Source organism: Melanaphis sacchari, unplaced genomic scaffold (assembly GCF_002803265.2).
Source record: "Melanaphis sacchari strain LSU unplaced genomic scaffold, SCAv2.0 Contig23_pilon_pilon, whole genome shotgun sequence".
NCBI classification, from domain to species: Eukaryota; Metazoa; Arthropoda; class Insecta; order Hemiptera; family Aphididae; genus Melanaphis; species Melanaphis sacchari.
In genome coordinates this window covers 1,510,857-1,799,214 of record NW_020271114.1, presented here as the reverse complement: position 1 = coordinate 1,799,214, position 288,358 = coordinate 1,510,857, and the positions used below count along the sequence as shown (strand labels likewise).

Genomic DNA, 288,358 nt, shown 5'->3' with positions numbered 1-288,358 from the left:
ATCATGAAGTCGAACGTAAAAAATATATGAATTAATATAGTTAACTTTCAATAATATTACTTTGATTATAAAAAAGCTTTTGGAACCCCGGTGGTCATGGCACCCGGTGCACATGCAACACTCGCACCCCTTCTAGGCACGACTTGGGACACAAAAACAATAATAATAAACACACGTTGTTGTAAAGTCAAATACTAATAAGCCACTTAGAATTTAAAATACGATTTTTCATTAAAAAATAAATAATTTTATGGTGCTTATTCGCAGAATACACGTGTTAAGAACATCAAAAGTTAAATAAATTGATTACCCTACAAGTCTATAATGACTAGATTTATGTTCCATAAACGGAATTGAAAATATGTAAATACTGTATTAAACAGCGTTACTTGTCTCCACGAGCACATGGTGTCATGGTATGTTTATATTGTAAATTATATGCACTATTCTTAAACGTAACTACGTAAATTACAAGTTATAGTATTATAAATGTTTAAATTATAATATATACTAACTTTTTATTAAACATTTGTTTTCAGTCGTTGGATTTGCACCTGCTATAAAAGATAGTATGTCTATATTTTGTTCAACTTAAGTTAAAATTTATTTATGTATAATCGACTCTCGATAATTCAAACCTTCGGTAATTTGAAGTAAATGCTCGGTCTCTTGAAAATCACGTGGTAATTAAAATAAAAACAATGAATTTAAGTACACTTAGTAATTCGAAATTAAATTTTGGGAAAACTGGTCGCTAACACGTGACAATTCGAAGTATTATCCGTTTAACGCTCGTCAATTCGAATTATATTCACTAAATGTATTTTATCAATATTCTTTTAATCTTTTTGTTAATAATTTATTATACAATAATCGTGTAGAGATTTAGTTTATTATTTTCAATAACTATAGAATTATTATCGTAAGAACTTTATCGTTATATTTCTTAATCGTTTCTAATTGTAATTTAATTTGTCGATAGCCTACCTCTTGTGACTTTAAAAGAGGCTAGTTCTTCCTTGGAAAAATTACGGAACTTTTCGCTCCAGTCAGAAGTCACTGTTGAGGTTTTTGATGCTTTATTTACTATAAAAATACTATTGAAAAAATGAAACTAAATTCGATGAAGCCGAAAACTACTGCAGATTTCTTCGAAAATTAATAATCTTTTATAATAATAATTTAATTTACATTGTATATATATTATATAATTTAATATACAATTTAAAAGCAATAAATAACTTTAATATATATTATTTGATTTGCTAAAATAATTAATAATTATGTATAATAATAAAAAAAACAACATTTTTTTCTTACTTTCAGTAATTCGAATTTTTTTTTATTCTTTCGTTATTTCGAACTACTCAACAATTCCATCTCTCGGTAATTCGAAATTTTTCAAGCCCCGTTAACTTCTAATTATCGAGAGTCGACTGTAGTATATGTATTTAACTATTATAATTATATATTATTTCATAAAATCTATAGGTTCTTAAAATAAAATATTTCAATGATAATAGTTTATAAACTAAAATAAATAAAATATAAATAATATTCTAGATGTTTCAGTTCCTGATTTATTAAAATTTATGTCAGATGATGCTGATTTAGTTAAAATTGCGGCATTTAATAGAATAAACAAGATGTTTGATGTAAGTTTCAATTTTTTTTTTTTAACTATATACAATTTATTACTAGTAATTACCAAAACATAGAACTGAAAAACTTTTATGAAGTAAATGAAAAAACTTTTTAAAGGAGTAAAAATAGCCTGTTCGTCAATTTTAAGTCAGAAAATTATTAAAATATTTATTTAAGTGTTAAAAGTAATAATTTTTAGTATTTTTCAAAATAAGCAAGTAAGCAAAAAAACTGTAGATACTTAATTTTTCATCTAATTTTTATAATAGTATTTAGTATACTTAAATTGAATAAATTTTTAAATATTTTTTATGTTTTTATATTATTTGTAGGTATTCTTGATTTATATACATATAATACACAGTTTTTATTTACGAGTAAGAAAACCTTAAAAATTTTATACAAGATTCTTAATAAGTTGTTCTTAATAGAATCAAAAAAATTGAAAACTATAGTTTTTATAAATATTTAAAAGTTTAAATGTTAATGACAATTTATTATATTCAAGCGTATAATATAACGATTTTAAACTTAAATGATTTTTATATACAATAAAAAATTTTAAGTACCTATTAAGATTAATTTTAAACTATTTATTTTAGAATTTTTTTTTTTTATATGTTAATAAAAAATTATTTTAAAATCAAAACATTTGAAAATTAAACAGGATTTCTCATGAAATATACCTGTAGTGATTTTAAAAATATCTAAAATAAATATGTGCAATTTTCTTTTACATATGTATACTTCAAGCCTTTAAGGTAAAATGTTTTTAAAGATTTTAATTATATTAATGCAAATTTGTAAGTCAACAAATATTATTTATCGGAAATTAAAACTTTTTGCCATTACATTTACTATAATTTTTAATTAAAAATGATATTTAACAATACTTAAATTAATTTTAAGCTATTAATTATATAACACAAACCTGTTAATACCGTTATATATGTCAATTATGACTTTTATAAGTTAAGTAATAATAACGAGTAATATTATATGAAATAATATTATAAATAATTGCTGTATAATAAATTCCATATCTGCTAATACCAAGTTTTTTATCCTATGATTTATCGCTGAATTAAATTTAATACATATATTACAATGACCAACTCAATAACGAGGAATACTCGATACGTCTTATTAAATAACATAATGACTCCAGGGTTTATTTCAGACTCTCTATTTCTTGTGGGGGGGATGCCATTAAAGTAAATAATAAAGGAAAGGAAAATGTTGTTTTAAGGTACAGCTTTAGAACGATTACCTAAATAAATTGTTATAATTTCTGTAAGGTATTTTCAATTTTGATAATTACAAAGAAAAACTCACACTTTACAACCAATTGTATAGTTTTTTCCAATTCTTTTGATAGGAATAAATTTTTATTAGTTTATAAATATTTTGATATATGGTTAATTTGTAGGTGAAGGTAAATTGGTGAGCTATCGACATCTTCTTGTTCTCACATCGACAAATGTCATACATTTGGAGAAATTATAAATTTTTCTTCTTTTTTTAGGGGGAGGGGGTTTTTGGTCAGCCTTCCCTAAAATAAACACTATATGGCACTGACTTTTTAAATATAGCTATATTATATATCAACTGGGTTACAACTACTAATTATTAGATAATATTCAACAATGGATAATTTGTCATTATCTAAGCAAATTAATTTCCAAACCTAATAGGATCTTATACTTAACCACTGATTTCTCTAAGTAAGTAAGTACAGTTGTATTAATGTAATGTTAAATTTTTTATAATATATCGTCAATAAAAATATTAAATATATATAAGCTAATTAGTAATATCAACACATTTTAATATATTACATTAGTTGAATATTTCCACAGCCTATTTTTATAATACTTAATATTTTAAAATAAAAACATACTTACGTATTACATGGATCAAAAAAAAAACATGTTGAAAATATCATAGTAACTACAACTTTTGTTTATCTGTTTAGAAATCTAAATCCTTTGAAGATAAAAAAGAGTTGATTCTTGCTAAAATTCAAGGCACCATTGAACTGATAAAATATTATGGTTTAAAGTACAATTGTCCGAAGGTAAAATTTACACTTGCTCAAGGTAAGCTTATAAATGTTAACTTTTAAAATTAAAATTAAAATTTCTGTAAAATTTTTTATTGCTTATTTCATCTAAATTATAATTTATCTTAAGAGCATGAATACTCGGAGATTTATCTCTACTATAGTGCCCATGCGAATAGTTAAGAAATTTTGTTTGTGCAATAGTAAAAATTTATTAAAATACAATGTTCAATTAATTCTAAAATATTTAAACAAATATCTAAAATGTTTTAACTAATTTTAGGACTTTATTATGTACACATTTGTCATCAATATCATAAAAAAGACCCGGGTGATTGTTTTAAGAAGAAAGCTATGTTGTTCGAAGCCTTCATCTTCACCCATAAAACTGAGGACACTCGTTTAATGAGATATTGGATAAAAAAAACAATGAATAATGCAAAAACACATCTAAAAAATAAAGATGATGATACAATAGAATTTATCGAGACGAGAATAGCATGTGAAGTAAGTAATAACCTAATTATATCAAATAATTAATAATATTTTTTGGACTATATAGTATATACAATTATACCTAGATGGTAATATGTATTTCTATCAATTTTAATGTTAGATTAAAATCATACTTAAATTATTATTAACTTTAACTTATTTAATAATAACTTAATTCCCACTCCTTTAACAGTTAAATGTTAAATAATTTGGTGAGATTATTGATTGGCGTCTTATTTAAGTCCAATATTTTAAAAATAAAAGTAAATCAGTAAACTTCACACTATAACTGCTCTGCTAGGTAATCTTACGTTAGGTTAGGTTTGTACTTTAAAGAGGTAAAAATTAAATATTCCCAGAGCTTTTTTTTTTAAAACCAGGACAAACAAATAAAAAACTAAGAAGAAGCGGGAATTTTCACGCTAAATCAGTTTTACAATATTGATTTCTTTATTTCGTAATAATTCAAAAATAAATAACTTTAAACTCGAAAATTTCACCAAAGATTTATATTATAATTATAATTAAAAAAAATATGTAATGAGTCAAATTTAACATACCCATAATAGTGACACACTCGACACCTAATGTACAGTAAAGGTTTGAATATTAAAATATAAATATATTTTGTGGATAGTAAATTGAATATGTAATCAGCGTCTTTTAAAGACGCCACTCAACTGTTATTTTTTCTACTTGCTAAAATAGTCATAACCAAATTGTGTTCATAAATATTATTTATTACAATAATATTGATTTTATTGTAATTTATAAGTTATATCTATCATTCAAATATAAATCAATTAATAAACGAATTAAAATAATTTTAAATTAATACTTAAGTGTTAATAAATAGCATAAATACGTCCAAAAAAAAATAATAAAACAAAAAAAAAAAAAAAATACCAAACATTGGTTATTTAAATAAAGAAATTAAAAAATTAAGAAAAAAAAAAAACTCCACTTAAATAAGTTTATACTCGTAATAACTATTAAATTATACATTAAAATTTTATCATTATAATTTAATATGTTTAATAATATATACATTTTTAATTTATTAACTATAGTAAATTATAAAAATATTATTAATTATATAAAAAATTTAATTTTTATAATAGTATGAACATAATAATTTAAAAAGCCTTTATCTGAAGTTTTTAATATTTTCACTATTTTTTGTATGACAATTTTTACTTACTTAATACTTTATCTTGATAATCGTAACTTTGAATTTGTTTATACATATCCGATTTGAATATTTTTTAGGACACTAATAAATATCGAGATGAATGAGTAGGTACTAGAAAAATATTAATTGAAATGCGAATTGAACTATTCACAAGCATTGATTATTTATATTTGACGATGATGCTAAAGCTTCATTATTGAAGAAAATTATGCATATTTATCAATATACTTGTAAACTAAGTACGAAACAAAAGTATCTAATATTTGTAGAAACATTATTGCAGCTAATGTGATATGTAAAAACATAAACTTCATTTGAACCTATGAAAACTAATCCAAAAATAAAACGCAACTATTTTCCAACTTCGCTAATTTAATTTTTATCTATTTAAAATAACTCGAGAGATTTTTCTCATTCTTTTTAGATGAACATAATGTTAACTCGGAGAGTCAACTAATCTTAAAAATTAGGAGAGTTTGTATACATGGTTTTAAATAAAAATTGTTAATATGTATATATATAATTAATAACTATTAATATTATTATGTTTCTTGATAATATAATAATACTTTAAATAGATAAGAACAAAATACTCTGCATATAATCAACTTAATAATTTAAAAAGCAGATTGGTACCTCTTTTTAAGCTGATAACATTTTTTTTATGTTAATAAAGTTATTTCTAGCTTACGTATCTCGTGTTAATTTAACTTAGTTTACATTGAGTTAATTATTTTCATTGAGTTAACCTTTATTTATTTTTAAAAATAATAAAAATATTATAAATTATAATACTAGATTATATTGTGATATAGTTAAGACCTTAAGTTGGAAAAAATTCAAGGGAGGGGCTAATGTTTCCAAATAGTTTTAAACGTTCCATGTATCATTTTATGTAGAATACTATAATTTCTAATGTATATGGTATGTGTAATATCTAAATAGTGATTGTGTAACATACTCATCTCACTTTTAATCCTGAATAATATTCAAATTCGTAATTTGTTTCATAAAAAATTTAAATCAAAAAAAAATACTTTTTTTAAAATAACTAAAATTTTATACAAATTTAATATTTTAAAATAAAATATTTTTTAGAAGTAATGATTATCTTTTAAAAACACTTAAGAAATCAGCCAGAATATATATATATATATCATAAAAATATAGTGTTTTTAATGCTTTAAATAATTGTACAAGAAAAAAATCAAATTTTACTCATGGTGGGGTGAGCATGCTTAAAAAATCACATATTTACACTTTACCTATAGATATATTTATCAAGATATTAAGCTTAATTTTTTATAGTATTATTATGTTATTGGCTAATCGAATACCTATTAATCACAGTATAACCATTCACAATAACTAATAAAATCAATTATTTTTACGCATAATATATAAGATAGTCTATAATTTGTATTAAATACATTTAATAAAAGTAAAGTAACAATTGATAAAAAAAATAAATAAATAAAAATCAAGATTAATCCCAACGGAATTTTGAATATATTGACTAATGTTTGGTTATCATTGGAGTATTCTGGCGTACCTTACGAATAATTTATTAAAGGAGACGCGTTTTTAACCGCTTTTTATAGAAATAAATATTTTATTTAATGATATATTACGTATCATATTACATAATATGCATTTTTATTTTTATTAACATAATATTTTTTTTTCAGTTAAAACTATTGCACGAAAGTAAAAACATATTTTTAAAAGCAGCATTGAAATTATATACGGGTAGTAATAAAATAAAAGATTGTGCTACAAAATTAAAAAAATTTGAAAGTAAAATAAAACAAGTTGGTTCATTTCCTGGAGAATATCATTATTTACTGGCCAGAGCATATTCCCACCAAAAAAAATATAAAGAAGCTTTTGAACACCTTAAGGAAGCACGTACATCTAAAGTTTTAGACTCAAAGGTAATATAAATTTAATAATTTGAATTATAAAATAGATTTTGTACTTTTATAAATCATAACGTTCTTGTTCTACAGTAAAAAAGTATTTCGACCTTCAACTTCGAAGGTGGGGTTTCTGATAGAAAACATTGGATCTAGTTGTTGCTTTAAAGTATTCAAAATTGAAAATTTCCAGTACTTTTCAAAATATTTGGAAAAAGCAGGATGTTTTTGTCAGTTAAATCGATTTAGTTTTTTGTTGTAATTCAAAAATTAATATTTGCTGAGACTTGAGTTTTCACCAAATATGCTCAATTCCATTTTTCTTTTAGTAATTAAGTTATACTCAAACTCCATAATTTCAAATTCTTGAATATTTTCGTCTAATTAAGGTGTGTCTTGTGGTGTATAGACTTCTTTTACTCAAATAAGAATTTCTTTTTTTACAGTAAATTATTTAGTGGATACATTTTTTGGAAATTTGAATTAAGTACATTTAAAATGATATGTTGCTATTTAAGAATAAAAAACTTAAAACGATTTCATTAAAAACGGTATAAAAGCAGTTATAATGTTAAAGCTTTATAATAGATTTTAAATGTTCCAAAAATAATGTCTATTTTGTCGAGAATAAAATTATTCTGTGGCTTACATTTCATTTTTTATATTTTTTATTTATTGATTTATTATATTCATGATAATATAATAAACTAATTTAAATTAATGTTTTTTTTTCAACAGACTAGATATGCCAATAAAAAAGCGCATGATTATTATGAAAAATTATTCATACGTCTTTATACTAATTAGACAAATATAAAAAAATAAGGATTCATTTTTGATATTTATTTTAATTTGGCTTATATAAAAAAACAAAAGATTTAAAACACAATTATTTATTACATTTTATGTCAATTAAGTAAATATCCTTAATTTAAAAAAAAGTATGAATTAGTTAATAGATGTACTACGAAAAGTTCATATATTTATGTATAATATATATATATATATATATAATATTTATGTATACAATATAATATGCATATTAATATGCTACATTTTTTTCTGATGTTCAATATATGTTAATCATTTTATTTTAAATAATTACTGAAGAGATAAGGATAATATATAGACATTTTTAATTATTTATTCTTAGATTTTAAGCGAAATAATGAATGTATTGGTTTTGCAACGATGTGTATTTTTTATTTTTTTTGGTCTGTTATCGCCTTCTTGATGAGTATAAACATCCTTTAATATTCAGCTGTTTTTGGTAGTAAATTTAATATATTTCGTACTTTGATGGTTCAAAAATAAAAATTACCAGTTTTTAATTATCAAATAATTGGTTAAACCAAAAAAATTCGAAAAAATAGAATACTAAGTATTAACACAACAGTAATTCTCAACAAAATCGGTTTTGTTATATTTTTGTAATCAAAAAACTAATAATTGTACAAAATATATGTATACTTAAAATTCACACCAAATATATATTTTGCATAAGTATTTTTTGATACGGCATTATTTTCAAAATAAATAGTTAGATAAGTATTATAAATTATAAAATATTCTTAGAAATTATATGCTGACACGCCGTCTATTATTTAGGATCTTTTTTCGCATTCAATGATTATTACCACTGAATTCAAATAAAACTTATATCCATTAAAACAACGTACGTAATGATCATAGGTTTATTTGAAACTCGGTACCTGTATTGTACGTAACACCTATACCTATACCTTTTTACAGTCTTATTTTTACTATTTATTTTTCCTTTACCATAAAAATGTTTTGTGTATTTAAGTTGTTAAGATGCAATATAGCGAGTATAAAGCGTTGTAAATGTAAGTGACTCGTATCATGACATCATGTTTGTAAATAATTATAACAACATGGAATACTTATCTTTTCACTATTGTAAGTACTTTTGTATGCTATTTGTCACTACTATTATTTTTACCTGACTTAATAATTTATTATTATAAATAATGTTCATGACGTTCATATGAGTGAACTTTTCATTAAGTCAATCATTGCCGAAGAGTAAAATTACAAGCTGTATAGGATTGTGTATTTTTTTTATAACTCATAAATAGATATTAAAAATAAAGTAATACATTTTAAAACAAATCAAATATTTTGAGTTTAAAATATTGTATAGGTATATTATATTTTTTTAAAAGTTACGATACGTAATCTTAAACAAATCCTTTAATAATCCACCCCTGATCGCATTGGTTATATTATGTCTTAACAGGGCATTCAGATACGTGATTTACCAATAGAAAAAAACAAAAGACCGCAAGGGTGTATCAAAAATGGTTGTTTACTAATTATGAGGTAGTATTGACGTTTTGTCAACTTGCCATTTACAGGTCAGTTGATTTTTATATCGATATACACCATTCCATATAAACTGTTATTACTTATTAACGATCAAGAAATTTATAATAATAAAAAAATAATTTATAATAATTATTACATATATTATAATTAAATTTATTTAACTACTTATTATACTATATTGTATGACTCATTTCGACTACAAATTCGGTCAAAAATGTTTAATAGCTGATTTCCATTAATTTCATATTGACATATCGTACGAGTATACCTACCATATAAATATAGAATCTTTTAAAGATTATTCTCTGCAAATATTTTTGTTTATCGTGGTGGCATCGCAGAATATAATATATAATAATAGCATGAATAAGGCAGGAAATCCTTAGTGTCGACAACAACATGTACATACTTACAGATTTATGCTTTAAGGACTAATCACAAACTACTACTGGTATTACACTGTATGTGCGGGTGTGGTCGGCTTCCTATACCTATATACCTTTACCTTTCCCGGTCAGTGCGTCTTAATAGAAATAATATTTTGTACCTCAATTCATGTCAGATAAAGGTCAAATTTTACTGCCGCGCCTGGCTATTTATTGAAGTATATATAATAGTATACATACAATATAAATATAAGTGTATTTTTGTATATTATATAGACGAAACACATTATAACTATCACAATGAACGGAGTTATATACTACAATTGAATTCATATTCTATTGACTTGTATAAGTATATTTTTATTTTTGGAATTTGCAGAACACCACCATCATTGTTCAATATTTTCCCTCGCTAAATAAACTATAATCAAAAAATCGTCATTGGATCTATAACAATTTCACCACAAAAAACACATAAAATTTAAAATATTCTATCTTAGAATCAATATTTTTTAATTGATAATATTATAATAATTTCAGCTTGTATTTTGATTTCGAAATTTTTAAATCGATCGATGAAATGTATATTTATTTAGATAAATAAACATTGAGATGCAAAAATAAATTTTAAGCTTTCCGTACATAAATATATTTATTTTACTCGTGAACTCGTCAAAACACAGAATATTTTATTTTTAAATTGATACTATTATTGCTACCATATTATCAATATATTAGTATATCAGAGATTGATAATAATAAATTAACTGAATCGCTAACTGAAAAAAAAGGATTACTCCATTTATTATAATTTTTTAGGAGAAAGAAATGAAATGTCGATATCCCTTTTCTGATGCTAACTATAATTTAAAAATGTTCGGATAGTCAAATAATTTGTCTCATTTTTACAGTAAACGATGTATTTATGTGTGTTTGAAAAATGGACTTGTCCCTTTTCTGGAGTTAGCAGTCCAAGTACTGTAGGTTAAATTTGTATTCAATTTAAATACACTTTAATGTCGAATCATTGTGAATTAAAGATCAATGCTCACAGTAGAACATTTTAAAATAAAAACAAGTCACGAGGATCAAGCATGTTTAACAGTTTATTTTTATAATAACTTTTAACCGTCAGTAATTGTAATAATTATTGAATTTGTCAAATGCTGAGTGGCGGAACAACAAAAAACATTTAATAAATAAACCTTTCCCCTAACAACTATATTTTATTTAACTATAGGTATATAGAGATATACACGTTACACGTACAGTTTTTCTTGTCGATAAGAGGATATACATTTTTTTTTCACGTAACTATACATTGTTTGTAAAAAAAAGGGTCTAGTTATATTGTTTCGAGGTATTAACGTTTGACAAATCCTTTTTGAGTCATGCATTGAGGAAAGACCAAGAAACCGGTAAAGACATTCCCCTCCTCTTTTAAATAAAAAAACAAAAAAAACTAAAAATAATTTTAAGTCAGCTATTTTGTTAATTGTTAGTCAGTACTATCAACTAATACAGTAGAAGCCGCTTATTAGAAATACTTGGGACCAAGGTGAAATGTGTCAATTAGCCGATTGTTTTTAATAAGCAATTGTAAAAAGAAATGAATAATATGCGAAAAATATATGTATGAATGTATATTGTATAATTTAAAAAAGTATGTACAAATGTATATATTTTACTATATTACGAGTATATTTAAAATATTCATGTTTTTTTTTTTTTTGCGTCGAGTAGTTTTCCATGTCCCATGACCATATATTGCCCCTTTGGCTTTATCATTTTTGAGTGCGTATGTGTGTTCAGGTAGAGCTCTAAAATAAAGCCCAGTCTTGTCCGCATTAAAAATATTAGAGGGTGAGTATTGGGCTAGCAAATCGGTCCAATAAGTTTCAAACCACGATTGACTGCACTAAAATCGGCTTAAATCTTGGAGTTTTTTTAACATTTTTAGATTTTTAGAAAAACGTAAAACTAATCACCTTTACGTACGCTGAACTACAAATGGTATGTACAGAAAAAGCATTCTTACGATAAAATACAGTAAAAATAAACGTAACGATAGCATAAAGTAAGATTAAAGTACATTGGTTATTGCCGGATAACCGGTGTATATGTCAACTGACTTTCGCCTAATTGTTTCATATAACCGATGTGATGTTAGAATAATCATATTTATTTTCAATGTTCTAATATACGGCATTACGGCTGATCCGTCCCAAGACATTTTGATTCAATAACGCGATTGTATCAATATCCGTGTTCCTAATAAGCGGCTTCTACTGTAGTATACAAATAATTAAGTTTGTAGATCAAAACAGTACCTAGGTATATTTAAATATGTTTTCTCTGATAATACATAGTTATCATTCATACAATCATATATTTATTTCAATTTAAATATATATCTATATTCTATATATTATATAGCAACATACATTTTAAGCAGAAATAAATTAACATAAGTAAAACACTTACTAACTGTTGGTTTTGATAACTGTATAAATACGCTTGAATTTCACTATAAAGTACGATACACGAGACAGATGGTGTTTGTATTTATTTATTTTTTATTCGTTAGTGTATAATATATTGTAATAATACAAATTTTATTTTGGAAGACGGCAAATGATATTTACACAGATAACACTGGGCATGTCATAATTGACGTTAAACTGTGCACCGGGTACACCGAAAATTTGTCACCCATGTTATTATTATATTATATTTGGTTTGAACATTATTATTATTATTATCATTATTATATACCCCATATAAAGTATATACAATGTAGTATATAGAGTCGCCGAAATAAAAGCGAATAATACAAATTCCTCGGGTATTATTTCTTTCGGACACGAGGTGAGGTACTGAGGTCGAATATATAGGAAGAGGGTTTATGCGTGATTCACTCGGCCGAGTTTTTATATGGAAATGTAGGATATACCCAACCGCGGTCGAGGAATCACAAAGACTGACAAAATACTTCTTAAATAGACTCCGCGACACCGATGTGTGTATTATTCTGTGGTGTATTTACTTTTGTCATTGTCCATATAATATTTTTTTTCTTTCTCTCTCTTTTCACGATCTTTGAAACCCGGGTGACATTTTGGCCCAGATGACTATCGGTTCAGCTGCGCGTATTCAGATTTTTGCACGATTATACTTGACGGTATATAAAATATAAAATATAATATATTTGTATAGGTACAGACTAAATAATATATTAAATATAGTGTATCCCCCTATAGTAGAATTTCGTTCCAGTATCTATCATCGCTCAGCTGAAAAAATTATATTTTTAAATATTTTTAAATGTATTATAATTATATTTTATACGCATTTTATGTGAATTAATTGTATAGGACTATCAATCTATATATCATATACATTGCAGATATTATATAAGTAGTGCTCGATTATTTAGAATAGTAGGTACCTATTCATTTTACGTAATTTCGAAATTATACTTAGACTATAAAAACTTCAACATTTAAAATAGCAACTAAAACGTAGTTTTACTTTAAATTTTTTTTTTTTTTGGATGTTTCAATGATTCAATAATTGTCATTTATGTAATAAACAATAGCGTGTTTTGTTACATATAACTCAAGTTTTAAAACCAAAATAATTATATTTTAAGCCCTATAGTATAATATATAGTATAAAATTATGTGATATTATATGGTTATGCCTAATTTTATTATTGTAAAATAAGCTTAAAAATAATATTTAAATATATTTTATATGATAATTCGTATTCTCATATGGGATTATTTCTTTATTCATACAGTAGGTAAGTATACGAATATTATAACTTTCAATAATAATTTCATAAATTTTACAACAGAGTAAAGACGAATATTATACTTAAACTTAAAATATTACAATATACTTATAGGTACTACTATTTTCTAATACAATTTTGACATACGAGGTCTGTTCAAAAAGTACCAGGATTTTATTTTTAATAATAATTACAAAAATGAAGTTACATATTATTTAAAGATATCGCCTTCAAAATACTCTCCTCCAGACGATATGCAGTGGTTCCAGCGATCTTGCCATTTTGCGAGAGAGAATCCGCAAAAAACACCCAGAAAAATGACGAAGTGGAACCTGGTTTCTTCATCACGACAATGCGCCAGCACATTCAGCGTTGTCAATTCGTGAATTTTTGGCTGAAAAAAAAATACCTGTGGTCCCGCACATTCCCTATTCTCCTGATCTAGCCACTTACGATTTTTTTCTTTTCCCGAGAATAAAATCTGCGCTTAAAGAACAACGATTTCAAGATGTAGAGGAAATTAAAACGAATACGGCAACAGAACTCAAAGCTATAACTTTAGAACAGTTCCAAAGGACTTTCGAAAAATGGCAAGATCGCCGGAACCACTGCATATCGTCTGGAGGAGAGTATTTTGAAGGCGTTATCTTTAAATAATATGTAACTTCATTTTTGTAATTATTAAAAATAAAATCATGGTACTTTTTGAACAGACCTCGTAAGTTTATATTATTAATCTATGTTAACAAACTCATGTAGGTAATAAAAATATAAAATTATATAATATATAATAGTACACAATGTGTATATATTTAGAAAATCTGTTTCTTAATTTTAATATTATATTTATCGACAAACTTTATTAGCATTATTCCTATTGCCAAGGGAACTTGACCATACTGAAATAATGTCGATCGCATTTTTAATTTTTTTTAACAATGCGATTTTATTATAATTATTAAAAAAAAAAAGTTGCATTATCATAATCTATTTTATAATTATTATATATTAATACGTGTCCTAAAGAATAAATAATAATTGTGCGTGGCCATTAATGATTTATGTTACATTTTAATAATTTACAAGCAAGGATCGCATAATACCAAATGTCTCCATCAAAGGGTTAAGTTAGTTTATGATATGATTATAAAGGCATCATAAAAGTATATCAACACAGTTTATCTTTTTTCAGTAATATAATCTTATAAAATACCCTTGAAATATAAAGAAAAATTAAGCAATATTTGAATAATTAGAACGCTACTTTAATTTTTGATAATAAGCGTTTTATATAATATAAGTCGATAAACCTAATTAAGCAATACTAAAAATGTTGGCAAATAATAAAAAATAAATACTTCAACTATTTTTTGTAATAAGTAACAGATTTAGATATAAATACATAATATTCTTATTAAAATATAATATTTAAAGTATGATAAGAATTATTTACAATTTAAATTATTTTTATTAAAATTATGCCAATTTCATTTTACTATTTTGGTATAATTACATAATTTTTCATATGTTTTTATGATTGTAAGCATTTTTCAAATAAACAAGAAATGATTTTAAAATTACCTCCAGAAACTTATAATTACCATTTAAAAAGCTCAAAACATTATGCGAGATGATTTAATTTTCATCTCAGTAAATTTTAGTTTTATGGCATACACAATTTCAACTTCAGAAAATATTTAATATTTATAATTGCAGTCAATAGTATGCAAATTATAACTCGTAAATAAATAAATATAGATATTATAAAAAAAAAATCATATTATTACAGGAAAAACCTTTGGCTTTATTGATTTTTAGCCAATCAATACTATAATGGTGGGAGGAAATTTTTCTAAGTACCTATTTAGAATTATTACCATCAATTATCCTGTAGTACTGCAAATATACATCAGTAAATATAGAAAAAATTAACAGTCAAACAGTAAACAGTATCTACACGTAACAACTTAGGCTATTATTATAAATCATTAAATATTAAATACTAAAGTGAAGACCTATATTTTTTTTTTTTTTATTTTTTTTTCGTTTAAATCGACAACCAGGAAGGCACCGCTTTCGCATTACTTCCTCCTGGCCGCCATCGTTTATTTGAAATCAAATAAATACAAATTTGTGTGGAGTAAGACGAGGCCAGTCTCCCCGACTTCACTCCTTACATGAATTAACAATAATTGCCTTATCTAGTAAAATATGAACATACAGTAAGACGAGGCCAATCTCCCCGAATTACTGCTTACATGAGATTTACAACTTTCCTTATCCAATAACATGATCAACATAACAATAACGATATATACATATAACAGTAGAAAGTTTATCCAATTTAGTAATGCAGAAAAAACAGCAAAACAACAACAACAACAATGAAAATACAAATACAATAAAATTCAATATTATGCGAAAAGTACGAAACACTAATGCTGGCGTAGAGTTCGCGGACCGGCTACGCCCGCCGCCCTGGCGCACGGTTCTATCTTGCCCCTGTGGCCGCTTGGAGACCTATATTACCTAGTACCTTCTAACCTATTTATAATGCAAAATATTTTGATTTTGATTTCTTAGTATTTAAAGAATTTAAAGGCTATTTCAATGTCATATCTAAGCTGAACGATTTTTTATTTTAACAGAAAATATACATTAAACGTTTCTGGAAGCCAACCACGTAAAAATTATTCGACTTTTTTCCACGCTGATTTCCATCTCATCCCGTGTCCTCCATTATTGTTTTCACTCGGCAGTAAAATACGCATAGCATTGCTTTCTGTTCACCAATCACCAAAAACCTGCAATGCGCGTTTTAACTGCAGATAGGTATACAGACGTCGCGAGCACCGCGTGTAACCGAAGACGAGCAGACAATGTTATTATGATGTCTGATCGACAATATTTTACGCGCGTTCAGTTCGTTTTGGGATAACCTCACGCACTCTGCACGCATTGTATCGGGCGCGGTGCCCGGCTGCCATCGTCTTGGTCGTCGCGTACCCATTGCAGTGGCGATAGATCGACGGTGACGATAATATGTTATTATTATTATTATTATTATAACAAGCCGGAGACGGTTGATTTCAAAGAATTCCGAGAAGTCACCAAAAGGGATTTAAACGCGGGACCCGCCGTAGTACGTACCCGTGTATACCTACGACAGAACTGCGCTGCACGGTAGCCGACACAGAGAACAAAATAATACGTACAGAGAAGAAGAGTATAGTATAATAATAGTATACGTTCATACGTGTGTATAAAACGTATTGGTACCTATAAAACGCACGGCCCATGTTTACTGCAGGTAGGTACCTATATAATATTTTAAGACGAGAGAAAAAAAAAATCCACGTCAAACCGTATTAGCGAACGGTCGACCGGACCGTGTTTCTATTGTACGCGTATACAAGCGTGTGTATTATATATATATATATATATATAGGCGAACGGTCAAAACCCAAGTACGGTGGCGGCGGCCAGTGAAGACAAATTTTAATGCGGAAACCGGACTTCGTATATTACTCAGGTATAACGTATAATATATACATATATGTACTATAAACAGTATAAAAGCGTGTATGGCACCACACGTAGGAATCTGTGAATACGTTTGCCGTGTATGGGCTTCAGAGATCTATAAGTGCACGTCGATAAAGCCCCGTGCAATATATTGTACGTGTATTATTATATATTGTAGTCGGTATCGGTCTAGCGAACTCTTCGCGATTCTCATGGGAAAAACGCAACATTATAATACTTTTTATATATATATACCTATATATAAGTATACGCGTACGTAGGTAGATTGTCACACCGGTGTGTTTGTATTGTAACTTTTAGCATCAAGTGGCTTCCGGGCACTTATGTCCGCGACTGGGCCGGTTGTCGCCGGGAACAACCTGGATACACTCAAGTGTCGGGCGAATTTTCGTATTATTTTTTTTTTCGACACGGCACCCCCCGCCGCCATTCGCGAACGCTTTAACGGCTAAAAAACGGCTCTTCAGACTACCCCCATGTGTACACGCCGTCGTCATCGTCACCGCCACTGTTTATTATAATATCGAGTGCGTACAGCCCCGATCGGTAAATAATAATTAAATCGTTTCGGCGACAATATAATAATGTGTATTTATCCGAAATCGTTTCATTGTTACAGCTTTAGAACAGTACATACGTATAATACGTTTTATAATGCGTATGTATAGGCACGAATCATCGAGATCAAAAAACAAAAATTACTCTATACGTACCTCGTACTATATATAGTCACAAGCTATTACGTATAATATGCACATACACATTATTCTTTGAATTGTTAGCCTTTTTCTAGTAGGTACCTATATTATATTGTTTTCATTGTGTACACATACTCTTCTAGGGTTCGAATAAGTTATTGATTATGAATTATACGTACTTGTGTTTAAATAAATTAAATAATAATTAATTGTAATAAGTCCACAATATTCAAAACCGTATTACATTTTTACGTGTAAGCAGTTTGTGAGCAAAATCTACCTCAATGTATTAAAGACGATAAACATACACGTGAAACTTATTTGGTATCTGGATTTTAATGGACCTATAAAGGTACCTATGGCTGTTATATTATCCGATTATTTCCAATGAAATAAAAGGGATTCTGTTTTTTCGAATTAATGATGGTTATTATTATTTTACGCGTAATATATTATTATCATAGGCTTATCGGTAACAGTTAAATTTATAACGACGTGCCATAATCCATTTTCCCAGCAAAAGCTGTCCATATCCGCTCAAAAGTTTCGTGTATCAATCTAATAAATCTAATTCAGTGTTCTCAAACTTATATGCGCGTGACTCTATACAGTCGACTCTCGGTAACTCGAAATCCTAGACAAAAATTTTCTTTCAAACGCTATGTAGTACTCAATTAGTTTTTAATATTTCGAAATTTTTAGTAACTCGAATTTTGTTTCCACCTTTTGAACTTGGCGTTACTGATAGTCGACACTGTACAACAACAATAATATAGTATACATGTGTGATAATATGTAATATGGACGCGCAACCGGTTCATCTCGAGGCAAGGCGATTTTTGCGCGACTCTTATCGTAGATAATAGTATCTAAGTATGATATTTATTTCTACTCCAATCGCACCCCATAATATACATAAGATGTGTTATGCACACGTCGTATAGAGCGAGGTCCCGCAAAATCGGCCACTCGGACGAAAATCTGCCGTCAATTACCGACCAAACATTTCGTCTCTCGTCCATATATAATACATGGCATTATATAATGTATACTATAATCCACGCAAAGGGCGTGCTAGTGACATATGCTCTTCCCCACGCCGTCGTCCAAGCCGCCGTCATCGGTATACGTTTGTGTATATATATATATATATACAGAGAGAGATTATCGAATTCACACACACACACGCGCGCGCGTACACACCCAGCTGTCTTCTTTATAAACTATAATATATATTATATGCTATCGTTGGTCGTCGGGAGGGGATGCAGGGCTTTATCGTCGTATATGTGTGTGTGTGTGTGTGTGTGTATAGTGCATTATAAACATCATCGCCTCTTTCTCTCAGAGTCTATTTATTTTTTTCATCCCCCCCCCCCTCCCCCATTTCACACACACGCACACCCCGAACTATATACATATGCGTGCGGTACACTCCACAATGGGCGCACATCACTGCACGGTGCGGCGTGCCCTAGGGGTAACTTTATCCTCTCGCGTCGCGCGCACATAACACAATATAATGTATATAATAGAGAGTCGAAACGCCATTTTTGTCTGCCGGCCAGCTATATGTATAGAAAATAATATACGCTGTGCTAATATGACTGCGGCGGAGCGAGTGCAACGAAAACAGACTGATCGCGTAAATCGGGTGTGCGCGCGATGCGTGTCCCGTCGAAAACCCCGACTCGCACTCACATATGGGGCTGCGTTTTATACTATTAATATTATTATTGCGTACTAAACCGTTCGACTCCGGCCCGGGGGATTTGGTCAGAGGGACACCCCTTTTTGCCCCCACCCCTCGCGTAATCGTGCGTTCCCTGTTGATGACGTATATTATAATATAATAAATATACATGCGGGCAAATTACACTGCGTTTTCATGCGGTGAGAATGCGTACGAAAAAAAGTCAGCCACAGCATTATATTACAATAATGGCTTTGTGTTCGGTGGTCGATAACGGTCGAAACTGATAACGCTGATTGCATGATCGTCCGGACCGCCATCACGCAGACAGACATAAACAATTGTTGTCATATCGAATAACCTATCAAGAACAATAATAACGTAACGTCTGATGTCTAAGTACTCTAAATCGTTTTTACTTTACCGTCGGAAAACTTCGACCAGCCGCCTAGGGAATAGATGATTTTTTTCTATCTAATTATCTGCACAGTTCATTGTGTTTGTCGAATTATTCACAATTATTGTGTTTCGTCGGGAAAAATGTCGCTATACGTGTTATAAACGTTGTGATATGTGTTTATTCCGTTTTTCTAATGTTTAGGAAAACTTTTTCTCAAAACGTACCTAAACAACGCTTTTTGCCGAGTTCGTTTTATAATTTTAGTATAAATACCATAGTTTCCTGACTATTTTATCGTATATCTACTTAACTCACCAGTTACCTTATCAGTGGCTGCTCGTAAATAGAGACAATGGGGCGATCGCCCCTTCCTCTTTTAAAATTGTCATTTATTACTAATTTATAAGTTTAATATCAAATTTCAAATTTATATTGCAGTATAATATTGTCAAAAATAAAAATTGTGTCTCTTATATTTACACTAATAAATATTATGAAAACATTATCAGATAATAGTCGTTTAAAAATAAATCATTCAACGCTGTAGCTTCTGAATATCGATAACTAATATGCAATAACAATTTGGCGGGACCTGCGAGCAGCGCATGCGATGCTTGGGCGATGTTAAAAGTCGTTCGTCAAACTTTGATCGGAATACAAAAACTAAGAAGGGGGAACACAATAATAAATAATAATACTGCCGCTGGGGTGAATGATTTTAATCGCCCAATGTGCACGGATTCCGAATTTGCGTGTGTTTATTATTTACTTTGTGCGGTCATAACTTGTAATCAATTATTATTTCAATTTGGTATTTGTTTCCAAAAATATACATTGAAATTATTTAGTTTATATTTTTATTTTTCTATAAAAATGTGTTGACAATTTAAAATATTTTTAATAATTTATGTGTATTAAATGGATTTAATTAAATAACTATTTTTAATATTAATTGCGTTCGATGCTTTTCATAAACGAGTAATTTTATATCACCCTCCCACTTTCAAGCACACGAGCCGCAACTGCACCTTATAAAATAAACAGTGGACATAAGTCTTCAGAACATCATGACCGAATTTTTGGGCACGCTCCAGAACTAAGATAATATACTTATAGGTAATAGGCGTAATTTAATATATTATGAACTCACTTAAACCGTCGTCATTTCTGTTGATCGTCGTGACGTTGACCTGCTGTACTACTTGGCGCTTGGTTCACTGCTCCACGGGAATTTCGTTGGAAGAATTGAAAGAGATCGAAGTGTGTGCAATCCATGATACTGATTGCTCAACTGTATGGTCTAATTACAGATCGTCAGAGATGGACTGGCGAACGTTGGCCACGATACTATTAGAGTTTAATAGCTAGATGCTACTTTGGCAGTAGACTAAGACTAGGGTCTACATTGTGTGTCGACAGGGTGTTCGGGTCAAAAACCTGAGATGCAAACGATGACGTCCACTCGTAAGTGAAAGAAATTGTAAGATATGCGATGTGAGCTTTGCGCGGGATACCAGGATATGAATTCCGAGGGAAGGCTAAACCCCTCAGAAATTTAAATACCCCTCCCCCAAAATTTAAGCCTTACAATAAATGTTATTGTTTCTGTTATTTGTGTTTGATTATTCTATAGCCTATTCTTAAAACGTCAACTAAACGTCCGCTTATAGGTCCACAGTACAGCCTCCATAGTTTTTTGACGTTACCGATATTACATTCTTATTATGTAAAATTTGTCAATAAAAATATTATATTACTGTAATCGCGTGATTTTTTTCTTCTTTGTGTTACTTATTGCATTTTATATTTGATATATAAGTGCTTTAATTAAAAGTTATTAATAAGTATGTAAAAATCTTTTTATCATTGATAAAACCCGTGTATATTGTATTTTTTTCTTTTTTTATATAAACATCGATTCAACTTGTTTTCCTGTGTGACCTCGGGACGTTCCTGTTTTAAACAATACTTGACATCCCGTGGTGCCATCACAATTGTTAATCACCCGCATTCTGTTTTTTGAGTGTAGAGGCACTCAAAAAACAATAACAAAAAAATCTCGTATTTAACTAGATCGCCGCCGTTCCCACACATCCGGAATTTTTTTTCCAACAAAACAAACCGTTCTCGCGATATGTATAAATTTTATTCAAGAAAAATAATTCAATCACAGTTTACAATACTATGTATAAAATAAAACGTAAAAATAATATTAGTAATAGTAGTACTTGTAAAATGTGCTCAAAACAGTAGTTATATATTATTTCATTTTAACTAAGTATATAATAATATAATATAAACATAATAGGTAATTTGTTTAATTTTTTTAAACCCTGGAGCGTCGCGTGTATAATAATAATGAATTTAAGAAAATATATAATAGTTAATGTATAATATTTATGTACAATATCACTATGTATATGGATCGTATATTTGATAGTATAATAAATTATTACAGCCTTAATAATAATAATATTACGTACCCATATATATATTAGCGTTTATGTCAAAGTCGCGTAAAATGTAGGTAAATAGTTCATCACATGGCATTTAACATTATATATATATACGCCACTTCCTTCATTGCAAGCAATGGCAAATCTTAGCTTTGCTGATGATAGTCTGCAAGTGCGGTGCCGTCTGCAAATAGTTAGTGTATGTGCCGCACACGAACGGTTCGATGGGAGTTTGGCCGATGGTGCGGCGGAAGAATAGCTCGACCACTGTGGTTTTTGGCACAGACCGGATGCTGGGCAATATCTCAATCAATTCTTCGTACCGCGCGTCTGGCCGGGCCAAATGCACGTGATGTACATGCCGTCTTAGCGCCTCTTTGCTCTTTACAGACAACCCGTCCAAAATGGTCTCGGTGTCTTCGGAACTGCTGCAGCCGCGACCCTTGACCGATTCTGCGCAGCAAACGATATTTTCGATTAAACATTAATAAATACGGTGCGTAACGTGTAATCATTAGCGGCGTTCCAGTAAATTTTGCATTTGTTTTTTTTTTATTACTTATTTTAGTCATAAATAAACACTTTTAAAAGAAACCACCTGTAATTTTCTACTTTATCTATTATTTCTAATAGACATAAAAATACAAAGGGTTCAAACTTTTATATGCAGACATGCAGTAATTTGTTTAGTTGAGTATTTGGAAAAGGAAATCGATAATTGGTGAACACCACTCAAATTTAAATATTATGCGAGGTTTCTATTTTATTGTTGACGATATTAATTTTTGCCGGTCATTGTAAATTGTAATTATACTACGTAGGTATATATCATAATCCTACCTGATTTGAGCAGTACAATTTCGTTCAACAAGTACTGTTCGATCGGATCGACTTGTCGGTGTTTGACCGCAGCCAACGTATCCTTGAACACCGCGATTTGTTCATCAATGTCCATCGATGTTCCAAAATTAGACCGGTGTTCTTCGTGCAGCAAAGAGATATCGGTGTCAGAAAAATATTGAGCGGCTGTCAATATGAACAGTTCGTGCCAACTCTCTCTGAGCAATTCAAACTTGATAATCATTTAAAGAAAAACACATGTAAATATCGCACGGAATATATATTTCGTTTTAAATATCGAAAACTATGTATACCTGGTCGACAAAAGGTAGAGTCATTAGAGCTGGAAAACTCTTGATCGTGGAAACTGTGACTAAAATTGAAGCAGCCGTCTCGTAAACTGCTTGTGTGAGTCTCATAGTGTTTAAAAATCTCGGCATCATTGACATCTAGAAAATCAAAAACAAACAAAGGTATTTTATGATTAAACTTATAATGTTTATGTCGATAATAATTTAAATTTCAAAACTCTAAAAGTAATTTACCTGTGGTCGGAATGCCGACAAATATAAATGCGAATCAGGAATGTATCTACCGGGTGGAGTTGAACAAGTGGCCGAACATTCTGGAGACCTCTTGGGCGTTAAATCTAACGGCGGTGAGTTACTTGCCGATCGATCTTTTGAGTAACAGAGTCCTTGAAGTTGTCGACGAACTGTTGAAGTTCTAGGACCGCGTTCGTGTTGAACAGCTTTAACGATAATAAAATAAAAATTAATAATTAATTCAGCACAACATAAAATCAATTATTAAATTTTCTCTTACCGTCTTTATTCATGCCCGAAAGCATACATTTTCGGAGTCTGCATGCTCGACATTGATTCCGATGCGTTTTATCAACCGGACATGCGCCTTCCGATTTTGATTTGCAAATATATTGTCTATTGCGCCGAATAGATCTCTAAAAAACAAAATGATAATCACATTATTAGGGTGGTATATTATTTACTATAGCCTATAATATATTTTACTTATGTAAAATATTTTACTATGGTTTAAACATATTGAATTAACTTCGTTATTAAAATTCTTATTATAAATACATGTGATATTATAGATCTATTGGCAACAAGGTATAAGATATATTGTATTTTTGACTCTTGATTTTTAAAAACAAGATACTGTACTTACTTTAAAGAATCCGGCACATCCGTCGCATGCGTATATGCCGTAATGTTTGCCGGACGAAAAGTCCTTGCACACTTTACACGGTATATCATAAAGGATCCGACCTGAAAACAAATATAAAACGTCAAATTTTTCCGTGGGAATAAATACGCATCATGGGAACTATCAATTATCGATGACAAATGAGGATATGATGATGATTACGACGACGACCTGCAAATTAATTATATGAACAATAATAATTTCTCTTGTCGTACGCGACAGATGGACCGTAAAACAACACATACCCATGTGATCCACCTGACGACTTCCGAAATGTTATTTTCACCCCTGTGGACTGAACAGTGGTAAGGGGGAGGTTAGTGGGAGGTCTGCTGTGCGGTCGTTTTGATCCGATGGTTCCGGTGCAGCTATTTACATGTGCTTGCCCAGTACGGGAAAGACGTAGGAAATACAACAGGTCCGGAAGTTAGCGTGCTGTATTACGCCTTCTATACACATATACGTACGTGACTAACGCCACCACTTCCTACCGCCCCATTCCCATATATCACGTGAAATTATCGCTAAAGCAAGTGCATTATTGAAACACACCCTCTATATATATAATAATAATAATAATAAATATAATATGTAGGTACCTACGTAACAAACAATAGGGCAAACAAGCGTAATTAGTGCACCGCCGCCCCCCGGTGTCATCTGTCACTGTACTAGTGTGCTCTATTTATCGTGTTTATAGGAACGAATTTTTATACGGTCACGATAAATGTATAAAATTATTGTATATCGTTACGAATATGCATCATCATCATGATAATAATAGCAGGTATAATACGTGTGAGAACTGTGTATTCGCGTTTGACGCGGGGGAGTGATGGCGATGACGTGCTTTATGGACACATGGTCTAACCAAGATAATTATAATATTATTATATACACACGTTAAGTGTTGTTATATAGCTATATCGTATCCGTCGTTGCTGCTCCCGGGGTTTTTTTTCCCAGATCATTTGTTTATGGGATAAATTACTACGTCAGTCTAATTTTTATTTCAACCCCTAGTTCAATGAAATCAATCAGTATCGTATTTTGACCATGCACGTATGTATTAAACTGTAATATGATTGATTAAAAAAACATAATTATAAAGTAGGTATTAAAATATAAGTCCATATAAAGCATATAAAACGTACTTGCCGATTTTATTAAAAATATATTATAACCATATTATTTGTTTTTAATAATAAAATTGTATAAATAAATTAGTAATGAAAAAACTGATTACAAATAATTAGATAAGGTACCTATTAATAAAATTTGCCGTTTAAAAGATATTTGAAATATAATATATAAATGCTTTTATTTTAAGTTTTGTAAGAAAAGTAAAATAATAACTTATTTTTTATCATCTATTTTTATAAATAATAATTTTTTATTAAAAAAATATAAAAATTTATTTGTTTACTTTTTTTACGTACACTTATTATTTGTACAATATTTTAAAGATACTTTGCTTAGAAAAAAATAAAACTTTGTATTATTGGTATCGTTTTAATTAAGTATCTATTATATCAGTTTATTTTAATTTTGGTTTGTTGGAATAGGTAATATTAATTTGTACAATATATTTTTTAATGCATTTATACATAAAATATTAGATTGATAATAATATCTAATGATAATTTTTCAAATTATTATACAAATACGTTTTAAGCACATTGCAAAACCTCGTAATGTATAACTTTTGATTCTACAATATGCACAATTGCACAACCAGCATTTAAGTTTCTTTACTAAAATCCATAATATATTCATATGATCATCATGAATATTAACATTTCAAATTATAAATAAGTATTCAAAAAAAATTATTCAATTAACTTCAACTGTTCTTGTCGAAACAAACTTTTGATTTAATTCGTGTAGCGTACTACTGACACAAATACAATTCGAAGCATTGGACAGAGCTTGTATACCTAAAATTACTTTTACAGAATCTATAAATATTTATTGTGGAGCATTCATTCAACATACGATTAGTGAAATGTTCAAATTTCAAATGTTTTTATCTTATTTATTTTAGATATTATTATTTAATTACCTTTATAATAAATTAGTACTTATAATTAACATCTAATAATCTATATCGAAATCGAAATATATTTGTATTAAATTAATATTCAATATATTTAAAAATAATAAATATTATAGAATAATAATAATATTAATGTAAGTCATTTGTACATAGAAGTATTCTAATTAATTATTAGTTTTAAAAATATGATTTAAACATTTTTATAAAAAATCTCATTAAATCCTAGCTTTTTATACACCAGTTTTTGAAATGAAAGCCAAAGATAAAAATTAAAAGAAAAGTTTCATTCAACAAATCAAACACAAATTTCTTAATAAAATATACATTGATTATATTTAATTACTTATAATATAGAGTAAAAGAATAGTTAGTCAAATTCTACGTTTTAATTTATTCGTGAACAGCAACAATGTTTGATATATTATAGTTTAAACAATATATATGGATAGAGTTTACCTTAAAAAACTTACACTATAGTATAAATATTCACTGTGTATCAAAACGGAATGAAAACTAATTGTTTGATTTTTTACTTAGTGTTGGGTATAAAAAAATGATAAAATACAGGTCAAACACTGAATAATGATGAAAAATATGCGCGGGTTTTCGGGTGTATGAATAAAATAGTCCAAATGCACTAAAAATTGTTCACGGATAAATTAAACCGTATAGCCAATCTTTAAAGTATTATAATAAATACACGTGTATATGTATATCGTTTGATAATTATATTAGTATTAGGTATATTAAAAGTTAAAAACAAAAGCAGTTTGGTCTCAGATTAATAATTTTCTAATTCTTTAAGTACAGTGCGTTATCTAATATTGGTTTTTCAATGATACAATAATACAAAATGTCGTCTAAAGCTAGAAAGGTATTATCTATATTTTAAAGATATTATTGAACAGATGCAGCACACTAAAAATACATTTAGATTCATAAGAAATAATCAAATTCAAACATTAAATGAATAAAGAAATTAAAAATAGAGTATCTATTTGATACTATATGCACAACTAGACTTAAATTTTAAGGGATACTAAAATAATGTATACCTATTAAACTCGCAGAGTCTCTATTCCCCATTCATCCTAAATTATAAATCTAAACATACCTACATTTTAAAGCCATTAATAAAAAAAATTTGTAATATTTAACATTATAATTTATTTACTAATATGTTGCTCTTAAAAAGTAGAAAGTAAATAATTACTAATAATATTTAACTTCACATAATACAGCACAGTTTATATAAAAATATATAAATGCATAATAAAAGGTAGCTATTTAACAAATAATATTGATGGTTTTGTTTATTTTATAAATTTGCAATATTGAAATTTGTCACTAAATCACGGTATACTGTTTTATTCAAATAATACTATTATTATAACGTTTGAAATGTAAGACATGCTGATTACATAGATAGTAATTTAAAGATGGCTTTTAAGACAACTAAATTCTCAATATCTATTATTGAAAGACAATTTTCATTTTAAACTATTAGATTAGATATAAAATAAAATATTTAAAAACAAAAATATTCTAAAATAAAAATGTGAACAGTGTAACTTACACTGTGTAAGTTAAGGGTTATTATAATTTTAAACGTTTAAATAAATGTCTGGGATTTGAAGTTTTGGGGATGCAAAACTATGATATTATAACTATAGATACATGCACTTCGCTGTTACAATTTTTATTATATACTTATACTATGCTTAATTTTTAATAGATAGTTTTTTGGTAATATTGTGAAAGAGTATTGAATATTTTGTAGTTTATGATACTATATGGTTTATGACTTAACAGTTTAAACTGTTGTTAAAGATCATGCTAGATAATTTTAATATATTATTATATATTACTTAGTTATTCTGTAAATTTCTAATAATATTTTAAATATTTAATAAGAACCGATTATAAATATTGTTTTATATGATAAAGTATAAATGATTATTATAAATTCAGCTACAATGTTGATTATATATTCGTTTCATGGATTCCAACAGTATATCTTTGTTGGAATTTTTAATAAGTAATAACAAATAATAACCAAAATACTCCATTGATGTATAATTAAACATATCTATCTACGAGTATCTATCAAATACGTTATTTTAATTTTAAAAGGCGTGTATCTAAGTACATTTTTAAACGATAAACTGATAAATTCGATTATCATCATTCGTCAGTTTATAAATGAACAAGGCAATTAATTATACTATACAGAAAGAAGTTATTAATATTTGTATAACCAATTTGTTTATATACTTTTTTTTATTTTTTATTTTTACAGTCGTGTGTATTTATTAAATTTATTTATACCAATATTGAAATAATATTTTTTTTTTTAAAACATATATAATACATTTAAATAAATATTGAAAAATACGGTAACATCTTAGTAAAAGACTTGAACGGTAGCATACGACATCGACCGATTTCGTTCGAAATAATATTGTCATAAACATTATAGTATTGTTGGACTTACTGTTTGTAGGTTTGGTAATGGCGTTGGACGAATGTTCTGCGAAGTTTTGCATCGTGATCCCTGTGTGTATTTGCACTGTTTGCAGAATGTGAATATAAAATATTATAGTTTAAGTGAAATAGGTTGAAAAAAAACAAAAACCAAAAATTATAGATGACAAAAAAAAAAAAAATTAACCGAGTCAACAAAAATCCGACGAACAGCCGACGACGGACGCACTATATATGGTCGTGACGATCGAGATCAAAATGTCAACTCTTCGATCCCGTCGTCGTCAGACACGTCCCTGTGACGGCAGCGACATAGACACCCCACGGGTTTGGGCGTGTCGTACGCGATCCGCATCCGCTGCCATTGGTCGGAATGTCGCCACAACCGGTGGCGCGGACCGCTATATATTGTAGGGATCCACCGTCGGGGGTGGTTTCCAAAATGCTGTCCGTACAGCGTTATATTCTATTATTTTTTTTTTTTACAGAGACGACGTATAACATAATATACCTATATATACGTATATATGAGTGTATATTTGTATATATATTGTGCGCGTGATAAAAGTCATAATGCCGACGGAAAAAAAGAAAGAAAATATACGAACGCATTGCACACGCACACAAACACCGCGGTCCGCAGTGATGGACGTGTTCGTCGAACCGAAAGGGATCTCCGATGAAATAATGTACTCCGGGGCCGGGCGGCGGCAGATGATAAAAACACAATAAATGTAATAGCGGCGATGTATACATTAGATAAACCCGGCCCGAGGATAACCAGAAGGCAATTAGTCCCGTATATATTATATATACGCCCTTTTTGTATATTATGTTTTCCGTTACAATATTATACTTATATATACTCGTATATATATATGAAGATAGGGGATGGCGACGACGCGAACGTTTGTATAGCTGATACCGATTTCGCTGTTTAAATACCATATACCTAAATACGCGTCAAATAATATATGTATAGTCTATATTATGTTTATAATATATCTACTATGTACAATATCGTCCTTTAACGGGCACACAGTGATTTTTAAGCTTAAAAATAAACACGTGACAAGAGTTAAACGTGCCCCGAGGGTATAGGCATGAACGGAAACAATATTAATATTATAATAGGTACGTCATATAACTCAGTATAAGATCGTGGTACACTCCATTCTACGAAGTGCACATGCGCGTGAAATATATTATGCTCGTATGCTAGTATATGAAATATATATTTAAATTTATAGATGTATCGATATGTATAGGTGCATTGTGTTTGAATATTATTACCAAAACGCATCAGCCGATTTTGTAGGTGTTATGATTTTTTTTTTTTTTTTTGGGGGGGGGGAGATTTTCAATTTTTTTTAAAATAATTGTTCAAAAAATGGATTTTTTGATAAATAATAATAAACATTTAACGAAGAGATTTCATACATAAAAAAAACATTGATTCTATTTTAGTATTAGAACTTCTTTTTTGTTTAACACGCACGTTATTGTTATGTGACTACTCGTGTTTATACAAACAATGTATGTTCTTACATTAGGTATAGGTACTATACATATAATAACTGTTACAACAAAATAAATTTATTATCAAGTCAGAAATTGATCAAGGCTAACTTTTAAGAGCGCGGAAATGTTGACGTTTAATAATAATTTGTACAATGTAAAAGAATTTTTAAAATTTTACAATAACTAAGTGAAAATGGCATATACGGTAATTTAATTTCTTAATCAGGCGACTAACAACGTATATAGGTTAATATGTCGATAATAAACTACTAATAGTGACATTAAAGTCAATGCCATTGAGACGAAACAATTACAGCAGTTTTCTGGTCACGATTTGCGATTGTTCCGTATTGATGAAACCAGTAATAGGAGATGACAATGCAACTAAACTGAGACGTGACTTGTTTAATTTACTTCATTACTTACTTGACTTTTAAACAAATGTTTCATCGATTAAATTCAAATTTCATATCAAATAAGATATATTTGTCATTTGACAAATAAATGTTATTTAAAGTTTCAACCAATATTATTGAATTTAATTATTACATATAGGTAATATAACTAAAAACTATAGTAAATATGACAATATTATATATATTATGATGATAATAATTTTAGCGATCGTTATTTTTTATTATTACACAATTTACAAATATTAATGAAAATACGAATTATCACTAATATTTTACTTTAAATCAATACAAGATTTATTGACGTTATAAAATTAATGAAAACTTATTTACCAATTATTTTCTATTAATATTCTATTAAGCCGTCAAACTCCATTGTATTTCATTCATATTTTAAAACATTGCAACATTCAATGGAAACATAATAGTTATAACCTACAGCATTACCTGCAAATTCCAATGGTATAGTTAAGTCTTAAATATTATTATACAGTCGGGATCTGTCTTCGATTTCTCACAGCTCTCTATACGGATTAGTAACGATGTTATTCGAGTTTTTCATTCATTTTATCCATCACCCAATTTTCCATATGATTGACTCTACTAAATTAATATTATATATAATATTTTTCAAAAGGATCTTTTAAAAAAATCGATGCAATGGGTGTGTTTTTATTTTATTTTTTATGTAGAGATATTGCTGATCCAATCCATTGTACAAACAGTACTCGAATAACAGCGGAAGCCCCTATTTATGTACAGACCAATCTTAGGTGAGTTAATCCTTCGACGTTTTGTAATCATAATGAAGCGTAGTCGTTATCATAATCCATTAAAAAAAAAATCAGAAAATTTATTTGAAATGTATTCAAGGCGATTATAATATAGTAATTATATAATTATTACTGCTTCCGTTCACTTCAATTTTTACTCTAAAAATGTTCGTTGTTAGTTACTACTTATAATTATATAAAATTAATTAATAACTTCGAAATTTTACGAATTTTAATTGCTATTTATTTATCTACATTTTATGCTAAATGTAAATTGAATAACTAAGTACTTTGTAGTAAATATATGAAATTTGCTTTAACTAATAAACTTTATTATTAACATCGGAATACGAGTAATATGTGCCTATTTGACATTTGTATATTTTACAATTTTCAATAAAGGTACTTTTTTCCTTATTGTGAAGTAAAATATTTTTCACAATCCTATATAAACTATGCATAACTATGATTTATGAATGAATTCATAAAATATTTATCAGTTAAATTTAAATTTATTCTTTGTTATTATTTTCAGACTAAAAAAAAAATATAAATGTCTTTTAACCATTTAATAATTTTACGGGATGAGAATATGAGAACTATACAATATAGGTAGTCAAGTCGTTGCAACGGTTAGCAACCGATTTCCACGGTGTCACGTACGAGCCAGGAACGCCTCTTGTATATTGAGTGACAAAGATTGAATAAAAAAAAAACCATTCTTAAAATATAATATAATAATAAAACCGGATCTCAGCGTCTTCTTGGCGAGTATTCCCATCGGGAAGACGTTAAAAAATCCTTTGATGAGATATCACTTTATATCCATAAGTCCTTTATTTTACTAAAGGGATGAATGAAGTCCGAGCGCCTCCTTCTTCCTGTAGTGTTGTTTCGTGTACATGTACTTCGCGGGGCGTGACCAAATATCGTGTTACTGAAACATAACTATATTATCTTCTACAAGTTACACAATTCCAACGCAATTCCAACGGTTTTTCAACGTTATTTTACCATTGAAACTGATTTTATACATAATAAATGGAACTATATTATATGAAGGTATAGATTTATCGCTTATATATTTATTACAATCGATTATATTAAAATATTTTTTATTATATTAGTATAGTATTATAGCTTTGTGAACTATAAATTTTGTATGTATTTATAATCATGTATATACTATTCGTTGGTATCTATACAATGTTGAATATTATATCAATGTATATGTGATGACCTAAAATCTAAAAATTGTCTTGATTCAATACAGAAATAACTGATTCAAAAGTAAGAATTCAATTTCACACATTTATTAACAACTTATATCAGGTATATCTTCTTTTCTTTACTTCTACACATTTTGGACTATAGGGAACGAATAAAATTATAGTTGCAGACAATACAGTAACCGTTACCAAACACTTTTATCATCATATTATATTAAAATTGGAAAATAAAATAATATTCAAGCGCAGTTTTATTTTGAACTGTTAGAGTTTTATGTATTTAATACTATTTATAAAATTTATAAATATAAAAACCATTGATCAATTAAAAACATAAAACAAATTGAGTTGTATTGAATGAATATTGAATTGGTTATTGGTTATTGCTATAAACAACAAATGATTATAAATCACATTTCTAATTAATATAGAAGTATTTTTCACTTAAGCATTTGAGCAACTATTTAAATGTCTCATAATTATTGTTATATATTTATACATAATCTATGTTTCGTATATTTTTGTATGGTGTTAACGTTAATATTAAATGCTTCATCTGTAAATATTTGTCATTACGCTTAGGTTGTTTTTAAAACTTTTTATATTATATTCAATAATAGGGTTTTCAAAAAAAAAAAAAAAAACTTCTCATATTTTAATACATTTAATCGAAATCCATTCCTTGGTAATCTAAAAAAATGTATGAATTTGTTCATGTACAGGCAGATCACTATTTCATCGATCTCGAAGTTGCTTATATACATACTGCCATACTGGACAATAATTATTATACCTAAGTATCCACAATTCACATACAAACTAGAGTTGTTTCTAAGCAAAAGACATACTAAATTTACTGAGTATATGGTACTATCTATATTCTATAGTATTGTTTCTACACATCGTAAAAGCGATGTCATCTTAAATTAATGATATCGTATTTCGTATTATTATAAACACGCTGGTTCACGTATATTTATAATATTACGTTTATTATCATCTATTCGTCAAAAAACTTTTAAGACATTTAATTGTTTACGTCCTTACTGAATTTGTACCTGTCGGAAACATCGACATAATACACAAGAAAACTTGTTTGATTCTTCGTTTTAGCTTTTGTGTGTCTGCGTATAATAACGTGCAGCGTATATGTATGACCTGACCTGGTACCTGTCACAGAAAGTGGACGAATTTGAGGAGGGTGTTATTGTTTTTTTTCATCTTTCGTAGACAAATGTTGGGAGGGGGATTAAAAAGACTTCCTGCCCGGGCGCTATTGTTATTGGACCCATGGGAAAAATTCGAATGCAAAAGGAGATGCGCGTCTTGACGGGGCGCCCGTAGGCGTAGCACACGTGATGACGATGTGAATATGACTCCGTTCACTTTTTGCCATTTGCCGGGTCGGATTACAAAATGTCGAGAAATAAAAAAAATAAAAAAATGAATACGGAAAATGCTAATACCTAACATTAATTGTCATTTTTTCAAGCGCGGAGCGGGTGCGAATTTAATATTTTATCATAGGCTATATAAACTGTTTACTGAAAATCTTTGGGTCGTATGACAATTTATCTAGATACCAGCTACTAAAATATTTCTGATGAGTTATCTGATTGCTAGTCAATTCTAGTAGTCATGATAATTATAATTGTCTATAAGTGATAAAATTACTATTTAACTGTAACGACCGACCCACGGTAATTATTAAATATATTCAAGGGTAACAATTATTCAGATAAGGCTTGTAATACTCGTAGATGGTGTAAAGAAACAACTTGGTGTCGTAAAACCTATAAAATTAATTTATTATAGTATATTATATGAGTGTTGGTCATCAATATACTGTAACAATATGTGTAACGATGACGTGAACGATCTATTAGGACATATTATTGTATGTATAACTAAAACAATTGACGTTTTGCTGACCGATATAGTTACAAATATAACATAAAAACCTCATTTACTGAACATTTATATCTAAATACAAACATCATCATCAAACTATGTAATGATTAAATAAGCAGGTAGTTAGCGACAAATTTGTAAAAGAAAAGCATAAGACTGTTTTATTATAATAAATTTTATAACAATTTATAATAAATTTTTTTCAGATGATTTTGAAACAATATATTTTCTGTTACAATTCATACTATATGTAAGGTAGGTGTGAAATACATAAAAAAAAAAACGGTGCAACGTATGACTAAACTAATTTATTAATTACTGATTAGGCGTTTTTTTTTTTTTTTTAATTTTATTAAACATACGCACAATAATAGTGTAAAACTTATTACGTTATAATAGTAAAACACAAATTTTTGTTTTGAATGAAAATTTGAAACTTTGGTAAACGTATTCTCATATTCGCTAGATGTTACATTCGAGTCAGTTTTATTTTTATTTATATAATTAAAGCACTATAATTTAAAAACAATGAGCGTACAAACATAAATTAAAAACGGACAATCGACAATAAAATTTAAAAAAGTAAAATTAATCTTTGAGTAAAAATTATACATTTTGTACGCTAACGAGTATGACTAGTCAATAATTAGCGAGGAAAATATCACAAATCCTATTTTATTTTACAAACAATATAATAATAATTTGATAGTTGTTTTAGAGCAATTTTATTTTAATATAGGTAAATGCTAATAATTACCTAATTGTAATTGCATTTTGAAAAAACATGAATTTCTTTGAAATATTTGAAAGTACAATAGACACATATATTTCAATGGATTTTTTGAGTGTCCAGGATAAAAAATCAATATAATTAAATTTTCAACAACGTAGCAATAAACCTATAAATATTTATCAAATAGTACAGTAAAACCACGAAATAAATAATAATTGCTTTTAAAAATTAATTAAAATATCATTTTTCATCTTTTCTACACAGTAGTAATACGAGGTCATGGAAACTTTCCTCAGAGATGACAATATGACGTGTTCCGGGATTTTACAACCATCGTTATGCGTTAGAAATGGTTGACGGTTGTGGATAAAGTAATCCTGAAAGTTCCACGCGAATCATAGCTATTTTTCAAAGCAGACGGTAGAAAAACGATCAACGATTTTCGATGAACGATTTCTGTAAAGATCTACATGTCGTGTTCAGAGTTTTGGTCACGCAATGCTACCTGAAATTCGTCGTAAAAATATTATGCTTGGTAGAAGATTTGTATTAACTATGTCGTGACATTCTACAGATTCATAAAGTTATAACACTATGCGGTCCATGCAGTTGCACACCTAATGCAATTTGTTATTTTTGTATTTTATCAATTAGTTATATTATCATAATAATTAATAGATGAAAACGGTGGTAACAATTAAATTATTCATTTGCTTTCAGTTATAGATAATAATATTCATATCATTTTACACGATAATTATTGTTTTTCAATAAGCACACCACTCACACAAGCTATAATACCTAAAAATATGAACAAATAGTATTACACAAGGAATTTCTATCTTAATGGTACATTAAATGATGTTGAATTACTAAAATAATTAAATTTAAGAATTTATAACCTTAAATATTTTATTATTAATTTGTTAATTTTAAATTTCATGCATATATAAGTGAGTTAGCTATACATACAAATGTAGGTATAATGGATTCATACCTATTATTGATAAGTTATTTTAGAACATATACAAAACATTATGTATGGAAGTATGAATGTTATAAAAATAACCTTCAATTTCATTTGAAAAATCATATTTTTCACTACTCATCGGAGTTGAATGACCGGAGTGGGTTAAGAAAAAAACAAAACATGTTTTCAAGCATTCTATCCTTTTACAAGTTATATTTATACGGATTCAATTTAATTAATTGCAAAAAAAATATATCAGTAATCCAACAGGTATGTTCTTTTTCGACCTTGAGAATCTGTTGCACTTGATATTAAGATCTGATTGAACCTGTAAACGTCTGCACCGAATCCTCCGTCTAATCTATCAAAAATGAGTGATGACGTAGAATAAATTATAAAAACATTTAAATAATCAATTGGTTATGAAACATAAAAAGCCATAATAATGTTCTGCAAATAGAAGTTTAATTATAATTATTTGTCATTTTAGAGATTATAATCAAACATTCTTTAAAACTCAATTATAATATATCTAGCTGTAACTATATTAAATGTTATTAATATGTTTAAACAAAGATACCTACGACTTGTTTTTGAATATTTAATTTATTGTTTTATAAACAAGTTACACATTTTTATGAATATATTATTATGGTGTTATAATTATTATTATGTATGTAATATTAGTTCAATAAAAAATCTAATCTTTGTACAGTATATATAAAATAAAATAATATTATTAAAAAAACTTATCCAATCAGCTGTTTCTCAATATGAGATTATTAAATAATGCATTGATTAGCCTTTCTTAAATTTTTGTCAGAATAACTATACATAGTATTGACATTTTTTTCTTGTATGATTAGAAATAATAATTGTTGAACAAATTTAAAAAAAAATATCAAATATTTGTAATTATTAGATTTATCTATGCTACTCCTATATATAATTAGATCACCATTAAAATAAAATTATTTTTAATTAAACGTAATTTATTGATTTAGTACTATAACATTATTCTCAAACAAAAATATAATATTCAATCAGTTCTTTTGCATTGCATACATGCCTACGTTAATAATTTTAATATGATATGATATTTCAGTAAATATCTAGCTATAACAATTTGTACTACATGGCCAATAGTGTGAAAAGGTCAAATGGAAAGTACAATAATATAATATAGTATCAACATTCAACATACCATAACACTTAGCTATTGATTGCATTTTTTACAAATAGGTCAATATATTATAGATTTATAGATTAAAAATAATATATAATAAACTTCTACTATAAACACGCTTTGGTATTTAAAAAATACATAACTAAAGTTACTATAAGTTTTTAATTTTTAAACGTTCATAAATTAACAGCACTTACTTATAATAATATTATATTCATAATATTAAAATTGAAAATTTTCAAACTATTGTGTGGCTAATTAACGATATATTAACCAATGTTCGTCTAGGTGTTTTCTGATCCTATAATGATTTAAATGAATCTTATTGTTTGTTTGGTACTAAAAACTTCAACCTTAGTACTTTACTACAAATCTAATAAACAATAATATTTTCAATGCATAAACATTAAATAATAATATATCGTCTACGGCAATCACTATACACTATGGTTACAAAAAAGCTATTATAAATTATAAATATTACATGAAAATTACATAACAATTGTAAGTGTACTCTACTGTAGTTCCACTCCAACAATGGTGAATCTGACATGAACGTTTCAGCAACTGTTGCACGTTTGATTACATAGATAATTTAAATCGATCATTCCCTGAATACAGCAAACTGCACACGTTAATACCCAAACGATATTATAGTTTATTACTAATGTTACCGCATTAAAATTAAGAAATTAAAAAAAACGTTTATTTGCCAAATAATAATTATTCATTCGGTTTCCTCGATCGCATTTGGTAACCGTACGTCACACGCGTCATTCTTCCAATAGGTATTGCCCAACGGCAATGACATCCATTGAGGTCGTTGTGACCATCATCGTGTTGCGTTATCCAACACACACATACACGGGTACGTACCGTGGAAATCGACTTTAATTTTCACGGCGTATTATAAAGACGAGAAAAACGTTATTGTAAAAAATGAATACTATATATATATATACAGAGAAACGCATACCAATATGTATATAATATACAGATACGAGTTCTATCTAAATACACATAAATATCGTGTAAACCTAATCTGTTGTATATATAATAACGTTGCGACGAGTTTAAATTAATAAAAATTGAAATATCAGCTGTTATACACGTCACTCAGGCTTCTAATAATATTGGGTTTCGATTAAAAAATCGACATGCTAAATGGGTGTAAAGTAGATAGTTAAATATACGTGCGGTATATGGATCGTGTATAGTGTTGCAATTCAGGTCAACCGGACGCATAATTCATTTTTTAATACATAATATAAAATATTTATGTAGATGACCAACGCAAAAAAAGATATATTATGCATAATCTTTCACTTCCAGTTTGTTTTTTAATGTATCAAACATAGTGCTAGATGTACGTATATATTCGGTCATAAATCAGATTGGTGTAAAAATACAACGATATAGTAATAGTAATACGCATTTTACAGTATGATGGCGACACTATATTCAGTCATTAAATATATACTTACCTGAAATTCATACATTAAGTATTAAGACTTAGTATGTCAATAATTTATAAGGCAATGATCTTCGATCCGTCAAGTAAAATCAAAATAACAAACATACGAGTACATGCATATGTTGAGCCTTTTGAGGATAGATTTGACTGAATCATTGTGAAATACAGCGATACCTTTGGAGCATATATATTATATATATATATAGTAATAGACAATATATACATATCAACATATACAATATGTTAAAGATTTTGATGTTAAAATGTACCATTTAAATTTTATTTTAACAATAACTCAAGTTTATTGATGGCGTTACACTGTGTATTCGCGATATCCGTATAATCATTCGTCATTATTAGTATATTCAATTCAATTTTGTTTGCCATTTTACGCGGATCGAAGATTTCACAATCTATGTCATTTTAAATACAAACTTAAAAGATTTGTAAACCCGAACACTGATAAAGAAAAAAACGTTTATATTCAATTTTTCGAATGTAAAAGATCATTTAAAATGTGTGAATATTATAAAAAATGTCTGTATAAAAGTATGTAACAAATAACGATAATTATTATTTATTGAAATGGAAATCGAGCGCTATCAAGGTAAAATTATGTTTATAATTTATCGATAATACGTAGTTGGCCTAAGCCAAGAACAAAACTGTAAGCTTGCACAGTAATTCTAATTGATACTACTATAAAATATCTTCAACGGCGCAACTTTCATGGAGGAGTGTGTTTATGCTCTTTAAAGCTAGGTACGTATTGTCTTTTGCAGAATTTTTGAAAGATTTATACTAAAAACGTACTTATATTTTTATTTAATTTTACTGTTTTGGATATCAATCAATGCGGATTCTAATATCAGAGCTACATATATAGTCAACTTTTGATTTTCCGTCATTTTCACACAAGTCTGGGGGAGTGATGAGAGCAACATTTTCGCCCGATTTTCATTTTTTAACGAAAACATTGGATAAAGAAGAAGAAAACAATACATTTTCAGATTTTTCGTAATATAATGATAAGCAAAGCTTCTTATTGACATACACAGGTAATATGTTGTATGCACGTATATTTCGATCGAAACATAATGTTTATTGTTAGATAAATCTACATTTTTCCAAATTTCCATTCAGTCACAGTAAATTATAATATTATATGCATATAACGAGTGAGAGTATATCTTTTATACATACATCTTCATCACATTGTTGGCGGAAAATGGCACTAATAACGATTCGGACAATACGCGCGCTTAAATATTTATAATATAATTATTTTTATTATTATCATTATTATCATGTTCGAGTACGATGTTTGTTGTTGGTCTCCACTTTATCTGTATTGAAGCCGGCTGCGGTTGGCGACGACGATGATGGCGGCGGCGACGACAAGTATAATAGAACCTGACTAGAAATTTCGTTTAAAAAAAAAAAAAAAAAAATGATAGTTTCGAACGACAGCGAACCGACCTACACTACAATATTTTAATTCGTGATTATTTTACAGCAAAAATAAGTGTTCTATGAAGTGCAATCAACTGCAGTACCAGCCGAACATCATTCGGCTAGCCCGCGGCAGTTCACCGTCATCCGTCTGCGGTGCGATCTACCGCCTGAGCGCCAAGAACTTGGCCAGTGCTTCGTAGATGACTCGCGGGTTGATGCTGCTGTCGGCCGTGTACCGAACGCCTCTAGTGGTGCCGTCATGGTGGCTGACCACTCCGTACTCGCCCACGATGAACCCGTCCGGCGTCTCTTCCTCGACCCTGTACTTCCTGTAGTGTTTTCCGTCCACCACATAGCCACTCTTCCGGGTTTCCACCGCCTGAGTCGTGGTCGTGGTAGAGGTGGTGAAGCTGGTAATGGAGATGTCGGTATTGTCACTAGCCGTGGTGCTACTGACGTCGTAACTCCCGGGCACCGAAGTCGTCGGTGTCAGTTGCTGTTGCACGCCGTGCACGCGTCCGTCGCTCAGCACACTCACCGCTTCATCCACCTCGTAGTTCTGTTCCGGTTCCGCGTACACTCGTTCAGGTTCCACGAACATCCGCCCTGGTTCCCCGTAATCCGGTTCCTGTGATTCCTGCTGTAGCAGGCTCTGATCCGACGAGGGCGGCTGACCGTTGACGGCCACGGACGGATCATCGTACTCCGCATAAATCGAAGCAGCCGTTGCCGCCGGTCGCGTTGGTGACACTGAGGGTCTCTGCCACTGTTGCCGCCGGTGATGCCAAGGGCGGCTCGCGCAATGCGATACCTGTGGTACGACACGAATCAAACAATCGATTAAATTCCTGCGATGTATACTTAAAAATATCCAACAACTATATTAAAGTAGATTTTCACTATACACTCGTTTTACCATTAAAACCCTTTGTTCATTGTTGGTTGGTATGTATGGTAATGTTTTGGTATACAAGTGTGCTTACTGATTATTCGTTCTTATCACAAGACGAACTACGTTACTGTGCCATTGGTTTTAGTTCAACAATATCGCGAATAAGGTCGTAGACAATTGATAACGATGGAAATGATATAGGTAATCGATTATCATTTATCACATAGTTAGTAACCATTTAAACCCGAACCCATGTATTACCGATGTCAGCCAATAAAAAAATTGCACTCAGAGCAACTGTGAACATAATATTTACTGAACAAGTGAACGTGTGTAGTGGAAACCTAGTCCTACTCTTAACCCTTATATCGTGTGACGCGCAAAGACGATTGCCTTTACACTAGTGTTGTTAATAATTTAGTGAGCTGTGTTAAAATACCACTGTTTTTTTTTTTTTAATTAGCTGAACGTTTTGGTTACCTTTTTAATATACTGTGCTACCAGGTTTTACCGTACAGTTGATAAGTATTCATCTTGTCAACATGCGGTTATAGTGATTGAATGGTGGTTACCAATTATTTTTTATTACTACCCATAAATAGCATTTAAAATCACGGACCTTACATATTATATTTTAGTTAATGTTTAACGTTGTTCAATGTTATACTAGCTTACCTTTAGGCTTTAACCACGTTCTAAATTTGTTAACCAAAATAATGTGTTTAAATAATACAGTGTTACATCTATAAATTGTTCTATTTCGATTACTTGTATTATATATTAACTTACAGTCCGTGGTCAATTTCATAGCGCACCATAAACTCTTCAACATTGTATACGTACTTGAATTAAATAATAATTAAATATAATTTACGAGTTTTCGTGTTGTTTCCTGTGTTATGTATATAAATTGCTATCGTTGGTTTATGGATTTACGAAAATTTAGCTGAGTAATAACCATCAGGTAAGTACATATATCGTCTTCTTAATAATTATAAAACACTCTGATAACGCATACTCTCGTGTTTACATAAACAATTAGGTTGAATCTCATTAATGTGTTATAATGATATTGTAATTAAAATAAATTAGAGTATCGAAGTAAATTATATTTGCATGTAGATATACCTTGAAAAATATCAACAGCACCGATCTACGCTGAAATGAAAGTATATTCTGTAATTGCACCTATATTAACCGTATTCTAAGTAAACGTAATAAATAATTATACAGTGCACGGTGTGTAATTTAGTGGACACTACACAGCTCATTCAAGCTATGTCAATTAATTATTATTATTTTAGTCAAATAATACGTTTAATTAACGAAGAAATAAGAACCTAAGAATAACTTACTTTATTTTTAATAACTTTTCAAGATACAAAACCGGTAAACTAAACCAGGTCATTTGTTTAATTTAAATTTTTTTAACAATAATAGGGTAATTTGTCCACTAATAATAAAAGCATTAAAATGTATTTGAATGCGCTCGAGTCGTTAATATCACAATTATTGAGATTTTTAAAAGTATGATGGGGTACTTAGATCACCACGTCTTAATTATTTTTATACATACTGTATACACATAGATATAGTTACAAACAATAAGTTAACCAGAAACATATTAGAAGTATATTATAGGTCACTCGATTATTTTATACTATGATTTTACTTATATGATCTAGTTTAATGTCGGTAAAATGGTTGAGTCCGTTTTAGATTGACAATATTAATAGCGTTTCCTTTTTGATTCGTCCCGTTGTAAATAAACATAATATTAGGTATCTATACTATAATCGCTTCAATACAGTTCAACGTTAATTTGATGGGTACACAAAGCCGGCGTTGTCACCGATCGATTTCATAAAAGGGGTATCTATACTATTTTATTATAATCGTAAATCTCGGTGGACTAATTTCAACACTTTCTTTGGCCTAAATCCGACAAGTTGCAAAAATACGCTCAGAATTCAATTCGTCATCGTCCGGCTGTGTAGATGAGTCGAAATGCATTTTTGACTTTCTTAGCAGATTCATTTATAATTTCTATGCACGTATATTATCTAAATTACACCTGCCAATGGATGCAAAGTAAAAGAAAATTCTTCGTCCAATAATACAACGCTACGTCGCGTATTATAATTCCATTAAAATTATTTTACTCGAAATAAAAAATTTCGTGATGATATATAATATAATATTATTATATTATTATTATTACGTAAATCTGTGTATATTATTATCGGATTTGTTAATCGTCGTCTCGTCAATGCGTTTTCGACTAGGTCGTGGGTCATATACACAGATATATATGCATATATATCATAGGCGTTCTGCCAAGTACGCTTATGTGTATATGTACATTTCGCGGCCTTATTATTTCGAAAATAAACAACCGGTTGCCGAATACTGATCGCGCTTGATGCCCCGTAGCTATATATAATAATAATATATAGGCGATAATAACATTATATAGGTGATTCGTCCGTGGCTGCAGTGTCGAACACTGTTAAAGAAAACAATTTGGACTTATTAGTTATAATAGCCAGGGCAGATAGTAGTGATTATAGCAAGTATATAATATCGTATTATATGTATAATAGATATAGTATTATTCTTACACATACATACGCGCGCGCGCGCTATAATAGCTGGCAACAGTATATATTAGTTACATATATGTATACAGAGAAAGATACATACATTTAATATACGCAGACTCGAATGTGCACGTGCTGTACCTGTCTGCTACATGAAAAAACATATATCGTTCCGAAAGCCATAATTAAAAACGTTTGTAATTTATGATTCAAAATGCGCTTATGATATTATATTGTCGCAATGTCTAGGACTCCATCTATATTCTTACACTATGTTACATTACACGTGTTGACGGCCTTGAACACTGTTAGCCGAATGCCCTTTTTCGCGTGCACACGCACATACATATTATAAACCAACGCACTTATCGGAATGCTTAAAATATTTCGTGGTTAAACACGGCACAACTACCCCAATAGGATTTACTAAACGACGTTCTTCATGAACACCTCTTAGACCGTACTTTATTCGTGACTACAGCGCAATCTTAGTTAGAAGTGTCTTGAACTGTTAATTAATTCGTCACATTAATAAGATATCGAAATGTTTTTGATATTCATGATAACATTCAGGTAAAATTTTTAAAATTCTATAACAACCGCCAAACCTTTACCTATATCGGTAACTATCAGAATTGGTTAATAGCTAATAACAATTTCAATACCTATACTATTATATTCCACTTGTACCTATCTATTTATTTGAAATCAATAATTACAACGAATGGACAGATCAATATTTTTTTCTTCATATATCCAAAAATAATTTTAAAAGATAAACGGATAAATTGCTTATAAGTTTGTTTCAAAGAAAAATATAATTATGTTTTTTCATGGATAAATATAGATGTATAAGTATAACTTACAATATTTACTGCAGAGGAATTAACGCATCAATAAGTTGCATGGTGTGATGTCTAAAGATTAAAGAAAAATACATTGTTTGTATTTATAATTATATATATGCCAACCCCTATGGTATATTACATTTCGCAAATCTTGGCAAGCTCTTCTAGCCTATGTTAATTTTCTATAATACAATAATAATATGAATGCGCATATCACATATATTATTTGTACATCAACTATTAAATATTAATGTAAGTATATGCTGATGATCAATAGAAAGCTGTAATTCCATAGTAAATATATATTATTATATTATCATCATAAATTTGTTACCCAAGATGAACATACGCTTATTAATTTTTAAAAATCAAAAAATATGTTCAACTAATTATTAAACGGACCGTAAATATACTCGTATATCATAATATAATAACTAACATACGTACTCCTATTTATAATTTATAATATAATGAAGTTTATAATTTTACATGTAATAAAATACACAACATACTGAATTAACGTCTTACGATGTGTTCAAAAACATTATATTCAATCGTTTCGACATAAAAGCGTGTTTGTATACTATAGTACAATTTAATGCAAATATATTTTTATAACAATCATCAATCACATTTTATAATTACAATTTTTAGTCTCAAGAATTTATATCGAGTTCGTATTTTAGAACATGATGTAACGATTTATTTAAAATATAAAACGCTTTTCATTGTTTCAGGATTTTAAAAGTACTCGTAACAAACTCTATTATTCAAAAAATAATATTTTTTTTTTAGTATATTTTTTATTTAGTTTCATTTTCTTAAAAAAATATTGTTTTTAGAACAATTAATTATACATATTATATTATATGAATATAAATATTTAATTTTAATATTTTTTTTATTTATAAACATTTAAATTTTTGAATTAAATCTGAGATGGGAAAGATATATTATAAAAATGTATAGTATTCAATTATTGTGCTCGTCAAAATAATAAACTCCTCATGAAGTTGAATATTATTACAATAAATTTTAATATTTAGTAAATAAAATATAATCCGTAAATTTGTTTTACAAGTATGTGGGTGCCAAATTTTATATTTAGATTATAATAAACATGCATGGAAAAATAATTTATTACCTATTGGTGGTAATCTTCGACTTCAAAGGACTAAGTTTTAGTTAGACAAAACTCAAAAGTAATACCTAAAATACGCAAAAATGAAAAACTATTTTTTAATAATTTTTTTAATCTTAGTTTTTTTGATATATGAATTATTTTTTATTTATAACTGTTTAATGTATAATTTTTTAACTTATGCCTATGCATACAATTACATAAAATCGGTGAAACCAAATGCTCAAATCGTCTATTTTTTTCGAAAGACCAAAAGCCCAAATTAATTTTGCGCTTTTGTACTTAGTATTTAATAGAGGGATAAAAGTGCAAAAATAAATATTGTACCCGTTACACTGTATTCACTGTAAGTTTCAAAATTCAAAAATACATCAACAGTGATCAAGTTCAGTTGAAGTTTGGTATTTCGTAATAAATTACGGAGAAGATTAATAAACATTTGAAATAACTTTATAATATATAATATACAGAACAAACTTATTTCTAACTTATAAAAAATACACTTTATTTTTATAAAATTAATTTGCATTTATGGTTTGTTAAAAAGGTATATTTTTTAAGCTTAAAGAATACCTACCTATTTATTTTTGCACTTTTGGGTTGCGTTTGGGTCATATTTTGTGCTTATGGGCTACAGCTCGTAAAATGCATGGCATCCATTACTGAGCATAGTTCATGTTATTAATACCATTTTATCAATCATCAAATGTAAAACCCTTTGGTGAGCGGGGTACCGTCGGTTGTACCACCATCGTCAATATAATATAATATACGAAACGATTCATCTATTGATTATATACAGTTATAAAAAAGAACTTGGTTAACTTAATGTTTATCATTTATAATGCGAATACGACATTGTGAAAAAAAAAAACATAAAATGTATTACGGAAAAGGGTGGGCAGCGAAAAGTTGTTATTTCGCACATAATTTACGAGGTATAAAGAACGCGAAACGACGCGAATATAACATGTTAAAATTGTAATACTACAATATAATTATTGATCATTTGATTATTGACTATGGTATTGTTTGGGTCGTTAAACCATATTATGGTCACACGCGACAAACAGTGCACTACACAATAATATGTAACTCACCTACGTATAACCGGATTCCGGAGGAGCTTAATATCGTGTGATACCTACATACAAAATATTATAATACACAAAGTATTGTGTTTATTAGCTGTGGCCGTGCAGTCGAATTATGTGTGAGAGATACGTGCGAGGCTACCTAATATGGCTGCGGCAACAGATTTTCTGGTGGTAAAACATATAATATATAGTTAGGTAAGTACAAGACAACTAAGATATTGATAAGCAACCGTTTGACCGAATTTAGAACTTTGGCAAAAGCGGCGTAAAAACGTTTTGCGGGAAAATATATTGTTATACACATGTTTTCGCGCGTATATACTGTCTCACGGGAGCAACCCTACCTACACCGAGAATACCATTACATCATCGTTGTTGACGCGTGTATGTTTCCGGAAGCATTTTTTCGTCTACTAAAACGTAAATGCTTCCGATTATTTTACAACACTAAAAAAGAAGTACAGCTAATAAGTATATGTATAGTATGAAAAAATTATTTTTATTGTTCGTCAATACTTGGTAATGTTGGAAATCACAAAAGTTATTGAAGTCATGTTCGATATTACTAGGTTTGGTTAAGAGTTAAGTTCTCATTGAGTTATTTCTTGTTAAGTGTCACCGACAACAAATTTAAAAATAAATCTTTGTGGACAATACAAAGTCTGTCGGACCGGCGATGGTAAGTATTATTATTTATTATAATAAATTACGATTTACAAACGATAGGCTTGAGTGGTTATTCTATATGTATACTGACCAAGAGGGTTAGGAGGACGGTGACAGTGGCGAAGAGCGCAGTGCCGCGCATATCTCGTCTCTTCACGGTGTCGTCGCGACGTGCCGGCTGCAGCTGTGGTCCTGGCGTCTGCGCATGGTCGGACGTCGCGGGTTACACTGGCCGCGACGAAGTCGACGCGCTCGACGACGACGGTGACGGCGACGGTGGTGGTGGCCGTGCGCGCGCGCGCTCGCGATAAGTGCACGCCGCGCCGAACCGTCGCTGAAGGATGGCCGCGGGGCGAGAAAACGGGGAAAAAAGAAAAAAAGTAACGAAAACAAAAACGGGACGTTGTCGCGATGACGTCGTACCGGCCGGTGTCGGCGATGGGTGGTGGCGGTGATTGCGTCGGGCGGCGACTGGAGGCGATGGTAGTAGACCGAGACCTTGATATGAGCGTGATACGGTAGTGGGCAGCGCGGGGGTGAGACTTTGCCGCCTAGCGTAATATTATTATTATTGGTGAAAAAAAAATAAAATAGGTATTCATAGAACAACGCGTTTCATAAACTATTTGATTTATCGTTGTGTCTATGAATTTTATTTATTATGTTTGTGCTGCAGAGACGGAATTCCGCGGTCTGGCGCCTCGGCGACCTGAGCGACGCGTATAATAAGTACGCTAACATAGCTGTCGCGCGCGCACGATAGTATGACGCCAATGTGTCATTTTTGATGTTATAAGCCGCCGCCGGCGCCGCGGGCCGTCTTCCGCCGTGTGACCACGAAATACAAAAATAGTATTATCCGCGCCCGTATACCGATGCGTCGTACAGTTCTGCTACCGATGCGCCATATACGATAGTATAAACATACCGGGTACGACTACCGCGGGCGCGGGTCACTCGCGACGCCTCCCGCGGTGACTGGATTTTCCAACGGCGGCGGCGGCGGCGGCGGCGGCGGCGGCGATCTCGGTGACATCTGCACCAACACGTCCGATCGCGTTATTCCTACTCCGCCTCCTCCACTACCGCCGCCGCCACTGCCTCCACGATATCACTCGGAGTATGTGTTACGTGTGCGTGTGCATATTTTATTAACCGTTGCTCCGGCGGCGGCGGTGGCGGTGGCCGTCGGCAAATTCCGATCTTATTACAATAATATAATATTATATTATATCTGGCCGCGGCCGTTTGGAGACATCGCTGCTGCTGCAGCCGAGATACGCGCCGACCGCATTATTAATAGAAGTATATTATATACCTACATAAATATTTTTTTCTATCGTATCTTGACCTCTTTGGAGGAATGTTTTTTTTCGTTTCGAAAATATTTACTCGACGACGACGTCCTTCGCGCGGTACACTTTTCACACACATATTCGTATGTATGTATTTTATTGTGACGTGTAGTGTTATTAGTGCGCATAGGTAAACATTCAAATCTACAATATCGTAATAACGCATAGCATAAAATCTAAAACGTTTTATAATTTATAGGCGCCTCCTCTATTTCCACGATTTCCGAAAACGTACGCGGATTTGATAAAAAGTCATACTCAAATAAGCTGCTAGTATTTGGTAACAATTACTTTAAGATTATAGATTAACGTAAAATATTGAATTGACTCATCTTAGCGAAAAGCCCGCGGGTCACGGTATATTATAATCTATATATACTACCTACCTACCTTGTGCTCTCAGTTGTAGCTATTGCAAGCACGTCGTTTTGTTCGCTTAGCCGTGTTTGGTGTTTGCGCTACGTTGTAATAATACCTATACCAATGCGTTTTATCGAGCTATTTTTTTTTCCGTTGCAATCAACATAATGATCCGTGTCCGGATCGTATAATTATCGTCGTCGAGTGCGGATCTGACAGATCCGGGGAATGGCTGCTTATAACAGCAATACAATTACATACTAAAAGGAATAGGAAAAAAAAACATTTAAAATTGTTTTTAAACTGGATAATAATTCAGCGTATATATAATATTCGTATAAGTATAATATAATATGTATGTACACAAATAGTATGGCAGAATTTACTTTCCTACTTACTACACACGTAAAAACGTATAAAATTAAGATCACGTAGATATCACTTATATCTTACAAGTTATAGTACGAACTTATGTAGACTATAATATAATATTACATATTCATATACAATAACAGACTTATCAGCCGTTATCACAAGACGAGAGCAAAATAATTTTATAATTGATGTTAAAATTGTCTGTTGTGTGATGTATAGATAAATATATCGTAATATTTAAATTACATTAATATAAAAACTATTGAGTATTTTACAATTATACACCGCAAACCGTTTAAATTAGTATGATACACCAGCTACTCTAGAGTCGATACAATTTAAAAACCACGTACTTAAGAATTAAATGTCTATTTTTTTTTTATCAAAAAAACGATCTTAATATGTAAGTAAACATTTTATATTGTTGTAATTCACTGATGTTAATATTTAGGTTATGAATTATGTAGTACCCTAAAACTACCCGAAGGTCATTTAACTCGTCCAAGAAAAATTTTTTATTTTTAGTTCATAATAATTAAATTTCTATATTCTTACTATAATTGATATGTATATATTATGATAAAGTTGAATATTACTCTTTATAATGATTTTTTTCCATCATTTGCGTGAACATAATTTGTTAAAAAATACCATGACTATTTTGAGACAAAAAAAAATCGTATAGGGTTTCTTTCTTTGAGTTATATTTATCTGCGCATATCCCGAGGCTCTATTTTTTATAATCTTTGCACGCCAACGTGTATAATTTTTATATACAACATATTATGAATATTTTTTGTGACCAATCGATTTATAACGTTTTTTTGTAACATATCCAAATGATCTTAATTAATCATAATATATCCAATAAAATCTATTCGGTTAAATTATGGGTATTTATGAATCATATAAATAATTTTTTTATAAAAAAAAAAAAAAAAATAGAAAATAATACGAGTATAATTAAGCCGTTATTGTTTATTATGAATTATGATATAATAAACTCTACAATTTCGTTAAAAAATTATGTAAATTTTAGATTTTAATGCAAACTGCAGGTACGATTATAAATTCGGTGTGGGAGTATAATACATTATTAAGAGTTGTGAATGTTGTGATGATTATTATTTAAACAGCGCAAGCTATAGTGAATAACAATAAAATGCTACTATATGTTGAAAATAAGCACAACCTAATCAAAACCATATAACATTATATTATAAGTTATAACTAGAGCACGGATTTTTATGCACAAAAAGGTATCGAAGTATGCCATATAATATGCAGTAAAAATCATAAAAATATGCAATAAATATGCAAGAAAATTTTTTTTATTTATATACAATTTACAAATTAAACAACTTAAGATAATTAATTACTTAAATAAACTAAGTATATACAAAATTTTTATTTTAATATGTAATATATTTCGAATTTTGTAAAAATATATAGAAATGTACTAATAAAATTTCACCATTAGATTCAAATTCATATGACTTGTGAAGATAACTGAAAAAAATCTAAAAAAATGAAAAATAAAATAATACTTGGTTGCATATAAATCTGCGTTATGGTTATAATTTAATGTCAACAAAATTATTTTTAATATTTCTACTTGACAAAATGTTATTTTACATAATTTTTTTTTTTTATTTTTGCTTTAATATGCAATATATTTCGAATTTTGTAGAAATATGCAAAAATATGCAATAATCATTAAATATGCAGAAATATGCAAAAAAAAAAATCACCATTAAATTCAAATTGTTATGATTCGTGAAGATAACTGACAAGAATCCAAAAAAGTAAAAGTGAAAAAAATATACAATTACATAGAAATCCGCATTCTAGTTATAACTTGTAATATAATATTATATGGTCTTGATTAGGTTGTACTTATTTTCAACGTATAGTAGCATATTTTATTGTTATTCATTATAGCTTACATACTAGATAATTCTATTATCTAACAACACTCATTGTTTCAAAATCTATTATATTTTTGAAAATATATTTTTTAAGCTTCTAGTCAAAATAAAGTAACATATTCTTAAAAAATTATTTTTTCTATCATTATAACTAATAACATTTTTTTATTTTTTTAAACTTTTTTGAGTGATAATATACATTTTAAATTTCATATTCAAAGGTAGACTATTTTTGAGAGTATTTAAATTCATGAAAATCTAAATTCGCACAAGTAGTTAATGAGTTAAAACTGTTATAAGTATTTAAAGTTTAAGTAATCGGAGTAGTAGACTAATCTTTTTTGAGGTATCCCCACATAACTTCACTCCGTTTACCTAAACTTTAAATACATATAACTCATAAACTACTTGTCCGAATTTCGATTTTAATGTATTGAAATATTCCAAAAAAATATTTTGCTTCAGAATATGAAATTAAAAATGTATGTTATCATTCAAAAAAGTAAAAATTTAAATAAGTATAAAAAATATTTAAAAAATTGTTTCATTTTAACTGTAAATTATGTAAATAAATTATTTTCAAAAACATTAATACGTTTTAAAATAATGAGTATTGTTCGATGAAATAATCATCCTGTTATAACAAGAGCGCTTATGGAGTTCATTTGATATACATTTCGTATGATGCGTATACCCTTTAGGAGTTTGCCCCTCATCGCACGTTTCCATAACCACTCCGATTTACAACAGTATAAATGTTTATAAATAAAAACACACATTATAACCATTATACATTAACAATATTATATACGAGTACTACAGTAAATAAATTTATCCAAATATTCAAATTTACATTCTCGGCGAATAAGTATAATCCTATAATATATTAATATCAATCAAATATTTTCGTGGAGTTTTTGGATTTTTATCTATGGTTCAGATAATGTAAATGAATTATAGAAACAGGGAATAATATCTAGACTGATAACTGATCAGTGATTACTGTCGAAAATAGTTCCCCACACGCCCATTCGATTTTCGCCCACATATAATATCATAATATCATATGATGGCATGCGTAAATCTATTTCACAAACATCGTATATAACGTGTTTAATTGTTTATGTATACATTATAGGTACTTATATATAATATTATGCGTTTTCCGTGTTCACTTCGCGCAGACGCGATAGTATATACCGAATATTTGTAACATGCGTGAACTCGCATTTAGGAATGCGACAATGTGGGTCTCCGTCGTCCCGCACCTACATCGGTATTATATATTTCGGCTGGAATGTCCCGGAGTCTGTGAATTTTTTTTGTTTGTTTTTATGTAACCATGAATTTATGATTTTCATGTTTCTTCATTGTATATATACGCGTCGGCGACATCCAAGCCGTACAACTGTTAATCCTCGGTTTGCGGATCACACGTCCGATATATATATATATATACATTATGTACGTATAATAATATGTATATTATGTATACACAATTGTACACTCTTTTTCGAATAAATTTTTGTTGTACACGTATAACGCGTAAACACCAAAACGCGTTATAATGTAGTGGTATACTCAAATAGGTACGCGTCTTTTTAATAAATCCGCAGACATATAAAAAAAAAAAAATACCGTAGACAATGAAATATTGCAATAATATCACATATTGTACTTAATAATATTAAAGTATCCCCGCGGTATTGGTGAATTATAAAACCCCTTACGAGAAACCATTAATTTTATACTTAAAATTTGGTAAATCGTTTGACCTTCTTTTTTTTTGTTCGTTACTCTCATGAATTTATTTTTAGACGATTACAACACACGCAAAAATGTATTAGTAAGTAAATATTTTGTTACTAGGTTTTCGTTTTAAAAGTGTATAATTTTTATAATTTGTTAAAAGTGTTAGAGTCAAATTAAATCATATTTTAAGAAATTTTTACTAGGGGGTACTATCACTAGAAAACATTAGGACTAGCTCAAATACTTACTTTAGGCTTGGGTTTTCATCAGGGGAGACAGTTGATAATCTTTTTATATTGCTCTTTATATTTTATAATTTATAGTAAAATTTACATCCCACCCTTGTCAGTTATATCTTTTTATATCGTATTCTCTACTTGTGGCATGGAGTACAAGGCACATTCCAGGGACGTATTTAAAAATGTCTTATGGGGAGGGCACAAACAAAAAGTTCAAAATTCAAATTAGCGTAATGGGGCGTTAGAGATATGAAATATCTCATATTTTTCATCTCAATAAATATTATCATTATTCATATTATTCATAACCAAATAATCAGAGAACGTAAAGAGGTTAATACTATCAATAATAAAAAAAAAAGGTATAAAATACGGAGAATGGGGGGGGGTCAAGTGCCCTATGGGCCCCACCCTTAAATACGCCCCTGGCACATTTATTAAACACTAGGTGGCACTTGTGCTACTTACTTAATATGTTTGCTCTGAGTCAGATCACTAAAATTCTTCTTCGATCCGATAACTATTATAACTTATAAGTTTCTTTTTAAATAATCTACCTACAGTTATATAAATTTAATATGTTTTAATATAATTATAAATTAATATCTCTATATACATATTATAAATCATTTTGATCAAATTATGATTACATTCCACACACACACGTGTTCTCGGTTAATTTTTTCGATTTTTTAAATGAATAATTTATTTAAATGTTCATACCATTTGTATAGTATCTATTTTTTTTATAAATATAGTTTAGTAACTTACAAGTACTTTAAACTTATAAATATTATATAATTATTGTCAAATACAAAAGTTAAGTTAAAAAAATATGATGCTATACATATATTAAATTTTAACTTATGAACTACAGTTCTTTAGATTCGTAAAATAATATTTGCAAACCATATCATAGCCATATAGGTTGCATAAAATACTAAATAGTTATTGTTTATTAATAGTAAGTGCAATAAAAAATGGCAATAAGAAATATTTTCCCAAAAAGAATTTGGTATATAATATAATATATTATTGTGAAATAAAATAATCATAAGTCTAAAACGGAATTTCTCTTGATCATTTGCCATTTCAATTTAGTTACCTATAATATCAAATTATAAATAGGTAAATACCACTTATTATAGTAAAGTGTATGTTTTCCCTGTGGTTATTTGGTTATATGACCACTATATTCTGTTATGAGACATGAATCATTATTTAAAACGGAATTTAAAAAAAACAATTTGTTCAAATTATAATTAATTGTATAAAAACAGGCTCAGAGCCACGGGGAATAAAATCCATGTTGTAATATACGAGCAATACCTATTACAGAGATACCTATTACACGTTATTATAGATTCCTACTTTTTGTTTCCTTATAAATTAATAAAATAATATTAATTGATATGTATCATATACGCGTCTTTTACACAACATATACCATATATTAAAATTATAATTATACATGACGTGAACATTTTTTATATTGTTCTTTTTAAAATGTTTAATCTGCTCTTTAAAATGTTAGGTCTGAAACTTAGACAAAACCTGATTTCAAATTTTAGATTATACTAAAAAAAAAAATGATTTATTACATCGATAAAATCATATATATAAACATCGATAATTTAATTGTCATTAGTTTATACGTCTATGTTCTGTGTATACTCGTATCATATTATTATTTATTATGTAGCATAATCAACAACTCAAAACAAACATACGAAAATGATAAATTCCTTTAACTACACGACAATACGAACGTTTCAATTATATTATCTCGAATCCGCCCTGATGCGCAGTAAATTTATGTACCTACCAGCTATTCAGATTTCGGATTGAAAAAAAATTCAAATAATAAGTAATCACACTCAATAACATAATATATTTATGCACGCCATAAATTCGTAGTCATATTTCTTATAACAATATGGTAACTATTGGCAGAAATTACATATTATTATACGGGTACTCACCAGTAGGTACTATTCATGCACGAACCTAAAATAAAACAATTATTCAATTAATCGTAAATCGTAACTATCGTACGAAGAGATTTTATTTTAAAACTGTTTTTACATATACTTAAAAACATACGATATGATAAAGTTTGTAACATTTGAACAATAATACACAAACAAGCGATGCATCGATAAAATTATTTTTCCGTTATTGTAAATCATCAGACAAACATTCCCAATTGAATACAATTCCTAATCCCATTAACCCTTCTTTTATACTTTTCTCTGCTATTATATTTTAAATATATAATTTTTACAACTATTTGAATTCACCGTATATGTATACTTAGTATACAAAAGAAGCAATAATAATAATATATGCCAACAATCAATTTAATATAATACAAAGTACCTACTGGCTACTGCCTACCTATTATTCCGGTACTTTTTCTATCTGTACCTACCTACATGCTTGGCTGCAGCGGAAATTCTAATTTAATGGTGTCTTTCACGGGAACACGATTTGAGATGTGAGATGGACGATTCCAGATTATTTTAGTCGAAAATGCACCCTTTTCTTGTGCGCGATCGAAAATCAGAATACAATAACAATAAATATAATGTTATCTACCTACGCGATGTGTGGCGACGCTATTAAGGTATATGTGTGTAGCCACAAGCCAGGTACGGTTGAAAACTAAAATATAAAAATTGATGTCTAGTGATAAATGAGGTGATAATAATGTTCTATTATATTATAATAATAGCCGGTGTGAGTGGCGAGAGTGCTCTTCCGGGAAGCGCGCCTGCATTGAATACCACCCTGCAGTACTGGTCACTAAATGCGCACCATCACACATACACATTACCATAAAAGAAAATCTTTCTTTTAATCCTTTCCCTGCATTATTATTATATGCCAGTAACCAGTAATCATACAAGGCCATACAATTGAATATCAATATGTAGGTATCTTCATAAATAATATTAATAAAATAAATGTATTATAAACATTATTTTTAATTAACATATAATCATAAATTATAATATCAATAGTTAGGTATATCTAAATAGTGGATTATTAGGCTCATAACAACTTAAATTATGATGCTTATATGCTCTACAAAACCTATAAAATACTTTCATAAAATTCCTTTTTAAGTGTACATCACAGTTCGAGAGGATTATAAATAACCAAACTTACCAATTTAATTATCTGTAAACTATCAATATAAACAATAAATCTCAATATTTATAAAATGTGCTATTAAACGATCTCAATTATTTATTTATTTTTAATACAAATTGTTTTTATTATGAAAAAAATCGCTGATTGTGAAATTAATATATAGACAATATATAAATAGAGTAGGTAATATATTTTAGAGTATAAAAAATAAGCTAGGTCTCTAATCCTTAAAATATGCTTGAATATGTAAAATAAATTTGTTTTACGGATTCTATAATCAACAAATTGTCGAAATTGTTCACACTCATTAAGCAGGTATTCAGAAAAAAGTTTTAGAAATAAAAATCTAGTAAAAAACCCGGCTGACTGTCTTGATAAAAATGTAAATAAATGTACATACTTAAACATTTATTTAAAAATTCAAATGGAGATGACGCATGTGTATATTGAATATTAATCGCTTTTTTAATAATTATCGGCTTAAGTTCTATCTATTAGCTTGTAAACAACCAAAACCAAAACAGACGTTGATTTAACCAGGCGTGGATTTAAGAATAAAAAGGACTTCGTGATTGTATGAATACAATTGAACGATTAAGTAGACAAAATATGTGTTTTTCTAACACCTTTGCGACATATAAACGAACGTGCAGTGGACTACTCAGTTGACGTTTTGGTACAGTGTGCTACAGTTCAACGCGAACTTACGAGTCCCGATTGTCGTTTTACTGTACGGCTACGGAGGATCTGCTGCACTCACGGTGGCGCGCGTGATGCTACGGCGTCGATATACGACCGGGCAAACAGATATCTGTGTACCTATAGAGAAAAATAAAAAAAACAAATACCTCTAGAGGCGACAAACGTCGATGATAACAATCGCGTCCGCGTCTGCAGGACGTTTCATATACATGTATACGGCACCCGGTACTTATATAATTGCAATTTTTTTCTTCTTCTCCACCAACGACGACCGGCGCGTTTAAGACTCCGTCTACGTACACTGCAGGTGCCTATATTATTATACTTGTATAATATACGCGTAGAATATGCGTGTGTGTGTGTATATATATATATATACATACACAATACGATGTCCGGGGTAACGGACCCGAGTACACGCGGGAATTTCAAACATTTCTTCTCCTTTCTGCGGTCACAGCACGCGCGCGTATACGGTAAGTTATTGCGATCATTTTTCTCTCCTTCTCCTCGCCGCGTGTCTTTACCGTTCATATCGTCTATCTTGATCTTCTCCTCGCGATCTCGTATTATATACACCCTCCCTTCACCCAGCTGCTGCCGCCACCACCCCCGCGGACTATCCCACGACCGCGCGAAGACGGTATCACGTTTTTATTTATACCGTATACATGACGTGTGTGTATGTATGTATGTGTGTATAATATGTATAGTTTTCGATGCAGCAACACTATACACTTGCGCAAATCACCCGTTAATAACGATCGCTAAAAATAAACGCCGGTTAGCAGTGAGAAGGCGCGCGGAACGTGCAGCAGCCGAAGGAAAAAAATCGCGTGATAAATCCAAATTCTTTTGAACGAGAAATAGAATATTTTCCTGCAGCAGCAATAAGTACGCTGCACTAAGAGGGGGGGGGGGGGTTAATCGCGACAATTATAATCCAGGATGTTCCGCTCCTACATAAATCTATAAATTGTTATACATACATTATTACCTATACGTACCCCAGCCCCAACAGTGTTTAAAAATGTTTTTTCGAACTGAAAAAATTTCGCGAGTGATCGTATAATTCATATAAATAACGTAAAGGCACTAAATATTTGAATAACAAAAAATTGTGCATACATTTTTATTTTTAGGATTGCTGAAGAAACGTTTCAACACTAGCCGCTAACACTAATTTTAGAATTCCTTTCAATTTTCCTTCGTATAAATGTATACAAACTTCAAGTCTTACGTCTATAGTTGTGTGTAAAAATTTAAAAAATTTCTAATAATTGGGTAGCCTCTCCTCCTCAAACTGGGCAAATACACGTCGTATATGTGCACTGTGATACTATATGCCATATGGAAACGTCCACACGCCGATCAATTGATTTTTCCCCTATATACCGACAGGCGACAGTCCATTATACTATACTGCACAGAGTGTCGGATTCAGCGGGGAAGGAGGGCGATCCCTCCACCATAAGCTAGTTGATAACCATTTTTTTTGTATTTGCTTATTTGATTTTATAGTAAAACTTACAAGTTTGGTATTAGAAATTAGAAGCGTAGGGGAGGGGTTAGGTTATCTAATGATCTTTTTTTTTTTTGTTTTTTCCATTTTATAGTAAAACTTACACGTATATAAATTATTTTTAAACCCGCCCCCCCCCCCCCCCCCCCGTTATCTTGGGCTGAATCCGCCTATGACTGCACATACAGTAATATGCCAACATACCTACGACCAAAAAAATAAACAATATTTATTTATTTGCACATTTTAGAGTTTAGATATTATATGCAAATATTATATGACCGCTCGAAAACGTTGAAAATATACCTATATCATATAATTATTGTCGTACGTATTTTTGCGCACTCAGCAACGAAAAAAATCGCAACTCACCGCCATCGGTGTATTATACATACTATAGCGTCAACCGTTGTAATATAATGCGTGCGTCAATATAGGCTGCAGGCTCGAAAAATCATTTTTACGACGATATTCAAGTAATAGATCATGCGATGATGGTCGGCGGACATCGCAGTACTACTACTCGACTACCCAATTTACCTATGCGTCATTATTTACAATATATAATAATATGCCAGTGTACCGTATAATATTAATCTCGCGACGTGGTGAACGTGACCGACGCACATCTCAGTATAATATAGGTATACCGATCAAGTGCGCTTATATTTAAGGCGTATTATTACAATATTATTCACGATAATAATTTGTTATGTATGTAAATATATGCGCACATGTACCTAACCTATACGATGTACCGGTACGGTATGTGTATGTTGTGCGTATACGTGTGGAAACCGTTTAACCGCGTCGAATCACACCTGTACAAAAAACGTCGACTTCCGTGACACGTCTATTGTCTCATTTATGTATAATAATAATATATTGGCATATAATATTATATTATGTAGGTATAATAGTAAATAGACAATTTACATTCAAATTTTCGTCCGTTTCTTTCTTGTTTGCTAATTCATAGATTATATTTGTTTTGTAGAATCATGTTTCGTGTTATTGTGATCGATTTAATACATTATTATGCACTGCAAAACGTATTACCGAATACTACGGTACACCAACGTAAGTATTATGGGATGTATGAAAATAGACTTTATCATTTTAATTTTAATTTTTTTGATGAATGTACTTAGACAAAAACAATTATATTAATAACAAAATAACACATAATTATACAAAATTACACATAACTAACTAAGTAATAAAAACAAAATCAATGTAATAATTATGTATAAATAGGTGTTGACTGCAAAAGCATATGCACGGGGTATTCGAGGTAGGCAATTACAACATATTTTATTTGGGGCGTACAAGATTATAAATTATATTTATAACTATAACAAATAGATATGATAGATATTTCTATATATAAGGAGTTAGTAAATGAAATAAAAGTAACACATATAGTAATTTTTACTAGTAAATTAAACGTTAATGTTAAATTTGGAAATTACTTGTTAATTATCCTTAGTATATATTATATTTATGCCAATTTCTTGGAATGAGAATTTAAGTTAAAAACTAAATTAGTTCAAATATAATATCTATGTATGTATTAAATTGTTTAAAAAATATTGATGAATATTGAGAAGAATATAAGAATGGGCGGACAAGCGTAATTATTATTTATTATGAGTATGATAAAAATTCAGAATCCGTAACGATATTAGTTATGCTCTGGTAAATTTTTTTAAATTAAATTATTTTTCGTTAGTGGTCATGGGTGGATTCTGCAGTGGACATTATTATTGTGCCTGCAAAGATCGTTAAAATCTTAATAAGCTTCTATATGGTCGCGCCTTAAACATAATAGCCAATAGGTAGGGTTGCCAGATTTTAAAATCACCAAACTGGAACATCATATTGAATAACCTTTTGTTTTTTTAATCTTAAGTTTGGTTAATTTTTGTTCATCGTTTCAGTAGTGAGCTTATAGTTTTGATATTAGAGTGAATTAATCTATTATAAAACTTTTAGATAAGAACATTATCTGTGTTCTCTCTTTGGTTTTTACGATATTTTAATTTTTAAGTGAGTGATGAGTATGAAAAATATAAATTATTGAAAATAATCATAATTCACTTAAAAATTAAAATATCATAAAAAACCAACGAGAGAACACAGATAATTTTCTTACCTAATAGTTAGATAATAGGTCAATTCACTCGAATATCAAAATTAAAAATACACTATTGAAACTGGTGAACGAAAATTTACTATATCGTACGTGTGTAAGACGGAGACAACAGATGCGGTTGCGAATTAATGACCGGCCGGGACACCGGGACATGCTGTTAAAACCGGGACTGTCCCGGGTCAAACCAGGACGAATAGCTAGCCTACCAATAAGGTACCTACATAAACTAAAATAAATACCTGTATTTTGTACATAAGCATCACAAACACTATAATATACTTACTACAATATTTATATTACGTATTTACCTGATAAATGATAATATTATTATAATATTTGTATTTCTCCAAACGTATTATATATTTATACCAATACATTTGTCTAATTTTAGTAATTGTATACCTACACAGATTTATTTTTAACTCGGCTATGAATATTAATTATACATTATTTGTAATTTATATTTATGAGTATAATAATTTATGCTAAATAGATTCTTTATTACGAAATATAAAAAATTTATAATATTTAAAAGTCTGAGTAAAACGATTTTTTATGTCTGAAAATTTTATGATATATAAAAATTCTCTGATCTTCAACACCGGGTCATTGAGAGGGCCGTAGCCATTTTCCTCCAAAAACCAGATACCGTTTTTCTCCACGGTCCATTTTCCTCCAATAAATAATAAATAAAATAGGTATAGTAAAAAAAAAAAATAAAATTGATTTTAATATTTTGTTTTTTTGTCAGGTATTATGTTATATACAAATAAAAGAATAAAATAATTCATATAAATAATTTATATATAGCAAAATAAAAATTAATTGACTATAATATTATATTTTTTATAATTATTATTGAACATTTCAGCAACAAATGAATACTTGTTTAAGGAAAAGAAAATTAGACATAATATGAACAATCAATAGACAGTCGACACCAGAATGTAATTATATCGACCGATAAACGTAAAATGTGATCCTAGCCTTACTCTATCTTTATAATACGGAACATAATACAACAACACTGGCTAAAATATTGGAGGAAAATAGACATAATTTTAGTCGAAAATAATGTGGAGGAAAATGGAAACCAACCTTTTTTTTGTGGAGGAAAACGGTATGTTGTTTTTGGAGGAAAATGGAACCTCCCATTGAGAGGAGGTTCCTACGGTAGGAACTAGGATATCACATTTAATATAAATTTTGGAGAATGAAGGTAGCTTGGTAGGGCCAAATCGCCAAATATAAAAAATTCCCCGTATTTTTCAAAATTATCGGGAAAAAATCAATTTTTAAAAAAAATAAATATATTTACGAAAAACCAGTTTTTGACGAAATCATTTTTTTGTTAAAAACAACGAAGAGACTTGAAATTCTCATAAAATATTTATTTTAGCTCTGTCTAAGCTATTTAAAGACATTAAAAATAAAACTAAATATTTAAAAATAAAATAACAATTAAATTTTAGACGATTTTAATATTTTTTTTTAATCCAAAAAATATAAATTAAAAAAAATCTGGAGCATTCACGGTTAATTGACTTATGTATGATAATATTTTTGTTTATAAACAAAAGAGCTTGACGTTGATAAAACAAGTTTTTCTTACAAAAATTATTATAAAATATCAAAAATACATAATCACGGTTTTTTTTTTATAAGTGTCTGAATTTCAAATATTGATAAAATTCTTCCAAATCGTAAAAATACACAAACTATTTTGTAGTTAAAATAAATAACATTTTTAATTTCCATCAATCTTTATTAAGTTTTAAAATTGAAAACGAAGTTTCTCATAAGAATATACATTTTCTTAGCGAGAATCTAAAAAAAAAATCAGCACAAACCTATACAGTATACACATTTCATAAGTGTTTGAATTAAAATGTTAACAAAATTCGTCAAATTTGTAAATAATTTTAGGTGTGTAATATTTAAAAGCCGTCAGCCGACATTCCGTCACCGCTCAGAATCATTTTTCATCGTATACAATAAAATATAGTTTATCATTGAATTCAAATTTAACATCATTACAATAACTATATTATCGGTTTTTTATTTTGTTGTAAATTGTATCATAGTGTAGTGTTCGTTTTATTTACGAAATTCATAGGTATCTGGGAAAACAAAATTGTATTTTCCTAGTTTCTCCGTTCTAAAAGTTACAATTTAACACACACGAGTAATTTTATTTGATGATCAATTGAATTGATGTATTGTAGCTTATTGTAATAATAAAAATATATAAATATCAATAAATTACAAGTAAATAAATACAATTAATCTAATTTACAATTTTGTAATATTCATCTTTTATTATTTTTAATTTTATATAATTGAATAATTTATTATTGATTATATTATGTAGGTACCAAATATTAAAATATGAAGTAAACTTTAAAAAACATCACCTATATGATACTATATTATTACCTATTTATTATATACATAATTCTATATAAATTAGATTGCATTTAATTATTGTATAATTTTTCAATACTATGAATTTATTCAAAATCGTCTGGCATTTGATATCTGTCTTTATCAATTTTTTCATAACCTATTTTTAAAATTTCACTTAAATTTTGATAATTATTTAACTCTGAATTTTAATTTAGTTACAGTAGTTATTCAAACTTAATAAACATACATAAACGAATAAACATAAAATATACATGATTATTTTTGAAAAAAAAAATTCATTTCAAACTATTTTTTTTTAAATAAATATGTTAACAATATTGGACTTTTTACTGGAGAAGGGCCGAGAAACCACTTTCGCATTTCTTTCTCCTAGAAACAATATAGAATTCTAGTTCGCGATATTGACGGTGGATGTTTTATTTTAAAAGTTAACAGTGCCTTGCTGCAGAGTGAAGTTAATGATTTTGCATTAAATGTGTACTAAAAACTATAAGGAAGGGAGAGGTCTTGCCCCTCAACCCCTCCTCCCCTTGTCTGGCGCCCTTGAGTATATAATAATAACACTTTCGCGGCCGGTTAAACAGTATATAATATAATATATTAATAAAACGCGTAGAAATATTCTCACTGCTCGTAATAACATATTATTTATTAAACATATACTATACTAATACTAATACTTATACCTATATACATGAATATTATTATTTTATCGGTACCAGCCTAAATATAATATATGCTAAAAAAAAATGCATTTTAATTATAAATGCTTAGATACGAAACGAAATAATTATTAATTAAATATCTTTGTTTTTATGTTGGGTGTTGTATGTCATTCGCAGTCTCGCAGAGTTTCAATTTGCTAATCTCTAATTCTTTTAGTTACCTATCCATATATTACATAAAGGTTAGGATATTAGCGAGAAAATTTCTCTCTTTCTCACTGTCGTGCAGTCGTTTTTCTGCACACTTTATGTTTCGATCGGGTCGACGTTAAAATATTATTTTTTAAATTCAAACCGGTTTAGTTATTTATATTTTATTTATCGTATAAATTACGTTGTTGTTTCTTTTTTTCAATAAAAAACACACTAGCAACAAATTTAACAACAATAATTGTTTAATCGCACACCACGCGGTTGGCGCCCGACTGGACGATGGCTCGCCCACCTGATCTACATGTAATTATGACGTCATTTACATCAGCCTTGCCTGAGGTCGTGACATAACCCAGGAACACCTGTGAGGTGCACGCATTCCTCAAATGGCTCAAACTATTGGCAAACATAAATATAATTACATTACATCAAATAAAATACTTATCCACCTATTGAGCTCCTTTATATTAGCTACGTGACGGTGACATGTAGAATGTAGTTATGACGAATGAAGTACAACGAAACTTCCATATACCTATTACGAAGTCTCACGGGCAACGAAAAATTATTATTATAGAAAAATGTATTGGATAGAATTACATAATATTACATTTGGTATTGATTCTAATTAATTGATTATGTTTTTCAAAAATGTAAATTACACGCTGAACATAGCTATTGTAACCTACTTATTAGTTATAAAACTTCTAACCCAATAACCTATGAACTGTAGAAAAGTTTAACATGCACACTTAATAAATAAAATAGGTAGGTATTTAGTTTAATAATTATCAATATTAAATATTTTAAAAACATGCATAATAATAATTATGGCTGTTGGATGCACTATCTTATTGAAACTACGTATTATGAATAACTTCAACTGGTAATATTGATGCCTGTATATTGGAAGCACGAATTGATTTTTACTATCCGAGGGGAGGGCATTAGATATGTGTCTAAATTATATAATTTATTTATATGCATAGGCTTATAGCGAGTTTAAACAAGATTTAAAGATCCAATGATCTGCAGAGATATAGTACTTACCTACTTAAAAACTTTAAATAATTTTTAATCCCGAGTCCGGCGATTTCCGACATCTCGAAAAAATCAGCAACTAACGCGTATAATGACGGACTGGACTTGAATTTTAAATGACGTAATTTTTCATATTTACTATTTACCACCACTATACCTCCAAATATCAAATCTCACAAATTCGTAAGACTCTTTTCCATCGCTCCACCCCCACGTGGTTTCCAAATTTACTCGTATTATCTATATAAAAATGATATTATACTTTCTACGTAGGTAAGTACTAGATATGTATCTAAGGTATTTATTTTTTACCACCCCTTTTGAAAAGTTGCAGCTGTGTTAAAATTGAGCCCTTCAACCCGCCACTGGATGCGTATATTAATAATATTATGTCAATATGGATTTAATATGCCTGATTTAAAACGAAATGAGCAAAAAAGTTTATAATTTATTCAAAATATAAAACACTTTATCAAAAAAATAAATTGTTGTGAGTTGTGGGTAAGTCATAAATACTAAGTATTATAATTATTAACACATCATATCAATAGGAGATATGTTTTCATCGTATCATTCGCATCGATTATTAGTGTATTACGCAGCGCTCATAAGCCTATCACTATATAAATAACCGACTATTATAAATTATAATAAAGGTAAGTAGGTAATCTATAATATAATATCCTATGGGTAACATAATATACCTAATAATTAAAACGCATTTACATTACAAATTACAATAATATAATGATTAATGACAGTCTAATAGTTAATTTCTGTTTACTTGATAAATTTTTTCGAGTACTTTCCTAATACCTACCTATCTAATAAAATCAATAAATTGTAATGGGTATGACGCATATAACCTCTATCAGCTCTATCCTTGTAAGTGAATAACATAAATTTCACATACAATGTATAATACAAGCAACATTAAACATTAAATTAATTATTAAAATATTACATTAATTAAAAGTGTAATTCAATATTATATTATAAATTTTAAAATTCATGAAACTACACTTGTTATAACTAATAAGTAGGTAAATACCTAATAAATTATTAGTTTAAAATGATTATTCAAAAGTTCCAAAATCTATTTAAATTTGGACACTATACAATTTATTTTAATATGTATTAAGTTTGTATATTGTAGCCCACAAATAATAATAATTTACATTGTTTGATTTTTACATACCATAATAATCATACAAATAAATTATAAAAATAAGAAAGTAACTAAAGAATAAAACTTACATCGCACTGAAATGTACATGAAAATATTATAATATGCTTATAGGTTTATGAGTCGTTAGGAACATAATATTTAGAAAAATATACAATAAATGGTAAAAACTTGGTCAAAAAATCAACTTTTAAAACTGAAAATGTTTAATATATATATCAGTTAGACATTTAGTAATCAGATCATACAATAATAATTTCAAGTAACATTAGTTTACATATAAAATTAACATTGAAAATTGAACCAAAAATATTAAATGGATTTAACAACAAATTTTCATTGGGTAATATCACATTTATATTACATTATGTTAATGTTAACTCAAAAAGTCAATAATTTAACTTAATAAAAAAAAAAAAAACAGGAACTTGCCAGCAATGAAAAAATTTCAAGTCAATACAGAAGAACACTAGATATTGTCAAGAGTACAGAAATTAATGTTGCTATCTCAAATCTAAACATACTATCTCAGACTTACAGAAGCATTGGACGGGGATAATATGATAAATGAGCAAAAAATATAGAACATGTAATATGTAAATAATACAATATTATAGGGTAACTTTAAATGTGCGATATGATTTGTACAAATGCAGTAGTTGAACTTTTAGAAATACTCACAAAACACATTGCATGGAAGTAATAAATCAACTAATATCTTTCAATCATATTATGAAATTCAAAAATACATTAAATCATATTAAGTGTACCTATACTATTATAATACAATTTATATAAAGAAAAATATTGAAACAATAAAAGAAATTTTAACAAATTTGAACGAAAGGTAAAATACAGTAGAATTATGTCATTATTCAGTAACCTGGCATTTGTAATTATTTGATGTAATTTAGTTTGTTGAAAGTATTTTTACGATTTTCTTGCAGTATTAATGGTCACCATATGTATCGAATTGTCAAGATTCTACTGCATATAATTTTAGAAGATTTTATACTTTAGTAAAAACTTTTAAACTTATTTCTGTAAGCTGGTCCATGGAAATAAAAGACTATGACTATATTTTAGATACACAAAAAATAAATTAAATTTTAAAATAAAAAAATAAAAACAAATTTTTAAGAATGGCTTATCAAATTTTAACATATTATAAAGTCAAATTATGACTTAAAATTAAATACAGAAAAGCAGTGACTACTTAAATATTTCAATATTAAGTTTGAAAAATATTGAAAAAATGTATAGATTATAACTTATTTATAAGCTGTAATACTATTTGTTACACAGTAAAAATGACTAAAATTTAAATCGCAAAAGGCATAGACATTCTATATAATATAAAATATAAATAATTATTATACATGGTTTATTTTATATACACAAATATCAATAATAATACAAATCACAAGACTTCCTAAGCTACATCAATTCGTGGGGAAAGGGAGGAGGATCAAGCAAAATATTATTACATGTAATAGATATAAAAGTAAATAAAAAAATATGCTATAATAAAAAATTATCATTATGACTTACAGTAAATTTCAGTGCTACCGTTTCGTTGTCTTCACTATCACCATGGGTGTCATTGAACCCTCATATCCAATCAATTATAAAACAAGTAAAATAATATATTTTAAATATATATATATATATATGAAAAAAAAATTAATTTAATTTAAAATATGGTTTTAATAACAACAATAGTCATGGCAGGTTGAGAAGGATAGAGTAAGTTAAATACTATTTATACTGTCTATTAGATTATAAAGAATAATATTACAATGTACAGATGATATGCTCATTATTGTTTTTCTCTCTAATACTGTCACAATATTATTTTATAAATTGTCATGGTAATTGGCCTTAAATTGAAAAAATTATCACAACAGTTTACACAAATGTACATATCATTGTGAAAAAAAAATAAAAAGGAAACTATTTAACGGATAACAAGGCTTGTTTGCCATGTTTAATGAGGTAATCACTCAAGCTAACACTATCTGGCCATTGTTTTACTGCAATGAATAATCCAGCAACAACTGCAGTGGTAGTAATAATTCTTAAACGCGTCCTTAAAAATGGCATCAAAATGCCAGCAAATGTGGCAACTAGGAGTAACACTACTTGAAGTACAGTGAGTAACACATTTATTAATTTTACTACTAATGCACGAGCATTAGAATTGTCTAATCCTTCTAATGTGACATATTGTTGATGTTGTGCTTGTTGATGTTCCATTTTAGACATTTTTGTTTGACATGCTTCAAGCATTTCATGAATATCACGAAGTCTTTCTTCACTCTGGTATTGCACTTTTTCTTCCATATCAGTGATAGTTTGTTTAAGATTTTCCACTTCGTTTTGATGTAACTCAGTAAGATCATTTATTTGCTCTTCAAGCCGCTCAGTACGAAAGCGTTCTTCCTGAAGGGAATGGTTTAAGGATGCAATATCTTTGGATACTAACTGTTTGATGTGATCCATTTTTGAACGTAAATGATCTAATTCAGCCCAAACTGGTTCCAAAGAAGTGGTTGCAGATGCAGGAGGTGGAGGCGCCCCAGGACCTGTTCTTGGTGGAATTGATTCACTTGTCACAGAACTAGAAAACAGTAAATGATGGTAATAAAATATTATATTTATAAGCTCATAACCAATAATTTGGTAAACAATCAATACAAATCCGACATTTTTAAAAAAGAGCCAATATTTAAAAATTTATTTATTTTACTCATGATCTAAATCAGTGAACATTAAAAATAAAGATTATTACCTGCACTCTGAAGCACCGTCTTCACTACGTGATGTAGCAGCACCGGCAGTTGATGCATGAAGTCCAACACCGCCAGGCAAAGTAGCACTACCATGATGGTTACGACCACTCTGTTTATCACTATTATCTTCAGTTAGATCAGCTTCACTTGATCCTTCGTTGAATAATTTAAAACTTAATATTCTCGCAATCAAGAATTGTATAAAATAAAAATATAATATTTACTTGATATTGAATTGATATTGTCAGCACTACCAAACTTATTACGAATTAGATGAGCAAATTCTCGTGGTTTTGACATAACTGATCTAAATCATGAATATAAAAAAATATTAAAACCAAAGATATTTTATAATAATTTAAAATTAATTAGCTGCTTAAAGACCAAAATAAGTAATTATCATTATTATATCAAAAATATTTTATTATTTTGTACAACTCTTTTACCTAAAACTGTACAATATACCAATATTGATATTTGTAAAAAATGTCATAATAAAAACTATAAATAATTAAAAAATATTTTATGCATACAATAGCTTTGTAATTTCTTATAAAGTTTGAATTTTATAATAGGTAATTATATTTTAATTGAATGAAATCATTTAAGCTCCAGTAAAAAAATTAAGATTTGTAGGATACTATTTTACAACTGACATATAATATATTTTAAAAATATATCTACATTGTTTTGAATAATTATGTTTAATTTTATGTTATATTTTGACAATGACAATTGTTTTCATTTATATTCAATTTAAACTTAAAACTAATAAAATATGTACAAGTCATAACACTAAAATAAAAATTTAAATATTTATTAAAGTTTATCATACAGAATATACATATCATTATCATTAATTTAAAATGTATCATATGTACAAAATATTATTTATTTAAAATAAAACAATATTTTAATAATTGTCTAAATTAAAAAAATACTTCTTGTAAAAAATAATTTAAATGTTTACATCTCAATTCTTTAACATAACTAAAATTTTAATGCAATAGAATAATTTTAATTCTATAGCATCATCAATAAAGATAATTTTTTTTCAATAAATAAATTATAGATAAAATATGTTGATTATCTTGGTATTTCAATGTCCTTTTTATGTTTAATTAATCTACAGACCTTAATAAAAAAAATAATACTTTAATTAATTTTTAATCCATACATATGTCACGATAAGTAACCATAGTAAATTATGGCGATCAATATATACATCAATAATAAAATGTATATTTTAAATTAATTATAGATTATTAACAATTATGTGTATTCTGATAATTGATTGGCAATATTTTTTTAAAATAATATAAAGAATTTATTTATTGCTAAGATCCTAAATTACTTTGTCTTTTATGAATTTCTATTGAAGAATAATACTATGAATAAATGGTAATGTTAGATTATGGATTAAAATAACACATACAAATTTCAAAATAATGAAATTTAAAATATAATATTTTAATATTATATATACTAGTAATTTATCTAAGAATTTTTAAGCCAATTATTTTTTCAATAAAAACACTAACAATTAAACCATATAATATGTGTGTTTAAAATAAATATTTTATTATTATTACAGTTTTGTATTCTAGCTTAAATCATGATCATATATTGGAATAGTAAGGTCTCCACATGCTAAAAAAAAAGTGGATTCCCACTTACCTATTTGATATAAAAATTATAAAATTATTAAAACTTAAATAAAAAAAAAAAAAACATTAAAAAACTTAAATTATTTAAATAAAAACATATATATTTACCCAGATAAACCAGAAATTCCATCTCTTATATTACCACCAACATGTCTAGAAAAATAAATATATTATTATAAATTATATACAGTGCCTATTTAAAATATTTACCTTAGACCATGTCCAACATCTCTTAACATTTCTTTTGGTTGTTTTAAATGATGTGATGTTGTGAGCCCATGTGTTTCTAAGTCTTTTAATCGTTTATTATAACCTTCAAGCTTTTTTTGTAATTGTGATATACCAACAGCAGATTTTTGATTTTTTTTTTCAAATATTGATTTAATTCGAGCCAGTTGTTGTTTATCTGCATTTGATGCTAATTTTAAATATTCATTAACATTATCTGCAAGCAAATATATTTAAAATATTATTAGTCATTATTATAACACAAATATACTATTATTTTCTAAATACTTAAGGTAAAACAATATATTTTTTTTTTTTATTATAACTTTTGAACTTTAAAGAACTGTTCAAATATAAATTTATCAACAGTAATTAATCATCTTTATAGTTTTATACCATCTCTTGCAGTTTGTTCACTTCGAATCAAATCTTTAGTACGCACGATTTTCGATCGGACATGATCCATGGCTGCTCTAGTCTTTGTACCATCAGAATCATCAGCAAGTTCAGCACCATTGTATCCACCATATGAATAAAATAAATCCTATAAATATAAAAATGTTATTCTTTTAATTCTATAATAAAAAGCTAATAGTAGTATTAGTCTATTTTACATACACCATCATCTTCATTGTTGCCAGATGGGTTGGGTTCTTCACTGGATGCATAACTTGATAAATTATCAGGTCTAATAAGTCCAGTATCTGCAGATCCTCCCCTTTCATGACGGACCACTCGAATACTTCCCGATGACCCAACAGGTGATTTACATCGACTCATAGCAATTTCATCAGCCGAAAAACTAATTAAAGAGTTGTGGTTACACTTATAAATATATACTAACATTTTTTCTGGGATTATAAAAGTATATAATATATGATGGTAAAATATATTGATATATTGAAAATTATAGGAACTTTATAGTTAAGATACTTTATAAAAAATGAAAATAACAATTTATTAGAAAACTATAAGCCTGCAAAGTTTTTATGATCAGCCACAATTAATAGCATAATATAATATAATAGTATATTAATAGTATAGTATAGTATTAAATAAATATATACTTAATAGTATATAAAGTTTAGCAAAATTAGTTTTGAATTTTCAGAAAACAAAACAGAAAAATATTTAATATATTTTTATAATTCAAAAATAGACTTAAATAACTGTTTTTAATTTATCTTTATAATGTAATTATTAATATATCATGTACAATATAAAAAGTTAATACTAATTTATTATTGTTCAATAAAATAAATAACTAGATCTTGTTTATGGTTAGGTTCATAGTTCATGTAAATTTGACATAGAATAATTTTAAAACAATAAATAAATAACTTTAAATTAATTAATTTCAATATTATATATCATTCACTCTGTAGACTTTTAACAGTTACAATTAAATTAACATATTAATTTTAACCAAGGTAATTTAATGAATATTAAGGCTCCATTTAAAATTGTAATTATCATATTTTACTCTAATTTATAAGTAATATTTATTTGTGCAAAACTATTGATCATGAAAAAATCACTTAACAGATTCAGTTCAATGATTGAAATAACACTAGACATTTATAACTGACTAACAGTAGGTAAATAATGTGAATAGTAATCTAAAAAAAACTATTGCAGAAGATAACATGGGATCAAAGTTACTGGATAATAATTAACACATCAATGGAATTTTTATTGAATAACAAACAGATAAGAAATTGTTTCATTAATAAAAAAGGCGGCTGAAGTGTTTTATGTAATATTAAGTATTAGATAAATTAGTTATCTATAATTTAAATTTAACTATTTTAAGACTATCTAGTCTTTCATTATTATTATAAGTATCTAAAATTATTATTTTATCACTTGTTTAATTTTTTTTAGTAAGAGTAGTATACGACTTAGAATTTTTTAGCAAAATACAATTTTGTTTGTTTATGTTTAGAAAAATATGTAGAACCAATTGATAATGACAACAAGCAATTAAGTTACAAAATTGTGTATTTTGAGATAAATTTAATTAGTTTATATTTCTTAAAATTGTATACATACGTAGCAGCATTCCACGGTTTATTAGCCATTTTAGGCATTGGATTTTGTGAAGGAGAAAAACTCCGACTAGACTTTGATATCCTAATGTCAGGCGTCAATGCATCCATAAAAATTGTATTTCACTAAACTCATCTCTAAAATTGATAACAAAAACTAATTATTTAAGAAGGTACCTTAATATGATTCAATAACTTACATGCAATTTAATTTTTCCACGTACAAACTGGATCCTGTAACAAAAGCAGGAAATAACCTTGAGCTTTATTGCTTCATGAATTCAATAAAAACAAAGAATCCCTACAAAACTAAATCAATGTCAAGTGCCAACAGGTGCAAAAGATCATGCAAAATCAGGTATGATACCCAGAGCTACAGTAAATTTGTCAGATCATGCGGATTTCTTTTAAGATCAATAGTGTTGGACCGAAACTAATCAATTGTTTCAACAACCGGTTGACCTTAAAAAGAAAACCGCGACGTCTAGTGCCGCTATCATCGGGTTGAAATAAATTTCCAATCGGTTTGCAATGCCCGACAGAACACAAACGGAACGATTTTCTACTCACTCGGACGTCATGATTGCATGACTGTATTTTATAATTGCTAGATTAACGCCAGAATTTCGACGTAGATCCTCGCCACGATAAGTTAGGGGTAGACGGTGAAACATTCATGACTCGGAAACAATAAAATAACCCCGATTGGAGAGGATCTTGTATGCTTTTATTGTTTATTCGTTGTTCGTGTGTTTGCAGCGAAGAAAAATCGTCGGACTGCGCACTGCAATACCCAATAACTATCGGGGAACGACAACACACAAAAGGCTAAATTTTGCGTCAGATAAGTAATCACGAACAGATGATCGTCTCGCGGACAGTGGGCGGCGACGAGACGTCGGATGGCTTAGCGCTATCTGTCTGTACATGTGACGTACTGTTGTATCATAACATGATGTACCGTGTTTTCGTTGTAGAAAAGTTTGAATAATAATGATTAATAATAAATAAAATTAGTCATCAATATTAAATTTAGTTAAGCGCGAAACTGTGACGTGTGAACGCATAAAACCGTGAACTATCTATATTACATAGAGTATATCACAACGATCTGACACATTCAAATGTATTTTTAAATTTGAATGTAAAATTATCATATCTTTATGATACACCATACACCGTATTGATTACTGAAGTCAAGCCATCGCACTGGTCAGGGTCGAATTTAGAGATGAGCAATAATAATGAATTGTTCATACCGAAGATTTAAAAAAAACCGTAAATATTTACTGGCTTGTAAAATATATTATCAAATAATACAGTATACACACATCAGATAGGTAAAATTAAATTTCATGTTTGTTTTAGCCAAAAGTATTTAAACAAAGAATCAATGCCCAAAAATTAACCTTTTTTGCTTAATCCTAAGCATTATTACCATTATATAATACATGATACCTACCTATTATATTTTCGGAAAAACTTCTACAAAATTAATTTTCGTACTTTTTTACTCCATTATTTTTAGAATGTATTGATTTCATGATCTACCAATCATAGTCAATAGATACATATAAGTAGGGCTGGAATTTATGCGTACTTAATAAAAATCCAAAAACATGTACTTTTATATATATATATATATATATATATATTTAAAATGGCCAAAATAATATATGTAATATAAAATAAAAATATGTGAAAAGAAAAATTTTAAAATATGTCAACGTGTTTAATTAAAATACAATTCTAAATAATTTTGAATACCTAATATAATTCATCGTTTTTAATTTCTAATTAATTTAATTTAAAAAATATAATATGTGGTTAAAAATAATACATATGAAATAAAAAAAGTTCAAAAATATGGTGTTAAATTAAAGTACAATTAATTTGTCTTATAAGAAGGCATCGCACCCGCACATTGTGTTCTCTTCGTCATACCTACGATATGGTAAATTTTCGCTATATAACTAGTTTCAATAGTGTGCTTTTAGTTTTGATATTAGAGTGAATTGATCTATTATCAAACTTTTATATAAGAACATTATCTGTGTTCTCTCGTTGATTTTTTAAAATATTTTAATTTTGAAGTGAATTATGAGCATTTTCAAACATTTATATTTTTTATACTCATAACTCACTTAAAAATTAAATTATCGTAAAAAACTATCGAGAGAACACAGATAATGTTCTTACCTAAAAGTTTTATAATAGATCAATTCACTCTAATATCAAACTAAAAGCTCACTATTAAAACTGGTAAATGAAAATTTACCATGTTGTACGTGTATAAGACAGAGACAACACTTGCGGATGCGACGTTCTCTTAACACTGACTTATACCTACTAAAATAGCGTTCCACATCACAGATATTTTCACAACCACGCAAATACAAGTACTAACATGGTTGTAAATTCGTAAATATAGATTTTTTTCAAATAATTGCTGAATGATGAACATAAAATATAATCAAAGAATTGACAAAGATCATTAAGGTACAGTTATCGAACAGAAACAGATAAACCAAAATCAAATTATTAATATTTAACTGATACTTTCATATACTTAAACCTATGCATCATACATTTAAAATTTTTACGAGTACTATTAACGAAACATAAATATATAATACTACTAAAACCACCAAAATTATCAAAATTTACCAAATATGTAAAAAAAGAAGTTGAAATTTAATAAATTATGTAAAAATAAATAAAATAAAATATGTCTTATTTCATTGTAAATCAAATGAAATGAATTTATCATTTGCAATAATTAATTTATCATGTTTTAGTAAAAATATGTATTTACATACAATTCCCAGATTTACATATAAGTTTTAAAAAATGAAAATATTTTGAAATTCGATTTTTTTCAATGTTTTTTTGATAAAATGATATTTGTTTAAACCTAACTCAAAAACCAATAATTTCTACAATTTTTTTTTTTTTTGCTATCGTTTTTATCATGTTATAGATTTCTATAAAAAAAATCAGCAAATTGAGACCTAGAGAGGCTGCTAAACTAGATTTATATCAAATTAGAAAAATATCGTCTGTATTGTATACTGTTATTTTTATTAATATATGCATATGCCACATTGCACGTAATAATGATGTGTTTAAATATCTAATGTAATTAATGTTAACGCTAATAAATAATGATTGAGTAGTCAAAGTGTATTCTTTTAAATAAAATAAATAAATAATGTGTCTGTTTAGTTGTTATGTTGAGATGCTCAAATCTGTCACTAAAGGGCTATACAATTTTAAACATGAATGTATGTGTAATGCTGTAATTTAACTTATATAACGTACTTACGCGGTCATTTAATAAAAACATAGAACAATAATTGTTAAAAAACCAACCCGTAATAAGTATAGATCAGCGGCCCCCACTATGCGGCTCTTCAACAAATTTTGTGCGGCCCGCACTAAAATTAAATTGTACATTCTAAAATCCAAAATTTTATAATCAGTGACTAAAATTATTAAATACTAATTTTGTAATTTTAATTATTATTACTATTGTTTATGTGTATGAATAAATTATGTAGTGCATTGCTGTCGCTTTTTATATTATTATTTTTGTTTATTTTATCTTTCTATTTTCAACTCGTATTGAATTATCAGTTGGAGAGATAAGTAAGTACCTACACGATTATGAGTTTATTATTTTCCACTACGTAGTCTTGTATAAACAGTTTATTCGTTATCGCTTATTGTCAGAATCATAAAAATAACAGAGATGAGAGAGGTATCGTCCATCTACATAAAAACAACATTGAATCAAATAAATAAATTTAAAAACTAAATAAAATTATATCAATATAAATTTAATAATTCAATAAATATATTCAATTTAGTATACTATACTAATAATATAAATGATTTGTATAAAATATTAACTACGAATTGATTTTAAAATTAAAATTATATAAGTTCAAGAAAAACATTTGTGTCATTCATGAATTTTTTTTCTATACAATACCTTTTTCTAACAAAATACCCTTTCTCATTTTATTATTCTACACTAAATTTAGTGAACAGTTGAAAATTTGTCTATTTTTTATTATTATCATTCAAATTGTATGCGGAAAGTCATTTTCAAAAATTAGATTTAGCCTTTTCTAAAATCCTAGTGAGGACCGCTGGTGTAGGTACATAATAATATAATATTATACTTGTACTTCGTGGATAGCGTGACTATTTGGTCTTGTGTATATTGAGTCATAATATAACTGACTATGCACGAATCATTAAAGATTTATAGCAGGCGAGTATAAAACTGGATAATAACGGCAGTAGGTACATTTATATACTCAGATAATGAAAATTCGGTCAATGGAAATTGAAGAATGACATTTCGTTATTCGTCGAATCTACGTATTATGGGCGCGTAAATAAAAAGAAAACAATTTTGCTAATGCGTATTGTAATGCATATATAGCTTATAGCGATATTACGGTATTATTGTAATGTCGTGAAGTCATGAAGTCATCGTGGTATACAGTGCGGTGAACCGAGAAATGAACTACCGCCAACGTCCGAAGGGAAAAAGGATGCGGTTTCTCGGGTCGCTGGCGCTAGACGAGGTACACTCTATAATTTTATATTCGAATAACCATTGCACTTAAGGGTCGTATATTTGATGCAACCACGACTGCTGCACGCATGCACTGCTTTAATTAATATAATATACGTCTATACGAATATACTATATACGCTATACCTCTGCAGCAGTGTCACAGAAAGCAATATTTTATATTAATTTGAAGAAACTAAATAGATCGGTTAAAGCTGCAATATTGCAGCTATCGTATGAGGATATATTATGACTAGTCTTGGTAAAGCTTATTTAACTTTATAATTTTTATTGTTTAATATAACTTGTTTGTGGAGTATTTGCCATTTTTTATTTTATAAGTGTTATGAGTCATAACTTATGACTATTTTAGTATCCACTATCCATACATAATTGTTATGGTTTTAAATCGTTAGAGACCAGAGTTTAGATTTTAGGAATTCGAAAAATGTTATTGTTTTTTATTATCATAAAATATTTAAAATAACGGACCAATGGATGTGTCTGCAACATCACGTGTTTTTAGCGGTTTTATTGAGTAACTTTATAATTAATAAAAAAATTAGTTTAGATGTGGTTAACAGCCAAAATGTCGATCACCACATGAATTTAAATCATTCAAGACTCCTTTTTGCCTTTTCTAGAACTTTTTTCAGAAAACAAGAACAAAATTTTATGGTAAGTTCCTCCATTAAATATTTATTTATATTTTGTTTGTTTAACTCACGAATGTATATTATACGATTTGATTAATTACTTTTTACCGTGATGTAGTATAATTTGCAAGATTGAATGAAATTAGGGTGAGTTGATATCGACAACTCTAACAAACTCAAAGATCAAGAAGAAGTCCTCATAGGTTTTTCCCCTAAAATAGTTTAAGCACGAATTTCTAATTAAACTACTATACATTTTTACTTATCTAAATTCACAATACATAGATATAGCTAAAAAATGTATGGGATACTGTAGTGTATACTGTATTGCAATATCTCAGTACCACATCTGAGTCCCTGTTTATGAAGTAGAAAACGAAACTAGAGAAGTAAAGGTACAGCGCATTGCTATTATAGTACTAAACTTTCCATTTTAACCCTTCGACATTGTTTGTGAAAATCTTAATTGATTATGAATTCATAAAGGTAAGGGTAAATAAAAAACAGTTAGTGATTATTGTGAATCATTACTTGACCATTTATCATATTTATTTTCTTCTTAATAAATTATTTACTGCATCATATAATATATATATCTATCATCATATATATAGGTATTTAATTACCAAAAGCAAATAGTAATATTTGGTACTGATAATTTGTTACTAAAATTATTATATATTTATATACATGCAAATTGCAAACATTGTAAACATTGAAATATATAGGTATAATTAATTGGTTAAAAAAAATCTATGTCCAAATTATATTTTAATTTTAAAAAGTATTATAAATGTATGTATTGTATTAATATAGTTGATACACAGACACAGGTATAATACGTAGATTTTTCTATTATAAAATTATAAATGATTACTTATATCGAACGCCAAATTATTCGAATTTTTCGTTAATTAAATTAATAATTATTTTACGAGAACGATAAAATTGTTTAAATCTCATTATCTATTGGTCAGAATTTTTTATTTATTCTTCTTTACTTTTGAGATTATATCGATATTCTAATTTACACATTTATTATAACTTTATACTTAAGAACTTTTTGATATAAACTGTTAGTATCGCTTATATTTTTACATATAGTAAATATTTTAATATTAAGTTAAGTACTAGGTAGTTTTTACATTATTATATGAAATTACCTATATTAGTTATTTATAAATCATAACGCATTAATTAATTTATAGATAATATTGTCCACTTAAATGATTATTATATAAAAGTTATAAACATTTAAAATATTTGTAATAATAAAAATTTAAATTACCTTATTAACCTCACTTCTTAGTCTTCATCATATGATATTTACATAATAAATGAAGTAAGTATACCGTATCACCGGATGCCTATAGAATTACCTATTTGTCGTGTATTTGTTACATTGAAACCTTGAAAAGAAAAATAAAACTAAAGTTTGAAAAACGATACTATTAATCAAATACAGGTCGCATAGTTTGTGTGTACTCTTTTTATCAAAAATTAATAGATAGTTTAATCATATTAGGCATAAGGCAGGCAATTTAGTACTATGTTGATTTAATTGTTCTTATAGACCAGGGGTCGGAAACCTGCGGCTCCTTAACATGCAATCTGTGGCTTTTTGGAAAACGTGTCAGCATCAGTATCGAGACCCGTAAAATATAAATCAAAATTAAATTATAATTTTTTTTTAGATTACTATACAATTTATTACACTAATTTTATTTTTATTTGTATCCTATACAGTCATAATATTTCTGAGTTCTAATTATCCTAGGGTTTGCACGATCATATTACTTATAGAACAAATTATATTTTAAGAAGAAATAATAAGATATTCGTAGATATTAACCCTATAATATTATCTAAATAATGTTTATAGTGATTAATGAGTATGACAACTATAAACGCGAATTGGTAAATTTTGGATAGGTATAATAACAGTTTGGAAAACTTTTTTTTTTCTTGAGAATTAGAAATATAGGTATAAATGGATAATCATTATTTTTTTTGCCAACAAATTAAAATTATATTTAATTTGAATTTTAAAATTGTTTAATTAACTGCAAACTGGATTAGGCAAATAAAATATGATAAAGTCGATTTGGTGTATCTAGACTCTAGACATTCCCTTGAATTATATTTGTGTAAATTTCATTCAATAACTAAATTAGGATAATTGTATATACCGCTGGAAACTTGTAAACACTCTTATTGAAAAGATCTTAGTTACACTGTTTTTTGTTGACTAGGTAAATTATGCAGAACTTTAATTTTATTTTTAACTAATGAATAGGGTTCGGATTATTTTAAAGCAAATGCTACTTTTTTTATATAAATGAGATAGAAATCTAATTTTTATAAATAAATTCGTTTTGTATCATTTTAATGTCAAATAAACCAATTTTTTTTTTTTTGCTTTTTATGTATAAATACTTTTTTGCTTTTTTCAATTATTTCAGCTGTGGAATTTTTATATGTTTATTATTCTATAGTCATAAAAAAAACTAATTTAATTTATTAATTATGTTCATTTCTTATTAAAAATGTGAAAACCTGGAATATGGACTAAAATGGTTGTCTTCGATTATTATTGTTTTCGTTATTGGCTTGATTATTAGATGTATTAAACGTATAGATTATTGATCTAAAACATTCTATCAGACAATAGAGTCAGTTTCACTACTGAAAATCTTATAAAATACGTGGTAGTTAATTCTTTTTACAATTTTATAAATTTATTATTAATTCGTATTTGGTTATGCTGTTTTTTTTTTTTTGCTTTTTTTTTAAAAATAAGTATGCTTAATTTTGCTTTTTTAGAATAATTTTGTGTTTTTTTTGTTATTTATTATGTTTTAAAATTCGAGTCCTACTAATGAATAATATATTTATTTCTTAAATTAAATCTTATTTTATTATTTATTAATTATTTGAACACCTTAAACTTGAAAAATAATTCGAGTTAAAAGTTAAATTATTATTATTATTTTTACACTTTTATTTACTATTTGTACAATTTGTCTTACAAAAACATTGTTTATATCTTTGGGTTTTAACTATCAAAAGATGCTTAGTTATATTGGCTATTTTCCTGAGTATTTTTCTTAATAAACATCCTTTATGTCTATTTGTGATTAAGGGTAGATACTAAAATTAAATCAGGTGTAATACTACTTGAGAGTATATCTTTTTATATGTATTACAGATAATTGTGAAAATGTGATATTTGTGAATTATGATTTATGGCTAAATAATTTATCTGGTCATGTGTGTCAGTTATAAACATTTTGTTCTTAGGTATAAGGTACATATTGTTTCTAAATTCTACGAATGCATCCTTATAATATGAAGTTTCTGTAGTTTCTATTCAATTTTTACTTTATTTATTCTGTCGAGATTAAATCATGTCAGTACACAATAACCGGCTAAAGTACGGAATAATAATTATAAAAACTATGTTTTCACTTTATCTAATCAGCATGAAACATTAACCAATTTCGAACTTTAGCAGTAACATTTATAATATTATATTACTATAGTCCAATACTGTGAATGAAAACAAAATATTTTGGCTTTAAAAATTAGTATGTTTTTTATTATTTTTTAGTGCAACATTAGTACATATTACGTCATAATTTTTATTTATATTTATGTATGATTTTAATATATGTATCTAATTTACACCTGACCTGTTACTCAAATCAATAGACTAAAATAAATTAAAATACAATTATTACCAATATAATAACTAATCTCATGAACATAATAATTATAATATGCTAATAATGTACTATATTTACTATATTTGAAAACAATGAGTTATTTAAAGTTTTTAATTAGAATAATATAGATGAGCAATGAGGTAATGAGTAATGCCATTGATTATACTTTTAAATGTTTATTGCGTTAAACAAATAATTCTTTTAAAGTAATAAATATATTTTTTGTTTTGAGTAACTTTTTATCAGTTAATATTATCTATTCTTATTAGTTATTACGTATTAGTAATAAATTATAAAATAATAAATAATGTAATAAATTACTAATGATGTGATAATTTATTAGTATAAGACGCTAAGTAAAAAATAACCACATCTAAACAGTTAACTAATACATCTTAGACAGTAAATTATTATAAAAACCAAGGTATACAAAATTAATGTAAAGAAAATGAAAATGTGTACAAAAATCAGTTTTTGGCAAAATTGGTTTTGTTATTTTGTTGTAATTAAAAATTGAATTATCATAATAGCATAATAATAGGCATTTAAACTATCTATAGACAATAGAATGCCTATAATTGAAGTTGTTTACCTACCAAATGTATTTTTTATTTATAACAACATTTTAATAGACATAGGCATCTAATAACATTTAAAAAATACTTTGGTCTTTTATTTGTGTTAAATATATTATGTTACTTATGAAATTTTCAAAGTTTTTTTCGGTTTATTTATGTTAAAATTTTTTTTTATTAGTTAAAAACCTTAAAGTTTTAATACAAGAATCCTCATCGGTTTTTCTTACAACATTCATAACTAAGTATTATTTATACGGTTAAAAAAAAAAATACAAATTAATTACTCATAACATGAGTTATTAAATTGGTATCTATGTACTTCGCTTTGCAAACTTATTTGACCATCCACTACCTATAGCGGATTGAATATAGGACTTAGTAATTAGTATATTTTCGAACGTAGTTCAAACTATTTATACTCTATATATATTTTCTTGATATTTTGATTTTTGATATACTCGTGCATATATAAACAATTGATTAAATAACATTTGATTTTTTAAATAAAATCCCGTCATAAAAATGCATGACGGATCGGCTAGTTTATACCAATTATTTTCAATTGTATTTCTATAGCCAATATACAAAAAAATTCGGATTTCGTTAGCTTAAACGAAATGAATGTTTGAATTTAATCGGCCATTTATCAATTGCGCCGAAAGTCTAAAGTAAAAGAAAACAAATTATATGGGATATAAAAAAGGGTATTAGTACATCGTACATCAATTGCGCTGATCAATATTTGGATGTAATACATTATTGTTGCTAATTAATTATTACACCAATCGATTTCTAAAAATATATATTAATGTGTATAATATTGTCTATTACTATTGATTTTTTAACTTGTAGATAAGCAGTGTTAATCATTTGGTACGTTAATAATTTATAGATATGTTTGATGAGTTAAATTTTAATAACTACAAATTTAATTTATTTTTACGTATTGTATTCCCTAGTTTTATCTAAAATGTAGCAATCTAATCTACGGCGTTGTGTTCATAGGTACGTTTTAAAACCATTATTTTATTATTTGAAGATAAAACAAAATTTAAACAAATATTTTTCATTTATAATATAAATCTGTTCAGTATAATTCCACGCGTTTTACACGAAGTTGTACTTTTGGCTAGTGCTCTTAAATATTATGGAAATAGTTTTTGGTGAACGTGGTAAAGACTTAGTTATTTACTGAAATTATAAATTTTGTCCAGGCATAGTTGAAGAACATCGATATATTTAATCTATTAGGATTTAAAACGATGCAAAAACATACCACAAGGCTCAAGGAATATGTATGCAAAATTTGGTGCCAATTGGTCCATTAGTTCTTATCTATAAGTCCCATACAAACGAACAATAATTTTTATTTATGTATCTAGATAAGAAAGAAATGTGCTAGTAGTATAATCATTATTATTTTTAATTAATATTTTATTTATTTAATAAAATAATAATAATGCACATTATACACTATATGAGTATAATAACTCATTACTCATTAATAATTATATGAATCTATTAAAAGTAGTGACCTATATAATTCAATCTCAGACGTCAGTGGATTGCAATCTATATATATTTGAAATGGTTAAATCTATTGTCCAACGGAGTAATAGTGTCGATTATCTGTATATTACTATCATATAATGTTAAAAATCAATTCTTTTCATCAATCTATTAGTTTATATAGTCAGATATGGTATATAGCATTATGTATAAATTATTAATTATAATAATATGTAGTACGGATATTTTAGTATATTATCTAAAATCTACATGAAATTGATTTTATTCAACTTTAACATTTATGAGTTGATTGTTATGAGTACATTCCATTGGGATAATAGAAAAATTAATTTTAGTTATGCTATAGTATTTATTAATTCCAATTGCCGTCACTTTTGAACCATGCCATCACGCTTATCTCATGACTTCTCGTAATAAAGTATTCTGATATTTCAGGCTGCGGGTCTCTCCTACAACACATTTCGGCCCCTCGATAATATGGTTTATAATAAGTAATGACTATATGAGTCATTGATGGACCCTCTGAATAGTAGGTATATTATAAAGTTAAATGTAAGTACAGTAAAAAAATTAAAGTTAACAAAAGCAGACACGTATTTATTAGTATATTATAAATATAATAAAATTGATGGCTTCCAACATACTCGTGGAGATAAAAAATGTTGGTAAGTACCAGATACAAAAATAATTACAGTTATAAATTGTACATTATATGTACATATTATATATATTAATAACAGTGCCGGATTAAAAATATATGACGTCCTAGACCCTTTAAAATATGCTGCCCCTATCCCAAGAAAAAAAATGTATTTATTTCTCAAATTCATGAGTTTACTTTAATATTTCTTAAATATTATACAAAATTAATTTAGGGAGTTATATAAATCCATAAAATGTTTATATGATTTTTTTTCCATTTCTTACAATATTTACACAATTCTTATAAAACAATAGAAAATTTTTCAATTTTTTACGCCTAAAGCTTCACAGGCCTAGGCGTAAATCCGGCCCTGATTAATACCCATGTGCCATGATGTGGCCACTGGCCATACTGACATAGTAGACAGTAGTAGAATTTCTAATAATATAATGTGTTTTAATTTACGCAGTATCCATACCTATGTATTATGTATATAAGCATTATAAATTATTCTATTATTGATAATATAATAAATGCATAAATATAAAATCAGATCACCCATTTCAATAGGTAGGTATAAAATGTATTTAAGACAATTACAACTTTTAGGCTTTAGCTTGATGACACCAACTAACATCTGTCTAGAATTTAGAAAATCTTTTCCTAATTTCTGGAGAACAGACGAATAATAACAATAAATAATAACCATCAAAATACACTTCAATATATGATACGAATTATAAAAAGTAGTATGTTTTGGTAGGTATAATATAATGTATGAACTATGGGTCAGCAATCAGCATTTCAGTAACCCGCGGGCCGCGGTCCTCATTGTAATTTGTAATATAATGTCATAGACACCGCGTGCAAAATTTATAATAATTATCCTATGATAATTCATAATAGTGAATCTAGAACCTTTGTAGAAAAAAAAATATGTCTTAAATTTCACTTGAGTACTTACTTAACAAATTATTCTTTACCCATATTGTTTTTTATTTATTTATTGAATAAATAACTTCCTTTTTTAATCATGAGTAACTATAATGCGTGTGTATTTTGCTTAGAATCAGTTAAATTAAATCCCGGATTAACTCTTCGTGTGTAAGTTAATTAATATTTATTTATAGTGGCATAAACATATTTAAATATTTCTAAAAAAATAAATATTTTCAAAAATATTTAGATTTCCTAAAGATCCAGTAATTAGGTTCAAACGGTTGGAAGCTTGTACCTAAATATAATGAATCTGACATTTTTCCTAACCGAAAGCTGTGTTCATTTCATTTTGATCATCATTGTTTTACTGGAAAACATAAAAAATGTATTAAACGTGGAGCAATTATTCCTACACTACATATGAAAAAGTATGCAAAATAGTTATGTATTTCAATTATGCAGTTATAATACTTGCATCAAAATTTTGTTTTCTTCAAAATACTCATAGTAATTATTTTAAACAAAATTATTATATTTAGGAACTATAATGTACCAGGAAATCCTTCTACATCTGAATTATGTTTGAATTTAACTTCAACTCCAATGGAATTATCAGACACTGATAAATTAATGCAAAATTATTTTATTTTTAAAATAAATATTAAATACTAACAATTTCTTCTACTGTATTACCCTAATAGATTAAGTGTCCATAGTTAAATTGCTCACATGAAAATATCTATTTTTGTTTTTCATAATTTAAGAAAGTCTTAAACGTAAACATAGCCCGATTCCAATGCCTGAACTATCAACACCAGTGTAAATTTCAAATGAAAGTCATGATTTAAAAGTCTGATACACCTAAGTACAAAAATAAAAGAAAGTCTTTTATTGGGGATATTAAATCTCCAGATCTGGCTACTCCTAAAAGAGTTAAAAAACAGTTTTTAAATGCCAAATGCCATGTTATGTTTCAAAGAAGACATATTAAAGTGTTAAATGAAACAATAAGGCGTTTTCGAAAAAAAATTTCTTCTTTAGAGATTCTATTCAAACATTTTAAGTCCAATAATCTGATAACTGAAGAAACCCATGACGAAATATTGGTATATATTTTATACTAAAAGTACTTTCTATAATAATTGCTGTTTAACTATTTTTACTATGTGTTATAATATATTAATATATTATAGTTGATTGTGGTATTTAACATTTATTATAGTTGATTGTGGTATTTTTGAACATTTTTTGTTGTGATAAATGTTCAATTTGTGTGGTTTAATTAATTGTATTTGTATAATGTATAATGAAAATTAAAAGACAATTTATAAACAAAACGTTTTACGTTGTTACTTCAACTTTGATATCAAAATTCTAAACATTGGTTGTTTAACTGAATAACAATTAACAACTGATAGCTGGTAAATATGCGACAAGTAACTTCGCGCATGCGTAGATTGAGCACCTCATCAAGAGATTCGTCGCTAATATCGGTAACAAAAAAATATATACACGTCAGTGGATAGATCAGTCCAATCGAAAAGCGATAAGATAGAGATAACAGTATCTCACCAAACGGTGAACATGCTTTTCAAACAAAATTTATAATATTTTTGGTATTCTTGGTTTGATCATTTAGATAGAGTAGCCTATCAATTAACCAGTAATAACAATGGTTAAGTAGTAAATAGTAATCGTTCTATTTTTGTACGTTTTCCCGTGTATTATTGCTTATAGTTAATACTGTTAATAGTTTGTAATGTTTGTATTTGTATGGGTACAACGGTTCAGTGTTCAGTTATAACTTATAATTTGCACTTTAGCTTGCTTTCGATGATTCCAGATTTCTGATTTGTATGGATATTATTACTCACTGACCACTGTTGTAAAATAGTATGGCATATTAACTAATAACTTTTAAACTCTTGAAGATTAATAATGTAATTACTTATTTTGTGATCATCGTTATACGTTAAAATTTGAAAATTCAAATTTTGATTTCAATTTCATGTGTTTTATTTTTAGTTTGGCCACGGCTATTGTATACATTTAACACCATGAATCGTACTAATAAGATTCCTTTTTGTTCTCGATGTCATACAAATTACCATATTGGAGGTAATTATAATATAAAAATTATTTATTATAATTTAAAGTTTGATAAGTATGTGCATAGAATTATGATATTAGTTACTTGTTATTTATTAGTTATTACCCAGTAGTTATGTTATAATTTTATGTGCATTCTTATTATATCTATAGACTTAAGAAGTAGTTTTCAACATAGGTTGTTTAATGTGTACATGTATTTTATTATTTATTTTCAACCATTTAGAACTATTATCAAGTATTTTTTGTAAGTAAAATGTTGATTTTTTTCCGAATTTAAACTATAAAAATAAATATTTCTGTTGGTTGGTAAAATTTGAAATGTTTTAAGTTGATTTGACAAAATATTTATATTAAGTCTTTTTATCCAATCATCTCATTTCGTTATCATTTATTCAACATTACTTAGGCCAATTCTTTTATTTACAATTTAATGACTGCATAATTACAGTTGTTATAACTATAAAAATGCTTATTTTTAGTTTTTTCCAGTCAGGTGATGATTAGAGATACTTAATTAACATCTATTATTAGAGTATTGTTTAAGTATACTTAGAAAATTTCATAACAATAGTATGGTTTTGACGTCTGAGGTCAGGTGTAGTTGCTAAAAATCATTTTTATAATTTTATGATTTACTATAGCTTTTATGCATGTTATAAATATATAGGTACCATTATATTATCATGAAGAGGTTCTTAAAGCAAAATAATTACTTCACATTAAGTATTTGGGTCCATATCTTTTCCAGACTTGTTTTAATGTTGATGATTTAAAAGTTATTTCTGTTGAATTAATTTTGGATTTTATTATAATGTTGTATGATATATTTAATTAATTTATTGGTTAGAAAAATATATTATAGTTGAAGTTGTACAAAAATTATAAAATATAATAGTTATATTGTTATTTATTATAGATGTAAATGGATCAAAGGTTCCGATGTTGTTAGCTTGTGGACATGACATGTGTAGAAGTTGTATTAAGTTCATGTTCAGGAAGAAGAAACAAGTTATTTGTGAAATTTGTAAAACTGATAGCACGTATGAAACATTTTTAATTTAATTCAATGCCTTATTATTTCATAATAGGTTATAATTTAGATACATTTTTTTAATTTTTATAATTTATCTTTTGTAAATTTTTGATTATCTGTGGAATTGGATAGTGCAGCAATCGCAAATAATCTGAAGTAGGCCAAAAATTAACACAAAATATTTTTAGCATGTTTTGTTAACATTAAATTATAATATTATCATAATTTATATATTTTCATGTGTAGTATTGTTATTGTGCATGTATATAATTGTATTTCTTAATATGACATGGTTCTGTGGAGGATCATTGATAATTGTGAACTTACGGTGTTGTAATTTACAGGATTAAATGTGATGATGAATTGACGAACATACCAATACACTATTTTTTAGTTGGTAAAGTATGGCATTTATCACATAACAGAAAGCTTAAAATACATCAAGATATTTCTAATCTAAGAATGACAGATTTACCCTCAGAGTCTTTAAACAAAATTGAAGGTTAATTATTATTAATTTGAATTTTTCATTTATATATTACATTTATTTTACAATGATCATTATAGAAAATTGTCAAACTTGTCAAAAATATGCAGATTTCTTTTGTCAACAATGCAATGAGGTATATTGTAAAGATTGTTGTCAAGAGGTAATTATTTATAACTTTAACTGGAATATATTACTATAATGTTAATCAATTTTACAGATTCATTTTGAAAATCAAATAATGTTACAACATGATTTAAAAAAATTAGATACCACACACCTCAAATTTCTCCAAGCATCGAAATGTGATCTTCATTTGAAATTAATTGATTTTATTTGTATTACATGTGATAGACAAATGTGTTCAATTTGTGCTATTGATAATCACCGACATCATGATGTTCAAGATTTAAAAAAATATGTAAGGATCATGAATATTTATTTATTTCAAATTTTATTTTACAATTCTTGTACAATAATTTATAAATACTAATTTTAAAAACATGACAAATTCATTGTATAAAAAATAAAAACAGAAATGTGCAAAGTGAAACATAAAAAATTAAATGGAACAACATTTTTTGATTTATGTCAAAAATTCCCCAAAATATTTATAAAATAAGTGTTTCTTGTTTATCATGTGTAAAATTAAGTTATCTTCGTTTACTTATAGATTTGCAAAGTATAATTGCATATAACTAGATATAACATACTACAACAAGGTAAAAATATGAAATTTGTTTACTATTTGTCTAGTATTCAGTATGTTATATTATTAATAAATAATTAAAAAGTTTAGGATTATTTGATAAATATTAAATAATAAGTTAATTCTACATAGCTATATGGTAAAATGATTCTACTGTTAAAAATTGGAATGGTTTTGGGTATCATGTTAGATCTATTTGTTACCTAAGAGAGGTCAAATTTAAAAACTATTTACTTCTTTCAATAATAAAACTTGTCATAAAATTAAGAAAAACACAACATTTTACACTAATGCAATTTTTAACAAAATTGGTTTTATTATTTTGATTTAACTCAAAAATGAATAACTTTAAATGCTTTGAATTTTCACTATATATTTATATTATTGTTGTTTTTTTTATATATATATATATAGGATTAATTATCAACATATTTAGACTATTATTGAGTTATTTATAATAGAAGAAATTTTCAATTTTTTTAGGTTTTTTTTTTTATAAATATCGATTTAAAATTATTTGGAATAAATGTTTGAAAATTTAATACATAGTTAAATAAATGTAAAATTAATTTCAAATAAATAATATTTTTATTTAACATTTAAAACATTTATGTTTATAAACTATTTATATTATAAATACACTTAACTATATATGTATTATGATAAAACTATTTAATTTAAATTTTAATAAACTTGATGTTAAACTAAAATGTAAGAGAATTATGAATATTTCTAAAAAGATTTTTTTTTTTTTAGAATATGAGCCAAATACAAAGCTTAAATGAATATTTATTGAAAGGAGACATTTTACTTAAAAAGTTGAAACATTATAGAGATGTAAGTAATGGCCTTTTACTATAATTATTAAATATTAGATTTATAAGATAACTATAGAGTATGATTATTGTAATAATATAAATCAACAATATCATAAACTCTTTTAGTGAAGAGCAGTGTTTATTGCAAATCTATCTTGGAAAGGGGGTGTCGTAAATTTTCAAGAAGTTACAATAAGATAAGAGCAAATAATGAAAGGAGTAAAAATAAATCTAAATTGTATACAAAATTCTAGTTTTTGTTTGCATAAGAAGTGACCTAATGAGTAAGGTCAATAGTACCTACATTTTAAACATTAGATCTAGGTATATGCAATATATATATACTAATAATAAAGCACGGTAATCGATTACGTTGTCAAACAATAGGTATAATACGGTAGGTCAGATTATTATTGGTTCATATAATTGACTAATTGACTTAAGAAAAGGTAGTTAAACAAGTTTTTACATATCATATTCAATCCTCTATCATAATATATACTTTATTTTATTATTAGTTGATGTAGTAAGTCTAAAACTTTCTGCGGGGGGGGGGGGGGGGGAAAGCATTTTCATATGCTTATTTTATAGTATATAATTTATTATTTTAATCTGCAGGTCAATCATTAATTTACCTAAAAATTATGTATTAGACACCCATATAACTTTTAACAGGTTGTTTCTATTTTTAAAGTTTATTTTTTCAAATCTCAATTTGTCAAGATCCCATTTTTCTGACTTCTAAATTTGTTGATAAATATATCGATTTTATTAAATTTTGACATTATTCCCAATTCACTAATAAGTAATAAGTAACAATAATATTAATAAAAACCGATTCAACAGTAATATTGACATTGATAACATTAAGTTCAATGCTTATAACATTTCTTCATAAATTGAGAATAGAATGCCAACACTGATGATTTTAGTTCATTTTTACTATTAGTGCTATAGTTAGTAGTTGGATAATTATTTAAAAGTATTTATTATAATGGTAGGTTGAGAATTAAATCTAAAAAAATATCACAATTTGTTAGTGGTAAATAACTTTACTCATCAAATTGATAAAATAAGAAAAAATTGAATGTTATAAAAGTAATAAAAATTTAATTTTATCATATACCTATAGTTAATTAATTTAGTTAGGTTATGTAAATTTTAGGTATACAAACATATTTATTTATTTATTTATTTTTTATTAGTGTCGATAAATTTTTTGAATAATATAATGTATTTAATATTGTTTATTACAGAAAAAAATGTGTCCTATTAACTTATTAAATATATAAGAAATTTAAATCATTATTTAAAATAATATAGAATAAGATGCATGTACAAAAATATATAATATGTATAGCATAATAATATGATATAATAGATTAAAGTTGGTGAATAGACAAATCTTTAAATTAAAAATGAAAAAAATTTATCTCCATTTATAGACTTTGCTAAAGGTATTAAAATATTATATAGAGAATAATGTATAATGAGTTGAAATGTTCAGTATTAAAGTAGAGTTTTAAATTTAGTGTAAAGAGAGTTAGTTCAAAACTAACTTAGAACCAAGCTTGAAAAATTTAGTCATTTAATTAATTTTGGGAAATCTATAATATTATTTAATAATTTGTACAACAAATTAAGTTTAGAATAGATTATTTTACTTAAAATGCTTATTATTCGTAACTTAATAAGTAATGATAAATTTTAAAAGTTTCATGTTAGACTAGCACAATTATTTAATATAGGATCCAAAATTTAGTGTGGTGGGTCTAGAAGTAATTAACTGTTATGGTTTTCTAAAAATAGTTTAAGTATAGCAATACCTAATATTCAGAATGAAGTCACCTAGAATATACTTAAAAATTAATTAATGTATCTGTAAAACACTTTTTACTTGATTAAATAATGATATATTAACTAAGTGCCATAATGTTTTTAGCATTTTGACTACCAAGCTTATTTATTTTTTTAAATATCTGTATTACTATTCAGTTTTAAATTACAAATTACAATTATGCATTATGAGCCCAATTAATAAAACAAACAAGTATTTAAAATAAAATATCTTATATAATTAGTAATCATTAAGGTAATTAATCATATATGATACATAAAGTTTATTTTTATTTTCAAAAATTTTATCAGATAATTATTGGATTTTACTTTTCATTAACCTTTTGGCTTATACTAATAGATGAAGCATCTAGGTGTCTTGTGGTTTGATGTTACTGGTATGCAATAATGTTGATTTGTGTGAAAGGTATATTGATAATACAATTATTAATAAATCTATTATTTACACTCTGTGCACTACCTAATTTTTTCATTGCATCTTTGCAAGAGTATGGAACAAAATATTGAATATAGTCATCATTAGCCACCAGGAAACTACTTTGTTCCATGTATTAGTTTAAGGCTTATACTTACTTCAATAATACACATTCATGATAAAAAAAATTATGTAAAGTATATATTTTTAATAATAATATACAGTAAGTCCTCGTTTAATGTCGCCTCATTTAGCATTGTTTCTCTATTGCTCCGTAGAAGTTTAAGTCTTTATGTTTCATTTAACACTGCAACGGTTTCAGTATAATGTCGTTTGTAATACATGTATTCATCAAGTTATTGTTATATTTATATAAATTCCATATAAAAGTATGTAATTTAAAAAGTGTTTCACTTAACGTTTTTTCGGTTAATGTTGCGTTTTCCAGAAACCTAACCTTGATGTTAAACGAGGACTTACTGTATATTCAATAAAAAATTATGTCAAATTTAATGTTCCAAACAGAGAACGTTTATTTAAAAAAATTAAATTCATGATTATTAAAACTACAAAATACAACTATAATTTTAAACTTTGGTTTATTAAATAAAGATGTCTTAAAAGTAAGCAATAAAAAATAAACCTCATATTTTAACAATAAATAATAGGATTGTTTACATAATAAATAATTAATGATCATATTTACATCTTAATTATAATTATAATCTATTATTGCACATGTTTTTAAGTAAAATTTTATTTTATATTTTATAAATTATAGATTTTTATATCAATTATACTAACAAATTCTATATGGTAAAATTTGTTTTGGCACAAATAAAGCTTTTAATATTAATATGTATTCAGTATATTAAAGGCAAATAAAATTAATTATTTAATTATTTTTTAATAGATAATTAGAAATGTGATTTAATTTTTAATTAAAAAAAAAAAAAAAAAAAACTGAATTGAAATATCTTGATTACATAATTAACCAATTATGAAACAAAAATTATCTGCATTTACGTAATATGTTTAAATTGATTTTTATTTTTTATAAAAAAAAAAAAAAATCATATAACTTAATTATTTTTAATTATTAACACTATTTTAATTTGAGCTCTTTAAAACTTAATATCATACTGTTTATTAATAAATAAAATATCCCTTAAAATATAGTGGTGGCATTACATTAAAAATGGCACTTTGTTAGGCCCACTAGTTCTAAAAACCAAGTCAGTTTTATATTTTGTTTAAAGAAATTATTATTCTATTTACACCTTCCTATTATTAATTCTATTTCTATTATTTGTTATACATTTTTCTAACAAATTATGTTTATAGACCATAGTAGTTCCTTCTGAAATTTATACATCTACATCAAGTAATTGTTGATATGGTGTTCTAACCACTTCTGGTTCAACAGTAGTGAAATTTATTGCTGGTGATATTGGAGATTTTTGTTGACCTTTCTTTTTTTCAGTTTCCTTAAATTTGTCTTCTAAATATCTATCTACCAATGGTCCTTCATAATCTTCTGGAAAACTTGGTTTAGATGGTATTATATATTTGTACAAACGTTCATTGAGTACATAGAGTTGAGCAGTAGTATCACATTTTACATTAAACCACCAATCACATGTCAGTGAAACTTGATTGAATATAGTTCCATTTGGGCATAAAAATGATGCTTGACCACCGTTTAAGTCACAGTAATGCCATACCTAAAAAAAAAAAAATGAAACTATGATTTGTAATTTTTAAAAATATAATAAATATTATGTGGTTACACAATTTTTGAATTAATACTGAGATATATTACTAAACAATTAGTAGGTATACTTTTTTTACGCTCAAAATAAATATTTTATCTAATCCTTTATTATTTAAATCAAGTATCTACGAGTTAAAAGTTTAAAAAAAAGTCCTTTTGAATATTTTTCATAAAAACAATACGAATCTAAGAATTGAAAATTGCAAAAATGTATTTAAGATTTTGTTTACATCACCGAAAATTCTTATTGGTATTCGAGCTTTCATCATATTATGTATAGAAATAATAATATATTATATTTCATCAATCGCCCATCCATCCACCCATATTTTTTTTAAAGCTCTGTAGTCAAACCGGAAGGATTTTCATTATTAAATTTTTTGTTTGTTATCAAGTTTGAAATGTTCAAAAATATACAAGCGTTGTTGTACCTATGTTGTGCATAATATACATTTATTTGATAAAGATAACCTATAACCTTATGCGTAAAAGTATATCCAATGTAGTAATATTTATGTGATCCCATGTAAAACAAAAAATGTATGATGTAAATAACGTTAAATACTTGGCACAGCGTTTCAGGATCTCCGAAGAACCCTTTGTATCTTTGCGTTTTACAATCGAAGCTAGTCTTGGGTATAACTGAGAGCGTCGGATAATCCACGCCCGGTCTTCCTGGATTTCCTACGTCACCAGTATCATATTCGTCGATTGAATCTGGATGTGACTCTGGCTTAGGTTTTTTCGGTTGCAGTGGTCGCGCCTGTTGTTCGTCAGCCTCGTTTTGCAATAATTGTAAAACAGCTGACAGAGTCTGTATATTGGAACCGATGTTCTCGGCCGTGATTTTATTTGAAAGACGATTTCCTAAATCATAACCGTTTAACAATTCGTTGAGTGCACCGTATTTGTCTGTTGTCGTGGTTGTAGTAACGGGTGTTGTTGGTCTTTTCGGCTTGGGCCTTCTTTGTTTTTTTGCTTTTGTCGTAAACTGCAGAGGTTCTTGTTCTAAAAACGAATTTGAAACTGGTGGTATTGTCGGTAAAAATTCAGGATAATTGCCATGTTTCATAACAATTGGTTTAGGGCTCGTTTGACTATAATCATAATAATAATTATATGAGGTTTCTGTCTGGTGGATGATGTATGGCATTTCAGTCGTTGTTGCTATAACAATAGGCCTTTTAGTTTTTGGAGAGCTAGGAAATCTCAGATATCCTGCTGACGTAATATGTTGTTGATGGACCTGTTGATTTGATACTTGATTATACTGGTGCTGGGTGCCGAGCTGTTGTTGTGTTTGTTGCGGTTTTCTTTCATTTTGAAAATAAAAGTTATTTTTTTGCAAAGGTCTGGGTGTGTTTAAATTTGAATTAGAGTTTTGATATTGATATGGCACGTCGTTTTGGTCGTTATTACCGACCGCGTAGTACGTCACGTAAGGTATTAGGCGTCGGAAACGTTCGGCAGTTGACAATGATGTTTCATTTGCATTTTGGCTCTTATTCAACAAATTTTGATTTATTGAGTCTGTAATATAATAAAATTAATTTAAAAGTTAAATTTATTATGTAAGATAGATGTTTAAGAAAAAGTTATTTTAATATCGTAACTCGAAGTTGACAATAATTTACTTTTAAACTATAGCTATTACTTAAATGTTAGTTTCAGGTATTAATGTTTAATTTTGGCAATGTGATTTAGCAATTTAAATGGGTAGTTGTATTGGTCATTCTTGAATAATATTATTTTTTTATTTTTTTTTTTAATTTAAAATACCATACACAAACAAATAATAAATCTATCGTGGCCAAATCTTTCTAAATAAGGCACCAGCACTCAGCATCTACATTTAATACTATTATTATAGGTGACCATTTCACAATTGGTTCACGAAAGGAATTTCGAGTCACTCGCTATACGCTATTGTCCACGGAACGCAAATCGTGATTTGAAAATCTCTTATATTTATCTATCCATTGCCACATATGGAAAACATAAATACCTATTTAAGGCGTGTATAATATAATATATATTTTATTTAAATATAAGTATTTGTAAGTCCGACAGCTGACACATGTAATATTTAAGTGTATTATTATGCTCTTAAAATTAACCTTGTGAGACGTTTTAACAGTATGTAAAAAGAAAATCACATTGTTTGTGTACTTTATGGTATTATAGTTACGAATAGATGTAATTTAACGAACCGTATAGATCTTATGGAGTTATTTTAATTAAACAATCACTATCACTAGAAATTATATTATTATTATATTGTTACATAATTTATCTGGCATTGATTTATTTATTATTTCGATTCAAATTATATCTATTATAAATTATGAGCAAATATTTGTTTTACGATTTCAATAGTTATGTCTGTAAAGTTAAGTCAAATATTTTTTATTATATCACAAAATACGGTTTCCAGAGAAAGTAGAGTTGATTTGTCTTTATGTGTCTTGAATTTGTAATTAATCACGACTACTGTGTATAATGTATACTAGAGTATATGGTAAATAAAGTAGATGATTTCTGGTCATTTTTTTTTTTTGTGTACAATTCAATTTTTATCATGAAATGATATTCATACATCATTTCATAAGTAATGAAAAAAAATACACGTCGAACTGGAAATATAACTAGTAATATATAATAATATATAGGTGTCTTCCTATATTGGACCTTGCATAACTGTAAATTACATTCGTGAATAGATATAACACACTTTATATGTAATAATATTATTTTTCGGTGTAATTTTCTTATTTTCGCACCGTGTTATTCTTCTTGTGTAACTCTCCAAACAAAAGCATATTGAGCAATTTATAATTCATCTTATTATTAGGAGGTTCACGTACAAGTTGTTTGTATATACTTATTATTGATAGAATTGAAAATTATTATGAGAATGTTTAATTTTATTATAAATACTATGGCATGTAGACATGTAATATATCATGTAATAAATTCTAGTCGTGTTTTATTGTAAATCCATTCTAAAATACATAATAGAAATAAGTTTTTTATTTTAATTAATGATAAGTATAATATGATGATTTTTTTCATAAATTTTTATTTTTAATTTGTTTTACATTATTCTAAATAACTAATAACTTAATTGTGCGTTAATAATAAAATTTCTTTTTTTTTTAGTCATACCTACGCTTTTATTTACCCAATATTATTTATTATAATCAGTCTATAATCAAATTTGATAAGTATCACGTTCAAAAACAATTGGGAAGAAAACGTTTATGTATTATGTTCTCTATTAGAATGTAACGTACGTTTTATGGAAAACAGAAAATTTACTTTTAGGGCCTCCGTACATTTAGTTGTTTCTGATTCAAATGGTTTTTTTATATAATAGTTGTTATCCATTTATAGTTAGTTGTATGTCTAACGGCTTTAAAAACCTATTAAATAATAAAAATGAATAATTATTGTTTGTAATCTTTTAAGACTCCCAACAAATTAAAATATATTTTGCTAATAAAATAGTTTTTGTTAAATACTTGCTTTATAAGTTAAAGTGAAATTAATCTTCACTGAATTATCAGTATGTGTGTAGGTGATTTGTTAGATTTTGAAATATTTTCTTAATAATGGTTCTTTACGATTTTAGAGTGTAACATTTTTTCATTTTAATGTATTGTACACACATATAATTTTCGGTAATATAGCAAGTTTTTTTTTCAAAAAAGTGCAATTTTGTTTATTGTCATTTAAAAACAAAATACATCTATCGTATAGAATAGATGGAGTCAGATCTGTTAATTTTTTTTTTTTTAAGAATGGCGGAGTTATAGTTTGGTAATATATTATTATATTAAAAGAAACACACTTCACTTATTTTCCAGTATAGATTTACAACATATTGGATAAATAATAAGTTAAACGATATATAATTTGTGCTTTACACGTAATAACGGTTCTAGTAGAATTTTCTGCTGTATGGTTACTGTACAAAATGGACATAATGTTTTAACAATCCTGATTTTCTATATGGTACACTTAAGTATACATTAAATAAATCAATAAAATTATTATCTGCAGGTACTGCAAAATCAAAATAAGCTTCTATTTGGGTTTTAGTTATTATTGCCTAAAATATTGTTGGCTAACTTAAAAAATATTTTATTTAAAACTAAATTTTAAAATATAGTATTAACATAGTCAACAATTGATTAGGTAATGGGCGTTGTTCTATTTTAACAAATTTATGTTACTATACTTTCTAAATATAAGTATTTAAAATGAGTCTGCGCCTGTAAAATTTTCAGGGTAAAATTTTCAATTGTCAGTGTAATTTTAAGATCAATATATCTAAAAATTTTATAGATGATAAATTATAAATTTATGAAGACACTAATTTTATGTTAAATTATACATAATATAATAAAAACACTTTCCGATGCGATTAATTTCACGTGCAACGTAAATATTAAATATGTATAAAGAATAATAATTGTTATATCTCAAAATAAGTGCGTGAGAAATATATCACTTTTTATTACATATTACCCTAATACCCATTTACTTTCTAGTTTTAATTGTTGCATCGGTATTACGATTCCGATTCCAGCGAGAGATGTAAGTGTACCCCTGAACTCGTATTAAACTTTGTTTCTATTGTATTTTATCTGTCACTACTTTTACTTATACTTTTACGCTCTACAAATCATTTAACTATTAACCGGTTTTTAAATATATTATACAGTTAAATTTTTATTTTAAATTATTTATAATAAATAATTGGTATCGGTGTGAGTTTTAAATCCTTTGATACTATGTCACTATCATGACTCCCATCATATATATATATATATATATATAACCCAACTACTATACAAATTTTATTTTGCAACAAATCATTCCTCAATCACATTTGTTTTTAAAAATGTGTATCTGTTTTAGTTTTCTTAGGTGTGTCCTAGATTTTCATTTTATACACCTATAACAATGTTGTTTTGTGTGTACATACATTCTATTGTTTTTTTACACAGAATCCATTATTTTCACTATCATGCTTTGTACTAAAACTCTACTACTGTAACAATTATTACGATTATATTATTTAAAAAAAATATAATTTTGACATTAATTATTATAGTATTATAATAAGTTATAATTTCAAGTATAAAAACAATTTTAAACGTTTATTTTATTCAAATTATAACTATTATTATTTAACATGTGATTGTGATAATGGACTCTAAAATCGTTTAATTAAAATTCGTTGATACAGATGTGCTTAAATAGTTTATAATTATATATATATTTATATAAAGGTACATGTTACATGATATATTATACTTAAATTATGATTTACGTTTTATAATTCGTTAAAAATTATAATATAATGATAAATATTAAAATTCCACGTACCTGTGTCAATACTGTGCACTGCGTTATAACTCAATAACAGTATACTGTAAAACGCGATACTACTAAGCGTGTCCATCGTGCACACAACACTGTTGTACATGTCGCTATATTCAATCGGAATAACCACTGTCCAAGAGCTGCGCAGAGGTCTCCTCCTCGAAGCTTCGTTACAGTATAGGCTACGGCTATAGTGGATGGGAAATGGCAAATTCGAAAATAAAAAACAGCCAATAGAAATGTATACACACAGTTATGTAATTACCCGTATTATTAAGTATTAACTTTAGAATACAATATAATATTGTAGGTTTAGAATTTGCTAAATTAGCTTAATGTCCGATAAATCACCCATAATAAAAAATATTTTATATATATATATATATGAGCAACATAATATTATTTTATCCATTTTATAAGTTTAATATTTGTTTATGTATTTTTATTTTTACGCATATACCTACATATTATATTATTATGGTTATTACGCAAAAATATTTCGTTAAAGTATTTTTCATTTTATATTGAAGCACAGACACTGCACCTTGACATCATGACCACTGGAGTACTATTATTACGGAATTATTTAATTTCTTTAAAATATGCGTTGATGGTGTTGTACTGTTACATCTCATGTATAATTTACATTTGAGATTATACAAATTGATCGTATACATATATTTTTTATTGTGGATATTCTTATTTTCGGTCAACTAACTAGAAATATGTATTCAATAATTTGATCGAATTATTTGTTAATATGCGTTTTACGCTATTACTGAAGTTGTTTGTTAACTTTATTATTTTATTTTGGATACAGTTATTTAAAATGTTTTGTCATTTATATCCTTCGTTTCTTAAAATATTATATTAGAGCATCCATATTATAAATTATAATAACAATTTGATATTTTTCATTAGTTATATAAATTTAAAATCATATTTTCAAAATTATGTACTGAATCAGAATATATAAATACTAAAATTAAATGCTTTAAAGTTAGAACATGGAAAATAATTTATTAATAATTATTAAAAAAAAAAAAATGTTTATTTATTATTACTTTGTTACAATAATTGAATGACTCAAATATACCTTTACAACAATATACGGTAACTGATTTATTTTTTAAAATACGATTTTGTTTTTTAATTATAAATTTAAACGCTTTTTATTTATGTTGTAATAACAAGTACTTATATGTTTTCATAGAAATATGAAGATTTTAGAAGTATGATAAATTCAACATTTTAATGAATTATGGATCTATGCAATTATATTTGTAAAATATAGTGTGGTAGATGTAATATTATTTTGTAAAAGTAATTTCTAATATGATTTTTTACTTCATATTAATTTAGTAAATGTGCGTTTCAGTAATGTTCTTTACATCCTTTAGTATGTATATAGTTAAAGAATTTATTAACTATTAACTGATAATATAAGTATAGTAGAGTCTCACTTATCTGATCATCGCTACTCCGGACATCCGGACAATTCATATTTCGTATTTAGTACTTATGTTGAGTTTTTCAAGTGAGTTCAAAGGTATATGTAATTTTTTTAACTTTCTACACAATTGTATTGGTATAATACATATTAAGAACGTGTAATATAAAATAGATCAATACATTTTGAATTTTTATGAATAAGATGTTATTATTATTATTTTTTAATATTTATTAATGCATAAGTTGAAAAAAATGTCATTCCGTTTAATCCATATTTTCAATTATTTGAATAAAGTCTTTTTAAATGGATCTACCTACTGTAATTATAAATAATAACCATAACAAGTATACATACCTAACGAATATAACGCTTTGGCTTGGTGCAAAAAGAGCCAATGTTACATTTAGAAAAATTAGAGATTATTTGGTTAATGTCATTAATATTTTATTATGCTACTTATATTAAATAGTCAATATATTTGATGTTGTATGATCTACTTATTACATACATTGGTTACTCTGATATTAATGGATAGAAGTATATCGGCTAGTAGGTATACGAGCCTATTTTGATATTGGCCAGGTATTATTTACAACCGTATTGACCATTTCGAAATCAATTAATAAAGTATATAATTATATAAGTTAATAATATTTGTGCAATTAAATATTATATTATTAGATTTTAATAAAAAAAGTTAAGTTGTTTAATTATTAAAAAGACAAATTTTATGTTTTAATTTTCGGTCAATGTCAGGTATTAGTAATGTTTAAATTATCCATCAAGAAGGTATATATAAAAATAAAACTAATACATTTTCAGATTTTATAAAATACAAATATTTTATGAAATTGAAAATAAAAAACAATGTAGTTATTGAGATTTTAAGAGTTTGACATAAAATCAATGTTTATAATAAGTATATACATATTTTTAATTAGTCTATTTTAAAATTAAATTTTCCAACAATGTTTTTTTTTTTTTTGACATAGGTCTTTTTTACACTAAGTTAAATAAATAAATACAATGTTATATGAATTAGAAATATTGTAGACTGTTCTAAAATAATTGGTGAATATTAATATATTATTTTTATTTTTATTATTACATTACTGAACTTATAACTATTTTTTATTAGAACAACTATAAAAATACGCACCACATTTGTTACAATTCTAATTTATTTTATTTTTAAAATATATAATTAATATGTTTTCATATATTTTTTTCATTTTAATAGTTAAATTATGACTCAAAATATAACATTTAGTAATCATTCATTTTACAAATACCTAATATATTTAAGAAGTTATGCTATTAAGTATTTTTTGAACTCGTAAATTACTATTTTAATGTACTTCGTTAAATAAATGATTAATAATATCATTTACACATATTTGATGAAAAATATATAATTTTGTCATTAGTTCCGGGTTTAAAAATTAATAGTTGTGTATCTAGTGAATTTCACTAAGATACCTAAGCGTTCATTTCCCTACAAAACAATAATTTTTACGATATTAAAACGAAAGTAGTTGTTGACAGTGAATAGCACAGTAGCTATATAACAAATATACGCACATTTCAAATATAATAATGTATTCAAATTACTACATATTATATAAATTTTAAATTTACGTAAACACATTTGTATTATGGATAAAATAAAGTATTAATTATTTTATAAAAGCAGCAAGAACTTCTTTCTTTTTATATACTTTTGTTTTAAACTAAATGACCAATGAATTTGCATAACAATCTTTTTAGATACATAATTGGTTTACATTTTTAGAGTAAAAAATATGAATAATTATTATTTATTATATTTATATTTGATTATTCAATAATTAAAATGTATAATATAGCGACAGCAAATAAATATTCAATTTTAATTGTCAGTCCGTAGAAATTAGAAACATTCTTTCACGTTCTATTATTTTCTTCTCTTTTAGTCTTTCAAAATTTAATTTTTCTCAACTTTCATTTTCATTATTCCTTTACTGTTTTCTCACTCATTAGCGCAAATCACAGGGGTCCTTAGGGTGTTTTGCTCCCTGCTATTTAATGCTAGCATTTTAAATCCGATGATCAACTTAAATAATAATTATTAATTACCTATAAATCTAAGATACTATGGGTCATTGGGTCAAGATAGAGTAGATAGACTGTAGACTATATTATATGACTTATCAATATTATTCACTTTGAAATAGGTATATGGTTTTCAATAATGAAACTTTCAAATAAATATTCTGAATACAAGTGTATACATTGTAATTAAATATCTATTCAATTTATTACTTATTAATAAATAAAAATAATTTAATTTGCACATAAATGTTATAATAGGCTTTAATCTATGATTAATATTATTTTATTAATGGAGACATAAATTGCAACAGAGATGATAGTATAGTAAAATGAGGAGCGCGAGAAGCCGGTGCATCCGAATTGCATGCTATGTTCACACAAGTTAATCTTTATTAATTATTAATCATACACATATGCACAACTTAAACTTGATTTTTCTATTTAAAAAAAAAAAAAAAAAACGCATGAATAAAAACTGATTAGTTTCAATTATAGAAGTGACTGATACGTATGTCTGTAAAACAGACCACAATACACTGCAATATAGGTACAGTTTAGTTGAATGTTTACTCGGTTATAAAAATATTTCAATCTAAAAATTAATCAGTTGTAACAATCCTATCATAAAGCGTTTCTATTCTTGATTTTTTTTTTTTTTTTAATCAGAAAAATAAAAAATAAATTTTAAGTTATGCATATAAGTGCATGATAAATAAAGATAAACTTGTGAGTATACGCCATGCAATCCGAACACACCTCTCTAAGAGGTGGTATGCAATTCGAATATTTTTTTTTGGAATGCAATTTGGACACAGCCCTAGAAGCCAAGCCCCCTTATGAGACTGTTTCCTTTAAAATTTGTTTGTTGCTTAACTCACCTTATATTCTTGGGTAATATACGCTTATACTCTTTTTCTATAAATTTCTTTTTTTTAAAAAATCCAACTTCCTCTTGAATCTCATATGTTCTGCTTTAATTGTGTTTTGTTTATATTAATAACTGCTTAACTGTATAATTTATTGTTAATATCCACAGTGGAAATAATAAACCTATTTTATAACAACCTGTTTGTCAATGAATTGTAACGAGAATGTTTTAATATAATACTTAATGTTTAGTTGAACTTTAAAAAACCCTTATATAAGACTACTTTTTTCTTATATACACTAACGGCTCATAAATATTTTTATACTCGTCTTGGATTATTTTAACTGTCAATTATAAAAGTCTAAGAGTTGAATCATAATACCAAGTATAAAAATATAAAATACATCAAGTTGTCAATGTCAGTATATATAGCTGTTGTTGCAGTATTTAAAGTCGTGCCTCCTATACGTTTATAGGGAAAGTATTCGTTAAAGTGAAACGTCTCTTTATGTATTGATTATTAAAAATAATCAATTTTTTTTTTTCATCAGGAAAAAAAAAATTTCATTAAAACCCGAACGCATAATATTCATGTATAAGTTTATATACGACCATGTTAATCATTTCAATCACAATAAAATATCTTTTGAATATAATACCATATTGAAGGGATTATTCAACCGTATATGTAGCCATATAAGAGTATAATATGATCATCCATTTGTCCTCCGTCGGAGCAAAGGTTAACTCACAGAGAAAACAATAGATATTATACGTCATGCACGGATCACCACGCGATGTGCCTTAATGCCTTGTAAAAATACAAGAGTATAATATTATTATTATGATTATTACTATAGTGTATCGTGTGATCGAGTTATATAAAAATAAGAACAAGGACGACTAGATTTTATATTGCATTGTGACAATATGCATTCGAGGTAAAACCGTAGTCCCTAACAATTTAACAATTGTGCGTACTCGTATCGAACAAACGAAATACAAAACATTTGAGCGAAAATCAGTTCGATCAAATCATATATGAATCGTATTTAATAAATATATTGTCATAATACGAGTAGTCCGTAATTCAAGCGTATATCTATATCTATCTATTATTATTATATTATATGATGAACGGTTACAAAGTTCAACGTACCTTTCTATTTTTCGACTATTTTCCAACTGCGATATCGTATTATTGAATCGAGACCGTGTATAATGATTAATGATCGACAACTGATCATCAAACGACAATATAATAATAATAGTATATGACATTTTCGTCACGCATCGATTACTTATACATGAGACGAGACCATTCGATGAGATTCGGCACGTGCAGACGACGAATATACCATGAGTCGTGACTGCAAGATATCGTACAAAAATGTTTTTCTTAAAATATTGATCTCGTCCCCTGCGCTGATCTGTGCAGTGTGTAGAAAGTCGGAGTTTACGTATTATATATTTTATTATTTCACCTTCGTGTGCCGTGTTTTTTTTTCTTTTAATGTTGCTACGTCGCGTCGTGAGCTTAAGGCTCTGAATCCCATTTGTGTTACAAATAAATCAGCACTCCCGTAGTCCTATGCGTACGCGCGTGTTGTATATTATCAATATCATTCGATTATTACATCGATAGCTTTACAAATCCATCTGTTTCGTTTCGTAATATCAATGGACTTTTTGTTTTTTTAAATAAATAATTTCATTAACTGCATTTTTCTCAATGTTATGCGTTGTATCGCACGTTTCTTTGAACATCCCGATCGGATCGCGCTAAAAATTAAAAAACGACTTAACCATAAACTGAACGTCATCGTCTACGTGCGCACGTGCCGTGATCGTTTCGGGAACGAATATTAATTGTGATGAATCAAAATAGCGGATAAGTAAACGTTTTATGTTTAATATTATGTCATAACATGTATGTACACGCATACGTATTGAGTAAGTTACAGCGATGTTAAATGTACATATGTTACGCGATTTTATGAATAATAATATGTTTGTAAGAGATGAGTGTAATACTAGAGAAATGTAAACACCTACCTACCTGAATAAATCCGACACAAAACTGGTATTTAGACGACTTTTTTTTTTATGTTACAGCAAAATATTATAAAGCTTAATAAGTTCTGGCTGTATTGAGTGTTTTATTGCATAATATTTCTCTCGATGGTCGCCGATCCGACTCTACTCGTGACTGGAAAAAAATAAGAAGCCGTGTAAAAATTGCACTTGGGGTGTCATCTTGCTAAATCTAGGAAATAGAATCGTTTAACATTATCGTGTGTAAAATAAAACCGCGATGCGTGGGCGTATTATGTATATAAGTATAAAAAACATGTTCGCAGAAAACTAATTTTATTTTCGTGTATTCCAGAAATATCATGAACTGTGATAATTAAACGAAATTATTATGTGTATGTAGCCGAGAGTTAACTTTCACGTAAAAATGGCGAGTTAGAACGATCTGTGATGTGTGTGTGTGAACCGAATTCCAAGACTCAGTTAATGACCCGTCTACTTTCATTTTTCACAATTAATTTAATATACACACATATTATGTTGATGTTATTATTTTACATAACCGCGTCTAATCCATCGTGTCCAAGCTAAATCTAATCACGTGTTTTTTAAATAAAAAATACACATACGACATACCTGTAGGCTATATAGTGTTTGATATATATTATTATAAACGAATGAAAGATGATGCGACTGCTATTCATATAATCTACACGAGTATTAAACTGTTTTCGCGGGTTATCGTTTTTCAGCTAAATAAAAATACTTCCTCATATTGTATCATACAGGAAGAAAAATTGACAATGAATTAGAGCGAAAGTAATGTGTACGTGTAATAATTATATTTATTTATTTTACATTATTCTTAAAACTGGTCTTGACATTGATTTCTGTTCACTTACTAGAATCGTGCCCTTGAGGTGCATAAACAGTGAAAGTAATCGGCTATAGTTAAATTATAATTGTTGTTAATTTATTTGATTTTTTCACCGTTTTTTCGTTTATTTTTATACTCACCCGTGATAAACCTAATAGTAATTCTGGTTACAGTCATTGGACAATCGCAGTGTTCGAGTTGTTAAGTGTGCATATGATCTTGGGTATTATATTATTATGTAGTCGGTTTTTAACCAATTTTTATTACCTGACATTTCGTATGTATGAGAAAATGTGTAAGTTATCGATGTAGGTACACGTAGAAAGTAGAAAATGAATAAAACAACTGTTCGACTGGGAATAGTTTACATTACCTAATTAAATATATAATAATTAAAAATAACATTAAAAAAATATCTATATTTAAAAATTGTATTTAAAGATCATACGTGTATCAGAAGAAGATATTTATACCAGATTTTATGCTAAACTAAGTCATATACGAAAATCGTAAAGCACTCGACCGTCACATATTACGTAACTACTAAAAATAAGACCACAAAGTAATCATATATGGTCTTTAAAAAAAATTGTATGTTACCATGTTATTATTTTTTATTAAAATATTAACAACACCCGAATAATGATCAAAATAAAAGTTTTAAAAATAATTTTATGCGTATTGTAGAACATTTCGTAGTTTGTTTAAAGCGTTTAATTATTTATCTTTAATTGTGCTACTTAATATAACTTCAATATCAAATCCTAGAATAAAATATATATATATTAACTAAGTATAGATTTACCTTATGATATAGCCTTTTAATTCATACTTCTGCTCAGAAAATGGAATGTTGTAGGTCATAGCTTCTATAAGTCGACTGAACTTTTTAAATCATTAACGTTTTATTCATTTTCAATATGCAAATAATCGGTGGGGGCCCAATATAATCTTAATTATTGGTGCAATTGGCCAATAAAATTAATTCAAAATAGAAATCAGGAAGTATTCTGATTGGTCGAACTTGTGTGTTTTTAAGAGACCCCAAACCCACCTTTTGTCTTAGTTGTTATTATAGTATTATTATTAAGGTAGGTAATATAAATTATGTACGAATTAATTTTATTCTTACCCTTCCTTACCGTCATCGCACGTGTTTTTATCTGTATAGTATACGAGTATATTATTAAAAAATATATTGTTAGTAGAACACCTATTGACTACTTTATGGGAAATATTTATTTTTTCATCTGAAACATTTTTATTAGTCAACTCCCACTATAAAACAATACTCAGTCTATCAATGACTAAAATATTATATATTCTTAAATACTTATAATGTTTAAACATTAAAAATTTAAAGTATAAATACATCACAAACGTTTATATTGATAACAATATAGTAATATAGTAATAAAGTATATATTTTTTATTACAATTTATCCAATAATACCTAAAGCTAATTATTTAATTACAAACTTTTACAAGGTGTCCAGAATAAATTAAACTATGTTGGGAGAGTTAACTTTTCATACACATATCTAATCAAGATATAAATTATTAAACAAAATTTGAATTTTGCTTGATGTTTTATGTGAATCTAATAATATCATCATTCATTGGTATTTCCTTAATAATAAAATCATATGCAATAATGTTAATCCACGCGTGCGTCGTTCTTGGCCTATTTTTGAGTGTAATTACTTTTTAAATCTACAGGCATTCAAGCATAAATAAAATCAAATTAATTAATTAAAATACAAAGTTAGGTATAAAATAAACAAATTACATATTAAAAGTAAAACATTAAAATGTCAGAATTTTACATTCAGATGTTTTCAAGACTTAACAGTACGGTTTTAAAATATATTTAGTTAGCTTTGTTATCATATATTTATCATTATATATGTTATATTATAATGTTATGTGACCTTATTTAAAATTGACTAAAAAAATTATAAAAACAAATTTTTCCTAATATCCTCATAAAATAATTTATATATAAAAATGTATTGTGTAATATCGAAAGGGCATGCTCCTTCCATCCTTCAGATACGCTATAGAATTTATACAAATAAGGCAGGAAAACCATTTCTTATTATTTTTAAACTGGTTACAGATATTTATATATTTTCTTTCTTCCCGACGTCTTATCATATAAACACGAATAGAACAAATTATTTGAACTAATTTTGATTAATCCTTGTATATTTAAATTATGGACTTTAAATCGAAAATAATTATACGTTTGAACTTATAGTCGTTTAAAGTCGTTAAATAATATTGTGCGTCGTAACGTGTACCTACTAATAAATAATAACTACACCTACTACCGAACGTACACTTATGAAATTATGTTCATGTTCTGCGTATCACTTGTGAATTACGGCTCTGAATACGGTCTTTAAATTACAATGTTATATTGAACATTCATATATAAGGTATTATAAAGTTTTTTATATAATTTCACAGTTAAGTTTACTTAGAAATACGATCGAATAAATAGCATATTGCATCTGAATAAGAAATTAAATACTTTTAAACGTATAAGGTCAATCATTCGTTGAGAGATAGGTATGCAATTACTGTATAAGATGGAAAAGATATAAACTTTTCGTTGCCCTTTGAGGCATGACACACTTATTCTAAATGTATAATTTTAATTATTGTAATTTTATATTAATACAGTTATTTTATTCATATTTTTTACTCGTGTTGTGTAATTTAGATATTAGGTATAATTATATAATATAAATTACTACTAGAATTTTAAAATACGGTACAATTTTTTGAGAAAAAAACAAAATGCAAAGCTAATAAATTTCATTATATTAATGTTATATTTTTTTTTTATTATTAAACTATATTGGTTGGATTTTGGTTTTATTGTTGCAAGATAAAAATCAAACATATTTAATGTTTTAACTATGATTGATAGCTGTTAATGGCATTTGAACAAGATTCAATGAAACTTTTTCATGATATTTCTTTGTAGTAATAATTTTATTAAAAATAACTACTTTAACTGTACCTTGGCATTTAAAATGTATACGCACATTATACAGTACATTAAGTATTATTGAAAATTAGTATTTTATTATATACATGGTATATACTGATTTTACGAATTTTAAAAATCTTATTGTGATTTGTATTGTCGGTAAAATAATATCGAGACCTAACTAATGCTTTTACGTATTACGTATATATAAATGCGAAGGTAAAATTATTGTTGTTTGCATTTTTTTTTTTTTTTATAATTATTATGGTCATTATTGTTGTTGGCTAGTGGGATCTGACCGTGACTCACATAATAATAAGTATGTGCTGGCTGTACTGAACATGTATAAAATGTGCATAGAATTTGTCAATTTATTAAGTAGATTTAGAATAAATATATTCATTATACCGTTCAAGAAGTTATTGTATCTTAAGTTTATTTACCCGTTTAGTTTAAATATCTTGTTCACTTGTTTTATTGATATATGTATTATTAAATTAATCCTCCACCATTTTAGTTCATCACTGATTAGTCCATATTTCATCTTGAATTTCGATTTACTTGTTATACTCAAGAGATACTAAACAATGTAGTAAATATTTGCAGGAATCTCTTGAGTTAGTCGTTGACTATTCTTAAATTCTTCTTTTTCTTAAAAAAAAAAACATAGTTTTTGAATTATTATGTTTTTATGCTGTACGAACTTCTAGTGATATAACTATTAATTGAACGTATACATGCAGTCAAAGTAGGTGCGTTTGCCCGGAGCGTCAACATTTTGAGCGTAGGCTAATCTGTAGGACTTTTAAATCGACTATAACCCACTAACTTTATATATTATACAATATATTATTATAATAGAAAAAATAGGTTTTTATATTTATTGGAGAGAGTGGAATTATTGTTAATCTTATTTTTATAAAATAAAAACATTGTTGTGACTGAATGCCAATTCTGTATTCTGTATTACAAAGGTTTGCGTCAAACTAGCTAGTGGTTATATCAAGTTACAGTGCCAATAAACATTTTTTTTAATCATCTTAGGTAAAAATTTTAAATCCTGTGGTAGCCTTGGATAGTTATGTATAGCATTTCTGAGTATATAGTACAGTATTCGCAGTGACGTCTTAGAGTTCTGAAATTGCTAAAAGAATGTATTTAAAATATTATCTTAGCACATCAATTCTGATGTACTTACCTATAAATATTTTATTTTATTTTTCATTGATCACTATACAATCCAAAAATCTGCAGGATAAACTGTTTGTGAATATAATATCAGTGAAAACTATATTGATCGTTTAAATTGATAATTGTGTTGGGCTATAATGCTTTTTCTAAGGCTGTTAAATATGCAAGAAATAATGAATTTAAAAATCGTCCTCCCCATACAAAACTGTTTAATCTGATTGGTGATCCGTTACCTTTGCCTACAATTACTTTTACGCGCATACTTAGTAGCCTTGCACAGTAATCGTTATGAGTGTTTTCGTTATATACCTATTTATATGATAACTCGATACCGCCAGTAAACACGACTAAACGAAGACACTTCGGCGATTAACATAATATAATGAGTGCACCACGATGGTATATCAATTTCTCGAGTGTCGTTTTAATAAGATCAAAAAAAAAAAAATTCAAACAAGAATTAATAATGTTATTTTATATCAGTGACCTCAGCAAAAAAGATTACCAACTATAGGTTTGTGGTCTATTGCAGGTGGTTGGTGAGAACGCAATCGTGTGAAACGTAAAACGCTTCTCCCGTAGTATATTATGTGTGTATTAACTATTAATTAATATAACTAGATGCTAGTACTACACTAGTTAGTAGTTAGTATACAGCTGCAATATAAGTATTAATACGTAAAATTTGTACGCAATTATGCAATTTTGTAAATATTCATTTTTTTTATCTGTAAAAATGAATTATTTAGTAATATGCATATATCTCACAAGTAATTTGAACCAAATTATTGATTAAATATTACAAGTACTATAACGGTTTTTGGACTTAAGTTTTTAGATGTTTAACCGTACCGTACTTTTTAATTATTCATGTATATACAGTCATAAAATAATTTTACTATTCAATTTACAGTATCAATGTAAATGTATTGCTTATTTAGTTACTGTATAATTTGTAAATTATAATTTTGTTAAATGTTTATAAATTTTACATCAATGTAATTGTATAATTATTATTTTAAAACAATACAAATAGTTATAAAACGAGTAATATATATTAAAATTTAGTAATATTATCCATTGTAGTACACACAATTTATGTGTTGAAAATGAGTAATTGGTTACATTTATTTAAATAAAATAAATAAAAATACAAAATCACTAAAAATAACAAATTTATCGTTATAATTTACTTGCTTTTGAAAATTTTTAAACTTTAAAAACTCCGTTCTCTTCTACAAGATACAATTTATTAGTTCTATTGCTAAAATACATTACCATATGCCTTGATTCTTAACCGTCATTACACAAATATTGAGGTTGACTTAATCGATAAATGTGTAAATATCAAATAAAATACCATTTTACATTTTTTGTTTAGTTTATAGTTAATACTTATACTAATAAAAAATTATTTAAGTACATTTTTTCTTTTAGAAATGTTTATTGCCGATCAAAATACATTTAACTTATTGAATTTCGGATATAATAATATGTATATTAATGGAATTCATCATTAAAGAATTTTAGTATTTAAATTCAAAATACCTGATACTCTATATGTTTTGCTTAACTTAATTATATTAAAAATAAACTTAAATAACTTTTTAAAATTTTTCAAAAACTAATAAATAAATATATTTGTTATTCTTCAATAAAAATGAAAAATTATCGTTCTACAATCGTCTTTACTACTATTCTTAATGTTTTTTTTAGTAATCTAAAAATGTGTTAAGTGTGTTTAACAATCAAAATTCTTAAATACTTAGCTATTATCTATCTATATTTATATTATTTCTAAATTGTATGCGTTAATAGAAAATATACAATTACAAATTACGTTATTGTTAATTGAGCATACATTATAATACAATTCATGATGCGTTGAATTAAAATATGCCATTTTAAATAAATAAATTATACGCATTTTATGTAACTAACTAGAGAATTAGTAAGTTGTTTGTTTATAATATATACCCGGGGCGGCCAAACTTTCAATCTCAGACGATTTCAAAGTCGATCATGTTAGAGTTTATTTTTAGGCCACGCGTTCAAAAGTTAAGCATAGTGGTAGTTAACAACTTTATCGATAAATTTTATCTTTTATTCTGATTTTGTATGAGTCACATGTTTATTGTTCACGCAGTAATTTATATTTCAGTTCTGTAATTTCACTATGTTGATTCGGTTTCTGTTGTATTTATAAAAACGTTTTTAAATTGTTCAAAATGTATAAATATGAGTGCACACAAGAAATATAAAACGCATGAAAACGATAAAAACTGAATACCGAGCTATACTCTCTGATGCTCATTTGGAGCCTTCGATTAGCCAACAACTATTCGCCAGATTACGAACAATTGGTCAACGAAATGCAATGTCATACTTTAAAAATGCCCAGATTAACAAAATAATATATTAATTAGACTTTGTAGTAATAAGTTTATAGGTACAAATTTATACAAGTATGTTTCTTAATAGTTATAGATATTCAATAATTAAGGAAAACTTTCTTATGTAAGTAGATCCTCACACAAAAGCAGATACAAGGGAGGCAATCCCCTCCCATTCACAAAAAAGTTATCAAATATTTCATTTGTAATTAATTGTGACTAAAATGTTGTTCATACCAGTTATCGAAAGAGGGCCATGAGCATTTAATTATTTTCACTTCGACTTATAATAAAACAATTCCTATACCTTTAGCTACTCCTATTAATTTATTTTATTCGTTTATATATTTTGCGTCCCCTCATCTTTTTAGGACCTCTGTATCCACTCTTGTCCTCAAAGGTTAAGTATATTTTAAGTAGATTGCGGCCAAAAAAAGTTAGGTCGCCCTTGATATATATTATAAGTACTTGGTATATTGAATAATATACTATCTTCAATATATAGTAATTTATTATAATAATAATTAAATTACATTATTAATTGCCTTAAAATCGGATGTAATCTAGTAGTAAGGTTTTAAGGGCTGTAGTCGTTAAATTAGATTTTCCTATATGAATCAACGTAAACGTCTAAAACATATTAAACCTAGCTGTTCGGTTATAATTCATTTATTATTTAGAAATATTTCAGCTATTATTTTTTTTTTTTTTTTTTTATATGTATTTTTAGTTTTAAATATAAAATCTAATTATTTCTTATATTTTATTGTTTTACCTATAATGAAATACATATAATATATAATATTATATTTGTTATATTATTATAACATGCCTATGTTTAAACATAAAAATATTTATTTTTAATATTAAAATACAGTATTCGGTGGATTCCTCGTTTAAATTACTAATTTAATGCTTAAATAATCTTAAATAATAATAAATATAATATGGTATACGTATCAAATGGCGTAAATAACAAGTTATATAAAGAAAAAATATGTCACCTACATAGAAAGGCGATTTGCCTATTAGATAATAGAAGTTTTAAAATATATATATAATGTATATGTATATATGACAGGTTATAAATTATAATCGATCTTTATTCGTATAACAATCGCGCACATAATGTGTATAACGTCCATACATACTTAATATGTTAAGTGAGTATATGAGGATAAAGATTTATATTGTAGTAACGATTCAAATGCAATCATCTCGGAAATCATTATTGGTTTTGAAATATGATGATAATACTATATTTACACATGTAATTTCTGTAGTGAACAAAACGAATATATTTCCAAACAGTGACCTTTAAACAATAGTATAAATGTAAGTCCGCGTTTAGTACACAACGAATGACGCAAACGCGGTTTGCGCGAGCGTCCGATTTACATACAGCACTATGTGTGGTGTGTCTGTATACACTGTTTTGAGATGTAACGATTATTCTCTTTGACGTGCGTATAATAATATTCTTTTATGTATAGGTACCGTACAAATTGTAATTTTTTCCGATCATATTGTTTAGTTGAACAGATTATCGCGAACATAGGAGTATTTATGTTGTGTGTATAGTGTCGAAATTGAATAATATAATAACTAATAATTTTATAACTGCTCCTGACCAATTTAATGTATAATTTAGTTGTACAGAATTGTCGATGGCCAAACATATTTTAACTCGGTCGCGGTGTAATATTTCATGAACCTACTGGAATATAATATCATGTCGGAATATTATTGGCGATCTAAGTGCCGTGGAGACCCCCCGTTCGGGATGTCAACCTAAGTACGCTTGGTGGGCGGTTATCGTCACGATATATAAGGTCACTTGCCGCGGTGTGTAATGCATTATTATATAGGTAGCATATTACAATTATACGCGTTAAATGTGCAAATTAAATTTTATTCGGTTTTAGTCGTGTGACGTTCGCAGGTAATAAAAAATATATTGCCGCGAACATACGAATAGGATTCTAGAAAATATGTAGGTACAAAGGTTTTACCGACTAGTCGGTGTTATATTAATATTAAATATTATGTATGTTAGCGGTACCGGTGGCGGTGGACGTTTTGTTGACAGGTTGCAGTTTGAGCCGCTGGCGTCATAGTCACTTTCTAAAGTTGACTTGGTTTTCAATACTTATATAGATTTCAAACGTTTACGCGGGAGCTAAAACCAAATTAAATGTTTATGCGCTTATTTATAAAATCGCTTAATATTTCGACCATGAATTGTTGTTGCCGGATCAGTGATCTAATAACGACAGTATACATAAAAAAAATATGTATATATAGACACCAAAGAAAGGGAATGAGAGAGAGAGAGAGAGAGAGAGAGAGAGAGAGAGAAAAGACGCCTCTGTATGGCGGCGAAGAGGGATTGCACCTGGAGGATTTAACGGTTTTGTGTACGGAAATTGCATTTGAATATGCCTTTAGAAGCTTCTAGATCTACACCAATTGTGTACTTGTCAATCGAACGGTCGCAGACGTCTTATTATATCGTATCGTAAATCCTGCAGTAGTTATGTATATATAGGCGTTAAACACAATTATGATGTATGTATATAAATCGCGTGTTGTGGTCGATCAGAGGAATATCTGGTCGAGCAGCTCCTTGGTGAGCACCCTGTGCGGCCTGTCCGGTCGCGGCGTGGTCCTGTACAGCCTCTCGTTGATGTGGTACAGCTCCTTGCTGAGGTCGCACCGCACGTTGAACCACCAGTCGCACACGAACACGGCCTGGCTGAACTGTGTGCCGTTCGGGCACAGGAACGACGCTTGCCGGCCGTCGATGTCGCAATAGTGCCACGCCTGGCATCTGGTGTCCACGTCTGCGAAGAAGCCCGGGTACGGTTGGTCGTCGCAGTAAAAGTCCGTGTACGGCACCACGGCCAGCACCGGATAATCCGTGCCCGGTTTACCTGCAACAGGGTCGAGGTGTTAGCAAATTTGAATTTTCGGGTTTTGAACTGTAACCGATTTCCGACCGTTTACTGCGTTAAACTCGCGATATTATATTATGGTCGAAACAAAAGTTGGTCACCTCCAAGTCGATTGCTGTACAGAGGTGATAGTTCAACGTAGTTACCTAATATCAACCGACATATTATTACTGTAGTAGCAATATATATATATATTGTATAACAACTCTACGTAGTACGGTGGCCAGAAAGTCGCTGCAGATATGTTATTTTTCGTGGGTTTTGGTGTGACTAAGTGCCGGTGTGTGTTTTTAAACAAGTATTGTACAAAGTATACCAAGCGTGATACGTTTTTGTGTAATAGCTAAATTTATTTTCGTAATTATTCATGGTTTGCTTAGAATTCCAATACCAAATTTTGATTATTATTTCTCGAAAATCGGAAAAATTCGCTTATCGTATCACAGAATTGGTTACGTATGTAATTTAAGTACAATGTACCCTATTATAAGTCCTGGATCTAAGCCGACTAGGCACCACATACACTCCGCATTATAGTTGTCTTGCCCAATGCAATAATAATAATTAAATATGACATTATTAGTAACGTCGTCCAGACGTCCAGTTGCACCAAACTCATAAAAACATTACGATGTTAAAATATAAGTGTTTATTATTGACTTTGGAAAAGGAGTGATGTAATGACGAAAATTCTTTGTTAGTAATATATTATAATAAATAATAATTATGTAATAGCAGTTATAACTTAAGTTATTATAACGATTAGAAATATATTATAAAAAACATTAGTCTTAGCATTCATTATTTAGTTCCAAAATACACGTTAATTGTCATTTGTTGTTTGTTTCATTATTAAAGTAATAATTATTAACTTAAAAGTGACATTGAAGCAGGTGGTGGGTATATGGTCTTCTATAAATATTTTACGTTAAAAAATGAGAAAACTCTCCTATCAGTTATGTACATTCAACATTCGTTACCCCACAAAAACGTATAAATACATAAATGTTGTCTTCATATTCATACGGAATAGACAAGTGGTCAATAGGTGTACTACTAGAAAGAACGGTTGACTGTAATTTTAGGTGTTTTAAAAAAAACTGCTTCCACATTCCATACGTCTTGTCCTAGGTCCACAGTATTTATTTATTCGATTTAGATTTTAAAATATGATAATTGATAACATGAAAATGCTTTAAAATATATGTGCCTACCTATGTGTATAATTACAACCGGGGCTATTTCATTTCAAAAGCACGTACGTGTTAAATGACCGTAAGGTGTTTGCAAGTCTTTCGAACGCCAAATCGAAAGCAATATATTATAATATTTATTATAATAATCAATACCGTTCCAAATTCAACTGCACGACGGTGTTGGCGGTCGCGTTTCGTATTTTGTCTGACATTTAATATTATATAGACTATTTATTTTTTTTTATCTATCATAACTTCATTTTTTTTTTTTTTTATTAATCAGGATAAGAAATCACCGCCGGGCTTCTCGACTTGTACCGCGTATATCACGTCAAACATTATATTATAATATACAATTTAATTTTAATAGGTTATAATATGTGCACATTTATTATAGTGGATTATATAATTGTATTATTGTTCTAATAACATGGCTGCAGTAGTGAAAGACCGATACGACTACTATTATTAGTAGGTATTTGTTAAAATGTATTTCCTAGTTACAAAACGAGCTCAACTATTGACTCGTATATAGTTAAATATATGCAAATCGATCTGTTTACAATAATAAAGATAATTGACTGTAATCAAAGATCAGAGGTTGTTGATTTGACGTGTCAATTATCGGAAGTCTGAGGGATGAGGACGCCAAAAAAGCCGATACTGTGGTTATGGTGTTTTGATGCTTAAAATTTATTACAGTCGCGTCGCCACTTACAATCTACGTTCACTCGTTGATCGCATTCTAAGGTTATTAACGATAATAATGATCCATATTAAAACGTCCGAGATGAATAATTATTAGACTCGAATTTTCGCGCGTATCATATTTTATATATGTATATACATCTCACTATATTAAATATTATATCATCGCGAAATATATATACGTTTGCAACGCCGACGCCGACGCAGACCTTGAAATATTTATACCGAATATCATCAATTGTGTCCTTCTGCCACTGCAGTGTTTATATTCTGTACATTGGCTATATTACAATTCGTTAATGTACACGAAATATCAAATTGGTTTATCATTCTTATAAGCCCGCTTGTTATGTGTCCTTTCTTAAATAAAAATTAAATAAAAATCGGTCATCGTTCTATCGAGTGCAGTAATATGGCATTACGATACCGCCTCATGTCTATTGTTCTTATTATTCGTGTTATACCGTGTAAAATATTTGTCATCGCATCGCATATTACAATATATATTATCGTGTGCACCTTCGCGTTCGTTTGTTAAAAAAATATATATATTAACCGATGTCCTCAAGCTCAATGCAAGCGACGAGTACAAATCTTTTTTTAATGGCCATGTCGTTAATATTTTGTCAACAGAAATTTTTTTTCTTAATCTCTTAAACCGAGTTTATATTTACGTTTCGTTTAAATGTGTATCGAATGCGTATCGTCAGAAGAACTCTTAGAAAGTGTTTATTCATTTTAATATTCAGCGCGTGTTAAATATTATTACGTATGAAGCTTAATCTATATGGGCATCGCATTCATTCGCATTCGATTAGTTGCATAACTTGTCAAAAACCTAGTTGTATTATAATGTGCATTTGTTATTATTGCCGTCATATTTGGTAGAATTTGAGGACTTCATAGTTTTATTTTATTTTAAATTAACTGCATATCAATACAATACAAACATTGCTCATTTTTAAGTAAAATTGTTTTTTATAATGAGGAATTATCTTCTTACTTTTGTAACGTGTTTTAAAATACCTAAACTATTATATTATAATATAACATTGATCAAGTAAAAAAACAAAATTAAAATGAAGCCATGTATTTTTTTTCAAAATGTTTTTTAAAATCAATCCTATATAGTTGTCAGATTCTATAATAAAATAAGATAATTATCAATTTTCGATAATTGCACAAATGCGTGTAGCTACCAGGTATACCATGAAATCTTATGATACAAAAACTTCGATTGAATGTGTTACCGTCTTTTTTTTTTAATATGCAGGTGAATCAAAGGCCTAGAATTTCAATCAACCATAATTTTTAAGCCACTGATTAAGGATTTTAAATTGGCTTTCTCTCGAATATAATAATACATCCCACTGAATAATGTGTTAACAAAACTCCATTAGGTAATATTTGCGTGCGTGCTAGTTGCCATATCAATTATTATTTGGCAGCGAGGCGACGATGACATATTATAGTTTATCGTTATTTCGTATGTGTTAGTCATACTGAGTACCAGTTCATCTCTCGCAGAGATAAATCACTGTTACTATATTATAATAATTATTTAAATACTACTAATAATAAGCATTCCATATCGCAACTTATCCTGTTTTTTGGGTATAATCGTAATTCAGTTAGTTAAACCAATCGTGTAATTAGTATGACAACTATACCTGGTATCGACCTTCCTAGTTCCAAGTATTCTCTCACTGACGGACTCAGAAATCCCGGTGGTACTTTGGTCGTTTCCTCGTCATCGTCCTCAAGCCTATCTCTTTGGTTTAAACCGTCTGTATCATCGTCTCCTCCAGCGTCTCGTGTCTCCAACGCTCTGGCGCTCTTCGATTTTTTGCCATCTTCCGAACCACCTGTAAATAATAAAAAAACAATATGTTATTGCATTTTTATCATATCATAATAATGTACAACGTTTTATATTGTGTATTATGCCACTTATTCGTATTTACATTGTCAATTCAAATCGACACTGCGACTCGGGTCAAACGTTGAATAATAGACCCATTTGAAAGTGGCTCCGTAACGTTTTTATTTTCTACGTTTCATAATAATTCTTAGGCACGCGTTGGCGTGCGCCCGAACATAAAGACGTGACCTCATAGGTCATATTTATTGTTATAACCCGAATGATACCTACTTTACAGGCGTGTATAATATATGGATCGTGTGTCCGCGTTTTAATGAAACTATATAATATAATAACAATATATTTTGTTATCCCTAAAATGTATGCCCGCGTGTGGGATTGTGCATTTGTGCACATAAACAATCCAAAGAAGCTGTGTTCGTGTATGAGAGGTCAATAATGATTCAAGTTTATTGACGTGATTAACATGTGTGCAGCTGGCGAGATTAATAACTTTTGAGGAAACGATCGATATTATTAATCGATCGCATGTATTAAAATTATTTCTTGAAACTTAAATCTATTGTATATTATAGTCGCAGTATTTTTAGTTTTGACCTTAACATTATTAGGGGACTCAAATTTTATAAACTCCTGTTTTTCGTCCGCGCGCCCCGCAGGCGTTTTTATTTTGTTATTCTTTCTTATTTTATCACTATCGTTAATAATAACGAAGTCGTGCTTGCCCCGAAGCTGTGTACCGACTGTTCTAGATACGTGACTCGGGGGCGTGGCAAAAACCTTTCGAAAAAAGCTACCTCCACCTACACCTACGAGACCTTGTACTCAAAATTGGCGAATTATGTTTGAATTGACAAAAAGGCCTATTTATTTTTGTCCTTTTTTATTTCTGCATTCGGTATAGGGTGCTAGATCTCCAAAGAACAGGTTTCGTTATCTCCCACCCCACTTTGGCTGGCGATGTTCCAAATAATAACTATAATATACTGATTATACTGGAAACCTGTTTCTTTGTGCGCCGTTCATTCAGAAACAAATACATCTAATGGTGGACTTTAAAGTTATACTAAGCATATATTACAGTTCTTATATTATTATGTGACACTCTGCTTTAAATTCTCCCTTTCTAAATACACAACGAATATCTATCTCTTTAAACTTACACAAATTGATTTAATTGAAAATTGGTAAAATGCCAAATAATCAAATAATTTTTACAGTTATAAATATTGTTTTTTGACTAAAAAGGTTCCATACTATTTGTTAGTAACAATTTATTTTTATGGTTACTATACCCTAAACATTAGCAGATTAATGTTTGATATTAATTAAACATTAAAATTAATATATTAATTAAACATTAAAATAAACATATTAATTAAACATTAAAATAAACATATTAATTAAACATTAAAATGTTTAAAAAAAAAATTATTAGTAGTTCTTAAGTTAAAATATTAATTGCGCGTTCTATCTATCAAATTTTAATTCACAAGAACATTAATAAAATAATATAAGATTGTCTTAAATTAATTTAAAATCAAGTTTATGAGAATAATATGAAATACTAATTATATTACTACGACGCATTTTATTGAAGTGTTTGTTTTTAATATGATTTTCGGGTTAAATTGAAACCCCGGATTTTCACTTAATAATTTGTTTAATTAACATAAGTATATGATAAAATTATGTTTTAAAAATGATGTATCACTTACCAATGTTTGGTATGAAGATGACGGAGAGCATTGAGCATAATAAAACTATATTAAACAAATACATGGTTTAATTATTAAATTTAATAAATTAAGTATTATAAAATTGTTCTAAATGAATATATAGCGATTAAGTTTCATTAAAAAGAGAATCGTACGCATGTCTATCGAGAACATACAAGGAAGCCGGTTGACGGCTCACTCGTGCTAGGCCCATGACCGGTCATGAGACTGCTTTAACGTGGCCTCGGCAATTCGAAAGAGCAATAAGAAAAGATCCGGAAGGGGAAGTAGAGTGGAAGGGTATTGATACCCTATAAACATAATATAATACATTATATTGTATCAATATCATTTAAATAACATATACATATAAGTGGTAATGGTTTGTAAAAAATATTTTTTGTTACCTATGCATATATTTAAAAAAAAAATATGTATGATTGTATAATGCGCTTACTCTTTCAATGTATATCGTAGATGAGGTTAGCTGCTACGAATTGAAACTATTAACTATAATTACAGGTTAATTTATTAATGGGAATTGTATATCCGAGTAAAAAAAAAAAAAAAAACATAACAAAACAATATACATAAAAATTGGTATATACGTGTTCCGATGTTCAAAAAAACGTTAATTTTACTACTAAGATATATTTGATCAATTGCTGTTATTGTAAGAGATATCCTTATTGTTAATTATAATTTCATTAAATTAAAAAAAAAAAAATTAAATAATAAAATACAAATGTAGTCTTAAAATGCGTCTACATCGGCTCTCGATAAAACTTATGGTTTACTTGACCATCAACTAAACATAATAGTCATCTCACTCGTTGTTAATTTTATCGTAAGCGTTTACAAATCAATTTTAATGTTCTACAGTGATCATTTGTTTTATCTACAATATTATTTTTAACTCATTCAATCGCCCGTGTTTATTTTTATATAATTATTACAATATTGTGAAGTTATAAAAATGTTTTACTAATGCGTATTAATTGTAATTATTGTTATTTTTGTTTTAGAAATTCAATGATAAAGTAAAAAAATACCGATGTCATAATTTGAAGAAAAATAAGAGCTTTGATCACATAAAACGACTTTTGTCAACGTACGTTTCGTCTGTAATTGGTGCTTTCCAATGTTTTGAACAACAGTTATTTAATGTGATGGATCAAGCCGAAGAGTCTTCCGCCAATTCTATGATCCAAATAGTCGACCAATTAAACAGTTTCATAGAAGTAAGAATAATATTTTATTATATAGTATCTTACAGTAGTTTCAATAAATGTTTAGCGCAATTCTGTGGCAATTCAAAAAAATATTTAGATAAAAATTATTTAATGACTATTAAAAACATAAAAATGCATTGTGGTCCTTGAATGAAATGATAGTAATAATAATCATATAATATTCTTCTAATATTTTAATATTACTTTTTACTTTTTCATTATACTATTTTAAGTAATTCAAAACCCTGTCTTTTGAATTTTGAGGAAAATGACGAATGTATAAGTTTACAATGATGTATTGTTTTGTCTGTCGTTAGTATTTTAAGCAGTAAAATCTTCAACTTTGAAAGTGATTTCTGGTAATAAGTTGGATTTAATTGATATTTTGATAAAAATTCCTTGTACTTTTAAATGTAATTGTAAAATAAAACTACTAGGAATAACCTGAAAATTTTACATAAAACCAATTTTCAACTAAGTTTATTATGTTTTTTTTTTTATTACTCAATAATGAATAATTGTAAAGACTTAAGTTTTTCATAAAATATTTATATTAACAATTTCTATACATCATATGTGTTAAAAAATATTTTGACTTGTTTTGTGCTATTTATAAATGACATTTATATTTATCGATTTTTGTTTTATATAAATGTTAAAAAAATATAATAGTGCTCACTCAAAAATCTTGAAATTTATAATAAGATTCTTTTGTACTTATAGCAATTAAAAAATATTGAAAATACAAAAACATCATATTTTTTTTTATTATTAATAACTAAGTCTTGAAAATTAAATATATGATTCTAAGTTTTACTTATAGTAACTTAAAAATTTTAAAATGCATTTATACATACATTGTATGTATAAATATATGGTTATATATGTTTAACCTACCAGGCTAATGTAGTATAATAATATTATTGATTACTAATATCAGTAAACATATACGTATTTAATAAAATATATTTAGAAATATAGCTTACTGATCAAGTCTCTTCTAAGAATCGTTTTTTGTATGCTATGATTTATATAATTGAGTTCAAATTTAACACTTCCATTCAATTTATTTGAGACTCTATAACTACTAAAGTACAACTAAGTGGATTTCTCGGTTTTTTTAAATTTTAATATGCGTCCAAGTTTTGAATTCCACGCGCTTATTATGTTATAACTACCTATACTTATTTGTAGATTTTTTTTATTATTTGTGGTTGTTCAACTGGAATAATGTTTCTAGAAACTGCAAACCAAATTGAATATTGTGGATGTGCTGTTGAAGAACAATCAGTATTCGTCTAATGCGATTATGGATTACATTTCCGACATTAAATGCATGCTGGATACGACTTATTACTTAGCTAAGAAGAGTATAACCAAACCATCAATCAAGTTTAATTTTAATATTTTCAACACCATCCAACAGTCTGTGAACTTCAATATCGATTTATCCGACCGTTACGTACTGGGATGTTCGCCTCACTTTTTGCCCGAATACACCCTAACCGCGATGATTGGATTAAACTCAGATGACAACTGTAAGATATTTGATGTTATTACTTTGTAAATAATTATATGTTAAGACTTAGTCTAATTTTAGAAACACTCTTTCATTACAAATGTTTTAAAAACAGCTGTACCTTTAAAAAAAAAAGTCATTTGTACCTACCTACCTTAAATTTTGATTTTTCAAAAGCGTACGACTGCGCGTAAAATGAAACTGAATGTCAAATTCTTTGCTATAGTTATTTTGAATGTTATGTACGTCAGTTATTTAGATTTAATTTTTGATTACCTGCTTAGATTAGATCAATCATGACGTAATTAATCGTGTTTGTACACTGTTCTATGCTGCACTTTTATTTTACATACTCATCAGCTCACTATCCAATACTTGTGCTTATTACACTCTACTAACAAATCTCACCCTTTTTCTGAAATAATAATGTAATTTTATTTTCCATCTTAAAAAATAAATTTAAAATGTAAACAATTAGGTTTGATCACTGACTAACATTAGGTTTAACCATTAAGTACTATTTTCGTATATTCGTGTATCTAGGTATATGGGAATTTACAAAATAAAAATATAACTATTAATATTTTAGACATTCTTAGTCATAAGAAGATTATTTTGTTATCTATATCGATGGTATTGGTAATAAAAAGTAATTATCGTGGGGTCGTCACACCCTGTGTGAATATTTACTGTATATAGATATTTGATAACGTTATAGGGAAATAAAATTTATGCGTAGCACACGAAATCGTGGAGAGGTATACCGCCGACATAAACCGCACGCAATCATATGACAACGTGACAACGATAAAACTACAAAATACTTTTAATTGAGATTTTCAAATGTATTTAAATTGTTGTTAAAATTTTCAATATTTATTCCTTTGAAGCGTCAAACTTCCTCTTAAAACTGTAAATATTAATTATTTTAATATGATATGGGGTAATCAATAAATGATGTAACTAGGTAGTAAGTAGATTTATATTTTACTGATTCGTTCCGTTTGTGATGTGTTTAAGCGTTGGCCGAAAGACCGCCGTCATCCGTTTCTAGTATGTTGTCCTGCTACAGCAATTATTCGGCTTTTTCCGGAAACACCACCTCCGCTTCCGGTGACGCCGCCGCTTCTTCTAATGACGCCACCACCAATTCTGATAATGCCTTTGCTGCCAGTGATTCCATCTCAACTTCCATCGTTGACAGTCCACCGCAATCGCAGGTCATCAAGGAGATCGTGAGATCCAAAATTGAACCCGTGATCGTGTCACACATTAACAGCCCGTCTGACTTCTACTTACAACTTGTTGCTAACAAGGCGGTGTTATATATGGTTGACGACAATGTAAACAAACACGTCAAGTCAGAAGACGGCGCTGTACCGGTAGATCACGTGGAAATGGGTAAGTTAGCTTGCGAACGTCTTATCATCGAATAAGAGAAAGCGTATCAACAATTCTTATTGTCAAATAGTTTTTTTAAGGCGAGATACAAATTTATACATGCCGCGGATGTTTAGAAGTAGTATTTTGGTTGTTGTTTGCAGAATATAGAGGACCCTACCTTTAACAGGCTACAAACAAGCAGAAAACAATGACAGTGTCCTAAAAAAAATTATTTTAAATAAATAATTCCAACCCACTCGTCTCAAACCAGTATTCTTTTTCACTTCTAAATGACCCTCCTCGTCGTCTAAAAAGACGTTGGTGTCATGATTTCCTAATCTAGGCACTTTACCTAAAATATAATTAAAAAAAGGGTCCTATCACTGGATGGATTTCCTTATCACGTTTTATTGATGTTCTTGTTTATGTTTTGAAAATTTGCTTATTGTACTATTTTGCACAGATTGTAAATGTTATATATTTTCTAAATAAAAAATAAAAAAATAAAATATTTTTATTATAAATTATTCACATAATTGTTTGTGGACATAAAGAAAAATTATTATTATTTAACCAACCATTTACATCGTTTATATAACGCAAACCGTCATTCAAAGTTATTCAGAACCAGGCTCTACTGTAATATTATAAAAAGCATTCATTTTAACATATTAATAATTTTTTGGAATAACACAACATTTTTTTTTTTTTTTTGGAAATCTCGTGACATTATTTAAATTTATAACATTTAGACTACGCCCATTGCCTATTATTTTTTTATTTCAATCAGAATTTTCATTAAGTTACCTCTAGTAACTGATTAATTTAATTACTATTACATTAATTAATCTATATATTAAAAATATATAGAATTTTGTGTTTTTGCGTACAGTGGAGGAAATATTAAGTTATTTACACAAAGCCTTATCATTAGTATTAGCTCAAATAAACTTAGTGATTTTTTAAGATATGCACGACTTTTATAACTCATTGTTCTTTTTGCCTTCAAAATTTTTTCCTAATATTCAAATAAATTACTGCAGTAATTGCTGTCCAATTTGTAAAATATTTTTTACACTGTTTAGTTAATTTCTCTGAGACATTTATTAAAATTTAATTAGAAAAATTCCATAAAAACAAATATAATTGTATTATTTTACCGTGTCATTAAACAACTGTGAATTAATTAAATCTATTAGACAAAGTTCAAAATAAACCATTGTCTTTAATTATTTGTATTACTTTGACTACCCCAAATAGTTGGTTCATAATTTCATGTTCATAAAAATGTTATGACAAATTATGTTGGAAACAGATTTTTATAGTTTTATTGTTTTAAAAGTATAGAACTTAAAATAAAGAATTTTTTAACTATTTTTGATTTTGTTGAGAAAATATTTGAATGTTAAATGATTAAGTGAGTTAAACAACTAATTTTTTATTTTAAATAATCCTTTAAGTTTACTATTTTAACTTAAACACCTACAGACCAAATAAATATAAAACTGTATTAAAGTTATTTTCCTAATATTCAAAAATTCTCACTGCAATCAAAAAAATATTCATCACCATAGGGACTTTTAATTAATGATATATGACATAGACAACTATGTTTTATTAACTATGCATTGTATGTGATTTACAGACAACACTGTGTATGCTGTACAAACATCAACTAATGAATGGCACCGAGGTGTTGTTCTCCATTCCTACAATGAAGATGGTAAAGATTTATTTAGAGTTCACTTTATTGACTATGGTTTCATGGAGATATTAACAGCTGACAGGTAGCCACTTTTTATTACAACTTATTGGTTGGTTTAATTGTCATAGTTGTATTAATCTATTGAAAGAACTAAAATTATTCACAAGGAAACTTAAACAAAAAAATGCAAAAATACTTTTCTTTTATAATATATAACAATATAATTTATATTATTTGAACATGAATATGACTAACTGGACAAATTACTGGATCAAAACTAAAGATGAAATAATTTCTCACCCTTTTTTTTACAACAATTTTATTGTTTTTTATTTCATCTATACAGCACTTTCATGTATGTGACCCATTCTTAAATCATTGAAATTAAAAATACAAAGTAATAACATACAGTAATATTATGATAAAAAAAATCTGCCAGTATCTTTTTTTATTTTTATATAAATTAATTAAAATAATACAAGTTGCTTTTATTTTTTATTGTGCAGAATTAGAAGTGTGCCGTCAAGTGTTGTCTCAATACCATCATTAGCCTACAATTGTGCTTTCTACGATTTGAAGCCAAAATCAACAACTGGATGGTCAAACGAAGCATACATATTATTCAGTGATTTAATGTTAGTAAAGACAGGTTCATTTTTTGTGTACCCTTTGAATTTAAATGGCCAACGTATCGAAGTTGATGTAGTGTGGAAAGAAGAGAATTATCCACTGTCCATACGTGATGCTATGTTTTTTTTGGGATTTGGATCTTATGAGTATTATGTAAACAAAACATTAGTAAGTATTTAAAATTTTTAAAATTGTTCAATTGATTTTATTTGTTTTAAAATTATATTATATTTTTTAGCATGAACAACTTGTAAAAATGATAACATTACCTGATAGTTTAAAACTAGAAGAAAAAGAAAGATATCCTGTAGTTCTATGTCACGTCATTTCACCGACAGAGTTTTATTTGCGAACAGTAATTATACATACATACATACATATATTAAACAAAGGTTTTATGTATTTAAATTTATTTTTATTAAATTATAGACTGATGATACTGCCCAATTAGAAGAAGTCATGGATGCACTGAAAACAATATACACACCTACTGCAAAAAATACACATAAGAGCTATTTATTATATACGCCACAAATTGGTGCTTAAATATTTAAATATTATCTTGATTAATATTAAACTTAGGATATTATTACTATAAATGTAATATTTGTTTTCTTCTTAGGTATGGCTGTTGCAGCTAGATATTCTCTTGACGGTGTTTGGTATCGCGCAAAAATAACAAGTTTGCCTGAATCGCGCTTGGTTACTGTTTTTTATATAGATTTTGGCAATTCAGAAACATTGCCATGGAATGAGTTAAGAGTACTCGATAAAGAACTCATTAAAACACCACCACTTGTACGTTTAATTTTACAATGGAACAATTAAAAATTGTTTTTAAAAGTATTTTAAAAATTTTTCTTACTAAATTTGAATTTTAACTTGATAAATAATAACTGATAACCAATATTATTATTATTGTTTTTTAATTGTAGATTCTACTAACTCAACTTATTATACTTCAGTAATTATTTATATATATATTTATAAATTTAAATTACCTACTTAATTTTTATTGTTCTCCATGGCCAAAACAAACCTTATTCTTAAGTAGTTTCAATAAATTTCTATGTTTTCCAATACCTAATTCACATTTGCAATATGACACAGAAGTTTATAAGCTCAAGAGTATATTAATATACAGTCAGATCTAGATAATTTGAAACCTTTGGTAATTCAAAGTAAATGCTCGGTCCCTTGAAAATAACATGGTAATTTGAATAAAAACAATACATTTAAGTACATTTAGTAATTCAAAATTAAATTTTGGGAAAATTGGCCGCTAACACATGACAATTTAAAGTATTATCAATCCTTGAAAATTTAAATTATATTCACTAAATGTATTTTATCTGTCTTCTTTTAATCTTTTTGTTAATAATTTACTATACAATCGTGTAGAGATTTACCTTATTATTTTCGATAACTATAGAATTATTATCATAAGAACTTTATCGTTTTATTTCTTAATCATCTCTAATCGTAACTTAACTTGTCTATAGCCTTCCTCTTGTGAATTTAAAAGAAGCCGGTTCATCCTTAGAAAAATTAAAGGAACTTTTTACTCCAGTCAGAAGTTACTGTTGAGGCTTTTGATGCTTTATCTACCATAAAAAATTATTGAAAAAATAAAATTACATTCGATTACAGTTTTCTTCAAAAAAAAATAATTTTTTATAATAATAATTTAATTTACATTGTATGTAAATTATATATTATACAGTTTAAATTACAATTTAAAAACAAAAAATATCTCTAATATGTACCACCTAATTTGCTGAAATAATTAATAATTATGTATAATAATAAAAAAAAAAAAAATTTCTTGGTAATTCAAATTTTTTTTTTTGCTCTCTTGTTATTTTTAATTACTCAACAATTTGAACTCTTAGTAATTCAAAGTTTTTCAACAGTCTTGCCAACTTCAAATTATCGAGAGTCGACTGTAATATAGAATAACATAAATTAGTTATTTTGAACCTTAAGCTCCAGCTAATTACCAACTCTAATAAATAAAAATAATATTTTTTTTTATAGTTTTTTACCTTTAGAATTTATCTTATTTTAATGTTTAAATTGTTTGAGAGTTTTTTTTTTTATTATTTGCTTTCAAACATATGTGTTTAAAATTTTATTTTGATACTTTATTATTTATAGGCAATAAAAGCTTCATTGGCAGATGTTTATCCTGCTGTAGATGGTATAGAAAGCACCAAATGGAGTGACAATGCTTATGCTGCATTTTTAAAATTTTCAAAGATTGATTATGCTGAGGATAACTTGATAGCTTTCATACATGAAGTTGATGGCGACACCCACAAAATTGTTTTATATAATCATACATCAAGAACTGAGTTTTGCTTGAACAGTCAACTTGTATCTCAAGGTTACGCTACTACAGTGGATCCTGGATTATGTGTATTTAAGAAAAAAAATATAAGAAAACAAATGAAGCTACCAGTGTTACATGTAAACTGTAGAAATGTAAGTAGAACTTTACTTTAAAAATTATTAATAAATTATTGTCATAGTTCTAATTATACTTTTTATCATTAAAAAATTGGACTACTTCCTGATCTCAAGTTCCATATCAAAATTAATCTGCTTGGGTCTTGACATCAAGTCAACCTTTGTATACTATTGTACAGATCACAAAAACGTGTGGCAACTACAGCCCGTGTGGCTATTTTATTTTGTGTTGATGGCAGGTAAACTTTTTCACGCCAGATTTGAAATTTGCTGTAAAAAATTCATAATATTCTACTGAGCCTACGGGGCAATACACCTAAAAATGTTTAGGCCCACTGTTTTTTGGAAAAATTGACGCTATGATCTGCACATTTTCATGATCTATACTATAGTTTATATTATGCATGCAGCATATGGTTTCGAAGTAGGTTCTTAATTAGTCATTAAAATATTTATCTGTGTGGAAAAGATTTTACTGCTATACGAATTGTCCAAGCTTATTTTATGTGCATAAAATTGTCCTGTTTCCTTGTGCAAAATTAAATCTATTTGATTACAGAAAGAAGTAATATTACCAAATGATGACCCTTTATCATTCATTAAGCAGCGGTCAGTTACTGAAAATGAAAATCATGATTGGAAAAATAAAGATAATAAAAAGAAATTTCCTGGTGTCCCAATGACAATCATTAAAGTTGTCAGTCCTGATGAAATAATATTAAAAAAAATGAATTACAATACTGAGAAGTAAGTGCATTACAGTATGTTGAAAAATACTATACATTTAATTTTAAATTAATTTGTATCATTATTACAGCTGATATTTAAATATACAATGGTTTAAAAATTTTGTCCTCTGTTTAATTTTATATTTAATATGTTTAAAGCCAACGGTATTTTGCCTTTTCTGCCATGCCAATATTATTAAAAACTCTAAACATTTTATAAATATCAGTTGTCATCAGTTAAACATAGCTGATAGTTATGATTTTATGAAGAAGTGTATTTTTCACCTGCATAGAATAACATGATAAGAGAATAACATACCCGTTTGTGTTGTATTCATCTTTCAAACGTACAAACATAGTAAATAAAAATGAATTTAATGTTTTTACTATTGTTGGCTAAATATTAGAGTGAATTCTGATCAAACTTGTAAATGTTATTTGTGTTCCCTCATTCATTTTTACCATATTTTCATTTTTAAACAAGTTTTGAGCATGTACAATGTACATATAATAGAAATGTATAATAATAATGTTCATAACATCATTAAAAGTTGAAATATTACATACAAACCATCGAGAATTCACAAATAAAATTTTTACTTTTAAGCTTAATATTAAATCAATTCATTCAAATATTGAATTCAACAACACAAATTTTTGTTTTACTGAACTTTAATTTTTTATTTTGTTTTACATTTTAGACAAAAATAATATATTCAAATATCTCCTCTTAAAAAAAAAATTTTCAAAAATTATTTAACCTAATCTAATCAAACCATAGGCGTAAATTGGTAAGAGTGCTTGGTTCTCCTCTCTACACTACTGTAATGGGCCTCCATATCATGAACCTGTTCTATGTTTATAATTTTAGCCCTTCTCCTCTTTTAACAAGCTAATTTTATATCTATGAACCAAACATATTATCATACACATAATCATTGGTAGTGGTATAACAAAGTTATATATGCATTCATATTGAATTTGTGCTAAATTAAATTGCTTTTTAAATACATTGTTTATCTGATTTCAGACTAACTGGAAATATGAACAAAGTCTATGCTAATAAAAAAAAGAAGACACAAAAATTAGTTTGGAAAATAAATGATTTATGTGCAATATTTATTAATAAATATGGAAATTGGTATAGAGGAAAAATTTTAAATATAGATTTAATAAAACAATTAGTTACAGTAAGTTTAAAATTATTATTAAATGTTGTTTAAAAGATAATAATCTTATGAAAAACTACCAAATAAAAAAACAAATGTAAATAACATTATTTACAAATAATTCATGTAAATTCTAAATGTCATAAATTACATTTACTTATTGTTCAATCTGTGTAATAGATTATAAAATTCAAATTTTATGATGAATATATTATGTTAATTTATGAAAAAAAAACTTAAACTACTACTTATTAGTGGCTTAGCATAAACATTTATATCTTGTTTAAGAAAAGTATACACAAATTGAACGTTGACAAGTTGTTTTATACTATGTGAAGACTTTCAATCAACCTATCCCTAATGACTTCTATTTATTTATAAAAAAAATTGTTAAGGAATATTTTGTTAGCCGTTTAGTAATTTATTCTCAACAATAACTATTTATTATTTATTACTAATTTTAAAACTAAAATGTTTTGAAACAATTAAAATTGCATAGAAATTATATATTAAATTATGTAATTATTTTATTTATTTATTCTTTTCCCAGGTTTATTTATATGACTTAAATGAAACAATTGACAAAATATCTATTAAATCTTTACATATACTTGAAGAAAATTGTGCTAAAGAGAAGTGTGGAATTCTGCACTGTGGTTTGTACAATTTAGTTCCTTTGGGTGCTTCAAATGGAATATGGCCTAAATTTACTTGTGATCGTTTGATTGAAAAATTAAAAAAATATCCTCTAGTATATTTTTCAAGAATGAATGTAAATCCTCAAATTAATGTTAACTATTAATTATATATTAATGTTATTATTATGTTTTATTTATAGGCAAAAGAACAGGATATTGCCTTAGGAGATATATGGGTCAGAGAAATAAAAATGCCACGAGCTTTGGAACCATTACATGAACGTTGGATTAGCATGAGCAGATTTATGATAGAACAAGGTTTTGCTTTAAATAATAAACAGTAAGTTAATCACACATTAATAATTTAACATTAAACAATAATTATTATTAAAAATTTAAAAAAAAAATGTTATGATTCAAATAATGTAGTAGCTGTATAAAACTAACAATTTTTAAAATATATGATTCACAAATTCAAATTCAAAGATGTTTTCAATTTCTTATTTAAAATTGAGTCTTTCCCGTGTAGTGTAATAATTTCAGTACCCTTACATTTTTTTAAATCTTATTTTAATCAAATATACTAGAAAGTGAAGTATTTTAGTAGTAGGAAATGTTAGCAGCATAAGTTACAAGCAAGGGTTGCAATTTGTCTAAACAGAAATTACTTTCTCATATAAACCATACATACTACTTTTTCTCATGCTCCTATCTTTTATAATACATGAGATTTTATTATTTTTAATTCAGATTCTAGATTCACCAAATTGATTCATATAAAACAGCATGAAAGTAACCTACCTACCTGCTAATATTTGATATAATAGATTAAATTTATAATATATATACATTCATGTAAATGAATCTTACTTGAACTTCTACACTTTTCTGTGATTACTACTTTCCCTATTACTAGTAAAAAAGAAACATTTTTGGCCTCCAGATAGAAATAAATCGTTATTGAATACTTTAACTGACATTAAAATTTAAACTTTATAAAAAATTATTATCTTGCAGTTAATTTTAAAAATAGTATTACAATGACCTAGACATTATTTGCTATTTAAAAATAATTATTTCCAATTTTTTTTTAAGAATACTATATTATTTTAATAATATTTTCTTTTCTTTACTTTTCAGAGATAAAAAGGTAAGTAAACTTAAAGCAAAAATATGTGTTGAGAAAATCAAATACTGATTTTAACATCTTAAAGAAAAAATATTCATTTAATATATTATAATTAAACAATGTATCAATTCAGGTAATGAAGTTTGTGTTAACAATAATAAAAAAAATACAATTCATATTAAATAAACATTAAAGTTAAACATTTTTTTTTAACAATAATACTATTAAGTTTGTTATCTGTTACTCATTAAAAGTGTTCATATTTGTATCAAAAAAGAACCACCTTATATTTTATATTATACCATGTAAATTTATGATATAAAAAAAAAAATTTATAATTTAATTTATAAAATTGCGTATTTTATTCAATTTAAATTCCTTATCTGTATTAAAAAACAAAAATTAAAAGGTATTTTTAATTAAGGTGTTTAATAAAACCATTAAAATAATGTACACAATATATTCATTGTTGACACTATCTTTTAAACTTTCAACATTTTATGTTATGTTTCCATTATATTTTTGAGTAAATTTATTAATAATAACATTATTGTTGGTCATTTTTAATTTGTTGTTAATTAAACAGCTATTAATAATAGAAGATATGATATTTCAATTTAAATTATTTGATTGGTCACATTTAATTTAAAATATTGAAAAAAAACTAACCTGAAATTCAAGATAACGTTATTTTTTAATTTTAATTCATAAGAAATAAATTTACTCTAATATTACAAACAACAACACTCAATTAAAAATCAATATTCCTAACAATCATTTTATTACAATATTACAATTTTAGTATACAACTTTACAAATGTTTTTATTTTACTTTTCTATACCTACTTCTATTCAATTCACACCTGTATTAGTATTTTTTTTTTTTAAAGTATTTATTTACCTCTTATTTACCCTATACTTTTGTGGAGAGCTTGCCATCAAAATGTTTTCCAACAGGATGGTGGATATTCAGACTCTCAATCAGAATCCGAATTCAATTACTCTATTGAAACTATAGAAAATGATAAATTTGTTAACTGTTGGCTACCTCCTGCCTGTTTGGACAAATCTGAATTTAATGCTGTTGTAACCAATGTTGATATGGAATGCCACATCTATTTACAAAATATGGATAATGGTATGAACAAAATATAGTTAAAATAAATATTAATTTTAATTTTGTTAATATTATTGCTCCAGAAACCCCTCAATTATTACAGCTTGTTTCAAATGAATTGAATGAAATGTTTTCTAATAGCCAACCAGAACCATTCAATATGCAATGGAGTGAAGGACAATCGGTTATAGTTCAATACCATCTAGACAATATGTGGTACCGAGGAACGATTTTAAAAGTTTGTATTATTTTTTTTATTAGTTTATTTTTTTTTTTTTTTTTTTTAATTATATTTTTATTATTAATTTTGATTTGGTTTTGAAGAAAAATTTTGAAATCTGAAAGTAATATTTTAGAACTGTATATACCATTAAATTCGTTCATATTCATCTTTTGTTGATCAACCTTAAAAAGCTACTGTTTTAAAATTATAAAATGGTAAATTATTAAATGAAATAATTATAATTCCATGTACCGTTTTTAAGTTTATATTTGTTTTAATTTATAAAATATGAAAATAACTTAATAATTTATTTTTACAAATTTTGGAAGCTGTATACGTCATATTATGTATATAATTTCGGTAAATCTGTTTCTAATTTTTAGTCTTGACTGTTTTTAGATTCAGTGAAGAAGGGAATATAATTGTACAGAAAAATATTGGGTGGAGAATCTTGAGTACAAAAATTAAACGTTTATACTTTAATTTTAATTTTGCATTGGTAATTTAATTGTCTATGCCTATAAATTAACTTAACACAACCATGTTAAACAAAAATATTTGTTATAAACACTATGATATGGAAATTTAAACTCTTAACTCCTCTTATTTACATGTCTGGTTACGGATATATAATATTATTTAAATAATTACTAATTTGTAAATATTGTAAGAAGTTAAACTAGTTTAAGTGAATAACTAACTATATTTCCAATCAAATTAGAGTGTATAAGATATTGACTTTGAAATAAAGTTAATACCTGCATTATTTTCAGACAATGATATACTAAGTTGTGATGATAAATTCAACTAACTTAAGAAAATTATTGAAGTTTAAACGTAATCTTTTATACTGAAATAATTGATATTAATCAATAATCTTGCTTTTAAATATTTTACATATCACAATTCAACCGTGTTGCAAAAAACTCAAACGGTATTTGATACAATATTTCTATTACGTACGCTCACATTATCGTAGTACATAACATTAAGTTATCTACTTAAATAGTTGATCAATTTTTCTGTGCACTGTGTAGTATCATTTTAAATTTTTAACCCAATTCACCTATGACGGTCCAAAGTCCAACACGATGGTCAGTGGTGGTGATAATTAGTAAATGTAGCTACAAATAATCGCAGTGTGTGTTATCGTATTTATGTACCTATAAATATTAGTAATATTACGTTCTCCACTTGTTTACGTAGTAAATACTATATAGTCAGGAAAATGAAAAGTAACCACTGATGCGAACGTTCGCGGTGGTAATTTTCTTTAATGATTTCTCGAAATAATGAAAAAACTCGCGTATTTTGAATTATGAATGTAACTTATCTAACTTACTATGTAATACGAATAAATAACTTTGATTAAAATATAATTATCAGAAATCACAGAAAATACGAATTCACCAAAAAGTATTCCATGACAACTGTGTAAAAAAGTTTGATTTAAAAATATTTATTTGCCTTGTATTTGTATTCTGTATACATTAATGTTATATTAATAAAAATACGAATAACTAACAAAACTCTTCTGTTCATACTGAATTATTAGCTATCATTAATTGTAAATACTTTCAATATTAATTTATTTCAATACTTCACATCTACCAGATGTCCCGTGACAACTCTTTTTTTTTAAATAAAATTATCAACATTGTCTACCAGTAGTTGATATTAAGTTATGGTTGTAAATGTTTATAATAAATAAAAAATTTGATTTCTACAATATCGCTTATATTAACTATTAATGCCTTGTCATCAACATTATTATCTGAATAAACGGTAACGTAATTTATATTATATGATACGTGACAACTGTCTGCAAAGGCACCGAGTACAGTGACTAATATTATTATAATTATGTATGTTATCTACAATTAATATATACAAATTAACGACGGCGTTGTCAATTATTGTTAAAATTGATGTTTCAGAAAGATGAAAATGGAGAGTTCTCCGTACTGTTTAATGATTATGGCAATGTCGAAACATGTACGCACGAAAAACTTAGGTCCACCTTGTACATGACCGACGTCCCTCAACTGTGCGTCAAGGGATACTTCAGCACTATTTTACCGGTAAATGAACGATTTTTCATTTTTTGAAACCACTATGCAAGATAATCATTATATTAAATTATTTGATTGATTTAGATTACGAAAAGCGGAAAATGGCCATTACCGTCACTCGATTTTATACACTACTTGCTTGTCGGAAAAACGTGTAAAATAACTATTGACAAAAGTCTGACAACCGACGATATCTATGCAGTGAGTTGTGTTTTTACTACCTATACGTTTTGATTTGTTTTATATTAATTCAGGTAGTTAAGTAGATAAATTCAATAAAAATCTAGTAAAAATAATTTTCCCTTTTTTGGATTAAAAAGCGATGAAATAGAAAGTAGTAACTAGTAACTGTTATGGTACCCAAAATTATGTTCACATTGAATTTTGGTATGAATTTTACTAAATTTCAGGTGAATTTTACGTTATACTATGCTTAGGTTTACAAACAGTATGGTGTTTTGCACTTAAATAGTAACACAAAATATTTCAACCAAAATAATTTAGATTGAAATGGAAAATTTTGATTAAAATAAAGAATACTATACTAGGTTAGGTTAATTTTTCTGGCTTTATTCGAATATAGTACCTAAACCAAATTTAAATTATAACAATGAAGACAGAAAATTCACCTTGTTCAAGAAATTTCGTCAGGTCAAGTCAAACATCATTGTATTTTCGATTTTTTTTGGTTTAGTCCATTAAGAGTTTATGCCTACAGGCCAGGCGACAAACAATAAATCAAGTATTCTATAATTTAGTAATAGAAAAATTATAAGAAAAAGTACACAGTAAAAGGCCAGAAGTGTGGAAATCAAAGTTTTGGTTTTTACACTAGCGTATTTAGCATTTTCCATACGTGAATTTTCGGTGTTTAAAAATATACCACTGGTACCTCGCCTACTATATTCACTTGACTTAGCTCCCTGTGATTTTTTTTTTTATCAACTAAAAAATACCCTCAAAGGTCAGAGATTCAAAGATATTAACAAAACTATTCATAATGCAATAGAAAAGCAAAGAGTATAATTATGGAGGAATTTCACAGGTGTTTTAAAAAGTAGCAAGATCGTTGGAAGCATTGTATTAAAGCTAAAAGAAACTAAAAGTGATCCATTTAAATTTTAAATAGTTAGTACGCTTGAAATATAATTTTTAATTACATTTTCTGGGTATTTATGTAGTAGAATTTCTAGAACTCGATAAAACGTTACCAACGTGTAACGACTAACAAGGCAAAAATCTCGAAACTATAAAAAAAAATGTGAAACGCATTGCCCTTTAAAACAAATACATACCCATTCACCAATACGTATAGTTGTCGTAATAATAGTGTGCACTTTAAATGTTTAGATCAAGTTTATGAAAGAAATTCAAGACCATATTGACGTGTGTCAATATCTGGTGACAAACAAATTTGCATTCTTCGAGTATGTATCGTCGTCGATCATTGATTTGGTCCCGGACGATGAAAATAATTTTCACGCGACTGATGATAGTAACTACGATGATTATGGACAAACCAACGATGACAGTGAACAAACCAACGGCGACGGTGGACAGACCAACGGCGACGGTGGACAGACCAACGGCGACGGTGGACAGACCAACGACGACGATGGACAAACTTACGTTGAGTACGAATCAATCTTTGACAATGCAACAATGATGACGACGTATTCGGTAGACGATGAGCAAGGGAACAATGTTAGTACGCTGAACACATCAGCGGTGATGTTAGACGACGGCGAGGAATCCGATTACTTGAAGTTCTGTCTGGAAGTCAACGAAGTAATCGAGGGCACCATGTGCCGCATTAACGGACCAACTAGCTTCACGTTGATGATAACAAAGATCGGCGGTGCCGACTTTAGCGTCGCCAAGAACCAAATGTACAACATGATATATGATAAATGCGGCACTCTGCCACCACTCGACCACGTCGTACCAGGTATATGAAACTTAACGTATATAAGTCGGTAGGGCGTGATGTGCATTTCTGGATAGAATGATTTATGACCCTGGCCTCCACAAGGGGGGATAGTTTTACCGGGCGACTACTAGTCGCGTCCCGTGATAACATTTTCTTCTTAATCGTGGTTCGAGTTTTTTTTTTTTTGGTACTTACCAATTACGACCTGATTATATTATATTAACAATTAACTACACATTTTTTTTTTAATATCAAATAATACATCTCGAACTTCATTTTTCATCCCATCTTTATACAGACTACAGGAAATTCGGATTAGACTTTTCTTCGCAGATATCTTTGTGACGCAACTAGGTAGTATGCAGCCGTTTCACTTGGAGTACTGAAGTCCGATGAATATTACATTGTTAATTAAAAATGATAGTATAAAAATACATCTTAACCATTTAAGCACATAATAACCATAATTCATTAATATAATATTTATTTTTGATCAGTTTTCTATGCTGAGGGTCGTAAAAGACATTTTTTTTTTTATTTATTAGTTATAACTAATATTTAATCGGTTGAGGTTTGATAAAAATTGTATTAGATATCGATATAAATAACAGGTATTTATTATTAAAATTTTATTTTTATAGAACTAAATTATCCGTTGCTGCCGGATTACAGTAAAAAAATAAAATAGGAACGATTAATATATAGTTATAAATGTTAAATGTTATAATAAAATTACATTAATGTTTAAGAAAAACATAAAATGGAAATTAATTTAAGTTCTTTAGTTTTAATAACATTTATAAACATTGGCGCTCATTGATTCAATTTTAGGGGTAGGCAAAAAGTCTCAAAATATTAACTAAATATAAATGTTTAATCTGTGATTAACCTTGCATATATCTACCATAATCGTCAATACGACTATATAATATATATATGTGTTTGTTTGTGTGTGTGTGTATTTTTTTTTTATTTCAAATCCTTATTTAGTGATAAAGAAAAAAATAATTTGTATGCTCTTTAGGTACTTAATTAGATATTATCTAAAATGGTAATACTTATTATAAAATCATATTTTTTTTTTTTTTTTTTTTTAGGGGAGGACAAGTGCCTAGTCTTGCCCTCCCCCAGTGGGTCCCCATGTTTGTTAATACACGCTAATTACCTATGCATAACATATTCATAATATGGAAAAAACTACAAATATTTCCCGTAACATAATGAAATTGATAGTTACATGAAAATTTTAATATATTTGTGTATTATTATTATTATTATTATTATTATTATTTATTACAGAATTTCTTTATAAACTACATTTATTGTATCATTTTTGTTTTTCGGTATTATTTGTATTTTTAATTTTTCAAAAGATCTCACACGTTTTGGTTACGGTGTTATTAAAACGTATTTATTATGGGTTTTACCGACCACAATAGTGCAGCAGTACTACAAACTGCAGTGGGTGTAGGAGTAATGGGGGTTATCCTGGTGGCAGCCGGTGTCGTCAACGAATGTCGCTATGTAACAATACGGCAAACTTAATACTTCTAATAACTATTCAGATTATTAATTTTTTGGACTTTTCTCTTTTAATAGCTCATATGCACACCAAGTACTTATGTTAGAATAAGAAATCATGAAAATCAGTCTTGTAGAACTTCAGATATAACTGTCATAAGAAATCGCCTCACGTTTTAATAATATTTAAAGAATATAGATAACATGATAGATTTTCTTTATTTTACTTGGATTTTTATTTTTTTTATTTTTTTTTTTTTACAATAAACAATATAAATCGACCTATATTTTCAATTAAAAATAAATCTTCAAAACATTAAAATAAGTAATGAGTAATAATTTTGAAAACCCACCGGCTGCTTAACCGCCTGACCTAACCTTGCGACTGTGTCTATAGATTCTGCCACCAGTTATATTGACCGAACTATGATCCTGGATTTAGTATTTCTATTTTCTTTAAACGAATGATTTCATAAACTCGCTGGTTACAGAGTTTCACTAAAAATTACATTGGTTTTTAATCCTTCTATGACGATTAAACTTGTATTGAGAATTTATTTTTTGGTTACAGTACCCTTTGTACAACCGTAATTTGGATTGTCTATCGTTTCCATAATTCCATCGTATCGTTGTGTACCTCGGACGCGTTTTAATATCCCTCGATGTCTTAAATGTAAAAATTGAAGTAAAATAATAAAACAGCAAAATATATACAACACTAAATAGTTACCACCTACGCACGTCTCGTCAATAACTTCCATTGGTGGCTGCGTTAATGGTTGTATCATTTGTATCGATAACAATGATTATCGTGCGACTTTTTTTTTTCCAGGCCGTGCTGTCGTCGTTTTTCACAACGGGCTGTGGAAACGCGGTATCATTGAAAATGGTGGAAACTCGGTGTTGTTAGTCGACTTTGGCATATCCATCAAGTTGATAAAAAAAAAGTAAGCCCCGCGTTTGCAGTTAAATATTGTATTATTATACAACAAGTCTGTTTGATGAACAATATGCTATTTGTGTGATAACATTGGTTTACTTCCGTTTCCGACAGTCTAAGACCGTGTCCCGCAGAGCTTTTCCAATTCCCGATGTTCACGATCGACTGTCAGCTGGTAAATGTCAGACTGGGCGACGACGCCTACGCCAAAGACGTCGTTGATAAATTGTCGAAAACGTTGAGGGGCATCAATTTAAAGATCGTCGGAATCGTACGTCGTCGTTATTAATGATATTGTTTTTAAATTCCTAACCGTTGCCCGTGTGTATAATCCATCGTAAATTGTAATTAATAATGAAAGTCGAAAACATTTGGTTTACAGAGCGAATCGGACAACGACGTCGTTGGCGTGGAGTTGTATAACAGCAAAGAAGAAATTGCATACCAGCCGCTGATCGACGCCAAATTACTAATTCCCGCGTGATGAGTTTTTAATTTGAAACTCGTCCGCGATAACGTCGATTTAACCGCACGTTTGCTCATAGTATGCTAAGTTACTTAAAAGACAATTTTGTTGATTTATTGAAATTATGTAACCCACGGTGAAACGTATTGATTTTGTATTTTAATATAATACACTCGCGGTCGGTCTTATGATTGTCGCTCGTGGACTACCTATACTAAGACAATCGCCTGTAATTTTATATATTTCGATTTGCGAAAAAAAAAACGAGCTTATTATTATCTATGAATATATATACTTTTATTAGATTTACTGTTATTCGTGATTCGTTTGAAGTACCTACATCAAACGAATACTAATAGACTAACTGTTTTTGTTACATTTAATGAAAATTTTTTATATATATATAATTTTTTTTAATTAATTAATTTCTTTTTCTGTTCTATAATTTTAATTTCTCATGATGTTTGTTAATCGAATATTCGATTTTTTTCAAAGGTCTTGGATACATTTTTCTGTAAGTTAATAAAACCATTTAATACTTTTTTAATAAAAAAGTTTTTTATAAATACTTATTTTTTTCTTTATTTACAAAGTTTAAAGTGTACAAAGAATAAAATCATATACATAAAATAGTAGTCTACGCAGGTTAGCCCACCGTCCCGAAGCCGGGCGCACATCCGGCTGCTCCTGCTGCACTTATAATATAAATATAACACAAATCCCCTAAAATTATCTCATTTTTGTTCTGTTTTTCCTGTCGGGTTTCTCCCTCACGCCGCGTATACGTTCACTTTTTGCCTGCCATCAGCGGCGGCGGTCGCTGTCTCTTTTCTCTTTTTTTGGTATTCTTCTTTTTGCAGCTTTACCCACGTGTCGCCCAGAGCTTTGGCGAAATGATCGTCAACCGCTGAAAATCATACATTTTTTTTATTATTAATGTTTTACAAAAATGTTGGACGTTAATATTATTATTTTATTGTACATCGTTGTAATAGAGTTGTCTTGTAGCCAGAACGCAATTTAGACGTTTCCTCGTCGGTATTTTCGTCCGATGATCAAATACCGTAGATAATATCAGACCGTGCTGTGGTTTTAAATACGTGTCCCCGAAAGTTATATCTGCAGAAGCTTTGATCCAGTGGGATGGGAGTTTACCGATGTAATGAAAATAAATGATAATATTGTGCGTAGTTACCTATATTAAAGTATCACCTACGTAATAGTGTAATAATATAGTATCGTTCATCATTGTGTTGTCCCATGTACATGCGATATTGTACTTATTTAATAAACTAATTAGAACAATAATGAACATTTTATAACGTCTACTCGTATATACTCTGTAAGAATCAGCGGTGTCACTTGAATTAATATGTGTGTAGATTTATGAAAGTCCTGACACATTTTTAGAATATTGGGTTATTATAAGGTATTTTTAAATTTAAGTAATTATACAAATTTTTTTTTCGACGACAAAAAATATTTAACCGATTGCCAACCTAACCTAGTTTATGTATAATATAATTCAATAACAATGACGGATTTAGATTAGACAAAAAAACATATTCGTCATATACTCGTAGGTAAGCTCAATCGGTATAACTGATCGGGACACCGTGCACAATAGACATACATGACGTATAATAACAATTTTTAAGTATACCTGATAATCCTGCGTTGTTATCTTCACCGTCGGTCGATGGTGCGGCGGCGGCTGTTTCCGGAGCCTGTTGCTGTTGTCGTTGCGCGGCGGCCGGCGCGAACACGTTCATGTAGTCTTTGCCCAAGGACCGCCTGAAATGTTCGTCGATAACTGGATCGCTAATGCCGCCTGTCGCCGCCGCCGACGGTGCTCTGTGCCCGGTGGCCGGCGACGCCATGATCACTGAAGCCCGTTCTTTGGGCATCGCCCTGGAACCGGCCGTCGTCGTCATATCCAACGGTTCTTGAGAGTTTCTGAAACTATATAATATATTATTAATCCTAGATGCAACACTGCAGGTCATATGACAAATGTCGTGTGGCGCACCCGGGGGGAAAAGGCATAGAAATGCCTTCCTTGATGAAATTGATTTATGAAAAATGTCCCTCCTAAGAAAAACTCTTGTGAACCTTATTGACCATAATAATTTTTATCTCTTTTACTATAACTTATAGAGCCCAAACCCGCGAGAAGGGGGGGGGTCACCGCCGCAAAGTAGCTGAAGAAATAAAATCGATCTGGAAGCTACCCGATGGATTTAAGTTCGAAAAAAAATAAGAGTTATGTCGTCAAATACACGTGTTGTCGAATAATTGTTTGTAAGTCAAAAAGTGGAAAGTTGAAATCTATATGTTTGAACGTCGCCACCACCTCAACGCTGACCAAATAACTAATGCTCTTGTAACACGATGTCGGGAATTTTATTTTATCTTTTCATTCTTGGACTATACACTATATACATTTTATCATTTGTTTATTACATAACATACATTTTATAATTTTTATGATATAATAATATATTGTTTCATGTTCGTATAATCGAACCACATTGCAGCATATGTGCTTTCACAGATAATATTTAACTAGTTTAAATATTTAATAAATGTTTGCTGCTTTATAGGGGTAATAAATGTTAGAAATTTGTAGAGTTATTCATAGAATTTGTATAGTAAAATATGTATTCTGCATATTTGAACATATTTTTGAGATTACTGAATACTTAACCTATATTTGATCGTTTGTTGAGGTATTCAATGTTTTTTGTTGACGATAAATAATTTTATATGATAAAATAACCTTTTGTTTAAAATATTCTAAATTTGTTTGTAATTACTGATTAAATACTTGACATTTTATTTTGAGGAATTTAAAATATTTTCGAAATTAACCATTTTTCATCAATTTTAATGGAATATAAAGAGAATATTTTAAAGGTTTTTATCCGTAGTGTACTAGTACGACAGTGCTAATTAATAATATCATTTTTTAAACTTTTAAAAATCTATTGTGATAACTCTTATTCTTAGCAATATGTAACAATACATAAAACAGGTAAACCAATTAAAAAAAAAAAAATAATAATAAACAAAACTGTCATCATTTTTACCTTCCCATTCCATCATAAACCGAGAATATTCGAATTTTTAGGTCTACACCCCGTGGTCACGATTCAGTCATCCCGGTGATTATAAGTATTATTGGTAGATGTAAACTTACGGCGTCGGAGTTGGTGATACGGGTGACGTGCAGACGGCCCTGTGTCTTCTCTCTCTCTTCCATTTTCCGACAGTGCCGACGGTTCCTTCCATCGCCGAACATCTCAGTGACAGCGCCCTCGAATGATCTGTACAAACAGAAAAATCTTATTTAGAAAAGTCCAATACGCAACTGGATAAAATCCAGTCGTGCGTCACATGCGCTCTGTTTTACTGTAGCCGTATATCATTCGTATCGTTCAGAATTTATATGCGTTTTTAATCCAACTGGTTCTAAATAATGGTTAATAATTATACAAAATATACCACTATTCACGTTAGACGCGTGGCGGCGTATCTAAATCCTACATGTTATACACAATAAATATCTCGAACGCATTAAGCATTATTATTATTTCTACAGGATTCTTGTTGAATTCCTAGCGTTCTTGAGATTTCCTGCACCATTCGCCGCGCCCCGCATAACTTCATACATTCATACGTACATATTGCAACCCAATACGATACTGTCATTTATAGTATAAAAAAATGAACATTAGAGGAATTTCCTACGACAGATGTCACAGCGCGTCAATACAACTTTTCAACATGGTACATATAATATATTTGTTATTTATTATTATTATTATTATGTATATTGTTACACTCCACGTGCGCATATACCTACGTTGGTATTTCCCACACTCCCGCATTCATACCCGTGTATCTACAGTATTAGAGTGTGCTGTCTGTAGAGAATTTGACAATTTGATTAAATATCATGCATTATTTATATCTTTTTTTTTTTTGAATATTACATTTTATTTGCGACAAATCGTAAAATCCTCAATAATATTCTTATATAGTTTAGCTGTACGCCTTAAACTTGTTCTCCACTCTACATTAATAATACAAACTATATAATATGTGAATACTGTCCATGTACAATATAATATTATTTACCGATGAGTTTTGTGTGTGTGTGTGTATAGGTACATCACTATTATATTATGATATAGGTACACACGTAGTCTTACTACATTATTATGGTTGTCGTTATATTATATCCGTTTTCCCGTCCGGGTCGATGCAGGAGAACGGAAGGACGACGACCATATACACGCACTCTTGGCATACGAACAAAGTACACGTTTCCTGTTCGTGATTAACATTAAATATATATTACAATAATATTAGATTTTATTATTGTTATTATACTACAAGTCCATAACGCCATCGCCTTTCGGACGTGGCGTGTTGAACGCTACATGAGATGATGACTCGCGTTAATCGAAGAACTTGTATTATTTTATTTCGAAGTAATAATATAGTCCGCGGCACTCGCGTATTATGATGAATGATGATTTATATATACAACCCGTTATAACCGATTATCGAAAATAAAAACAAATTTATCAATTTTTTTTTTTACGTCAGTTTATAATTTGCTATAAACAATAGATTTCTTTGAAATCGAATGACCCATTCGTCGGCTGTGCAGCATAATTATTAATTCAAACAACTATCGCAATAAAAATTATAATTGATAACATTTATTTAAAACACGAGGATTATGCACACATAGTACTACATTATACATATATACATAAGGAGATTATCCATTGCATCAATTCATTGGAATTGATTATTAAAATACACACATATACCAATTAACAATATTAAACATAAACTTAAAAAAAACTAAACCGCATAGCACTTTCAAGTTGCTACATTACAGTATGAATTAGCAAAAGAAATATGAATCGTATAAACAAATTATCTTATAGCTCCCCATATTTCAAGCACAGCTTTTGATTTCTAAATTAGACCTAATTCATTTTATTCACTTTTTACCGTTTCAAATAGTTAATAACTGTAATTGTTTATCGTTATTTTGTCTAATTGTATTTTTAACGTTTTTTTTTTTTTTTTAGGCCTAAATAAAAAGTAAAACAATAATAGTAACGTGTGAATGGACATTTTTTCGACCGGTATAAGAACGGTTAATTTATTCTTCAATCAAATACAGATATTTGTATTTCTATAAATATATTAAAGTGCAATAATAATGTACCATATAATGTCGATGAATGAATAATATTAAATTAAATATTCAAACGTTATTGTAACAATATAATTTATAATCTGATTATCACGCAACATTAGGCAGTCGTCTATAATACATACAGAAATGGTCTGTACACAGTGTACTAGTTAAGTACATACGACACACCCATAGGGTGGGGAGTGAATTAGTTTTTGTATACAATAGAATCATCCCTTTTGATATTTTACCATATTAAAGAAACATTGTCTAATACCAGTGAATAACAACATACAGAATATTTTAATCGGAATCAGGTTCATATTTTAATTTATTTCAGGTGCATGTCACACACGGTTTAGTAATTGTAGATACGTATAACATTGAATATGAGTTTGTACCACAATAACCGTACATCCAAACGCCTAATTGGATTAGTAAAGACTTAAACGCTAAAGTGTGTAATTACAATGAATTTAATTTGCATAAATTGAGTTGAAAGTAAACTTTGTGCGCGATTATTGAAAATATTTTCACGTGCATGTACAACACACTCGTGTTTACAATTTACAAATTTATTATTTTTCAAAAGTTAAAATAATACACGAGAAACAAATACTATTCCATTATTATAACATGTACGTAACTATACATATTGTCGATAATTTGATATTCACATTTTCAATTTTCACGTCTTGTAAATTTAAATAAACGAATAAACCGAGGACAAAAGTGTACTTGGCGTATACTTTTTATAGTGGACCAAATTGTTACAACATTACATTAATTAATTATTCTGTATGTGGCACAGTGGCATACACGATATTCGTTAATGAGTAAATTTCAAAAGTCAAAAATTAATTTCCCATCAATAAAAAATTACTATTGTAACCAGGCTAGTTGTTACACTTCAACCACTCATTGTCCATGGTACAATAATATGACACTATACAGAAAATAAATTGCGATTTCAACATCAAAAACACAAACAAACGAACGAAAAAGATCATATATTATGGCGGTCGAGTAAATTAAAAAGCCAGTGTGTGTAGAAAGAACCCTATTAACGAAACTATTACTTAAGGCGATCGATTAATTTCAAAAATATAATAATAGGTACAAAAACACGCACTATAATGTGATATCGTGTGACATAATTGTGTTGCACAACGAAATAGGTATATCACCCGTTACAACAATAAAGCGCGCATGCACCACGCGACATCGAATATATTGTATGCATACAGCAATTAAGTAAGAACTTCGACACAGTTCAATACTACGTCAAGACCTTTGAAATTTTTTAGCTCCCTCGGTATTTCGAGTTTTGGGGTTTTACTCGCTTCTTTCGTGTACACGATAAACTACGCGTAAACAATAATAATACAATAATACATATAATATATCATAAAGGAAGTAAAAGCAACGCGAAATCGCGTGATCCTTTTCTCACCGTCAAAGTAGTCAACAGCCCTCTCCACCCACGGCTGCCAAAGGTGTCTGGTCCGATCCGCCTTGTTGTTCCGGCCGTCCCGGTGACGATTGTGTTGTTCGTATCTCGAGAACATGACGCACAGGCTCATAACCCGATCTAACGCGTATACTGTACGTTATGATATCGCCTGGAACGGACGATCGATGAATCGTAACCGACGAGACCAAAACGGCGAGCCGAACGCGATAATAATGTGAGAAACGGTTATTGGCAATAATGTGCGAGCGACAAAATAATAATAATATTAATATTATTTATAATGGCAGTCCGCTGGCGATGACGGTGCGTGTCAGAACCGTACGCGTCGCGAACGATGAATGGCGGCCGCGGACCGTCGGCGGTGGCGTCGTCGTCGTCGTCGTCGCGCCGCCGCCGCCGCCGCTTTTAAAGATTGTCCGCGCCGCCACCGCCGCCGCAGTGGTTCATTCATGGTGCGGCTGCGAGAAACCGGTTGCGCGCCGCCACGGCCAGGAAGCGTTCGCGGGGCGTCCGGTCGGGCGCGGAGGGCCCGCGCTAGTACACCGCGAACGCGTCCTCCGCCGTATTCATTAATGGGCACCCCGACCCGTGCTCCACAGGTGCGCGCACACACGCACGATAAATAATGTAAAAAAGGGTTCACCGGAAACTACAACGCCTCCGGCTTAAACGTACCCATTTATTATGTACATACATCATTCTCGTACATGTTATACGCGTTTATATAAGACACACACGCTCGCGACCGTATAGAAATGTTATGTTATTATAATATTCTACCGTGTTATTATATATTATTATAAATCGTCTTCCTCCCCTCTCGGGCGGGAACGACAAACAACAACGACGACGACAATAATAACGCTCGAGATTACAATACAAGAATAGACACGCACGCTGTGGCTTGTTATTATTATTGTTGTTGTTGATGTTTTTGTTTGTTGCAGGTAATATTATATCACAAAATGATACAATTAAATCGTGTGTTGATGACCAGTGCACACCACTATAGAGAACTCCAGACAGCACGAAACGCAATGGACCTACTACCATCGTCGAGTCCGACGATACCCGCGCCAAAGAGCCCCGGGCGACTGTCGTGTACACGCGATGTACCATGTTATTATAAAACACGATTATTAGTCGTACGGGTATGCGCGGCAGAGACGGTAGCAAAAGACGATTAAGATAAGGTGGTTCGCGTCGTCATCGTAAATCAGTGTGGGAACCGAATTCGGAAACGCGCACTTGCTAGCTCTGTGGTGTGTGTGAATGTGTGTAGCTGCTTCTGCTTTAGTTCTGTACCTACAACGCCCAGAGATTTTTACGATCGAGACGTCCGATATATAATATGATATTTTAGAAAATAAAACACGCGTATAGTATACGGAACCTACGTATTCAGCGCAAAGGACAGACAATCGGAAAACGTAGTTTTTGAACGCTTCCGACGAAAAATGTGTAATAACTAATAATAATATTATGTAAATGGAATATTCTAACAGAACTTAACGAATATAATATTTTACAATACATAGATGAATTCTTCCGCGGTTGTCTATAACAACAATTGTAACACCCTTAACGACGTCTAATATTAATATAATTTTGCTAAAAATAGTGAAAGTTCTAATGTACATTGTACATACACTATAATATACACTTACACTCCAGAATCTATCATAATATTATATAGAAATATTTTAATACTTTTAATACATGATCAGTGATCACCGGCACAGACGTCAGACAAAAATACGATAGGTCACATATCTATACACATTAATATCAAGCAAATTGATAAAAAAAACATTTAAAGGTAACGTAATATTATGTTTAGGTAAATACTTAATAGTAGGGCGGCTTGAAACTTAATATACTTTAAAAATATACACTTATTTTTTTCACAATTTTCAAAAACACAAATCATTTATTAAAAAGTTTTTTTATATTTTATAATTTATATTAAGTATTTATTAATAAATCCGGGAGATTGTATGCCAACTATGGATTTGAAAAACTCGATACAAAAACATCTAAAGAAACCCCTAAAAATGAATATACATTAAAAAGTTTTTTTTTTTAATATTGTCAAATTTTCAAATTGTATTATAAACAATCATTAATCAATAATTATGCTCTAAAAAATAATAAGATTGAAAACTATGCTCTATAATTACAAAATTACAATATATGCAAAAATATGCACTAATAAACTTTTAATATTTTTTTCGTAGTGTCGTGAAATTAATTTCAAACTAATTTAGGATTAAATCTAATAATAATAAAAAAAAAAAAACATACAAATGCAATAACTTTCGAGCCCTACTTATCATTTTTCGAACGTTTTATTTTATATGTAAATCCTATAAGAAAAATATTGTATTAGTGTACACTGTACAGTATAATACTAATTATACATTTATAAAAACAATGACGTATCTATCTATATTATTTTAAAATCTATAGTTAGAAATATTTTTTCGTTAACGCAAAGATATCGATTAGCCTAATATAAAATTAACGATTGTTTAATTGACTAACGTTTTTAATAAATCATGTAAATGTAAAAACCATTCATGAATTTCAAGTTTCAAGAAAACAACAACAAAGTCGTTAGTTGAAGTTCATAACTATTGGTTACCACTCATCATTTACCTATTATCTATTTAAAGGTAAGTAATTACTCTTTTACTTGTGGACAATTTTGGCCAATGAATATTAAATACTATGCGTCAATTATGTAATAATTGATGTAAAATTGCAAGTGCCAACAAGATAAAATACTACGTTCACGTAGTACCTACCGTACACTGCAATACTATGTGTATATCAATTTAAAATTGTCGGGGTCAAACTCCAAAATTGATACATATTCTAATAATTGATGCCCGGCTCATTTATGAACTACAAATTAATGTGCGAATTTATCTACAATAAATAACTCAAGTTACGTGTACGTATATAGTGTATGCGTGTGTATGATATTGTTGTATCTTGTATGCGTATAATAGAAATTTAATAAACCCTCATTAATATTATTATAAGATTAATTTGATACTCTTTATAACAATTTACTAATTTCAACATTATCAAAATATGTGGGATTAGATCAATTGATATGTTGAAGAAATAATGTGATTAATTAAAAATTAAAAAATGAATTTATATTAAAACTTGAATCAATGGAAGAATTCCAGCGGGGATATATTCATGTTAGTAAATGATTGATTAGAAATTTGAGTCATGTTTGTTTTAGCTTGGTATCATTAAAGCTAAATATTTTAAATCAATTAATATTTGTATTCGTAATCGGCTAAGAACTTAAAATCTGAACATACAATCCATACATTATATACATACCTACTATTATATATTATTAAATATAATTATATATGTCATTTAAAAAAACAAAAATAATGGGCTTAATTATTTCTTGTAATGAAAATAAGTATAATTTAAATTTTAAGCTGTGGTATCGTTATTCTTTAATAGATAAATACGAAGAAAACGCTAATAGACATGACTAATGAATGAATCATTTTAAAGGAATATAAAGGCAACATAATACAAAGCAATTCTGCTGAACTTAAAATTAGAGATGTCAAACATAATATAATGCTTATCTTTTGCTCGCAAAAAAATGTGTGCTATTTTTACATAATATTAATTTATTCTATTATTACAAATTTAAATTATGTACATTATGAATGTATACAATTTTTCAACGGCGTTAATTTATAATTCGAAAATCTTTAATAAAATATTTTAAAAAAATATGTTAAAAATTGATAAGGTATCATCTAAAGTAAGTATAAGCTATGATAAGTTTAACTAAAACCTGTACGTATAAATAGTTAAAAAAATAAATATTATTACTGATTAGGAGACATATTAAAATTAAATATTAAAACCATATTACACGTGAAACAAACGTGTATATTTTTAGCAAATCTGAATTTAACACAATGCAGCACAGTAACTATTTGAAGGATCGTCAAAAGAAAATTCAAAATATTGAAAATGAGTGATTAATTTAAGAGTAAAAACATTTTATAGTTTTTATAGTTATTTTAAATTTTTAAAACAAGAGCACACTATAAAGACGTACATTTATATACATAATAGTTAAATTGCATAAACGTTATTAATATTGACTATTAGTAATTAGTATTTAGTAATGATAATATTACAAGAAATATTATATTCCTTGATGGCCTCGCATATGACTAAGCAAAACACTGTCTGCATTGTAATACAGTGTATAAACATTTTGTTTATAATATCTCATTAATGATTTGGAACTTGTCCAAAATAATTTTGTCGTCGCGCGCGGATAATATGTACGATGTACCTACCTATTATACATGAGGTGGTGGCGTGCACTTTTAAACTTGAAAACAGACAGGGCGACTGTGTTAGTGGGTAGGCGTTTACACTCATAATTGTCTTAGTTGTTTGGCATAGACTTTAAACACATACATTTTCCACAATGGAAAGACCAAAATATTTGGCATTCTATTTTATATTATATATATTATATCTATACACAAGGCTTTGACCTTAAAATATTTCGAATACTTTTTCAGTGGCCCTTTGTAAAAATAAAAAAATAAACATATATATTTTAGAAAGCTATACATTTTTACCAACTACAAACCCACAGTATATACACAAGTAAAAATCACGTTAAAAATAAGCCGGTTGAAGTCATATATATCAAGAATCTAGAAATCAGTAATTTTCGTTCGATTGAGTATTTTTTTTTTACATTTTTTTTTCTAACTTACAGATTACAGTCATCGTTAATCAGCGAAAAATCTGTACTCGGTGGGCGCACTTAAATTGCTACTCCCCGAGGAAATTAGCAAGAAAACAGTTATAACTACCAGGAGTGCAAACAAACAAAAAAAAAAAAAACGTAACAGCTACATCGGAATATTCTAACGCTTTCACCCGAGAAAAGCCGGTCGATCGGAAACTATAGGATGAAATACTATTATCCGTCTCGTAATCATTAAAGTAGATAAAACAACGACTTAAAAAAAAAAACCAAGAAAACATCCGCCAACATCCAAGTGTAACTAGCAATTGACATATTTTTTTAGAATAATAAACGTGCTTATTACGATATAATTTATTTCTATAAATGCTGTTGTTTTATATACCGTAAGTTTTATATTACCTAGTCAGTTATTGAAAAATAAATGTATCAGCAAATTCGAAAGAGGGATTAACATTATAATTTATAACCTTGCTAAGTTTTGCAAAATATATACCTATATATGTAACTTGCTGATCCGACCATGCGTTGCTGTGGCTGTTATAATCCGTTGAATTAATGTTATACTAAACTATTTACTAAATTCTTAATTGATAACATGAAAATGTAATTTTATAAATGAGGTAGATAATGTTAATTCTTAACTATTTTTATTATTTTAAATTATAAAAATTTATAATTCTGCCTATCATTCGTTATCAGTTGTTGCCACAAAATCAAAATTATTAAATCCATGTCTTAGAGTTATAATTATAATTATAATACAATATCAGACACACTATCCAAAAATCAAACCGATTATTATTTTCTTCTCTCTCTTTCTCTCTCTCACTCATACTTTACTTAAATCGAGATATGAACTATCCTATATTTTAAGTTAGACCAAATTACATACATTAGCAAAATCAAAATTGAAATCGGTTGTGTGTTTTGGGTAATTTTTATATGTTTTATAAATTAAATTAAACAAATCATATAATTTAATACCATTAATTAATTTTACATTTAATAATGATAAAATGTTTATATTGTAAGATTCCCACGTCGTGTGCTTAACCAGTAATGTATACAGACATACACTATAAAAACATAAATATTCATGGTATCTAGGTACATTTATTTTTAATAAATAATTTATAATATGACCTGGAGATTAAGAATAAGTTATACATATTAATTCACTTTTATGTAAATGTTGTACATGCGTAACTGCGTAAACGAATTGTTTATACAATCATTAATTAGCCATTATATATATATATATAGTTTGTACCATAAAACTTCTGTAGATATTATTACGTAAAATAATTGAATCTTATATTATTTTTATCTATTATTCATTTAGTCAAAATCGAAGTTAATTGTAAATATTGCTATATTAGTGCATTTATCATAGAAATATAATTGTATTTGCCTATTATTAAAATCAAAAAAAGAGAACAACTAATGAAAAAAATTGTCACATTTAATTAATGTTAGATATTTTTATTAAATCGTTAACAATTTTAGTTTTTAAAACTAAGTATGACCAATTGATGTTTTAAGGACGCGACAAGCACCAACCATTTGTATTTCCAGAGAAATCAGGCCAATTAAATACATTTAAATCACAAGGTATATTATTCTATTACCGTATTTATCTTTGTCTGAATTTAAAATAAAAAAATAAACTAATTGAAAATCATTGACACTCTTACTACAATATGCCTACAGAGTATTAAACCGTATCTAAATAAAAATTATAGCAAAAAAGTCAATTACTTCAAATGTACAGAGACAATCGCTAAAAATATATAACTACTCATGATGTCAGTCAAACAAACGTTCTCACACTTCTCACCCTGCATGTTCTGTTACTGTTTACATCATCTATTTTTTGTAACAACATGATTAATTAAATTCTTTATACATAAATTTAGATATTGGATATTCCGAGATACGATATTTGTCTGATTATTTCAGATCCAAGATATTACCATCAACAAACGTAATTTTAAAACTTCTAGCGAACCGTGTACACCATAATATTAATATTTTTTAATTACTACGAAAAACAATTTCTTCATTATACAGTTATAGTTTTATAAAGTATATAATATCATAAATCTATACATTAAAACAAAGTTATTGGTGTAACATATCTAACATTACCAATAATTGAAATTTACAATTATCAATACATCATTTTATGTAATATTAGGTGTATACCACGTGGCACGATCTACATATTGAATTATGTAAAACTACAAGCACAAAATAAGGAAAACGTAGAATGAAAATGATATCTTAATAAGTAGAAAAAGTAGTGTTAAAACATTTTTCTAATGCCCACTAGTATTATTTACATTTTAACAAATTTTTAGAATCTAAAGTTAAATACCTAATTTTACTTATAAAAAAAGTGGATAATTCATAAATATGGGATTAATATGTTTGTATCCTACATGGATAAATCCATAATAATTATTGTTTGTTTAATGTACTTATGTACCATTAATATTATCAATATCTGAGATAATTTATTTTAAAAAATTAAATAGAATTTTAATTTTTTTTTTCGATTAATAATTAAATACTTTTAAGAACAGTGATTAAGTAGTTCAATGTAATGTGTATATTTGCACAACACATATAATAATATTGAATACAGAATAACGAAATTAACACACGTCCTTCGACGACTGCAATAAGTGCTAATTATTGCTCCGACAGTATGAACCCGTCCCCTCTGACTATATAGTTCAGTAGGTATCCTCTCTACGAACAGTTTAATGTTGAATAGCACAACGCAATCTATATGTCACAGAAGTAAACATAAAAGATTTATGTTTATCAAAAAATATATTGAATAGAACTTGTAGTACGTACACTTTTAATGGAAAAAAAGATTTTGGAATAGAATTGTATTCACTATAGCCTATAGGTATATCATATACATGATTGCTTAATTAAAATTAAAATTTGTATCAAAAAAAAAAAAATAAATAATATTTAACTTGAATGTACCTAAATATTTAAGAAAAATTAAATCAATTAAGGACAAACTGAAACTTTTATGCACCATTATGTATGCAGCTTGCGTTTTTAACATTATATTTTTAAATTAATAATTCTATTTGATAATATTAAATAGATAGACATAGATTATAATTAGCCAATTAGTTTTATAAAATATAATGTATAATTATTTTAAAACTTGATTGCTCAAAAATGGTGTTTTATTATGTTTTGAAAAATTCTTATTAACATAATTCCTATAGTTATGTACAAAAAACGTTAATTATTATTTATTTAGTATTAATCACACATTTTGGTTAAATGGTAACGGCAACACTATACACAATTTAGTCACTTATCACTGAAGTGTTATTAAGTGTATATTAAACGACTATATCTATACAGTTATTTGTTTGTTAGTTATTCGAAGATTATTTAATTAAGGTTTAATGTATATTTTAATAGAAATAATAGAATAGACAATAATCAATAACAGTTATAATTGTAATCTATACTTAACCATATATTATGAAAAACAAGTCAAAATATAATATCACAAATACAACAAAAATAAGAAGAAATAAATCGTCAAACAACATGTACTCGTATTAAATTATTTAACTAATAATTTAAACTCTAATAAACAGAATACAACTAACAGTTCAAAAATTATCAAAACTATAATTAATTTGTTTAAAGTTTATGTTACTTCTTTATCACAATAGTGGTTTTACTATACTATAATATATGTTACTTAACATTCAATTTAAATTAAGACTCATAATATATAAATTTTCTCTCCAATAATATTGGTATATTATAAAATAGTTTTTGAGATCACACTTAAAATTACTATGCATGTTTATTGTTTGAACTTTTGGCAAATTGAATGAGATAAAACTGTGATTTTGCCATTTTGGTAAATTTGGATAAAAGATTAAGAAGAAAATGTTGGTACCTAATTATTTATTTAAATTATATCTGCATACTATACATGAGGTAATATGGTCAATGATGCGTACCTAGTGTATGTTTATGCCAAGTCTGTTGATATTAATACATAATAATATTTATATGTATATAATATATATGCATGTATTATGAATATTTTTATTTTATTTTTTAAATTTATACATAATGAAATTTTTGTTTGGGAGTAAAAAAGCTTGATATTGCAAGACATGTTTATTATGAGTAGTTTATATCTGATTCGTTTTTTTAGATAAGTTTTTTAAACTCAGTCAAAATGCAAATATTGTTTTTATTTTTTCATTTCAAAATATTAAAAATACAAAGATTTGGAGGTAAAATTTATCAAAATCGTAGACATTTGCTAATTATTTAATAGTTAAAAATGTAGGTAAGCAATTTTCAATTTTAATAGATGTACCTTGAAAATGTAGTATATCTCATAGCCAGTGCGAAAAATAACGATATAAATTATTTTATTGTAATTTAAAAACATTAATAATGAGGGGAGAGAACTTGATACTTTTACGTATTTTACTAAACACAATGACATTTTCGATATTACAGATTCATTAATTAATAACAATTATATATGATATAAATATGCATACTTAATAATTTATTATATAAAATAAATCCTATGTTTTTAGCAATAATTAATTCAACCTACTGTATATAATATATCGACGAATTATGTTATTTTAAAAACATATCGCTTTTATTTTTGATTGTGTTGCAATGATAATTAAATTTCAAAGTTCAAAGATTTATATAAATGATAAATATAGTAAAACAATTTTTTTTCATAAAACGAAGAAATTATTAAAAAAACACACCTAGAACATTATATTTACATAAAGCATTGAAAAATAAATCAACTTATAATTTTCATGTTTTTTAGCTTAAAACAAAACACATAATATAACATAATAGTATGCTATGTTGAACAAATTGATTTAGTTATCGTCAATAGTCTCATTTAGATAGCTACACGTATAAAAAATATATTCATTCCCATATGCATGTGTTATTGATTAGTATTTGACCGATAACCTGCTATGTTTTTTTATTGACAATTGTATTAGGATGACACCAACAATTGAATTTGAATAGATGTAAATAATTTATACGTGCTATACGTACTTGTTTATCGAGAATATAATTTAAAAAAGTTTTACCAATCAAATGTTTCATTTCTTTTTTTTTAATTTTTTAAGATTTTTTTTAATTTTAATCTCCAAAAAGTACCGACTAGATCCAATTTTTTACAAGAAACCCCATCCAAATTGATGATTAGATCACTTTTTCCACAAGTAAAAGCGACTTCATAAACAAAACTAAAAATCACTGAACAATAAAAACTTTATTTACTCGCTGTTTTTTATCTTTCTACTGAGATGCTACCCATATTATTTACTTTTAGTAGTTAGTACCTCCTACTTATATATTTTAGTATTATAATAATATGTAACATATGTATTTAAAAATATACATACAAGCCATAAACAAAATATAAATACTGTTACAGACTCTCCGCCGCCGTCGTGATAGTCTGAATCGGCTTTGGTAAAACGAGTCAGGCGCTAGTGGATCGTACACCCTAGTCGCAAAAACCAATCGCGCGGTTGAAGGCGGACAGAATTGTATGACCTCGTGGGGGAATTCGATCGGACGGGGCGCACGGCATAGGCAACTCAACCGACGGCCCGCCGGAGAAATCGACCCGACCGATAACGATCGGGGGATACCGGCGCGAGCGCTCATCGTCGGACGTCGTGAATAAAAATAATAAAAACCTCCGCTCAATACATCAGCGACCCCGTAAGCCGCACACAACCCCGTCAACACGCGCGCACGTTTCTCGGGCCATGGAAACTGGGGAAACTCACAGCACGCGTGCCATGATGAAGTATGATCTCTTCTCGCCGAAAAGACTTCATGTTTTTAATCGAAATAATTACACGACGTCTGTCACTCGGACCGGGGTACACGTTGTCGTACATAATATAATATCAACGTGATTAACTTTATAACAACAAGGATACGGTATCGACAGAGATCTGCGACAAACGCGGTTCCGAGTATACCTCGGTACGTATATATCTAGGTAAGTGGGTAGTTAGGCGGTGGTACTCACTGGTGGCGTAAGACGACTCCACCACAGCCGCAGCAGCGGCCGCTGCCGTCTCCTCCCTGTGTAACATCGTGGCCGCTCTGGACAGCACTTCTAACGGCGATTCGCTTTCCATTTTCCGCGCGTCCTTGTCTTCGCCGTCTGCTGCAGAGAGACGACCGGAATGTGAACACCTCGACGGCGCTTGCGATGTAATAATATGTTATTGAATCGATCGTTATACACCGCAACGGATAGGATTATGCGACGATCGCGCGACAACCGCGGAAAAAAAAACTATCGGCGACAAATGATGACAGTAGCAGCAGCAGTAGAAGAAGTAACGATAACGATAACAATAATAATATTATTATTATTATTATTATTATGCCGACGACAGTGCAGTTTTGGTGTAATCGATTTGAATACACACGACGATCCCGACCGGAGGACTTACCTGTTCTCAAACGGATTCGGTTGTGGTGTCCCGCGGGGCTGGGGAACGTCACTGCGGCATATACGTGCGCACGCGCCCGCGCTCGCGCTCTACGCCGAGTGTATAATATCCGCTCATGTCAGTGTGCGTGTGTAGTGTACGTGTTTGCGGGCATGTGTGTGCGTGTGAGTGAGAGAGTGTGCGTGCTGCGGTTTCGACAGCGCGGATCGGAATGTCAGGAATGATCGGAATTGAGTTTTTTAAAAACGCGTTTTCGCCCGGCGTGGTGCGACGGCGGTAGTGTCGGGCCGGGGACCCGCGACCGGCCCGCCGCCTGGTGGCAAACACGCGCGACATCACCGCAGCCGCCGACCGTGGCGAGGTCACAGCCGTTCTCCCGCGCGCGCCTCGCCGCCCGCTAAGAATCGGTCCACTGCTCGAGCGTACCATAATAATACGTACGATACTATTACTACCACTACTACTACTACTACTACTACTACTATAATAATATAATATTATTACGGACGTCGGTACCTATCGTCGTCGCCGCGAAAAACGTAAACAAAAAGTTCGCACCGCACGTATCGTTATGGTTAGATACTTGTAATGATGATATATTATGTCGCTCGTATCGATGACTTGACGCGACGGATATTTCCAATAGCCAAATAGGTGATTTGCGTGTATCGCATTGAAAACCGTAACGAGCAACAGAGCGACGGAAGTGAGATCGTGTCGAATGAAACATAGCAGGTGGATATGATATCAGCTAGCTTTCGCGGGTCGATCGATTTATTTTCAGTCAAATGCCACTCGTAGTCAAAACTCGTAGTTTCGGAGAAATAGCCGAGTGCAATGTACGATTAGATCCCTCGAGCTGTAACGACGTTTAAAAACTATAAAATCATTCGAATATTCTTCGAGTATCAATGTATCTGCGTGGGTATCCTTGTGTAGTGCTTTCTGTATAGGCGCGCATGTTACAAATTTATAATAACAAGTGCACACCGTCGAGTGTCCGCGACTTTGACGCTCAAGTATTATAATACCACAGTATAATATAGTTATGTATGTGATCGCAGACGTCTCATATTTTTTTGACAGAATTATTTCCGCGCTTTAAATACAAGTACTAACACAGACGGTAATATCGTCGAAGTTATTCGTATTAGCGCGCCTTCCGATTAAAGATACAGTACCATAAATTAAATATATTATTTATATATTATGTATATTTGATGTATGATAGTACAGGCCACCTTCTGTACACCGTTTATGTAATGATGACATTATTTATGTGATTTCGTGGCTTTAAATAGGTAATAAACTATAATAATATCCACGATATCGAATGACCGGCTGATCGTGCGACGTACGATCGTTGTAAAACGGAATGGGTCAATGAAATTTGCGTGAAGATGACGATGACGACGACGTCGAGTCGCGCGTTCTAGAAATTCTTTACAAATGTATGTATATATATATATTGTATGTAGGTATGTGATATGTATAGTGCAAACGTATGCGTATATGCCACCCGGATTTTAGAGAGAACGCCGCCAGTACGCACGACAATTTGTTGGCGCGCTCTTATTTGCGGGCGGGAAATGTTTAGCATTTCACAATGATGGATTTTTATAAGACCGTATCCTCCTGTATACTATATAGATGCGAACATATTGTAGTGTAAAATAGTATAAGCAGACGTACTGTTACGCTAGCGAATAGAATTTGTTTTAAATATTAATATAAAAACAATAAAAATGTGTACATAATATATACACAAGTCACAAATATTATATTAATAATAGATTCCGAGTATAATACGTTCATCGTGACGTCTAAAATTCAACAACTTTTCTCGTTCGCTGTGTGCAATTTTAGAAGAAACAAGATGCTTTATATGAGTGCACGTTATTCATACGCATAATTTAATAAATAACAAAGCAATTTAAAAGAAGCCAACTAAATTTAACTCTACACACTAACATAACGCATGGGTATAATAATATTATATTATATTAATTTATATACTATTATTCCGACAAAAATAATAAATGACCCACTATAATATTATATTAGTTTTGACTCATTTTTAAAAATGTATATATATTGTACAATATTGTAACTATATAATATGTTTATGACATTTCAAATCATAGATTACCTTGTATTTATAATGTTATTAAAACATTATTATTTATACACACTGTGGTGACCTTTATAATAATAATAAGCAATCGTATACTATGTACGAGTATATTGTGCATGCACAGTATACAGTAAAGCTAGTAATAGTGTGCTGTGTGAAATATACACAAATCACAATCTTTTTTTCTATGTCGTAGGTATTGAAAATTCAAAATATTGGAGACCAAAAAATCTAGTGTTATAAATTTTTCAATGAAGTAATACCTATAATATAAATATGTATATCGTATAATTATTATATATGTATTACACATATATAATATTTTGTACCATACTACTTTATAGTTATATTGCGTGTACTGTATATATCAATAGGGCAATAGCTCATTATAATAAATATTAAGGAATTTGACCTTGAGAGGTGAAAGATGGAAATTTTATTTTACCACTTCACCTAACTTTTGTATGAAATCTTTTTTTCTAGTAAACTAGTTTTTACTAAAATTTTCCGAATACAACTTCATATGATTATAATATAATACATATTTATAATGAACATGAAAATGTTATTTTTTTATTATTATTATTATTTTTAGGCCAATTATATATATTTTTCTATGCGTATAATAAGTGTTAATGATCGTTATCTTTTATAGCTTTGTGCAGACTTATTTTAAAATTAAAATTTCCTTAAATCCTCTTTTTGTATATCCGGTTGTGTTAATTATTTCTAGTTGCCTGTGTATGCTATGGAATCACAAATATGTTTATACTCATTCATTGTTGTTATTATTATTATCAAATATAACTAGGTCAAAGCTCGAGGCTCGCTTGTTGCCAGCAACAAATGTAATAGTAACAAATTATGTACTAAAGTACTACAGTATAGTATGTATGTACACACTAAACCCATGTAGGTAGATACTTGTATTTAACACATAAATAATTCGAACTTATTTTTATAAAAATATAGGTAATAAAATTCTATTTATTATGTTTTTTTAGATAATACAATTATTTGGATTTGGTAAATTTTTAAATTTTTAATAGTTAAAATATTCTAATATAATATTTCATCAATTTTTATTATTTTTGAAATTTGTTGTATTTTTATGTTTTTATAATAAAATAATATAACTAATTAAAGTGTTATAATTCTTGAAGTCTCGGAGGCTTATCAATCAACCCTCCTATGGAAAACCATTGTTCTGCTTTTCTTCACCTACTTCTAAAACTTCTAATGTATAGCAAATGCTAATATTACATTTGGTGGAAAATTCAAACTATTAAAAGATAATGATTTTTAAATTACAAAAAAAAAACAAACTAGATTTAGTCAAAGGCAAATTTGACATATATCAATTTAAGCTTTATTTTTCCTAATTTCTGTTTTCCCCAATTATTTTTAAAAATATTTAATTATAATAAATAAATAATAATATACATATACAAAACTTTAAAAAAAAATATCCTTAAACGTTTTCATGATAAAATCTGTAATCTCCTTAGCTATCCCCCCCCTATAAAGAGTAAATACTGTTGGCGGTATGTCAGTATGTACGTGTATCATGGGCAGCGTTGGTTTTCTCGGCAGATTTATTCCATAGTAGTTTGTCAATGCTAATTACAACACACCACGGCAATTTATAAATTTTATTATTTCGAGAAGACATAGACTTTTGAAATTTTCAACTTTTTTAGTATTTTTTTTGATTTGATTATGTATGATATATCATGATTATAATGTTAGTGAGTAAAATTATCTAACTATTTTATACAAAGTTCTTTATAAGTTGTTTAAACGCAAAAAAAAAAATTGAAAAAACTGGATCATATTTTTATTTTACAATCGCTCTAAGTTCGAATTTTATAAAATTCGACAAAATTATAAAATGTGTTCGTTATTTTGTAATATAAATAGTATTTATCGATTTTAATATTTACCTATAAGGTATAAGCATTAAAAACTTAATACAAGATTTTTCAAAATTTGTTCTCATAAGAAGTTTAAAATATTTAAAATACTAGTGGTGTCACTAATATCCGGATTCAAATACTATTCGAATAATCCGGATATTTTAAACTTATTGCTTACTCATTAAAAAGACGTGATCTGTATTCTATGTTATGAAATTTAATATTATTAACTACTACCTACTGGCTATATACTGCATCAATCGTCAACAATTTTTAAAACCTTTCTTTATAATCATAAGATATGTGAAAATTTGAATTATTTGAATTATTCGGATTATTCGGATTATTCGGATTATTCAGTTAATTTTCGGATTAGGATTTTTGACATCACTAAAAAATACATAGACATGATTTTGTTTTAGTGGCAATTTATTTAAATGTTTAATAACGATTTATCCTCAAACGATTTTTGTTTTGTTTTTTTAAGTTATTATTCAAACCGTTTTACACTTTTACATGGTATAGGCATATACCTAACTATACTGACGCAGCATTGACTTATAAATTATTAAATAAAAAATATTATAATTTGATATAAATATCAATTCTAGAGGTCTCCGATTAGAATCTTTTTTGTATAAAATGATCTATCAATGAATTCAAATATTACATTTACTTTACGATATACTTAATACCTAATGGCTATAAGTAGGTACACTCGAAATCTATCAAACAGCTAATAAACCATTTCCAGGTTTTTAATCCTGTTAATTTATACATATTTTTGTACTTAAATAAATAGTAAATTTAAACATTGTTTTCAATCTGAAAATAATAGTAATGTTAGTATTATTGAAACTATTTTAACGAATTAATTTATAATAATTGTTTCACAAATTTTACTTGGAATTAATAGACAGAATAACAAATTATTATATATTGTAACAACATTATTGTACTGTATTATTAAATAAACTTACAAAGTATATCTCAAGGATTCTAAGTTATAGAGAGAAGCAATAGACAATAACCCTATAGCACATAAGCATCAACGCTTATATTTATAAAATCAGTATTGACTTCAATATAGAGATAAAGGTTTTTAATTATAAAAAATAATTTGCGCACAATAAATTATAAACATTAAACACTTAAAGCAAAACGTTAACAGTTGAACAACAATATTAAACAAACCTGTATATATTCATTCAGTCGTACATATAATGTAATTTTCAACAGACATTTAATTGAACCATTACATAAATGAACAGTTGGCGCAAAATACCTTTATAATTTAGACCAATTCTTTATAAACATACGTATGAATAATACAATGTCAATGAACTTAAACAAAAAGGTAAAACACGTTAAAAATAGTTCATATAGAATAATTTAACTACAAAAAATTATATTTAACAATCAAGGCTGTTAAATAGAAAACACCTGTTATGAGTAGAGAATGTTTTCAACATTCCATTACGATTTCTTTTTCTCAAATCGCATCCAAGGTTTTAATTTTTTCCATAGAAAATTTTTAATTCATAGTTCATATAAACAATATTATTTTAATGCGGCTAAATGCGTGAAATTCAGTGGCATAGTATATGGATAGGCTATAAACTCGAGATCTCGAGATGTAACGAGTGACGACACTATTATACGCGTCTTTCAGAGAATATTGCTATCAAAGGGGCGACGAACGATTGGCATGACTCAGTATCGTATTCCGAGGGGAACGACCCTTTTGTATCGAACATTACTTACACGCGGTGGCAATGTGGCTGACTTTATGAAGAGGGTTAAAAATATAGCTCGAATCGACGTACAAAGTTGGTACTGATATATATATCATACATCATAATATGCTTCACAAATAGCTCCGTTTTGCCAACACTGCCATTTTTGAATCTTAATATCAAACCTTCAACCTTGACAATATTATGTATTTATATCGTCTTTACTTATATTATGAATTATATTGTATAACTTTGTACAAGAAAAAATATATTTATTTATCTTTTTAAACGCGAGAAAGTTTATTTTAGTGTACGCGTGCTAGAGAAACGTTTCTCCAACACACGATCGTGAATTTTAGTGTAGGTATATTGTATTATTTTTCTATAATATTGTTCTAGAAGTAATGTAAATTATATTGTTATTTATGGAATTACATATTTGGTTGCCAAGTTTTGCAATACCTATGTACCTTTGTAAATTTATATGTAACCGACTTAAGTCACAAAATGTGAGCAATACATTTTATATGAATTAAATTTTAAATTACTAATATATTGTCAAGTATAGATACATGGTTGTCTTCAAAAATGTAATTATTCAGTTTTGTTGAATATGTTCAAGTATTCATGAAATGACACAAAATTCCAATAACATTGGAAAATTATAAACGATGGATTTAAGAATAAGAAAGAAGAGGCATTTTCAAGGGTGGGACAATAAAAAAAACTTAAAACTTTTAAAAAATGTCTTAGTTTTTATAGTTAATTTTTTTCAACCCAGCTATTTTTAATTAGATTAATCTTAATTTAATTTTACACGAATTATTAATATGCATCTATGTACATATTAAATATTAATTACTAATAAGTAATAACATGTTAGACGGTTAAAGTTTAATAAATGTATATATTATATTTTGGAACTTTTAAATAACTAACGCACAACATATTACATAGTACATATTTTTACGTTTTGAATAAGACAATTTTTTCTGTTGTATTTAATATTGAAATAAAATGATTTGTTATCAAAGTAACAAGATTATTTGGCGTTTCGTGTAGGCTTATTTGGTAGGTATTTTAATTTTAAATCAACTTATGAGCGGTTTATGCTGTTGTATTTTGTTTGAAAATTAACAATACTTCAGAGTGATACAGATGTATTCTATAAGCACGAAAATTCGTGTTTTAAACTTCTAATATTTATTGGATAGAGAGGGAGAGGAAACAGAAAAATAGCATAAAGTTCACTCTAGATCATTAAAAATGAAAGTTCAGTCATAAATATTCATCATATATTATATAATCATGTTTGTACATCGTAGTTATAAAAATGCTATTGGTACTTACTCGGTTTAATAGTATGTGTACTGTGCAGTAGCTGTGTGCATTGTACGATTGCCATAGAAAAATAATTCTTCGGAATAATTTCGTGTTTCATTGTATACCAATACGGTTTTCGGATTTGTCATAAACGCGCAGTTATTACTGTCTACTGATTATTTTGCTTCAATTTCGGTACGTTGGTAGTTATAATGATGTAGATACCCAGGTACTTCGTATCCAAGGTTTAACGATACCTAACCTCGTGGCTCGTACCTATTATCATTGATTTTTCGTGTGTTTTTTTTTAAGTTTTAAACATTTGAACGGATAGCTTGAATAAAAAATGGCTTTTAATATCATCATATAGATGAACGAAAATAATTATAGACCAGTTTAATGTCTTGTAATTGTAAAATGGCGAACAAATCATGTAATAGGTATACAATATTATTACAATGAAAATGTTCTGATTTTATAGGAGCATTTTTACAATTTTTATTATTATTATATTATACCGGGCTCTTTAATGTTTGGAAATTTGAATCTTGCAACTCTATAGTAAAGTTAGTTACGGGCTACAGCTAAAGTGTAACCATATTTCATATTTCCACACGTGTTATTGATAGCATACAATGTATATCATATAGGTGTATTATTTTAGTCATAGCTACGTACAGTTGTCTGTCACTTAGTATACACTGCCACATTGGTGTTGCCTATCTTGCGTCGAAAAGCAATATTTAAATATGATAATATTGTCGTTTATTCAAAATATATTTGATATTAGGTTCGGTATGTTGAATCGATGTATCGATTAAATTGGACATTTTTACAGTTTTTCTATAAAAGCCATTGCTATTGACCTAGTATACTTTTCCTATATAATATACTATATTAATATTATTATCTACTATAAGTATCATTGACGTTTTCATGGAAATATTCAACTTAAATAAAAACAATTTCAAATTAATTAATTAAATGTTTCAAAAAAACTGTTTATTTTTTGATTATTGACAGTGATGTTAATTTAGTTTAAGTTGGTTAAAAATTAATAATACATTTAAGAGATAAAATAACTGTTGGCAGGCACGGATGCACAGGCAGGCTTAATTAAGTTGGTGAATTGGTGATAAATGATAACCTTTTTTATTTAAGTCTATTAATGCACAACAAATTTTCTAAATATTAGGTAATATTTAAATAGGTTATTATCAACATAAAAATATTTGTTGATTATATTATAAATTAAAACTAATTCAAAACAAATTGTTATTTTATATTACAGTAACAAAAAAATACAGAATTAAAATAAAAAATCAACAAGAAATATTTACTCTCTGTTGAGTAGAACTTTAGGACCATTATCTATTAATTTTGAATTCCTTACAATAACACCACAGTAATTTTCTTATACGCTTTTAACTAAATGATAAATTCATCAGTACTCAATAGTCATGTAGTATGACTACCATGTTACCTACCAAAAAACTGTATGTATGCATTTTATTTAATTTTGTTGCAAGAAAGTACTCATATTTAAGTCTTTATTTCTCAAGATAAATAATATAAAACAGTTGTGCAAAATTAAAGCTAAATTATTAAATAACAATCAAAAGGAAGGTAGCAGTCTATAAATAACATAAATTAGACTTAATAAGTTTTCTACGATGATGTAAAAATAACATACGATATATAACAATATCAAAGTATTTGACTACTATGATCATCATTTATCAGAAATTTATTAAATATGTTTTAGTTTGATAATTTTTAATTAATAAAATATGGTAAAGATTTTTAGTACGAATACCAATTCATCAATAGTCTTCTCTAGAGATAATTCAATATCTCTATAAATATTCAGAAACTTAAGTCATATTTATCGGTATTTTCCTATTATTGATCTAAAATATGATTTCATATCAAAAAATGAACACTTTTTGTGATACAATTAATCACTGTTATAACAAATAATATTAAGCAACTCTTTATAGTAGTTTTAGGTTTATTCAAAAAGAATTTCCAAAATTATTTCTACAGGATTGTTACTCTATACCTCACATTGAATTTCTTTAATTATTAAGCCAATAATAATAAAATTATTACAATACAATTGTCAATTTGGCCAATTCAACAATTTTTCAAAATTTATTTCATTGTATAATAATTTGACAAATACATAAGAATTTTATGAAACAAATGAATTTTTTCAGCAGTGTCTGAGAACCAGAAACTCCCCCTGAATCTGTGCTTAACTGTGGAAACTATTTCTATAAATACACATATAAAAATAAAAATAAATGCTTTACTAATTAATACGACAAAATAATATCCTTTGTATCAGATAAAATTTCTTTAGTTACTGCAAACATAAACTTGAGCCTAATTATTAAATTGGAAAAAAATAATCTTTTAACGTTAAGATACAGTTGTAGCTACTTGTTACTTTAATTTAAGCTTCAATACACTAATATATTACATAATATATTGTCAATACTCTTACACTTTGTAGAATTATCATCAATTAATATTATTAATATATTAATAATATTATTTAATCAATGGTATTAATCTAAAAATAATAAATATTTTGTATTATTCAATCAATTTAAATAAATATATTTATTATAGATTCATTTGTACAACTAATTTTCTTTCATAATTTGAAATTTTATTTCAAAAAATGTTATTAAACATACACAAAACTGCAATTAGGTTGTTTATTTTTAAATTAAGTGTTTTTATGTAAATATTGAGGATTATTAATAAATAAGTTAAAAATAATAAAATATAAATCGATATTCTTAAGGTTTATAATATCATGAAAACATTTCTAAGTGGCTGTATAAAGTATTAACGTTATAAGTATGAAAAAATAAAAATAAAAATTGCGTAATATAGTAATCTAAAATCAATAACAAAGAAATGCCCAATAAATAACACAATTACATACTCTATGAACATTTATTTAATCGTATCAAAATATGATACACATTACACAGTAAAATTAAAACTTTAGGAAAAGCAGGTAAAATATTTAATTATCATATAAAAAACAGTCAGTTTAACTTTTTTTCTTTTTTTTCAATTATACAAATTAACAGAAAAAAAAAACATTTTGTTTTTATTAGTATTATGTTTCATGAATTTATTATATAGAAGTGAATAAAAAAAAAACCCCTATTGGTCAAACAAAACTTAAATATTACTTTCCTCATACATAATTACCCTAATAAATATTCAATCTTTAAGCATTATTTTATTTTTTTTTAAATTTTTTTTTAATCAATTTCATTAACCATATGATTACTAATAACCAGACACGCGTGATTTATAATAATATATACACATATATAATATGTCATTAAAACTTGACGAGACAAAATTCAGTATCTATTTAAAATTCTAAAAACATCTACAAATTTTTACATTTACGAAATTTGAGGTAATAAATCGCAATTTGTTTTCTTATCATCTGATATTTAAACTCCCTAGAAAAAAAAATCACTTAAAACAAATTAGGTAATTATAAATATAAACATTATACTATACAGTTTCTTTACAAATATATTATTTTAAAGTTATGGACGATTGGTTTTGAATTTGTCTATTATTGACTGTTCATAATTTTTATTTGTTGTATCAATTAGAAAAAAATTATTTGGTACAGATTAAATTATGATTCTACTTTATAAGAAGATTCTATGTTTATAATTAATCAATATTAATATTGCACCCTAAGTATAACTGACCATATTTGTTGATAAATCTATTTTTATAAATGTATATGTATTTATATATATATCATACATTATATAAATATATAATATATATATTTAAAAAAAAATTCAAACAATGGTGGGGATTATTAATTATATCACAAATTATTTATGTCCTCAGGAGCTGTTTTCAAACAACAACTTGTTCAGGAGGTAATGTTGGATCTGCAGAGGGATCTGATGGAGCAACACTCTGTGTTTCTGACTTTGCGGACCACTGTGTTCCTGCTTTAGTTTTATCATAAGGCACGTTGCGACCAGCCCTACGTCTTTCACGTTTCTCTTCCATAATCAAACGTAACCGTTCCATTTTTCCGCGGGTAGCTGCATTTTCTTTGGTCTCACTCTCTATAGAACAAATTGGATTTAATAAATTATATATTCATGTTTTATGCTATGAATGAGACATTGAATTAACTTCTTACCAGTGTTTTCAGAATTAGTAGATGTTTGAGCGGACATACTGTTTGCGGCAGAAAATGGTGTAGCTGCTTGGGCAGCTGCAGCAGCAGGAGAAAGTGTAGTGGCTGTGCAAACAGCAGGTGTGCCTGATCTAGCAGCAGCTCTGTATTGTGGTGTAGCACACAGTAAATCATTAAGTATGTGTATGATGGTACTAATGTCACGTTTTGGACGGCCGAAACGATCTTGCAAGGCTGGATTTAAGGTGCCTATAATAATAAATAAACAGTGAATATGTAATATAAAATGTACCAAAAAAATACAATTTTTTTTTTTTTTAATATTGTAGGTAGTTCAAAAATTGTTGGTGCAACCCATGAAGTTAATAGCAGACATATAAGTAGTTTTATGTTTTCAGCCAAGAAGCCTTAGGCTAACTTAACTGTAGGAAACCATGGAAGATATGCATAAAGCCTTAGAAAGTATTTAAAAATGAACATAAAATTTACCAGAAAACGTTCCAGAGTAAACGCCTTTGCCGTGATGTTGCATGCTTTCGATTATTGCACCTGGCCTTCGCTTAAACCCAATGTGCATCTGAAAATAATAAAAAAAATGCATTAAATAAAAAAATCAATTTTTTTAAATAGTTTAAAAAAAATTTATTATTCACCAGACATTTTTTAAACAATTTTCAACAAACTAAATAGAAATTCAATATGAATATAGAATCGGCAATTCAGAAATATGCACATTATAAATTATAATTTAATGTAAATGTAAATAAAGAAAAGAATTGTGACTTTTAACTATTTTGAGTTTTATTTGGTTTTTGACTTTTGAGTGTAGGTACGTACAGTTTTAACATAGACAAATATTAATCAAAATTAATTAACAAATTAATAGGGAATCAAATCATATAACATGAATATGAAGTTTCGAATGGAGTTTGTACGTCAGTTGTCGTTCAACAAAAAATAACAATAAATAAATAAACATTATTAACATAAACGATCATTAATGTTTTATAGTGTACAGTTAAAGACACCTCCACATAAATAATATCGGTAAATAGAGGCTACAAACCCTAAGAAAATTTTGGAACAAGTGACCACAGAATAGATCCAGAATATCCAAAAAACATTGTTTTCTATCGCCCAAAAACGTCGAAACACTATCACTAACACGCGAGACAATATGACAGCTGTGGTAAAACAATCAAATTGAAGAAAAGAATTCCAACACAAATGTAATATTACTATTAGTAGCACGACGGACTTAAATTTTTTCAGAGGCTAGTATAATATTTTACTCATTCATCCGCAAAACCAGCAAAACCCGAAAAAGGCATTTACTGTCATATTTTTAACTACTCGTCAAAGTAAACATTAAAATATTTTTAAATACTAAATTGGTCACTTCGTACCTACTCGCCTATCAACCCACAAACCCTTTAAAAAACGCAGAGGTAGCCGAAATCGATTGCCCCTTTTGCCCCCTCTTTGTATAAGTTATGATATTATTATAATAATATACGCACGCCGCGCGATACCAGTTGTGATGTTATATTAACATTTTATATTCTAATCGAAGAGATGGCAGTGGGCGATTAGTGGTGTGTAGGTGTGTGTATGCAGCGGGGAGGATTAGGTAAAAAGCAACGACCTGCCTCAAAATTGGCAGCCGTCCAACGACGCATGGTGGCTACGTAGGTCCATCAATGCACAACGCGCGGGGTGGCGGTGTCGCTCAGAGGACATCGTAGTCGGCTGCTGCGGCAGCGTCCGGGTCCCTTAAAGGACGTGGAAGAGGAGGGGGGTTACTGTCGGTCCACGCCTCACAGGAAAACAGGGGGACAACCGCGAGGGAGTGAGAGAGCGTGATCAATATACAGTCGAGGGGGGCTGCGCCGAAAGCGGTGAGCTTCGCCGGGCAGGACGACCGAATCGATTGGTGCGGTGGCGACGACGCCCGGCGCGCAGCCGAAAAAAAAAAAAGAAAAAAGAAACCTCTCCTTCGCCGGTTACCACACGGGACGCGGTGCAACCACCCTTGGCAACGAGTTTTTCGTCTCCGGGTAAACAACGTACCACATCCCACCGACTATGCATGAGAGCGATGGAATACATATAATATTATTATTACTATTAACACACAGATGTGTGTGCCTACAACGATTAATACACCGTGGATGTGTGGGTGTCGACCAGCGGGCCTCCACTGATTCAACGGCGGGCTCCCACATTTCGTATAAATGATGTGTGTGTGTGTGTGTGTGTGTGTGTGTGTGTGTGTGTGTTGTGACGAGTATTATATTACGAGGGACACGTAGGCGTACATAATAATGATAATAATAATAAAAATATGAGCAGCAAGTACTCACTGAGGTAGGTAGGTAGGTAAATAGGTAGGTAGGTAGGTAGGTAGGTAGGTAGGTAGAGAAGAGATTCAGTCAAGAACAGTTTGTACCTATTTGTCGTTGTGTACATTTTTATATATAATATTAATTAATAATATTCGAACACAACGACGGGATTCAATACCAACGCGGTGTAGTGGCGACTGGCGACGAAGAAGTCAGAAAAAATAAATCGTATTTATTTTTTATCGTGACTGCCAACGGGACACTGATGAATATAAACCGACGCTGCTCAGAGGAGGGGACCCTGAACACACACTCCAGTGCACACCATCACAACACATGAAATTAAAATGTCACCGTATCAACAGTAATAAAATAAAATATGATATGCGTGCAGACCAGAAATCTAAAGATGAATATATAAATATTAAAAATATATGTACGTTACATTATAATATTATTATTATAAATCGGTTTCTCTTGAAGAGTGAATAATTATTATATTATGGTTTATGGAGAAAAAGTAAGAGAAGTAAGCTATAGCTTGGAAAATACATGCGAGACGTGACGGTCTGTAAAAAATTATTTCTCGTCGCACACGGAATACGGATTCACTATATCTATTGAGAGATGTTCAACGTGTTGTTGGTTATATACTAAGACCAGATGGTTTCCTGGAGAGATTAACCTTATTTAATTATTATTTTCAAAACTTGTTTTAACTACAAATTCAGCAATATATGTATTTTAAAAATAAATTTTAGCAAATACTAAAATACACTTGCTAATATAGCAGTAATATTAAATTGTAAAAAAAAACAAGGATTTATAAGCTGATTACGAGATGTATAATAATTATCAAAGTGAAAGTGATACCAACTGCAAATGAATGACTACAATGAGTATATGTATACACAATAAACTGTCAAATTTATTGCTGATAATCATATTTTTATTAATTTTTAAAAAAAATTCCATAATCCATTTAAGTTTAAAATTTACAAATATCAACTTGAATTATGATAAATATCAAAAAATTTCTGAATGTTGAATACATTTTGTTTATAGAGCCATATAGGAAAAATGTATTATTAAAAATATAACAATATTAATAATACATTAGATGAAGCGAGAGTAGGTAGTCATTAAATTAACAGTTAGTTCGAGAGTTAGTTTGAGATGAAGCCCTTCTAAGGCATTCCATTTTTTAAGTGATTTATTATTTTCAGTTATCGTGTAATTATTAAAGCACAGATAATTTCTGATGAGTTGTATTATTTACATAGACTCTTGGATATAATATGGCATATACAAATATATTTCATTTAACTGGTGTATTTTATTATATATGTGGCCGTGATATAAATTAATTATAAAAAGATTGTTAATTAACAAATTTAATAAAAGTTCCTTTTCTTTAAAACATGTATTCTATAAATTCAAATAGTAAATGAGAGTTGTCTTCACATTATATTGAACAAATAATATTGGATAATGAATATCGATACATGGGTAATCGACATTATGTTATTTACACAACTCAATTGATAAAATAAGAATTTAATCAATATGTATTTGTGGTTATAAAAAAATAATACATAGTAAAAAGATAAGAAAAATATTTAAAGGAAATCAATGCCGAATTAAAAATATTTCAAAACCAACTACCAAAGAACTAAATTCATTACATGCTTTAGACATTTAAGGAAAATATACACATCAAAAAGATATGAAAGATAGTTTCTAATAAGTTAAAGATAATTATCAGAAAAATAAAATATCATCAAATTAACGATATAGTTATAGGTATTCACACAATTAGTTTTTTAGAAGGAACAGTAAAAGCACAAATTAATTTTAATTAATAAAATAAATGTAGTATATATTTGAAATACTCGGGATAAGATAAAGTAGAATAGATTGTTAAAAATCTTTGGAACTTATTTTACACCAATTTTTAAAAATCAGCAAGTAGTATAGATAAAATCATTACAATGTTATGTTAAAATAAATTCATAACAAAAAAAAGCTGTAATAATAATAATAGCGTTAGTTAATATTTGAACAATAAAAATACAATAAAATATTTGTTGACTTATTAAATTAAAAAATAATATGATAGTAACAAGGTATAACACTGAACGATCATCATTAATTCCTACACTTTAAGTTATTGCTTAAAAATATTGGGTAATTTAAAATAAAATATTAGGTGTCAATTGTTTATTCATGCCATGCTGTAGACCGACTCATTTACAAATTAATTAAATTTTATACAAAAATAAATCACAAAAAAATGAAGTAGTTACGAAGTTTTTTGTTTTTAATTACCAACGATCCAATTTTAATACATTTTATAGTTTTGAATTATAGTATCTAGTATTCTATAGTGCATAATTAATTTCACGAGACAAAGAACACGTCATATTGCGTATTTTTTTAATCATACTTAATGAATTACATGAAAACAAATATATTCATTAATACAACATACAAACATACACATATAAACACACTATTAATTGATTACATTTTAGTATTTTTAATAGAGCAATTTTAGTGTGAATGTAATTCTAAAATCATTTAAACTTGGAACTATGGCGAATAAAAAATAAAGAAATAATAATAGGTATGAGTTCAAAATCTAACGTAGTTCATTATACCTACTTTAATATAAAATATAAATAAGTATTTTTCAAATACAAAACGTATTATATTTGTATTTTGAACCTTCATAGTTATAATTAATAAAATAATGAAGTAACTACTCGTATACATCGGGAAACATTAAATCTGAATTATTTTTATTTTGTTAATGTTTATTAATTTTATACTAACGGGTAACTATGAATTGTGATGGTTATCATTAACTAACATCATGGTTTATAATTTTGTATTAAATATTAGTAGATATTCTAATAGTTATAACTTCTCGTTATACAATTTAATATATGTTAAAAACTAAATAAAAAATACTTTTCGATGATAATCAAAGTATAATAAAAAAGATTTAACGTAAACAAATACAGTATTATTTGTGTATATTATAGAATTAAATACAAAACAGCTATTCATGACATATTATTTACTTGTCTCACATAAGAATATATGATTCACAAAGAGCAAAGAACACTTAATAGTTAGATGTAGAGTATGTGTAGGAGTTGGTCGCACGCGGGGGATGACAAAAGAAATATAAAAAATATTGGGTGGGCGACGCCCACAGAACCATTGTCCATTAACAACCCCTTTACTACACGTACCGCGATGAATAAAACATTTAATGCTTAGATCTATTTTTGTTTGTTACTTTAAACTCTATCCTACAATAATGAATACTAAATATAATATGTTTTGTTTTTATAGAAGTATATTACGAATTATCTAAAATTAAAAAAAGTATTTGACTATTTTAAAATATAATAAAATCAGTTATACCTAGCTAAGTAGAATAAATAAAACATAATACATTTTAAATATACATTTTTTTGTATTTACGATTAATTTAATAATAATTATTTTTTAATTGCAAGTGTTTTTAGAATATATTTATACACTTATATCGATATTTATTGACCCAGCATTAAAATAGTGAAATGTTTGAAAATTTTTTTCTTAAATGGTAAAGGCACGAATTGGATATACCTAAATAATAATAAATAGAAAAGACAGAATGTCGACGTTTTCGTTATGTGTTCATGAATAGGAGATTCAGTAAATAGTAGAGGGAGTAAGGGGAAAGTAGTACTCGGCCCAGTATATCTATTGATTGCCACCGGCGGTTCGGTCCGCTCTATTTGCCGTAGAGTTTATTTTTTACGAGTCTCCGAGGCGGAATCGACACAGTTACTAGACACCGTTGTCCGGCGAACTGGAACACCGAGTACCGTAAAACACGGATCTCGTTTACGGTTACATTTAACGAATCGTCTGCTGGAGGCACACGGGGTTTAATCGTTGTAGTGGGGAAAGCAGATTTTGAGCAGAAAAATATATTCCATATTTATAAGTCGTTTTACATATGTTGTAACGAATGAACACACAATCCAAAAAACAACAATTTAATACACTAGCCATTAATATATAAAAACAATACATGTAAAGCATGATATATTTAAAGTAGAATTAAAAATATATAAAATACACGAATTTCCGTTAATTCAATGGCCAATATAAAATCCTTTAGTCAGAAATTATAAAAATTCAACCAACTTCTTTAATATTTTTGCAGTTTTATTTAAATTTTTTCATAGATTTTACTACATAAATAATTTAAATAAAGTCACAATGATACAAGAACATTTTACGAATATAAAAGACAAGTAAAACATATCGTACACCGCGTGTCGGTAGAACATAAAAATGTTTTAGAAACTATATTCAAAATTATAAATATAGGATAATTTCAAATTATCCAGCAGATCCATCAATACATTATTCATATATAAAATAAATAATACATACACACACACCTAAGCGTCTCATTGTTTTCGGCATTTCTAGAGGGCTAGCACATTTGGAAACAGAAGGAGAGAAAGAGAAAGAGTGAGAGAGAGTCGATCAATGGAAAACAAGGTACGCGTGTGTGTGAGTGTGTATAGCAACGCCAAGTACACAACACAAAAGGTCGCACGGGCCCGGGGCCTTTGTGATAAGCGACCTCCCGCGTGATCAATATGACGTCGATTTCACTGTGGCGGCCTAACCACGCCCTACAGGGATACCCGGATTCTGCTGGGCTGCCGCCGCGGCATTTTTGTACACGCATCGATGTACAGTACTCATACAAAATATAAAATAAATGAATAAATACACACAGACACACACAAATAAACCCATCGAAAAACGTGATGGGCAGGGAAAACAACAATACGTGTTCATAAAAAAAAAAAACTGAAGACACACATCACACACTGCTGCAGCACGTATGTATAAAATACCATTTCATTTAATTTCTTTATCTCGCTTACATTCTTTCTCTCTCTATCTTTTTTGTCTCTAATGTTTATTAATTCGGTCGTGCAAGAAACTCGGTCGTATTTCACCTGGAATTGAGGTCATCGGATGTGTACATTATAATATTATACGCCGCGTACGCACAACCAACGCCACTCACAAAGACGACGACTACGACTATGAACGGTTGCGGCGGCGGTGTAGGTTAGTGTGTGAACGAGTGACAGCGCGCGTATAAAAACGGCAACGTCGACAAGTCGGCGACACGACTCACCTCTTCCACTCGGCTCGTACAGTGTGTGCGGATGCTGCGGGCCCGCGGCCACACATTGATCATAATAACCCTCGGGACGCGAGAGACGAAATTAGTATACCCCCGGGCACCACGCGTTGCCGGATTGCGACGTTGCCGCCCACGCAACAATCGATACTACGCGACTACGACACGAGACACACGTCTGGACACGAGAAAAAATTTAATCAATCATCCAGAGAATATCGACTATATGGCTAAAACACATATAAGCACTCACTCAGCGCTAATTTTAGACGCGTAACACACGACGTACAAATTTTCTATCACGACGAACCGACGAAAAAAATCCCATTCGTGTAGTTTGGATATTTTAGTTTTTTCGTGATGCCGTTTTCATTAAAAACGTTAAAATAAGAAATTTTCCACTCACCTCTTTTGAACCGCTTTTCGTGGTAAGAACTTCCGAAGACAGTTGTTTCAGGGTCTGAGTAAGGTTCCGCGAAGCTTCGGCTAGTGCTCGGGTGTCGAGTTGCGGTTTGTCTCCTGTGGCTGTAGCCGTGGCCGTGTTGGTGGACGCAGTCGTAGACGTGCTCGCGTCGCACGAACAAGGCGCCGCCACCGGGGCGGGTGCAACCGGGGCGGGTGTAGGTACAGCGGCAGCAGCGGCTGCGGCTGCGGCGGCTGCAGCTGTGGCGGCTGCTGCTGCTGCTGCGGCGGCCGCGGCCGCGGCGACAATTGGTGACGAGGCTGGAGGCGACACGTCCTCGGTCGTATCCATTGAGTTGTCGTCGCTGTCGTCGGATACGTTACGGACGCGGGTGATCGGGTAAGCGTCCACGCCGGGGATCAGTCTAGGGGTGCCGATGATGTTGCCGGCAGAACACGCGGTGGCCGCCGTCGCGGTGGCCTGGGGTGGTTCGGAAGCCACGGTCGACGCGTTTAGTGTGGCCGCTGCTCCGGTGCTGGCCACAGTCGAAGCGGCGGTCTGCAATCGTTTCGACGAACCAGAAGAAGACACGGTCGATAATTGCAGTTGAATGAGCATCATGTGATCGCCCAGTCTCATCGTGAGGTTTAATGGTGCTTTGCCCGATAGGAAATCGTTGACCTAAGAACAGTAAAATGAACGCAGCCATTTAATAAAGGCAATAACATGTTTACGGCGGCAACATTATTTCATTTAAATTTAAATGCATATTAAAACAGCATTTTGCTTCACGACGTTATGAATATATATATATGGTTTATACAAAATAGGTACTAATGAAATATAAAATAAAAACAGTAAAACTATTAAGTTGAACATATGAAAAAAAAATAGGTATATGCTTTTGAGTATAATATTCAGACTATAAACTTTCAACATAAAATTTAAAACAAATTAGGAAGTATTATGAAATGCAAATACATAATGTATCATGGTTATATATCAAATATATTTACTTTGTTATACAATAAACAACTCACGCAGGTGTAACGAGTGACATATTTTTATAAAATAAGCGAAGTATGACAATTTTATGATAATATTAATATTAATATTTATTTAATTTTCTACACATTGCGTAATAATGTTATAGGCGCAAATTTTTTCTTTTGACGACCAAATTTAAAATTAGTAGATTGGGTACTTATATCATTAAAAAAAACTTCATGGTGTTTCTGAAAATCATATATTGCTCATACTCTAAAACTTTGAATATAGATATCAATTTTTCGATATTTTTGGAAATTTGGTTAGAAATATACTTACAAATTTACAAACAAAACCTAAATATGAATGTAAATATTCCAAAACATGAAACAACTTTGGAGTTTTCTTTTTAAATTTATAAATATAATTTATTAATACATAAAAAATTAATGAATTTCAAAATTTGAAACATTACTTATTCTCTATTGTTAATCATCAATAATTAATTTTTTAAAACTTGTAACACAAACATATATGTATAAGCATAAAAAGTACATAAGATACCTGGAAAATAGTTTATTAGTTATCAGTTAATATTCTATTTATCACAGTCATCATGCATTTAATATATTTCTATTATGTTTAACGGCATTGAAGTAATCACTTACAATAAAATAAATGATTTAACAGTCAGTGCTTCTTTTAAAATATTTTTAAACATTTCAAATGTAACGGTGTATAACACCGTTGTTATACAGTTAACAGCAAAATATTATGAATCTTTAATCATGTTTAGTCAAAAGAAATCTATTAAATGGAGAAATTACCTGAGAGTCGTTCAAACTTTCCAACGCCTGCATCACACTTTGTTCTGGTCTCTGAACCTACAAATAAAAATTAGGCTACAATAAATACAATACAGTATTATACTCTATAAATATAGACATTTTTCAATATTCAATAAGAATACATGATAAGTGTACACATAAATTGTATGTATAGGTTCTGTTACATGCCGCGATAAATATTAATAAAATGTTATCGCCAGGGTGTGGTCCTGGATTCACAAGGTCCCTCTGATAAGGTCAACGCCCGGTTTGGAAGACGGCCCGCCCAATTTTGTAAATATACTGTTTATATTTTATCTTATGATAAAGGATTTCGAGTTGAGTCTTAATGCAATTTATGATTTTTTTTTTACCTAAAAAATTTTTTATTGAACATAAACCCAATAGCATTTATTTGAGACACACTGAGTTACATGGTAAAAATATATTATATCAGTGTTTTTTTTTCCCATACTCGTAAACCACACGATTCGCTTTGCCGACTGTATAACTAGAACAGAATAACGCAACAACGCTGATCCACTTTTACACAAAACATATAGCTACAACAAGTTTTTAGCACAGACTTATTTTTTTTTAATAATTGTAACTGTAAAAACACATATGTTCAATACATATAATATTAAACAGTTTAACAACAAAGTTTTAAATAAATAATATTCTAAGTTAATATTTTCATACTTATTTAAAATTATAATCTTAAAAGTTATTATTACATTATTATCGTAAACATCTTCGTTATTTATTAAGTAATAACTAATAAGTAACTCATTTACAGTTTATAAAATAAGAACACAAAATACAAAAATATATTAAACATAAATATGATAAAATATTAGAAGTACATTTTAAAATTTTATACATTGAAAATAATGGACAACTTAAAGAAATTATTAATTGTTATTTAAATTTAAAATATTGAAACGGCAATGAAGTGTTAAAAGGTCTATGAGAAGTTCTTTTATTATTGTTCATTTCAATAGTCACAAAAGACAACTAAAAAAATTATGAATTTTTATTTATATCAACCTCTAATAATAAATTATTATGTAATAAACACATCTAAAAAAAATAAAATTATATTTAATTTTAATTCCAAAAGAATAAAAAATGTACCTAATAAACATATCACAGACCTCATTCACAATAGTGTATAGTTATTAAGACGTATTCATCGATTTATATTACAATATTTAACCTAATATTTTGTATTTACTTTAAATAATAATGCTGCATGAACCAGAATGTTTTTCATTTTTAATTAAGCTAAAACAGGAATAAACAATGACTTACGCTAGACAAACATCACATAAAAAATATTACTAGAAAATATTTATTAAAATAGGTAACTCTTAAACTAAGGAACGCGTGTTTTGATATTTATAAAATATTTTGTTTCTGAAATAGTAATCCACCGTATTGCATATAATTATGTTTAGTTTAGTTTACTATTTTTTTAATCTGTTTTAATGAAATAATAAATTTCCTATAATTCATATATTTTAATGATTATAAATTATAATGTTCACACTTTATAATATCAAAAACATTGTAAACAATTTATTTCAAAATTAATTTACTATATATAATTTAACTTGTAAGTATTATATTTGGTCTGTACTTTTGTCCTTGTAGGAATTATTCAAAAAATAAATACTTTTTCAATTCTAGATAACTGATTAATCCCTACAAGGACAAAAGTACAAACAAAATGTAATACTTACAAGTTAAATTAGGTATAAATAATACATAAATTATAATATAAACTATTTACAATATTTTTAATAATATGAAGTATGAACATTATAATTTATAATTATGAAAAATTAGATGAATAAAAAGCTATTTATTATTTTATTAAAAAAAGATATTTCTTGCAAAATATTTTTATTATTCATATGTATTATTTTATAGATAATTTTTTGTTTTTTAAATATTATTAAATTTATACAATAATATCAAATTGTTTATATTAAGTACATTACATACATAACAGTCAGTAGGTACTATGGAATAAAAAACGTATAGATTTACATTTTGTAGTAGGTAGACCCGTACCGTCATACCCGCATGTATTGTTTGTGTTTTATAAACATACAACATTACAAATTTACATACAGTAAAGCTAATTATTGTTAGCTTGAATATTATTAGAGTGAATATAAATATTATCAAGCATTTAAGAATATTATCTATGTTTCTTAAGTCTATTATTATTAATATTTTATTTTTTTAATACATTTTGAATAATTTTAAACTGGAATATTTTACATTTTCGTAAATCATAACTTATAATAAAATAATATATTTTATTAAAAATAGACGTATAAACACAAACTAAGTTCTCGCCTTTAAGGTTGATAATAAATTAATTCATTCCAATATTAAAACATACAACGATTAATTGAACATACATTTGTTATGAAGTATATTAAAAGAAAATATCACGAACAGGTGTGACGTCCTTTTAATTAGTATTAAATAAATTTATTACACTTAATATATAACTTAATTAGTAATACGAAGAAATTAAATAATGGAAATAAATTTTAACAAGTAAATATTTTTGTTCCATACAGTTAATAACAATTTAAGTATCAAGTGTTTAATAAATTTTAATATAAATTTATAGCTAAAAAATGTAGTCTATACCTACGTTAAATTATATAAAAATCTTTTGGAATTTAAAAACACACAGGTATTACAAATACTAACATAGATCGTAGAAGTTTATTGCTAGCTCTAGTGTTTATTTTAATAACGTACTATGTTGTGTAGATAAAAATTCTAAAGGTGGAGCCTATAGACTTTAAAGTAAACTTTATCATAAGTTAAATATACATTCAATGTACACATATCAAATAAAATTTAACTGACGGCGAATAAAATAATAGATATTAAATCGTTATAATGAGTACTTGAATACACACTTGTCTTGTATTATATATAAATGTATAACAAATAGATTGTATTCATAATTTAACTTTTTTTAACATTGACTTGAACATAAACACCGAAGATTATTGGTAAATGATATTTAATATAACTTATAAATTAATAGAAACCATTACTAAAACCGTGTATTTTTATTTAAGAGAAATGTATTATATTTATAATAAAGTTGGTTTAATAAGCAAATTGTATTTATAATTATTGAGAAATAGAATTTTTACCATCATATTTTTGAAAATTAAATAAAAAAAATTTGTATACCTACATATAAAAAATATACATGGATAAGACAACTTAATCAAAAGGATTGTACCCAATCTCCATTGACTTCAAATATTATTTTTATTGTTTTAAATAAATTTCCTACGACTTGAACACATCACATATATTATTGTACGCTTTTAAAAATTCAGATATAGGTACTAGAAACATGTCATAGTAGTAGCTAATACGAAATTTCATTTTTAATTTGGGGCAAACAACAAGAATTCATTAAATGTTTTAAAAGAACGGAATAAACCGACGATATAACCCACCTCCTGCCACGATGACGATCGGGTCATAACGGGTGTTGACCGTTGGCGTTCGGTGGCGTTTTGGTCCGAGCGAGGAGAGAGAAATAAAGAATATTATTATTCGAATCACTACGGTCTACGACAACAAGCCGCCGACACAAGGTGTATACCGTTGCCCGGATCCCGTTACCCGGACAACGGGACAGTCGGCAATGTGTAGTCATAACGGGACACAGTTACAGCCCCGTTACAGGGTATCCCGAAAAAAATTAGTAGTACAAAATAAAAATAAAAATGACAATGATGAAAAAAACTTAATAGTTCATGGTTATTTACAGCACCCCCCTCCAAGGCTATCAAAAATCGTGTTTAACATACATAATATACCAACTATGCATTGACCATTTCAGAAATTTGTTCGATACTTTGAACTCTGTACTTTCGAACAATCACGAACGATACGTCAACATAGTTTAATAATATAAATCGTAAATAAATGCAATATTACGATCAAGGAACAAAAAAACTATAACTATGTTGCGTTTATACATTTTTCAAGTAAACTTTAACACAAATAATTACTTTCAAATTTTAGTTATTAAATACGAATTATTCGAAGCGACTGCGTAGTGCGGTTGTCGAGTTTATAATTTAATATTTATCGAAGTGATTATCTTTTATGAAAATTTCGCAATTAAATGGCATACTATAGTAGTAAAATATACTTTTATAATAATGACTTGGAAAAATAAAAACCTCCATAGAAAAATAATAAAATAAACTATCCAAAATATACATTTAACATTACTGTATAAATATAGAATCGGAACTTTGAGAAAACAATTTATATTCAAACATAAATACTATGAATATTGCATTCAGTTATTGTACAGTAAAAACATAAAAACATTATAAATTTATTACTTACATTCTACAATAGTAAATATGACTATTATCGATTTAAAATTATTATTCTTGAACCCACACGATTTAATATAATTTAGATAGTATAGCAAGTTAAGTATAAGTAATTACTAATTAATATTATTGTTTTTACTTATGAACGACGAATTAAATTCAATTACAGTAATATTCAGTTACACATGCAAATTAAAATAATATACCTACCGAATTTCAGTGAGTAAATACTTTAAAAATATCAAGTTTACAAAAAAGTATTACTGATAATTACTATATAAATAATTAACATAATGATATTTATATTATTGTTTTGTTATTATTATTAACAGTATAATATTATAATTTACATTCTATGTATGTTGTTTGTGGTTTATACAAGACATAAAAAAACATTCACCAGCAAAATAATTGCGTATTACACTACGTAACATTAAACTAAAAATTACAAAGAACACAATTTAGATTGTCTCTGAAATATTACTATCTCGTACAGTTCATGCAAGCTGTTGGTTTAAATTAGTATGATAAGGATTTTTATGAATTAAGATTAATTTTATGACTTTTATTTTAACTTAAATGTTTACTATTATAATGTACGTATAGGTGTTTATATTGTATACTGCAATATTTAATTACACTTTGATATTAAAAAAAAAAAACCGAACAAATAACAAAAGCAGTATAAAATTAATTATTCTGTCGAGATATTGTAACAAGGGAATGTAAACAAACTTACAAACATAAACAGTGAAAATACCGAGATAGTTCCATAAAGTTTTAAGATTCAATCCATAAATGTTCTAAATAACTTATACATTAAAAGGTAATGTAAAATGTATATTATTTCAAAAATATATGAAGGTACATTTGAATTGATTTCACAAACTTAATACCACAAATTACAATATATAAGGTAGATGTACTTAATGTAATTAAGTTGATGAAAAAGTAAGATTTCGAAATTTCCGTACGTAATTTGTGTCAATATAACACTTAAGAATATGACTTTTGAATATTTAGCATTTTAACGTTAATAGTAGTTTATGCATGTATATAAATTATAAATTTAAAGTAACAATAATACCGTGGCGACCGTAGTGTATATAATACAAACGTATCACGGTGCCCATAACAACGAAATACCTAAGTCAAAACTTAAATAATACAATCATAATGTTATTGTATGAATGTTCAACGTGAAACATTTTTTTCAGAGCCATAAATAAATTGGTTATAACTTATAACATATAAATAATCCAATATTATATTTTTAGAAATAATTACATTGAACATTTCTTTTTACAATATGATCGGTGTATAATTTATATTGATAGATCGTCGATATTATTGCACTATTTGTAGGCAGGTCTAACCTCTAGTGTTGTTGGGCGTATTTAAATTTAGGGAAACCAAACTAATGTGGAAGGAGCAATGGAGAACAAGGCCTACTTGATTTCCCTCTCCTTAAACATTCTAAAATCTCAAGCTGTGATGAGATGTCCTTGCACGTACACATTGGTCGTTCTATGTGTATATAATAATACAAAATAATATGTAATATATCGTGATTATCAAGATGTGTGGCAATAAGGATACACAATACATGAGTATTATTTTATGTTTTAAACTGGTTTATCTTCGAGGGGTAAAGGGTGGGAGGACCGGGATAAAAGAGACGAAAAAGAAGATTTACTCACCAGAAGACCGGTTTCCACGCTGGGCAATAGGGTGAGGCGGCTTCCTTGCATCAACTGGTTGTCGTCCAACGAGCCATCTCTAAGTTGCCTACAATACAGAAAAAAAACCATAAATCAATAAACGCCTGGTCAATAACTGTATAGTACGATTAGAAATATCTAGGTTTAAATATTATTATCAACCATTGCTATCGAACATTCGATTAATATTATAATATTTATGTCCCGTGAAAACTCGAAAAAAAATCACTAATCATTTTCATACCAAGAAAATAATAACAACAGTAATAAATATCGATAGTGAGAAACAATGAGATTTTCAAGGTTTAAACACAATAATAATTATTATTATTATTACAGACGCGTTACATAAATGCGTCGAATTACGTATAGGTATTAAATTATTATTAATTATAGTTTGCATCCACCATGCGTTGTCGTAACATGTGGATAAACAACGAAGCTGTAATATGAGGTGTTATTTTTTTACTATTATTTTATTTGTTTCACGTGTGCGCACGACGTTCGATAACAAACGTAAGGAAAAAACACTAGAGGATGAATTGCGGAGGGGAAAACAATAGAAACGGACGAATGCAAGCGTTTTGCGAACCCCTAGTTTTTCATGACGAGAGAAAGCTGATTTTGACAAGTTGCTTTCTGGAGAATTCTTTCAAAAATATAACGCAAACATATCATACATAATGTCCGAGACGCAGGGTATGGAGTTTATACGTTTAACGAGCAGCGATGACGTGTTTCTTAGGGACGTATAATGGAGAGAAAAGGGCGACCAAGCAGCTGTTCTACACTTGTCCAACTACAAGGGACCCGTCTCGCAGCGTCGGGTTATTCACCCCCGAATCCGTAATGGCGGTGGCCTCGGATAGGGGAGCGGCGACGTTGTCAGCTGTTGGGATTTCGATCCCACGCTCAAGCTAAGAAAGACTGCTGCCGCCACCAATAATTGCGTAACAACAGTTCAAAAAAAGAATATTACACCCATAACCTTTTATCGTCTGTGGGTTACCTGTGGGGGTTCTAAAGATGGAAAGAATAAACGACGTAATCGTTTCGGAACGCATCCGTAACAAAGAACGACCAATCAAATCGGGACAGATATTATTTTACATACCTACCTAAAATTAACAATATTTTATTATATTTGTAATCTTGTTTTCAAAAAAACTATTTAGGAAAGAGTAACATAGGCGGCTGCTAATTTAATGGTGTAGTTCGGGGGCGTCGTTTGATAACGAATGTTTTGATTGCGAATCGCCCTAAATTACACACACACATATACAATCGTAATAAATGCGACATCCGGGAAACGAGCGTACCCGCGCTATCACCGGTCGATAGCATCGGCAGAGGACGCGCAAGCACCGGAACGAGCTCTCCCGGTTGGACACCTATGGCGAAAGCGACCAGAAACGGAATTATTGAAATTTGTCGACAATAGACGACAAGGCGTGCAAATCCTGTTGGCATGGATTTGCTGTGTCGCTTTTTTTGAAAGTTTCATTCTAAAGTCGGACGAAGGAAACAACGAAAAAAAGTAGTGTTTACAAAAAGTGATCACAAAGTCGTTTAGCTATGGAGCGGTGGAAAACAACGTAAATGTTGTCCTAAAGCGTTTCCAAACTGTTTAAGAACGACGCAATGGATGACTACAGCGGTGACAGAAAAACGACGAAACGGCAACGTCGACACTATTATATTATTATTATACCCGACCGACGTCTCTCTCAACCCCCCCTCTTATTCACCGAAACGGATTCGGGGAACCAACAACAATTTTTATCTCGAACGAGCAGCTGTTCCGAGGGTACGCGTCAAAACGGGTCGGCACGCACAATAAAACAGGGTCGTGACCCCTCCCCCCCAAAATGACAATGAGTCTCTCATGCTGGCTTCGTTATCGGACGGAAGTGCCGGTTTGCTCTACCTGGAGCTGGATACTTCGCATTTAGGAGCGCCGAGAAGGCGCTCGATCTCACCTATAAATGCGACGTTGACCGTTGGGAAGTGTGATGACGGACAACTAAACCATGGAAACGGGGGCAGCCGCGTCGAAAACGGAGAAAAATATAAAAAAACAATTTTGTCTCACCTCTCGCGGTACAACAGACATATCCGCTCTTTGGGCACTCTAAGACGTTTGGAGATCACTTTCTTTAGACTTTCCACCGAGTCGGTTTTGAGCACGGACAGATCGAACTGGCCGCCGGTGGTCGGGGAGACGGTGATCGTGATCTCGGACTCCTCCGCGGCCGCATGTTCGGACATGACGGCGCGGACAGCAGCGGCGAAGATCTTTCCTTCGGGGTCCGGATCGTTCGGATCGTAGTCACGGGCGCCGACCACAGCGTCGGCCGAGTCATCGCTGCTGCTAGCGGCCGCCTGATGATGGTCGTCGGTTTGCGTAGTCACTCCCGTCCTGTTCTGCTGTTCTCGCTCGGCCTGTATCGCCAGATATTCCCGGTGCCGCTGTTCCTGGGCGGCGGACGCTAAGAAAGCGGCCGTTTTCGCCGCTCGTTTAGCTGCCGCAAGGGCGGCCGTTCTTCTCGCCGTCTTGGCCGCTGCCGCCGCAGCTGCGGCCGTCGCGTCGTTGTTGTTGTCCACCGCGGCGCTGCTGCAACCGCACCCGGATTTTGACTCACTGGCGTCGTTGTTGCTACTGCTACTGCTACCTTCCATTGTGTCTCGTCAGGTTTTGATATCACAATAATATCAAATACAAATACTTAATTATATAGTATATACTATATGGATAGGGTCGAGAGGTTTGGATGTCTTATTGAGAATATATTTACTATAAATATATTACAATAAACGATTTTTATTTTACGGACGAGAAATACGAGAAGGTGGTAGATCACGATGCCGAGCACGCGAAATCCGGTGACGTCGAAAATCACAGACGCGAATCGGACGCCATGGCGGAGGAGTGACACAGCATGGACGGCGGCGGCGAACACAAAGAACGCGGACAACACTCAACGAGAGGAGCGGAGTAAAATAATAATAAAATAAAAAAAAAAAACAACAAAACAAAATAATAATAAAATTATACGTCCGCAAATGTACGCTAAACGACGGCGGCAACGAGACTAGACGACTACACGACCGTACAACGCCGTCGAATCGCGTAAAGGGAAATAGTGGAAAAGAAAGGAAGACGCGATGGCCGCAAAATGGTGGCATGTCTGTCGCACAAACGAGCGTCGAATTTCTCGCCAAGAATGTCAACTATTACTCGATTCTGGCTACACTGTACATCCCTTATTCACCAATAGATTACTCTATAGTCAGTGCTGGCAGTTGTCCATAAAATGATAAGAGTCTGAAAATGATAATTTGAATATATATATAACATATAACAACCTACTAGTTTTCTGTAGCTGTGATAAGGGTTGTGATAAAAAACAAAAAAAAAACAATCACAAAGTAAATTATTCTATGAAGGTAATAAACTTCGCAACGTAGATAAAGTATTGACAACTGACAAGTACTAAAAGCTAGCCATTTAAACAATCATATTATAATATTTGGTCTTTGCCCATCGTATAATCATATCACAAAAGGTGATAAAATTGTTTCTGTATCGTTTTCCGTGAACTTCACCACCACCTATGGCCTAACACACCCAAGGTATATAAACCTTGTAACACACCCACACATTTTTTGATGTTATTATTATTATATTATTACTTATCACTCTTATCACGGTTATGATGGAAATTCAAGGTTTAAAATTCTTCGGTTTTCGCCGTGGGTATTCGGCACTGCGGAAATAAATACCAAACAAACGTATATATAGTTTCTAGCTTTTCTACTTACATAACACAACACTCTGAAACAACAGTAGAACGTCACTAATCAGCAAATTTATTACTATTTACCTCTGGTTGATAGTGTTGTTATTTCTTTATCTGTGGTAGTCACTAGTCAGTACTCAGTACTTCAGTTTCAGTAATCAGTAGTCACTTCTCAGAAGTCAGCCGAGTAGCATGTACCTACTGCTCAATTACTAGGCTACGCAGTAATCACTGGTGTCTGGCACTAATTTCCAATTCTGTCGTATTCACGTATGTCAATTTACTAGAAAATTTCCCAACACGGCCATAGCTTCATCTAATATTGTTACTAATATGTTAATTAGCTAAGACCAATACAATGGACAAGTATGACAGAGCCTCTCAGCATATCAAAGGTAAACAAAGAGATAGATTTCCGATTATGAAAGACTACGTACTACTATTACCACTACTACTACGTTGTATAGAATTTCTAATGATTAAAACATTTAAATTATGCATATACTATGTAAATATTAATCATTTAAATGACAGGTGTATTTTTAAAAATGCCCTTATTTATTGTACTTGGCTCACATATGGTTGTTAAACTATGTACAACTAATATAATATTGATATATTTTATTAAAAAAAAAAAGAAATGTTTGTGTAGAAGTTTTAAATAATAGTTTATAATTTTCTCACATTACACCTATATTTTTTTTTAAATAAAATAGAATATAATAAAATTTTGTTGATACTAATATTATTTAACTTATTACAAAAGATAGCTTATTTTAAAATACTTTTATGATCTGTAAATTTTAATCTCTATTTTATATAATAAATTATAGGAATTATTATCATTGATAATATTTTTTAATTAATATAGGCAAATACCATTATAATATATGTTATGGCATGCCCACATAAGTATGGTTAATAGATCATACCTATTTCAATTGAGATTAAATGTGTACTTAATATTCTTTTGATAAAAAGTGCATAAAGCAAAATTTAAGCACATGAGTATTTTCATTTATTCTAATTCAAGAACTATTTCTGACTTTAACATTTTCAAGTGTCATATTGATTATCTTATTTTATTTTAGTTAATTGTATGATTTTGAATTTAAACATTACCAAAAAATGTGTAGTTAAGTTAACTGGAGCAACTAACTAATCATAAATGTATATTGTATTTGACATAATATTATGAGGAAAATGTACTATTTTGCACAATAGTGCATTTTCATTTTCCAAAATAATACAACGGATATTGGTTTTGAAGACTTACAATTGCAACTACCTAAAGCTTATATCTTGAAAAACATAATTATATTGAATAGCTTATGAAATATGTGTTAATTAATAATTTATTATGAATTACAGAATCTTTGAACACTAAAAATCTTGCCGAATGTCTAACACAAACCGGTCGTTTTTCATACTGTGCCTTATGTGCAACTTCATTAAGCTGCCTGTATAAATATCCTGCACATGTAGATTTTAAATTGGATTGTTTACGTATACTATGTAATCATTTAAAACTAATGTTACAACTACCTACTATGCGAGAGATGGCAAATTGTGAACTTCCTTTAGATGCCAAAGTATATGTTAGAGCTCTTAAAAAAGAAGAAGTACTGAAAGAAGGTATGATGATAATTGTACAAGACCTTCTTTTGCTGGCTATTTCAAATGGTAAAGTTTATTTTCTTTTATATATTCTTAAAATTATTATTATTAAATTATATTAATGAATTATAATTGTCAAATAAAATATTTTAACTTGCAAACAAAAGGATTAAGAATAAGTAAGTATCTAATTATTGGTGTATTGTTATTATCATTAAAATTTGTAGTTTTAAAATAAATTGTTTTAATTCTTATCAAAAAATATTGATTGCTTAATTTTTTTTTCATAATTTACTTAAATAATATAAAATAAATTTATAACAGTATGTAATTAAATTTACTTCCCTTATATAAAAATTGCAACTTTTTTTACTTCATATTACTTTAGTTTAATGATATTAAAAAAAAAATTTTAAATCATTCTTATTTTTAGGTACCTATGATGCTCGCTGGAGAGTCCTTATACTATATGTTACTCGTGTGTTTGATCTTGATCTAAGTATAGTTGATAATTTTGAGTTAAATGTTGTAAACTGTTTATCAAATTTTTTGCCAGTACAAACTGAGTAAGCATTTTTCAGCTTATTTATTATTATTATTTTTTTTTTTTTTTTTTATTCTCATAAAATTTACTTTCTTAATGCCTATTTTCAAATTAAGACAGGAACAAGCTGATGCTGCTCGTCGTCTTCGTGTATCAAAGACTAAACGTTTTGCATTAATTGGATTAGCATCAGTTGGTGGTGGAATTCTCCTTGGTTTAAGTGGCGGATTGGCTGCTCCTCTTATTGGTACAGGACTATCTAGTGTTCTAGGAACATCTATTTTTGGAGCTATAGGATCAGTGGGTGGTACAGCTATTGTTGGATCACTCTTTGGGGTTGCGGGAGCAAGTTTAACTGGTAATTATAAATAAATAACATACAATAACTAATAGGTTAAATAAGTATACTAAAACTATTATATTTTTTAGGATATAAAATGCATAAAAGAGTTGGTGACATAGAAGAGTTTCAATTTTGTAAACTGTCAACAGATACAGAAACTGGAGATATTCACTTACATATTACTATTGCTATATCTGGATGGTTAAATGATGATAAAGAAACCAGCTATAAAAAACCCTGGGAATATCTTCGAGTATTAATCTATTATATTTTATACATTTGCTACATTAATATTGTTATCTTATTCCCTCCAAAAAATTAACCCTATATGTGTTATTGACAACAGATTTAAAATGGAAGTGTTTGTTTCTTTTAAAAATACATTATGAAACTTTTTAAATATAGCAATTTAGTAAATTGAATATTCTTTTTAAATAATACCTGTTTTATTGTTCAGCATTTAAAAATATTAAAGATACCTAATGTTCTATAAAAATTGTTCAGAAATAATTTTATTTGCTGTTTTATTTTAAGTACCTATTTGCATATAATTCAGAATCACATAAATCTTTTTACAATTATCTGTCACTCATTACATTTTAACTCATATTTAAATTCAATTTCCTTTTTTAGGACAGTCCTGAACAATATTATCTACGATATGAATCTTCTTATCTGTTGGAGTTTGGAAGAGCTATGGAATACTTTTTTAGTTTTGCCGTTTCTGTAGCAGTTCAAGAATCTTTGAAGTATACTGTACTTTCAGGCCTAATGGCAGCTATTGCATGGCCTGCTGGAATTCTGGGATTGGCCTCTGTCATTGACAATCCATGGGGTGTATGCTGTCGACGTTCAGCTCAAGTTGGAAAACAATTAGCTGAAACTCTACTTACACATAGTCATGGTAATCGTCCAGTTACATTGATTGGTTATAGCCTCGGAGCTCGAGTTATTTATTATTGTTTACGAGTATGTATTTATTATAAAATAATTTAATGAAATTTACAAATGTGTTATATTTTAGGAAATGTCTCAAAGAGAAAATTGTCAAGGTATTGTCCAAGATGCTATCTTAATAGGTACTCCATGTACTAGAAATTCTTCAGACTGGAATAAAATTACAGAAATTGTGGCTGGGAGAGTAGTGAATGCTTATTGCAGGTTAACTTTATAAACTTATTTTAATATAATTTTATGATAAATAAGATTATAATACTTATTAATTTATTTTTAAACAAATTGTAGAAGTGATTGGTTCCTTAAATTCTTGTATAGAACACTTTCTATGCATGCAAATGGAGTTGCTGGTCTTCAAGCTATTCAATCAGTTAATGATAGAATAGAAAATATTGATTTGACTGATATTGTTTCAGGTAGGTAATAATTAACAATTATATAATATTTATCAACCTCAGTTTAGAATTTATTTTTAAACAAAAATAAAATAAATGTTTGCTACTCTGCTTTAATAATCCACAAATCTATTTCAATAAAATCTTTAGTTATTAATTATATTGTTATTTTATAGGACATTTTGAGTATCCACAAAAATTGACAGAGATTTTAATGTACATTGGAGTTAATGTAGATAAATCAGCCAAACTTGAATTAATTACTACACAATCTATGCCGGAAAAAATGTGTGAAAGTTTGAAAATAAATGTGAGTATACTGATAAATAAGAAATTTAAATATTTATCACCTATTTTTTACTGCATTTTCATTCAGACAAAGACTGAATCTTTTGATCATTGTCCCCTTTCAATTTTAAAAATGTTATGTTTAAAATAATAAATTAATTAAAATATGATATTTTATATTATATTTAAAAATAATATTTAGACAGTTGTCATCCTAGAATATAGCATAAATAAGCAATAGACTTAGCAGTAAAACACCAATGATTTCATCTAAGCTTAAGAACTTCTTGATTTTAATTTCTGACTCATTAATATTTATTACATTGTGAATAATAAATGATTAGCTTTTTGATTGAACAACCTTTAATATTTAGAATTATCAATTTTCTAGCATTATAACTTCATATTTTTTCAACTTCTTCAAGAATTCTTTCTACCATAACTAATATTCCACCTCACTCAGTTTTGTACTATGGCTTTTTAATTTCATACTTTAGGTATGACTGACATTTTTTTACAATATTGAACAATCTCTGTCATGTCTAATTGTATTTATTTTATATTGAACCTATACTATTTTAATTTTTTAAGACTTGCCCCAGAAAGAGTATGAATAATTATTATCATCCTACAATACAAATATTTTGCTAAACAAATCTAAACTAATTTTAACTTATTAGATAAAAAAAATCCATTATGCAGTAAAGTAAATTTCTACAGGTTATAGTGGCTATACAATTTAAAAACAAATAGTTTAGTTTTAGCAATAAACACTAATAGCTTATATGTTAAAATATTAATAGTACAATACATTATTTTATGAAATTAATTATTTATTTTTATTATCTAGGATGATACTGATATCAAAAAATCAAAATCTGTAATTGACCTCACAATTATTGACACCAAAAAAAAATGAAACACAATGATTGTTATGTCTGATATTAACATATCGAGCTTATTTCTTCAATTAAATGTATCCTATTAGATACTATATTAACTGTTTTAAAATATATAAATATATTTAAATAATATTGAAAATTTAAAGTTTATATGAATAATTTATAATAGCATGGTGCTTTAAAAATTATTTAAATTAATTAATAAATTGATATTTAACTTTGGCATAAATCAAAAATTATTGAAACTCATTTTTTGAAGAAGCTTATTTTTAACATTTCTATTTTCAATTTAATTAACAAACACATTATTTTTTTTACAAATCTGTTTGGTAAAATATTTTTTTTATTATATATTTTCATATAAATATTTTCAATTAAATAAATATTAGAACATAATATTAATACAGTGTACTCTTTAAGTATCTGTCATCTTCCGCGGAATCAGTATAAAAAAAACTTCAATCATAAGTTAAAAAGAAGTGTTTTTAAACAAAAAAACAACTGATTTTTTTGCATACAAATAATTTATAATTTTTCATTATTATATACATGTGTATCTTTGATTTTTACCATAAAATTTAAAATAGTTTCCTAATATTACACACATATAATCATTGAATTTTGGTTTTAATTTGCATTTTTCAGATTATCCGCGGAATTTGCTTATTGGTGGATGCCAAGCAACCCTATTCCGTGGATAATCGAGAGTACACTGTAATAAAAATTTTATTTATTATCACAGAAATAGATAGAAAAGATAAGGTAATGAAAATTAATTATCTTTTAGTGTTCCTATTAGTATTTAAACACCTATCATAAAGATTTAATATGTCACTTTTTTGAATCTATTATCTTTAATTTTGGTATTATGATAAAATATATCATTTTCTAAAAATGTTAATGGCATTTTCACACTATTGTTAAATACAATAACACACAAAAAATTATCTTTAATTGAAATCAGTGCCTTATTTAGTTATTTGGTTGGAATGAGGTATAGGGCAACAGATTATTCAACACCAATAGGAGTAAAATTCAAAGCTTAGTGCCTTAATTGTAATCTCTATTGTTTTTGGGACCAGAAATTGTATTTACAATATTAATGTCAATAATTAGATTAAATTCAAATTTTTTATAATTTTGATTATACCAATATTACAGATAATTTCAACTGTCATATTTAATTTAGTTACTGTATTAGTTAATTTCTTATAAATTACTTAAACTACTAGTACCATATTTATGCGAGAATATTAGGGAAATATATCTCTTGGCTCTTTTAACCCCGTCCCCCGCCATTTTCAGTATATACTTAAACGGTCATTATTGTGTTTTTTTTTCCATTTATCATTTTAAAAGTAGGTAAAAAAATTTTGAGGTATTTGTCATTGACAATTTTAATTATAACTCCGCCTCAAAGAAATTATTAATATACCACTGAAAATCACAATAGAGAATATTTGTTTTTCATTTCATCATTTTAAATAAAAATTAATTTGTTGTTAAAATTATAATAAAAAAATGATTATATTTTTTTAAATCAAAGAAAATTAAAATAATACTTTATAAATTAAAAGTTTTAAAACAATTTTGTAAATTTTTATCTAATTTGGAATAATATGTATTATTTTTTTATTAATTATTATAATTATAATATTTTATATTACTGTTATTTTCCATAATTAAATGTCAATATTTTTTAAATAATAAATTAATTATTTACTAAGTCACAATTTATTTAGCTAAAACTTCTTTTTAATTATCTAATTACACGGGAGTATAATTAAAAATATGGGAACATAGTTGTAATTTTAAAGTACTTATTTTACATGTTTTTTTGTTGTATAAATATATTTTTTGTTTGTTCTCTATTTTACATTGTTGTATATACTATATTATAATAAAGAAGTAATTATAAAGCTTTCAGTATGTTATCATTTTACTAATCTATGATAAATATACAAAAAACAAAACATTTACAATTTGATTTAAAAATTTTTTTTAATATATTTTTTTAATAAGCAATATTTTTGAATTGTAATCAAGATATTAATATTTATCTAAAAACGGACGTTTAAAATAATTTAGTTATCAAATGTATGTTACAACATTTATAGAATACCATAATTTAATTTTTGTACAAAAATTATTTTACAATGCATCACACTGTCACTGTAAGTTATTAAACCTGTTTTATAGTAGTCAATTTTGTAAACATTTACATCTACAATTGAAAAGACAAATTTTGAAAATGAATACAAAATTAAATTAAATCACAATTAACAAAAAAAGTATTTAAATTAACATTTAAGAAATTATCAAATTAATATTTTGTGTTAACTTTGCATTATTGTAAGCGTGACTTATTTTAAAAATGGTAATTAATATTAAATATTTTAAAAGGTAACAATATGTCATTTATGTATTTTCACTATTTATTAAATTTGTATCTTTTAATATGATATAAATAATCAATTTATATAATTTATATGTATATATAATATATTTATATATATATTTCTGGAATGTTGTTACTTTTTATAATGCACTTGATTAAAATTTTAAATAAACTAATCATAATGGGATAAAATAATATTTGTCATAAAAGTGCTTATATTACATTTGACTAGAGGCAGCGGCAAACAGTTGTATCTAATTTAATGTTGGCTGTAGTGTCTATAAATAACATCCCTTTATGAGTATATTTAATATGCCTAACTGCTTAATGAAGCCATAGGCGAGGACGGAGACATTGGTGATCGGTTACAATCACTTGCAGATGAATTTGGTGATCCATTTAATGTGATCACTAGCTTTCGACTACCAGCTTGATTTCGATGCTCACACAGCCAAATACCTTGCCATGTACCAAGATTCAATTTCCCTTCAGTAATGGGCACTGTTATTGATGAACCAAGAAAACATGCTTTTACATGGGCTGGCTAAAAATAATAATTACAATATATTAGATATTTTAATAAAACAAAAATATTTTTGTTAATTTAAAAAAATTATTGTTTTTTTTTTTAAAAAAAAAAAAGAATTTATTTACCATGTCATCTGGTCCTTCACACGAATGTCGATAAGGTAAACCCTAAAAATCAAACACATTACATAAAATTTATTAATAAGTTATTTATAAGGAATTAGAAAAGATACATGACATCATTGGACCAAGATTGCCATAATTACCTAACTTATAAGTGTAAAAATAACTGGTATAACACAATAATCTATCTTCCAAATTTTTGAAATACAGAATATATGATAGGTTTCCTTAAAAGTAGTTTTTGAGAAATTTAAAATCTCATAAAAATAAAATTTGTTGCACACCCCTCTGCAACCACATAAAATTACTTATCAATTATCACAATACCAATATAGTGCAAACAAAAATATCTCTTAGTATTTTTAATACACAGTGAAACCTATTTATAATGAACAATTATAGGACCTTAAAAAGTGTTTGTTATAGACAGGTTTACCTATATATAAACTGTATTTGGTAAAACTCACAAACATAACTATATAAATATTTAATAAAATTATTTTACATTAATTATTTAATTTTTAATACTTAAAATAGTATTAATAATAATATAATATAATAGTAAACACATTGTATTTCAAAAAATAACAAAACTAATGCTTGTTTTTGTCTTAATTTTAATTTTGTCATTTCTAGTTTGTGACGTTTAATTAATTCACACACACACATAAAAATTCTTATTGTCATACTTCATAAAACTCTTTTAGACAAATTACCCATCTAAAAGCTTCTGAATAGTTTAAAAACATCTCAATTCCAGAGTGTTCTTATTGGTCATCATTTAATTGCTCACCATCTATTTCCATTGGATTTAGTTCATAGCAATAGTTATCTAAAACCAAAGCCAAAATATCATCAAAACTGCATCTGTAGATATTATTATCTATTTGAACAAAATCGTCATTTCGAAGAAATGAAAGAAGTTCCATCGGTTTGATCAACTCATTACCATTTATTTAATTTTCCATTTCTGTAAGTTAACTGGGTTAAAAATCCTGCTTTTCTTGAGTAGTTTGTTATTGTTAATGGAGAAACTTCTGTCTATGTTTTTATTTTACCTATGTAATCGCTTTCAAAACATTAATTTGCTTTGCCAAGTTTTGTGCATTTGAGTGCTATAATTGAGATTCACAAGTGTTTGCAATGCAAACTTACAGTACTTATTTTGAAATTTTGAATTATTCAAAAGATTGAGAAGCTAAAGTTATGTTAAGGGAAAAAAAATTAATTTAATGCTGTCCAAATTTAGATATGCCTGTGATGTGGCGTTGTCAAGAAACAAAAAATTTTTTTTTTATAGGGTACATTAGCTAGTCGAATTGTTGAAACCAATCTATCAACACAGATGTAATTATCCATGCTTAACTATTTGTTTTCCATTCTACTCCTAGTTTACTATCGTCGATTACATTAAACACCCTGTCTTTAAAGATTTTCCAATGTCAAGTTTTTCCTCATACATGTTCACACGCAGAGGAACCATTAGACGTTATTAAGAAATTTTTTTACCAGAGCATATCTGTTGTTCTTTATAAGACTAAGTGTTGTCTGATAATACTCAGTAAAACAGACCTATTTTGCTAGCATTAAATATGTCTTGTGAATTATACTCTGTCATTTTTTCTATAATATTTGATATCCACTCATTAATGACATACTTGTGACATTTTCGTGTTATACCAACAAAAAATATTTTTTTTATTTTTTAAAACTTCGGCTCTTGCATTATCCCAATTCCAAATTTCTCACCAAGTTTGCAATTTAATAAGCCACTAAAATCTTTATACTGAAAAACTCCATTCTTTCTGTTAAGCTAAATTATTTATACAGTACTTAAGGTGAAATAAATTAAATTAAAAATTAAGACAAACAATGAAAAATGTACAACACTATAATAATAAAGCGATATTTATTAAGCACTAATATAGAACATTGTATGTATTGTAATTTGTTATAATTGCAATATCTGAAATAGATCACCACAGCAACTACTACTGCATATGTACATACACATTTGCAATATAATATATATTTGATTTTGAACTAAAATATACATAAAAAAAAAATAATGAATGTTTTATTGAAATTCTGGTATGTCTATTACCACTTGTAGCACAATAAATCAGATTTATAAACCAATCTAATATAAACAATTTAGGTTAGTAAATCATTGTGTAAATTGAGCAACTTTTATGTGTGAATGATTCATATGTATATGTCAATTATTTTTAGCATGGCTCAATAACATCATGTGGCTATTCTAATTTTCTTAATATCTCTATGATATATTTTTTTATATTAAATTTTAACTAAATCTATTTTAATAGTTCTGACTAAAATATATGACATTTAATAACAATATAAAAAAAAGATTATTTATATTGTTTAATGCTCATCTTAACTATAGTGACAGATAGTTTTTATCATAACTTACTTCGGGAACAATTTTATTCAGCATCATCTCCATATCATCTCTAAAGAAACAAATAATTATACTTGTTAAATTTAATATAATTTATATGAAACAATAATTTTAAACATGAATTGAATAATATACACATTTTTAAATTTTTTTCAATGCTATTTTATTACACTCGTATTATATTCTTACCGAACATTTGGATCCCAACTTTCATTAATGGCAAGGCTAGCTGATGTATGTAAAACTAAAAAATGTAAAAATAATTTATTAGTTTATTTAAATAGATATGTATATACAATGTTATTTCTCTTTTCACGCATAATTTTTAACAAAAAAATTTCAATGAAATAATCAATCAGGTCTCTACAAAGAATATTTACATTTGAATGACATATTTTTAAAACAATAATACCCCATTTTCTCTAAATTTCTTTTTATAGAAAAAATTTTTTAGAATTTTCAGAATTTTTAATAACTTTCTTTAGTTTTAAGTTAATATTATTTCAATATGAGCTAGTTATTAGTGATATATTTTGTTAACACAAAATTCATATTTTTAAAATTGTAATTCCTTCTTTTAATGAATAATCTAAATTTATTTGTAATAAAAGAATCATATTAAGTAGGTACCTAAATCTATTTCTAATAATGAATGAAACAAAAGATAAATTCAGTATGAATTAAATTATTTTATTAATTAATCCAATGCTACAGTTCAAGTATCTTTTGATTGATGTTTTTATTACATTAACAATTTAAATTAAAAATAAACATATTTAATTCTTTCTAATATTAAGTTCACATTTAGAAATAATGAGCTAAAGCACAAAAGACGTGAAATGGAATACTTATGTTTAAAAAATAAGTAAACATTTTCTGTTGAAACTTTGCTGAATTTTTGATTTCTATAAATAATATAAAAAAAAAAAAAAGGAATGAAATAAGAGAAAAGCATTGATGGCACAAAATTAAATATTAACTTATTTATGTCTAGGTGGCTATAAATTATAAATAATCAAATAAATAAACCATTTAAAGAAATAAGAATAATTAATGCATCAATAAATGAAAATATAGGAACTATAGTTTTATTAGGTGAAATAATAAAAATAAGAGAATACAAGCATTAGAAATATTAAACTTGAAAATGGCACACAAAATGTAATATATATTAACTATTTATTAACAATTAAATTGTTATTTTTAACTTTATATTGACTATAATTTTAGTACTTAATGGTTATTATTCGTGATATACCTGCTATTAAACTTATATGAAGTTGATTTTTAAATATGGAAAATGACAGATAAGTATGGAAAATTTTAAATGCTTACTTTGTATGTGACATAAACCAACAGAAAATTGAGATATTTCTGGTATTTGTTTTAGAATTTCTTCAGTTACTAAATGTACGCCCCTGTGTTGTGGTCTTAGATTAATTTTACGTTGAAACCACGCAGAACCAATTTGAATTCCTCGACTCGACGATGCCATTCCAAAATATTTACGTTCACGACAGTAATAATATTCTGTTGATAAAACATAAACAATATAATACACAAAATATAGAAAACATAAACATTTAAATAATTTAATAATTTTTCAGTTACTATATAATAAGTGAATAACAAATTAGCTGTTTAAAAGAACAAAATTATCATTTACAGTGGTCATCGCATAATATACATTTCGTAGTGTGCGTTAAACAAAGTTCAAAGTCCAATGGATGTAAATTAAATAAATAAATGTGCTAGGAATACAAAAACCACGAATAATTTGTAATTTCTTATGTAACTAAATAGTGTCTAGTACTAATCTAAAAAGTAAAAAGTTTCGAAAGACGAGATTACAGTAAAAAAAAAAATGTATCAAAACAAATTTTCAAACAGTGTTACTTTAAGAAACATAAAATTCCCTTTTTCCGACTATGGTTTTGCCAACCGTTACTATAATAACAATGGTACTTCAGGGCAGCGCTATATTGAACTTTTGAATTTATCAAAAAAGCTGAAAAATTGCTATTATTTTAAAGTGTGAATACTCTTTTCTTAAAGCTTAAACGCATATTAACTAATAATAAATAATTTTCAGCAACACCTGCCACTAAGTCCTGAACACGCCTATGAAAAGAATACTAACTTATTTATTTTGAATAAATACAATTTTATTATTAATTACAATTACAGCTAATAGGTACATTTATCAAAATTAAAATTAAAATAAATCTTTAGCTATCCAATATTACCCATATTGGCCATATTGTTATCATGTTTGGTGTTGTAATATAAATTTAATAAATTTAGTCACCACTAAGCCGATCCGTATCTCCACAAAATAAAAATAAAATATTTCAACTAAAATATATTATGATTCTCTAATTTGTGAATCATAATATTCATAAATTATAATACAAATAACTGAAATAACTTAAAATTTAGTACTACGCATCTCATACATATCTCCACCTGTTGTGTCGCAATTACAGCTTACAATCAAATTCTATAATTTGTTTTTTCGATTATGTACTTTTAGATTCTGGTCAGAGTAAATACGTTCACTTAATATGACATATGTATGAATGTCATTTTTGTGACACAATATAAGTAAGTATCTAAGTGGTCGAATCAATTTTCAAATTTTAAACATCATCAGTTCAGAAAAGAAAATTTTATCTAGTTTATTCTTTAAAGAAATCTAATTTAAAAATTCCTAGTTATTTAAAAAAAAAACCATGAAAAACAAACAAATACTTGAGAAAAAAATGCAAAATTTAACAAAAATTCAGTTTTTGTTAAAATCGATTTTGTTTTTATGTTGTATCTTGAAAACTTAAAACGAAAAGCTGTAGAGATACTTGAAATTTTTACCAATATTTATATCATAACTCTTTATATTTGTATTATAATTTTAAAAATATTTTGATTCTTCTTATAAACACTTATTTGGAATTTTACATTTTGTTTAGTTTTTTTTTTAACTGTCGATAAAAAATTATTTTCTAAATAAAAATACTTGATAATTTAATCCAAGATTTCACATAAGCTTTTTTAATTACCGATTAAAAAACATCAAATATTTATTGTCATACATTTTTTTTATAAGCGTTTAAATTTTAAATTAAAAAAAAAAATACATATGATTTCTAAAATTTTCAAATTAGTTTCTATAATCTATAGTAAAAAATTTACATATATAAAAAAATTCCGTTTATGTCTAAGATTTGAAAATACAATACAGAGTTTTTTTAACCTCTATTAAAAAAAAAAAATTTCCACCCAAGAGTCAATTTAATATTTTATGAACACTCGAAGTTAACATTTTACATTGTATATTCATCCGTAAAATTAAAACTATTTATCCTCAAATGATTTTTGTTATTTTATTGTAATCAAAAAAATAATAACCGTAAAAGTTGAAAGTTTCACAAAATTTTTAAATAACTTTTTGTACAAGGCAAAATTTTTAAAACATTATGATTTCATTTTAAGTTATTTATAAATATTTGAAGTATTCAGTTATTATTAGTTTTATTTCTAAAAAGTCAATAACCATTTTTAACTTGGTCAAAAAGCTTGAAAACTTAAAATAATATTCTGCATAAATTATTTTTAAAAGATGCGTAAAAATATTTAAAATACATATGCACAATTTATTTTTTCAAACATTTGAAGTTAAAGTTTTAATAAAATTTTATCAAAATCATGAAAATATAAAAATTTTCTGTAGTTGAAAATTTATAAAATGTGTTATTATTTTAACTAAGACTTGAAAACTTTATACAAGGCTTTACCTAAGTAGTTTATACTGAAACAGTGAAACCAATAAATTAAAAAAATATATTAGCTTATTTTTTTTTCATAGAAATTCTATGTTTAAACATTATTCGTATAGGACATAAAACTTTTATGTAATATGATAAATTATATGTTTATATATTAATATTATATTATTATACTTTATACACTCAAAGAATAAAGATATTTTCAAATGCAATTTTTTTTGACAAAAATTAATTTAACCTACTATATACGTATTACTAATAGTAAAATAAATTACTTGATAAGATTTCAAAAAAAAAAAAAAAAAAATAGCATGTGATGTAGGTTGGCTAATAGACTTTTTCCGCTAATGATTTATCATTGTATTATTTGTATTCAAATTTAACACATTCATAAAAATGACCCATTTGATACCTATACAATAGATCGAGCTATTCATTTGATCAACTTTTTTTCATTACATTTAGTGAAATATATTCAACTAAATTTTACATAGGTTTTCTATAGCATAGGTACCTACCTTATTTAATAGCCAATAGATTTAAACACAATTAATCACTTTATGTCAACATAATTTTCTATTACATTAACAATAATGTACCTAATTAAATTCATTTTGGAAAATATCCATCGTGAGATAATTTTTTCATTATCATTATATACCTATTATCATTTTTTTTTTTTTTTTATAAATGTGTAACATAGATTAAATAGTTAATAATTTACGATTTTGATACTTACTTTTTTTTTACATATTCGACATATTCGCGGGTTAAAATTATAAATTGTATTTTTTATATTTGAATTTCAGTTTACTCACTTGAAACTGATAAGTTGAAAATATATTGTAATAACAAACACACTGAAGTACCCATCTGAAGTACCTATCTCATAAGATAATTTTTTTTTAATAATTTGATAAGATATATTAAGTAAAATTTAGATAAAGCGATAGCGATGTCTTTAATCATTAGCTGAAGTAAAGTAGGTAATCATTTTAAAAACATTCTTATCTCAAATTTAAATAAGAATAAAGAATTAAGCAATAATGTTTTGATAGTTAATTTATTTAAATTAGAATTTTAAAAATTTCTAATCCATTTCGAATATTGAAAAATTAATCATGTTCAAATAATAAATTTTAGACTACAATGTTTATTTTTTAAAAATGTCAAGTACTAGTAGTGATACTGATGAGTTTTTTGATGCTGAAGATTTTGCAGTTCGTGATCAAAAGTAAAAATGTTTCTTTAGTACCAGCGTTTGGTATACATTTTATAACATAATTATCTATTTTGTAGTGAACAATCCAAACAAATTGTCAAAAGCGAAAAAGAACTTTTGGAAGAAAAAAAGAAAAATATGACTTTCAAAATATTAAATACTTCCAAAATGGTATAATAAATAAATACAATTATTTTTTAAGAATTATTTATATGAATAATTATACTAGGTTTCAGAGCACAATGGTCGTCGTAAATTCAATGAAATTAGGCAGCATATGCAAATCGATGAAGATGAAATACAAGCTGTATCCCCAACTGAAAGTCAAGCTTCATCAGCTGATGGAGTATTCTTAGCACCTTCACATAGACCTAGCCATCCTTTTAGAGTTATTGAGCCTGATGGAGCATCTGTGCAAAGTATCTTATCCTTGGGTAAAGTTGGTCGATTATTGGGAAGTGTTCCTACAGATCATTTCATAGGTTTGTATGCTAAACTATTATAATTTTTTTTTTTTTTTTTTAATTGCATTTTTGAAGTGATTTTAAAATAAAGCAATTTTTAGGAAAAGAATCTGCCCTGCGGCCATCAGAAAACAAAAAATTATCTGAACCAGAAACACCTGTTTCTATTGAAGATAAACCTATTGTACCTGCTGAACCTTTCACAGCTTTCCATGAACCTGATGTAATTGCAAGCACAAAATTTCCAAATAATGGAACTATTAGTATAGATGCTGATAGACCTATTGCCCCTCCAAGACGACGAAGACGCAAACAAATAAATATTTCAATTGAAAATAATGGTGCTAAACCTGAAGACAATTCAAATGTACATACAGTATTAAGTTAAAGGATCAATTAAAGTATTTTATTAATTTATTTAATATTTTTTGATTAGCAATTGAATACCGAAAAAAATGAAACTAGTGTCAATTGTTTAACAAGTCCAGTGAGTACCATAGAATCACTGACAAGAGAATTAGAGCATTCGTTAGATCTTCATTCTGCTACCAAAGGTCAATATATTGTAAATCACCATGTAAGTAAAATTTTATTACAGTTTTTTTTTTTATTTATGATGTTAATAATTTTTTTACATTTAGATTAAATCTAGAATATCTATATTAGGATAGTTTGAAAAATCTAGGAAGTTTATGAAACTTCCTTACTTGAATACGTTAACATCATTCAACTAATAAAAATATTGATCTAAACTAAATATTTTATACTTTTAGGATCGAGAAAAACCAGTTCTTAATATAATTAAAGAAGCAATTGAAGATGTGAAAGAAAAATCTAAAACAATTGCTTCGCATAGTAATACATACCCAATGGCTGGTTCAAGTGGTATAGCTTCTAATCGATCATGTAATCGTGTTGCTTCGCGAGAACGTCGAAGATCAGCTGGTGATGAACAGGAGCTAAGAGATCAGCAGTTAAATATGTTTTTAAAAACACATACAGATTCCGGAAAAAAATTAACTGATATAGTAAGTATTTACAATTAATTAATATGACTCTTACTAATAAATTAATTTAAAAATAGGAAATATTGGAGCAAATAACTGTATTAAATTTGGATACCGGAGAAAGAGTTCCATTAAGTATAGCTGAAGATAAATTACCTCAATGCATTAACCCATTATCTTTACATATAATGCGCTTGACATCAGAATATGTTAGCACTCCAAATTTAGATTCACATTCATTTAGATCAAATTCTGTTAAGAAACTTAAAGAATCTGATGAAGAAAGCATTGGTAGTAAATCTAATGATACAGTGGCTACAGGGCGAGATGATCCTGTAGATGAATCTGCTATACGTCGTCGTACAGCAAGAATCAAGCGTTTTTTGGGTACTACTGTCAAAAAAACTGTAAATAAAGCTAGATTTATCGCACATGAAGTATCACATGTAAGGCACAAAGAAGATGTTATGGAAATTATAGATTTAGTAGAAAGACCACAACTTACAACTGACGTTCCTAATGCTCCTCAAGTTAATGAGACGTTCAAATTGAGAGCATCAAATAGCCATAAAGGACCATATGAATTTGATTCTGTTCAGCATGTTCAAGTTAGTTAATTAAACAAATAATTTTAAATACATTATCTATACTGCTTACATTTTTTTTTTTTTAGGAATTCTGCCATGAACATACTGGTCCTGTGTGGTGTATGAAATTTTCTATGTGTGGTAGACTTTTAGCTACTGCTGGACAAGACCGAGTACTTCGAGTTTGGGTTTTGCGAGATGCTTTCAAAGATTTTCATGAAATGCGAAAAAAATACGATGCTGATAAAGTTTCACCAACACCATCAACAGAATCTTTAGTTTCTCAACTTTCAGTAGATGATCAATCATTTACAGCTGATCCAGATGATCGTGGGCCATTTATGTCACGTCCATTTTGTACTTACACAGGACATCGTTCTGATTTGCTGGATATAGCTTGGTCAAAAAATTACTTTGTCCTGTCATCATCAATGGATAAAACTGTTAGATTATGGCATATAAGCAGAAGAGAATGTTTATGTTGTTTTCAACATATTGATTTTGTGACAGCTATATGTTTTCATCCACGTGATGATCGATATTTTTTGAGCGGATCATTAGATGGAAAACTTCGTCTATGGAATATTCCTGATAAAAAAGTAGCAGTTTGGAACGAAGTTGAAGGACAGACTAAACTCATAACCGCTGCTAATTTTTGTCAGAATGGTAAATTTGCTGTTGTGGGTTCATATGATGGACGTTGTATATTTTACACAACCGATCAATTACGCTATCATACTCAAATACACGTACGTTCTACTAGAGGCCGAAATTCAACGGGGCGCAAAATTAGCGGTATTGAACCAATGCCTGGTGAAGATAAAGTATTAGTAACTTCAAATGATAGTCGCATAAGATTATATGATCTCAGAGACTTAAATCTGTCTTGCAAGTATAAGGGCTATGTTAATATAAGTAGTCAAATCAAAGCTAGTTTCAGTCATGATGGTAAATATATAGTATGTGGGTCAGAAAATCAATGCATATATGTATGGAAAACACATCATGACTATTCAAAATTCACATCTGTAAGACGAGATCGAAATGATTACTGGGAAGGAATCAAAGCTCATAATGCTGTTGTGACATGTGCAATTTTTGCTCCCAATCCAGAAGTGGTGTTTAGACAAATGAAAACAGATGAAAACAGTGGCCAAGATGGGTATGTTTTAGTAAGTGCAGATTTTAATGGTTGTATACGTGTATTTATCAACCGAATGAAACCTAAACATAGTTCATTACCAGCCAGTGCTATGGTATAATTTAATTCAACTAAAATTGATATTTTTTATTTTAATATTTTATGCTTGGCTTTTTAATGTAAATAAAAAAAAACTTTGACTATTGAAATAAATTTTATATGTTATTAATTAGTGAAAATTTTAACTATTAGAAAATAATAATTAAACTATTATAGTGATATTGTTAGCAGATGGTGAGGTATAATTAATTTTAAATTGTTACCATTATTTTATAACAAAATTTATTTTAAATCAATTTGGCTTCTGGTAATATTGTTTTTATGAATGTTAAATATTTTTTAATATATTGTCAACAAAATAATATCTACTCTTTTGTTATTTATTTATTTACATAACATTCTTCCATTATTCCTTAATTTCAGAAGATTAATAATTTAACTCATTACTGAAAATGAAACCTGTAATTTGTAACCTGTAAATGATTTTAATTGTATACCATACTGTCCATACTAAGAGATGCATTATATTCATTATCGCTATAAAACTTTTATCTTGTTCAAAGAATTAAATTCATAAAACGAAGGCTAATTATATTTTTGTTCTTAAATCTCAAAAGTATGCATATTGATACATATAACAATACTGGCCACAGGTTGTCTTTAAATAATTGATCAAATTTCAATAGGATAAGATTCAAAGATTAACAGTTATATAAATTATTATTCTGTTTACAATTGTTTAATATGACCCTTATTATTTAAACAGCAGATATCTAAGCGATATATGATCTTGTACTATTACACAGATTACTAACGGTTGATCCATGAATATTTTAAGAATTCACTTTAGTATTTGTATCGTTTGTGGGTTAATCAAATAAATTTGATCTTTTGACACATTAAATATAATATAATAAATTTCTTCACACAATTTTAAATGCTTGCATTATAATTCAAAATTGTAACTATTTTTAAATACAATTTAAAATGAAATTATCAAATCTAAATGTACAATATATTTTTATGGTTGCGATTTCCATTTATTTTCATAATTATTTATCAAAAGACTTTTATACTTTTTTAATTTCACTTCAAATTCATCTCCATCTAATTTGGCAGATAATACTTCTACTCTTGATACTAAAAGAAAATCTGGATTATTTGGACTAGGACCTTTCACTAGATCCACCTCATCCCCTACTTCTATTGCATGGCTTTTCTTCTGTACTTTTTCTCCATTCACACGGATACGACTTTCATAAAAAGCTACTTCAATTTTACTAAAAATAAAATACATACATAGATACTTTAATAAAACAGCAATAAAATTCATAACTCCCGACATTACTTTCTAGACTTTCCTAGTGCATGTTTTAGAACAGTATCCATTCTCATCGTACTGGTCCTAAATTTAACCAGTTGACTGGATTCGTCCATTTCTAAATCGAATTCATCGTCAGAATCTTGGTCATTCTACAAAAGGAATATAATTCAATAAATTATAAATTCCTGATCGAGGATTGATTTATTTGACCAGATATTACTTCTTTTTTTGTACGTTTGTAACGTCTGTCTATGTTGACACATAACAATTTATTTGCAAGAATCGGCTGTCGACATTGATAGTAGATACTCCGAACCAAATATCTGTTTAAAACTGAAGATCGTAATCCAGTTGAAACGATTGATGAGAGCTGGGACAGATACCTTATGGTCTTGAACATTTTACTAAAATATTATTTAAGACTACGAAATCTGTAATACAATTTTACAAAACGTCAGCGGAACGCCAGAATGTATAATAAAAATTAAAATGCCTTAATCCTAAATTTCTAATGACAAAACGAAATACGATTCTACGAAGCTTATTTACAATATTATATTGAAAATTGAAATTCGAAAATGATATTGACTCATTATCAATGTTCGCCGGTGAGATAAGAGCACAGACTTCTATCTATATAATTAAAGTCTGTGGATAAGAGCAGGTATCAGTGATGAGACAAAAGTCAAAAACCTCTGATCATAGAGCAGAGTAGGGCGTTATTCGAATGAAATTTTATTTAGATGTTATTTAGACAACATTTTATCTGAATAAATGATTATTCCGATGATTTTTTCACAATTATTCGTATAAAAAATTGTTCGAATAGGTAATTATCTGAATACAATTTTGTGCAACTCTGCTATAAAGTATTACTCTATGCAGTAATAGTGTGCTACTGACCAACTATAGCATTACTGAATCTCTCGTAAATGGTTACCTAGCTGATGTCTCAATGATGAAACCGCAATAGTTTATATTAATTTATATCAAATCAAATTTTTTTGAAATTAAATTGAATAAAATCATTTTTAGTTTTGAATCCAGATATTTATTTTAATCAATAATAAATAATTATATTTTATCTTTAAAGTTTAAAATATTAAATGTTATAGCAGATACGACTGATGTATACGACGGCACAGGGACGCTAAAATCAGGGGGATGCGCGAAAGGCGTTAAAATTAGAAAAAAAGAGAATGAATGGCACCGAAATAATTCAAGGCAATGGACGCCGAAAAAAACTAGAGCCAACCCTGGCTATAGCAAATATCTCCATACACGTATAACAATGCTTATAAGTATACGTATACTTACCAGCCTATAGTACTGATTTAAAAATACAACACTGAAAAAAACCAATTTCTAATCGTACGTAATAAGTTATATGTAAATATTTTATTTTTTGATGGGTTTCTAAAATTGTCAAGGCGAATACATTCATTAGCCTTTTAATATCTACAACAGCAATGCAATTAATTAAATATATAAATATACGTAATACGTGTGTCGATTTAGTTAAATTAATTTGTGTATCATAATAATATGAATAAAATATGTGAGTATAATAATAAATTGAACATGGATAGTCGACGATGCTTCATTTTGACATGTATCGGTGACGTTTTGTCAACAAACGATAGAACACACTTAATAACAATATTAAATTATGATTGCGTCAAAAAAAAAATGGGATAATCTACATTTTTCAATTATTAGTTTAATACGAAACACGTGAATAATTATTATTGTGTATTACTGTATTAGTGAAATAATATGAAAAAAGAATTCGCGCCATCGAAAAATCGTATCGCCATCTATGGACAAAAACGTGTAATCATCGGCGTTTTGTAGTAGTTAAATAGAAGTATTTTCCTCATAACATTCGACCGGGAGTGGCGGCGCGCTCCTGTAATCCGGCTGCTCGGAGGTCGGATTGCGTGGATGGTTTGAGGTGGGGGCAACTGTGGCGGGTCGGTCCGCGTTGAACGGACGTCCGCGCTAAGCTTGTCGTCAATATGGGTTCGGCGGGGTAGCCCATCGAACCCAGGTTAGCTAAGGAGAGGCGAACCGGGCCAGGGGGGAAACCCAGCAGCCAAAAGTCTCCGCGGTGAGCAGTAGCGGGATAGCGTCTGCGAGTAGAACACTCGTTTGCAGCCTCGCCAATACAATCAGACCGCAATCTACATTTTTTGCACTTTTTTTCACGTTTATTTTTTTCAATTAAAAAATATTTTAACGTTTTTTTTTCGCGCAAATTAACACGATTGGAGAAACTATTTGTCTCTTGTGTATTTTGTAATCAATTAAAATTTTTTTTTTATTAAAAATAAAAAATAAATATTTTTTTAAACATACAATAAAAACCAAAATGTCTACAAATATGTAATAGAATTAGTCTTTAAATAACATACTTTCGACCGTTATAAAAAATGTTCAATATTTTTGTACACATTACTAAGTTAGTTTGACCTAATAAACAGTAAGGTTAAAAGCTAATATTTAAAATACAAATGTATTATTAAATTACAAATATAATTCTATATCAAATCGTTAATTAATTGTTTTTTATGTATAGAATTATTTTTGCACCTTAGTCCTGAATCATATTAATTTCGATGTATTCTTATTATTTTAAAATTAAAATAACAAAATTGTAAATTTTTAATGTACCTACCTATATTAAAATTATATTTACCGATATAATATTTAATTAATTTATACTAATTATAGTTTGAAACATTTTAGTGATATACGTGAGGTTAAGAGTATTGATTATTGGTCTAAAAATAATTTTAATTAACAATTAATTATGATTAAAACCATGAAACATTTTGATTTATTTATTTGTTTTGTATAAAATTATTTATTATTTATATAGTTAGTTTTGAGTAAATACATTGTTTTTTTTTTATAACTATTTATGATAAAACAACACATTATTACTAACTTTGTTTGTATATATTCTTGGTATACCGGTATTTCATCCAATATTTCATGAAGTGGAGGCTGAGATTAGGTACTATAGACAGTTGTTGATTATTTTATAGCTGCAAATTTATAATTATTTTTCTTCTCAACATATTTACATTTCATACAACCGTCAACCATCAATCATATAACGTGCTATTTTATGTGTACTTTAATACTTACCACAACCATATAAGGTGTTTAACAAATATGTTTATATTTAAAACGAAAAGTGGTATCTAATCAGATATTATAATTTAAATAATGTCGAGTGGGAATAGTTTTTAAATTTGCTATAGTAATTCGTTCCGCATATTTTTCGACTGATATTTGTATGCAGGAAAACTAACAAATTTAAATTAAGCTAATGTCTTGTCGAGTATTAAATCGTAACTTTTAATTTAGTTATATGCAATATACTTACTTATTATACCTGCAAAATTATTTCTTAATAGATTTTATAATAAAATCCTTAAAATATTCTACATTCAACGATATGAGGTTATTAACTATGGCGTTAGGTTAATGCTAAAAGAGCATATTAATGTATGCGTAGATACCTAATAGCATATTTTCAAGAACAAGTCTATAAAATGAAAAGTTTTATTTCAGACCCCAAGGCATACGGTCGTTAAAAAATAGTTTGAAGAATTGAAAACATTAAAACAAGATCAAAATAACATAATAAGATATCTGTCTAGTGTCTACATAATAATTAATTATGGTTTGCCCGTAACATTATATCGATATATTTCAATAATACACAATTTTTCATATTTTTGATAATTACTATAAACAAATAAGTGTATATATATAGTAAAATAATATTACTTTTTTAAGTTTTTAAATCTGTTAAAATCTTGTTTTAAATTTTAAAAATATTGTTGATTATAAGTTTTAATGAAATAAAATAATAACCTTGGTTTTAAAGTGTTTAAAAGCACTCAAACTAAAATAAACACATCTTAAAAACTCAACGAATTTTGTAACAATAATACTGTAATAGCTTTTTTATTCTTAAGTATTGCTATTACTGAATATTTCAGCATGACTAGAAACCGATCGCTCGACATTTCAAAACTAAAATCAAGGCGAAATACTTATATTAAATTAAATAAGTATACACAACATAAGCACATTATACATAATATATGAACTGTTTATATTTTTGTAGACATAATATGTGATAATAAACGCACGAATACTTATAAATAATAATAATAATAATCATAATTAAATATTATGAAGAAAAAGAAACGTGAAAAGTCATCGTGTGCGCCATGGGTAGTTGGGATTTTGATAATAGGTGACCACGTCTCTTATCCAATCCGAGTAACAAGACACTGCAGTATAGACTCCAGGATAGGTCGGGTTTGCACAGCCAAGTCCCCAACTAACGATACCACATAGGTAGAAACGGTTGTCGTCAGCCAAACACGTCAATGGGCCACCGGAATCACCCTGTATAATATTGATGGAGAAAAAAATTGTAAATTTAGTTATAAATATAGTAATTTATTTATTTTTGTAGTGAGCGACGTGAAGAAGGGAGGCCGCGCGTTAGGTTGAAAAGCGTTGATAAACAATATATGAATCTTAATTTATCCACAAGATTTATAATAAGGATTGAATATTTGAATCAAAAGCTAATGGAACGACTCAATTATAAAATATTGTACAATAATATTATGTGTGCGTACTTGACAAGAATCCGCCTCGTATTCTAGCGTTCCTCCACCGCAGATCACACACCGACTGACGTAATCGCCATAACCGGCGTTGTTGTACAAGTTCAGACAATCGTCAACCGCAATCAGGGGCAATCGCACTTTCTGCAAGACGTGTGCGAAATCGCCGTTTTCGGACACGCGTCCCCAACCTGTGACCAGCGCCAAAGCTATAATTTGCACACACACACACACACGACCGAGTAATTATCAAATATATGTACGTAATAATATCGTAATAGGTTTTAGGCGATGTATAAAACATACGATCCTACTGTAAATTGTGGTAGAGGTTAAATATTACACAGCTATGAGGCCATCTAAAATTTACGATGAAATATCGCTGCTGGGAATTATCTATCGCCAAAGCCGCCACAATATTTAACTCGAACCGTCCACAGCGGTTTTATAACGTGACATTTAGACGGCCCTTCTCCGGATGCACAACTGTACGGTAGATGCAGCATAATATAATATATTGTGGTGGCAATGTAGCGTATTTGTTTTATGGCCAATTTTTTCATCCTGAAGATGAACATGATTAATCAAAAGTGTCGTTACCTAGAGGTACAATGGTACATAATTGATAACAGTATCCAAACCCCAAGACCCATCCCTACTGGTTACTATACATTAAGACCTATTATTATAATTAAATTGCTTATTGTGCATACTAATAAAATATTAAATTATATCATAATTGTTTTCTATAATTAAATGGTATTAAATTTTAACAAACAATTGACCACCACCTGTCAACGAATACCCATCGAAATTCACTGATGAGGTTGTAGGTTAAAAATAGAAACATTAAGTTGTGATTCTTAGCGTTTCAACAGATTACATTAGGTATAAATACGAGTATGTTTTAAAATTATATATATTAATATTTGTGTAGACGTTAATATAATATACCTATTAAAATATAACGCCTATATTCTCAAACAAAAACAACTATTTCGGAATATATATCTATTAATAATATATATATATATATTACATATATATTAATACGACAATTTAACTACGTTATAATATGTAATGAATATTTACCATTATCGAATTGCGTTTCTGGTCTTGGAATACAAATCGGAGATACATAAAATCCGTCAAACACTAATGCCGGAACCACCCTGAGCAACGCAATATCTCTGGAAAACCATTTCTTGTCGAATCCGTTTAAATATATGTCTGCAACTTTCACCCTCTGGTCACCATCTTTTAGAAAAGACACTTTAAAAATATTTCCAAACAAGAGAAATTTTCAAAAAACATTTACTTTTGACTGTATAAAGATCGTTTTTTCCAGCCACTACGGAAAGCACGTCTTCCGACAATCCGTACACACAATGCGCTGCCGTCAACACCCAATTTTCATTGATTACAGATCCACCACACATATGTCTTGCCGTTTTTCCGGTGACGAGTTGCAAAGATATCTGCCACGGAAATTCACCTACACATAATATTTATAGGGTGATTATCTAAGCGTACATACATCGTTTTAAATCTTAAAATTGTATGCATTTATTTAAATACTAATTTCCAAGATATCGACTTGGATAAATACTTGCGGAAACTATATATTCTTAAATACTTTTTTTTTTTACAGATTTTACATTTAAAATACAATTTTTACTTCAAATAATATTCCTTTTTTCTAAAAATTGAATATCAGTGGATTTAAAAAAAAAATTTTAACGTATTTAAACCAAAATTTGAACAAGTAGCTTAGTGTATTGATGTATTATACGACGAATGCAAATCCTTTTATATATACAAAACAACAGGCCATTTTTATGTTCCTATTTTATGACATTATTTAATATTTTTCCTATTTTTTTTTTCACAAGGTTGTACCATAGTCTTCTAAGGATGACCAATTATTCACAATTTAATTTTAATCGTCATTAGATACTCATTACAGTCATTTTGAGAAAACATTAACTACCCACGGGCGAAGTCGGGTAATTCAGCTAGTAAAATATAAAGGTATACATCATATATAGAAGTACTAAGTACACTTGTTTAGGTAGGCAGCAATTAAATTCAAATTTAGTAAGTACGCATAATGTATAATAATTATAATAAATTATAACACTGTAATAAAATGTAATACAATAAAATGCATATTAATATATTATATATTATCATCGTACGATCTTTATTACCTGGTATCGAATCTGTACCACCGACCACTCGACTATTGCCATCGGACCTAAACCATTCACTCCTTCCCTGCACACCACAAGGTACAGAGTAATTCAGAAAACTAGAAATAAACGAATTCAACATAATATATTATCAATTATCAATGTATTACCAACCTACTTACTTTTATATCTCATAATTATTTTAGTATATAAATATAATATTATATGTGTATAACAGTAAATTAGTAATATGTATAGACTTAGGTACTTGTGTAATTCATCGACGAAGCTCGTAACATCTATAAATTGATTTATATAGTTTTCATTCGAGTTCGCTATTTCTGCGGCGATTTGTTCGAAACTAGTGAAAAAATCATGAAAATAATCACGGAAATAATCATTCCAATCGTTTAAATCATCAGCGAAACAGAAATTTTCTTCAGATTTTATTTTTAAATTTGTTTCTAACATACAGTTTCCTTAAAAAAAAAAAATCAAATAATATACTAAACAAACTCTAAATAATGTATTTACAAATAGTTGTATATCATACCGACAATGCATTTTGTTGCAGCCGTGTGCAGTATTGCTAAACTAAACAGAGTTACAACGATCATGATCGACTACTGGACTACTGACATTATTATTATTTTTATTTAAATAACACTGTGCAATGTTTTGCCTAAAGGCTTCGCCAGCCTGATAGACAACATTTTCTAAATAATATTTTGGCTATCGACGTATCGTTGCGTCTTCTATAAGTAATAACTAATAAGTTACGTAACGCTAATGGTGAAAAATAACTAGAACATGATATAAATAAAATAAAAATATTCTAAACAATTTATTGGGCATTCAACAAATTACATATATATATATATATATAAATAGGTACATAAATCACATCAAGTCATTTTTAAAAATCAATACATAATTAAAATAAATAAATATAGATACATATAAATTAATAATACTGCATTTTTACACTTATTTTCGGTATAAATTTATAACATAATATTATAATGTGTATAAAATAATTTATGCTATCAGTATCGCACTGCAATATCCACTTCTTTCGGTTGTTCCGTCAACAATTTTTTGCTCGTTATTGCTTCGTCTGTAAACATAGATATAACATATAATTTTACATATTTAACTGTATGGTATAGGTAATATAAGTAATAATTACCATTAGAAGATAATGTATTAAAGCTATCTAGTTTTTTTCTACGTTTCACTGGACTGATCGCACACTGAGCAGAACCCTTACAGCGCACCATTTCTGAAAGCGAATCTCGAAGCCATTCTTTTTCTTTGGGCTCTAAAGTATAAGCTCGATTTCGCTGTTGGAATGGATCGATTTTCATGTTGTAAAAAGTCACTAGCCCAGTGACGAATTCACAATAAAGGAAATTATGTGTGGCGTTAATCGTGCGAAGACACGAATATGTATTGTTATTTGCGTTCATGCAGAAACAAAATGGTCCCTCTGTAGAAAGAAAACAGACAAAATCGTTGAAATGGTTTAAGATTTATATACGGTAAATATAGCAACTTATTATTTACTCTGATAGTATAGTTTTCTTAAATAAAGGCATTAAACAATTCGTTCAGTTCATATGATTATTATTTTAGCTTAGAGTTTAGACTGATGAATGTGTATCTACTTATTCATTCCAAAAATGTTTAACTTAGATATTAAAAAAAAAAATAAGAAAAAAAAAATTTTAGTCATAGTAAGTAGTAAGTACACTAAGTAGTACATATGTTGTTTGTTTAGGTTAAAATTCGCAAAAACCCATGCCTAATTATTGTTTTAAAATTAAAATGTACTTAAGTATGCATTTACAATATTGATAAAACGACGTTTTTTAAAAACAATGAAGGAACTGTTATTGTAGATACTAACACAAATTCAGTGATATAAGTAATATTATGTGGATAGTATTTGGTTTGGTTTTTATAGTTAAGTAAAACAATTTTGGCCGAATGCAAAAACTCCCAAGCTTTACATGTTATGCAATTATTATTGTGAAATCTAAAATTAAAAAATTAAATACAATTTGTAATTGTTAGCAACTATAGTTGATACTTTTATTTTTATTATTACTTTGACATAATAGCATAAGATATTCGTATTTATTTATAACTATATATAAGTATCACTAATCATGGTACATTATTGATTAATAACAATTAACAAATAAATGTCTATAAACAACTATTTAACTAATTAGTCTTATTAAGAATCAGCTCTCAATTACCGGCTACACTTAATTAATGACAAAATATTATTAAGTTATAAAACACATTTTTGAATTAAAGTAGATATATCTAATATATATTATATTATGGCATTTTTATGATGGTAAGTTAATTAAAATATCAGTAATAATAAAAAGTTATCGCTTAGATAATCTTATATGATTGTCTTGCTATACCAACCAATAGTATTTTGAATAAATAGTACAAAACCTGTTTCTATCATGAAGGTATGTATCATATGCTAATTAGGAACATTACCTGTCCAAAATGGTGCGGTTCGCCAATGATCATTATCATGATTAAAACAGTTCATTTTTTCTAGCATACACTCCTTATTTAGCTTAGAATTTTTCTTACGGAATTTTCGTCCTTTTTTCTTTTGTCTATCTGCTTTAAGCAGCTTTTTTACCTCCTTGTTTAATGCAGGATCATTATCACTAAACCTTTTGTATCAAAATCAATAAATTAAAGTTGGGTAATACTAGTAATACAAATTTATATGAGTACATTTTTGAATTTGCTTACATAAAAGGCGCACAATAACATGTATCTGCAGAAGCACTTTTAGTTTGTGATTTATGTCCATGATGTCTAAGAATATGAGGTTCAACTCCATCCACTAGTAAGCTATCAGGACTTATGCTATAATTGTTTACAGGTACCATCCTGTATAAGATATTGTAAAAGAAGTTTAAAAGTCAGCTAAAAATGTAATTAAACTTTTATATTAAGATAACTAATATTTTATAGACCTAAGATTCCATTGTGTTTGAGAGTAATCTGTAGGCAAATTATCAGAATCATCTTCATTTAGGTCATCGTCTGTGTCGTCATCTTCTTCATCTTTGTCATCAATATTTGGTCGCTTTGTTTCAAGGTGTTTTTGTATTTCTTTTAATTTCTCTAATTTTTTTTGCAAATTTGAAATTTGTTTTTGTACACGATTCTGACTGAATTTCCAAACTTTTGGATTGTTATATACAATATTTGTACACTTAACATCACCATTAGGTGTAACTGTACAGCTAGCTAGAGCAGAGTCATTTACCACTGTCATTGAACGTAAGTCATCAATTTGTTTGTTCAATACATTCTTAATCGAAGACATGTTATTACTGAGAGGAACCATAATGTCTCTGCGAAAACGATCTTTAAAATTGGCCACTTTTAAATTTCTGAAAAGTTATAGATTTAATAATTATTAAAATAAAAACTTTCCACTACAGACAATAAATATTTACTTAGAATTATATTTTTTGTTCTTATCCATTTCAAGCTTTGTGTACAAATTTCCATCAGCAGAAAAGCAAGTACATTTTTTAAGTCCATTTAGAAGTCGATTACGGTTTTTTAGATTACATTTATGTTTTCGCCATCTACAAAACACATTAATAAATATTAAAAATTAATACTTTATTAGTTTTCTTATAAAATACAATAACTTACCTGAATCCATCACGAATACAATGCCATTTTTGTCCAGGCTTACAAGGAGACTGGTAATCTGATCTCTGACATAATATAAAAAGTTCACTAGCTTTATTACCAACAACAACTCCCAAATCATCTTCAATACTAAAATCTTTTTTTTTTAATATTAATTATTATTCATTTTTTTTTTTTAATTTAAAGGAAATTACCATTGTTAATTGATGGTGATAAAATAGTAGATATTTTTTTATGTTTATTATGTTCTCTCCGACCACTGCTCTCAATCAAAAATGTATCAGGCCAGTGTGCAACAAATTTTTTATTACCCTTTTTGTGTTTATGGAATAGTTTGAATGCAGAACGACCATCCATATGAGCAGGGGGATTAACACCGGCAATGTCCAAAAATGTAGGTGCCAAGTCTATGTTAAGAAATATTTCATTTACTCTAAAATAATTAAATTAAATTATTAATATATGAGTATAGGATGAATGAATAGATAAATGCTATTTATTTATTCACTTACTTTGTTCCAGGTTCGATACCAGGTCCTCTTACTAACATAGGGATACGCACATCAAACTCAAATGGAAAAGATTTACCTTTTACTAAACCAAATTGACCTAAGTGATAACCATGGTCAGAAGTATAAATAATATATGTATTCTCTAATTCGCCTAATTGCTTCAGTTCTCCATAAACCTGGTAAATAATAAAAAAAAAAAAAAAATGTAAAAATAAATAAATTGTAATAATTACTTAATATTTTCACTTACTCTAGCTACAGCATCATCTACACTTTGCAATGTTTGCAATCGTTTTGTCATTAATAGATTTGTGAATTTTTTATGAATCGGTAACATTTGTCCAGTCGCTTGTAAAATCCACTGTTTATCAGGATTAGGAGCATAGTCATATGTAGGAGTGCTGCAAATAATAAAATATTTATAATTAATATCAAAATCAAGGATTTTAAGGATTAAAGCTAACAAAACTAGCAAAAAGATATATTCTAAAGATAAATATGTGAAAATTATTTTTGAGTTTTTTAAAAATTGATTTATTTTATGACTGGATAGTATTTTGTAATTATAACTAAAAGAAATAATCAAACAAAATGTATTCCTAACTGTCTAACACAATGGGTTAAACAATAATATATAAGTACAATATTTATAATTTATACAAAAAAATATTAAACATTATTGTAATTTGTAATATTATTTGTTTATATTTTTTTAACAGTGCTAATGCTAACTAGAATATTATAACAACAAATGGTTTATTAATAGACTTACTATTGTTAACATTATCTTTATTTTTTAGTAGCAACACATTGCTATATTAGACAGTTTAAAATATATTTAGCAAGACGTATGATAAGAGACACTTAAAATAACAGGTTTAATTTAGTATTTAGCACACATGATCCAGTTTCTATCATAAATTGTGCAGATGACTAGTTAGTAGTTACCACCCACAACTTTGCATAAATCTTGGAATTAGTTAAGACTTACTGGTGTGAAGTCACGTTAAAAAACATATCAGAGTATTGAGGTGCAGAGTCTTCGGGGCCGTGAGGTGACGGGAAACTCATTACAAGCATAAATGGACGATTGGGGTGGTGCTGTTTCGTGTGTCGAAGAAAATTTATCGAGTCGTTGGTGACCAAATTTGGATAGTAATCCTGTAAGTGGATTAAAAGTTAAGTGATTAACTATACTGAACAGTTATAACTTATAAACAATATTTACCTTATGGTAGTCGTCACCATGTTTAATTTTTTTTCCATTTAAGTTCACTGAATAATTGTAATATTTAGAATTCATAATAAGTCCTCCCCATTGACGCCAGCCTGGAGGTATGTAGCTTCCATTATATTTGTTTAAATATTTTCCAAAATATCCTAAATAAAGTACAATTTTAATTTATTGATTTGTCCTCCAACACTTTGAATATTAAAAAAAAATACAGTTTATTATAAATTACAATTTTATAATTACGAGAATTGATTTTTTATAAAAAAATAATTACACGCAAGAGGCACTTAAAAATACCTGTGTGATATCCTGCCTCGTTGGTTAAATAAGTGGCAAATGTCCTTGACTCGTGTATACTTTGCCATACTGGTCCGCTGCAATTGTCATTGTTCGTGAACACTTCGTGGTTGTGTGTGTATAAACCGGTAAGCAATGAGCTTCTAGATGGGCAGCACATAGGGGTAGTGCTGTAAGCGTGCTGGAATTCAACACCTTCATCTCTGAGCAATTTTTGTGTTTTCTCCATGTAGTCCAAAGATCCTATAAAAATAAACTTTTTTAAAAATAAATCACTTGAAACGTTAATGGATCATAAAATATGCACTTTTGCACATAATTATTTATAGATGCACAGTACACAGTATGCTGCGTTTTGTGTTTGAACATTAAAAAAAAATATATATATATTTATAACTTTATTAAGTGATCTATTAAGTATTATATAGAAATAATTTAGCTAACGAACCAAACTATTGAAGTTATGAGTGTAAACGATATATTTAGAATAATAAATATAATTTATATGTGAAACATATTGTTAAATATTGTCTATTGTTATAATAATTACTAAAGTAATTTCAATTTTGATCGGAGTTATGACCTGTTAGTTTTATTATTAATTGTCTTATTTTAGAATACCAAATTACTTATTGCATAATTGTTTTATAGTTTTACTGCATATTAATTTTTGAAAGTGGGTAATCTAAAACAGTAACCCGACTAAAGTGGAAGAATGTACGCTTTTTATAATCATGTCAACATGTCGTTGACTTTAAATAAGCACTGGAATTTAAAGTAAAGTTATTTTCATTGAATATAATTAATTAATAGTTGTTATAAATTAAAAGTTTATTAACTATTTAGCAACAGATATCACAATAAACAAAATAACATTGAAAGTTTTTCAAATACAAGAAATTAACTGTAAACTGCATGTCTGCATCTTCATTTTATAATCTAAAATTAATTTTACATATTAGAACATGTATAAACGGGTAGATATCGTTGGTACATGAACAATTTAATTAATTAGATAATACCTCATTTTTTAAGAGTCTATAACAGTGATTCTCAATTTTTTTGTTGTCACTGACAACCTAAATGGCTTTTAATTAGGACTACGGACTACTTTGGATTTTGTTCAAAAAATAAAAAAAGTCATGCTTTATTTTTTTAGTTTTGCCTGCAGATTAGTGTATTAGTTTATTAAAAACTTAAAAGCATATATAAATATAAATAAAATATAACAATACCAGTGTATCAATTACAAAAAAAATTAAATATACCTTAGAAATATAATTTTTTCCAATACAACACGAACCGGTCCCTTTTTTTATTGCAGACCGGTGTCGGTCCGCGGACCGGTGGTTGGGGGACATAGCTGGTCCATGATGCTCAAAAATAGTTATATATTTATAATACTTCTCTATGCCCTGATTTAATTCCACTAAGTTAATAAAAATATATAAAATATCAACAATATCACTAACTTACATTAGACTTAATATAAAAACAGCGATAAATCACATATCTATGTAAAAAGTCGTAATTTTAATATAAATTGTAAATTATGTGTAATACTAATAATACTAGACTTGATGGTCGTAATTTGTAATGGCATAAGTTTTGACTGTAGTACCTAATTATGTGTTGAATTTCAAAATGTATAAAAGTAAGCAAGTATGATTTGTATATATCTACTAGTATGTTTAAATTCTATTGGATTACATTAATTTGTTTTTTTTCTTGTCATAAAAATATTCAACTATTTTATGCATTTTATACATTTTAATCATTTCAAAAATAAAACAAAAATTTATTTAAATCGGAAAGATAGTCAAATCAGCGGTTTAATGCTCCCAGTGGAAGACGTACATAAATAAAAAAATATTGAGATCAAAAAATGTTAAATAATTTAATTTTTAAAGACTTCTTATCAAAACATTTGTATGTTCCTGATCTAGTAAATATTAAAGCTAAAATATTATCCGAAAAAAAAATGGAACATAATTCAAGTAAAATTATTATTTATATAACAGTAAGTATTCCTATTCCTAACAGCGTTATCAAATGTTATTGTTTCTACACTTATAACTTACGAGTGTAATGTGTATATCTAATCTAAAACAAATAATTCAGTGATACTGGAAATGTAATGAATGCTCTAGTATCTAATCCATTAACTCTGAATGAATAAGGAATTAAAAGAATTAATACCAAAAATATAAAAATAAACAAATAATGGAAGTAAGAACTTAGATTTTGTTGACTAATAATTTTAAAATTAACGGCCCAATTAAAAATTAAATTTAATATTTTGCTCACCTTAAGAGTTAGATAATTGGATCGCTATGTATAATAAATTATTAATGATTAATTCATAGTAATTAATTAATTTGCTATCATTAGAAATTTTAATCATTATATTGTGTAATGAAGAATTTAACCATTTTGTGCATTTACTATTATGTGTCTTAGGTATAATTTTATGCTTGAATGTAGGACAATTACTTTTCCTCCTCATCTCGAAACAATAATTTTCAACGGAGTAGATTTTGCAGTATATTTATATTTTTTAAGTCAGATATTTTGCCCCAATTAATATAATGGAAAGTAATATCATAATATAATATTTAAATCGGGGTTTATTGAATTAAATTTATTATCATTTTTTTAAATAAAATAATTTATTATTACTTACTAGTATTATTATGTTCAAATTAAACATCATAACACAACTCTGTCCTGCTTCAAGATCTCTATATCCCGTCAAGCGTTTTAATTTTTATTTATTAAATAATGTCCTTCCTTTCAAACATACAGTATATTTTTTTTCTTAGATCATCTTTAATATTTTTACTTTCCAACTATTTTTATATTAACATTTTGCTAACTAAAAACATTTATTTTTAACGCAATTTTAGTTATTTTTATTTAAAATACATTTAGTTGTAAAATATATTATTGTAACAATTATCCTTAATTTCAATAGTCATTTTTGAAAATTTAAAAATAATATGAAGTCGTATTAAATAAATTGTTTTAATTTATAACTGAAAGGTTGATTGATTGGTTGACCTCAATCAGACGGGTAGAAACATAACTATTTTATATTATAAATATAATATATTAATATATTATTGATAAATAAATTAGTATTTAGTAATAATATCGTCGAAGCAAAATGTATAATATTTGTATGAAATTATGAAGTGTAAATTTAGAATATACATTGAATAATCAATTGATTATTAATAATCATATTTGGAAATAATATTTCTAAATATGTTTAAATTAAAATAATACTTAATTATGTACCCATTGAAACACTATATTATTTATTTTAATTTTTTTTTTTTTTAAAACGTATAGGTAGATAGTAAAAATGTATTATAAAGTCTAATAATTTAAAATATATGTTAATATAATTTAATATATACGTGTAAACAAATTCAAACCTTTTGGAATACTTTGTTGGAAATTTACTTATTTTCTAAAATAAAAATGTCTCAAGTGTTTACTACATACTTTAACTTTGTATAAATAAACAATCTATAATTACACATGGATACTTAATGATTTTCTGATAGAATCACGAGGCGTCAAAGGATTGGCATATTACCAAACATTTTAGTCAACATTGCTATTGTTTAAATGTATTTAATTATATTATAAATTGTATATATTTTAACATTATTTTAGTATAAAAATTTAAAAACATTACGCTTTGTTAGTGATTATACAAGAAATATTATTTAAATCATGAACAACTACTGAATACATATTTTATTTTTTTGTAAAAAAAGTAATTGTTATGGTCAATTTTATATCGCGTGTTTATAATTAGGCTCTGGTACTTTAAGCTAAAGTAATAAATTGTAATTATTTCAAGTAAAACATTTTATAAAAATGGATATTTCAAAACATTATATTTATTTTAAAGCATAAAATCACAAAAATTTAAAACTTCTAACTTCACAGAATATTATTAAATAACTAAAGAAAAACAAATCTTTTAGAAAAATATCATTCATTTAATAATTATATTAAGTTATTCGTATATTATTTATGTTAATTTTATATATTTTTTCCGTTTTGAGTTCTAAAGTATAGAATTTTTCTTAAATGAAAAAAATAAAATAAATATACATACCTATTGCATAGTGTATAATATAAAATTTACATTTTGAATAATTCTAACACAAAAAATAAAAAAAAAAAATTGAAATTTAATGATTTCAACTAAATAATAAAATATTTTGATTGAAAAAAATAATTAAAAATCTTGAATTTCTTAGGTATTTATAAAAATAGTACCTATGCTCTAAAAATGCAAAGATATTCAATCGTTTATCAAAAAAATTATGAAAATTATCGTATCTACATCCCATAACACAGAAAGAATAATTTATATTAATTGCGCACCACCGCTGAATTTAACCAATCTCGTTTAGAAAATTAAAATGTATTAAAAACCAATATTTGTCTTTATGAACTATTCACAACTTCACTTATATTTATAGTTTTGTAATTTGTATAGAGCCAATAAAAATTAATTAATTTTACTTTTTAAAATCTACCTTTTAACCCTTATTAGTTTTTTGTTTGAGATATCATCTAAGTTATGTTATGATACTTGTCAATAATCTTTTATTTATTTATTTTTGATTAAATTCAATTTTTTAAATTTTTTTTATTATTTATTGTATTTATTAATACTTGGTTCTTTTTGAATATAATGTTTTCGCGGTTAATAATTGGGATATTTATCAATTAAAAAAGCTATAATAAATTAGAGATATTCAGAACCTTACCTATTCTTAAGTAGATAGAAAAATTAAATGCTAATTCAACTTAAGTATACAAATATAATACGATTATTTGTTGTATACATTTTAAAGTTATGACATAAACAATTATAACTAATTAATATTATTAAATGGACAGTATGTTTTAAACAATTTGTCACATATCTAAATAGATACCAAAGGAAAAAAATATTTACGAAATATATGTATTGTGATTATGTAAAATAATTTTCTAAAACTAAAATTAGTTGCATCGACCAATAAAGCATACCAGCTATAACTATATGCTAGTATTTACATACATATTTTTTTTAAATGACAGTTTAACAGCTATTGTCTGTGTGTTTTCAGATGGAGTTATGATATTAGTTAAATAATCACTATATTATTTATATAACTTATAAGTATAAGATTAAGATAATTCATTATTTGAATAATTTTAAACAATTTTAAAGTTAAATGTTAATCATATCAGCATTAATAAATCAAGTCACAGGTATGTAACATATAATATTATATAATACTCGAATATTAGCGTTTGAATAGAAACATTATGAACATTTTCAAAAGAATTCAATAGAGATAACTTGTACATTTAAGCGAGAAAACATTAAATTGTATTTATATGTATTATATAAATTAGAGAATTCTGATGGTGTATTAATAAAACATGGGTTGCCACGAGAGCGTAAGCAACTATATAATTTTTTTTATACCCAATACATAAATGATATAACTTTATAATAACACCGAATAACAAAATAAATAGGGAAATGCCGCTTACCTAGTTCCGCGTCTTGATCGTCGGTCAAGATTAGCACGATGTTGGGCCTCCTCATCCGGTCGCTGTTTCCGGTGTTTTCAGCGTGCTGGCGGTACTGGTGGTGCTGCTGGGTTTTGCGGAACTTATGCACTCGCCGGCGCGAGAACACCGCGTTGTCTCGCTGCATGAACGGGTCCTGGTCCAGAACTTGCGCCGCGCACCACGAGACAACCGTCAGCCACCATAGACACCGGCACCACGGCGACAGTCCACGGACGATGCCGCCGCTGCTCCGGGCGATGTCCATATAACGATGTTATTGTCGTGACACTGCCAATCACCACCCTTTCTTCTGAACGGGTGCAGACGGTTGTTCAACAACAGCCGATGACGGACCGGTCGTCTTGGCCGCGGACCGAATACATCACCTGCGCACAGGAATAAAAGAAATCGCGATTTATTAAAATAAATCCTTAAAAATATCTATTATTGTACTATCGCGGTCCGGTGGGTTTGTCGTCCCTCCGGCGAGGGATGCGGTGAGATGCGACCGACGAAGTGATCGAGAATCGGGATACGGACTGCGACGTACTCTCCTCACTGGGTCAACTCAATTAGCGTTTGGCGCACGAAGCGAGAATGAACTTCGTCTCATGTTAGCGCGAAGAACCAAGTCGCGGGTACTGCCAACGGCACAGTGTTACCGCATGTCGCGGCGCAAATTAACGCACCGTCCACTGTTTACACATTCAGGTCAACGGCCTTCCGGTCGCGACGGCTGGACTTCTGTTTTACTTCTTCTCATCCTCATTCCTCGTCTGTACCCAACATGCTTCTATACGTTTTTCTACACGTACTTCCGATACCGAACGGAAATTGCAATCATTACCTTTAATAATACCTGTTACCTAATTGATTCACCGGTGTGCGAGGAGTAGATTCTATAATAATTAAGCACTTATTATGACAAATCGGTATTCGTTAAGTCCAAGACAATCGCGTTTGCAATAAATCATGGCGATCACTGACTTTCTTGGTGTGACGAAAATTTCTCGATTTTGTATGTAAATAAACAAAAACATGTTCATAGCAGTGGTTACATTTAGATTCTGAGCGATGAGAGGTAGCTATCAACAAAACACGGTAATCTGAACTACGATGAGAAGTAAAATTTATTTTTTGAATGTAATAACTAATAACTATATAGTGTTTAAATAAGTATTCAGTACCTTTACCTCTTTTTTGTTATTTTCACAAGTCATTATAGGTACTGTTACGTTATCCTTGTAAAGGATAAAATCTAAAACATTGAAGTTAAAACTAAATAAACGGAATTGATTATGCTTTAAAGATAAAAATAATATTATTTTAATTAACAATAAAATAATAACATCGTATTTAGATCGAAATGAATTAAACCACGAATGACTACTTAAATATTCATATTACGTTTAGTCACTCGCTGTAATAATAAAAATGAATCTTTATGTATATATATATATTAAATTCCAAGTATTATACTGATAACTTTTAAACTTACATTTATTATTCATAAATTATTTTTACAATTATCAAATATTAATTGTCTCGGTCAATTTACAATACCATTTACCTCATTCAAGTACACTTTTTTTAAAGTTATGTAAAGTAGTTAATTAAATTAAATCACAATAAATTCGTTTATACGACCTTCGAATTAAGGTATGGACTTTGTTCTAATATCACTGTAAATATCTACCTCGGTATCTTTTCTTTCACTGTTAAATATTTATGTTTCAACCTTGATAAAATCATGTTAAGACAAGATAATTAATTTTTAACACTCATTCTCGCTCACTAAAAATCTTACTCTTAAAGAACAAATACTCTACTTTAAAAACTATACTACCAGTATATAAAACGCTACTAATGCCAATATGGACGTATGTGATTCAACTTTGACAAAGAAATTAAAATTTAAACAAAATTCAAGCATTCAAAATTACCACACATCGCAAAATTATAAGTGCTCTCCTTTTATATATAATCTGATCATACAGAAAGATATTAAAATTAAAACTATTGAGGAAAAGCAGTAATCTTTTATTAACGTTTCTTTATTAGATTAGAATATACCACCACAACCCATTGATTAACACAATTGGCTAACGCCTAACAATTAAAATAATTCTTTCATTTCCTTGAAATACTCGCCATAGATTTTAAAGAAAATAATTTCGTGATCTTCTAATTTAATCCACTTAATGGTCTAACCTACAATCCCAAGTTCAGCGTCACTTATAAGTAATCACGCAACCGCAATAATGCTTTTATTCTATATCGCACATATGCTTACTGACTACTGTATACGTTGTATTAATTATTTTTAATAAAAAAAAAAAAATAAAAATAAAAAACTTTTCAAATAAAATATTATTTAATAATGAATTATGATAAAAGTATATGAAAACACCTATTATGTTTAATAAAATGTGTGCAAAAATTACGTAGTTAATTTTCTTTCTCTTTTTATCTATTTTCATTTTTCACGTAATTTAATAAACTTATCATGATGTCGTGATAGTATAAACGATACTAAAAAAATGTTTACAGTTATCACATCACAGATTATTTACTAAAATCATTGAGTTAAATACTATAAGTTGGTAAAATATTTTTAATTAACAAGTCGACACCCATACTCATTAATATGCAATATGTACTCAACACGCTATAGATACATTATTTCATAAAGTTATGTTTAAATATCATCTATACAATTCTTTGTTATTAAATGATTTAATTATTTCAATGGTCGCAGAAGGGAGATACATGAATATCTTTTCAATTGTACTAATTGGATAAAAATAATTCCTAAGGTATAAATAATGCGTACTAATATAATAATATATATAATAAGATATAATTTCCTCAATATTAGGAATCATATGTTTACCTATTATGGAAATTTGAAAAATTGACATTACAGTATACGTGTTGATTTATGTGTTTGTAATTTATATTAAATGTAAATATAAAATTTAATTTTAAATGGTACATATTAGATTTATATTTATTTCAATATCTTTTTGAAAACTTTTAATTATGAAATAATATAAATATTATATAGTATATTAAATGATATTAATATCTATTAAAATCACAAATACAAAACAAAGAAATAACTGGTTTTTGTCAAGATTAGAAAACTGTGAAAATTGAATAGGTACCTTCTATACGTATAATAATGAATGTAATATATTATTAATATACACATTGACTATGTAATGTAACACCAGCAAGCTACACAAGAAGCACTGCAATAAATACGCTAATATAATCCAGTAAAATTATTATGAGCTATGAATCATATTATACAAAAGTCTATAGTATTCTTATTCTACAAGCTACAATGAAAAAATCAAAAATTTATAAGTGATATAATGTGTTTAAAAATTGTATACACTGCACACATATTCACAGTGAGAATGAAAATTACTATTTATGATATTAAAGTATTTAATATACTTTATAATATAAGAAAATTAAAGTTGCAAGGTATAGTGCATTAAATTAAGAATGAAATACATTAAGCACAGGTATACTAGATACATGAATACAATTATTTTAACTTGGCAAACTTTGTAGTTATTAGTTAGTGGATATAATAAAGATATAAATATTAATAACATAATATGTAATACATTACACAGCTGTTGGGAGTGAAACTAAATTATAAAAATGCGATACCTACTAGATAGTTATATAAATGTATTAAAAGTTTGTTGAGTATGTATAAACATGTTATGCCAATTAGAAGGCTAATTATAATTACAAATATGATGCACACACATGCATTTATTCTTCAATATTATTATTTGGTTAGTAGATATTATTCTGATGAATCATCGTTTATAACAATCAAATGTATTGTGATAAAAGTCAGCAAACTTGTTTTTAAAAAATAAAAAATTAAACAAACAATTGCTTACATAAAGAACTAATGATTACGTTAAATAAATAATACATATCGTGAGGATAAAATTTTAAATGAGTAGTACAAAATCGAGTTATAAGATATTCAAGCCAAAATTTATAAAACAGGTCCAAACTGCACCTTTGCTATACATACTTCAAACCAGACCAGTTAAAAATTAAGAACCAAGACTAGTATAATATTTTATCGGCTAACTACAAAAAAAAAAAAAAAAATATATAATATATACACACTTTATTATAATATATTGCCAATTATTAAAAATAGGACGGATCATATAAATATTATAAATACCTAATTATTAAATACATATTAATATAATCCCAATATCGTTGTAAACATGTAAATTGGAATATTAATTTTTAAATCTTTTTATTTTAAACATATTAAAGTATAAATGGCTTAAAAGAAAAGTAGCTTCCAAATATACGACAGTAATTTTTTATTTAAATTTAAAAAGAATTAATAAAAACAGAAATGAACTGATTTCTATGATATATTAAAATATGCAGCTTAAAAAACATATGATAAACAAATATTTTGAAAAGTGACCTGCTTAAAAAACTGTATTGAAGTAAAATAAATATATGTTAAATTGTTATAATGAACTATTATGATTAAAAAAAAATTAAATAATATAAATTGTCAAGAGTATTTTTGTATTTATTACAGTACAGGTAACTATACCGGTTTTTGTTAAAATAATCTATCTTCGCAGTTAGTAATAGTCTTGATTAAATATAATATGTATATTTTTAATATTTTTAATATTTTTATGTTACTATGTATATACACATTTTTTTAAACACGGTGTCTACAAGTCTAACTTTTTACAAATGTATTTATATTTTTAAGTAGATAATAGAAAATTAAAGATAGTATGTACAAATCCTTTTATCAACTTGAATAAATAACTATAACAGATGATTGATCATTGACGGCTTAATCGCTTAATATGTATACCAAATCGAAGGTTAAGATTTTAAGTCATGTACTTTTCCATAAATAACTCTTTGTTTAAGAGAATTGGAAGTGGTGGTTATCTGTCTATCATACATGCAAACATATGACATAATATAATTTATAATATATTTCCAACGTACCAAATAATCTAGAGATGGGATAAAATGTTGTAAACCCGATGTGAATTAAGTATGAAATTTGTTCAACTATATTTTGTAGTATTTACAGGAAATTATCACTTGAGAATAAATAAATAGATAATTATTATTTATGTAAATATTTTTTTTTTTTTTTACATATCTAGATATGATTATTAAATATTTCAGATCAGAATTTTTCCTTAAAATTTACTTATTCATTATTTATGTACCTAGATAAATGGTTTTGAAATAGAAATATAAGTACCAATATTGTAGACATAACCTAGACTTATCATTAAATAAACTTGTTAAATTATAAGTTAAGTCATAAACTTATAATTTATAACTTAAATACAACTTTTAAAGTTCTAATTTGTATACATTAGAAGGCACTGTAAAAAATAAAAAAAAAAAGAGTACAAAATGAATATTTTCGTGAATAACTTTACTTAATCCTCATGATTTTTTTCAGTTTTGGTTTCAACTAAGAACAAATTTTTGAAAAAAAAAATCGGTACCGGTTTCGATTCTGGTTCTTAAAACAACAGAACAAAGATTTCCGGTAAATACCAGTATATAGAAGTATATTATTTTTTAAAACTAGAAAAATAAAATAAGTAAGTAAGTATGAACTTAATATATAAAATTATAAAATCAAATCATAGTTGTTTTTATGAGATTGAAGGAACTTAAGTAAATTAATTATTTCTTTAAAAATATCCAAAACAAATTTTTGAAAATCTTGATTACGCGTTGTAAAAAGTTGCGATAACAATGCATTGTAGTTTTATACTTTCAAATACTCAATTATCTCTATCAAAAATAATTTTATTTAATTAATAGTCTAGATTTTTGAAAGATACTAGTGTATATGGCCAAGTGACTATGTTTGTAATTATTAATATACTAATGTTACTTGCTTGTTTACTGAATATATGAACAATAGGTGCATAATTTTCTTTGATTGAAAAGGATATTGCTATGGATAATCACTAGAAATTAATTGATACTAATTAGAACCCATTTTATACAGTTCCTAGTTCGTTTATAACCTTACCCTATTGCTATGAGTTTATTTCCTTTCTTTAAAAGATGTAAAATTCAATCATAAAAGCTAAAAGTTAAAATTATTAAAATTTATAACGAAAATTGTGCAATATATTGAGATTCAAATAAAAATTATAATATAAAAATCATAATTTTGGTAAATAAGTACTTAATTTAATACTTATGTTATATTGTTTTTATATACCTACATGAATTAAAATTAATAAATATTTCCAAATGTTTTAGTATAATACGCTATATTATTTTCATAAATTGTAAAACATATACACTATGTAATTTATAACTAAAATAGAAGTATATAATATTATTTATTAGTCTAATTTTCAATCTAATGACAACTTTACAAGTACATATTTATCACAGTAAGTTTTAGTTATAATTTTATTAGTTATTTTCTAAACTATAAAGAAACTATAGGATGATAATTATTACGATGAATCAATGATTAACAAACAACTGAATAATAATTTATAATATATAAAATATTTTCGATAACTGCGCATGTAAATATTATTGTTTTCTAGAACTTTTATAGATAATAGAAATAAAAAATTATAAATCCATGAATGTATTTAGCGCTTTAAATACATACATACATGGATTTTCAATAAACCAATTATTATTACTTAAATCATATTGGAATCAAATAATTCTATTCCAACAAATATTAGTACCAGTTCCGGCTTAAGCTCCTAAGAAAATTAAAAAATAGTTTTTGTTAAGTTCTGGTTCAAATAGATACCAAATTTATTAATTTAGGTTTCATGGCCAATCTGAATAGTACCAACAAACAATCAAACCATAAGTAGTAAATATAACATTGTTATATAATTGAATATAAATTTACTGTACTTGACAATTTTTACAAATTATAAAATATTTATCGGTTAAAATTTTCAAAAAATACTTTAGATTAACACTTAAGAAGCAGAAAAAGGGTAGTTTTTATTTAAAAAAAGCTTATATTGCTTTATAAAAAAAACTAAGTATAGTCAGTATATTTAATTAATTTATAACTTATCTACTAATATTGCTTATTTTCAAAAGTTCCAAAAACTAGAATTTTAATAGATTCTGAAAGTAAAAATGGGAATAAGCATTCATAATAAATCGTCCTGTAAATATGGTATAAAGACGGTTGATTACGATTTACGTTAATATGTAATTAGATATAGAGTAAAACATGAACTTGGTTCACTATAGGTCAGTTGTAGGACAATGCTAAATTACCAGGAATTGAAATTTAAACTATAGTAAGAAAAAACTGACAACGCAGGTATATTCTTTTTAATATTACGTGGTGAATTTTAAATTACAAGTATATTAGTATTGAATGTTGAAATGAAATATTTTTTCTGACATTGACAGAAATGTTTGATGTGAAATATATAGGAGTACTAATACCTTATCACACGATTAGGTATTTATAAAATATGTATTTCAATATATTATTCTAACCCCTGATGTAAAACACTTTATTATAAAAATAATAAAAGCAAAATTGGTTCAACAGATTTCCCGGTTAGTGCTTAAATTTGTATAAGGCTAAGATTCAAGGCTAAAAAACAGATAATCAGGCTCTAGCCAAGATGTTGGCAACATAAAATTATTCCTTTACATTATACATTTATATATTTAATACATAAAAATCTCGTGTTACAACAGAAAACGTTTGATGCGAAAATGTTCATTCAGTAGGTCTGAGAAAATGATGTTAACTATTTTCCATACCCCTAGGTGTAATTTCAAGTGTAAAATCATAATTATTTATTTTTTTGCTGGTTGAAAATAATTAATAATGCGCAACCAAGGATACTACTTATGGTCAATTTCCAATAACAATATACAAATATTATATAGTTTAACTCAACTAACAGAATAGCTTAATTCTTTCTGTGTATATAAATCGATTTAGTACAACATTAAGTACTTTATTCTGATGGATTTGTGTGTTTTGTACAATAAACAATGCCAACAAAACGCAAAGGATCTGATTTGGCCCGTCGAACGACTAAAACTACAGCCAATAGAGATGGAAGAACACTGGATAATGGAGATACGCGTGTGAACACGACACAATTGCGTGAGGCATAAGCTAAACAAAATCAACAAAGACGTTTAAAAGCGCGTCAATTTTTATAGTTTATACACGCAGAGCAAATGACTGACAATACAAACAAGTACATTGAGCATTTACATCTAATTCATTCCTTCGTCTAGTATTCGAGTATGGGCCCGATATTCATTTTTTGAATTCAATATACTATTATTATCGTAACTAATAAATTTCAAATTAAATCTCTTACAACATATGAAAATTAAATAAAAAACATAATTAGTCTCTTAGCACAATATACGATGATATACGATATTTTTGGTGAGTCCATCTTTAGCCAACACAAACTAATTGGATGGTTTACTCACGCGAGAACATGCCACGTATAATTGTTCGTGTGAAAAAAATGGTGTGCCCAAATCTAAACCACAGACATCGTTTGGCCTTGAGACTTATTGATTATTATTGCAAATATTAATTTAATTAGAAATTGAATCCGTTTAAATTCAATCGGGACATCTGTGATAATAATAGGAATTCGTACATGGGCCTCCCCAGGGGGGACAAGACGGGGCACTTGCCCCCCCTAGAATTTTAAATTTGTTATACTTGACGAAAAATAATAATGTACTATAAACAAAATATGTAAAAAAAAACCTTTATTTATTTTTTAAATCAATTTTCCTCCCCCCTTAGAAAAATGTCTGAGGATGCCCATGGATTCGTGGTAGTATTGCATCTTCTCCTCGGAACTTACAATTCAAAATCTGTAACGTTTTCTATCAATTTTTTAATGATTTTTTTAATGGGCCATTATCGTTCCCAGTACTCCATTCCTCTTTCAGTCATATCCTAGTATACCATATCCCAACACATTTACAATAACTTAGTTTTTTTTTTTTTAATAGACTGCCAAAATATTCATTAGAAATAATTTATATGGTAGAACAACGTTTGTCGGGTCAGCTAGTATATTATAATTAGGGTTCGAAACTTATAGCACTTAAAATCATTAAAATAAGCGCTTAAAAACATCATTATTAACATTCAAATAAGTATTTAAAAAACTTAAATTTAAGCAAAAATATTTAATAAAAAAAAAACTTTCTTTTTACATGATAAAGTAGGTACTAGACATAATTTGTAACTGTGCTAAAAATAATTTATATAAAGATTATAAAATATATCGAAAAAAATGATTAGGAAAACTTTCCAACTAAAAAATCAAAAAAATAATTAAATTTTTATATTTAAAAAATCAAACTTCACTTTCGAGACGTTTTGCCTTATTATTGTTTATTTTATCATAAAAAAAATTGCAGGAAAAAACCATAAAAAGTAGAAAAACAGGTCAAAAAAGCAAAAATAATCAGAAAAACTGAAAATAAGCATTTTTTTGAAAAATCGTTGAAAAAAGCCAAAAAAAGCACTTTCTAATTTCATAATTGAACGTGTTGTTACATTACATACTTTTTCATACCACTCTGCTACATTTTAAGTCAATCCATAAAAATAAGCAAATACTTTAAGTCCCGAGTCCTGATTATAATATTAGAAATCTGTCTATACTAATATTTCATTTTTAACCAGTATTATATGACATATTTTTTTATTAGCACAACATTTAAGTTTTATATTGCTATATAATTATAAATGATGTGTTTTTGTAATTTTTAAAATAATCGTGGACCCCGTATCATTTTAGAATACAAATGTAATTATTCATCAAAAGGATATGCTTAGTTTATTTCAACACAACATCTTGAAATTAAAAAATATATATATCGTAATAATTGATTTTTGAAGGTTTTATATTTATTTAAGTTAAGTGTGGGTAAATAACTATCACGATTTCGAAAACCCTTCGAAACATTCATTGAAGAAAATAAACCACGTAGTATACACAATACATATAGACATTTGTATAAGACTTACTGAATAGAGGGTACAATATTATAAAACGGTCAGTAGGCACCGAAATGTCTGCAGTCCAAACGTCCTGCAATCTTATACCTGCTTGTTGTGTTGCCCCACAACAATAGCCACATGTAATCTAGTCTACTTTTTTTCTCTCTCACTTTGGGGTCTAATATAATCCTTGTTTTTTTTTCAGTACCTACTCGTAGTATCATGCTGTGTTTAACATGTAATAAAAGAAAAATGGTCCCAAAAACCGAGAACAGATGGTTACCTAATGCTCCCGACTATCCACCGGAAGAGTCGCATGAGAAAAAGAAAACATCAATTTTGCAGACTTCGTGACCAGTAAACAGACACGGGAATCAAAATAACTGTCGTCCGGGATATCGATGACCTACGGTTGACACTTTGTCAAGGGCAGACAAATGAATTTAAAATACATAAAAAAAATGAGTATTTATTACGAATTGAGATGGTACATATATTTTTTTTTTTTTTACTTTACATTCTCATAAAATAAAAAAATACTAACACAAATGTCTCAATAAGTATGATGTAGTTATATATATGAAATTTACAGTACTTGATACTTTCACACTATAATTCATAATGTTATTTGGTAAGAAAAAAGAGAAAATATCAAAAAAATAAAAAAAAAAATACGTCACAATTTCAGTTTTTTTCTTTCCTATATGAAGTATTAATTTTACTTAATACTTAAAATGTCAAATTAAATATGTAATTATTACTTTAAAAATGATTGGTATAGATGAATCTAGGAAAAAAGAGGCAACTTATTGATTTAAAAAATTAATTGTAATAAGATTTATCAATTATATTATTAATTATATAATAATAATAATAGACAATAGTATTATATAGTAATGATTAATGAATGTATTGATTTAACAGTGTGTATTTTTTAAATTAAAAACTTCATTTAACTTATTTTTAATTTCAGTAATATTTCTGATGGAAAAATTAATGGATTGGTTTGTAATTTTTAAAAGCGTCATGGAAAACAAAAAAAAATTGTTAAACAAGATTTAAAATATAAGTAGCTCATACTACAACAAGTAAATTTTAAAAAATATCAACCAGTAAAAAGTATAAACATTATACATATCTAGGTAGAAGACATTAATCAATAATTAATTTCAATATAATATTTAGTTCATTAGCAAAATAATATTTTATTTTTGTTCTTTTTGTGACATTTATTGATATTATACTAAGAGAAATTCCCTTAAAACCTTTCTGGTATTAAAATAGAACTGTTTTATAAAATACTTGTAGTCTCACTTATCTTTATCCAGAGTTAGGAATCGTCTTATTTTTCATAATATCATTACTATTTTATATAATATGGAAATAATTAATTCTAATAAAAATAACTCTAAACTATAATCATATATATATATATATATATATGTGTGTGTGTGTGTGTGTGTGTGTGTGTGTGTGTGTGTGTGTGTTCTAAAATTGTTTGTGATTTCAATAAACACTTTAAAACTAATAAACAGAATAGAGACTTAACTGATTGTATTAAAATTAAATTAAATCCCTTGATTTAGTTTTTAGTTAACTGACTAAAGTTACCTTTTATGTATATAGGTATTAAGTAAACTATTAAAATATTTTATATAAATAGATATAAAAGCGCGTTTATTTCATTTAAAATAACTGTAATTTTCTATAATTTAAGAGTCTGTAAGTAATAATGTAAAACCATTAAAAAATATAAAATTATTATTTTGCAATTCATATATATGTGTATGATAAATAAAAAAATATACATAATGTGTGCATTATACAACTATATTAAAATTATTGTTTATACCTAACAATAATAAATATTCAAAAGCAATCAATTAGGTAGGTATATGTATATGTATATGTTATGAGTTTTCTATAAGTTTAATATGTTTATATGTTAGTATATTTTTTAATGAAGTTAATGGTATTGTATAATGTGCTGTTATATAAAAAAATTATATTTCTATAATATAAACACATTATACCCTACTAGGTACCGTTTTGTGTATCAGTTTATAAAAAATGTTTAATAATAACAATTTACAGCAATACGCGGCATAGTATTCATACTTTTTGTCGTACATAAATACAAATAAGTATAGGTGCAAGATTTAACAATAGTGTATAGCTACCTATATTCTAGATAAAAAAATCTGATAGGAACAAAAATGTATTCCATATAGGTACCTACTTAAGTCTTAAATGTACAAAACGTAATGTCATTCGTAATTTAAAATTCAAGTATTATTATAGTTAGATGTGCCTGTGTGTATGTACTCACTTGGTAAATCCGTTGCGAATTAAACTATAATATTGTAACACCACACACTGCGCGAGTGCGAAACGCACCGTGTAAAAACTGCCGTCATTTTATCATTCCGATTTGATCTATAGAATTTCTCGGAACGCTGAAAGGCGATTAAAGCGCTGTCTCAACATTAAACGTTGCGCGTAAAATTTAAAATAACAAATTGTGTTTAAATTTCGCGTTATCATTTGTTGATTGAACGGACTGGGCGCGGCAAGCCGATGATAACAATTAAAGAGAAACGGCGGCCGACGATGTCGGCAGCGGCGCGGCGGCAATGACGGCGTCACAGCAGCTGCACCAGACTGGTAAAAAAAAAAATATATATATATATATAATACGTTTTACCGGCTTACCGCACGTCGTCGTCGCCCGATATTACGTTACACACAAGGAGGTGGATGATTTTTTTCATAAAATATTTATTATTATTATTATTATTATTATTATTATTATTATTACTATCATCATCGTGAACACCGCTGTAGGAATGTACGCACGCGGTGAATATTATTCTAAACGATTCTTTACATAGTACATAACGCGTAGGTAACAACGAAAAATATTTTATCCATGTATAGCTTAAAGGTATATAAGGTATATGCGGTATTTATCTATATTCTATATACGGTCTAATATTATCTATATGAGTATGTTTCGCGTTAAGATAATATACCATAATATAATATATGCTGACTGTATTTATATAAGTAGATATGAATAGTATGATGCACATCTCTTTTTTAGGTTCCTAGTTCCACAGTGCATCAGTGACAAGTTCTGATCCATACAATATTCCGTTTTATTTATCATACATTATTTTATGCACCTACCTATTTACAATAAACAGTATAATAAATATGCCAATCATAAATATATACGTAGGTTATATATATGAGACGAAGGTTCCGGACGATTTCATTGTAAAATAAAATACAATAGTTGCGGAATTAAGTGTAGTACTTACTCATTATTATAATAATACATGAAGGCAAATAACGGACATTTGTATGTATGTAATATATTATGACCATGACGTGTAATACGTGCCATGGAAATAGGTGCAGCAAAACCAAATTCAGAGAACAAATAAGAGTAAAAAATAAAAATCATAGAATTTTTTTAGGGCACTTTACCTTTTTGGAATGCGACTTATTGTTATGTAGAAAATGATCCTTTTAAGGCCGAAACGGTAGACATTTGGGCGTCTTTATATACATACCTAACTACCTAACAAGCAACATGTATACGCGTTGGATGACATGTTTAAAAAAAAATTATATAAACAACCGTTAGCGTTTTTAAATTGATTTTTATAAAAATAAATATACGCAGAAATATGCTTAAAAATTATAATTTATAATGTAATAGTCAGTAGGTATATTATATATTCCCGAATATAGAAATAGCCAATAGGATGTATAAAAAAATCTTATAAGTACATACAATGCAAATGTACCTTAATATACGCATAGGTACTGCCACTGATATCATAATGCCTATATAATAATACTAAATAATATAGAATAGGTATGTTACTGCTTTAGTAATAGCGTTGAGTATGTCGGTTACAGATGAGATGTACTATATTACCATGTTATATGGGTAGTAAATGGATAGACGTATGTTCTAATATATTATGATTGTAGTATATAGAGAATTATAATAATCAGTAATCATGTCTAAATTATATATTGTAACTTATAAAATAAAACGAGGTTATAGTGTAATACATAAAATATTAGTATACACAAAATGTTGACATTAAGCGCAACATTGATTTATTTCTTGCACTGACAGTAATGTTAAAAAAAAAAAAATGTTAAAATCACTATAGGTGACTAAGTATACTATACTAGTAATCATAGAATAAAGTATACGAAGTAAACCAATAACACAGTGAGATCGGTACGAATTTTAATGTATAGGATATACATTCGAAGCGGTGATAATAAATGTATAGTAATTAGTAAAAGATATATATAATTAGGTAGGTATTCAAGCATCAGATATACTGGTATACATAATAAAGGTACCTATAAAAAAAATTAAAAGAAAAACTGACGATATCCTGAGCTAGTCCTATTTTTAATTTTTACCTTTTTCATTACCGGGAGCGCGTTTACAGTCTCATTGACAAATTAAATTGAATATCCCGATTGTGTTCTCGACTGTAAGTACCCTATTAAAATAAACAAATCAACTAAAAGATACAAGTTCAATCATATTAACTTTGATAGTTCAAATTTAAAACTAATATTATATGTGTAACTTTAAACTTGTATAATTATGACTGTAGCAGTATAGCATGATGGACAAACCGCATTCTATAATTCTAAATCAATAATAACTAAAACATGACTATACAACTCATTTACGGTTGATAAGTACGAGTATGGTAGTTTCGTTTTAAAAAATTTATATTTTTAATTTAAAAAAAAATTCATAATAAATAACAATAAACAAGATACTGAAAAATGGTAAAGTTATTTTACAAAGTCATAAATAAAACTTGCCGTGGTACAGGTGTTTTAGTGATTAAATTGATATTTATACATATTATTATAATTTATACTTCATCCGTTAAGCATATATTATTTATCTATTGAATATAAGCTTTTATTTTCCTCTAATTAGGTATAATAATCAAAGAATTTAAAGCTTTTTCGGTACCTATATACTATTTAATATCCGAATATCGATGTACCGGTTATTGGCGATTAGAAGATTATTGTAGATACCTACTTGAATTATACATTATGCGTTATTCAGAAGTGCCAAATTACACAAAATTACTGTTTAATACCACAAAAGTACCTATAATTTAAAAACATACATTAATAGACAATAGTATATAGTTCTTTATTTTAAAAATATGTTAAATATTGGTGTTTTAACAAGATACCCACTTGCATGTTTTTCAAAAGGTTTAATTTTTATCAAATTTTCAAATTTTATAATTTCATAATGATATTATTGATACCATAAAATATCTTTGTATTTTATTTTATTTCTATAGCATTTGAATCATTTGATACAATTATGATATAATTCAATGTCGATGTTCGTCGTTCGATAGGTATGCCGATTGCCGATGATCGGAGCTAGGCAAAATGTTATTTAGATAATTATTCAAAATATTTTTAAACATAATGATAATATTAAATACAATTAATGTATTATATAATAATTTATATTCATTGCAGAGAGCAAAAGGCCTAGATTATCTATAACGCTAATAATAATAGGTAATAAATAAAATATATCATTATCATATTAATTAATAGTTATTATTTATATGGGCATATGAATACATGGATTTAACAGTATTCCGGCACGTACTGCTATGATGGTATGCTATCATTTACCGGCATAAATTCTAAGATTATTATATTTAAAAGATAAATTTATTTGACGTAATTTCGTCGCACTGCATAAAAATATTTAAATGCGCTTGCGATGTGAAAACAGCTTGATTGATAGTTTGATGGCGCATCGCAATGGACGTGGAGAAAAAATAATTCGGTGACAACTAAAACAAAAATCTGGAATTGCGGTTATCCATCACGAATATGGACAGTCATCAATTGCCTTAGTGAAGATTACCACGGTAATTGGTCGGTAGTACATGGAGGATCAAACAGGTTTATGCTTTCTTGTCTGTCCTTATATTATATCATATGTATAATAACTTTATTATTAAGATTTATACACAAAAAGCTACGCCCGTAAGTCCAAAAAAATTGCATAGGTTTCCATAGAAAAATTAATTGAAGTAATGTGATGAGGAATATTGTTCAATATAATTTAAATAAATAATAGTATATTATGAATATTTATTATCATACATCAAATTCATCTTTCCGTCAACCATTACACAAGAAATTGTCTAGGTATGCAGCGACTGAAGGCTAACGCGTACCTACAAGTAAAATAAATAATATATTTTTATATTACGTATTATTATAATTTTGTGCATATGCCATATGAGTAAATTTAAATCGCCGTTTAATATTAAAAAATATTACAATTTAGACAACAAGTGTTATTCAATAGGTAAATTATTAGTGAATAATAATTTATTGGTACTTGTAGTGCTAGGTTTATATAAAGCATAATTTAGCATTATTTATATGTTAAACATAATAATGGCATAATATTAGGTATATGGATGACAAAAATCTACCAGCATCAGATGGCATGTCTAAATGTCAAATATACTATAGGTAATAGGTATAAGTACAAGTATTCAAATCGTAAACCAAATTTGTATACATAATTTATCGTAATGTTTTTGTATAGATAATGCATATATAAAATTAATACCATGGGTATTAAAAAAAAAATGTAATGCCCACGTCTGTTAAATAGTTGTCAGCCAGTGACCTGGATACAAAGACTTATCCTGAAAAAAAAATTAATGATTATATATTTAATGATAATAATAATAATAATAATAAAACGACAAAACAGTATCTTGCATAGCCATTTAGGTATTATACGTAATACAAAATAGCAATGCGTAGTTATAAGATACGTATTTATAATATTCTATATAGATTATAATAAAATATGAAAAATCGTGATTCTATTTTTCAGTTCTATATTTGGGTCAATCTGAACGTTGAAACTTATTAGAATTTTGCCACTGTGTGTGTCCAAGGAGAGCAAGTAGGTATATATAAGAAATATGTATACTATATTATGTAGTTACATGCAAGCGATGCTGTTCTGGAGTATTTGAAAACTGTCATCAAATATGCGTTATTCATTCATCGGGGAATGTCTTTTATGTCTTCAAAATTCCAATTTGGGGTATTGTATTGAGGCTGGCACGAAACGGCCGCCTGCAGACGCGGCTTTGCTACACATAATAATAATATATACTGTGCCGCGTGTGTGTGTATTATATAATACACATAGGTATATGTATACATGTGTGCGTGTGTATTTTTATATTTATATATATATAATATATATTATACTTATATATATCGATCCCGACAGGATATGTTAAGGCATTCTTCGTCATTGTGCTTAGGGGAATACGAATATAAATATATATATTTATATAATATAAGCGTTCACATGACCATTGTGATGAATCCGATCTGCGTGCGTGCATTCCATTTGAATAGAATCGGAACGAAAATACCTTTTTTCCCTTTTGTCGCCATCGGCGTCCGAAAGACTCGTACACTACGCGACCATCACGGCGGTGGCGGTGGCGGCAACGATAGACTGAAGTGTAAGGGATATATAATATTTTATTCATAATACGAAACAAGTATATTTAATATATATATATATATATTGCACTTAAAGGTTTTAATATAATATTTATGTGTATAACTCGTACAGTTCTTTTTTTTTTTTTTGTTGCAAAATCTCCATCATTTTGGATCACCAAATATCCGAATAAGGGTATAATATTATATAGTAGGCAACGTGCCAATGTCATTCAACATTTTACACCTGTTGAGAGTGTTTGTGAAGGTAGATTATGTATATAACAATATAACATCAATTGTTGTACCAGCGTTTGAAAGCCCCAGAAATCTATCTACCATGATATATATAATATATATAGTAGATAATTCATTGTAACATTTCGTCAAAATATAAAATATTAATATAGGAATTTACTATAATACTTATCTACATAGTTTTATAAATGCTATAGTCAGCGGTGTAATTTAAATTGTTAATGTGGATTTCTCAATACAAAATGAATACCTCCCATGAGTAGATAGGTGCCTATGGGATGTATATTTGCTATAATATGTAAATAAGCCAACACGGTACCTACTTGGCTACAAAATACCAATATACAATGAAGGTATTGCCAGTAGGTATAGATATATTATATACCTACGTATTATAATCGATATAACGATATGTGAATGTGATATCATGTATCAATATCATATTAAATAATGATTTGAAATATAAAAATGCATTAAACATAAGTAGGTAGGACATAATATCTAAATATGTAAACTAAGTAAAATGCAGTGTTGATACAATGATACTTTAATGTGAACAAGTATCACACAATTGCGTACGACGCACTTTTTTGGAATCACGTTTGCGTATAAACAATTAGGTACCTACCTAACTTTAAAGATTATTCTAAAAATTAAGCGATTGCGTATCGTCATGTACTTTTACCATATTTAAGTTTTTAATTTAAAATAAGTATGATATATTATTATTTATTTTAAAAACTTATTTTTTTATTTTAATATTTCTATAAAAAATACAATTATTTAAAACAATGAAGAGTTTAGACGAGGTTTATATCAAATATATTCAATTTAAAGCTGTATACTTTGATATCTTAAATAACTTATATCTTTGACAAATATGATAAAATATTTTAATGAGTTTTTATATTTTTAGATAAACGAATTTTACAGTTTACAAAACTGATTTTTGAACACCTACTGATAGTGCTTTTTAGTATCTATATTTCCTTTTGCGTTTTTTTTGTTTTCAAATTTTTTCAAAATCTGTATAATTGAATATACAGTAATCCCAAATGTAAAACTGATGGTAAAAAAAATTGTAATAATAACTGAGGTATTTAAATTTTTTTAACCTTGGTTTATATATTCTAATAAAAAAATATGGCACCTTTTCTATTATTCAACTTTTATTGTATGAAGATTAACTTATATTTTTTGCCCTTGAAATTAAATTTGTTTTTATTTAACAACATTTTAAAAATAGTAAATTCTACTATTTAGGTATTATTACATCTATTGTATATATTTACATATTAAAAAAAAAAATAATAATATCAATAGTTAATTAACATGATATATATTACATTCACACATATATTTAAATTTGTAATCATAATTGTATAAATATTAATTATTAAATTAAAAACACATTTTTTATTAATTAGTAATTAACTCATAACATTATTGAACAGTCTTCAGATAGCTATTAAACATTTCAACACTAGTCTTAGCAATATTTATACAAAACTCTGAATCATCTCCTGAAACTAATTTTAAAAGTGGTACATAATTGGGCTTTGTTGGGTCATATTGTGCTCGGTTTAAATATTTTAAATATTCATGTCTCTGTTTGATTCTAAATAAACGACTGGTCATCACTTGAGGTTCAAGGACAATGCGATCATGATTTATACCCATAGTATTGTGTATATAGTTGAATCGTTGTAATAAATGATTTTTAGACATTGTAAATAATCTAGGATGGATTTGTAATAGTCTTTTTCTTTCACTTTTATTAAAACCCATTTCTTCAATCATTGAAAACATTATTAGATTTACTGATTTTTTTGGCCAAGTAATTAATTTTGGTAATTTAGTAACTATACTACGAATATTATTTCCAGAAAGATAGAAGTTTGTTTGAAAAAATCCAAGACTGGTATCAATTTCAACTGTACTTTGAGATAACCATTTTGGGTGTTTTCGTATTATGGTAGTTATCATTTCTTTATCAAATTTTTTATGTTCTAAATAATTAATTCGAGTTATTAAATCATCCATATGTTCAGAAAATATCATAGGATTTTTTGTGAAAAATTTTCCTAATTCTTCAACTGGTACTCCACAATCATGAATAAATCTTATATATGGTTTCATATCACGTTCAAAATCTAATTTCAATATCATTTCCATTAAACTAGGATTATTGTCAAATTTGTAAATTTCAACACCAAGTTTGACTAATTGTTGCAGTGAATAAGATTCATTAACATATGCAGCCAAATTAAATGTAGGAAGTAATGCTGGACTAATAGTAGAAAAATTAGTGATATTGGGTTCCAATGGAACAGTATTATAGTCCTTAGGCCATTGAATCGAATTAGACTTAATTATTTCTAAAGTATTATCAGAGCTACAAAAGCATCTGAAGAATTGTTTTTGTTTATTGATCTTAAAAGATAGTACTCGTTTAAATAAAATCATGATAATAAAATTTATAAATGTAACTTGGATATTTGAATTTCAGTAACAATTAAAATTTTGTTCAAGTCTTGAAGTTAAATAAGTTGGTATTTCAACTGTCAATCTGTAAAAAAAAAATTTTAACCATATATTATTGAAATAATTTTAATGAATACTATATTACTACCTAATTTTTTATTTAAATTTAAACACATAAAGATAAATGTATTGATATTATTGTGAAAAAACTAAAACTTATTGTCTTTTTACTGTAACAATATTTAGTATTCACTAAAGTGATCTATTGATAACAGAGGGAAAAGGTATACCTGTAGTTCAGGTAAAGACATGTTGAACACTAGAAGAAGTAATATTCTCTTGATGGACATAATATATTTAATGTGCATTAAAAATGTTATTAAAAACATAAATAGGGTTATACATAGTTAAAGGTAATATTGAAAATTTAAACTAAAAGTATTCTTTTAAGCCAAATAAATGTGTAGTTGTTTTCCAATGGTTATGTCGTTTATACAAGAAAAAAATGAATTGGAATTCTAAGAAGTTTTAAAATAATAACCATTATAAGTAAAAAACTTTAACTTACTTTTATTACATTTTATTCCATTACTTATAGAAGTGTTAAATGAAAATTATCCATACTTCAAGGTAATCAAATGAAACTACGAAAAAACAATAACTTGAACAACCTTTAGGAGCTGAAAAAAACAGAAATTATCCATCATGAATATAATTATGCAACATGTGTTTTAAATATGGACAGTGAGATATCCAAATAAATTTTATTAATTTTTATTATACTTAAGCTTAACTATTGTTTAGTAAATTAAATATTTTAAATTTCAACTAGTATAATATCAGTTATGTATAAACATTATTTATAATTTATTTAATACTTAATTATGCTCTTAAATTATATTTATACATCACAAGTTTAAATTAGTAAATATTTAATTTATATAATTTATTAAAAATACTTATTAATTTACCTGTTTCCAATAAAAACTTTGAAAATTACAATCAAAATATATTATATTTTAAATTTGAAGTACAATTCAATAAAAAACCATTGAAATAAAATGAAAATTGAAAATGTTAAGGTTTTAAATGTTTTAATGTTCAAATTCTATTTTTTTTGAAATGATAATTGTTATCATTTTTTTATTAAGCTTTATATCGACGGTATATAATAAGCACGATAAAATATTACTCGTAAAAAAGCTTATATCAGTATCGTGGAAGAAAAATATTACATTCATTCGACTTGGATCAAATAACAAATTTGACCGCCCAATTTAAATGTACTCATTTTATCTTTTATTTTTTCGTTTTTTCGAATAAAAATTATAATATTATATATTTGTTTATTATTCATCGTTTGATTAATTTATTCAACTTATTCTGAAACACAATGATTGCTAGAAATTCAATTACCATTTAACTATTTTGATATTGAATGAAGTCATATATATAGTTAGAAATGCTATAAATAAGCAATGTAATAATTTTACAATGACTTGTTTCATTATTTTGTCTGTAAATACGATAAGTAATCGATAAATGTTTCAATTTTTAATCTCAAGAGTAGTAATTAGATAGTAATTTAAATCTAGTTTGTATTTTGAAAAAATCAAAATTAAAAATTTCCAGGTATTTTTTTACATTAAGGAAAAACTGGAATTTTAACGTTAAACCAGTTCTTGAATAAATTAATTTCTTTATTTTCTTATAATTCCAAAATCATTTAGATCAAAAACTTAAAATTTTTACAAAATATTATTATTATTAATTTTTATATATGGTCTAAATTTCTATGTATTTAAATATTTTTGAGCTATTTATTGGCAAAAGAAATTTTTTTAGTTTATTTTTTTATAAATGTGAATCAAAATTTAATTGCTGGGTAGAAATACTTGAAAATTTATTAAAAAGCTTCTCATAAATTATAAATTTCTCAATTTAAAAATATTGTTAATCAATAGTCACAGTAAAGTTAAAATATTGACAAATAAAAAATTCATCAAAATTGTGAAAATTAATTAACTATTTAGTAATAATTAGAAATACATTTACACATAAAACATTTGTTTTTAAACTTAAGATTTAAATTTATAATACAAAGTTGTTTATTAGTTTCTTAATCTATAAATGAAAAAAAAATTCTATCGGAAAGCCATGACAATATTTCCATGGGCATTTTAAGTTCAAATGTTTACATTATCAACGTTCCACAATTACCAAGAAAATAATTATTTCTCAACAAACAATTTTTGATATTTAATTGTACATTTCAAAAAAATAATAATGGATAAGTACTTGAAATTTTCACGAAATGTTTAAATTATTATTTTCATTATATATGATAACATTTTGAAATTTTTTAAACTCTTTTTAAGTTATTTATAGGCCTGAGAAATTTTCAATTCTTTTTAAATGCTAATAAGAAATTACTTGATGGGTCAAAGTTCTTTAAAATTTAATACAAGATCAAAAGATTCTACAAAAATTATTCTTAAAACTGTACAAAAATATTAAAAATACATATGTATTTAATCACATGCATTTTTTTTATACATATTTTTCATGTTTAAATTTTAACGAATTTCGTTAAAACTATAAAAAAATGCAAACTCTTTTGTAGCCAAAAATTTATAAAGCCTTTTTTTTTATATCTTTATTTTGCAATATTATTACAAGATTCCTAAAAGTAGTTTTTAAAGAAACCATAAGATATAAAAAGGCAATAATTTTTTATAGATATTTTAAGTTTCATTTTGGAAAACTTGACTGATTTAAATGATAAATAACAATATTTTAATAATTTTTGTTAATATTTAAATACAAAACTTGTGGATACTTAAACTTTTATGTATTATATAGGTATTATTATATTATTATGAATTTTACTATGGGTACGTAATAACATTTTTGATTTATTTTAAATTATAATTTATTTATTGATATTATAAATCTCTATTCTTACTGTTTATCAGTGTTTTCAAAAAGATGATATTAAATTTTGTTATTTATAAAAGTTGATATGTGATATAAATATATATTAATTAAAAAAGTGAAAAAGTGAAAAAGTTAAAAAAGTTATTACAAAAATTTTATAAATACAATGTCTTCAGAAACAATGTTATCAACTTACAATAATACTAAGATCAAAATATTACTAGATAATACTGGCTTATAGAACGTCTCCAATCAGAATCGTTTTTTGTACATACTGAAAGATGATATATGATTTAATTCAAACTTTGTAGAACTATAATAGTAGCCCACTCAACACATAATGTATAGCAGAGTAGTACTCTCTTTATGTTAAAAAAAAAAATTATGAAACAAAATTAATAAAAATATTCATTCAATATTTTCAGGTATAACAGTTTAGTACACTAACATAATTAACTTGTCTAGGTTAATCAGTTAAATATTAAAATATATATTAACCAATATGGTTTTTTTCCACCTTGACGTTATTCAATACAGCAATATACCAGCATCATACATGTGTTTATGTATGTAAACATTTAAGTATTTACATTTGATGTATTATTTATTTTAATGTTACAAAATATTAATACAGTAAAACCTGCCATGTGCGGAATTGCATGGGACTGATAAAAATTTCTGTTTTAAGCAGGTTTTCATGTTACTGAATAAAAAGGAAAATTCCATACTATAGAGTTACAATATTCTACATAATTAAAATTTAAGGTTATAACATTTTGTGGCCAATAATAAAAATAAAAATTTTGAAAATTAATAAATATCATAGGTTAAAATAAATTTTAATTTTTAGTAAATAATTACATAATATTTAGTTATTTAGTAGGTATTAATCAAATAATAATATAAGAAAATAAAGTAAATAGATAAAAATATAATTAAAAATTTCAAAAATTTGTATAGTTTTATCCAGTTTTTTCTTTAAAATTAACAACTCTCTTCTATCTCTCTTCAACTTTTTTATTTAAACTTAAACAAATCTTTGAAGACATTGTAAGAACAAGTAAGATGAGACGAAAGATAGGAAAACTATAACTATATGGTATGACAATAATGAGCACTGATGATATAGATTCAAAATAAAATGTAGTTATCTATCGAAACATATTAATATTGCTGACCTTAATAAATGTTTAATGACAAAATAAATGTGGGTATCTAAAATATTTTTGTTCATATATCTTTCTGTTTGTTAAATGTACATATAAACGATTTACAGGACCAAAAAAAGCTTTCCATTTTACGTTAAACAGGTTCAGTTTTATCAAGGGTTTAATACTATGTTAAATTATAGAAATCTGCTGGGACCATAATAAATGTCCGCACTAATATTAATAAATAAATTTAAACAGAATAGGATTCTGTCTTAATACGGGTCCGTATAAGACAGGTTTTACTGTATATATACATATAAATTGAAATTGAAATATAATCATTGATATGATTGTGGAACATTAAAAATTTTTGCTGTTATAAATTCAGTATAGAAGTTTTATTTTAAATTAATATTTAAAAAATTGAAGCATATAATTTAATTTTAATATACAAATAGAATAGTTTTAAAATATATATTATAAGAGCTGTAAACTAAATAAAATAATAAAATAATATTAATTATAATTTATAATTCTTCTAATTTTGGACAAACAATTGTGTTCAAAACAGCTTGTTGTGGAATTTTTTTTGCTTGTTTCAACGAAGGGCCCCCATCTTCTATCTTACAGTTATTGTGAAAACGTACTCCTTTAGATGTTATCCGTTTATCTTCCCCAATATTTTCCTTAGATGAAGACACTATAATAAAAAAAATTACGAATATAAAAACTATGCAAAGATTTTACGCTACAAATGTCTTTACATTTAGATTTTAGTACAGAAATTTGTTGTTCTAATTCTTTTAATTGTAGTTTGTCTTTTCTCATCTCTTTCTTAAGCTGTCGAATTTCACATTCTCCTTTAAAACATTGTTGGCGAGCTTCCATATCTCTAATAGACCTTCTATTCATTTCTTCTTCTAATGCCTTCTTTTCTTTTCTGAAACAATAAATCATAATTTATTAAAAATTTAAACATAAAATTTGAATAATTAAAATCATAACATACCGGACATCAGATACAATTTGAAGAACAACATTCATGCCATCATTGCTTAAATTATCTATTTTTAATACTTGTGGGGTTTCTGGTCTTTTATCTAATTCCCTAATTTTGGCTTCTAAATCCTATACAGATAAATTAAATGAATCAATAAACACACCAATTTTTACTATGAATTATCTTACGCTTATACAATTTTTATAACTTTGAATCAAAGTAGATTTTTCTAAGTCATCATTTCTTTCTGTTTCTAACAACTGTTTTTCTAATCTCATAATTTCCATCTAAATAAAATAATAAACAAGAATAAATCTGTAAAAGTAGAAATTTAACAATTTTTAAAACCTTCATTTGATTGTTATCATGATTAGCTTTTGATAAGCATTTTTTTAAAGTTTCATATTTTTCTCTTTTTATTTCCAATTCAGTTGTCAATGCTTGTCTTTTGTCATCCACTTCAGCAAACAATGAATTTCCTCTTTTATTATGAGCATTTAAATTATTTATACTATTGAGTTGTAACCTGAGCATTTCACATTCTTCTTGCAATGTCTAGTATCATAAAATAAAATCACTATATTTTACTAAAAAATCTTAATTTAAAAAAAAAAAGTATTAGCAAAACAATTAATAATGTAAAAATCATACCTCATACTTTTGCTTCCATTCATTTAATTGATCAGTTTTAAAATCAAATTTTCTTTTAAATTCTTCTAATTCTTCAATAGCTCTGCTTTTTGAATGTTCTAGCTCCATAATGATAATTTCTTGATTGTTAATCATATTTTGCATCTCTTCATATTTTTCCTATACAAAAAAAAAAAAAAAAAATTGAAAATGTTACTTATCAACAATCATAATTTAAGTATATTTTACTATCATATATTGATATATGGTTAACCGTACCTTTTTTTCATTTAACTCAGTTTTTAATTCTGTTACGATAGTTTCATTTAAATTTACTGGTAAGTCTTCTTTTGGCTTATCTTTTAAATTTTTTAAAATTGATAGTTGCTCGTTTAACAAATCAATCTGTGATAAATGGTCTTTTTGTTGGTCTAATAATTTGAACTCTAAATTAGAATACTGAAATATAATACAATTGAAATAAAATAATATTTAATTATAAATGTTTTATAGCTAAAATTATACATGTTCATCTAAAGAGAGAAATAACTAATAGTCAATGAGTAATTGATTAATTACTTTTACAGTCCATTGCCTTAAATCTGACTCTTTTGTTAAAATTTCTGATTTCAATTTAATATTATCATCTTCAACTATCTGTAATTGTTCTACATCATTTTGAAGTTCACTAATAAAAGCATTTTTGGTTTTCAATTGCAGTTGTGTTTGATATAATTCTTGTTTTAAAATCTATTTAAAAAACAAATTAGTATTATCAAACTAGATTTAAATTTAATTTAATACTATTATTTAAAGAAAAAAAAATCTTACAACAATAATGATACAGGAAGATATATAGTTCATAAATAATTATAACTTAATAAGTCATCTTAGTTTCTATATAATTGGACTATTTAATATATTTAATGATGTGTAATACTTACATCAATTGTAGTTATACTAGGACGAGTACAGTTTGTTGATGTGCTTACAGAGCTTTCATTATTTTGTGATAAATTTTCATTCATTTTGTCTAGATAATTTAAAAGTTTTAAATTAAAGTACAAAAATCATGTAATGAACGTTACTTCAGAAGTCCGGACAATTTCAAATTAGAACTTATAACAATCACAAAGTTGCCAGATGAGATGCGATCGTTGGCTTAGTCACCCTACAAAAAGACAAAAAAACCTTTAATATCTTCTCACAGCTTATGTCCTCAGTCACCGGGTTTAAGATTAAAAAAATAGATAAATAATTACCAAGTAATTATTACGGCAAAAGTATAAAAACTAGCCAATTAGTTTTTTTGAGAACTTAGAACCAAAAGAACGTCTTAACAGTATTAACTTAACAAAAACAAGTTAAGATAGTACACTAGAAATTTGAATTTTTAAAGCGTAACTGGTAAGTACTAAGTAGTAAGTACTAAAGTAATAACTGACAAAAGATAACCAGTGATGCCAATATTATTATAAGTGTATTGTTTTCGTTGGATACTTATGCAACATGGAAGAAAAATACTATATTGTTCGGCCTTAGAATAGATAATAAATCACATCACCCTTTACTATTTAGTATTTTGTATTTACCACAGGACCTGGTTGCTAAATTAAATTTTTATATCTTATTTATTAAACTTTTTTTTTTTGTTAAATATACCATATTCTATAATCTATAGTAAAATATTAATCATTGATAAATTAAAATACATACAATTAAAATTAAAACATACCTACTGACTATTGTATCTAAGTATTTATTTTCTCTCTTAAGTACCTGTTTTAAAATGTAAGTCATACATGGACAGATACAATCCCCGTCAATCACCATTCCACGACCTCAAATAGTTAAACCTGGGGTGGACAATTACTGTCGGCTTGCGAGCCTTTTTTATCTGGTCCGTGCTACATTTTCAAATTGCATAATACAATTTTAAAATAAAAAATGCACGTTATAAACAAAATAAATCCTAATTAAAATGTTTATTTTGAATGAGATTTTTTTTTTGCTTCCTATGATCTGGCTCACTAGATTTTAATTTCTAAAAATTGGCCCTCTAGTAATTTTGAGTTGCCCATCCCTAAGTTATACAATGCCATGCCAAAACTAGATAAGAAGTTTTGCTACATTTTATATTTATAATACCTATATATAATGATTTTAAATATAAAAGAACAAATTAATATTCGTTTAAATAATAAATTAGTTGATTCAAGTCTCAAATTACTAAAGGTCACGTGTAATTAAAATATGTAATATTTATGTTAAACATTAAGTTATTATTTATAGTAATATCAATTTTTTTGCGACTTTTGACTTAGAGGATGTCAACATTGTCAACGCACTGTTTATTTTCGCGTAACGTACATAGACAAAACGCATTTACGCAGAATCATTTTTTTAATGGTTTTTTGTAATTTTAGAGTAAAATAACCAATAATAAAAATTATAAAGAACAATATTTTTGAGGGTATAACATATCGATTTGTCTAAATACTGTCTCAAACAATTTTAAACATCATTTAAATTTATAATTTATTTTTTTTATTTTGAAAGTTGAATACTAAGTCAAATAATAATAAAATATAAAAAGCGATATGGCAAATCCTCAAAAATACTATCCTCTATAATTTTTGTAATATGTGTTTTTATTCTATAATTACTCAAAAATATCAAAAAAATGATTCTGGGTAAATACGTTTTGTCTATGTTATGTATGGGTCAGAGAGAGAAAACTAACAGTGCGCTGACATCTTATAGCTTCACGTCGATTTAACAAACTGAATTAATTTTAATTAAAACTAAAAAATTTCATAATGAATCATGATAGAGGTTCTTTTGTTCTCGGTATATTAATATTATTTTGTTACTTTAAATACACTTTTAACTAATATAAAAAAAGTATAGGTACACTATACGTAATGCGTATAATAATTAATAACGTACTAATATTAGGTATACCATAGTAGGTATATCTAATGAAGCAATTTTATTTACGTGATTAAATTAAGGGAGTATTTTTTAGTATTGTATTTTTAGTCCAAAGTTAAGAGTTCAGTAATAATTTTAATTTCAAAGTTTATATTTTTGACATTTCTAAAATTTACTATTTCAGTTATAGAATTTTAGATTCTGTTAGACTAAAAAAAAAAATATGAATAACAAATTAACAATATAATATGCTTACTACTATTTAAAGCTACATATTGTGCATCTATATATACAGGTAAATATTTTTAAAATATTTTATGTAAGCATATATAATAAATTAATATATTATTAAATATTAGATTAATGCCATTTTTTTTTTGTATTACTATGTTAAAATTTTTAATTTAATTTTTTTTAATAATATATTATTTATATTACTCATAGTTCATTGATAGATTAATTCATCTAACTTAGTAGAAAAAATACAAGTTTCAAATGAACAATGTTTAAGTAAACAATTCATAAAACTAAACTAATAAGCTTTTGATTATTTCAAAAGTATTTATTATAATTAAAATATAATAATTTGATAGAAATTTAAAATTCAGCGGCTAGTGATAATGTGATTTTCATTTATTAAAACTTAAATAGATATAGTATTTTTCCTCCATGATACTGATATACTGATGAATTAATACCCGCGTAAAATCTTTTATCATCATTTATTTACCATCAGTATTTTATTCTTGATATCTATTTAATATGCATTACATTTCAGATAATCGATTTAGCAAAATTTGAAATAATATTTATTATTTAGTATTTACGATTTAGTATTATTATTTATTAGTAATAATCGAAGATTGAGCTCCAATGCACGAAAATTAACAAATAGATTAATTGAATAAGTTTTTATAACTTAATATACCTATTGGTCATTATTAAAAAAAGAATGAAAAAAATTTTGTGTTCAAGAGACCAAGTGAATTTAAAATGTATTTTACTTGGTGGACAGAGTTTCAGGTAAATGTTGGTTTTTTTACTTTTTAATTTAGTTAAACACCTTAATATAAGTGTTTAATATACCACTAATTTATAATATTATGTAACTATAAATATATCATTATCATCATAAAATGATTTATGTTTAATAAATACAAATTGTTTATACATTATTAAATTGTCTCATATAATTTTTAGATGGAAAGAAACAAATTTAGATGAATACTCAGGAGTATTTGCTGGTGGTTTTTGGATATTAAAACAAAATGATGAACATATTGCTTATAAACGAATTCCCACCACAAACTTGGATGAAAAAATGTTAATTAATTATCTTAGAATTGATGAACCTTTAGAAGCATACTATAAAGAATGGAATTTATGTGATCCAATTTTTAAAAAATCAGCTGAACGGTTTAAAGGAATTAGAATGTTGAGACAAGAACCAGTTGAAAATATATTATCATTTATCTGTTCATCAAATAATAATATCTCAAGGTAAATTAAATTCCATACATTTTTTGTCTTTTGTGATTAAAAAAATACCATTGCAGGATCTCGTCTATGGTTGAAAAAATGTGTACTTTATATGGTAAAAAAATAGATGGAACAACTTATCATGCTTTTCCTAATATTGAAAAATTAATTGGGCTACAAGTTGAAGAAGATTTGAAAGTTGCTAAATTTGGATATAGAGCTAAATTCATACGACAAACTGCTGAAAAAATGTTTGAATTAGGTAGTAACGAATGGATTGATAAACTAAGAAATATGAATTATGATAGTGCTAAAAAAGAATTGATGCTATTGCCTGGAGTTGGCCCAAAGGTAAAAACTTAGTTATATGTTTTATAATTAAAGATGGAAAAGCTACGCTAGGAATCAACATCTTTAACAAAATTGAAATTTTAACTGCTCACATTTAAAAAATAATAAAAAGACATTTTGTATTCAAGTATCATAACTTTACTGTAAATCATATAAAAATTATCAAACTTAGTCTTTTTTGAATTTTTTTTTTCTTATTCTTATATCACTTGATTTATTACCATATTATATACTCATTTAAACAATTTATTATATTTATAGGTAGCTGACTGTATTTGTTTAATGTCACTTGATCACTTGGAAGCTGTTCCAGTAGATACACATGTATTCCAAATTGCTTGTGAAAATTATTTACCTCATTTGAAAAAATATAAAACAGTTACTCAACCAGTTTATAATGAAATAGGAGATTGTTTTAGAAAAATATTTAAAAAGAATGCTGGATGGGCACATACAGTGAGAATTTTATGTTTTGTTTAAGGTTACTAGTAACATTACAGTGGTCATATGGCTCCTGTAACATGATATTTTCTTATAATATTTTATAATGTTTATAAGATGTTTATAAACAGAATATAATTTTTTTCTTATGAGATTTTTAAAACTTGATTTTAATTATTATAAGCAATATTTTTGTAATGTTATGGCAGTAATATTATGAAATCATAAATTTTCTATTTTGTTGTATAAAATGAAAAACTTTAATTTTTAGGTATTATTCTTGGACGATTTGAAAAACTTTAAAGAAACTAAAAAACATGATGACAAACCTGATGGTAAACCTACTGCAAAAAGGAAAAAATTTTGTTGATTTATTGTCTACACTACTAGTATTACTGTTTGTTGTACACAAAACCTCTATTTGTATTTTTTTGTCGAGATATTTTTTTATTTTAAATTTCTTAAGTAATTGAATACATATAACAATTAGTATTCATTTTAAGTTAAATATGTTCAATCTTAAAGTTTTAATTAACAGTTTTGTTAACAATAATATTAATTTATTTTTCAAATAAATAAATTTAAATACATTTTTTAAATTGGTTTTAATTTTGGTAATAAAACTAATAATATACATTATACACATGTATTATGTAAGGAATATCTATAAATAAGTAATACTTACAGCATTGTTATAATTATTAGTAAATAATAGTACAATTGAAGCTTGAAAATTAATTTAGTCAACATATAATTATTATAATCTGAATAAATATTTCAGTAATTAATTGTGAAGCACTTAATCTAAAGCCACTTTTCATGAACTTGTAAATAATTGAGGAATTAGGTGATAAATGGAAACATTGATTGTCACACTTAATAAGTGATACTAATATAAAAAGGGTGTATAGAATACATTATAAAGAATTTTCTTGTATAATTTTAATAGACTTGTTACACATTTAAAACTAATAATAGTTTGTTAAAGAATTATATAATGTTATTAATTAATTCATAAGCATATATTTACATATGCCTGTTTGTGTTAAATTCGTTTTAGATATATTCATTTATATGAAAATCTAATTACCTACAAGATATTTAAACATAGCATTTTAATGTTTATTTTATGAATTATTATAATATTTAAGTCATAATAATTTTGTCAATAAAGAAAAACGTATTGTTAGGTAATTTTCTTGTTATTGTGTTGGCTACACTGATGCCTGACCAATTTTCCAATTGATTTTCCACCATTTTTCTACTCTTATCTCCGACCAAGTTATTTGAATCCTTCAGCCCTCTTAATGACGTAATGTTATTAAATTCTTAGTGACATTTGTAAATTATTTTTTTTGCTTACTCTGCTTAAAGGTTGTTGGTTTAGTGTTTACAATTCGATAGATTCGAATCGAATCAAACATGGCGTTGAAAGCTGTTGTTGGACAAAGTAAGGCCTTATTTTTAATTATACATAATATTACCTTTTTGTTTGTAGTTTTTTGTTTATTTCATACATATTATACTAACTAATTAATACTTTATTTTACAGAGATCATGAATGAGGTCATTAAACAGAAAGGTGTAAAAAAAGGGGCTGACAAAGGTATAGAATGGCGTGTAATGGTGGTGGACCAATTGGCAATGAGAATGATATCTGCCTGTTGTAAGATGCATGAAATATCAGCTGAAGGAATCACTAGTAAGTGTTAATTTTTCATTTTTATCAATATGTATATATATATATATTCAAATCACAAACACATTTTTGCTATGGTTTTAAAGTTGTTGAAGATTTACAAAAAAAACGAGAGCCTTTGGCTACATTGGAAGCCGTTTACTTGATTACTCCTAGTGAAAAGTCAGTTGCTGCTCTTATTAGAGATTTCTCCAGTCCAGGAAAATCTATGTACAAAGCTGCTCATGTTTACTTTACTGAGGGTAATATATTTTTAAGACATTTTGATAGCAATATTTGGGAATATTTGAAATTTTTAAAAACTTATTAATTAAATTGTCATTTTTTTTACATACAATTTTTAGTCATTTAAAGACAATGTTTTTAGATTTTATAATTAACTTTTTGTCCTAATTATTATATTTTCTCTGCACTATTGTAATTATAGCGTGTCCCGATGAGTTATTCAACAAGTTAAGTTTGTCCCCAGCCGCAAAATTCATTAAAACTTTAGTGGAAGTTAACATAGCTTTCATAGCATATGAACAACAGGTAACATTTTATGAAGACTGTTAACTGCTAAACTAATGGTGGAAGTTGATCTTTGATTATTACTTATAACTCTATAAGCTATACTATATTAACAAAAATATGTGTTGTTACTTGTAAACATTCTTATTCATTGATTTATATATTGGATCTATTTAATTTTTATATTTTGTGGAGGTATTTGCCTATTTTAAACTTTTTTATGTTTATGGTTTTGGTGTTATGTTAAATTCAAATCAGGCATATTTATAAATATATTGTTGGCTGTGAATTAAAATATGTTGAATGACTTGTATAAACACGGGTACACTAAAATCTAATCTTTGCTGTTAATAAACTATTTGTGTTTTGCTTTAACATACTAATCTGGTATTGTTTTATTGCTAATTTAAATGAAGTGTGTCAAGAAGAACTATTTAATGAACTTTGCAAATCGATTGCTGCCAAAAAAATTAAAACACTCAGAGAGATTAACATCGCTTTCCTGCCTTATGAGCGTCAGGTGTGTTTGCTTAATGTTTAACTATTTTTGCTTAGTTCTTCTCTTTTGGTGTCAGAAAACTTGTACATTATTACTTTGGATTAATATTTAATGTAATTTTTTTGTGTAAATTCTTAGGTGTTTTCATTAGATTCTCGTGAAACATTTCAATGTTATTATAATCCGTTACTAGTGAGTAGTCGTGTTCCTAATATGGAACGCATAGCAGAACAGATTGCCACTGTCTGTGCTACATTAGGAGAATATCCATCGGTACGATATAGAAGTGACTTTGAACGTAATGCTGAATTAGCACAGATTGTTCAGCAAAAATTAGATGCTTACAAAGCTGATGAACCAACAATGGGCGAAGGTCCCGAGAAAGCCCGTTCACAATTAATTATACTTGACAGAGGATTTGATTGTGTTTCTCCTGTTTTACATGAGCTCACATTCCAAGCTATGGCTTATGATCTTCTACCTATCGAAAATGATGTTTATAAGTAATATAATTCTTACATTATTATAATAATAAAATTATAAATAATATTTTTAATCCATTTTAGATATGAAGCCACTGCAGGAGCTGCTTTTAAAGAAGTATTGTTGGATGAAAATGATGAACTTTGGGTAGAGTTAAGACATCAACATATTGCTGTTGTATCTACGTAAGCTTACAAATTTAACTTGATCGCTTAATAATTATTAGTTTTGATTCATTTTGATTTTTTTTTTTTGTTTTAGGAATGTGACAAAAAATTTAAAGAAGTTCATAGACTCCAAGCGTATGTCAGCTGTTGGTGAGAGTAAATCTTCTATGCGAGATTTGTCAACAATGATTAAAAAAATGCCCCAGTACCAAAAAGAGTTGAGCAAATATTCTACTCATTTGCATTTGGCTGAAGATTGCATGAAATGCTATCAAGGTAATGTGGACAGACTTTGTAAAGTAGAACAAGACCTGGCTATGGGTACAGATGCTGAAGGTGAGAAGATCAAAGACCATATGAGATGCATTGTGCCTATACTATTGGATCAAAATACATCCAGTAATGATAAGATGAGGATAATTATATTGTATGTTTTGTCTAAAAATGGAATATCTGAAGAGAATCTTAACAAACTGGTACAACATGCTCAATTATCACCAGCTGATAAACAAGCTATTGTAAATTTGAATTTGCTGGGTATAAATACTATTGTGGACGTAAGTATTATTATTCGGTACTTATTCATTTTATATTATTTTTAGTTGAAATATGTAATTAAAATTACTTCTTTAGGGTAACAGAAAGAAGCAGTATCAAATACCACGTAAGGAACGTATTACTGAACAGACATACCAAATGTCACGCTGGACACCCGTGATCAAAGATTTAATGGAAGACTGTATTGAAGACAAATTGGATGCCAAACATTTTCCTTTTCTAGCTGGTAGAGCTGCTTCATCTGGATATCATGCACCAACTAGGTATGTATTTAAACTTTGGTATATTTTTTAAAAGTGTAGTACATTTTTTACAATATATGTCTTACGTTTTGACTTAATTATTTTGTAATTTAGCATATAAACTTCTCACAGTTAAATGTTTATTATTTTTAGTGCACGATATGGACACTGGCATAAAGATAAAGGTCAGCAGTTAATAAAGAATGTGCCCAGAGTAATAGTGTTTGTGATTGGAGGAGTAAGTTTTTCTGAAATCAGGTGTGCCTATGAAGTCACTAATAACTTCAAAAACTGGGAGGTTATAATAGGTAAGATTTTGTGTGATCATTATGTGATCTTATAATTATATATTTGTATATGTATTCATTTTTTTTTTTTTATATAAAGGCTCATCACACGTTCTAACTCCAGAAGACTTCCTTAACAACTTGTCTGCCTTAAGTCAATAAATCTGTCCAATTCTTCCGAGCATCACACAGTTATGTTTTTCCAAAGTATTACTTAATATAGCCTTATGAATCGTGATTTTTTAAATTTAGCCTAGAGTTAAATACTAATAAAAAAAAATCTAGTACTTGCGGGTTTTTAAGAACTTGTCAGTATTTTCATTGTTTAAAAATCTTTTTTCCTAATCATTTTTAAACTAGCTTTTTTAATGCAATTAATTCAGTTCTATTATCACCATAACGTATTATATCTATTTTGTAGTATAAGTTATTATTTGTTATTTATTTAAATTATTAATTTGAAATTTTATTTGTTAATAAGTTAGTCATTTGAATAACTTTCATCATTATTGTTATAATTATATTTTACATATTATAGTTTTAAAAAAGTTTAAAATATACATCATGTATGTTCTAGACATAATTATTTCTTTTAACGGACATTCCGCATTTATATAAAAATTAACTTATTATTATTACTGAACTTTATCACAATTTTAACCATTATATTATTAATGTAGACACTAGAATAATTTCTGTAACTTGGATTATTTCAAAACATTAATAGATTTATTTCATATTAATTTGATTTAATTTTGTTTTTACTAATTTTACTTCCAGCTTTTAACTAAAAATGTTTTTATTATTGTCAAAACTATTGGTTTTTTAGTACCTACTTATCGAGCTTGCAATGTGTATACACATATACATTCATAGCCTCAATAATATTTTAAAGAATTATAGATATTTATTATGTAATCTTTTATCATTACAATATATTAATGTATTATTACAATGGGTTCTCTTATTTATACCACTCATTAATGAAATTTGCATAAATGTTTTAGTAATATTATAATTCAGGTTCAAAATATTTTTTCTTATTAATTTAAATTGTATTTATTTTATTATGTTATTTCATACATTTATCTATCTATTTAATCTATTTAGTATTTGTTTATTATGTAGGTAAAACATTTTTCATATATATATGTTATAATTAAAATTTTAATTACAGATATTTAAATTCTTTAGAAAATTATTTTAATGTTAAATAATTTCAGATCTTGTACTAAGTAAAAATGTAATACGTAGAGTGTATACAATATGTATATTTCTCAAGTTTTAATACTTCTGAGTTAATCTATTTTCTATTTTATTTGATTTAATTATTTTACAATCGAATTAGAAAAACTAATTCATTTTTATTAAAATTGTATTAGGTATATTAAATTTAAATGTTTGAAATAATTTATACAATTACTAATTTGTTTACTTTAATTGATTCATATAAAACATAAAGTAATATCTTCATTTCTTAGTTCAAATTTAAAATATATGTATTTAACAGGATATAATTACTTACTTACTGCTATAACATAAAATTGATAAAAATTTTAAAATATTTGAATAGTCAAATCTATGATAATGTATGTACAATTTATAATTTAATAATGAGACGCAACTTAAATGTATATTTTAATTTTAGTTTATTTCTATTTAAAATAGTTTCAGATGATTTATAAGTAGTTAAATGTAGGTTATTAATAATATATTATGTGATATTAAATAGTTTGTTTTTATTGAAATTTAATATAAATTAATTAATTATAATAGATATTAATATATTGATTAAAAATGTCCTGATGTTAAATTCGTTCCATCTATTTTAATTATTAAATATATACTTAATATTTTAGTATCAACTGTCATTTAATATTTTATATACCAGGGCTCACCAAGTGATTCAAACAAATATTATCTAGCCCATAAACAAGACATTTTTTTTACTTCATTTGGACAAACATAAACATAGTATTATAAAGATACCAAATATTTTCTGAATTCAAAATCTAATCTAAAGTGACCTCCAAAAATATTGATGGTCCCTGGTACTTATATATTTAGATGTGTAATGTTTCAACAATTCCTAGTTAGCTAATTATTTAATTTGTTTACCTTTTTATGGTTCCTAAATTTTATTTAAAAATAAAGATAGAATATTAAAAAAAAAAATATATTGTGTTTAATTTTATGTTAATGTTTCAAATCAGACATATATATTGATTTAAATAAATTTAGAGTTGAATAATTGAATATAAACAAAATAAAATTGCCAAAGTGTTGGGTATTTGGTTCACATTGAAAAAAATGTTCAAATCATGTTAAATAACTAGGTAGTTTTTAAAAAGTATCATTCCATCTAAAACTTTTTATTTTTGTTCTTCTGAAAAATTTAAAATTTAATTTTATTAAATTTAACGAAAATTAATAGAGAAGTTGTATAATAGCAATTAGCATTGATAATAAATTCTATATGATAGTAATTATAATCGATGATACTAGGTTTAGAATGTACGATATATGTGTAGGTCACTAAATGTAGTGCATAGGCATATTTTATAATAATCATTAATTACGTACTATAATTTTTAATTTTATATTGTATATTATTGTTATTGATTAATTAAAAATTGTCAATACATAAGAACAATTTTTTTTTGAATGAGAAAAAAGAATTACTCATCAATTTAAATCGAAAATAAGTAAAAAATCTATTAATAGTTTCGATTCAAAAAGGAAAACATTTTGGAACTTACATAATAAAAATACTATTAAAAATATATTTTGAAATGTGAAGTGTTGTCGAAAATCGATACTACGTAAATACTTGAGTTTTCACAATACTATTTTTAATTTTTTTTGATTATTTTAAAAAGTACTTTGGCCTTTCAGTACATAATAACATTCATTTTGTCATATAAAAACACTTATTATTGTAATAATAGACATTTATTTTTAGTTTCACATTTTTAAATATTTTTAAGAAAATAAAAAATTCAACTATTATGTTTGTAATGGCATCGTTGATAGCCGGTAGTTGTCTTAACGTAAGATGTGCTGGTTGGTGGTAAATTCTACCGCAGGTACTTATTTGAAAGTCGTTAATTTTCTCGGGACAATATTATGATTTCCCGGAAGAGATGAAACACTCCAGAGTTGATGTTAAGTTTATCTGTATTTACTATTAGGTATCTATTAAAATATAGTTATTCAAAATTTATTACGATATTAAGTTCAAAGTCAAAGTTGTAGGTATTTACTAGAACAATGTAATTTATACGTACATATTGTACTTGACTTTTCTTAAATTTGTATGTTATTATTTTACACTTTAATAAAAATTAAATTAAATTGTTTATTTAATTTAACTAATGGTTTTTAATTTTATAAGTATTTTGACTATAATTATAGCATATATATATATAATATATTATACTTTTACGAAGTAGGAGTTAATTATAGTAGACTATAAGTAACTATTTTCAATTTGGCCACAATATGCCACTTTATAAAAAAAATAGTATTATAACTATATTATATAAATTAAAAAATTAATTATCACACAATAATATGGCCGTCACTAGTCAATATATATAATATGTTACCACTTACCAGGTACTAGTAACCAAATACTATAGAATCCATAATATTTGAATTTTTAATAGTTAACTAGTTAATATGTAACTATTGTAATATAAGTGCAAAAGGCCGAAAATAGCTTGAAAGTTTTTGATTCTGCGTCTCTGCGAAGGTGTGTACTATGCTGACAAAAAAATAAAATAAAAAGACACGTTGAACTCGATGAAGGGTCTATTATTATATTATTATTTGTCCCCTAAATTTGTGATAATTAATACAGGTGCATAGGTTTACAGTTATAATTATATTTTGACGTACTAGTATTAGTGTTATGGGTAAGTTTGGTTTGGCCGCAGGAAAGTATAAATAAATTATTTATTTGTTTCTACAATAAAATACACTCAGAAAAACAGATAAAACGATTTTTTTATTATCAATAAACAATATTACATTTCGTGGTACGGTGTTGTCGTATGTACAAGATTCACGACGGCGTCTGGACGTACGGGACGGTGTCGGCAAACGCCTGGAAAAAAAATGCAGCAATGAAATTCATTTTTCGCAATCACCGGTCGGCGTTTTTGACCAATCGTGAAAAGCGTCTGGAAACGTATTAAGACAAAAAGAAGAAAACAGTCATCATTTTTAACCGTAATTTGGCGCGTTATTTCAGTCGGTCGTATGTATCTACTGCTGTTTATAGTACTAGTATCTACTTATCAACTATTGATGTATATATTATTGATAGGTATTTATAATAATTTATAGTTAAATAATTATTTATAGGTATTTAACAATGTATTTTTCACTTTTTCGCACACATTATATCTTGAACGGAATTTGTTTCGCGCGATCGTTGAACTTTTACAACGAAGAGGATTTCGTTGTGTTTTGTTTGGGAAAACGTGCAAATTTCGACAACTCTGGTCGATCGTCATGACGAACGCACGGAAGTTCGACGAAACGAAAACGGCAAACGCGCAAAACGCACCTGTGTAATTTTGGTATAAGTAAGTGTTAATACAATATAGTGTAAGTCGTTAATGATAGGTAGGTAGCACGTGTGAGTAGGTGGTATTTTTTTCCTCGCAATAATATTACGTTCTACGCGAGGTATAGAACCGCAGCCAATGGTGTGGTGGTTGCATGCTCGCTTCCGGGATGTATACCGTACATATTATAATATGTATTCTTTATGTACCTATATGGCAGACGGAAAAAGGAAGACAACGGTGGCGTTGTCTTTCAGACCACTTGAACCGTCGTCCGTCAGCAGTGACGTAATCAGCTGTCAACGCACGACACGCACTTGCGTAGATAGGCAGTGGCGTATTTACAAACTTATTTTTTTAAAAATTTTTTTTTGAGGGGGGGTTATAATAGTGACAAGAGCGGATCGAGAAATTTTCCATGAGGAGAGCATATATACAGCAAAAAAAACCCACGATTTTTTCTAAGATCGCCACTATACTATACATTTTTTTTTGTATTTTTTGGGGAGTGGAAACCCCTAACCCCTCATAAATACGTCACTGTAGATAGGTATATATAAGTACACTTTGTAGTACGTAGGTGTTGAATAGATATATTATTATTATACTATTACGATTTACGACACTAAATAATATCATAATTTTATTATACATTATTATTAAGCGTCGTGAAGAAATGAAAACCGAAAACCGTTCTTTTATTTGCTGTTACTCGTATGTGTCTAAGAGCGCACTTAATGTGTATTTTTAAAAAACGTCGTGGCGGTGTGCAATACGGATAATATTGTTAGCACCCCGAGACAATCATAAATTTTGAAGCACCTGTTCAACATGACATTTCGTATTATTTCTGGGGAATCTGAGATTTTGTATACACTTAAACCTCTATATTATACCAAAACCGCTTGACATGCTCGAGAATTAACACATAGATTACATTTAGATAATACGTATTTTTTAATTGAATAAGTAATTTATAGTTCTTTCACCACCTTTATATTTTTACGATGATAATTCATAAATAAATAACAGTAATATTAGTTCAAATACAAAAGTATTATTTGGTTAAATACATTATGTAAAAATTAACTAATAATTATGTATAGAAACATGTTAAATTCGTATTTGCAAATAACGAACGTCAAACACCTCCCTAACTCTATAAAAAAAAAATTGTTGAGTTGTTATGTATTTTAAAATGAATATATTTTTGTAAATAACGAGTGGTTACCACTTTGTTGTACATTAGATATCGAATGGAACTTGTAATTGAGAAAATCACTTTAATGGTTTTCAATTTCCATTAAATTTGAATTCAATGGTAATCCATTATAAACGATTAAAAAGATTCTGAGCGAAAATTGTCTAAATTTTGATAATCATGTTTACAAATTAATTATTTTAATAATAATATTAGATAATAGATTTTCGTAAAAATTCCAGTTTTTATTATTATTTTATTTGTAATTTTAACCTTTTTAAAGTAAAAATTAGATTCAATTTTCTATCTAAAACTTTGAACTACTCTTAAAGTGAAAACTATAAAATTGTATCAACTACTTATCGTGTACACAGTTAATGGGCACAAAAAAAAAGTTACACATTATTGTGAAATTAATACATTCATCGTTCCGCTCAGAATTTAAAATTACAAGAACTTTAACATATTTACGTACTCATTATTTGTCGATTTTCATATACTATATAGGTAGGTCGTTATCGGTATTTATCGTGGTTATGCTATAATAACCAAGGATTTGGTTGTGTTTTTAGAAGTTAAGTACTGTATATTTGATCCAAATATTTTACGATATAATATTGAAGATCTATATTAAAGTAAAATACATTTTTTAATAAATTAGTGATAAAAAACAATTTAATTTGTTTTTTTAATTTGACATCTCCGAGAATATTAGCCATTCCCCTTCTTTAATACGACCGCCCTATCCATATGTTTATACTATATATATTTGTGGTCTGTGTACATTTCGCTGTTACGATTTGTGTTACACGCGTCCGTCTGTGATAGCTATATTTTCGGTTTAGAAGAAAAACAGAGGAAAATTAATGTTTAATGAATTAAAAGATAAGTATATATTATATACGTGTGCATAAAACCTATTACACTGAGGCCGAAAAAGTGGGTCGAGTATATAACATTATATTGTAGTGCGACAATATATGTGACGGTATATCGCGGTGGACAGGGGTTCTGAGATTCCCGCTCGAGCGAGCCATCTACACTGCTATACGATGACCTTATGCGCAGGTGTATTATACATCTCTGTTAAAATATTCATAAAGCTCATCAAACGCGCCACGTTTGGGTATTAATATGGTGGTATATATATATATATATATATATATATAACACATGCGGTTATGTATAAAAATATATAGGTATACACATCACGCGATCAATTACCGACACATGTAGTAGACACATATTATATACGTCATATATATATATAAAGGTATTAGGTGTATATACAGTGTTGTATATAGTGCATATTATATTATAATAAAATACATTGGACGCAGACGATATATGAGTGGCTATTGCGACGTTTTTTCTCCACGTCACCGATGACCACGCCACTACGTATACCACAGCACCACTTCTCTCGCAGAACGCTTTTTAAATTTTCTTTGCCTGCGACTTTTATACGAAGCCTTTTTGAACAGTTTATGTATGATGTCATACACGCATAAATATATATTGTGTTGTCGGACTTTTTATCTATCTCGTCCATAGGCGGTCCGTCAGAGCCATGCAATCAGAGGTTGTGCAATTATAATAATAATAATAAAAATACTGTAATCGTCGAGTAGCCGTAAATTCTATGCTCGGAGACGGTTAACGGTTGTTTGGGAAGTGAAATTATAAATACGACTACCCTTTTTTCGCTGTGTATAATATAGTCGTAATAGATCATGTCATAATCACTGTGTTTGTATACTACACACTCACACATATATTATACATGACACATAATGTGTGTTAATAAAATATGAAGTTGGTCACCGTATTATGATTTTATATTCAAAACGAAAGTAGACATTTTTTGCTGTGAAAATTGTCTCTTAAAAATTTATGTTTTATACTCTATTGCAGACTGCAGTCTACATATTTTAAATTGATTTTATGCATTCATTTTTGTTTCTCATTAGGACCATTGTTTATAGAGTTAAATAGTTGTTTTACCACGTATTTTGATTATTAGTTATCACTATGTATTATGTATAACAACATTTTATAAGTAAAACGGATTATTTTAAGTTTAAACATAAGGAATTAAAACATCAAACACGGCTAGTTGTTATTTATAGTAGACTTGTAGTAGGCGTTTTATACTTATAAGAAATTATTGAATAAATAAGATAATTTTGGATTTTTGAATAAAGTATATTAAAATGTATACTCGTATATATTATTTTTTCACAACTCAGAACAAAATAATAGACAATTATTTAGTCGTTTTTAAAATTATATTTTAATAATTATTAATTTGTTTTACTGTTGTACAAAATATTTTTCATTTTTATTGGTGACTTTTTAGACATTATTTCATTAGTGTTATATTGTCATAGTTTCATAATTATGTCGTAACAGTGAAATTTAAAATAACAGTTATATATATTATAGGTATGTAAGAATATTATAACTGTAAATTAAGTAAATAGTAGGCCACCATGCTTTCTATTTTCTCGTTTTTTTTTAAGATTATGTGTTAAAGTTTATCAGTTTTTGCATATAGCTTGTATATATGTTGAATAATCAACACTGAATAATGGAAAAAATTCATTTAAAAAATAAGCAAGTTAAATATTTGAAAATATAATATTAATTATAAATAAATACTTTATAATAAATGGTTAAATACAGGGTGTTAGAATGCTGTATACAGTATATCTGTATATTATAATACACTTGAGTCACAGATGTATAATAAATTTTTATTATTTCCACGAAATTATAAGTTTAAATAGTCGACAATCGTATGCGTGTATAATTATTAATAACGATTTTTTTTCAACATAATGCACACAATTTATTGATGTATATTTTTATTTTATAAATAATTTAATGTAATTAACAAAAACAATATCCGTCGATGAAGTATTTTCTCGCCTTGTAGTTAAAAAGTAGTTTGGAATACAAAATAAAAATACAGAAGATAGTTGGGCATGTAGACTCTGGTTTATAATCTATGAGAGTATCATTATGTGCCCCCTGTGCCGTACGTGGCTACGTTAGGTATTATAATTTCTAATAATATTTATCATATTAAAAATAAAATTATTCTGTTGTGCACTTATGCAATCTGTTATTTTTAAAGTTTCAGTGTAAATGATTGTGTATAATGATCCGTGACGGGAAGCGTTTTCAAACAGAAAACGATTTATAAAATATTATACGATTTTTTTAGCGCTGTTAAGTCAATATTTGAATTATTAAAACTTCAAAATTCGGTGAGATACTTAGATAGATATATATTTGTATGCTTTTATGTGCAGGCGAGGAATCTAATTATAAAAAAATTCAAGAAGATTTTTGTACTTAATGGCTATACACTAGTACACTACACAGTATTAATACACACTATCCACCGATAATACTAATAATAGATTTATAGATGTATTACCTGTATTATGGTTGTATGTATCAGCTCATTATGAAACATTCCCTATTCTCATATACTGCTGTGCGCGATGCCATACACCATCACGCGGTATAGTTTTAATCGTGTGCAACGCTAAAAAGTGTGCGAGAAGGTCGCGCCGCAGAATTAAGTGATCATAAGTATTTTAAAATTAGATGATCGTTGTGGCATACACGCTCGCACGCGTTGTTATATTAAACATAATAATAATAATAATTATTATTATCATAGTATTATATTGGAGTTAAATGACTCATAATCAAGACATAACAAAAATGACGAAAACAATTAATGTAACAAATATATCTAGGTGCGTAACCTGATTGTCACCAGAAATATAGAATATGAAAAAATCTATACTTTTAAAAATGTTTAATAATATGCACTAAATAATTTTTATCAAACTGTTTATAATGTGGTATCTATAAAACCATGTAATTTTGTGGCGACGACCCAATAAACATTTTTGATTTGAATCTATTTGTAATGATGCAATTGTTATTATTATGTTTTATTTAAGAAGGGTCGTTTTGACGTCGCAAACAAATTCGAGAGTCGGGTTAAGCAGTATCTTGTTTCAAAAAAAGAAATTGCACACTTTCTATACACATTAATCAAATTTATGTGGGGTCGTGGAGCAAAGTTATGATGCATTTTTTGAAAAAATTGAACGAATTTACTGTATACAATGCATATTATATGTATTATGTATTATATATTTTATCGTATGTTTATGTGTAAAAATGGACTTAGTTCTATTAAATTGTGTATCACTCTTCTGTTCTATAAATGACACCCTGTCTATTTGGAGGTGGCGAGTAGTGATAGCGTCATAGAGTATAGACGAACCTATATATCAAAGTCATTATATTATAATGATGTGACTACTAAACAACTAAATTTGGCGGCGGGACAGTTTTATATTTATTGTCTAAAGTTTTATTATTTTATATATATATCGGAGTCGGCCACTATAATCTGTCTTCTGCTGGGTCGCAGAAAAAAATATTTTACCGAATGCATCGGTAGTAGATTACTCAGTAAATTTAGTTTTTGTATAGGTTTATTAAGTATAACTACTAGGTAATACAATTAATAACGATTAATAAAATTTAGTCGAAAAGCAATGTCTTATTCGAATGTTGTTATTATTCATTATGATATATTTAAAATTATAGTTAATATAAATGTATATATCAAATAAAGACGTTATTTTCAGATGTCATTAGCGTTTATGTGTTTTCACTTTTTTTCATTCAAAATAATTAAACTTTATATTTTATAGTTAATAAATTCATAATTGTTGTAAATTTATTGGAATCACTCATTAAAAGAAAGTTAATAATTCGATTATACATGGCGTTTGGTGGTTATATTTGTAATAATATATTGGCGAACATCTTGATTAATGAAATCTATTCAAATTAATGACGGTTTTTGGTGCTCATAATAAGGTGGTCGAGTAGGTATACAATAAAAAAAAAAAACTATTAACTGTGTTCAAGTATTGTGCAAATCACAAGATTCTTTGATTTTTTTTTTTTTGGCAAACGTGACTATAAAAAATTCGCGTTTCTTGAGAGTCCGGTAAACAATTACCTCAGAGTCTGGCCAAATTGTTTAATAAGTTTATAGTTTATATATTATGTTATATTCATAATAATTCGTCGTGAAAGGACAACGAAGACAATGCTACTAATGCTATGTAGGTATTTTTATACTATGGTCTACGAAACATATGACATAGCTATGACATAAAAATTAACAACAATAATAATGATGTACATCGTACGTAGTAATGGTTATAATATGAGTGCCTAGAATATTTTTTGGGGCAAAGCTCAAAAGTTAACTTAATATTTTGTATAGGTCATAAAGGTACAAAGTCATGCCAAAATATTCGTGTCGTGTAAGCTACACCTCGTTTCTTGACGGTAGTCAAAGAAAGAATATCATATTAACATTTGTCTTTATGAAATACATTAATAATTGTCTCAATAGAATCTTAATATTTTATGATTTTTAGCTTTAGCTATTCACTTAATTTTCACTTAATTTAAAGTGATACTAGTTATAGTAAAAATGTATTTTACTAGTAATTGAAATTAAAATATTGTCGTGTATAAAATATAATAAGCCCAGTCGCCCAGGGATGATTTTATTTTCAAAATAATAGTGTTTATTAATTACTAATATTAAAATAATAGAATGGCTCAAAAGCAGTAGTTCTAAACCTCTTCTATTCTACGTCCTCTTTGTAGATTTTCAAAAACCTCGTGCCTCCTTCTATAAATTAAAAAAATTTATCACCTATTTATATGTATTTTACAAATAAACTTTATAATATTCGGAATAACTACTTTTTTGTTGATGATAATTTATTGATTATCCGTTATTGATACCCAATAACTGATAAAGAGAACCGATCAATTAATTTTTTTTCTTAACATATTAAAATAAAAATTTTTTTCCTTAATAACTGCTTGCGCTTCCCCAGAAATGAGTACATGGCCCTCAGTTTGAGAATCAGTGCTCTAAAGTTAACTCTTCAGTTATATAGGTATTCTTACTATATAGATATTAGATCCATTAATTTTGTACCAACATTTGAGGAATCAAAATGTGTTAGAAACCGTTCAGCTTGAAAATACTTGGTCATGTTTTAACTCTGGATTTGTAATATTACGTTATATAATATAATGTGTAGGTGTGAAGTACTAAGTGTTATTACTTATAGGAAGGAATCGTATTGTATGTTTGAATGCGTCTGCAACGGGCCAAACAGCCATCAAGTGTGGAGTAGTAGTCCTATTAGGTACTGCGTGTTTCAAGCGTTTCAGCTATTTTATTTTTATTATACTGACATTGTAAATTCTAAGAAAACTTTTAAATTATTATAATATAATATTTTATACACGCATGCTATCCGGAAGACGTAACCTAAAAGACAATATCAGTTGTTTATCATACAATGACTGTCGGGGTGAGTGCAGCCCGTGAGTTTTATTTTCGGTATGCGTACTACAGCCTTTTGATTGCTTCGAACTGTAAGTAACACAGCCAATATACCTAAAGGGTGTGGTCGTTTTCGTGTCCATTACACGAAATTACGCTTATTGATTGTTTTATTTATATACATATATTCGGTTAATATTTTGCCCCCGTGTCCTTACATTGTAATTTGTAAATATACATCACTGCAGCGTACATTTGCGCGTCTTTTGTGACCTATGTAACACCTATAATATACTACGTTGCCAACAAACACTCTGTACCCTGATACCTATAATGTCGATGATGACGTCGACAACTATTAAACTATATAATACGTATTGCCCATCCCTAGGGATTATATTGATAGTAATTTTGAGTGTTGCCGTACTTCAATACTTGCCGCCATCATAACGGCCAATGACCGACCGCCGACAGCCGTTTTTTGCCACAAATCCTCCCGCGCTTAAAGGTTGTTTCGGTTTACTAAGTAGTTTACGAGGTTTTTATGAATGTTTCGCCACACCAGCCACCCCTCTTTTTTCACCTCACATTCTACCTTTTATAAGTTTTTTTTTTTATTTATCTAGTTATCTCCCTTATACTCTTTGGTATTCTGGCGGTATGTTACCCTTTTTTTCCACGTGGCTATAATTTCTAGTTGCCAAAAATTCATTTTTTAAAACTAAATAACACCGGTTGTTGGTAATACATTTTACAGGTATAATAGGTATCTATGTAACTTTTTGTCAAAGATAAGCATAATATTTTTTTTTTTTTGCAATTGTTTGTGTTATTTATCAAATTGATTAATTAGTTGTACTTATAAATTTTAAGAAGGTTAGTTAGTCAAAAAAAAGCAAATGAAATTCGTATTTATTTTCAATTTTAATCAAAAATACTTTAATCTGTTGACAACCAAAAAATCAATAAGAATCAATAACATATTTTTTTGATTAAAAAATTTGAAGCATTAGATGGACTAAGTGGTACATAATTGTCTATTCTTTACTTGTATTAATCCATACCTCTATTGTTGTTTTATCTCGAATTGGTGTTCATTCAAAAATCAAAGCAACATGGTAACTTCATGTCTTATACCACGCGTTAATTGAATTCATAAATAAAAATTAAATCTAAAATTTCTTTAAAAAAATATGGAAATTTTTAAAAATCGGTACCTATACAAGAAATAAATAAATATAATTTACTAGTTAAGATAAGTAAAATAAAAAATGTATATATATATATTATCATTTAGTATTTTAACTTAAGAATATTTTTGTGTTAAGAGTAACAAAATTTCTAAATCATGTAATATGTATTACTTATTTAGATATTAGAAATAATAGACTATGTAGAATTAAAAATAGTTCAATTTATTTTGCTACAAATATTTTTAATTGAGAAAAACGGTAAAAAATGGAATCACTATTATTTATATTTGTGAAAATTTTAAAATTTATTAATTAACTATGTAAACTTATATTTTCAAAAATTTTCTGAGGTTTTTTAGTATTTTTGCAAATATTTACTGTATAAGCTTAAATTTAAGTAGTCTTCGTTTATACAATAATATTACATTATATACTTAAACATTTTTACTTAAAAAAAAAAAAAATAATAGCATTTTAGATTATTTAATTTTAATTTTAATTATGTCTTATAGTCAATATAAAAATATTTATAAATTTGTTTGAAATATAGTTATACTATTTATCTATTTTTCGTTTATTAGTTATTAGTAGGGCCCGGAAGTTTATGCACTAAAAACTACCAAAATATGCATGCACTTATGCGCTTAAAAATCGTGATATATGCGCTTAAATATGCCCTTATCTTTTTAAATTTATAAATATAAGGAAAAAAACATTATTTTACTACTACGATTTTTATTCAAATTTCTTTGACAGGTAATTAAAAATATTATTAATTAATATACATTTTTAAATATTGCAATTCACAATCAACGACTTTGATAAATTTTCAAATTTAAATGACCGCCGGTTATCTGCCAACATATTTTTGTATACCGAAAAGCTCCGCTCCACGTCAACCGAAGAAATTGGTGCGTATTTGAAATATAGTAGATCATCACAAGAAATATCTTCAGGTAAATTATCCATTGTGATTTCTTCTCCCAGCATAACTTTTGAAATTTTGGTTAGTATTTTGAAGCCCAGATTCTTCGCAATAACTTCTTCAAATTTTTTATAAATTGTAATGCCTTTGGAACATTTTATTGTATTTAATTTATTTTCTACATTCTCCACTGTTTTTATTGCGTCAGTTAAAAGAGTTCCCTGAGTTTCTAAACATGTAATTGCCGTAGTTAGAAATCCATAATTTGTATAAATAAAAGCTAAATTAGATTCTAAATCTGTTTCTGACATAATTTTTTTAACTTTTCCAATGGCTAGCGCATCATCAGCATCTAATAAATGTACGACTTTTTTAATTGCTTTAAAATTCTCACAATAGTACATTGCGGCTTTTAACCAGGTTCCCCAACGCGTAATGATAGGAGAAGGAGGCAATGGTGTTTCTGGGGCTTCTCTTCGGAACAATTCAACGCGAGCTGGCGCCTTTAAGAACACTTTTTTCACATTCAAAATAAGTTCGTCAACTTTTGGAAATTCTGCACGAATTTTCTCGCATACACGATGCAAACCATGGGCGAGGCAGGTTATATGTACCATTTTAGAATAGAATGCTTGAATAGATTTTGCAGCTTTCACCATATATGGTGCTGCATCGGTCACAAATAAAATAACATCGTCATGGTTAATTCCATTTGGCCACAAAGAAAAAAGGGTTCTATCAAATAATTTACTTATTGTCGTGTGGTTGGCTTTTTCTAATACTTCCGAAGCAATTAAAAAAATTTTACCTGGTCCGTCGGTTAGTAAGGTTCCAATTATCACATTCGCCACATAACGTCCTTCTGTATCTGTTGTCTCATCTATAGACACCCAGATTTTTTTATTAAGTATTTGATTTCTTATTTCATTCATCGTATCTTCGTAGCAATCATTGACATATGTTTTTCTCAGTGTAGATACAGATGGTATATCTTTATTTATGTACTTTTCAAGGAATAAACGTAGATGAGGATTTCCTAATTTTTCTAATGGAATATTTGATTTTAAGAATGCTTCACATAAATCCTTAAAAAAGTCAGATTTTCGTGTTGGAGTAGTAATTAGCTGTTGTGTGGCATTTTTATTTTGACGATTAGAGGCTCTTATATGTTTCTCAGTACTTAAGTGCTGAGTGACACTGAAACGTTTTTCGCACTTTACCTTGACTTCGCATATCTTACAAAATAATACACTCCCGTCGAACGCGAAAATATGTTCACCGAATTCAGTAACGTAATTTGTACCTCTAACGGTAACTGATGTTTTTACTTTCGGCATTTTAACACAAGTTAATCTAAAAAGGCGGACACTCGATATTCACTCACGGAACTACGGAAGACGTCAAACAATATCAACGAGAAATAACAAACTGACTGCATTCTATAATCGTGTTATTGTAATAATCCCAATAATAGAAAATATCAGCACTTTTCTAAAAATAAATATATTTAATTGAAAATATATTGTGGAATACCCGTTATCGGGCCGCCGCCGCCAATACAACTATAAATAATTTGGTATTGTTTTATTTTTTTATCAATAGGACATTCAGAAGTAATTTATTTTGTGAATTACATAACATTTTACTCTAATATGCAGTTAATATCAAAAAAGTTGTAAAATATGCGAATAAATAAAAAAACCTCAAAATATGCAATTATATGCAAAATAAAATTTTGTATTTGGATTTGTTTAAGTATAATTCAAATTTGTAGCTGATCTAGCAATTTTTTAGTCCATTCAGTAAAAACATGCAAATGCATGAACTTCCGGGCCCTAGTTATTAGTATTTAACTATTATGAATGTACCTATAGTAATTTATATTTAAGTTTATAGAAAACTGAATATATAAATTACAAAGTATAGAGTATTTATGTCTCGTATAGTTACGTTTATACATATACAAGTAATATATGTATATATATAGTATATTATTATTTGATTATTTTATTGATAAGTGATAGTAAATAAAATATTGTATGTTTTTGATCTGTACAAAACAATGACTAAATTCGTTAATAATAAGGTAGCAATATTATGTGAAAGAAATATTTTTTAAATTCCTTTCAATGTTAAGGTCATTAGATGATTAAAACTACAAAATAGTTTTAACTGTCAATATTTTTATTGCTAATATTTTTATAATTAATTATGTACGCTAAAAAATAATGTGCGAAATAAGTCATTTTAATTATATCTACCATTTTTAAAATGATAAATTACGGGATGTTTGACATTTTTATGTCATTTTAATTTAGGTCAGCTATTTTACTACCTATTTACAATAATGTCTATAATATTCTAATTAAGAACTCATTTATTTTATGAGGTAATTATTATTGAAATAATTTTTCGTTTTTTATTATAAAATAACATTTTTGTAAATGTTAAACATACATTTTAAATAATATTTTACATTTATAAAATAGTTTATTAAAATCAATAAGTGAAATTATTTATTATTAGGAACTATTTTATTAGATTCATATTTTAAATGCTAAACTAACTACTAAGTTATAACAGTCTAATATAATGAATGACTAGAAAACCATTGGTTAATTATCGTTAAGCGTTAGTTACGTGCAATAATACTGATTAGGTTAGGTAACAAAAACGTTTGAGAAGTATATTTTGATAATTTAAAATTGGGTATAAATTAAATACTATTGTAATGCATTTTAAATTATTATGTTATTTTAACATAATAGACATCAACAGACTATAATTAATATATCTTTTTTTTAATTACAATTTTTCCTTTGAAAACGATTAATACATTTAACATATATTATACGATTATACAACTATACGAATTTGTTACTATACAAATTACAGATAATAATATTATGATCATTTTTATTTTTTACTCCATACTTTTATAGAAATAAACAGAAATTTAATAGTTTATACATATTTATAATAACTATTTATTTGAATTCATACCAAACTAAACTCTATGATACATGTTTTAAAATTTATGTATTTAACCTAAAATTTATATAGTACTAATGATACACAGGATACATCGACTATAAGCCTGTAATCTTTTACAAAGAAATTATTTTGAAAGTTTTTAAGGAATAAATCTTATAAATCGTAGTATCTATTGATTTATTTTTTTTTATTTTCCATAGAAACATGAAACGACCAAACGGACTAATAGGTAACATAAGCGCCAGCTTAGGTTTACTGTTGAGTCTCCCCCACACTTCCAAACATATAAATGTTTTAGTCCGTGTTTTCTGAATGTTTTGCGACTTTAATACACTAAGAATGATAAAGAACTCTATATTGTTGGGTTAAATCTGAATATTTCTGTTTTTATTATTGAAGTAAAATTTTTATATACATTCGTGCATATATGATTTAACCTAAAATGGATTTGCCACTCTTGATGGTGTATGTTCAATACTTTGCAATGTGTTTTTATTGCATGTTAAATGTGCATAAAATGCCTACCTTTCAGCGTGCTACTAGCAAAATTGTTATAACTCTCCGGGGAAACTGGTAAACAATATAGAAGGGATGAATAGGTAAAAGGAAAAGGGTGAATGACTAATATTTTTATGTATGATAGCAAACTTTAATATTGTGCTCCAATATTTTACTGTTTATTTGTTAGCGTTTAAAGAAATCAGAACTGACATGGTTTAAAAATATAAGTATAATTTTATATTTATTGAATTTATGTTTCCTGTACATAGCATTACAGTAAATCGATGTAGATAATGTATTTACGAGTATATTATGTATAGTAAATATTTATGATAAAAATTTAGTTATCTGATGTTATTTAGTATTAGGTACTATATAATTATTAAAATATTCATTAATGTAAAAAACTAGATTTTAAAATAAATATTTTATAGATATAATTAAATAATTATACTTCAAAAATATTGTTGAGCATGTTGTTTTTTGGTTTTAATATCAGTAATAAGTGTTATAAGTTTTAATAATAATTTTTACATTAATAAATATAAAATATTATAGGACATCCTTATTAAATTATTTTTTTTTACAAATAACTAATAAGTTAATAATAAATATAAGCATACATTTTTAATTTTGGCCTTTATAAATGGAGTGAATGTATATTATTTTGATTTTACTTTAATTAGTAAATTGTATTTTTTGATTAAATTTTGGTGGGTACTTAAAAAGTGTTAAAGTTGAGGAAAATGCGAAGAAATTTTCTTGTTGTTAATAAAGTAAGCTCACTGTGATTAGTTTTCACTAAAAAAAATGCTTATAAATGTAATCATATTAACATGATTTTCAGGTGTAAATTTCACAGAAACTCTGCGATTATTAAAAAAATATTTCGTTTAGTTTTAAACAAAACGATAAATTAGTTCCACTATTCAAAATTATTTTTATAGTTGTCACGTTCAGAATAATAATATAGGAATCACTGTATTGTGTTGATATAATATAATTTTTAAGAGCAAATCAAAATATTTCCCGGTCGACAACTGGATAACCTTATTGTAATTTATTTTTTATATTGTAGTTAAAATTATATGTTTTTGATTTTAGATATAACTTTATTAATGAAGAACATTGTTTTTATATGGAAACAAAAATAATTTGTTTATTTATAAGTTATATTTTTGAATTTCAATCTAAGGTTTTCACTTTTTATTTAATATTTACATAGTTTGCGCTCTATGTACGAATGTTGTTAAATTGATTTGATTTGTTCAGTAGAAATATTTTAATTGGCCATGGTCGTATATAGAATAAATCCAATTTAATTTTTCTTTCAAAATTCAATTAATGTGATATAATCTTAGAAGTGTTAAAAACATTTTCAATAAAACCACACAATTTATTGAGAATGTGTTTTGGAGTTATCATAAATAATTCAAAATTTATCGTTGGAGACTAGAGTATTTTAAATTATTAGGAGTGGAGGATGGACAGAAAATAATGTCATTTAATTATTTAAATAGCATATATTATATGACTTCATATAAAGAAAAGTTATTATAAAATTGATTAATAATAATCATTTCAATTACATACTTTTTAATAAAAGTCTAACAAAATGAAAGATATTTAATAAAACAAATTTAATTTTTTAACTTGACCTTCGAATGTTGGTATTTTTAGAGTAGTCCGCGAACATTTTCATATCCTTTTTGATTACCTATTTTTAAGTCTTCTTTTTCTTTAAACTTTTTAACTGTCTATTTTCATAAATTGGTCTGAAAATATTATATACATGCCTATACCTACGAATATGTATTATTCTATATTTTGCAATACGTTTTATTCATTTTATATTCAATCCATTTTATTATTTTTTTATCTTGTCTACAGATATTCAAATACGAAAATAAGCCATTTAATAATTATATGTACTTTTATTTTAATATTTTCCATATTTCCTAAGATCATGATGCAATAAATTTATAGAAATACATGGTTATTATTATTTTAAAGTATTCTTATTCAAATTTTTGTTTTATTTTCCTAACCATGTACTAAATAATAATAATAAATAATAACTAGAGCATTTCTCTCCTATAATAATTTTTGTTAAAGATTATAAAATAGTTGATCACTGAATCATCTGAATATCTTAATATAATTATGTAAACTAATTACTGGAGAAATACCATATTTTTTCTTCGCGCGTTTATATTTATATACAAGCAAAGAAACATCTATAATAGTAGCACCTTTTCTATCATAACTCCTTACAGTATTAATTTTTCGTAGATCCATGGAGCTTGTCGAATTCTCATAAATCCATATCGATATAGATTACATCAACGGTTCCCAAATTTTTCAGTCTTTTTTTAAACAATAGTTTTTCGTGAACCCCCAAAAAATAATTAATTGGTAAGTATCATTTACTTATATACGAAAAGTATACGAGAGTAAGAATAATATGATATTTATTAATAAAGAAAACAATAATATTAAAAAAAAACTGTAGAAAATATTATTTATTATTTATAATTATTATTATCATTACAATAAAATGTTACATGTACGAGTATATGTCTAATGTGAGCAATGCACCTGCTTTTTACGACTAAGTTTGTCAATGTCTGGTGTTACAAAAGTCAATTGAAGACGCATATCGTCTTCTGCGTCTAAACGTACTCAATATTTGGTTTACTTCGAAAAAGTCGTTTCACAAAGATACATAGTACCAAAAGGCAGTAAAAGAAATTTTTGTTTTTGAACTTAATATTGTAAGATCTTCCTTTAACCGAGCCCAAAATTCAAAAATTGGTTTGCATTTAAATTCTTATTACGTATTAACATTTTGATATATTTTCTTATCGGAATTTTAATATTGTTTGTTCACGTATCGGTGAATTATCACATTTGAATTGACAGAATTTTGTTAAAGTAAATATATATATATATACACACTTTAAATAACGAATAGTTTTT

At 27.5% G+C, this 288,358-nt stretch overlaps 19 protein-coding genes across 28 annotated transcripts in view; 6 read left to right on the top strand and 13 right to left on the bottom strand.

Annotated features, from left to right (window-relative positions):
* LOC112594720 overlaps nucleotides 1-8,149 on the top strand; it is an 11,952-nt gene extending 3,803 nt beyond the window's left edge. The window contains exons 4-9 of the mRNA XM_025339673.1: nucleotides 540-569; nucleotides 1,564-1,655; nucleotides 3,620-3,743; nucleotides 3,990-4,213; nucleotides 7,082-7,327; nucleotides 8,048-8,149. Of these exons, the coding sequence (XP_025195458.1) occupies nucleotides 540-569; nucleotides 1,564-1,655; nucleotides 3,620-3,743; nucleotides 3,990-4,213; nucleotides 7,082-7,327; nucleotides 8,048-8,116 (785 nt within the window). The 3' untranslated portion in view covers nucleotides 8,117-8,149. The remainder of the gene's footprint in view (nucleotides 1-539; nucleotides 570-1,563; nucleotides 1,656-3,619; nucleotides 3,744-3,989; nucleotides 4,214-7,081; nucleotides 7,328-8,047) is intronic.
* A 14,435-nt stretch (nucleotides 8,150-22,584) lies between these two features.
* LOC112594658 (nuclear receptor subfamily 2 group E member 1-like) lies at nucleotides 22,585-29,305 on the bottom strand. Its single transcript, XM_025339572.1, has 7 exons — nucleotides 29,254-29,305; nucleotides 24,665-24,765; nucleotides 24,299-24,434; nucleotides 24,019-24,224; nucleotides 23,788-23,922; nucleotides 23,474-23,705; nucleotides 22,585-23,086 (listed from the first exon to the last, which is right to left on the bottom strand). Exons 1-7 carry the CDS (start codon nucleotides 29,303-29,305, stop codon nucleotides 22,758-22,760), a joined length of 1,191 nt encoding a protein of 396 aa, XP_025195357.1. The 3' UTR covers nucleotides 22,585-22,757.
* An 11,187-nt stretch (nucleotides 29,306-40,492) lies between these two features.
* Nucleotides 40,493-48,548, bottom strand: LOC112594759. The gene is made up of 2 exons (XM_025339724.1): nucleotides 48,244-48,548; nucleotides 40,493-41,719 (listed from the first exon to the last, which is right to left on the bottom strand). Exons 1-2 carry the CDS (start codon nucleotides 48,292-48,294, stop codon nucleotides 41,069-41,071), a joined length of 702 nt encoding a protein of 233 aa, XP_025195509.1. The 5' UTR covers nucleotides 48,295-48,548; the 3' UTR covers nucleotides 40,493-41,068.
* A 20,505-nt stretch (nucleotides 48,549-69,053) lies between these two features.
* LOC112594692 (transmembrane and coiled-coil domains protein 2) lies at nucleotides 69,054-74,803 on the bottom strand. 2 transcript variants are annotated; one of them, XM_025339638.1, is made up of 10 exons: nucleotides 74,534-74,803; nucleotides 74,164-74,197; nucleotides 73,968-74,101; nucleotides 72,534-72,717; nucleotides 72,312-72,459; nucleotides 71,898-72,132; nucleotides 71,796-71,840; nucleotides 70,245-70,327; nucleotides 70,020-70,173; nucleotides 69,182-69,848 (listed from the first exon to the last, which is right to left on the bottom strand). In XM_025339638.1, exons 3-10 carry the CDS (start codon nucleotides 74,072-74,074, stop codon nucleotides 69,182-69,184), a joined length of 1,623 nt encoding a protein of 540 aa, XP_025195423.1. In that variant the 5' UTR covers nucleotides 74,075-74,101; nucleotides 74,164-74,197; nucleotides 74,534-74,803. The 2 variants fall into 2 exon arrangements, with proteins under 2 accessions (XP_025195424.1, XP_025195423.1); XM_025339639.1 differs by lacking the exons at nucleotides 74,164-74,197; nucleotides 74,534-74,803 and having other exon boundaries at nucleotides 69,054-69,848; nucleotides 73,968-74,074.
* A 13,399-nt stretch (nucleotides 74,804-88,202) lies between these two features.
* Nucleotides 88,203-144,888, top strand: LOC112594781 (RING finger protein 17-like). 2 transcript variants are annotated; one of them, XM_025339766.1, is made up of 29 exons: nucleotides 88,203-88,562; nucleotides 88,648-88,740; nucleotides 89,651-89,774; nucleotides 90,112-90,269; nucleotides 90,335-90,417; nucleotides 90,475-90,675; nucleotides 91,720-91,800; nucleotides 124,610-124,825; nucleotides 126,057-126,354; nucleotides 127,356-127,736; nucleotides 129,364-129,505; nucleotides 129,930-130,221; nucleotides 130,292-130,408; nucleotides 130,483-130,591; nucleotides 130,676-130,851; nucleotides 132,211-132,537; nucleotides 133,082-133,269; nucleotides 134,281-134,440; nucleotides 134,970-135,191; nucleotides 135,258-135,397; nucleotides 136,198-136,207; nucleotides 137,144-137,324; nucleotides 137,387-137,541; nucleotides 139,464-139,607; nucleotides 139,683-139,799; nucleotides 140,949-141,546; nucleotides 143,882-143,996; nucleotides 144,104-144,310; nucleotides 144,372-144,459. In XM_025339766.1, the coding sequence occupies exons 2-28, from the start codon at nucleotides 88,680-88,682 to the stop codon at nucleotides 144,276-144,278; spliced, it is 4,971 nt and encodes a 1,656-aa protein (XP_025195551.1). In that variant the 5' UTR covers nucleotides 88,203-88,562; nucleotides 88,648-88,679; the 3' UTR covers nucleotides 144,279-144,310; nucleotides 144,372-144,459. The 2 variants fall into 2 exon arrangements, with proteins under 2 accessions (XP_025195551.1, XP_025195550.1); XM_025339765.1 differs by having other exon boundaries at nucleotides 88,204-88,562; nucleotides 144,104-144,260; nucleotides 144,372-144,888.
* On the bottom strand, nucleotides 95,179-101,584 carry LOC112594782. The gene is made up of 3 exons (XM_025339768.1): nucleotides 101,222-101,584; nucleotides 96,393-97,357; nucleotides 95,179-95,777 (listed from the first exon to the last, which is right to left on the bottom strand). Exons 1-3 carry the CDS (start codon nucleotides 101,319-101,321, stop codon nucleotides 95,421-95,423), a joined length of 1,422 nt encoding a protein of 473 aa, XP_025195553.1. The 5' UTR covers nucleotides 101,322-101,584; the 3' UTR covers nucleotides 95,179-95,420.
* LOC112594784 lies at nucleotides 116,080-123,795 on the bottom strand. Its single transcript, XM_025339771.1, has 3 exons — nucleotides 123,585-123,795; nucleotides 121,655-121,849; nucleotides 116,080-118,059 (listed from the first exon to the last, which is right to left on the bottom strand). Exons 1-3 carry the CDS (start codon nucleotides 123,646-123,648, stop codon nucleotides 117,725-117,727), a joined length of 594 nt encoding a protein of 197 aa, XP_025195556.1. The 5' UTR covers nucleotides 123,649-123,795; the 3' UTR covers nucleotides 116,080-117,724.
* Nucleotides 144,889-145,021: 133 nt separating the features above from the next.
* LOC112594783 lies at nucleotides 145,022-162,692 on the bottom strand. 2 transcript variants are annotated; one of them, XM_025339770.1, is made up of 4 exons: nucleotides 162,037-162,692; nucleotides 147,655-147,781; nucleotides 146,119-146,417; nucleotides 145,022-145,362 (listed from the first exon to the last, which is right to left on the bottom strand). In XM_025339770.1, exons 1-4 carry the CDS (start codon nucleotides 162,146-162,148, stop codon nucleotides 145,226-145,228), a joined length of 675 nt encoding a protein of 224 aa, XP_025195555.1. In that variant the 5' UTR covers nucleotides 162,149-162,692; the 3' UTR covers nucleotides 145,022-145,225. The 2 variants fall into 2 exon arrangements, with proteins under 2 accessions (XP_025195555.1, XP_025195554.1); XM_025339769.1 differs by lacking the exon at nucleotides 162,037-162,692 and adding an exon at nucleotides 151,130-151,503.
* A 10,480-nt stretch (nucleotides 162,693-173,172) lies between these two features.
* LOC112594804 (midnolin-B) lies at nucleotides 173,173-192,856 on the bottom strand. The gene is made up of 7 exons (XM_025339807.1): nucleotides 191,800-192,856; nucleotides 189,687-189,774; nucleotides 183,581-183,637; nucleotides 181,770-182,447; nucleotides 174,275-174,362; nucleotides 173,789-174,034; nucleotides 173,173-173,711 (listed from the first exon to the last, which is right to left on the bottom strand). The coding sequence occupies exons 1-7, from the start codon at nucleotides 192,384-192,386 to the stop codon at nucleotides 173,494-173,496; spliced, it is 1,962 nt and encodes a 653-aa protein (XP_025195592.1). The 5' UTR covers nucleotides 192,387-192,856; the 3' UTR covers nucleotides 173,173-173,493.
* A 564-nt stretch (nucleotides 192,857-193,420) lies between these two features.
* LOC112594805 (transmembrane and coiled-coil domain-containing protein 4-like) lies at nucleotides 193,421-198,630 on the top strand. 2 transcript variants are annotated; one of them, XM_025339808.1, is made up of 12 exons: nucleotides 193,421-193,777; nucleotides 193,852-193,902; nucleotides 194,879-195,190; nucleotides 195,292-195,303; nucleotides 195,558-195,690; nucleotides 195,785-196,026; nucleotides 196,098-196,264; nucleotides 196,645-196,980; nucleotides 197,036-197,172; nucleotides 197,257-197,384; nucleotides 197,540-197,673; nucleotides 198,502-198,630. In XM_025339808.1, exons 2-12 carry the CDS (start codon nucleotides 193,866-193,868, stop codon nucleotides 198,568-198,570), a joined length of 1,707 nt encoding a protein of 568 aa, XP_025195593.1. In that variant the 5' UTR covers nucleotides 193,421-193,777; nucleotides 193,852-193,865; the 3' UTR covers nucleotides 198,571-198,630. The 2 variants fall into 2 exon arrangements, with proteins under 2 accessions (XP_025195593.1, XP_025195594.1); XM_025339809.1 differs by lacking the exon at nucleotides 195,292-195,303 and having other exon boundaries at nucleotides 193,424-193,902.
* A 2,448-nt stretch (nucleotides 198,631-201,078) lies between these two features.
* On the bottom strand, nucleotides 201,079-205,863 carry LOC112594552 (UPF0047 protein YjbQ). 2 transcript variants are annotated; one of them, XM_025339374.1, is made up of 6 exons: nucleotides 205,636-205,863; nucleotides 205,360-205,554; nucleotides 204,214-204,268; nucleotides 204,037-204,076; nucleotides 201,606-201,647; nucleotides 201,079-201,495 (listed from the first exon to the last, which is right to left on the bottom strand). In XM_025339374.1, exons 2-6 carry the CDS (start codon nucleotides 205,517-205,519, stop codon nucleotides 201,268-201,270), a joined length of 525 nt encoding a protein of 174 aa, XP_025195159.1. In that variant the 5' UTR covers nucleotides 205,520-205,554; nucleotides 205,636-205,863; the 3' UTR covers nucleotides 201,079-201,267. The 2 variants fall into 2 exon arrangements, with proteins under 2 accessions (XP_025195159.1, XP_025195158.1); XM_025339373.1 differs by having other exon boundaries at nucleotides 205,691-205,863.
* A 3,050-nt stretch (nucleotides 205,864-208,913) lies between these two features.
* On the top strand, nucleotides 208,914-212,419 carry LOC112594551 (WD repeat-containing protein 44). Its single transcript, XM_025339372.1, has 8 exons — nucleotides 208,914-209,040; nucleotides 209,106-209,199; nucleotides 209,258-209,510; nucleotides 209,594-209,859; nucleotides 209,929-210,069; nucleotides 210,266-210,520; nucleotides 210,577-211,107; nucleotides 211,173-212,419. The coding sequence occupies exons 1-8, from the start codon at nucleotides 208,973-208,975 to the stop codon at nucleotides 212,346-212,348; spliced, it is 2,784 nt and encodes a 927-aa protein (XP_025195157.1). The 5' UTR covers nucleotides 208,914-208,972; the 3' UTR covers nucleotides 212,349-212,419.
* An 882-nt stretch (nucleotides 212,420-213,301) lies between these two features.
* Nucleotides 213,302-214,185, bottom strand: LOC112594550 (uncharacterized protein C6orf203 homolog). Its single transcript, XM_025339370.1, has 3 exons — nucleotides 213,832-214,185; nucleotides 213,636-213,760; nucleotides 213,302-213,567 (listed from the first exon to the last, which is right to left on the bottom strand). The coding sequence occupies exons 1-3, from the start codon at nucleotides 214,009-214,011 to the stop codon at nucleotides 213,309-213,311; spliced, it is 564 nt and encodes a 187-aa protein (XP_025195155.1). The 5' UTR covers nucleotides 214,012-214,185; the 3' UTR covers nucleotides 213,302-213,308.
* A 3,584-nt stretch (nucleotides 214,186-217,769) lies between these two features.
* LOC112594549 (trypsin-1-like) lies at nucleotides 217,770-221,256 on the bottom strand. Of its 2 annotated transcripts, none has more exons than XM_025339368.1 (7): nucleotides 221,015-221,256; nucleotides 220,730-220,940; nucleotides 220,480-220,580; nucleotides 219,588-219,764; nucleotides 219,362-219,526; nucleotides 218,282-218,478; nucleotides 217,770-218,042 (listed from the first exon to the last, which is right to left on the bottom strand). In XM_025339368.1, the coding sequence occupies exons 1-7, from the start codon at nucleotides 221,076-221,078 to the stop codon at nucleotides 217,848-217,850; spliced, it is 1,110 nt and encodes a 369-aa protein (XP_025195153.1). In that variant the 5' UTR covers nucleotides 221,079-221,256; the 3' UTR covers nucleotides 217,770-217,847. The 2 variants fall into 2 exon arrangements, with proteins under 2 accessions (XP_025195153.1, XP_025195154.1); XM_025339369.1 differs by having other exon boundaries at nucleotides 218,282-218,460.
* A 176-nt stretch (nucleotides 221,257-221,432) lies between these two features.
* On the bottom strand, nucleotides 221,433-244,507 carry LOC112594547 (putative extracellular sulfatase Sulf-1 homolog). Of its 2 annotated transcripts, none has more exons than XM_025339366.1 (15): nucleotides 244,209-244,507; nucleotides 231,790-232,196; nucleotides 226,216-226,458; nucleotides 225,913-226,064; nucleotides 225,676-225,845; nucleotides 224,935-225,085; nucleotides 224,685-224,860; nucleotides 224,367-224,605; nucleotides 224,173-224,308; nucleotides 223,968-224,102; nucleotides 223,479-223,901; nucleotides 223,252-223,392; nucleotides 222,985-223,169; nucleotides 221,651-221,950; nucleotides 221,433-221,578 (listed from the first exon to the last, which is right to left on the bottom strand). In XM_025339366.1, the coding sequence occupies exons 2-15, from the start codon at nucleotides 232,073-232,075 to the stop codon at nucleotides 221,508-221,510; spliced, it is 2,808 nt and encodes a 935-aa protein (XP_025195151.1). In that variant the 5' UTR covers nucleotides 232,076-232,196; nucleotides 244,209-244,507; the 3' UTR covers nucleotides 221,433-221,507. The 2 variants fall into 2 exon arrangements, with proteins under 2 accessions (XP_025195151.1, XP_025195152.1); XM_025339367.1 differs by lacking the exon at nucleotides 244,209-244,507 and adding an exon at nucleotides 232,264-232,908.
* A 6,608-nt stretch (nucleotides 244,508-251,115) lies between these two features.
* On the bottom strand, nucleotides 251,116-252,864 carry LOC112594666 (transcription termination factor 3, mitochondrial). The gene is made up of 2 exons (XM_025339582.1): nucleotides 252,774-252,864; nucleotides 251,116-252,290 (listed from the first exon to the last, which is right to left on the bottom strand). Exon 2 carries the CDS (start codon nucleotides 252,185-252,187, stop codon nucleotides 251,165-251,167), a length of 1,023 nt encoding a protein of 340 aa, XP_025195367.1. The 5' UTR covers nucleotides 252,188-252,290; nucleotides 252,774-252,864; the 3' UTR covers nucleotides 251,116-251,164.
* Nucleotides 252,865-256,782: 3,918 nt separating this feature from the next.
* LOC112594646 (protein Spindly) lies at nucleotides 256,783-259,338 on the bottom strand. 2 transcript variants are annotated; one of them, XM_025339551.1, is made up of 11 exons: nucleotides 259,186-259,338; nucleotides 259,012-259,094; nucleotides 258,868-258,956; nucleotides 258,503-258,673; nucleotides 258,203-258,382; nucleotides 257,945-258,103; nucleotides 257,642-257,848; nucleotides 257,482-257,580; nucleotides 257,303-257,421; nucleotides 257,058-257,233; nucleotides 256,783-256,993 (listed from the first exon to the last, which is right to left on the bottom strand). In XM_025339551.1, the coding sequence occupies exons 3-11, from the start codon at nucleotides 258,949-258,951 to the stop codon at nucleotides 256,821-256,823; spliced, it is 1,368 nt and encodes a 455-aa protein (XP_025195336.1). In that variant the 5' UTR covers nucleotides 258,952-258,956; nucleotides 259,012-259,094; nucleotides 259,186-259,338; the 3' UTR covers nucleotides 256,783-256,820. The 2 variants fall into 2 exon arrangements, with proteins under 2 accessions (XP_025195336.1, XP_025195335.1); XM_025339550.1 differs by having other exon boundaries at nucleotides 258,868-259,094.
* A 2,468-nt stretch (nucleotides 259,339-261,806) lies between these two features.
* On the top strand, nucleotides 261,807-263,589 carry LOC112594683 (N-glycosylase/DNA lyase). Its single transcript, XM_025339624.1, has 5 exons — nucleotides 261,807-261,880; nucleotides 262,058-262,357; nucleotides 262,414-262,687; nucleotides 262,949-263,143; nucleotides 263,400-263,589. The coding sequence occupies exons 1-5, from the start codon at nucleotides 261,810-261,812 to the stop codon at nucleotides 263,496-263,498; spliced, it is 939 nt and encodes a 312-aa protein (XP_025195409.1). The 5' UTR covers nucleotides 261,807-261,809; the 3' UTR covers nucleotides 263,499-263,589.
* Nucleotides 263,590-264,383: 794 nt separating this feature from the next.
* On the top strand, nucleotides 264,384-267,993 carry LOC112594570 (protein ROP). Of its 2 annotated transcripts, none has more exons than XM_025339412.1 (10): nucleotides 264,384-264,578; nucleotides 264,681-264,830; nucleotides 264,914-265,069; nucleotides 265,754-265,857; nucleotides 265,975-266,339; nucleotides 266,403-266,504; nucleotides 266,581-267,043; nucleotides 267,120-267,307; nucleotides 267,440-267,594; nucleotides 267,674-267,993. In XM_025339412.1, exons 1-10 carry the CDS (start codon nucleotides 264,551-264,553, stop codon nucleotides 267,733-267,735), a joined length of 1,773 nt encoding a protein of 590 aa, XP_025195197.1. In that variant the 5' UTR covers nucleotides 264,384-264,550; the 3' UTR covers nucleotides 267,736-267,993. The 2 variants fall into 2 exon arrangements, with proteins under 2 accessions (XP_025195197.1, XP_025195198.1); XM_025339413.1 differs by lacking the exon at nucleotides 265,754-265,857 and adding an exon at nucleotides 265,255-265,358.
* Nucleotides 267,994-288,358: the final 20,365 nt, after the last annotated feature.

Coding starts and splice junctions, on each gene's coding strand:
- LOC112594658 (XM_025339572.1), bottom strand. CDS start 29,305: ATGCAAAACTTCGCAGAACATTCGTCCAACGCCATTACCAAACCTACA. Junction 24,766..29,253: donor CATTACCAAACCTACAAACA/GTAAGTCCAACA, acceptor ATTTGTTTTCAG/GTCGGATCCTTTATGATATA. Junction 24,225..24,298: donor TTCGGGCATGAATAAAGACG/GTAAGAGAAAAT, acceptor TTATCGTTAAAG/CTGTTCAACACGAACGCGGT.
- LOC112594782 (XM_025339768.1), bottom strand. CDS start 101,321: ATGTACAACAGTGTTGTGTGCACGATGGACACGCTTAGTAGTATCGCG. Junction 97,358..101,221: donor AGTGCACAGTATTGACACAG/GTACGTGGAATT, acceptor ATTATATTACAG/ACTCAATAAATCAAAATTTG. Junction 95,778..96,392: donor ATCCTGAAACGCTGTGCCAA/GTATTTAACGTT, acceptor TTTTTTTTTTAG/GTATGGCATTACTGTGACTT.
- LOC112594552 (XM_025339374.1), bottom strand. CDS start 205,519: ATGGCATCGTCGAGTCGAGGAATTCAAATTGGTTCTGCGTGGTTTCAA. Junction 204,269..205,359: donor TGGTTTATGTCACATACAAA/GTAAGCATTTAA, acceptor TACATTTTTTAG/TTTTACATACATCAGCTAGC. Junction 201,496..201,605: donor GTGAAGGACCAGATGACATG/GTAAATAAATTC, acceptor TATTATTTTTAG/CCAGCCCATGTAAAAGCATG.
- LOC112594570 (XM_025339412.1), top strand. CDS start 264,551: ATGGCGTTGAAAGCTGTTGTTGGACAAA. Junction 267,044..267,119: donor GTATAAATACTATTGTGGAC/GTAAGTATTATT, acceptor TTACTTCTTTAG/GGTAACAGAAAGAAGCAGTA. Junction 267,595..267,673: donor AAACTGGGAGGTTATAATAG/GTAAGATTTTGT, acceptor TTTTATATAAAG/GCTCATCACACGTTCTAACT.
- LOC112594549 (XM_025339368.1), bottom strand. CDS start 221,078: ATGATCGTTGTAACTCTGTTTAGTTTAGCAATACTGCACACGGCTGCA. Junction 220,581..220,729: donor TTCGTCGATGAATTACACAA/GTACCTAAGTCT, acceptor GTTTATTTCTAG/TTTTCTGAATTACTCTGTAC. Junction 218,479..219,361: donor AGAAACGCAATTCGATAATG/GTAAATATTCAT, acceptor TGCAAATTATAG/CTTTGGCGCTGGTCACAGGT.
- LOC112594666 (XM_025339582.1), bottom strand. CDS start 252,187: ATGATTTTATTTAAACGAGTACTATCTTTTAAGATCAATAAACAAAAA.
- LOC112594784 (XM_025339771.1), bottom strand. CDS start 123,648: ATGTATTTGTTTAATATAGTTTTATTATGCTCAATGCTCTCCGTCATC. Junction 121,850..123,584: donor CATCTTCATACCAAACATTG/GTAAGTGATACA, acceptor TATTATTTACAG/GTGGTTCGGAAGATGGCAAA. Junction 118,060..121,654: donor ACTAGGAAGGTCGATACCAG/GTATAGTTGTCA, acceptor ACCCTGTTGCAG/GTAAACCGGGCACGGATTAT.
- LOC112594783 (XM_025339769.1), bottom strand. CDS start 151,259: ATGAGCCTGTGCGTCATGTTCTCGAGATACGAACAACACAATCGTCAC. Junction 147,782..151,129: donor GGCTGTTGACTACTTTGACG/GTGAGAAAAGGA, acceptor CTGTTTGTACAG/ATCATTCGAGGGCGCTGTCA. Junction 145,363..146,118: donor TAACAACGCAGGATTATCAG/GTATACTTAAAA, acceptor TATGATTTTCAG/CGGTTGACGATCATTTCGCC.
- LOC112594683 (XM_025339624.1), top strand. CDS start 261,810: ATGAAAAAAATTTTGTGTTCAAGAGACCAAGTGAATTTAAAATGTATT. Junction 262,358..262,413: donor TCAAATAATAATATCTCAAG/GTAAATTAAATT, acceptor ATACCATTGCAG/GATCTCGTCTATGGTTGAAA. Junction 263,144..263,399: donor ATGCTGGATGGGCACATACA/GTGAGAATTTTA, acceptor TTTAATTTTTAG/GTATTATTCTTGGACGATTT.
- LOC112594759 (XM_025339724.1), bottom strand. CDS start 48,294: ATGCGCGGCACTGCGCTCTTCGCCACTGTCACCGTCCTCCTAACCCTC. Junction 41,720..48,243: donor CCGTCCTCCTAACCCTCTTG/GTCAGTATACAT, acceptor GTCGTACCACAG/GTATCGCATTGCGCGAGCCG.
- LOC112594551 (XM_025339372.1), top strand. CDS start 208,973: ATGTCAAGTACTAGTAGTGATACTGATGAGTTTTTTGATGCTGAAGAT. Junction 209,511..209,593: donor TCCTACAGATCATTTCATAG/GTTTGTATGCTA, acceptor AGCAATTTTTAG/GAAAAGAATCTGCCCTGCGG. Junction 209,860..209,928: donor AACCTGAAGACAATTCAAAT/GTACATACAGTA, acceptor TTTTTTGATTAG/CAATTGAATACCGAAAAAAA.
- LOC112594646 (XM_025339550.1), bottom strand. CDS start 258,951: ATGAATGAAAATTTATCACAAAATAATGAAAGCTCTGTAAGCACATCA. Junction 258,383..258,502: donor TAAGGCAATGGACTGTAAAA/GTAATTAATCAA, acceptor ATTATATTTCAG/TATTCTAATTTAGAGTTCAA. Junction 257,849..257,944: donor AATGGAAGCAAAAGTATGAG/GTATGATTTTTA, acceptor TTATGATACTAG/ACATTGCAAGAAGAATGTGA.
- LOC112594550 (XM_025339370.1), bottom strand. CDS start 214,011: ATGTTCAAGACCATAAGGTATCTGTCCCAGCTCTCATCAATCGTTTCA. Junction 213,761..213,831: donor ACAAACGTACAAAAAAAGAA/GTAATATCTGGT, acceptor TTCCTTTTGTAG/AATGACCAAGATTCTGACGA. Junction 213,568..213,635: donor GCACTAGGAAAGTCTAGAAA/GTAATGTCGGGA, acceptor TTTTATTTTTAG/TAAAATTGAAGTAGCTTTTT.
- LOC112594804 (XM_025339807.1), bottom strand. CDS start 192,386: ATGGAAGGTAGCAGTAGCAGTAGCAACAACGACGCCAGTGAGTCAAAA. Junction 183,638..189,686: donor GCGTGGAAACCGGTCTTCTG/GTGAGTAAATCT, acceptor TTTTATTTGTAG/GTTCAGAGACCAGAACAAAG. Junction 174,363..181,769: donor CGAAAAGCGGTTCAAAAGAG/GTGAGTGGAAAA, acceptor TATTATTTTCAG/ATGCACATTGGGTTTAAGCG.
- LOC112594805 (XM_025339808.1), top strand. CDS start 193,866: ATGGACAAGTATGACAGAGCCTCTCAGCATATCAAAG. Junction 197,173..197,256: donor GTAGTGAATGCTTATTGCAG/GTTAACTTTATA, acceptor AACAAATTGTAG/AAGTGATTGGTTCCTTAAAT. Junction 197,385..197,539: donor TTTGACTGATATTGTTTCAG/GTAGGTAATAAT, acceptor GTTATTTTATAG/GACATTTTGAGTATCCACAA.
- LOC112594781 (XM_025339765.1), top strand. CDS start 88,680: ATGAATCGTACTAATAAGATTCCTTTTTGTTCTCGATGTCATACAAAT. Junction 91,801..124,609: donor AGTTGAAACATTATAGAGAT/GTAAGTAATGGC, acceptor TTTTTGTTTTAG/AAATTCAATGATAAAGTAAA. Junction 133,270..134,280: donor ATGAATTACAATACTGAGAA/GTAAGTGCATTA, acceptor ATCTGATTTCAG/ACTAACTGGAAATATGAACA.
- LOC112594692 (XM_025339638.1), bottom strand. CDS start 74,074: ATGGATGCATTGACGCCTGACATTAGGATATCAAAGTCTAGTCGGAGT. Junction 72,718..73,967: donor AAACCGTGGAATGCTGCTAC/GTATGTATACAA, acceptor CTCTTTAATTAG/TTTTTCGGCTGATGAAATTG. Junction 72,460..72,533: donor GCAACAATGAAGATGATGGT/GTATGTAAAATA, acceptor TTATATTTATAG/GATTTATTTTATTCATATGG.
- LOC112594547 (XM_025339366.1), bottom strand. CDS start 232,075: ATGGACATCGCCCGGAGCAGCGGCGGCATCGTCCGTGGACTGTCGCCG. Junction 226,459..231,789: donor CGATCAAGACGCGGAACTAG/GTAAGCGGCATT, acceptor TTATTTTTATAG/GATCTTTGGACTACATGGAG. Junction 223,170..223,251: donor TGTTATTGTGCGCCTTTTAT/GTAAGCAAATTC, acceptor TTGATACAAAAG/GTTTAGTGATAATGATCCTG.